The sequence below is a fragment of the Myxine glutinosa genome, chromosome 5 (assembly GCF_964187855.1).
Source record: "Myxine glutinosa chromosome 5, kmMyxGlut1.1, whole genome shotgun sequence".
Lineage (NCBI taxonomy): Eukaryota > Metazoa > Chordata > Myxini > Myxiniformes > Myxinidae > Myxine > Myxine glutinosa.
In genome coordinates, this window is record NC_136265.1 from 137,837,319 (window position 1) to 138,085,439 (window position 248,121).

Genomic DNA, 248,121 nt, shown 5'->3' on the forward strand with positions numbered 1-248,121 from the left:
ATCCCGGAGCGTTTTCCCGGGAAAGGCGAGAGGGGGCGTGGCCGGGCGTCCTGGCCGCGGCCTGGCAAGTCGAGGGCGGGCATGCCCGGGCGTCCCGGACGCGGCCTGGCAGGTCGAGAGCGGGCGTGGCCGGGCGTGCTGGACGAGCCCGGCATGGTGATCGCTCCGAGTCCTTGGTAGGTGCAAGGCGATTGTGTAAACCCAGCGGTAGCCGCTACACACGTCCCCCCAGAATCGACTTGCACCGGCAGGGTCAATTTGAGGGGGTCCTGATGACCCGGCCGAAGCGACCCCTGGCGGGTCGTGGGGTGGGGGTCCGGTGTGGTGGTGGGCGGTCAAGTGGGGGGCACCGTGGACGGGGGGCGGCCTCGCCGCGGTGGAAGGGCCAACCGTGGCGGTTGGTCGATGTCCATGTGCGCCGGCTTGAGGCGGTCCACCGCAATCCGGTCCGACCTGCCGCTGATGTCGATGACGAACGACTTGTCGTCCCGTCGCAGGGCCCGGAAGGGCCCGTCTTACGGCGGCCGGAGTGGCCCCCGATGTGCGTCATGACGCACAAAAACGTACTCCGCTGTGCGAAGCGCTGGGGGGACGTAGGACTGGGGGTCACCGTGGTGGGATGTTGGCACGGGGGCAAACCTTCGGGCGGCCTCCTGGAGGTCCGAGCACTGGTGAGCTGCGGACCAGGGACTGGTAGCGTCGGGCACGAATTCGCCCGGGACGCGTAGCGCCTGGCCGTAGACAAGCTCGGCGGTGGATGCCCGGAGGTCCTCCTTGGGGGCCGTGCGGAGGCCCAAAAGGACCCACGGCAGCCGGTCGGCCCAACCGCCGTCTTGAAGGCCGGCCATGAGCGCGGCCTTCATGGAGCGGTGGAATCGCTCACACAACCCGTTGGCTTGGGGGTGGTAGGCCGTAGTACGGTGGAGCTTGACCCCCAGGTTGCGGGCGACCGTGCCCCACAGCTCGGAGGTGAACTGCGGTCCGCGGTCTGACGAGATGTCCGCCGGTGCGCCGAAGCGGGCGACCCAGGTGGCGATGAAAGCCTGCGCCACGTCGGCGGTGGTGGTGGAGACGAGGGGAACGGCCTCCGGCCACCTGGTGGTCCTGTCCACCATGGTGAGCAGGTGTGTGAACCCCCGTGATGGGGGGAGGGGGCCCACCAGATCCACGTTGACGTGGTCGAAACGTCGTTCGGGCATGGTGAAAGGTGCCAGCGGGGCCTGGGTGTGTCGGTGGACCTTGGCCTGTTGGCAGGCTGTGCAGGTGCTGGTCCAATCGCGGACGTCCCGTCGAAGGCCGTGCCAGACGAATCGCGCCGACACCAGCTTCTGGGAAGCTTTCCGGCCCGGGTGGGAAAGGCCGTGGAGGGAGGCGAAGATGCGGCGTTGCCAGGTAACGGGCACGATGGGGCGAGGCTGGCCTTGGGAGACGTCGCAGAGCAGGACAGTGTCCGCGAAGGGGATGTCGGCCAGGCGGAGGCCCGTGTCCGCCGCCCGGAGGGCTTGCACCATGGTGTCGGTGGTTTGGTCCGCCACCATAAGCGCGAAGTCCACGCCGAGGTGGACCGCGTTCGCGCTGGCCCGAGAAAGACAGTCGGCCACGGCGTTGTTTTTGCCGGCGACGTGCCGGATGTCCATGGTAAACTCCGACACGGCGGAGAGGTGGCGCTGTTGGCGGGCCGACCACGGCTCCGTGACCTTGGCCATTGCGTAAACCAACGGCTTGTGGTCGACGAACCCTCCAGGAGGGTCGACCCTCCAGGAGGTGGCGGAAATGGCGAATGGCCAGGTGTAGACCGAGGAGCTCACGGTCAAACGTGCTGTATTTGAGCTCGTTCGGCCGGAGCTGCCGGCTGAAAAAAGCGAGTGGCTGCCAAACCCCGTTCACCCATTGCTCATGTACGGCGCCCACCGCGTAGTCGGAGGCATCCGTGGTGAGGGCGATGGGAGCGTTGAGCACCGGTGAGCGAGCAGTGTTGCGTCGGCGAGGGCCCGCTTTGAACTTTGGAAGGCCGCGTCCATTGCTGCGGACCAGACGATGTCGTGCTTGGCCGGCTTGCCCCGGAGGGCTTCGTAGAGGGGCCGCATGAGTTGAGCAGCGCGGGGCACGAAGCGGTGATAGAAATTCACCATTCCGAGGAATTCCTGCAGGGCCTTTATGGAGCGGGGACGCGGAAACGTGGTGATGGCCTCGACCTTGGTTGGCAGCGGCACGGCCCCGTTCTTGGTGATGTGGTGGCCCAAAAATTCAACGGCCGTCGTGCCGAAGTGGCATTTGGCCGGGTTGACGATGAGGCCGTGCTTGCTGAGGCGCCCGAACAGTGTTCGGAGGTGGAGGAGGTGCTCGGCCCGGGACGTGCTGGCGACGAGGATGTCGTCCAGGTAAACGAAGAGGAACGGCAGGTCACGCAGCACGCCGTCCATCAAGCGCTGGAACGCCTGAGCCGCGTTCTTGAGGCCAAACGGCATCCGTAGGAATTCGAATAAGCCGAACGGCGTGATGACGGCCGTTTTAGGGACGTCGGCCGCCCTGACAGGTACCTGGTGATATCCCCGTATGAGATCGATTTTTGAAAAAATGACCCGTCCTGCCAGACGGGCGGAGAAGTCTTGGATGTGCGGGATCGGATACCTGTCGGGGGTGGTAGCGTCGTTAAGGCGGCGGTAGTCACCACATGGGCGCCAGCCGCCCCCTGGCTTTGGGACGATGTGTAGTGGCGAAGCCCACGTGCTATCGGAGCGCCGCACGATGCTGAGGTGTTCCAAAGCGTCGAACTCGGCTTTGGCCACGGCGAGCTTGGCTGGGTCGAGGCGCCGGGCTCTGGCGTAGACCGGCGGGCCCGTGGTTGGTATGTGGTGCTCGATCCCATGTCGTACTGCGACGGCCAAAAACGTCAGCCGCGTGAGGGCCGGGAACTCCGTGAGCAGGCGAGCAATCTCGTTCGCCGCCAGGAGGGCGCATGCCAGCTCGGTCGGAGCGGAGCTGCTCAATGTGCATACCAGGGAGCTGAAGGTCTCGGCGTTGATGAGGCGACGCTGTTGGACGTCCACCAGCAGTCCGTGTGCGCAGAGGAAGTCGGCGCCTAGCAGAGCCATGGGCACGTTTGCGGTTACAAACGTCCAAGTAAAGCGTTGGCCACCGAAGCAGAGGGTGACGTTGCACGGGCCGAAGGTGCGGATGGCCGATCCGTTGGCCGCAACCAAGGAGGGGCCGCAAACCGCGGACTGCCTGTTCTGATCAGAGGCGGGTATGACGCTCAGTTGGGCGCCGGTGTCGCACAGGAAGCGCCGTCCGGACGCTTTGTCCGTGAGTGATGAAAAGTAAGTTGCCCGTGTGGCCGGCGCTCATGGCTGGTAATGAATGCCGGCCCGGCCGTTTCCCTTCCTGCCAAAGGTGCACAGGGGTTGGCATGTCCGGGCCTTCTGTCCGAACCTGGCATGATAGTAACACCACGCTTGGTCAGGTGGAGGCCCCGGTCGTCGTGCTGGAGGTGGTCGGCTCGGCGTAGCGGCCGCCAATTGCGTCGGCAGTTCTGTCGTCGACCGTGCCAGGTGCTCGGGTGCCATGGGCATTGCGTCTGACGGCGGTGGGCCCCAGGTCGCTGCTGCAATGCGTTGGCCTGCGGCGGAGATCTTGTCGGCTTCCCTGGCGAGGGCGTGGGGATCCGTGATCGTCGTGCTTGCCAGGGCGAAGCGTACCAGGCTAGGCAGCTGACGGAGGAACAGCTCCCGGAACAGGAATGCCGGAGAGTGCTCGCCGAGCAGCGAAAGCATGTAGTCCATTCGCTCGGACGGGCGTGTGTCGCCGAGCTCGGGCAGGTCGAGCAGGCGCCGTGCGCGTTCCGCCGATGGGAGGGCGAAAGCGTCGAGGAGGAGCTTTTTAATCGCGCCATATTTGTCAGCGGCTGGCGGGCTCTCGAGGAGGCTCAGAGCGCAGGCCGCGGTGGCTGAACCGAGCGCTGCTACCACATGGTGGAAGCGGGTGTCGTCGGCCGTGATGCCTCGCAGGGCGAACAGGGAGTCTGCCTGGGTGAACCAAACCGCCGCGTGAGCCTCCCAGAAGGTAGGCAGTTTAAGGGCAACTGCCGTGTTCATGTCGGTAGGTCACCAATGTAGGAGCTGTGCTCCCACGTCAATCGGAAGAATGGACGCGACAAAAAGCTGGAATTCGTCCGAGTTTCTTTATTGTCACAAAACAACTCGGGTACTCTGAAAAGCCCGTTTATTGGGCAGCAATATATATACACACATTATCCCGGAGCGTTTGCCCGGGAAAGGCGAGAGGGGGCGTGGCCGGGCGTCCTGGCCGCGGCCTGGCAAGTCGAGGGCGGGCATGCCCGGGCGTCCTGGACGAGCCCGGCATGGTGATCACTCCGCGTCCTTGGTAGGTGCAAGGCGATTGTGTAAACCCAGCGGTAGCCGCTACACTTGTTTATTTTTAGGACAGTGAAGGCAGGCATCTACCTGTTGTCATGCGCAGAGACTACGTACATGGAGGCATATGGCGACACAGTTGTATTGCTCTAGTTGGACTTAGTAAATATCACATCGGTAGGAGACATGTATTGCAAAGCAATTATCCCTCTTGTTTTATTAATAATACCATGCACAAACAGAAGGGAACACAAGCAGGACAATTTGTAAGAAATCACTTCCAGAAAAAGGGATGCCCAAAGCCTTGGGCCCTATAGTACATTCTCCAAGAGCCTGCCATATAACATGAGGACTACCATGTGACCTTTAGAAAATAGGTGATGAATGGTAAATGCTGCCCTCTCCCGACCAACTAGAGTATGAATTATGATTAAGATTGAGACGACTTGAATCATATTTTCTATCAAGTAAAATTCCTTATTATCCACTCGCTTTTTGAAAAAAACAAAATGGGTTATTGTAATCAGGTCCATCCATCCGTCTGTCTGTTTGTCTCTGTCTGTCTGTACGTCCGTCTCTTCATTCCATCATGCTCTCCTTCTAAAAAATCACCAAACCTGGTCATTAGGATCACCACATGGCATCATGTGTTGCCCCGCCCTTGGGGTGTCAAATACCAAAACAGGTCAAATATCAAAAGATGCAACTAAGGGCAGATTTTTCAACATTTTAAAAATAAACTTTGTATATGCAATGAAATTGGGAAACACATGAAATATGTAACAATTTTTTATATTTCACTCCTTGTTCATGCTCCAGGAGCCTGGTGTTGGCTTTACGGTGAAGTTGGCTGCTTTAGGGTCTTGAGTTGGAGCCCCTGTCATGTCGTTGATTAACACCAGGTAGATTGACCCAGGTTGTCATCCTTCCGAGGTCAGCAAAATTAGTATCAGCTTGCTGGGAACAATGAGAACAATGAGATTCGAGTATCCTGCGTTGGAGTGGTGACCCGTCCAGGATTGTGCCCACTAGCCTAGGAAACAGCTTCAACACTCCTATGCATCTGAAGATGCAAAAGAGTGGACTTCTTCCTCTTGTCCCAGGGGGTGGGGTGAGGGACTTAGGATCACAGGGGTCAAAACGGGGAAAAAATTTTTAACTCAAAATTTTATATTGGGTCATTCCTGATGGAACTTCTTGCCATGTTTCAACTTTGCTATAGGTGGGAAGTGTGGGGATTTGAGATGGCACGTCATTGACTTCGCTCTCGTTTTCTATTCAAATAAGAACAAGAATTAGGTGACCTTATGGCATTTTAGCCCCAAAAATGAAAATTCAGAATGCTGATATGTGTCCCTCAGGTTGTTAATTTAATATTGAATAACCATTGAAAACTGAAAACAAAACATGGTTATAGGACATATACAATGCATTCAGAAAGTATTCAGACCCCTTCACTTTTTCACATTTTGTTATGTCAAAGATAATCAAGAGAAATGGGAGGCACCTGAGCTAAATTTCAAGTGTCATAGCAAAGAGTCTGAATACTTATGTCAATGTGATATTTCAGTTTTTTCTTTTTAATAAATTTGCAAAACTTTCTAAAATCCTGTTTTCTCTTTGTCATTATGGGGTATTGAGTGTAGATTGATGAGGAAAAAAATGAATTTAAACGATTTCAGCAGAAGGCTGCAACATAACAAAATGTGATAAAGTGAAGGGGTCTGAATACTTTCTGAATGCACCGTATTTAAGTATGATGTATTTTTTGTCATATTAACTACTTATAATGTACTTCTGTTGTTCTTTTTTAATCTTTGGTTGCAGATATGTGACCGAGGTACTTGCTGGTTATTATAGTGATGATGACGCAGTTCGAGGAGACTGGGAGCTGCAGGCCTGGTCGGCCGACATCCTTGTGAATGGATTCCGCAACAACCGCAAGTCTGGTCGGTCATTGCTGTGCAACACCCTCAATGATAACTACAGGAATAAAAACATACCACAAGTACAAACACCGGCGTGTACACAACATGAATTGACAACAATCAAGGATCATCTATTTATTACGTATGCAAATATGGTGGGAATTTGACCTTCGATGCATTCACTGGAGCGACTTATGCCACACCACTCCCCTGCCCCAGGAGCCTTTTATGTATTTAATTTTCTTTTTATAGAGCCTGAGTCTGAGGCTCATTCCACCATGATTACATAAATAAATAAATAAATAAATGAATAAATAAATAAATAAATAAATAAATAAATAGGCTCCTTGTGAATGCAAATTATTGCATCATTAAAGGTTGACTTATTGTCAAACATAAAAGGTGAATCAGGCCATTTAAAGATTACTAGCAAAAGTACCTGTCCCCAGTGATGGGAAAAGCTATAACCACAGAAGTTGTGAGAATAACCACAGAAGGTATAACTGTTGACCAGTTCGGGCAATTCAATCCATCCTGCAGCACTCAACGTCACCAAAGGTGGCCAAAGGTCACTCACGTCACCAAATTCAAAAAAACCTACTGAAACGGTGAGGAAGTGCACCCCATCGTTTTTCCTGGCGTCCTCAGGGTTTTCCCGGTGCCCGGGGGAGCTGCTAACCCCGCCAAAACCTGGCCAGTACAACCTTTTACCTCTGTGATAAATTTGGTCCAAATAAGTCCAGGGGTGCATATGGAACACACACAGACAGACAGACATTTATCAAGGGAGGCGCAAAGTGCCCCTCACTATATATAAGGGATCGTTTCTCTGTATGAAACTTTAACATAGGGACTGAAAATTCGCTTCTCAGCTTCTACTGGATGAAATCGGCTGCAAAATTTCAGAATTAAATGCTTTGTATGTTGAGGTGATATGTTTCAAATTTCAGCAACGTCTTTTTCCGCATTCTTGAGTTTTATTAAGAAAACCCTCAAATCCACGTTGGTGTCCGTCCGTCCGTCTGTCCGTCCGCCCAAAATGTGTTGGCGCTCATATCTCAAAGGCTATACATTGCAACCAGCTGAAACTTGGAATATACATCGGCCAGTTGGTAAAATTAATGGCTTTCAAAACTAATTCGAAATCTGCGCTCATTAAGCGGGTATTACGGGGTAGTTTTGTGACCCCCCAAAATAGGTGTTTGCTCTCTTCTCCGAAACTACACACACAATGATGATGAAACTTGGCCATAAGCTTCATATATGATGCCCAATGAAGGTATATCGACTGCATCAAAATCTGCGATCAATATGGGGGTATATGGATGGGGGTGGGTGGGGTTGACCATAGGTATTTGCTCGCTTACTCCGAAACTACACACACAATTTTGATGAAACTTGGCCACAAGCTTAATATTTGATGCTTAACAAAGGTATATTGACCGCATCAAAATCTGCATTCATTAAAGGGGTTTACATGGGAAGAGGGGGGTTGACCCCCCCCCTACCCCCCCCCCCCCCAAACATAGGTATTTGCTCTTTTCTCCGAAACTACACACACAATTTTGATGAAACTTGGCCACAAGCTTAATATTTGATGCTTAACAAATGTATATTGACCGCATCAAAATCTGCATTCATTAAAGGGGTTTACATGGGAAGAGGTTGGTTGACCCTCCCTACCTCCCCCCCCCCCTCCAAAAAAAAATAGGTATTTGCTCTTTTCTCCGAAACTACGCACACAGTTTTGATGAAACTTGGTTATAAGCTTCATATCTGATGCCTAACAAAGGTGTATTGACTGCATCCAAATCTGCGCTCAATAAGGTTGTTTTCGGGGAGGTTTTTGAACCCCTCCTCAACACCGCCCCCCCCGCCCCCCCTCCCAAATAGATATTTGCTCTCTGCTCCGAAACTACGCACACAACTTCGATGAAACTTGGCCAAAAGTTTCATATCTGATGCCTAACAAAGGTGTATTGACCGCATCAAAATCTGCACTCATTAAATGAGTCTACAGGGGGGTTTTGAACCATCCCCACCCCCAAAAATAGATATTTTCTCAGAAATGTGTCATCTTCTCCGAAACTACACACACGATTTTGATGAAACTTCATCACCCGTGATGTACCAATGTTTGTTCACGGCATAAAAAAACAAGGTTTAAGCTGGTATGTGGCGGGTTCGACCCCACCCATAATAGGTATTTGCTCTCTTCTCCGAAACTACACACGGTTTTGATGAAACTTCATCACCCGTGATATACCAATGTTTGTTCAGGGCATAAAAAAACAAGGTTTAAGCTGGTATGTGGCGGGTTTGACCCCACCCATAATATGTATTTGCTCTCTTCTCTGAAACTACACACAGTTTTGATGAAACTTCATCACCCGTGATGTACCAATGTTTGTTCACGGCATAAAAAAACAAGGTTTAAGCTGGTATGTGGCGGGTTCGACCCCACCCATAATAGGTATTTGCTCTCTTCTCCGAAACTACACACACAGTTTTGATGAAACTTCATCACCCGTGATGTACCAATGTTTGTTCACGGCATAAAAAAAACAAGGTTTAAGCTGGTATGTGGTGGGATTGACCCCACCCTTAAATAGGTATTTGCTCTCTTCTTTGAAACTACGCACCTGATTTCAATGAAACCTCATCATAACCTTCATCACCCATGATGTACCAAAGGTTGTTCACGGCATTGAAAATATCCGGGTCTGATTGGTCTGTGGGTGGTCTGAATGACTGTTGCTCAATATCCAGGTGAGCTTCAGGACCTGTGGTCTTATTTTTTCTTGGCTCATATGGGTGATCCCTAAAAAGTTGGCCATAGAAAAATGTCGACTCCAGTAGTAATTCGTGGGAAAAATGCCAGGGGCATGGAAAAGGCCGCTTTATATAAAGGAGCGCCAATTTGATTCACACACCTGCATGAAGAAGTAAATGTATTTGATTTGCCAGTTGTAGGGCACCCCTTTATATGAACTTTTCTCGAGCATTCCTTGGTTCCTCCTAAGAACACAAGGGTAGTCCAGCATGCACACGATATTTTTTGAATGTCCCTTCTTTTCTATACTTTGCCACATGACACATACCCTTATATAAAGGCGCCTTTTCTATTCCCCTGGCATTTTCTCAAGAATAGTTATAGATATAAACAACCTGTGCAAAAGCATCATCTGGCGAAAGTGTGGTCATCACAACCACCAATTGTTTAATTGTGATGCACCACTTCCATTCTGAGATGTTAACCTATTAAACAATGGAGAACGTTATTTGTCATTGTTTAATGTTTAATTGTCTTATTGTTTGTCAGAACCTGATCTTACAAAGTAAGCGAGTTTTTCAAATTTGTGGAGACTTTAAACCACGAAATAATACCGCATATGTGTGGTGTAAATGGGAACAAGAGGCAGATATAATCCATGTTGTGCTGTCAAAGAAAGGATGAACAATTACATCTGCAGTAGAATGCTTTTGGTGGTGATCATGGTGTGTCATTATTCATATTGAGCCTTGTCGATCCCTGATGTTAATTGTGACATCAGACATGGTTGTGCCATCAGTCATCAGACATGGTTGTGTCATCAAACATGGTTGTGTCGGTTGTGTCATCAGACATGGCTGTGTCATCAGACATGGCTTTGTCATCAGACATGGTTGTGCCATCAGAGTCATCAGACATAGTTGTGTTATCAGACATGGTTGTGTCATCAGACATGGCTGTGTCATCAGACATGACTGTGTCGTCAGACGTGGTTGTGTCATCAGACATGGTTGTGTCATCATACATGGTTGTGTCATCAGACATGGTTGTGGCAGCAGACATGGCTTTGTCATCAGACATGGTTGTGCCATCAGAGTCATCAGACATGGTTGTGTTATCAGACATGGTTGTGTTATCAGACATGGTTGTGTCATCAGACATGGCTGTGTCATCAGACATGGCTGTGTCATCAGACATGACTGTGTCATCAGACGTGGTTGTGTCATCAGACATGGTTGTGTCATCAGACATGGCTGTGTCATCAGACATGGTTGTGTCATCAGATATGGTTGTGTCATCAGACATGGCTGTGTCATCAGGCATGACTGTGTTTTGTGTAATTATATGATTTCAGGTTTCCCCGAGTCTCTGAACACGCTTGAAGATGTTGTGGAGATTGCTACGACAGCCATTTTCCTCGCCTCGGCCCAGCATGCGGCTGTAAACTTTGGGCAGGTGAGCTTAAAAAGCAGAATAACAGTGATGAACCCAACAAGGCCAACATGGATCAAATAAGCATCGCTGGGATGGTATGTTAACAAGGGGGGAAGGTGGGCACAACCAAGAAAGCATTTTCCTCTGTTCGAGTAAAGATCGCAACATTTGAAAATATATACAGTATACAGTATATATATTGCTGAAGTTATTGGGTTCTTTTTTTCTTCCTAATTGATTGTTTTCACTGTAGTTTGACTGGTACTCCTGGATTCCAAATGCGTCACCGACGATGCGACGTCCACCACCCACTGAGAAGGGGTCTGAACGTGAGCTGCTGCTCGAAACATTGGCTGACAGGGGACGTTCAGCTTGGCATCTGGGTGCCGTCTGGGCGCTCAGTCAATTTGAAGACGATGAGGTGAGTACATGTCAGGAAGCAGACTGTAATGGCAGAAATGGAACCAACATGGGTGTGTACAACCATCGGGGATGCATCTTCGCGGTGGTTGTATCCCCTTTTGCAATGCAAGTTGGGGGCCAAATCTTCCCCATTCTCCCTGCTGCCCGGATTTGTCAGGGCAGTGGTCACGGTCAGAGTGTTGATCGGTCCCCATAGACCGGCCCTTTCCCTCTTGTCTCTGTCTCGAACTCTGTCATGGCCCTGACTTCGTGAGGGCGGGGGAACACCATCCTGGATTTGGGGGATCTCTGGGTCGCTCCTGGGAGACTGATCGGTTGTCTCTGTGCCACGGGTGTGTTCGACAGAACTGTCTGGGGCTATATAACAACAACAACAACATCAACAACATGGGTGTGTTCACAAATTTGAGGCAAAGCCAGGAAAACAAGATGAGCTCCTTTTTGAGACCTAGGCTACGGGTTGGCAGACTACCTTAGAGTTAGGCTCATTGGCCTTTGAGCTGTCTAGTCTGGGTTTCAATCTCGACCCAGCTGTGAATTGTCACCATGGTTTAACGCAGGCAGGGTGAGGCATCATTGTGTGCCAGAGATTCCATCTGTGAGCACTGGTCGTTCATTTCAAACACTTGCAGTCTTTTGGTGTCTTCTTTTTCAGAGAGTCTACGGATCGGATCCATACACTGCTCTGTGAAGCACCAGCACCTTGTACAGTCTTATTTTCATGTTTGGGTTTATTCTTTGAACCCATGTTGGCATCCTCAGTCAGCCAAAGGCCTGTGCTGCTGGGTATATGCGACATAGGATATGGGCTGCCCCTGTGGGCACACGACTTCCCATGAATGTGAAATCGTTCACATGTTCAATTGGTTGTCCATTGACTTCAATGATTCTGTTTGAGGGTGTCATTAATTTGCACTTCTTTTTCCAAGCACTACTATCGAATAATTTGACCTCGGGTTGTGTTTATGAAGCAAACACACGTGTACTGCTTATGTGCATATAATAATACATCGTGGTTATGTAGTATGGATAATTACCTCTACCACCAAAGGTGGATGGAGGTTATGTTTTCACCACTGTCTGTCTGTCTGTCCATTTGTTTGTGAACAAGATATCTCAAAAAGTTGGAGATGGATTCGGCCGAAATTTGGCAGAGATGTAGCGTATGTCACAAGGACCAAATAATTAGATTTTGGTGAATATCCGGATTCGGATCCGGCTACTAGAATGTTTAAGTGATTCTTCACCATTGGGAGATAGGGCCAAAAACAATACATAGCAGGATATCTCAAAAAGTTATGGATGGATTTGGACGAAACTTGGTGGACAGGTTGGGTGTCTGACAAGGACGATTCGATTCGATTTTGGTGAAGATCTGATTGTGGATTCGAATATGAGAATTATTTAATTTTTAAAGTGATTCTTCACCATGGGGAGATCGGGCCAAAAACGATACATAGCAGGATATATCAAAAAGTTATGTGCGGATTCAGATGAAACCTGTTGGACAGGTTGTGTGTGTGACAAGGAAGAACCGATTCAATTTTGGTGACGATCCGGATCCTGATCCAGCTAGTATAAATTTTTAAGTGATTCTTCACCATTGAGTGATATGGCCAACCAGGCGGAGGTATGCTCTCTACCGAGTGCCGGTCTAGTTCAAAATGCACCCTTCCTCACGCCAAAGGGAAAAAATGCCAAGATGGGTTTTGTCTTTTTCAAAACTTGAAGGAATCAAATGAAACCTACACATGCACAAGATCTGGGTGCCCTCATTAATCCCTGAACGTTTCAGCTTCCTAAGTAAAATCCTCTTGGAGGAGTAGATGATCCATGCAACTTTCTGAAGGAAGATGAATGAATGAAGGAGGGAGGGAGGGAGGGAATGAGGGAATATGATGAGAGTTGATAGCTGTGGGGAGGGCCGAGGCTTTTCAGGATTGTCAAAAAAGCAGAAATGCGTCATAGAAAGTCTTAAATGAATCACATGCGAACCATCCACAGCATTAGCGAATATTTGATGTCAAAAAGGAAATTGTTCACGAGATAATTCAGCCAGCATTTGCGAGGTACTACTGATTATTATTTTTTAAAAATCTAAATGGAGAAGAATGCATGATAGCTTCCAAGAAGTTGGTAAATTAATAATATTGACAAATTATATATTGGAAACGAATATTTGATTTTCACGTGTGGGTCTTTTATTTATTTATTTATTTATTTATTTTACTGTTGCCTTGGATGCATTGAGGTGCCGGAGCAGCGCTCCGGTGTGTTCTGGCAGCTCTACTCCCCAGATGATGCTGATAAGAGCCTGAAGTTTAAAGAATAAAAAGCATGATCATTGGCAAACTATATTTTCTCTTCCCCCCCCCCCCCCCCTCTCCCTTCCTCCTCTTTTCCAGGTATTTCTTGGAAATTTCCCAGATCAGCTCTTTGTGGACCAGCACACTCTGGCAGCTCAGGACCGATTCCGCGAGGAACTTCACGCTCTGAGTTCAAGCATCACCGCGCGAAACAGAGGAAAACGTCTCGTATATAACTATCTTTCTCCTGACCGCATCCCAAACAGCGTGGCCGTGTGAATACACACCCTAGATTATCTTCTTTTACCTGAAATGCATTCGTCTTGGAAATTGTCCCTGTACACGTACAGAAACATGCAATCCATTGTCCGTGTTATTTTAAAAAATTTCATTTTCCTATTTTGTTGATGAGCTAGATGCACCTGTCTTAAATTGGAAATTTCACTGGAAATCCAACACTTTCTCTTTCTGCCCTGGATAACCAGTGGTAGAGGGTTTCATTATGAATTGACATTAAGGATGTTTGATTTTGCACATGGAACTTTAACAATAAAATTCCTCCACAAAATCTCTTTTCTGGTTTTTGTAGCTTTTGCACAAGTGTTGCTTCAGTTTATTTTTAAAAATTGAGCCCTTTTCACATACTTTTCCTGCTTGTTTTCCAGGATAAATCTGGAAGCCTGTTGATAAACGGCATAACTCTGAAAGGATACATCACGGGTGTCCAAAACTGATTAAAGAGTGTCCAACAGTAAGCATGAGAGGTCAATGTGTGTCCGAAACGGATGTCCGAACATTGCAAGTTTGTAGTTGAAAATGCATTCTCGGTTATTTTTCCTTCATTTTTATTCTCATAAAATCACTTTCAGGTTTTGTTACAAGAACAAGAATTTATCCAAGACTATAAGAAATAATCAGGGTAGAAACGATGGAGGAGAAATGCAAGATGAAAGGATGTAGTTGGGGAAAAAGAGGATTTTTGCAAGATTGCAGGCATCGCTGAATGAACGACCAACCAATTTGGCCTTTTTTTGGAAATGATTTGAGCAATTGATTCTATTGCTCGTCTTACTCTACAATCAGATGAACAAAAAAAAAATCATTTTGTCATTTCCATAATTACAATCAGCATATAATTCTCAATGTGTTCACACCACGGCCTTGGGTCCGTGTCTTTCTCCTCTGCTAAAAGTTGCCTGATGTCATCTTCTGGGACTCAAGATGGTAAGAAGAAAAGAGACTGTTCTCTGCTACAGATTTCTGTGAGATTTAAGATGGTGTCACACAAGCAGAAATCTCCACCACATCCGGGTGCAAAAAACAGACCACTGCCCTGCAAATGGCACGCAAGGATGGCCCGTCGGCGAAGAATGAATCGTAAGTAAAAATGGCGCGTTGTCTATTGCTTCGACCTTGGTTTCAATGTACCACGAGTTGATTTACTTGTTTAATTCAGCCTGGAACAATCTTTTATGATTTGTTTCCAGTAGTCTTTGTACAGTTAAAGTAATGTTTGGACACGCTGCCCGGTTGCCGGGCGATGTAATTGAACTGGCATGGGCCCTGTAGGTCAAATTCCAAAAACGGGTCCCCTTGTAGTACATGCACTCGTTTGTCTTGGCAAATGGCGGCCTCCACGTTCATTTTGACAAGCGAGTGACGGGTCTTCCGGGTGCGATTTTGAACAGAGACGATCAGGCTTCCAGTACAGACAAGATTGTTGTCTTTCATGTTATAAGCGTAAATCTCCATTCCTGAAAAAGAAACAAAAGTCGCAGGTTAAGATTTACAAAGTGAAAGATGGCTACCTCCCATTACCCACCATATGATCTAAATGGACTCAGCGTTGTTCAAAATTCTGATTGCTGCAAGTTCTGGTTGCCACAAATTCACTGCGATTTATAATGCAAACCACTACAAATGTTTTGATGAAAATTATATCAAGAACGCCTGAAAATGGAGGCCCGTCCTTTTGACCGAGCTTCGCGGCGGTCACGACAAGTCGAGAAATATCTCTCGGTTAGAGCCAATCCTGTAAAGATCACCACTCAATCGCAGGAAACTCGACTAAAAATGTCAGGAATTTGTGATTTGGTCAGAGTACCGGCGATAACTCGCCAATTCTTCTTGAAGGACACCGTCGGAATTTTACGTCCGCCAACAACTCGTATTGGTAGAAGAGTTTGTAGCCGAGTCTGAATTTGAAATCGAGCTCAAATGTGAGTGCACATACCTGTAAACTAGACTGACAACCCTGAGATTCATAATTAAGGAAAAGTTGATTTGTAAAAGAAAATGTAAAGTTGTGTATTAAATGGAGCTCTGCATTATTTATTACCTCTTACAAGATACACATTGTCTTTTTCTGCCGAACATACAAATGCTGCATCGATTCCATCCGGTACTCCAGCAAACTTCTCCTGAAGGACACTAAGAGAGCCTGGCAGGAGCTTAAATTGCACATTAGCCTTGAAGATCCAAAGATGATTTCCCTGTACAGGGAAAGGATTAGGAATAGGGAGAGGAAGAAGTACAGGCAATAAGAATGCAGACATTTGGGTCTCTTAAACTGCATGATGGGGTCGGGTCGCCTGGGCCATTTCAAAATGCAAAGGATGGGTCGATTTATCTCATTGGGTGTGCTGAGTATTTCCCACAAATCAACAGCAAAGGAATACGACAAAGCACGTATGGATTTACCCTTCTGGTGAAACTCTCAAAATCTAGAATCATGGCTCACTTCCACTCATTTGTTCCTCTCCTTTTACCCCACTTGTGGAATCAACTTCCATATTCTCTTTAAGCTCCTCTTCCCTCCAGGTCTTCAAAACAGCTGTTCACCACCATACCAGCTCTTTCCCCATCCAAAACCATGACTTTTTCTACCCCCTGTTAACCACCCCCTTCTCCCCAAATTTCCAGTTTTTCCTTTCTTGAGACAAGTTTGCCTCTGTATCCATCTTGTCCACCTCCTGCATGCTCCCCTTCCCTCATCGTTACACAGATCCTTGTCCATCTCCATCTATTTCATCCTCAGCTCTGCTGTTGGTATTCCCCTTTCGCTTCTTGTTGTTGCTTTTGTGCTTTTACTTCCTTATCCGTTCTGTGCTCTTGCTATTCCTTGCGATTGAAGGTCGGTCAATCAGGCCTAGCATATTATTTGTGCAAAGAGAGTAAAAGCGAGGTAAATCGTCAAATAAGTGAAGATATTATAGTGCAAGAAGAAAGAGAAAGCAGGTTAGCATGGAGTATGCAGAGGAGGGAAATAAAAGAGCAAGGATGTAAAATAGAATGGCCTTGCGCTAAGAGGTAGCACTCTCATGTTTGAGTTGTCTCATCTGTGTTCAATTCCAGGCCTGACATATAGACTATCATCCTGGTGTTTCGAAGTCTCATCCTGGTCTAAATTAGTACACTGTCCCTCAGATTGGAGGTTAAGCTGGAGTCCTGTCTCTCAGTTGTCTTTCACAAAGTGTAGGCCAGTACTACATTCCTGATCTGACTACTACCATTGCAAGCCATTTGCAAGCCACCAAATGTATACCTTGAGTGTGTAACTTCAGATGAGGCTGTTTTGGCTGCACCAGTACCCTGGCCTCAAAAACAATGGCATCACTGGAGAGAAAACATTTGGCATCCTAAGGTTGCAGGTTTATCTGAAGTCAACAATGTTAGTGATATAGATTATAAGTTTCTCCGAACCAAGGTGGTATCAAGACTCGAGAGTATTCACATTGTTGTTGGAATGTCAGTAAAACCCCATGCGGCTCATTGATCACTTTCCTGCATTGACCACTCGATTTGATTTGGTTAACAATCCATCCTTTGTGGTTACTATAAAGGTCCTCAGGGAAACCGTGGCATGGGCATAAAAATGCTATCCATGAAAAGGTAGTCAGGGCAGGTCAAGTATGGGACATGCACCAGAGTAGTGCATCCCCAGTCCTATGTCTATCGACCTCTGGCTCACGACATGCTGAGACATGAATATCACTGCTAAGGTAATTGAATCTCTCTGTGACCTCAACATCCTCGCCACAGACAAGATAGTAGCATCCAGGATGTCATTGGAAGACGCCTGGATCGTAGTCTTGACCCAGGAGACCCGTAATCCCAGTGGCTCCGACTACTCATTCAGCACCTTAAGGGCCCCCATAAGGATGTTCAGAGTCTCCACAAAGAGGACTGCATCATCTGCAAAATCAAGGTCAGAGATCTTGACATTCTCAAACAATGCACTGCAGTTAGATCTCTCCAACATCCACCGCAGAATCCAGTCTATGCAAGCGCTGAAATGTGTGGGTGCCAATACACACCCGTGATGAACTCCAGCAACAACTGGAAATAAGTCAGAAATAGAACCACTCAGTAGTTCAGACATCAGATCAATCAGCCTTGGTGGCACCCCACAAAGACCAAGGATCCTCCATCGGGCACCCAATTCACTGAATGGAACACTTTGCAGAGATCAACATAGGTTGCAACCAGACCCTGCTAAACTCTCGCCCGCATTTGGTGGGGGCTCGAAAAGCAAGGATACAGTAAATCGTTGCTCTATTTGGTGTAAAGCCAGACTGTTCTGGGCACTGGTGGCATTTCCCCTTTCTTTTGCTGTTCCCTTTGATATGTTGTGTCCTATCTCATCCACGAGTGTAGACCATGCAACTAAAAAAAAACCCAGATGGTGGCATACCCTATCAAAAATTATCCAAGGAAAGACCTTGCCCAGCACTGAGAGCAGCGTCACTCCTCAGTAGTTGTTACATTCATGGCGATCACTTTTCACTTGTCAGAGAGGGACAACATGGCCCCTCTTGCAGTCAGTTTGGATGATGCCTATGCTCAAAACAGAGCACAGAACTGCATGCACCGACATGAGTACAACATTTCCCCCGGCCTTGAGAAGTTCAAAATGGATGCCACAGATTGCAGGAGCGTTTACCCCTTTCAACTGATTCACCACACCCTGTGTTTCCAATGAAGGCAATTCACAGTTGATTGGAGGGTTAGCAATAGGGATAGTAACACCCTAATATCAAAAAGTGTATGGTGTTTGTTTGTGAGAAAGAGAGATTGAAGCTAGGCCGGTAGCTATAGTTTGAGTGAGACAGAAAGTAAGACCAGCAATCCTGACACAGAGAGTGTAAGATGGTTCCGGACACCACTTGAATGCTCCTAAGTCAGGACGGTACGACTACCCTGGGCGATTGCTGTCTACAACCTACTACCTAAAAGCAAGTTCTGCTTATGGCATCTAAATTTCATCGCAACTCGATTCATTCTGTTCGGCCTAGTTAAAAGGACACTTTGTTCTCAAAGTGTCCACCATGCCGGATGATGTCACGCATTCTGGTGGGCAGTGTTTCCAATACCGTTCCATCAAGAGGAACTAACATCATCAGTTTTTTTACGGACATATCAGCAAGACGATAAAATAGGATAAAATGGTTGGTAAAAACGCTATTGAACAAATTGTGACTCAAATACTTTTGTAAGCCAACCCAAATACTTACGCCTCACTACAGTATACGTACACTGATTATGTAGAAATTCTCCTCCCAGGAAAATGCCGCGTCGACAGTTCCATTGAAACCATGCCAGGTATCAGTTACATTCCAATGGTGAAATCCATATTGGGAAGTGTCAAGTCTCCAGTAATAAGGACCTGAAGACATTTTATGCAATAAAGCATACCATATCCTCGGAGTCTGGAAGACAATCTCAACAAAGATGGCGGTGTATCATAATGATCACAATGACACTAAAGTGGAGCACAAAATTCCCATTACAGCTGATGTAATCACAAATTAGAAAGGTACCCAGAAAATGGCAACCACCAGGGGTTACAAACCACGGAAAGCGTAGCGACGACCCATGGGATCATTGGCCAAGGCGTCCAGAGGGAGATTGTTGCACCGGTTGGAACTTGAAGGTATAATTCCCTTGTGCACATAACCGTAGTGAGAAGTTCCTGAAACACACACGATAACAATATGCTAGAGTATTTGAGGGCTATACGGTTGTTGTTGTTGTTGTTGTTGTTGTTGTTGTTGTATGGCCCCGGACAGTTCTCTCGAACAAGCCCGCAACACAAAGACAGCTGATCAATCTCGCATGAGCGACACAGAGACAGCTGATCAATCTCGCATGAGCGACACAGAGACAGCTGATCAATCTCGCATGAGTGACACAGAGACAGCTGATCAATCTCGCATGAGCGACACAGACATCCCCCACATCCAGGATCCTGTTCCTCCACCTTCACGTAGTCAGGGCCACGACAGAGTTAAAGAAAAAGAAATAGGGAGAGACAGAGACAGAGACAGAGACAGACAGAGAGAGAGAGAGAGAGACTGACTGTTTCTTCCTTTTATTACAAGAGTACAAAAAATCAGTTATGTTCAGTCACAAAGAAACAAAACACAATAAAATGGTCTCAAGGAAAGGTTATTTTCAAATCATCATCATCAAGTGTGCATATGACATCATTAAAAACCCACTTTTCTTTAAAACATGTTAAATTCTTGTTCATTTTAAAAAACCGGTACTCTAGCTTTAGTCTTGCATTTACAAGAGCCTTAAGGGTGAGCAGTACATCACATGACGAGTCAGAAGCGTTTCCCATTTTTTTCTTCCTGGATTTATAAATTGCAAACTTGGCCTGGCCAATTAAAAAATTCATTAAAACCACATTCCTAAGGGAAGACGGTCCTAAAACACCATAAATAAAAACATTGTGATTGAAGAGGGAACCAAGCTTCACAAAGCGTTCCTGAAGGAATGTAAAAAGAGGTTGCAATCGTTCACACTCCAGGTATATATGCGGTAGGGTTTCAATGGATGCACAGAAAGGGCATAGATTAGAGTTAGCAGTAGAAAACCGGTTCAGTAAAACATTATAAGGTAAAATCCAGTGTACAAGTTTCCATTGAATATCTCCAACATACTTTGGAGTAGGCAAGAGATAAAAACTTCGCCAATTGGGGCAATTGGGTGGTATTGGGGGTAAATTGAGATCTCGCGAGATCACGGCGAGGTCATGTCTTTTCGAAGCTGCTCCATGCGCTCACGCTTTCGAAGCTAAGTGATATTTCTCAATCGTGTTTTTGTCGAGACTGTATCTATCTTTCGGTGTATGTACCTATAGCGTATCTTTTGGAAAATTTTCGGTGCTAATTTTTCGTACATGTATACACAATCGTCGGTTAATGGTATCGAGTATTCTGCGGCCTAGTACTCGTAGGCTTGGACTACCGTACCGTCTCCGACCTTGTGGTTTGTTTTTCTCTCAGCGATTCGTCGAATGCGCTGAAATTATTTTCGTTCACTGTTTCGTCCCAGTCGTTCACCCCGTACCTCCTTGTTTAATATCTGTACTCACAAAAAAAAAAAAAAAAAAAAAAAAAACCCCAAAAAACTATTTCCTTCCCAGGTCTTATTCATTTATTTGTTCTTTTTGTTCGTTCGTTTTTCGTTCGCGATCACGCGGTTAGAAATGTATAATCTCTCCCCTGAACAACTATTTTCTCTCATATATTATAACACCCTTTTCTTCTTTTCCTACAAAAGGATGCTTTCGTCTTGCTCACCAAATCTATTCATTCCAAAAAATATATATAATGCCATCTCTTACAGTTCCTCCTTTCTACATTCCCTAAACTATCCAGAACTCCATCCCTCCTCCAGTGTACTCAAACGTATTTTTGACTCGAAGGTCTCAAACTCATTTTGCAAAAAATGTTCGTTTCCCATGAATCGTACACTTTTCAAAATCCAATCTCACCCCTCCCCTCCAAATCCTCCCCATCACCCATCCCTTTCAAATCTCCCCCCTTGCCCCTTCCCTCCCCTCCCTCCTAAACTCCCCCCACACCCCTCCCCTCCGAGACTCTCCCTCGCTCCTCCCCTCCTAGACTCCCCTCTCACCCCTCCTCCTCAAAGCATCCTCCCTGCTTCTTCCTCCTTCCAACTTTCACCTTCATCTCCCCAAACCTTCTGCCTTGCTCTTCCCCCTCCTCAAATAACACCTCACTGTGCCTCACCCAATCTCCATCAAACCTTTTGTCCGCCCCATTCTTCCCTTTCTCCAAGCTATTCTGAAATCTCTGACACACCTTCAACAGCTCTCCCTACCTCTTCCTCCTCTTCCACATCTTACCCTACCCCTCCCCCCCCCTGTTCTGGACCCGATGCTCCCCCTTCCTCTTCATTAACGGTATGGACCTCAAACATCCGGGGCCTTCGCTCAAACTTGAATGACCTCTCCATACAGGTTGCTTCTGACAAACCAGACGTGATCTGCTTAACAGAAACTTTCCTCCTTCATGATGTCTCTGATGCCTTGGTATCTCTCCCAGGTTACTCCCTCCTCCGGTATGATAGACCTGAGCCTCGTCCTGGAGGTGGGGTTGCTATCTTTATAAAAAACTCTCTTCCTCACTCGCCCTGCACTGCCCTCTCTCCACCTCACCCCCAGGAATACCTTTGGCTACGGCTTCCCCTTCGCTCCCACCTTTTGTTCATATGTGTGTTGTACCGTCCACCAATCAGCGATGACTCCATCTACATCTCACTGTCTGATAATATGGACCAACTTCTATCTACCCATCCCAACTCTCTCTTCCTCATATGTGGTGATTTCAATTGTCACCATGCCAGTTGGCTGGGTGTGGGTACCTCTCTCACCAGCCATGGCTCTTCAGCAAAGGACTTCTGCGACTCACTGGGACTGACACAATCTGTCAATTTCCCGACCCGGATCTCAGTCAACGGAGCATCTTCTCTTCTGGATTTGGTTATGACAAACTTCCCTGAAAATGTCTGCTGCTTTTCTTCTGCTCCAATCGGCTCATCTGATCATGTGCTTGTCAAAGTGGACATCTCTCTGACCATTCTCAGAGAGCCTCCTCAGCGTCGACGAGTCTGGCATTTCACTCAGGCCAACTGGCACGGTCTTCAAGCAGCCATCAATCATCTGGACTGGTCTCCCATCTCTACCGCCTCTGACATCAACTCATCCTGGGAATTCTTTCAAAGTAAATTGCTCTCTCTCATGCACAGATTTATACCATCTCGTCTTCAGTTGTCATACCCTTCCTCCCGTCCATGGTACACGGAATCTTGTGGTGAGGCTGTTGCCCTGAAACAACTTGCTTTCGTCTCCTGGAAAGCAAATCCAACGGAAGGAAATCTAATTTCCTTTCACAAAGCCCGAAACAAGTGTGTGTCCACCCTCAGGAGAGCCAGGAAACAATATCTCACCATTCTCAAGACCGAACTCTCTTATCTGTCTCCCTCTTCCAAATCCTGGTGGCGTCTGGTCAAATCTGTTTCTGGTGTTTGTTCCCCCTCCATCCCCTCCCTCACCTCAAACGGCTTAACGGCTGACTCCGCACGTGAAAAAGCTGAATGCCTCAACTCTGTGTTTGCCTCTAAATCTTGTGTCCCAAACCCATCCCTCTCTGTACCCACCGTACCCAGTCGTACGCAGCTGCTCCTGGACTCTGTGTCCTTTCCTCCTGACAAGGTGGAAAAGTTTCTGGCAACCCTCGACTCTGATTCTGCAACTGGTCCTGACGGCATCAGCCCACGGGTCCTAAAATCATGTTCTTCTGCACTTTCACTCCCTCTTTCTGTTCTCTTCACCCTCTCTTTTGCTCAAGGTCATCTGCCATCTGCTTGGAAATCAGCCAACATCACCGCTTTGCACAAAAAAGGTGCAAAAACAGATCCCAGCAACTACAGACCAATCAGCCTTCTCCCAATTATCAGCAAAGTCATGGAATCCATCATTGCTTCAGATATTAAATCTTTCCTCTTCTCCAATGGCTTGATCTCTGATCATCAATTTGGTTTCAGACCTGGTCACTCTACTCTGGACATGCTGCTTCTGCTTTCTCAACAATGGATGGAGGTCCTCAACGCCAAACAGGAAATTAGAGCTGTCTCCCTTGACATTTCACGTGCCTTCGATACGGTCTGGCACCCTGCTCTGCTCTCCAAACTCTCCTCCTTTGGTATCCATGGAAATCTCCACGCATGGCTGGCGGACTTCCTCTCTGGTCGTAGTCAACGTGTGGCCCTGAATGGGTTTCTCTCATCTCCTCTTCCTGTTCAGGCTGGAGTTCCCCAAGGTAGTGTTCTGGGCCCTGTGCTTTTTCTGGTCTTCATCAATGATCTCTCTGACTCTCTTGAAAATCCTCTCTATCTCTTTGCTGACGACTCTACTCTCTGTCGCTCCATTCCTCATCCCTCAGATCGGCAGTCTGCAGCCTCCTCACTCTCTGCAGACCTGGACAAAATCACAGACTGGTCAAACAAGTGGAACATGTCTTTCAATCCTGACAAATCTCACACTCTTACAATGTCTCTCCGAAAGGACCGACTGGACAACCCTCCCATCTACTTTCTCAACAATCCTCTCCAAGAAGTTCTGTCACTCAAGCTTTTGGGTCTCACTATCTGCCATGATCTTTCTTGGGAAAACCACATTTCCAAGCTGGCCTCCAAAGCCAGTCGCCGACTGGGCATCCTCCGTCGTGCGAAGTCCTTCCTTGGCACACCTGAGCTCCTCACCACATACAAGGCTTTCATCCGCAGCTCAATGGAATACTGTTCCCCCCTCTGGGCTGGTGCTCCTGCCTCACACCTTGCTCGGCTTCACGCTGTTGAGGCCAAAGCTTTCAGAATCATTGGAATCTCCTGCGATGTAGTCAACGCCGAGGGCCTTTCACTCACTCACCGCAGGCAGGTTGGTGGTCTTTCTGTCTTCTACCGACTCCTCTCCGGCCTTGCTCCCCCAGCTCTCTCTGTGCTCTGTCCCCCCAATATTCCTTCAGGTCGCACAACATCTGCCTGCAACCCTCTTCTGGTTAAACTGCCAAAGTCTAGGCTCTCTGCTCACCTTCACTCTTTCATTCCCCTTTTCTCCCGCCTCTGGAACAAACTCCCCCACTCCCTTCAATCCCACTCCTCCCTCCAGGTCTTTAAAACAGCTGTTCACCACCATCTCTTATCTTCCCCCATCGAAAACCTTGATCTTTTCTACCCCCGGTAATTCACCCCAGAGTCCTTGCAGTGTTCATACGTTTTAATCCTCTCCCACCTCCCCCCAAGTCCTCCCGATGTCCCTGCTCTCAAATGTTGTGTTTGTGTCCTTCCCCCTCTCTTTGTGTCCTTCCCCCTCTCTCCCCATCTTGTCTACCGCTCCCCTTGTTTTTTGTGTTTTGTGTGTCGGTTTGTCTTTTTGTGTGATTAATGTTAGCTCTTTCACGACCCTCGATCTTGTATACAAAAAAAAAAAACAAAAAAAAAACATCCCGCCATCGAAGCCTCGGGTGCTCAGAAAATGTTTTTGCGTATAAAATTTTAACGTACGCGTTGTACAGAGTTTTCTTTGGAAAGGCGGGAAGGGATAATGCAGTATCATCAGGGCTGTTCAGGCCAGGGGACAGATTAAGTGGCGGGCTGAAAACTAGGAGTTTGGGGAAGTCACCCGCTGTTTCCTAGTGGGAAGGGCCAAGTTCCTCGCAGGTATTACGATACGTTGTGGATATCCCTTGAAGGAACCGAGAGATGGTCCTGACAGATTTTATTCCGGTTTTTTGTGCCACAGCGGCAGCACTCAGCCGGCAGCTCCCAGACTCTGTCATGAGGTCTTTCACTCGCAGCAGCTTGGCATCAACAAAACGTTGAACGAGTCCCCTATTATTCAAGCTGTTTTCCAGGAAGGGGTTGTAGCATAGGGGCTCGTTCAACAACATTTCCATGTTGTATGTTGCCATTTCACGGGAAAAGGACAGGGCTTGCCAGGCGTTCATCACCCCTTGGTAAAAGGTGGGCAGCAAGGATGAATCGATTTGATGAGGGTTCATTAAGAAAAGTTCTCGGTCGTAACCCAGCTTGCATGTAAGCTGTAATATGCAGTTAGCCAGAGGCCTCCAGAGTAGGGCTTCATCTCCATATACAAGTTGGCGCACGATATGAAGCCGGAAGACCATAATCCGGCTGCGGATATCAATAAGACCTTGGCCACCTTCAGCGAGTGGCAAGTATGCCACGGGGGGTTGGAGCCAGTGTTTCCCGCTCCAGAAAAAGTCGACAATGCTCTTTTGCAGTGTAATAAGAAGGCTCCCAGGCGGTTGTAGGCATATCATCTTATGCCATAGCATAGAGGCGACAAGATTGTTAATGACGAGAGTTCTTCCGCGGTACGAAAGTTGGAAAAGAAGTCCTTTCCAGCGGGCCAGTTTTGCCATTACCTTGTCTGGTAATCCCACCCAGTTCTGCTGCTCAAAGGTGTTGTCTCCGAGGAAAATACCGAGGTATTTAATGCCACTTTTCTGCCAGTTCACTCCTCCTGGTAGGACAATTGGCGGGCAATCTCCAGGTCCTATCCAAAGGGCTTCACTCTTCTTCCAGTTTACCTGGCCTGAACAAGCCTGACAATATGTTTTTAGTGCCTGAGCCACCGCAGTGACGTCAGTACTATTTTTTATATAAATACAGACATCATCTGCATAGGCAGAGACTTTTAGCGGTGTGGTAAGAATTGATCCAGTGAAGCCAGAAATGTGCGTACGTAATTGGAGCAGAAGAGGTTCGATGGCAAGAGAGTATAAAAGTCCAGATAGCGGGCAACCTTGCCGTACTCCCCGTTGTACAGCAATGGGGCTACACAATACTTGATTAATTTTAAGAACACTGGATATATTACAATACAAAAGTTTTTTTTTTTTTTTTTTTTTTTTGTATACAAGATCGAGGCTCGTGAAAGAGCGAAAATTAATCACACAGAAAGACAAACAGACACATAAAACAAATAACATCGGGAGCGGTAGACAAGATGGGGAGAGAGGGGGAAGGACACAAACACAACATTTGAGAGCAGGGACCGAGAGACATGGAGACATCGAGAGATCTGTGGGAGGGAGAGGGCTTTGGGGGGGAGGCATGTGAAGGGGGGAGGCATGTGAAGGGGGGGAGGCATGTGAAGGGGGGGGGGGGTGGGAGAGGTATAAACATATGGACACTGCCAGGATTTCCAGGAAATAAGTTGGAATTTCAAACAAGGTGGATCTGGGGTGAATTAGTGGGGGAAGAAAAGATCAAGGTTATGGATGGGGGAAGATAAGAGATGGTGGTGAACAGCTGTTTTAAAGACCTGGAGGGAGGAGAGGGATTGAAGGGAGTGTGGGAGTTTGTTCCACAGGCGGGAGAAAAGAGGAATGAAAGAGTGAAGGTGAGCAGAGAGCCGAGATTTCGGCAGTTTAACCATCAGAGGGTTGCTGGCAGATCTTGTGCGACCTGTAGGAATATTTGGGGGACAGAGCACGGAGAGAGCTGGGGGAGCAAGGCCGGAGAGGAGTCGGTAGAAGACAGAAAGACCACCTACCTGCCTGCGGTGAGTGAGTGAAAGGCCCTCAGAGATAGCTTCATCGCGGGAGATTCCAATGATTTTGAAAGCTTTGGATTCAACAGCGTGGAGCCGAGCCAGGTGTGAGGCAGGAGCACCAGCCCATAGGGGAGAACAGTATTCCATTGAGCTGCGGATGAAAGCCTTGTATGTGGTGAGGAGCTCAGGTGTGCCGAGGAAGGACTTCGCACGACGGAGGATGCCCAGTCGGCGACTGGCTTTGGAGGCCAGCTTGGAAATGTGGTTTTCCCAAGAAAGATCATGGCAGATAGTGAGACCCAAAAGCTTGAGTGACAGAACTTCTTGGAGAGGATTGTTGAGAAAGTAGATGGGAGGGTTGTCCAGTCGATCTTTTCGGAGAGACATAGTAACAGAGTGAGATTTGGCAGGATTGAAAGACATGTTCCACTTGTTTGACCAGTCTGTGATTTTGTCCAGGTCTTCAGAGAGTGAGGAGGCTGCAGACTGCCTATCTGAGGGAAGAGGAATGGAGCGGCAGAGTGTGGAGTCATCAGCAAAGAGATAGAGAGGATTTTCCAGAGAGTCAGAGAGATCATTGATAAAGACCAGAAAAAGCACAGGGCCCAGCACACTTCCTTGGGGAACTCCAGCCTGAACAGGAAGGGGAGATGAGAGAAATCCATTCAGGGCCACACGTTGACTACGACCAGAGAGGAAGTCCGCAAGCCATGCATGGAGATTTCCATGGATACCATAGGAGGAGAGTTTGGTGAGCAGAGCTGGGTGCCAGACCGTATCAAAGGCCCTTGATATGTCAAGGGAGACAGCTCTGATTTCCTGTTTGGCATTCAGGACCTCCATCCATTGTTGAGACAGCAGAAGCAGCATGTCCAGAGTAGAGTGACCTGGTCTGAAACCAAATTGATGATCAGAGATCAAGCCATTGGAGAAGAGGAAAGATTTCATATCCGAAGCAATGATGGATTCCATGACTTTGCTGATAATTGGGAGCAGGCTGATTGGTCTGTAGTTGCAAGGATCTGTTTTTGCACCTTTTTTGTGTAAAGCGGTAATGTTAGCTGATTTCCAGGATGCTGGCAGATGACCTTGAGCAAAAGAAAGGGTGAAAAGAACAGAGAGAGGGTGAGATAGAGCGGCAGAGCAGGATTTTAGGACCCGTGGGCTGATGCCGTCTGGTCCAGTTGCAGAATCAGAGTCGAGGTTTGACAAAAACTCCTCCACCTTGTCAGGAGAGAAGGACACAGAGTCCAGGAGCATTTGGGTTCGACTGGGAAAGGTGGGAACAGAGATAGATGGGTTTGGGACTAAGGATTTCGAGGCGAACACAGAGTTGAGGCATTCGGCTTTGTCACGTGCGATGTCAACTGTGTGGCCATTTGAGGTAAGGGAGGGGATGGAGGGGGAACAAACACCAGAAACGGATTTGACCAGACGCCACCAGGATTTGGAGGAAGGAGACAGGTTTGAGAGTTCATTCTTGAGTGAGGAGAGATAGTGCTTCCTGGCACTCCTGAGGGTAGACACACACTTGTTCCGAGCTTGGTGGAAGGAACTGAGATTTCCTTCAGTTGGATTAGCCTTCCAAGAGGCAAAGGCAAGTTGTTTCAGGGCAACTGCCTCACCACAAGATTCAGTGTACCATGGACGGGAGGAAGGGTAAGACAATTGAAGGCGAGATGGGATAAATCTGTGCATGAGAGAGATCAGTTTGCTTTGGAAGAATTCCCAGGAAGAATTGATGTCAGAGGCAGTGGAGATGGGTGACCAATCCAGACGATTGATGGCTGCTTGAAGACCGTCCCAGTCGGCCTGAGTGAAATGCCAGACTCGTCGACGCTGAGGAGGCTCTCTGAGAATGGCCAGAGAGATGTCCACTTTGACAAGCACATGATCAGAAGAACCGATTGGAGCAGAAGAAGAGCAGCAGACATTAGCAGGGAAGTTTGTCATAACAAGTCTAGAAGAGAAGATACTCCATTGGCTGAGATCCGGGTCGGGAAATTGACAGATTGTGTCAATCCCAGTGAGTCACAGAAGTCCTTTGCTGAGGTGCCATGACTAGTGAGAGAGGAACCCACACCCAACCAGGTGGCATGATGACAGTTGAAGTCACCACATATGAGGAAGAGAGAGTTGGGATGAGTGGATAGAAGTTGGTCCATGTTGTCAGACATTGAAATGTAGATGGAGTCATCACTGTTTGGGGGACGGTACAGAACACATATGAACAAAAGGTGGGAGCGGAGAGGAAGCCGTAACCAGAGGTACTCCTGCGGGTGAGGAGGAAAGAGAGCAGTGCAAGGAGAGTGAGGAAGAGAGTTTTTGACAAAGATAGCCACCCCACCACCAGGCCGAGGCTCAGGTCTATCATACCGGAGGAGGGAGTAACCAGGAAGAGATATTAAGGAATCAGAGACATCTTGAAGGAGGAAAGTCTCTGTTAAGCAGATCAAGTCTGGATTGTCAGAAGCAACCTGTATGGAGAGATCAGTCAGGTTTGAGCGAAGGCCCCGGATGTTTGAGGTCCATACCGTTAATGAAGAGAGAGGGGGAGCATCGGGTACAGGACAGGGGAGGGGAGGAGTAGGGTAAGATGAAGGATGAGAGGGGGAGGTAGGGAGAGCAGTTGATAGTGTTTCAGATGTTGCAGAAGAGTTCCAAGAAAGGGAAGGATGAGGAGGATGAAAGGTTTGCTGGTGAAGGGATGCGGCACAGTGAGGGGTTGTTTGAGGGGGGGCAGAGGAAAGTAGAAGGTTTGGGGGGGTGGAGGTATGAGATAGAAGGGAGACGAAGTGGGGAGGAGGCAGCTTGGAGGAGGAGGGGGGAGGAGAGAGAATTGGAGAGGAATGGTATGGGGGGAGAATTGAATGGGAGGGATTGGGGGGGAGTTTTGAAGGGGAGGAGTGAGGGGGGAGTTTAGGAGGGGAGGGGCAAGGGGGGAGTTTTGGAGGGAAGGGAAAAGGGGGGAGATCAGGAGTGGAGGGGCAAGGGGGGGGATTAGGAGGGGAGGGGCAAAGGGGAAGTTTAGGAGGGGAAGGGCAAGGGGGGAGTTCAGGAGTGGAGGGGCAAGGGGGGAGTTTAAGAGTGGAGGGGCAAGGGGGATGTTTCGGAGTGTAGGTGCAAGGGGGGGGATTTGGATGGGAGGGGCAAGAGGGGAGTTTAGAAAGTGGATGATTAATGAAAGACGAACATTGATAACAAATTGGGTTTGTTGTGATTTTCAAGTTAGCAATCCGGTTCAGGATGATGGAGGAGGGATGGAATGAATGTGAATTTAGACCATGTAGTGAGGGAGACGTATAAGATATTGAATTTCTTTTTTTTGAAGTGGAATGAGTTGGAGAGGAAATTGAGAAAAGCCTTTTAAATAGGAAGAAAAACAGCGTGTTGTAATATACCACTGAATAAAAAACAGAAGGGGAAAGGTTAAACATATTTAATAATATTTAAACAGAACTATGAACAATCTTATATGCACAAAAATACCAACGGGGGGAGAGCCGAGAGGGACCACCACGAGTCACGTGAACAGGGCAAACGGTGGATGGCAAGGAGATAATGGGGGTGGGGCGAACAGCACACCTGGACAGAAAATACAGGATGAGACAACAGTACACGTGGAGAAAATAAAATAAATGTTTTTGTTTTTTTTTTGTTTTTTTGGGGGGGGGGGGGGGGGTGGGGAATTAGAACGTTAGACAGTATTATGTTCGGGGTAGAAGGGAAAAAACCAAGAGCCAAGCAAAACACACTTAAGTTAACAAAACACCGACGGGGGTACAACTACAAGGCCACACACAAGGGCAGAAAACGATTAATTAATTACGAGTTACAGGAAATTCAAACCAAAACTAACAATAATCAAACAATATCACATGGACGATAAAATAACGAATTGAAATTTGACAATCTATCTGGGGAAATGGGGGAGAAACACGTGGTCGAAGAACGAACGAACGAATAAGAATGAATAAACGAATGAGCACAGAGAAGGTAGTCTTTTTTTTTTGTTTTTTTTTGAGTTGAGATTTACATAAGGAAGTAGGCTTTGGGGTGGAAAGACTGCGAAAACAGAGAACGAAAGTTATTGGATCACAAACGACAGGCGCTGAGAGAAAAACAAAGCCTCAAGGTTGTACAGTGTACACTGTACAAGACCTCGAGACGACACGAATTAACGCGATTTTCAATACAGGTATGAAAGATTTGCACCGAAAATCTTTGACGGGACAATAAACGTACATACACCATAAAAGAAATACAGTTATAACGAAAATACAAATTGGAACAATGACTTAACTTCGATTTCGATGGAGAGCGTGGAGACCTGCGAAAAAACGAACCGTCGCCAGCAAGACCGGAAACGGAAGTCAAGTTTAACGTACGAGATAAAAATAGGTCCAAACCCAAAATTCTCTAAAACTCTAAAAAGGTACATGTGGTCAATACAGTCAAAGGCTTTTCCTTGGTCAATAAAAAACAGACCAACATTCATATTAAAATTGTTACAAAACCGAATGGTATCACGGATAAGAAAGATATTATTAAAAATAGTACGTCCAGGAATACAAAAGGATTGATGTTCTCCTATTAGTACATTCATAAAAGGTTTCATTCGATTAGACAAGGCTTTGGCTAAAATTTTATAATCCGTACATAAAACAGAAATAGGACGCCAGTTCTCTATAAGTTGAGTGTCCGCTTTCTTAGGAATTAAGGTGGTGACTGCTCTCCGGCAACTCCACGGCAGTTGTCCATCCTCTAAACATTCATTCAATACCCGCAGTAGGTGAGGTCCAATGGTGTCCCAAAAAAACTGGAAAAATTCACTTGTCAGCCCATCCAGTCCAGGGGCTTTATCAGGTTCCAAGGCCTTCAAGGCAGCGGTGAGCTCAGGTAACCTAAGAGGATCCTCCAACTGCTGCTTCTGATCCTCCGCCAATGTTGGAAGGTTAGAAACAAGTTCCGATATTGCATCCTGGTTAATGTCATGCCGCATAAACCGTTGTTTAAAATGTTTCCGGGCACATTCCCTGATTCTGCCATCTTCATAAAGGAGTTCCCCATCATGGAGCAAGCGTGTAATCATTGACGAAGAGGCCCCCCTTTTAAGGCTGAAGAAGAATTTGGTTGGAGCATCAAGGTCGTGTATGTACCTCATCTTCAGGCGCAATAAAGCATTTTGTGCTCGCCTTTCGGATATGGAATTCAGTAAGGCCGTTTTTCCATGGATTTGTTGCCTCATTCCCTGGTAGCTCACACTTGCGGTTCCCTGAAGCTGTTCCTGTAATTCCAGGATTTCATCTTCAAGTAAGGTTGTGGTTTTTCTTTCCTCTTGAACACCATACGCACGATATTGTTGGCAGAACAGTCTGATGTGCGTTTTGGCATTATCCCACCATTGTCTGAGGTTTGAGAAATTCCCTTGGGAGGCAACCAGAATATTCCAAATTTCCGGAAAAATGTCCTTAAAGGTACTATCATCAAGTAAGTTGTTATTAAATTTCCAAAAAGCACTCTTGTGTTTCGGGCAGGGGGCAGAAATTTTGAGAAATGTTGCGCTGTGGTCCGAGAATCCTGATGGGCAAATTTTGGATGACAGAACGAGGCGTTCAAGTGGAGGATTAATATAAAACTTGTCCAAGCGAGCAAGTACAATATTACCCTGAATGCATCGACACCATGTGTATTGCCTGATTGATGGGTGCTGTACCCGCCATATATGTCAAATTCATTTGTTTTAAAAATTTGGTGAGAGGGATTGTGGAGGCAGGATGGGGCTCTGCACTGTTCCTGTCGAGTTGGGGTTGGAGGGTGCAGTTAAAATCTCCACCCATACAAACATGATTGTCTTGGTTTTTTAGGGCGTTTTGACTGTCGAGGGACGTTAGGTGTGTCCCAAGGTCATTAAAAAAAAACTCGCCGAGCTACAGGCGTACTTGGGGCATAGATATTAAAAATAGTATAGAATTTTCCATAGTAGTGGAATTCTAGGGATGCTAGGGATCCCTTGTGTATTTCGTCGAATTTAAGCGACTAGGGCATTGCCCGTACTATATCTATATCTAAAATTATATCCCCCCCCTCTATTTACATGAAATGGTTTGGTCCAAAGCGAACGGCTTCCGGAGTTTGGTAAAGAAATCGCCATCGCGTGCACAAACGCGCAGGAAAGCGAATGAATCGCAAATTCGTTTTTATTAGTTTTAAAACATAGTTTAACGCCAACATAGTTTGCAAACGTGAAATAAATGAATACGCTCTCAAATGTGCCATCCGAGGCAGAGTGTGTCCGCCACGTTCGGCACACGCGATAGTTCGCTGCTCTCTGATTGGTTGAATCGTTTTTTGGACATAGCTCGGTAAGTAATTGTCCGATTAATATGAAACCTTGAAAAGGCACATCCTCGGGTCCCCAGCAATATACCTGGCAAGTTAAAAGTATATCGGACCCGTGGTTGTCGAGAAACAGCGGTCACAGACAAACGTACAAACAGAGATTACTGGAATTATAGATAGATGAAGGCGAAAAGGAGGGGCTAAGAATTATTGCGACACCGCCTTTGCGGGAGTCACCGTTACTAAAGAAGGACAGGCCGGGGAAGAGCCTACACCACTCTGCGACACAGCAGTCGTTGGCATGGGTCTCTTGTAAGAGGGCAATGTCAACTTTCTTCTGTAATAAAAAATCCCTTACTTGAACTTTACGGACAGAGCTACATCCTCCGTTAATATTCAGGCTACAAATGGAAAAACTCATTACAGCTATAAGGAGGAGTGACCACCACTCAATTTTTTGATAGCAGTTCATTCTTAGCTTTTTGCAACCACTTCTTTAAACGGTGACGTTGGGAGGAATTGAAATTAAAAACGTGGGGCCGTTTTACCATCAGTTTAGCGGAATGTATAAAATCAGGTAGCTCCGGAAAAAAGGTTTCTATTACAACATTCCTTTTTCGGAATGTGTCCTTAAGAAACCTTTTTATCTCGGAGGGAGGGATTGGAGGGATTTCTTCTTCCTTAAGGCTACCACATTCACTAACAGAGTCATCTATATCAGATGGCTCAGATGGTGTGTCACACTGGTTTTCATCATTTATCTCCTCACATCCCTCCACGTTATCGGATGGGGCATAGTCCATAGAGGGGGGGGACGGGGAGGGAGAGAAATGAGCCATCTTCAGGGGAGGGGGGGGGGGTACTAATTTTTGTGGTTCAACCATATCAGTTTCTAGGTCAGTAGACAAGGGCGAGGATTCATCCACATCTATGTCCTCCAATACCGAGAAACGATTTTCTGTGACGAGGGACAAATCTAGGCCAGAGAGGGGGGGCTGTCGGTTTTCAGTTGTAGGTTTTTTAAAGAGGTGACCGTTTTCATCTGTTGTTTGCAGATGTCTTTTTCCTTTTGGGCAGACTAATTGAAACTCGTCCTGGTTAGTGGGAAGAGATTGCAAGGGTTTGGGGGGGGGGGGGGGGAGGGAGGACGTGATCATCGGGAGGGGGATCCCATCGGCTACCACGGCGGGAGAGGTAGGATCAGTTATAGCAGGCAACAAGCTGTGATTGGACGATGTCGCCTGGGGGGTGAGATCTATAGTTAACAGGAGATGGCTGCAATTAGATCCTTCAGTAGAGGGAGGGGCCCCTGTTTCAAGGGGAGGGGAGGGGGGTACGGCGGGGGGGTTTGGATTGGTGGTAAGAGGGCTTGGGTCGGTGGTGGACAGATTGGGATCAGTGGTGGTAAGGCTTGGGTCGATGGTGGGAAGGTTCGGGTCGGTGGTGGGAGGGCTTGGTTCGGCGGCGGGAGGGCTTGGTTCGGTGGTGGGAAGGTTTGGTTCGGTGGTGGGAAGGCTTGGGTCGGTGGTGGGAGGGCTTGGGTCAGTGGTGGGAGGGTTTGGACCGGTGGTGGGGAGGTGGGGGGGTTGCTTATTCCCGGTTCGGAGGGGAGGTTGCACTTGTGGAGAATTCTCTTTTCGGGGGCAGTCATGCTTAACATGCCCAAATTGTCCGCAGCCAAAACATTTTAGAACGTTGGTGGACACGTACACTGTATATTCGTTCTGTTGATGTTTTAATTTTATTATAAGGTTTAAATCCTTCTGGGAATTTTTTAAAATCATAAACACTTGCCGTCGGAATGAAACCACGTGCCTTAAATCGTTGTTTCGTGACCCGAAGGGAATCATGGAGATACGAGACACGATGGTACCGTATCGGGACAACTCTTTAATTAGTACATCGCCGGATACAAATGGGGGGCAATTTGATATCACGACTTTTATCGCTGGGCTATCTAGTGGGGAAATCATTACAAATAAATCTGGATCGATTGTCAAACCCTGTTCGACAATTTGTGGGACACAATCCACATCGGACAAAAAAATAACGATCCGCTTGTTCATCCGCGAAGCAGCAACAACCTTGTCGATCCCGACAACACGACCGGTTGCGAGGACAACGTCCTCGACACTAACCTCACGTTCCGGAGGTACACAAAAGAACCCGTGCTTACGGGTCAGGCTCTGAAAGGCCGTAAATCGAGATAGTGCAGCTGCCATGCTGGAACAGCTGCACTTACAACCCCTCCCCAACTCGGGGAGGGTGAATATATAATACAATCTTCCCTACCCGAACTCCGGGAATGGGAAGCAATCAGACCTCTCCGATTTCCCTAACTTCGGAAAAGGGAGGCAACAAAACAAACTGAAGGAAGGATAAACGAAAGGAAAAAAAGGAAATAGAGGTTTAAGATGAAGGAGCAAACACCGATCGGGCGACGCCCAAAAACGGCGAACCCTTACCAGCGATCACCCTGTGCTCTCCGGCTCTCTCTCCCGTCTCAACGTATATGGGAATCACCAGGAAGACTCCACGAACAGGTACAAGGACACAGAGGGGGGAAAACGGGGGGGGGGGGGGGGGGAATGGAGCAACAACACAGAGCACTCACAGGCCTCCACAAGCAGACGCCATGACAGTACAACCAGCATGCAAACGACCAGCAGGGGGCGCGAGAGAGAGAGAGAGACAGAGACAGAGACAGAGACAGAGACAGAGACAGAGACAGAGACAGAGACAGACAAGAGGGAAAGGGCCGGTCCATGGGGACCGATCGGCACTCTGACCATGACCACACTACCCTGACGAATCCGGGCAGCAGGGAAGAATGGGGGAGATTTGCCCCCCAACTTGCATTGGGGGGTTACAACAACTGCAAAGAGGCATCCCCGATAGTTGTCGGGCTATATGGTTAATTTGTATGCTATAAATATTACCTTGAGAAGAAAAGTGGTGAAAATCCTTCACACACCTGGACAATGAAGGAAGTAATTCTTTGCATCCCGTGGGTACACTGGTGGCACTTCCCAGGTCAGGGGATTGAAGCGGTAGAACTTGGCTCCTTTGAAGCAGTAGTAACGGCCGAGCCAGCGGTATGCAGCATTGCAATTTGAAATCTTCGCTGGAATGGCTTGCTCTTTAATTTGGTGAGAGCTGAGGTCCAGCCTGTACATGGTTGAGCCTAAACAGGGAGACACCTCATTCATCCTGAGTTCCATTGTATTGTGGCCTGAAGAAAGCAGTCATTCCTACATGAAGTTTATTAAAATAACTCGCAAAAAACCCGTCAAAAATGACGGGTTGGAACAGTTTATTCGACGGTACAGCCTTGTGAGCGTGCCAAAGTCTGAAGCCTCGGCCTTGTGCTAGTTGTTAGGTGTGCTTATATATTTTTATTTGTTAGACATCCTCGGGACGTAAATGAACACTCGTTTTACTCCGCGTGCATTGTGCATCACGTGCAGCGAATTTCACCTCTCTGCGTCTTGCATTGTTATTTATTTTTAGAACGCTTCTGTACACCGCCCTTGAGGCTCGGTTTACAAGCCACCGTCTACATTTCCAATAGAATAGACATAATTACTCTTTTATGGAAAATGTTTTTGAGTTCGTTTCATCCTCAAAATGGACCGTAGTGAACACACATTCGTGTCAAAAGTTTGGCCTTTAAAACCTACCCCAGACAGACACTTGTACAAACACACAACCAGACATTATGTTTTATATAGTAGATAGATTGGAAGTTGTGTTGTGTTGTTTTGCAATGACATTTTTCTCCATGCTGGGAAATACTGTTAGTTTGTGGGAAAGGGGACAATAGCTTGACCAAAGCCTTACATGTATATATTCATGTTCAGTTTTATAACTTCTTACACTGTATTGAGTGTATATTTTACGATAAGGAGTCACTGTAGAATGCTGCCAGCAATGGAGACTGGATGCTGTTCTTTTTTAGGTAGCGAGGTTAAGGTGTCTCGTTTCATGTTCTCCTTTAACACGAATTCTTAAAAAATTCGGCAGTCTTTGGGTTAAATCACATTGCACCCGTTCTCCCCCTCTCTCTGTGATCATGGAGGCAGCAGGATGGAGATTTGGACGAAGGCCATGGGGTGGGAATGGGGAGGGTTCCTCCTCTGTGGTTGCTCGGAAATATAAAAAAAAAGAAGGGAAGAAGAAGCGGCCAGTGTGGTAGTTTCACTGCAGCGGGTAGCCTACATTTCCTTGCTGCGGTGTTGTTTTACCTACCGACCATGTATCCTGCTGGCTGATTCCATCCCACCACCGGTGGCACTTACCTACGGCCATTATTTCTCACCGGACAAATAGCCTGCTGTGATTGGAGGGTCAGTCATACACTAGAATATTGTTTTAATCACAGCTTGGGTAGTGAAGGTGGTTGTGTGTGTGTCGTTGGTTGGTAGATCCATAGGTGGGTTTCAGAAGCTGGAACGGAACGATCCCAGGAATCAAAGTACCCACCTCCTTGTGCGTGTGCTGCTTAGAGAACAAACTAATTATGTTATGGATGAAAAAGTCCTCAAACTCTCTGAGACCACCATTGGAGGTGTCCTCACACGTACCCTTCAAAAAGAGAACCGAGTCCGATCTGCATTCCGAGGCAGGACATTCTACCGCCGCATCTAGGGGCGTGGGTACACCTGGGAATTCCTTGGATACCTCTCGGGGGTAACCTTGATCGACATGGGTGTTCGTAAAACGCCACACCAGATCTCCCTGCCACATAGCACGGTTTGGGAGAGGAGAACGGGGAGTATGGGGAGGAGGGTTAGTGTATCGTATTTTCAAGTTAAATCAAATCAGAAACTGAAAAACGATGTTGGATATCAAACCGATGCTAGGTATTCCAAAGGTGTAACACCCGAGCTACTGGAACCAACTGCTCTTCCTTAATTCCCTCTCCTGGACAAACACAAGGAACTTTGGTACGGGAAGAGGCCATTCTGCACATCATGCCTGCGCTGCACCAACACCAGATACCATCACCCATCAACACACAAACTACCTACAAGCTCTGCCGATATCCTTGCATACCTGTCTTTCCAATGCATCCACAGGGAGAGCCTTAAGTCCCAGGGCACGGTTTTAGCTGCTTATACAACCTTGTTTATACCATGTATTTACACTGTTTTCTTTTTTTCGGATAATTGAAATAATACATTAACAAAGATGGCAGACACCAGTCCATTTGCAGTGGGCGAGAAGCTGGTATCAGTGGTGTGGTACCACGAGAGGAGAAGCAAAACAAGATGATGAAACGGGTGCAAGAAGACTTCGAGAAGCGTTTTGGAAAGCCAGCACCATCAAAATCAAAGCTTCATCTTTGGGGAAAAGGCATTTCAGACTGGAAGTGTACTCGACAGCAGGTGCAGCGGACCCACAAAAATTCGTCCTTTGGGAATTCAAAACATTAAAACATTCGTTCTCAGATCTGCGGAAAAAAAATCATTACGGAAGTGTTCTGCAGAGTTGAGTGCTTCGTATTTTTGCACAATGAAAGAAGACCTTCACATGAAACATATAAACCTGGAGCTTATGGCTCTCCTTGGTAGATGGTATGAACAAATATTGTATAAGCAGCTAAAACCGTGCCCTGGGACTTATGACTCACCCTGTAGATATACGCATATAATTCCCATTTAAAGTTATCCACCCCCTCCATTGCCACTGCTACTACCTCTACCTGTAGGGAACGTCCACTCTATGAAATAACCACTCCACGAGACTCCGGCTAAAAGACCTTAATACTGTCCCAACTCTTCTTTACCTTTAAGCTATGGCCTCTGGGCCTAACACTGTCCACTCCTTGCAAACTCTCTTTACCTCCTTTCTTTCGCCTCCCATCCTTCATCCTTTTTCAATCCTGATTATTTTCAATTTATCCTTACCCACTTCTTATGGAATGAATTAATGCCTGCTTTTAAACTCAAGATTACTTGAATTTTAAACTCTTAGGGCCGAATTTACGAAAGGCGTTTTAGAGTTAGACGCATGTCGAATCACTAATCGTGCGATGATCACACGCTCAAAGTTAATCGCCCATCGCTGAAGAGTGTTTATCTAATGCGTGATCAAAAGCTAATCACAAGAATTTAAACATGTTCCATATTTACAACAGTAACAACATAGCAATCATAAGGACATTGAGAGTTCAGAAATTAAAAATGGAAACCTGGAAAACATAGGTCTTTAAGTGACGTTCATGATCTTTCGGGGAATGAAAAAGAAAAGCTGCATCCACTGGGCCATGGAGTCCCAGCTCAACATCGAGGAATTTTTGAGATTTCGAACGCCCGAGTCCGACCCGCATGACCTCATCTGTACACACACCCACACAACCACAGGCTTTTACCTACATCGTGACACACCTTCAGTGGATTCATGATTTGACGTCATGTTGCATTGACAATACTTTGGTTTGATAATACAGGAGATGAGTTTTCATTTAAAACATTCTCGCTCGACCTCCTCCATCACTGACAAACAAAGTTCATCTTTTGTCAAACTCTCCTCTCCTTAACCTTTCGACCTCCCTGTCTTTTCTTATTAGCGGCCATCTTTAATCAACATGTAAACATGCATTATGTAAACAGGGATGGGCAACATTGAGAAATGGATGAAAGGATGTCCAACCTGTCCAAATGAAAAAAGAAGGAGGATGAAGGGATCGTGTTAGATCACGGGAGGGAGATTATAGGTGGTTGAGGAGGGTGGGGAAGCCTCAATAATTGTAAAAAATTTCCCCCAAAAAAATTGGGGAAATTTTCCCTTTCCTCAAAAACATTGAACCAATTGTATGAGCAGACTCTTCGTTTGATACTTTTATGTTCCCCTTTCAATCATCTAACTGCATCGATTACTCAAGACCAATAAAGGTATGCCGATGCAAGCATGATCAACTGGAATTGATCAACCTGAACTCTTCCCCTGTTTTTGTTTCCTCACTCAAGTTCTCACCTCGGAAGATGATTGTCTTCCCATTCTTGAATGAGCTCATCGCATCAAATCCATGCCCGTCACAAAAGTTTACTCTCTTCCGCTTCCCTTGAACACACAAAAAACATAATAAATGACAGAAAAATATCTTTGTGACTTCACTCATGAGCAAAATTGGAAAGTTTGCGGATAAGAAAAATCTTTAAATGCAGAAAATGATTTGAAATATTTTACCAGGACAACCAAGAAGGTAGGTCAGAGCATCTTCCTTGAGGCTTCCTGTGACCTGACCCTTTCTTGGTTCTACAGTGAAGATCGTAGAACCAGAAGAGCAGACGTAGCTTCCGGCCCAGTGCCAAGCAGCTTCGCATCTTTCCATGTTTTCCCAAGTTTTGATTTCGGCTTTTTGCTCTGTTCGATCGAACGAATAAACCTCCTTTTCTGTTTCGAAAGGAGGAAATAAGGAAATCAGTGTTTCCTTCCAAATATGGTGTACACAACATTTCACATTACACCATCATACTACTGCCTTCTCTACTCTGTATCTTGTACACCTGATAAAGTAGAGACAGTTCTGTCCAGTCTCGGCTCTTCATTAATTTGGGCATCACTACCCACATTCCGAAAACCCTGCTCTGCTTCTCTTGCTTCGATTTTGTCAGCTTTTTATCAACATGTTCTGCTTAGGCCATTCCCACTCTGCTTGGAAGTCCACCAACATCATTCCCATTCATACGATGAGTGTAAAAGCATATCCTCTGAAATATAGACAAGTGAACTTCCAATTACAAGCAAGGCCATCTGGAATTGATCTGATCTGGAATTGATTAGATGTTGATCCGACAGATGGAACATGACTTTGAATTCTGGAAAATTTGAGTCTGACCCTGACGTTATGGAACAATCGGCAAACGAACCCATCTATTTCCATGGTCTGCCCCTGGAAGAGGTTCCAATTTTTTCCAGCGTTTAGGTCTCTTCATTAGGCCTTTTCCTGAAGCTCAATGGAGTATAGTTCTCCCCTCTGGGCTAATGAACCAGCATTAACAATTTATTCTCCTGGTATCTCTTGAAACCAAAGCATTCCACATTATTGGAATCTCCAGTGATAAAGTTGAGGCACAAGGCCAGTTGCTCTCATATTCCGAGCAAGTTTGTGTCCTCTTTGTATTGCACCTCCTCTCCTCCAGCCTTGCTCTCTTCGCTCTCCAACAATCTCCAGTTCCTCCAGATCCCATGTGTTCTTCCAGAAACCCCTCAGGATAAAAATGATAAAATCCAGGCCTACTGCTCACCGCCACATTTTTGTTTCTCTTTTCTCATGTTTCTGGAGGGAGCGCCCTGATGGAACTCAACAAGATGCACAGAGCGACGAGTGTTAGACTAGCTGAGTATGTGAAATGCTCAACAGACTAATGGATTCAATTTGTCATACAAATCATAATAAATGCCCAAGATCGAGGACACTACACCAATGGATTGAAAAAGAAGGCGGAATGAGCCAGATGGACCAGTGTAGATTCTGCAAGACAAAAACAAAATGTTCACCTGCTCTCTGGATGCAAAAAACTATTATCAGAACAACTTTACACACAACGACACAACAAAGTATGCAAAGTGATTCATTGGCATATCTGCAAAAACTTCAACATCCCAGTACCAGAAAACTCATGGAAACACAAACCAAGGGCAATCATTGAAAATGAGGACGTCGTGGTCATGTACAACCTGATGATCCCATCATGCGTGAACATAGAAAACAAAGCATGTGACCAGACATAGTATTCAGACACAAAAAGGAAAAGAAGGCATTGCTAATTGAGGTTTCGGTACCCGGTGATATTGGTCTAAACAACACAGAATAAAGAAAATGACCAAATACAAAGACCTCAAGAATGAAGTGAAAAGATCCTGGATCCTGGAATGTGTGTGTGTGTGTGTGTGTGTGTGTGTGTGTGTGTGTGTGTGTGTGTGTGTGTGTGTCTGTGTATGCAAGTTGCTGTTTTTGGCTGCTATCTCCACACATGGGTGAATTTCAGGAGATGGAATGGAGACATACCAGGTCTCAAAGTATCCACCTCCATTGTGCGTGTATGTCTATTGTTAGTTTATAAGTCCATATGGTGGATTTTAGAAGGTGGAACAGAGTCCGCTCAGGTTTTGATGTATCCACCTCCATTTCGGCGACGGGACACGATTCTTGGACCGAGTTGTGAAGATTTCTTGTTCTCAAAGTTTCGTTCTGAGGGCTCTTTTCAGGATCGTCACTGAGCACCATACAGCCTCCACATAGAAATTCATCTTTAGTAATATTCCCAGGGATGGTTTTAAAGATATCCGTAAACTTCTTCTTTATCATTCCCAATGTTCGAATTATCACTGGTACAATTTCATCGTTCTTTAGCTTCCACAATTGTTTCACTTAAGATCCAATCTCGACAAGAAACCCATTGATAAAGGATCAGGATATACTACACATTCTCTTATTGTAAAAATCCGTTTCTACCTTTAAAAAACAGCACTGAGTCTTCATCGCAATCCTCCTTGAAACATGCCACAGCAGCTGTAACTCCAATTGGAACTCCGGGAAACTCTTCGGTAATGAGACGTGGATAGCCGCTCTCTGTTTTCCCCTTTATTTGCAGCCACACATTGTCGTTCTGGAAGGAAGAATGACAGTACTGTCTCATTAGCTCTAAGATTGATAACCTTTAACTTGTTAATGTTGTTAACAAATATCTACAGCTTAACCTAACCTGGTCTGAACGTACACGACATGGCCAAAAGTATGCGATCACCCCTTATATTTAGTGGATTCGGATGTTTCAGCGACACCCATTACTGACAGGTATATATAATCAAGCACACAGCCATGCAATCTCCATAGACAAACATTGGCAGTAGAATGGGCCAAACTGAAGAGCTCAGTGACTTTCAACGTGGCACTGTCAAAGGATGCCACCTTTCCAACAAGCCAGTTCGTCAAATTTCTGCCCTCCTAGAGCTGCCCCGGTCAACCATAGGTGCTGATATTGTGAAGTGGAAACATCTAGGAGCAACAATATCTCAGCCGCGAAGTGGTGCAGGCCACACAAGCTCACAGAATGGGACCGCCGAGTGCTGAAGCGCGTAGAACGTAAAAATTGTCTGTCCTCTGTTGCAACACCCACTGCCGAGTTCTAAACTGCCTCTGGAAGCAACATCAGCACAACAACTGTTCCTCGGGAGCTTCATGAAATGGGTTTCCATGGCCGAGCAGCCGCACACAAGCCTAAGATCACCATGCACAATGCCAAGCGTCGGCTGGAGTGGTGTAAAGCTTGCCGCCATTGGACTCTGGAGGAGTGGAAACACATTCTCTGGAGTGATGAATCACGCTTCACCATCTGGCAGTCCGACGGATGAATCTGGGTTTGGCGGATTCCAGGAGAACACTACCTGCCCGAATGTATAGTACCAACTGGAAAGTTTGGTGGAGGAGGAATAATGGTCCAGGGCTGTTTTTCATTGTTCGGACTCGGCCCCTTAGTTCCAGTGAAGGGAAATCTTAACGCTACAGCATACAATGACATTCTAGAGTCTAGACGATTGTGTGCTTTCAACTTTGTGGTAACAGTTTGGGGAAAGCACTTTCCTGTTTCAGCATAACAATGCCCCCGTGCACAAAGCAAGGTCCATACAGAAATGGTTTGTTGAGATCGGTATGGAAGAACTTGAGTGGCCTGCACCGAGCCTTGACCTCAACCCCATCGAACACCTTTGGGATGAATTGGAATGCCGACAGCGAGCCAGGCCTAATCGCCCAACATCAGTGCCCAACCTCACTAATGCTCTTGTAGCTGAATGGAAGCAAATACCTGCAGCAATGTTCCAACGTCTAGTGGAAAGCCTTCCCAGAAGAGTGGAGGCTGTTATAGCAGCAAAGGGGGGGGGGGGGGGGGGGACCAACTCCATATTAATGCCCATGATTTTGGAATGAGATGTTCGATGAGTACATACGGGTGTGATGTTCGGGTTTCTACATACTTTGTCCATGTAGTCTATGTAACTTGTACAACCAATAATCTTAGGTCACTCTTAATATCCCTATATCTTTACATTTAAAATGATATCCTTCCAACCCAATCAAGAAAGTGAATGTTTACCTTCAGAAAGTAAAACTTTTTCTCACTTTGTTCAGACTCCAACACGAAAGCCGCGTCCATGGAACCAGGAACTCCAAATTCATCTTGGATCTTTTTGTGGGACCAGCCTCTTTGATTTAAAACCCACATGTTATCATCTGCAAAGGTTTCAACAAAGTGTAATTGGCAACTGTACAGAGACACAGAAGCGGGGGAGGGGATGGGGTGAGGGTGAGGGAGGGCGGGGCTAAATACTCCTGCCTTTTACCTGGAGGAGTGGGATGTGCCTCATCACATGAACACCTGAAAAAAGTCTGATGACATGGCTAAACTAACAAAGAGTGTAAGAGGTTTCTAAAATGCATCATTTCTTTTGACTGCTGATAGGTTTGGCCTTGCAAGTCGTTTAGGGCCTTTGTGAGGCAGACCTCAAGATTTCCTCAAAAGGATTCACTGATTCCAAATTGCCCTGTGTTTAGTCAATTTTCACTGAGACAAGGCACCGCACGTATCCTGGCAGGGAATGACGCTACCTGACGAGCCAACATTGCCAAACTCTGGGTCGTTCCCCAGTTTTTGACCTAATATTAAAAACATCGCGATCTCGCGAGATCTTGTGGGGGATGTCACGGTTTTTCGAAGCTGTCCCGATCTTCACGCACGCTCGAAGTTAAGTAATTGTTCACAATTGTATTTTTGTCGAAACTGTATTTATCTTACGTGTGTGTACCTATAGTGCATCCCTTGGAAGATTATTATCGGTGTTAATCTTTCATACCTCAATAGAGTGGTCCAGTATTTCGTGCCGCGATATATTGCGGCCTTGTTGTTGTTCTTTAAGCTTCCCACCTGGAGGCCTTGTTTTCTCTCAGCGGTCGATTGTGGTCCTGTTACTCTCCTTCTCTCAGTTTTTTCCCAGTCTTTTCACCCCATACTTCCTTGTTTAAAATCTTAACAAAAAAAACAAAAAAACAAAACAAAAACATTTCCTCCTTTGTTCTTTTCGTTCATTCGTTCTTCGACCACGTGTTTCACCCCCATTTCACCCCCATTTTCATGCCATTCCCAAGATCTGTTTTGCCCTGTTCTTTTTGCTGACGTATTTGCCCTGTTCACGTGACTCGTGGTTGTCCCTCGAGGCTTCCTCTCCCCGTTGGTATTTTTGTGAATATTAGATTGTTCTTCACGGTTCTGTTTAAATATGTTTAAACTTTCCCCTGCAGTGTTTTATTCAGTGGTATATTACAACACGCTGTTTTTCTTCCTATTTAAAAGGCTCTTTTCAATTTCCTCTCCAACTCATTTTACTTCAAAAAAATATTCAATCTCTTATAATTCTAAATCACTACATGCTCTAAATTCGTATTCATTCCACCCCTCCTCCATCGTTCTTAAACGGATCGCTAACTTGAAAATCACAATAAACCCAATTTGTTATAAATGTTCGTCTTACATTAATCATCCACTTTCTAAACTTCCCCCTTGCCCCTCCCCTCCAAATCTCCCCCCTTGCCCGTCCCCTCCTAAACTCCCCCCTTGCCCCTCCTCTCCTAAACTGCCCCCTAACCCCTCCAAAACTCCCCCCCAACCCCTCCCCTTCAAATCTCCCCCCCCTAAAATCCCTCTCCAATTCTCCCCCCTCCCACCCCCTTCTCAAAGCTGCCTCCTCCCCACTTTGTCTCCCTTCTATCTCATACCTCCACCTCCCCCAACCTTCTACTTACCTCTGCCACCCCTCAAAGAACCCCTCACGGTGCCTCATCCCATCACCATCAAACCTTTCGTCCTCATCCTTCCCTTTCTTGTAACTCTTCTATAATCTCTGACACACTATTAACGACTCTTCCTACCTCCCCCGCCCAACCTTCATCTGCCCCTACCCCACCCCTCCCCTCTCCTGCACCCGATGCTCCCCCTCTCTCCTCATTAACGATATGGACCTCAAACATCCGGGGCCTTCGCTCAAACCTAATTGATCTCTCCATTCAGGTTGCTTCTGACAATCCAGACTTGAACTGCTTAACAGAAACTTTCCTCCTTCAAGATGTCTCTGATTCCTTAATATCTCTTCCTGGTTACTCCCTCCTCCGGTATGATAGACCTGAGCCTCGTCCTGGTGGTGGGGTTGCTATCTTTATCAAAAACTCTCTTCCTCACTCTCCTTGCACTGCCCTCTCTCCACCCCACCCCCAGGAGTACCTCTGGCTACGGCTTCGTCTCTGCTCCCACCTTTTGTTCATATGTGTTCTGTACCGTCCTCCAAACAGTGATGACTCCATTTACATGTCGCTGTCTGACAACATGGTCCAACTTCTATCAACTCGTCCCAACTCTCTCTCTTCCTCATATGTGGTGACTTCAACTGTCATCATGCCAGCTGGCTGGGTGTGGGTTCCTCTCTCACCAGCCATGGCACTTCAGCAAAGGACTTCTGTGACTCATTGGGACTGACACAATCTGTCAATTTCCCGACCCGGATCTCAGTCAATGGAGTATCATCTCTTCTAGACTTGGTTATGACAAACTTCCCTGCAAATGTCTGCTGCTCTTCTTCTGCTCGAATCGGTTCTTCTGATTTTTATATTTTTTTTGTATACTGAATCGAGGCTCGTGAAAGAGTTAAATCATGCTGATTTTATGCTGATCATGTGAAGCTGATCGCGTGAAGCGTGAAGCTGATCATGTGCTTATTAAAGTGGACATCTCTCTGGCCATTCTCAGAGAGCCTCCTCAGCGTCGACGAGTCTGGCATTTCACTCAGGCCGACTGGCACGGGCTGCAAGCAGCCATAAATCATCTGGACTGGTCTCCCATCTCTACTGCCTCTGACATCAATTCTTCCTGGGAATTCTTCCAAAGCAAACTGCTCTCTCTCTCATGCACAGATTTATCCCATCTCGTCTTCAGTTGTCTTACCCTTCCTCCAGTCCATGGTACACTGAATCTTGTGGTGAGGCAGTTGCCCTGAAACAACTTGCCTTTGCCTTTTGGAAGGCAAATCCAACTGAAGGAAATCTCAGCTCCTTCCACCAAGCTCGGAACAAGTGTGTGTCTACCCTCAGGAGTGCCAGGAAGCACTATCTCTCCACACTCAAGAATGAACTCTCAAACCTGTCTCCTTCCTCCAAATCCTGGTGGCATCTGGTCAAATCCGTTTCTGGTGTTTGTTCCCCCTCCATCCCCTCCATCACCTCAAATGGCTACACAGTTGACACCGCATGTGACAAAGCCGAATGCCTCAACTCTGTGCTTGCCTCAAAATCTTGTGACCCAAACCCATCTCTCTCTGTTCCCACCTTACCCAGTCGAACCCAACTGCTCCTGGACTCTGTGTCCTTCTCTCCTGACAAGGTGGAGAAGTTTTTGTCAAACCTCGACTCTGATTCTGCAACTGGACCAGATGGCATCAGCCCACGGGACCTAAAATCCTACTCTGCCGCTCTATCTCACCCTCTCTCTGTTCTTCTCACCCTCTCTTTTGCTCAAGGTCATCTGCCAGCATCTTGGAAATCAGCAAACATTACCGCTTTACACAAAAAGGTGCAAAAACAGATCCTTGCAACGACAGACAAATCAGCCTGCTCCCAATTATCAGCAAAGTCATGGAATCCATCATTGCTTCGGATATCAAATCCTTCCTCTTCTCCAATGGCTTGATCTACTCTGGACATGTTGTTTCTGCTGTCTCAACAATGGATGGAGGTCCTCAATGCCAAACAGGAAATCAGAGCTGTTTCCCTCGACATATCACGTGCCTTCGATACGGTCTGGCACCCAGCTCTGCTCACCAAACTCTCCTCCTATGGTATCCATGGAAATCTCCACGCTTGGCTTGCGGACTTCCTCTCTGGTCGTAGTCAACGTGTGACCCTGAATGGATTTCTCTCATCGCCCCTTCCTGTTCTGGCTGGAGTTCCCCAAGGTAGTGTTCTGGGCCCGGGTGCTTTTTCTGGTATTCATCAATGATCTCTCCGATTCTCTGGAAAATCCTCTCTATCTCTTTGCTGATGACTCCACTCTCTGCCGCTCCATTCCTCATCCCTCAGATCGGCAGCCTGCAGCCTCCTCACTCTCTACAGACCTGGACAAAGTCACAGACTGGTCAAACAAGTGGAACATGTCTTTCAATCCTGACAAATCTCACACTCTTACTATGTCTCTCCGAAAAGATCGACTGGACAACCCTCCCATCTACTTTCTCAACAATCCTCTCCAAGAAGTTCTGTCGCTCAAGCTTTTGGGTCTCACTATCTGCCATGATCTTTCTTGGGAAAACCACATTTCCAAGCTGGCTTCCAAAGCCAGTCGCCGACTGGGCATCCTCCGTCGTGTGAAGTCCTTCCTCGGCAAACCTGAGCTCCTCACCACATACAAGGCTTTCATCCGCAGCTCAATGGAATACTGTTTCCCCCTCTGGGCCGGTGCTCCTGCCTCACACCTAGCTCGCTTCACGCTGTTGAAGCCAAAGCTTTCAGAATCATTGGAATCTCCCGTGATGAAGCTATCTCCGAGGGCCGTTCACTCACTCACCGCAGGCAGGTTGGTGGTCTTTGTCTTCTACCGATTCCTCTCCGGCCTTGCTCCCCCAGCTCTCTCTGTGCTCTGTCTCCCAAATATTCCTGCAGGTCACACAAGATCTGCAAGCAACCCTCTGATGGTTAAACTGCCAAAATCTAAGCTCTCTGCTCACCTTCACTCTTTCATTCCCCTTTCCTCCCGCCTCTGCAACAAACTCCTCCACTCCCTTCAATCCCACCCCTCCCTCCAGGTCTTTAAAAGAGCCGTTCACCACCATCTCTTATCTTCCCCCATCCAAAACCTTGATCTTTTCTACCCCCCACTAATTCACCCCAGATACACTTTTTTCGAAATTCCAACTTCTTTCCTGGAAGTCCTTGCAGTGTCAATATGTTTTATACCTCTCCCACCTCCCCCCAAGCCCTCTCCCTCCCACGGTTCTCTCGATGCCCCTGCTCTCAAATGTTGTTTTGTGTGCTTCCCCCTCTCTGCCCATCTTGTCTACCACTCCCCTTATTTTGCGTTTTATGTGTCGGTTTGACTTTTTGTGTGATTAATGTTCGCTCTTTCACGAGCCTCGATCTTGTATGCAAAAAATATATATAAATTGAGAACGGATCAACGGATTCCAATAAATCCAACTCCGTTGGATTCAGGGAACTCCCGGGAAGGTTCGTTACGCAAATTGTGTTTTTTATTATTATTTCATGGTTACATGGGCACCCGTGTCGAAACTGCAAACGCCAACTTGCGACACTGGTTGCCCCACGGCGGGATTTCCCAAGAAACCTTTTTTTGTTCTTGCTCCATAAATTAGCCATCACATCTACAGTCACGTGAAAAAGTAAGTACACCCCATGTAAAGTTTTGTCTTTTTCAACATATTTCAACATACAGCTATTTGATCATTTCAACAATATTGAGAGATAAAGGTGATATAATATGACAACTATCATGAAACATTTACATTTTGTAGTCCATTGTATAATTTAAATAAACATAAATGCAAATTTCGCATGTGGAAAAAGTAAGTACGCCCCTACATTTATCACTACTTCAAATACCTAAAATTAGAATCAGGTGCACCAGCTCAGGTGCAAATGATTAGAACATCATGAGAGAGGATCTTGGAGGAACCTGTCTTATTTAAACCTCAGACATTTAGTTTGATTTGCTCTTTGTTGTTGAAGTGTGCGGCGTCACCATGCCTAGATCAAAAGAGCTCTCTGAGGCCTTCAGAAAGAAGGTTATAGATGCCTGCGAGTCTGGGAAGGGATTTAAAAAGATCTCCAAACAATTTGAAATGAATCATTCGACTGTCCGGAAGATCATCTACAAGTGAAGAAGATTCCAAACAACTGCCAATTTGTTCAGGCCAGGCCGCCCCAACAAGTTCAGCCCGAGAGCACACCGCAAGATGCTGAAAGAAGTCTCTAAGAACCCCAGAATGTCATCACAGGACCTACAGGTAGCTCTTGCCACTGTTGATGGGAAAGTGCACGAGTCTACCATTAGAAAGAGGCTGCAAAAAATTGAGCTACATGGGAGGTGTGCCAGGAGGAAACCATTGCTGTCCAGAAAGAACATCAGGGCAAGACTAAAGTTTGCCGTTGAACACCTAGGCAAAGACCAGCACTTCTGGAACAATGTGCTCTGCACAGATGAGTCAAAGGTAGAGCTATTTGGCCACAGTACCAGAAGACATGTTTGGCGAAAACCAAAGACAGCATTTGACCACAAGAACCTGATACCAACTGTAAAGCATGGTGGTGGAAATATTATGTTTTGGGGAGGCTTTGCTGCATCAGGGCCTGGGCAACTCACCATCATAGAATCCACTATGAATTCTTCATTGTACCAGAGGGTGCTTGAGGATAATGTGAGGCCTGTTGAATTTGTTGGACAGTTGAAGCTCAACCGAAGGTGGACCTTGCAACATGACAATGACCCTAAATATACCAGAAAATCCACCAAGGAATGGCTGAAAAGAAAGAAATGGAGGGTTCTGGAATGGCCAAGTCAAAGCCCAGATCTAAATCCCATCGAGATGTAGTGGGGGGATTTCAAACGAGCTGTGCATGCAAGAAACCCTTCAAACATCGCACAGCTGAAAGAATTCTGCATGGAGGAGTGGGAAAAATTTCTCCCAGTCGATGTCAGAGAATGGAAGACAGTTATAAGAAACGCCTACTTGAGGTTGTTTCTGCCAAAGGGGGCAGTACCACCTATTAGAGCCAAGGGTGTACTTACTTTTTCCACTTGCGAAATTTGCATTTATGTTTATTTAAATTATACAATGGACTACAAAATGTAAATGTTTCATGATATTTGTTATATTATATCACCTTTATCTATCAATATTGTTGAAATGAAGATCAAATAGCTGAATGTTGAAATATGTTGAAAAAGTCAAAACTTTACATGGGGTGTACTTACTTTTTCACGTGACTGTACGCCGAGAAAACGGAAAGCCCTGTTCTTTTAGCATTTACGCAAAGGCAGACATGAAGAGACCTTAGAGTTTGTTTCCTGCCGTGGCCCATGCCTTATACTAGTAGTAATATGTACCCCAGACAGTTTGATCGAAGAAAAAAGAGAGGGGGGGGGGGGGGGGCGAGAAATTATTTTTATTTTGATATATTTTTATTTTTTACTATTTTTCATTCCAAAACTGGCTACTAAATATATATTTTTTCGTATGGAGAAAAATATAAAAAGAAAACATTTTGTATGTATTTGCTTCCTATTTTTATTCTATTTTTTGTTCAAAAACTGGATATTTAAAATATATTTTTCTCATATTATTTTTCCTATTTTTTTTGTTTAAAAGGGGGCTATTTAATATGTAATTAATTCCAGATGGGGTTGACCCAGCCTGTCATCCTTCCGAGGTCGGCGAATTGAGTACCAGGGTGTACTGGGTCCTCTTTCAAGGAGCTTGGTGGCAGGATTTGCACTCCGGCTGCCATAAAAACATCTCATTCCATAGCGCATACAGTGGTGTGTGTCGGGATGGTGCTGAGGGAGTCATCCAAGGATGCAGCGACGTGCTGATCCAGCGTACGCTCATATATATATATATATATATATATATATATATATATATATATATGTATATATATATATATATATATATATATATATATATATATACAATATATATAGAAAAATATATATATTGTTACGGTTTTTAGAACCTTCACTTTGTAAATTTTGGTAAATGTTCCCTTATAAATAATCCCCTGTAAATATTCCCGTTTTTGGTAAAGGTTAAAGATCGCACACTAGTTAGTCCATGTACAACACGTAGAACACCATAGGACCTTTCTGTAGTTCTCATTATTATGTGTTTTAGTTAAGGATCTGTTCCCAATAGTTGAATCTGCATTGCATTAATCAAATAAGATAGGCCCCTTCAATTTCCCCAATCATCTCCCGCTCTTCAAAGTGCAGTAGCAGTAGGGCAGCGTTCGCTGCCCCTTGTCTTGGTTCGTTTGATGGCCCCAAGCCGCCATTGAACATGCGGTCTCAGGCCGAGGAAAAAGGGGGCGGGACACAAGAACAAGGTGTGGCACGTCAACTCACCATCAGAGGTGGAGCCAGCAAGCCCTCGCCGGCCAACCAGGGCCGAGGTGAGCCAACCGGTAGGCGTGTCATAGGAGCCGGTGGCTGGATACGAGAACGCCCTATAAAGGCGGCTGCGAGGGACTGCTTCAAGAGAAGAGGAGAGATGAGTGCGAAGGTCCGAAGTGCAAGGTACCAGAGGAGAACACGCTGAATCGTAAGCCAGGAGAGTGGGTCCGTTGACAACGACAATACCGCCATATATTCACATTGTCCGACCGCGTGAAACCATACGTGCAGCTGCCGCCGGGTTTCGCCTCAAGCCTGGAGCATGGACCGGAGCATGGACTGGAGTGGACCTCGACGCTGCGCATCTGCCCGGACCTTCCTGCCCTGCCGTCTGCTTGGACCTTCTCCTCCTTCCAGCCATTCCTTCCTGCCAGTCCCTATTCGTGTGAGTCTGTTTGTTCTGTTTGGGGCGTATGATAATATAAGACTGTTTTAAGGCTGCCCTGTGTACCTGCTTCTTCCTCTCCTTGTAAATGCCCTTCTTTCGTTTCCTCTTGTAGATAGTAATAAATCATATTTGTTCTTCCTATACCCTTCGTATTCTTTGCTTCCTCTCGTCCGATCGTCTTAGTCTTTTCCCCATTGAGTACCTGTGGCACGATTTGGCCAACCGCTTTAAATCGGGTTTAGTCCCTTTGTTAACGGCTCGAGCTGCGGATTGCTAAACCGCTCGGCAAAATTCCATCTTGTCTGTGGCTCGGGCAGAAGTAGCGCCCTGCTTTGCGGCGAGGTTGGCGAAGGTATCTGGGACTCCATTGACCAGTCACCCTGGTCAACCTCAACCCCGCAAAGGAGCGCGATACCTTCTAGGACTCGGACGGCCAGTGTGATAGACGAGGGGATTAAACCCCCCTCGGTAAGGGGAGTGCCGAAACCGAAATCCGCAACAATATATATATATTACTTCTGTGCGATTATCGCGATCATGATAATGGAGATATATTATCGTGATAACTGCTGCTCGTGTTGTAGAAGGTAAATCACACCTTGAACCCGCGGATATTGACGGTGTATTGATTGCATTTAGCTTCGCTCAAAAGATATACCTGTTATAAATGCAACTCAATGAAATAAAGGAGGTGATATGATATGGAATGTACGAGTATATTCTCCAAGATGTAATTTAAATGGTAAATGGTTTATCATGAAACAATAAACGTCGAAACAAAAACAACTACTCGAGGCACCGATGTTTCTGGTGTCGAAATGGGCGATCCGTTTGAGTTTGCTTTGTGTGTGCGTGGAGTTAAGCACTCAAGGCAACATCATGTCAAACGTCAAGAAGATGAGCGTCCTCGATGTGCGGCGTTTTGGCACTGAAGACAAGGACAAGCAGGTAATCTCGTTCTGCGCTTCTTTTACCATTCTCGTTGGACCGAACGGAGCGGAAACCACGGTGTGTCATGCGTTACATTTATTTATTTGTTTATCCCATTTTTAGCTCACCTGGACTTTAGTCCGGTGATCTCATGCGATTGAGCATTGTCTCTAGATAAGTCAGTCAGTGGGTTAGTGAGTAAGTGAGTTCGTTCGAGAGTAAGTGAGTGAGTAAGTGAGCGAGTTTGTGTGCGAGTGAGTCTGTAAACACTTCAGTCATTATCGCTTGAAACAAACACACGATTTTGATGAAACTTTGCCATAAGCTGCATATGTGATGCCTAATGAAGGTGTATTTACCGCATCAAAATCTGCGCTCATTAAGGTGATCTACGCGGGTGTTTTTGACCTCCAAAATAGGTATTTGCTCTCTTCTCTGAAACTACACACACGATTTCAATGAAACTTGATCACAATCTTCATCGCCCATGATGTACCAAGGTTTGTTTGTTCACGGCATTGAAAATATCAGGGAAAGAGAGGGTCAGTGGGGGCTTTGAGTGACTTGCTCCTGATCCAGATGAGCTTCAGGACCGGCAGTCCTATTTTTTACGTGACATGGGATTGCTTGGCATTTATTATTCACGAAGCTCCACATCAGATGTTACTTTTAAATGTCTGAAGATAGTCATATATAACTTTCTCCACAAATGTCCCAATTGGCAAGCAGCTTGCATGTTGTGTTCATAAGCAAGCAGCTTTGCGAAACTGTACTTTTCTCCAATTTTTTTCCTATTTTTTGTTTTGTTACAAAACTCACTATTTAAATTATATTTTTTCATATGCAAAAAATAGGGAAAAAATATTTCCCCATATATTTTTCTCCTTTTTCCCCTATTTTTTTTTTTTACTAGGGTAAACACAACTTTGGTTTCCAGAAGGAAGAAAAAGAAAATGTCAGAAAATGTTTTCCTTTTCTTTGTATATATACCGGGACCTCTGCACGTTACCATGGAGATAAATTACCTCCACCCCCTGAGGTGGATGGAGGTTATATTTTCACCCCTGTCTACCTGTCTGTCTGTCTGTCTGTCTGTTAGCAGGATATCTCAAAAAGTTGTTGACTGCTTTTGACAAAACTTGGTGGATGAGTTGGGTCGGTGACAAGATTCGGTGACAAGAACAAGCCGATTAGATTTGGGTGCAGGTTCGAATCCAGATATCCAACCTATCAGTGCGATACAAAACAAACTGTTCAGCCTGGCGGAGGTATACACTCTACTGAGTATCTTTCGCGTTAAAATGAGATTTCTTGTAATGACATTCACACAAAGAGTGGTACCTTTGAAGATGTATGTTGTGTCTTCTGTTTTAATGGCTGCCTCGATTCCTTGAATAGAACACCTGTCCAGTGGGTCATCTGAACAGAGGTACAAAGCCCAAAGAGAAGCAAGTTTTCAAAAGGGGAGAAAATTCTCACGATAATGTAGTTTGTGATAGAATGAACAATGCACATCATAATTATTACTCACCAATATTGTCAAGTGGACTATGAGTGGGCATCCATTGAGTATTGTCACTGTGAACAAATAGCCACACAATAATGATGTCAAACTATTTCCAGATTATGTAGGACCAATTTTACCTGAGATTATGAGTAAAACAAGGTAGCAAACCTTTTATATTAATCGTATATATATGTGGCAATGAAGGTTTGTGATTTACGAACATGACAGGATAAACAAGGACTTGGGCGGGTCGACAAGAGGCAAATTTGATTGGTCGAGATGACATAAAATGCCTAATAGTTTGTCCAAGTACGGAGGTTTGTCCGGAAGGGTTTGGAAAGTGCCAAAAAGGCAATTTGTGTTTTTCAGTGTTAAATCATATCATTAAATTTAAATAAAATAAGTTTTTTCAAAGTCGTAGTAAAATAATTTTACAAGTTTACCACCGTTGATGCAGCGTCTTTTACACCACCTTATTTAACATGTTACATTAGTTATTTGTGCCTGTTTGCGTCCTTTATGACGTCCTTAAAAACAGTAAGTTTCCTGTTTGGAATGATTTTCAATTTTTTTAACTGCCAGACAGATAAACAGAGTAAAACATGATCTCAAGGTGGATTGAGGTTATTTTCTCACCCCTGTCTGTCTGTCTGTGAATAAAGTATCTCAAAACGTTGTGGACGGATTCGGACGAAATTTGCTGGAGAGGTTGCGTGTGTGACAAGGACAAAATGGTTAGATTTTGGTGAAGATCTGGATCCGGATCCAATAAATTTTAAAGTTTTAAGAATTCAAATTTTTGGAAGTTTCAGAGTTTTAAGATTTTAAAATAATTTTTAAGAGTATTAAGAATTTTTGAAGTGACCATTAAGAGATATGGCAAAAACCGATCTATATATATTGTTGGGGTTTTGAGAACCCTGCACTGTGTAAAGTGTTGTAAATATACCCTTTGTAAATAATTATCTTTGTAAATACCTCCATTTCATTGGTAAGATCAAAGGTCGTCCCCTAGTTAGTCCACATCGCAACACGTAGCGAACCATAGGCCCTCTTCGTGGTTATTTCGTTATTATGTGTTTCAGGTAAGGCTGTGTTTCCAATAGTTTGACTCTACGTTGCATTAATCAAATAAGATAGGCCCCTTTCAATTCCCCGATCGCCTCACCCGCGTCTCCGCAAAGTAACAGCCAGGCAGCGTTCGCTGCCCTTTGGTTTGGCTCGTTTGATTGCCCCAAGACGCCATTGCCCATGTGCTCATCTCGGAGAAGAAGGGGGGAGGAGCCGCCAGATCACGGGCGTGGTACGTCGTCATCATCGAAGGTGGAGTCAGCCAGCCCTAACCACCAACCAGCACCGCGGTGAGCGAACCGGTAGGCGTGCTCTCACAGCCCGCGGCTTGACACGGCCGACACCAATATAAGCGCGAAGCGAAGCCTTTTTACCAGTTGGAGTTGGTGAGAAGAGAGTCGGTGAGAAGGCACCAGAGGGAGAGGAGTGATCCTGCCGAACCGAGAAGTTGAGTGGAGTTGGAGGAGAGTCGGTGGGAAGGCAGAGAGAGAGAGACGAAGCTGCGCGGAGCTCTGACAAGCTGCTTCAAACAGCCCTGTCGTGTGAAACCGAATACGGGGAGCTTCCGGCTGCTCGCTTCCAGCCCGGAGCGTGGAGCTGGAGCGGACCTTGCTGTACCCTGCCGAACCTTCCAGCCCTGTTGTCCCACCTGGGCCACCTCCTCCTCCAGTGATTCCTGCCTGCAATTTCCCATTCGTGTAAGTGAGTTCGTTCTGTCTGTATTGTCCTGGGGATAAGTTAAGCCTGTATAGTTAAGAACTGCCCTGTGTATCTTCTTCTTCTTCGCCTGTAAATTACTTTCGTTTCTCTTTCTTTGGTTTTGTGTAAATAATTAATAAATACCTGTTCCTCCTTATTCTTTGGTTTCATTCTCGTCCGATCGCTTTCGTGATTTCTGTCAATTGAGTACCTGTGGCGCGATTTTGGCTGAACCACTTTTAATCGGGTTTAGTCAATTGATAATGGCTCAAACCGCGGATTGCCAAACCGCTCGGCAAATACCATCTTGTCCGTGGTTCGAGCGGTACTTGTCTCCCTGTTCTGCGGAGGGATTGGTGAAGGTATTCGGGACAACACCTTGACCAATAACCCTGATCAATCCCACCCCGCAGAAGAGCGTTACAGGTACCAGGACCGGTCGGACGGCCAGCTTAACAGGACAAGGGGATTAACCCCCCCTTGCTAACGGGAGTGCTGTCCCCCGGATCTGTAACAATATATATATATATATATATATATATATATATATATATATATATATATATATATATATATATATATATATATATATATATATATATAACGATATCTCAAAAAAATTGTTGACGGATTTGGACGAAACTTGGTGGACAGGTTGGGTGTGTGACAAGGAAGAACTGGTTCAATTTTGGTGAAGATTTGGATCTGGTTACGATAGTTATTTAATTCTTTTAAAGTTATTCTTCACCATTGAGTGACAGGGCCAAAAATGATATGTAGCATGATATTACAAAAAGTTGTGGAAGGATTATGGCAAAACTTGGTGGATGTTAAGGTGACAATAACAAGCCAATTCGATTTTGGTTCAGGTCCGGATCCAGATTTGACCTATCAGTGGTATACAAAACAAACTGATCAACCTGGCAGAGATATGCCCCCTACTGAGTGTCGTTCTAGTTTTCAGAAGGGTTCAGCCATTTTGATGTGGACATGGCATCTTTTAAAGGTTCTCAGAGCAAAAAAAAAAATTATTTGCTACTCAATTAGTACAAGTAGTATAATACTGATACTGAACCTGATTTTAGCAGTAATTAATAATTTGTTCTGGATGTTAACAATAACCTGCTGACTCTAAATTAAAGACACCGAGGGATCTTTAATGAACACCATCTAATACTTGCAGATGAGTCACGTCCTTTATACTCAGGTCGGGAATCGAACGAAGACAACAACAAAAGGTGCAGGTGATTGGAACAGAGAAAGAAATGATAAAATTAGATCCCATTTTAATCTGTGATGTGGTACATAAGCTCGAAACAGGTCCAATTAATAGGTCACAGGTATTTTTTTCCCTACCTGTCGTACAAACCTCCCTCGAGGAAGGTTTCCTTACTTGTCACTTCACCATTAAAGGAGGAAAACATACCTTGAAGTGGCTGGAAATCCCAAAATGAGGAACGCGCACAATTTGACAAGTTTCTTCATTTCGCAATTTGGAGAAAGAGATTTATATATTTGTGTGAGGAAGAGAAAGGGGTAGAGGCAGGTCGAGCTAGGACCCTCAGTAGTCCTCTCAATTTCCCTATTTATATAGACCCCATCCTCGGCCGACTGCGTTTGAAGTCGCTCTTTAGTAAATCATCAACCGAGATGTCATAATGGGATTTTTTTCACGTTGCTTCATCTGTAGGAGGGACTGATTGTGGTTAATGTTTTCAGAGAGACAGAGCATGAAGATAGATGGGTAGTTGGATGTGTACAGCACTATGTATATCCCTACTGAGTGGTCAATCATGCATCGAACAGACCATGAGGACAATGTGTTTTAAAGTAATTTATTTCTCAATAATTTTGCAAACAAATCTTAATTGGTGATGAATCTTTGTACAAATGACACAATATATATATTTTTATTTATTATCGTGCACACCGCTCACACCAACGTGTTGCGTACAGTCGCACAGGAGTGGAAGAACAGGACATTCTCAGTAACTTGCAGTTCGAGCTGTGACAACATGCTAGATCAGGTTGGATTACATCCACAAGTTTTCCTTTTTATTTATTTCAGAGCAAAGACAAAAAAAACGAGTAATGAAATCAGATGTTTCGGTTGCTCTGTGGTGCGTACTTATCCGCCATTTGATGATGAAGGGTGTGAGTCTGTTAGAGGAAAAGCACTGATTTTAAACGCATAATACTGATAACCCTTTAATGGTGAAATGATAATATTTCTAAAACCATTATAATGAAAGAAACCAGGATAGTTAAAACTTGACCCGCCATTTTGTTTATAAAGAAACAAGGACATGGGCAGGGTCTGCGAGCGGCAAATTTGATTGGCCGTGATGACGTAAAATGCGTAATATTTTGTCCAAGTACTGCTAAACGGATGGGTTTTGAAAGTGAAAGAAAGGCGATTTGTATTCCACGGTGTTGAAGTATATGATTAAATTGAAATTAAATAAAGGTTTGGAAGATTATGCAAATATATATATATATATATATATATGTGTGTGTATACAAGATCGAGGCTCGTATTAGAGCTATCTTTAAACACACACAAAAAAAACAGACACATAAAACATATTAATAAAGGGAGCGGTAGAAGATGGGGAGTGAGGGGGAAGCACTTAAGTACAACAGTGGAGAACAGGGACATCGGGGGATCTGTGGGAGGGAGAGGGCTTGGGGGGAGGAGGCATGGGAAGGGGAGGGGGGTGGGAGAGGTATAAAACACATGGACACTGCTAGGAACTCCAGGAAAGAACTTGGTATTTCAAAAAAGGGGATCTGGGGTGAATTAACGGGGGTAGAAAAGATCAAGGTTTTGGATGGGGGAAGAAAAGAGATGGTGGTGAACAGCTGTTTTAAAGACCTGGAGGGAGGAGTGGGATTGAAGAGGGTGAGGGAGTTTGTTCCAAGGGTGGGAGTAAAGAGGAATGAAGGAGTGAAGGTGAGCAGAGAGTCTTGATTTTGGCAATTTCACCAGAAGAGGGTTGCTGGCAGATCTTGTGCGAACTGTCAGAATATTTGGGGGACAGAGCACAGACAGAGCTGGGGAAGCAAGGCCGGAGAGGAGTCGGTAGAAGACAAACGACCACCTACCTGCCCGCGGTGAGTGAAAGGCCCTCACAATCAGCTTCATCGCGGGAGATTCCAATGATTACGAAAGCTTTGGTTTCAACAGCGTAGCGTGAAGACGAGCCAGGTGAGAGGCAGGAGCACCAGCCCAGAGGGGAGAACAGTATTCCATTGAGCTGCGGATGAAAGCCTTGTATGTGGTGAGGAGCTCAGGTGTGCCAAGGAAGGACTTCACACGACGGAGGATGCCCAGTTGTCGACTGGCATTGGAGGCCAGCTTGGAAATGTGGTTTTCCCAGGAAAGATCATGGCAGATAGTGAGACCAAAGAGATTGAGTGACAGAACATCTTCGAGAGGATTGTTCAGAAAGCAGATGGGAAGGATGTCTAGTCGGTCTTTTCGGAGAGACATAGTGAGGGTGTGAGATTTGTCAGGATTGAAAGACATGGTCGTTGATGCAGTTTACAGTTGCTCACATTTTACGCGTTTACTGCCATTGACGCAGCGTCTTTTACACCACCCTATCTAACACGTTACATTATTTCTTCGTGGCTGTTCTTTGTGTCCTTTATGACGTCCTTAAAACAGTAAGTTTCATGAATGAATGAATGAATGAATGATCGTTTTAAGGCCATTTTCCCCGCTGGAGCGGGGGTTAGCCTTGTGGGCCCCATGACAATCATGGTTCCCTGTTTGAGGCAATGTTTTTATTAAGTAAGTAAGTTTACTTAAACTTACTTAAAACAGTAAGTTTCATGTTTTACGTTATCTCACTCCTATCTGTACATGCGTGATCAGGAAAATTTCAGAGTCTACTTTTAGTCCTGCTAATCTACAGGTTCGTTTTCCGATTCATGCTCCGATTCGTGTTCAATTGAAATGAAGTTGTTTCTCAACCAAAAAACTGATAAGGCAGACAAACAGACAGACAAAGTGAACCAATTGCTGAACCCCACTTTTCACTTTGCATACGCGGGGTAATCATTGATATCGTAACCACATTTGCGTGATTAAGTATTCTCGAAACCTCTTTCAGACATTTATGCAACATGACAAAATTAGGTATTGCGAACAAGCTCATTTATATCAATGGAGACTAATTGGAGACAAAATATAACATAAATCAGAGCAAGTTCAAAGGGAGATTGAGAATCATTCATAGTACTTCTATCAGATCTTTCTTTCTCGATTGAATCCCTCGTACAGATTTTTCAAGTTTTCTTCAGAAGTTTTTCCCAGTCTTGAGTCTTGCATCTGCACTTCAACCTTTTCCATCTTACAGACCCCACTAATTGCTGGCCGAAGCTTTGTTCCATGGTTTTGATTGCTGGTTCCAAGTAATAACTGCCCCCAGGAGCCAGGAATCCACATTACATCCCCAGCCCCTTGCCATCCCACCCAGTTCATGGCATCTTTGAGGATGACATGACATTCCTGGAACCATGATGTTTTGATTACATTGCAGGTGGGGTGACTGGACTCCAGCTGAACCTCCATCCGATGGACATTGATGTCTCGCCCTTCCTGCGAAACACCAAGACGGCAGCTCATATCTGGGCCAGGATTCAAACTCAGGCTAGAACAGCTCAGAGGACTTGACTACCTTTCCAGCTCAAAGTTACCAACAATTATACTGTATATGATCTACAAGCGATCAGATGTTCCATGATGTGCCAAGTATTGCTCAACCGATATAACTCTTATCATAAAGAGTTGTTTGGATTTGATTGGAGATATCGAACCGAGGTCATAGCAGTGTTTCCGAAATCCAACTGGAATGATTACCCACAATTTGAACATCACCTCGTATATCAGATGTTGGATAGTGATCATGTGCTCTGCTCTAATTGAGTCATGAACTTAAGCAGATGGGTGGTGAATATGGCTTCTTATGACTTTGATTCCATAAGTGGGGTGGGAAAAAAAGGAATCTATATAAATAAAACACAGTTTGTGTGTTTGTGTGGGTGTGTGTGTGTGTCTGTGTGTGTGTGTGTGTACATGTGTGTGTTACCTATAGACTCCTAAACGGAGAGGCTCACATACTTGATTTTTGGCATAGACATGGCCATTGGGCCTGGGAAGGACATGGCCTACCTAAAAATGACTTCCGATGACGAGATCCATATTTTTTATTCATATTTATCTCAGCGCATTTCAGCAAGGAACATTATACACTGATCTCAGCCTGTGCCAAAGCAGCTCGCTGATTCGCTCAGAGCGATCACGTGATGTTCCATCCTCGCCGCCAGACTCGCTCACGTACTCTATTTTTGGTATAGACATGGCCATTGGGCCTGGGAAGGACATGGCCCACCTAAAAATGATCTCCGATGACGAGATCCATATTTTTTATTCATATTTACCTCAGCGCATTTCAGCGAGGAACATTATACACTGAATCTCAGCATGTGCCAGAGCAGCTGGCCGATTCGCGCAGAGAGATCACGTGATGTTCCATCCTCTCCGCCAGACCACTGAACTGAAAATATATAGAATGACCATTGCCATTCACACCACACAGGTGGAGATGCAGCTGCCGGGCGCCATCTCGGTTGGCACTCGATGCTGGGCGATCGTGATTTCCGTCACACGTTTGCACGTAATTCAGAGCGAAAAGCGATTGCGTTTTTACACCTTTTGTGCGATCGTGTTTTGTGTCGATTTTTGTCGATTTTGTGCGGTTTGAATTAAACGTCTTTGAAACAGCTGTGAAACGTCTTTCCACAACCCTTCCGTAACCGATTGAAGCAGTTTATTGCCGCACAAAATGGCATTTTAACAGTTGTCTGGCTTTTAAAATCTGGGACACGTTCAAAACAAACGAGATCCGCGAAGCGAGTCGGTCGAGTCGTGCTAACCAAGATGGTGACACGGCGGCTACACTTTTCACGGAGTATGAGTGTTCTATATATTTTCAATTCAGTGCGCCAGACTCACTCACGTACTTGATTTTTGGCATAGACATGGCCAGTGGGCCTGTGCCAGAGCAGCTCGCTGATTCGCTCAGAGCGATCTGCTTCGTGCTTTGTAGTGATGTTCCATCCTCGCCACCAGCCTCGCACCATATATCACGGTGTAATTTGTGCGAGGCCTTTGTCCGAGTGAGCTTGAGTCGAGAGGGCGAATGTACGGGTTGGGAATGTACGGGTCTCCCTTCCCCCCGCCCGGCAACGCCGGTACTGGAGGGCGTCATAGGATCGGTGAGTCTCCGAAATCTGCTTCGTGCTCCCCTCCTCCCTCCCCCCTCTCCCTCCCCTTCCCTTCCCCTCCCCCTCCTCCATCCTCCCCTTCCCCCTCTCCTGCCCTCCCCCATCCTCCCCTTCCCCCTCCCCTCCCCCCCTCCTTCCTCCCCTCCCCTTCCCTTCCCCCCCTCTTCCCTCCCCTCACCTCCCACTCCCCTCCCCTTCCCCCTCCCCCCGTTCCCCTCCCCTCCCCGCAACGCCGGGTTCTTCTGCTAGTCTTACTATAATACACCAAATGTCCGTCTGTCTGTCTGTCTGTTCCCAGGTACCGCAAAAACGGCTGAACCGATCGCAACGAAATTTTGGGTGGGTAATCCTGGGACTCCCTGGAGTAAAATAGGCTATATTGTTTTTCCAATTAGAATTTTTTTTCCAATTTTCGAGTTTTTCCAAACACGATGGAATAATATTTACCGATATGAACAGTGATGTGGCTTTTATTGAAATTCTACAAATACTGTTTAGATTTTGATGATTTGCGTGTGACATGATTTAACGGATGTTTATATAAATCGTTTAAAATAAAAAAAGCCTTCAATTTCTGATATTTTGCCTTTTCATTTGGGCCTCCCAATTAGGGTGGGTACCGTTGCTAGTTATTATAATATGAACTAACACAGACATGTAGTTGATTTTAATTATATTTTATTGCATCAAAGTAAACAGGAATTGAAATCGGACAACTCGGCACAAACGACAGTTTCACTGTGCAACAGTCGATACAAAATTGCTAACTTTGGGAAAAACAGCAATGTGGGATAAGGGCACCTGCAGTGCATGATTCAAAATAAACTGGGACTTTTGCACAACAAGTCAAACAAACAATTATCTGTTGATATGTGGAAGAGCTTTGGGGGATAGTTTGGTGGTGAGAGATGGGTTACAGCCACACGCTTCACAAATGTTATAGCTAACTAGTGCAGACCTAGTTCACTTGCCTGTCCAGTCTAGGTTCGATTTCCGACCCGGATAAGCTCACTTCCATGTCGTTCTTCAATGGAGTTTGGCTGGCTATCTAAATGCGTACAGTTACACTTCAGGACAGTACACGTTCAAGAGAAGATCCATTAAAATGTCTGTATATCTCTGCGGAGAATGGGTGTTCTAATTCTTCAGATGCTCTATAGAAACTGTCCATATACAATTTCTATAGAACTGTTCCATAGAAATCCTTTATAAAATTCTGTAGATGTTCTATAGAAAGTGTCTATAAATATTCCATCGTACTTTAGGACCAAATTATATAGAACTGTTCCATAGAAATCCTTTATAAAATTCTATAGACAAGCAAAGGTACCCGCCCCATGGGCAGGGCTTCAATTGTGAGGCCCAATTGAAAAGGCAAAATATCAGAAATTTAAGGCTTTTTAATATTTTAAATGATTTATATAAACATCCGTTAAATCATATCACACGCAAATCATGAAAATCTAAACAGTATTTGTAGAATTTCAATAAAAGCCACATCACTGTTCATATCGGTAAATATTATTCCATCGTGTTTCAAATTTGGGCAATGGGCTCTCCATTATTCGACGTGTTCACGGTTTGAATTATGTAATGCAACGTTTGTGACGATGTTTTCATTGTGACGATGTTGTGACGATGTTTTCATTGTGACGATGTTGTGACGATGTTTTCATTGTGACGATGTTGTGACGATGTTTGTGTTCAGGTAGTGTTTAATGTGATGATGTAATCGTAATTTCGTAATGTTTTTCGTTTTTATTTTCGTAATCGTTTAATGAACGTTTAATGTTTCATGAACGTTTAATGAGTGTAAGAATGAGCGTAATGATCATTAAATGAATGAATGAATGAAATGAATAATTCGATGCGAAGCGAAAGACGCCTCAGAGCTGTCACATTCACAATCGCTATGTCGTATGTACTCCTGATACGTGTTTCCTTCATTTAAAAAAATACCAAATCAACAGTTAAAAGGATTTTGAGCCGATAGCTGTTACGGCCTTGGCAAGATCGATGGAGACAGTGATCTGTTAACGTATACACCGCCCAAATAGCTATATGGAATTCTCTCATGTAGAGATTAAACATCGTTTGAACTTTGGCCGAGGTCATTATTTACTTTTAATGATGTTCCTTGACCTGGATATATACGAATGATGTTTATTACCTTCGCAAAAGCGGAAGGTTATGTTTTGATCGCTGTGTATTTATTTGTATGTCTGTGTGTGTGTGTGTATGTTATTCGCATAACTCAAAAAGTATTCAACCGAATTGCATGAAATTTGGTGGGATGATTGGTTATTATACGGGACACATTTGATTAGATTTTGGGAGCAATCGGGTCAAAGGTCAAGGTCAAGAAGGTCAAAACTGTTCACTGTTCTGTTCCCTACACTCCCATGCCAAGTACAGAACAGTAGCTGCGGCGAAGGTATGCGCTCTACCGAGTGCCCGTTCTAGTTGATGTTTATATTGGTTTTGGGTCGTCTTTTCTGCATATCTCGTGGGATTGTGAGTTGGAGAGATGGCCGTGATGGCGGGGAGGGGGTTGGAATTCTCTCAAGCAGGGATTCAACCCGTGTCCTTATAAAAGGTCTTTGTCCAAGGTCACCGAGTCCGATCGGTGCAGTCGTGCAGCGATCAGTGCAGCCGTTTGTGCGGCACCCGGGAAAACAACATCGTCACAATGAAAACATCGTCACAATGAACGTTATGCGAACGTGAATGTTATGCGGGAGTCCAAACCTGAGAATGCTGGAGACTAAAGCTGAAATTGGAAAAACAATATAGCCTATTTTACTCCAAGGGATCCCAGGATTAACCACCTAAAATATCGTTGCGATCGGTTCAGTCGTTTTTGCGGTACCTTCAAACGGACAGACAGACAGACACACGGACGGACATTTGGTGAATTATAGTAAGATGTTCTATAGAAAGTTTCTATAAAAATTATACTGTACTTTAGGACCAAATTATATAGAACTGAATTTTATATAAAATGTATATGGAACAATTCTATAGAATTTGGTCCTAATGTACGATGGAATTTTTATAGAAACTTTCTATAGAACATCTATAGGGATTTTCTGAAGGATTACGATGGAACAGTTCTATAGAATTTGGTCCTAAAGTACGATGGAATTTTAATAGAAATTTTCTTTAGAACATCTAGAGAGATTTTCTAAAGGATTACAATGGAACAGTTCTATAGAATTTGGTCCTAAAGTTCGATGGAATTTTTATAGAAACTTTCTATCGAACATCCAGAGAGATTTTCTAAAGGATTACGATGGAACAGTTCTATAGAATTTGGTCCTAAAGTTCGATGGAATTTTATAGAAACTTTCTATAGAGCATCTATAGAGATTTTCTAAAGGATTACGATGGAACAGTTCCATAGAATTTGGTCCTAAAGTTCGATGGAATTTTTATAGAAACTTTCTATAGAACATCTATAGAGATTTTCTCAAGGATTACAATGGAACAGTTCTATAGAATTTGGTCCTAAAGTATTATATAATTTCAATTACACAGGTTCTAGAGAACATCTAGAGACTTTTTGTAAAGGATTTCTATAGAACATTTTTTGCAGGGTTGGTGCTTTGCCTGAAAGCCATTGCACTAAGTACGCTGTGTCTCCGATGGACGTTAACCTGGGTGTCCTGTCTGTCCACACCGGTTGTTGGTGCATGTTAAAGATTATAAGATGGAAGAGTACGCGAGTTATCTCTAGCATCTGGACAAAGTTACAAATTATTGTCCAATCACACTCCAGTTGAACATATGGGCTGGCCAGCCAGTTGACATCGCACCTCTGAAATCAGCTTTTGGCCTAAATACTTGAAGACTTAGACCAATTGCTTTCCCCAGCCAATCCCACAAGAAGGTAGGAATGATTGGGGACATTAAAGAGGTGGTAGTGTAGTAGATGGCTAGAGGACACCACTCGACAATAGACCGAATGCCCGTTTGACGGAAGGTGATCCTGGCATCATTTTGCGAATCTGCAAAGAGGAATATTTGGAGAGTGAAACGGACCAATTCATATTACGCGAATATTACGTAATATCTGAAACACCTCGACATTGGTCGATTTTACTTTGTTTAAAATTTTAACCAACATTTTGCTTTCTTCTTTCATTGTTTCTTGTATATTTACACTTATTTGCACTAAACTGTCTTCCATTTTCATTCTTCCTCGTCCCCTCTGCCACTCCTCACAACATCCTTTTTCTCACCAATACGCAATGAGTTTGATGAGGGTTGCATTTTTTATTTAATCATTATCTAATTCCTTAATGTACAGGTATTATTAAGTATGATGTACATCACATTGAGTAAAGGCAAGATATGCAATCTCAGACTTTTGTAACTAGCCATATCCTATGCAGAACTTCTTGCTGATTCTCACACATTGCAGTCTTCCATGATCCTCCTTGCTCAATCTAAGGAAGAGAAGACCCAGGGAAGGAACATCAGAAGCATTGTAATGAAAACAAGCAAAGACGACATGTGTCCTCTCAGACAAAAATATGACAAGTACCACTACTACTACTGCACTTCATTCCCTTGGGACAGGGGGTCGCAAGATCATGGAAGGAATTTGGACACCGTGGACACTGCAAAGGACACCATGGAATCTTTAACATCCATCAATTAATGGAGATGGCAGAAGAAGGGATGCAGATTTAATGTCCATCAGAGGGACGGCACACACATTGATGACTCACCCTACCTGTAACCAAGTTAGACAGCTTAGAGCCGAGTGTGCTTTCCTTTTGGCCAACCTGCCAGCCCATAAGTAGTGTCGTGTGATTCCCCAGGTGAACACCACAGGGATCACGAAAGGCCAAACGCAAGATTTAACTCGGAGGCGACTGATCAAATGCGGATTTCACTATATGCGCCGGAGGAAGCAAAGGGAGGGGAACATGATGCACTTACCTGTGGTCCCGCCGGCGGTCCCAACCTGCGGAAAATAAACTCACACGAAAACAGATTTACAAATGCACCGAAAATAACAGGTTTATTAAAACGAAATGCCGGGACAAAGAAAAGCGTGACGATAACTAAAGTCCTAAATGGAGCGCTCCATCACCAAACTTAGAAATACAGACGAAGGGAAGAATAACCTGGAAAATAAAAACGTGTGGTTATTTGCACTTAGCTCAATCAGCTTGAACCTCGTCAGGGTCTGCGAACGGGTTTGGGGTGCTGGTAGTGTTGCGTGCGAAGCGCGCATGTTGGCATGAAATAGGCCTCACTAGGCCTCGATGAAGGCCTTCCGAGCATTCGTCCATGCGTCGTTTCTGCCTGGCAAAACTGCAGCTCTCCGTCTGCGGCTCTTCCTCCTCACGTTAGACGAACAGGGGAATGAGGATACAATGCCGGCCGATAACTGCTTCCACCAGAACCGAGGTCCAGAACGTCAAGACGGGGGGAAGCATCGTCAGCGATCAACTGTCTTTCACCAGAGTCCGATACCAAGGGGGCAAGATGTCAGTCAGCGCGTTCTTTTACCGGCTGTCTCGTGACGTCATCTGTCCCTCTCCACCAATCAGCCCGCAGGCCACCACTGCATGCTCAGCTCTCCACCAGTCAGCACGCCGCTTCTTGCTCGCCCTTCTTTCACCAATCAGTGAGTGCCTTCTTGCTTTGCCCTGGCCAATCAGCGAGTCCCTTCTTACCCCGGCATTTGTTGGTCAACTCCTGCCAAATCACTGTCCTTCTGGGCGTGGCTCTCGGCCTGCCTGAGCTATGTGTGCCTGCCAAGTTGGGGTTGTTAGCCCTGGTGTTTGATGCCTGGCGTCCGGTTGGTTTTTATTATTAAGTGTGGTTTAATGGGCACTTTATCACTAGTGACTATGGTGTGGTGCCAAAAGGGACAAAGGAAAGAAATCACTGAGGTTTGACGAACAGGGGAATTAACATAATCCCTATAACCAGTTAACATGCCCCATTCCTCATAATGGGGACGAAGATACACCTTAATCCGAAATCTGGGCTAATCAGGTCCTCTACTTATTACATGGTGGTGGTTCTTCTTCACGACAGTCGGACCATGATACCGACACAAATCTACCTGACTACATATCACTACCCCACCGACATAACAGTATTTTCACCGAGATAACTACAGATTATTTTCCATATTATCAGAGTCTTTCCCAATGAGGGGGGAAGCACAAGGTCAGTAAACTCTCTGTTTAGTTCACCTGGAATGAAGTTCAGGGGAGCTTATGCGATGGCATGTCGTCTGTCCGTCAGTCCGTCCGTAAACACTTGAAACTTCTTCTCCAAAACCGCTGATGGGGTTGCGATCAAATTTGGCACAAATGATATTTGTTGTGTTGTGACTAAAGTTTGTTCACGGCATATAAAAAAATCTGGGTCTGAAGGGGTCTACCAGGGGTCAAAGTGGATCTAAGTTTGACCCCCCAAAATAGGAATTTGCTTTTTCCTCTGAAACCACACACACTATTTCGATGAAACTTCACCACAATCTTCACCACCCGTGATGTACCAAAGTTTATTCACGGCATTAAAAAAAAATCTGCCCCTTTGGGGATCTACGGGGGGGGGGGGAGGGGTAATTCCCCCCAAAATCGGTATTTGCTTTTTCCTCATAACCTACACACGTAATTTCGATGAAACTTCACCACAACCTTCATCATCCATGATGTACCACGTTCAAGGCATTGGAAAAATTGGGGTCTGAGGAGGTACACAGGGTCAGAGCGGGGGCTGGGGGGGGGGGGGTTGCCCCCTAAAATAGTTTTCTTTGGTTTGTTTGTTTGTTTTAGTCATATGATTATGTTAGTATGATTCGACATGCTGCCCTGTCTTCTAGCAAGCATTGAAATTGGTTTAAAATACCTTTAGTCAGTGCAGTATACTGTTTATTACCTCTGCCCCCAAAGGTGGATGGAGGTTATGTTTTCACCCCTGTCTGTTTGTCCGTTTGTTTGTGAACAAAATATCTCAAAGTTGTGGACGGATTCGGACGAAATTCGGCAGAGATGTAGCGTATGTCACAAGGACGAAATGATTAGGTTTTGGTGAAGATCCGGATTCGGCTACTAGAATTTTAAAAGTGATTCTTTAGCATTAGGAGATAGGGCCAAAACGATATATAGCAGGATATCTCAAAAAGTTGTGGACGGATTTGGACGAAACTTGGTGCACCGGTTGGGTGTCTGAGAAGGACAAATAGATTAGATTTTGTTGAATATCTGAATATGGATTCGGATATGATAATTTTTTTTTCAAGTGATTCTTCACCATTGAGTGATATGGCCAACCAGGCAGAGGTATGCTCTCTACTGAGTGCCGTTCTAGTTCTACCATGTGGGCACCAGGGTATTGCCTAGGGTGGTTCTTAAAAATGAAAGTTAGAAAAGTCATGCCCCTAACACTTAAAAAAAATTGTATTTAATGAAAAAACCCTTGGGGTGAAAGTTTAAGGCAGATGGCCTAAATTTAGGGGTTGCACACGGAGTTTGTAATTTCACACATTTGGCTCGCATAAATGTTTGGAGTTGATTATATTTATTCTCCACTGCTATACTTGTGATTTTGACCATTACAGTTGACCTATGACCTTGCTATGTACTGCACATTTTGAAGTTGTTTTTAAGTTAATTAAATGCAGTACAACTGTACTCTGGTGCATGCAGTTGCTCTCATTGAAGAGTACAATCGTCTCCTGACAAGGGATGAACAGCAAACCCAGTATCTGCTTCAAGTTGTGAAAGAACATCGCAAAAGGTTTCCCCGATTGCAGCAAATCAACGCTTATCAGGCACAAACATCGAGTGGCTGGCAACCATGAGTCACTGTGCAACCCCTAAAACTTGATGTATTCAAAAAATATTTCATAGGCAGAAGTTTTATCTCAACACCAAAAAAATTAATGGTTAGGAGTAAAACAATTCAATTTTTTTTTTGGCCTTATGTAGCTAAGAACCACCCGAGTATTGTCCCTATGTTTTTAATCACCTTTTTTGGTCAAAGCTTGTGGAAAAGCTTGGACACAGAACAGATCAAGACAACATAACAAAGGTAACAAAGGGAACATTGGAAATGCCAATAGCAGGACAGATGGAGAAAGTAGACGGAGATGGACAAACAATGGATGCAGGTGACGATGAAGGTTACAGGAGACCACAAGGAGTGGAGAAGATGGACACAGAATCAAAGTTTTGCGAGAGGTGGGTTGGTTTAACGGGTGGAGAAAAGATCATGGTTTTGGAAGGGGGACAACTTGAGATTTTGGTGAACAGCTGTCTTGAAGACCTGGAGGGAAGAATTCGATTGAAGAGAATGTGCAAGGTAGTTTCACAGGTTGGAAAAAAGAGGAACAAATGAGTGGAGGTGAAGTGTGATCTTGGCTTTAGGCAATTTGATGAGGAGGGGGTTTCTGGTGGACCACGTCCTTTCTGTAGAAACCTGGGGGGGACAAAGCAGGGAGAGAGAGCGGAGGGTGCAAGACCAGAAATGAGGCGGAAGGAGACCGAGAGACCACCGACCTGTTGACGACAAAGTGATAGGTCCAAAGACCGAGGCTAATTGTGAGAGTTTACAATGATCTTGAAAGCCTTGGTGAGATCAGATGATGCAAGGGAACTTGATTGCCTCACAATTTCCAAAATCGAGTGTTCTTGGATGAGCGCAGTAGAATTTTAATGAGCATAAAGAAAAATACAGTATACGAAGGTGAGAAAATAAAAGATGAGTTGTTCTGTACCTTTTTGGAGCTTTTCATCCATTTGGGGCTGCAGTTGAAGCTCGCATTTTCACTTCTAAGCAAGCAGCCGGGTCTGGAGAGGTGTTGGAGCAAAGAGGGCGAGGAGCTCTTTGAAAATTCAACCAGCTTCTCTTCTCTCCTCCTAAAAAAGAAAATAAAGCATAAATTCAAAAAAACACTTTTGTTTGCCAGTCTAGCTTTAGGGTCATAAGCGAAAGTACACACCATGGGCGTCGATGGATGGGGGATGGGGGGGAGGGAGGTTGGCATACCCCCCCACACACGTTTTTGACGAGGGGGAATTATGCCCCCCAGTTTATACTCTAATACAGTGGTGTAGTGATGGGGGTGGCGGGGGGGGGGGGGGGGCGACCGCACCAGGTGCGCGCAGTGGATAGGTGCCCAATTACACCCTCAAAAAATCGCTTTATACTCCATTTGCTTGAATTGTATAAATTATAATACAACGAACTCGTGAGATCAGGAGAAGCAAGTTTCATAACCACGTTTTATCTATCTATAATTCCAGTAATCTCTGTACGTCTGTACGTTTGTACGTCTGTTTGTCTGTGACCGCTGTTTCTCGACAACCACGGGTCCGATATACTTTTAACTTGCCAGGTATATTGCTGGGGACCCGAGGATGTGCCTTTTCAAGGTTTTAAATTAATCGGACAATTACTTACCGAGCTATGTCCAAAAAACGATTCAACCAATCAGAGAGCAGCGAACGATCGCGTGTGCCGAACGTGGAGGACACACTCTGCCTCGGATGGCACATTTGAGAGCGTATTCATTTATTTCACGTTTGCAAACTATGTTGGCGTTAAACTATGCTTTAAAACTAATAAAACCGAATTTGCGATTCATTCGCTTTCCTGCGCGTTTGTGCACGCGATGGCGATTTCTTTACCAAACTCCGGAAGCCGTTCGCTTTGGACCAAACCATTGCATGTAAATAGAGGGGGGGGGGATTGTTACCGTACTCGCAAGCCCTTCGCTTTGGACCAAACCATTTCATGTAAATAGAGGGGGGGGGATATAATTTTAGATATAGATATAGTACGGGCAATGCCCTAGTAGTTTAAACTCCGTGAAACGTGTCAATGTGTCATGTCGATGTTTACAAACTCTTTACATCCGAATTCACTTTTTTCCTAATTCCTATTTCTATCATCTCAAACAGATGGATGTACGTGAAGTTAGCACCCTTTACCCTTTACCCTTTACCCGATTCAAAGTCAGGGTTGTACCATTACAAAAATGGGGGGTGTTGTGGATCTTGTACAAAATGGCGGATGCGAATGTGTAAATAGGGTAAATTATGGAATATGGTAATCCGATAATGGTTCGAATCCAGTAATGGACTGAATCGGGTAAAACAAAATCGAATCTGGTAAACGTTTGAATCGGTTAAAGGTTCAAATCAGTTAAATGTCCGAATCCGGTAAACTTTTAAATCGGTTAATGGTTCGAATCAGGCAAACTTTTAAATCGGTTAATGGTTCGAATCCGGTAAACTTTTAAATCGGTTAATGGTTCGAATCCGGTAAACTTTTAAATCGGTTAATGGTTCGAATCCGGTAAACTTTTAAATCGGTTAATGGTTCGAATCCGGTAAACTTTTAAATCGGTTAATGGTTCGAATCCGGTAAACTTTTAAATCGGTTAATGGTTCGAATCCGGTAAACTTTTAAATCGGTTAATGGTTCGAATCCGGTAAACTTTTAAATCGGTTAATGGTTCGAATCCGGTAAAGTTTTAAATCGGTTAATGGTTCGAATCCGGCAAACTTTTAAATCGGTTAATGGTTCGAATCCGGCAAACTTTTAAATCGGTTAATGGTTCGAATCCGGCAAACTTTTAAATTGGTTAATGGTTCGAATCCGGTAAACTTTTAAATCGGTTAATGGTTCGAATCCGGTAAACTTTTAAATCGGTTAATGGTTCGAATCCGGTAAACTTTTAAATCGGTTAATGGTTCGAATCCGGTAAACTTTTAAATCGGTTAATGGTTCGAATCCGGTAAACTTTTAAATCGGTTAATGGTTCGAATCCGGTAAACTTTTAAATCGGTTAATGGTTCGAATCCGGTAAACTTTTAAATCGGTTAATGGTTCGAATCCGGTAAACTTTTAAATCGGTTAATGGTTCGAATCCGGTAAACTTTTAAATCGGTTAATGGTTCGAATCCGGTAAACTTTTAAATCGGTTAATGGTTCGAATCCGGTAAACTTTTAAATCGGTTAATGGTTCGAATCCGGTAAACTTTTAAATCGGTTAATGGTTCGAATCCGGTAAACTTTTAAATCGGTTAATGGTTCGAATCCGGTAAACTTTTAAATCGGTTAATGGTTCGAATCCGGTAAACTTTTAAATCGGTTAATGGTTCGAATCCGGTAAACTTTTAAATCGGTTAATGGTTCGAATCCGGTAAACTTTTAAATCGGTTAATGGTTCGAATCCGGTAAACTTTTAAATCGGTTAATGGTTCGAATCCGGTAAATTTTAAATCGGTTAATGGTTCGAATCCGGTAAACTTTTAAATCGGTTAATGGTTCGAATCCGGTAAACTTTTAAATCGGTTAATGGTTCGAATCCGGTAAACTTTTAAATCGGTTAATGGTTCGAATCCGGCAAACTTTTAAATCGGTTCATGGTTCGAATCCGGGAAACTTTTAAATCGGTTAATGGTTCGAATCCGGTAAACTTTTAAATCGGTTAATGGTTCGAATCCGGTAAACTTTTAAATCGGTTAATGGTTCGAATCCGGTAAACTTTTAAATCGGTTAATGGTTCGAATCCGGTAAACTTTTAAATCGGTTAATGGTTCGAATCTGGTAAACGTTTGAAACGGTATAGGTTCAAATCAGTTAAATGTTCGAATCGGTTAATGGTTCGAATCCGGTAAACTTTTAAATCGGTTAATGGTTCGAATCCGGTAAACTTTTAAATCGGTTAAATGTTCGAATCCGGTAAACTTTTAAATCGGTTAATGGTTCGAATCCGGCAAACTTTTAAATCGGTTAATGGTTCGAATCCGGCAAACTTTTAAATCGGTTAATGGTTCGAATCCGGCAAACTTTTAAATCGGTTAATGGTTCGAATCCGGCAAACTTTTAAATCGGTTAATGGTTCGAATCCGGTAAACTTTTAAATCGGTTAATGGTTCGAATCCGGCAAACTTTTAAATCGGTTAATGGTTCGAATCCGGCAAACTTTTAAATCGGTTAATGGTTCGAATCCGGCAAACTTTTAAATCGGTTAATGGTTCGAATCCGGCAAACTTTTAAATCGGTTAATGGTTCGAATCCGGTAAACTTTTAAATCGGTTAATGGTTCGAATCCGGCAAACTTTTAAATCGGTTAATGGTTCGAATCCGGTAAACTTTTAAATCGGTTAATGGTTCGAATCCGGTAAACTTTTAAATCGGTTAATGGTTCGAATCCGGTAAACTTTTAAATCGGTTAATGGTTCGAATCCGGTAAACTTTTAAATCGGTTAATGGTTCGAATCCGGGAAACTTTTAAATCGGTTAATGGTTCGAATCCGGTAAACTTTTAAATCGGTTAATGGTTCGAATCCGGTAAACTTTTAAATCGGTTAATGGTTCGAATCCGGTAAACTTTTAAATCGGTTAATGGTTCGAATCCGGTAAACTTTTAAATCGGTTAATGGTTCGAATCCGGTAAACTTTTAAATCGGTTAATGGTTCGAATCCGGTAAACTTTTAAATCGGTTAATGGTTCGAATCCGGTAAACTTTTAAATCGGTTAATGGTTCGAATCCGGTAAACTTTTAAATCGGTTAATGGTTCGAATCCGGTAAACTTTTAAATCGGTTAATGGTTCGAATCCGGTAAACTTTTAAATCGGTTAATGGTTCGAATCCGGCAAACTTTTAAATCGGTTAATGGTTCGAATCCGGTAAACTTTTAAATCGGTTAATGGTTCGAATCCGGCAAACTTTTAAATCGGTTAATGGTTCGAATCCGGCAAACTTTTAAATCGGTTAATGGTTCGAATCCGGCAAACTTTTAAATCGGTTAATGGTTCGAATCCGGTAAACTTTTAAATCGGTTAATGGTTCGAATCCGGTAAACTTTTAAATCGGTTAATGGTTCGAATCCGGTAAACTTTTAAATCGGTTAATGGTTCGAATCCGGCAAACTTTTAAATCGGTTAATGGTTCGAATCCGGGAAACTTTTAAATCGGTTAATGGTTCGAATCCGGTAAACTTTAAAATCGGTTAATGGTTCGAATCCGGTAAACTTTTAAATCGGTTAATGGTTCGAATCCGGTAAACTTTAAAATCGGTTAATGGTTCGAATCCGGTAAACTTTTAAATCGGTTAATGGTTCGAATCCGGTAAACTTTTAAATCGGTTAATGGTTCGAATCCGGTAAACTTTTAAATCGGTTAATGGTTCGAATCCGGTAAACTTTTAAATCGGTTAATGGTTCGAATCCGGTAAACTTTTAAATCGGTTAATGGTTCGAATCCGGTAAACTTTTAAATCGGTTAATGGTTCGAATCCGGTAAACTTTTAAATCGGTTAATGGTTCGAATCCGGTAAACTTTTAAATCGGTTAATGGTTCGAATCCGGTAAACTTTTAAATCGGTTAATGGTTCGAATCCGGTAAACTTTTAAATCGGTTAATGGTTCGAATCCGGTAAACTTTTAAATCGGTTAATGGTTCGAATCCGGTAAACTTTTAAATCGGTTAATGGTTCGAATCCGGTAAACTTTTAAATCGGTTAATGGTTCGAATCCGGTAAACTTTTAAATCGGTTAATGGTTCGAATCCGGTAAACTTTTAAATCGGTTAATGGTTCGAATCCGGTAAACTTTTAAATCGGTTAATGGTTCGAATCCGGTAAACTTTTAAATCGGTTAATGGTTCGAATCCGGTAAACTTTTAAATCGGTTAATGGTTCGAATCCGGTAAACTTTTAAATCGGTTAATGGTTCGAATCCGGCAAACTTTTAAATCGGTTAATGGTTCGAATCCGGCAAACTTTTAAATCGGTTAATGGTTCGAATCCGGCAAACTTTTAAATCGGTTAATGGTTCGAATCCGGTAAACTTTTAAATCGGTTAATGGTTCGAATCCGGTAAACTTTTAAATCGGTTAATGGTTCGAATCCGGTAAACTTTTAAATCGGTTAATGGTTCGAATCCGGCAAACTTTTAAATCGGTTAATGGTTCGAATCCGGCAAACTTTTAAATCGGTTAATGGTTCGAATCCGGTAAACTTTTAAATCGGTTAATGGTTCGAATCCGGCAAACTTTTAAATCGGTTAATGGTTCGAATCCGGTAAACTTTTAAATCGGTTAATGGTTCGAATCCGGTAAACTTTTAAATCGGTTAATGGTTCGAATCCGGTAAACTTTTAAATCGGTTAATGGTTCGAATCCGGTAAACTTTTTAATCGGTTAATGGTTCGAATCCGGTAAACTTTTAAATCGGTTAATGGTTCGAATCCGGTAAACTTTTAAATCGGTTAATGGTTCGAATCCGGTAAACTTTTAAATCGGTTAATGGTTCGAATCCGGTAAACTTTTAAATCGGTTAATGGTTCGAATCCGGTAAACTTTTAAATCGGTTAATGGTTCGAATCCGGTAAACTTTTAAATCGGTTAATGGTTCGAATCCGGTAAACTTTTAAATCGGTTAATGGTTCGAATCCGGTAAACTTTTAAATCGGTTAATGGTTCGAATCCGGTAAACTTTTAAATCGGTTAATGGTTCGAATCCGGTAAACTTTTAAATCGGTTAATGGTTCGAATCCGGTAAACTTTTAAATCGGTTAATGGTTCGAATCCGGTAAACTTTTAAATCGGTTAATGGTTCGAATCCGGTAAACTTTTAAATCGGTTAATGGTTCGAATCCGGTAAACTTTTAAATCGGTTAATGGTTCGAATCCGGTAAACTTTTAAATCGGTTAATGGTTCGAATCCGGGAAACTTTAAAATCGGTTAATGGTTCGAATCCGGTAAACTTTAAAATCGGTTAATGGTTCGAATCCGGTAAACTTTAAAATCGGTTAATGGTTCGAATCTGGTAAACGTTTGAAACGGTATAGGTTCAAATCAGTTAAATGTTCGAATCGGTTAATGGTTCGAATCCGGTAAACTTTTAAATCGGTTAATGGTTCGAATCCGGCAAACTTTTAAATCAGTTAAATGTCCGAATCCGGTAAACTTTTAAATCGGTTAATGGTTCGAATCCGGTAAACTTTTAAATCGGTTAATGGTTCGAATCCGGCAAACTTTTAAATCGGTTAATGGTTCGAATCCGGCAAACTTTTAAATCGGTTAATGGTTCGAATCCGGCAAACTTTTAAATCGGTTAATGGTTCGAATCCGGTAAACTTTTAAATCGGTTAATGGTTCGAATCCGGTAAACTTTTAAATCGGTTAATGGTTCGAATCCGGCAAACTTTTAAATCGGTTAATGGTTCGAATCCGGCAAACTTTTAAATCGGTTAATGGTTCGAATCCGGCAAACTTTTAAATCGGTAAATGGTTCGAATCCGGTAAACTTTTAAATCGGTTAATGGTTCGAATCCGGCAAACTTTTAAATCGGTTAATGGTTCGAATCCGGTAAACTTTTAAATCGGTTAATGGTTCGAATCCGGTAAACTTTTAAATCGGTTAATGGTTCGAATCCGGTAAACTTTTAAATCGGTTAATGGTTCGAATCCGGTAAACTTTTAAATCGGTTAATGGTTCGAATCCGGTAAACTTTTAAATCGGTTAATGGTTCGAATCCGGTAAACTTTTAAATCGGTTAATGGTTCGAATCCGGTAAACTTTTAAATCGGTTAATGGTTCGAATCCGGTAAACTTTTAAATCGGTTAATGGTTCGAATCCGGTAAACTTTTAAATCGGTTAATGGTTCGAATCCGGTAAACTTTTAAATCGGTTAATGGTTCGAATCCGGTAAACTTTTAAATCGGTTAATGGTTCGAATCCGGTAAACTTTTAAATCGGTTAATGGTTCGAATCCGGCAAACTTTTAAATCGGTTAATGGTTCGAATCCGGCAAACTTTTAAATCGGTTAATGGTTCGAATCCGGCAAACTTTTAAATCGGTTAATGGTTCGAATCCGGCAAACTTTTAAATCGGTTAATGGTTCGAATCCGGTAAACTTTTAAATCGGTTAATGGTTCGAATCCGGCAAACTTTTAAATCGGTTAATGGTTCGAATCCGGCAAACTTTTAAATCGGTTAATGGTTCGAATCCGGCAAACTTTTAAATCGGTTAATGGTTCGAATCCGGCAAACTTTTAAATCGGTTAATGGTTCGAATCCGGTAAACTTTTAAATCGGTTAATGGTTCGAATCCGGCAAACTTTTAAATCGGTTAATGGTTCGAATCCGGCAAACTTTTAAATCGGTTAATGGTTCGAATCCGGCAAACTTTTAAATCGGTTAATGGTTCGAATCCGGCAAACTTTTAAATCGGTTAATGGTTCGAATCCGGTAAACTTTTAAATCGGTTAATGGTTCGAATCCGGCAAACTTTTAAATCGGTTAATGGTTCGAATCCGGTAAACTTTTAAATCGGTTAATGGTTCGAATCCGGTAAACTTTTAAATCGGTTAATGGTTCGAATCCGGTAAACTTTTAAATTGGTTAATGGTTCGAATCCGGTAAACTTTTAAATCGGTTAATGGTTCGAATCCGGTAAACTTTTAAATCGGTTAATGGTTCGAATCCGGTAAACTTTTAAATCGGTTAATGGTTCGAATCCGGTAAACTTTTAAATCGGTTAATGGTTCGAATCCGGTAAACTTTTAAATCGGTTAATGGTTCGAATCCGGTAAACTTTTAAATCGGTTAATGGTTCGAATCCGGTAAACTTTTAAATCGGTTAATGGTTCGAATCCGGTAAACTTTTAAATCGGTTAATGGTTCGAATCCGGTAAACTTTTAAATCGGTTAATGGTTCGAATCCGGCAAACTTTTAAATCGGTTAATGGTTCGAATCCGGCAAACTTTTAAATCGGTTAATGGTTCGAATCCGGCAAACTTTTAAATCGGTTAATGGTTCGAATCCGGCAAACTTTTAAATCGGTTAATGGTTCGAATCCGGTAAACTTTTAAATCGGTTAATGGTTCGAATCCGGTAAACTTTTAAATCGGTTAATGGTTCGAATCCGGTAAACTTTTAAATCGGTTAATGGTTCGAATCCGGCAAACTTTTAAATCGGTTAATGGTTCGAATCCGGCAAACTTTTAAATCGGTTAATGGTTCGAATCCGGTAAACTTTTAAATCGGTTAATGGTTCGAATCCGGCAAACTTTTAAATCGGTTAATGGTTCGAATCCGGTAAACTTTTAAATCGGTTAATGGTTCGAATCCGGTAAACTTTTAAATCGGTTAATGGTTCGAATCCGGTAAACTTTTAAATCGGTTAATGGTTCGAATCCGGTAAACTTTTTAATCGGTTAATGGTTCGAATCCGGTAAACTTTTAAATCGGTTAATGGTTCGAATCCGGTAAACTTTTAAATCGGTTAATGGTTCGAATCCGGTAAACTTTTAAATCGGTTAATGGTTCGAATCCGGTAAACTTTTAAATCGGTTAATGGTTCGAATCCGGTAAACTTTTAAATCGGTTAATGGTTCGAATCCGGTAAACTTTTAAATCGGTTAATGATTCGAATCCGGTAAACTTTTAAATCGGTTAATGGTTCGAATCCGGTAAACTTTTAAATCGGTTAATGGTTCGAATCCGGTAAACTTTTAAATCGGTTAATGGTTCGAATCCGGTAAACTTTTAAATCGGTTAATGGTTCGAATCCGGTAAACTTTTAAATCGGTTAATGGTTCGAATCCGGTAAACTTTTAAATCGGTTAATGGTTCGAATCCGGTAAACTTTTAAATCGGTTAATGGTTCGAATCCGGTAAACTTTTAAATCGGTTAATGGTTCGAATCCGGGAAACTTTAAAATCGGTTAATGGTTCGAATCCGGTAAACTTTAAAATCGGTTAATGGTTCGAATCCGGTAAACTTTAAAATCGGTTAATGGTTCGAATCTGGTAAACGTTTGAAACGGTATAGGTTCAAATCAGTTAAATGTTCGAATCGGTTAATGGTTCGAATCCGGTAAACTTTTAAATCGGTTAATGGTTCGAATCCGGCAAACTTTTAAATCAGTTAAATGTCCGAATCCGGTAAACTTTTAAATCGGTTAATGGTTCGAATCCGGTAAACTTTTAAATCGGTTAATGGTTCGAATCCGGCAAACTTTTAAATCGGTTAATGGTTCGAATCCGGCAAACTTTTAAATCGGTTAATGGTTCGAATCCGGCAAACTTTTAAATCGGTTAATGGTTCGAATCCGGCAAACTTTTAAATCGGTTAATGGTTCGAATCCGGTAAACTTTTAAATCGGTTAATGGTTCGAATCCGGTAAACTTTTAAATCGGTTAATGGTTCGAATCCGGCAAACTTTTAAATCGGTTAATGGTTCGAATCCGGCAAACTTTTAAATCGGTTAATGGTTCGAATCCGGCAAACTTTTAAATCGGTAAATGGTTCGAATCCGGTAAACTTTTAAATCGGTTAATGGTTCGAATCCGGCAAACTTTTAAATCGGTTAATGGTTCGAATCCGGTAAACTTTTAAATCGGTTAATGGTTCGAATCCGGTAAACTTTTAAATCGGTTAATGGTTCGAATCCGGTAAACTTTTAAATCGGTTAATGGTTCGAATCCGGTAAACTTTTAAATCGGTTAATGGTTCGAATCCGGTAAACTTTTAAATCGGTTAATGGTTCGAATCCGGTAAACTTTTAAATCGGTTAATGGTTCGAATCCGGTAAACTTTTAAATCGGTTAATGGTTCGAATCCGGTAAACTTTTAAATCGGTTAATGGTTCGAATCCGGTAAACTTTTAAATCGGTTAATGGTTCGAATCCGGTAAACTTTTAAATCGGTTAATGGTTCGAATCCGGTAAACTTTTAAATCGGTTAATGGTTCGAATCCGGTAAACTTTTAAATCGGTTAATGGTTCGAATCCGGTAAACTTTTAAATCGGTTAATGGTTCGAATCCGGTAAACTTTTAAATCGGTTAATGGTTCGAATCCGGTAAACTTTTAAATCGGTTAATGGTTCGAATCCGGTAAACTTTTAAATCGGTTAATGGTTCGAATCCGGTAAACTTTAAAATCGGTTAATGGTTCGAATCCGGTAAACTTTTAAATCGGTTCATGGTTCGAATCCGGGAAACTTTTAAATCGGTTAATGGTTCGAATCCGGTAAACTTTAAAATCGGTTAATGGTTCGAATCCGGTAAACTTTTAAATCGGTTAATGGTTCGAATCCGGTAAACTTTTAAATCGGTTAATGGTTCGAATCTGGTAAACGTTTGAAACGGTATAGGTTCAAATCAGTTAAATGTTCGAATCGGTTAATGGTTCGAATCCGGTAAACTTTTAAATCGGTTAATGGTTCGAATCCGGCAAACTTTTAAATCAGTTAAATGTCCGAATCCGGTAAACTTTCAAATCGGTTAATGGTTCGAATCCGGTAAACTTTTAAATCGGTTAATGGTTCGAAGCCGGTAAACTTTTAAATTGGTTAATGGTTCGAATCCGGTAGATGTTTGAATCGGTTAAACGTTCGAATCTGGTAAACGTTTGAAACGGTAAAGGTTCAAATCAGTTAAATGTTCGAATCGGTTAATGGTTCGAACCGGTAGATGTTTGAATCGGTTAAACGTTTGAATCTGGTAAACGTTTGAAACGGTAAAGGTTCAAATCAGTTAAATGTTCGAATCGGTTAATGGTTCGAATCCGGTAAACTTTTAAATCGGTTAATGGTTCGAATCCGGTAAACTTTTAAATTGGTTAATGGTTCGAATCCGGTAAACTTTTAAATCGGTTAATGGTTCGAATCCGGTAAACTTTTAAATCGGTTAATGGTTCGAATCCGGTAAACTTTTAAATCGGTTAAATGGTTCGAATCCGGTAGATGTTTGAATCAGGTAAAGGTTTGAATGAGGGGCGGGTTGTGAGAGTTGTTGTTGTAGTGCTTGTTGTTGTTGTTGCTGCCGTTATGTTTCTCAGGCCATTAACGATTCAGTCCACCACCGGATTCGAACCGTTAACCGATTCAAACGTTTTTACCGGATTCAAACAATTAACCGATTCAAACTTTTACCGATTAACAGGTTTACCCGGATTCGAACCATTAACCGAATCAAACGTTTACAGATTAACAGGTTTACCCGGATTCGAACCATTAACCGATTCAAACTTTTACCCGGATTCAAACCATTACCGATTAGCAGGTTTACCCAGATTCGAACCATTAACCGATTCAAACCTTTACCGATTAGCAGGTTTACCCAGATTCGAAGCATTAACCGATTCAAACGTTTACCGATTAGCAGGTTTACCCAGATTCGAACCATTAACCGATTCAAACCTTTACCGATTAACAGGTTTACCCAGATTCGAACCATTAACCGATTCAAACGTTTACCGATTAACAGGTTTACCCAGATTCGAAGCATTAACCGATTCAAACGTTTACCGATTAGCAGGTTTACCCAGATTCGAACCATTAACCGATTCAAACCTTTACCGATTAACAGGTTTACCCAGATTCGAACCATTAACCGATTCAAACGTTTACCGATTAGCAGGTTTACCCAGATTCGAACCATTAACCGATTCAAACGTTTACCGATTAACAGGTTTACCCGGATTCGAAGCATTAACCGATTCAAACGTTTACCGATTAACAGGTTTACCCGGATTCGAACCATTAACGGATTCAAACTTTTACCCGGATTCAAACCTTTACCGATAAGCAGGTTTACCCGGATTCGAACCATTAACCGATTCAAACTTTTACCCGGATTCAAACCTTTACCGATTAGCAGGTTTACCCAGATTCGAACCATTAACCGATTCAAACGTTTACCGATTAACAGGTTTACCCGGATTCGAAGCATTAACCGATTCAAACGTTTACCGATTAACAGGTTTACCCGGATTCGAACCATTAACCGATTCAAACGTTTACCCGGATTCAAACCATTAACCGATTCAAACCATTACCGATTAACAGGTTTACTCGGATTCGAAGCATTAACCGATTCAAACCATTACCGATTAACAGGTTTACCCGGATTCGAACCATTAACCGATTCAAACCATTACCGATTAACAGGTTTACCCGGATTCGAAGCATTAACCGATTCAAACGTTTACCCGGATTCGAACCATTAACCAATTAACAGGTTTACCCGGATTCGAACCATTAACCGATTCAAACGTTTACCCGGATTCAAACCATTACCGATTAACAGGTTTACCCGGATTCGAACCATTAACCGATTCAAACGTTTACCGATTAACAGGTTTACCCAGATTCGAAACATCAACCGATTCAAACCTTTACCGATTAACAGGTTTACCCGGATTCAAACCATTACCGATTAACAGGTTTACCCGGATTCGAACCATTAACCGATTCAAACGTTTACCCGGATTCAAACCATTACCGATTAACAGGTTTACCCAGATTCGAAACATCAACCGATTCAAACCTTTACCGATTAACAGGTTTACCCGGATTCGAACCATTAACCGATTCAAACGTTTACCGATTAACAGGTTTACCCGGATTCGAACCATTAACCGATTCAAACGTTTACCGATTAACAGGTTTACCCGGATTCGAAACATCAACCGATTCAAATCTTTACCGATTAACAGGTTTACCCAGATTCGAACCATTAACCGATTCAAACGTTTACCGATTAACAGGTTTACCCAGATTCGAACCATTAACCGATTCAAACGTTTACCGATTAACAGGTTTACCCGGATTCGAACCATTAACCGATTCAAACGTTTACCGATTAACAGGTTTACCCGGATTCGAACCATTAACCGATTCAAACGTTTACCGATTAACAGGTTTACCCGGATTCGAACCATTAACCGATTCAAACGTTTACCGATTAACAGGTTTACCCGGATTCGAACCATTAACCGATTCAAACGTTTACCGATTAACAGGTTTACCCGGATTCGAACCATTAACCGATTCAAAAGTTTACCCGGATTCAAACCATTAACCGATTCAAACGTTTATCGATTAACAGAGTCTAGGCCATATAAATACCACACCTTGCTGCACATAAATACCACACCTTGCTGTATATAAATACCACACCATGCTGCATATAAATACCACACCTTGCTGCACATAAATACCACACCTTGCTGTATATAAATACCACACCATGCTGCATATAAATACCACACCTTGCTGCATATAAACACCACACCTTGCTGCATATAAATACCACACCATGCTGCATATAAATACCACACCATGCTGCATATAAATACCACACCATGCTGCATATAAATACCACACCTTGCTGCATATAAATACCACACCATGCTGCATATAAATACCACACCTTTCTGCATATAAATACCACACCATGCTGCATATAAATACCACACCTTGCTGCATATAAATACCACACCATGCTGCATATAAATACCACACCATGCTGCATATAAATACCACACCATGCTGCATATAAATACCACACCTTGCTGCATATAAATACCACACCTTGCTGCATATAAATACCACACCATGCTGCATATAAATACCACACCATGCTGCATATAAATACCACACCATGCTGCATATAAATACCACACCATGCTGCATATAAATACCACACCATGCTGCATATAAATACCACACCATGCTGCATATAAATACCACACCTTGCTGCATATAAACACCACACCATGCTGCATATAAATACCACACCATGCTGCATATAAATACCACACCTTGCTGCATATAAATACCACACCATGCTGCATATAAATACCACACCATGCTGCATATAAATACCACACCTTGCTGCATATAAATACCACACCATGCTGCATATAAATACCACACCTTGCTGCATATAAATACCACACCATGCTGCATATAAATACCACACCATGCTGCATATAAATACCACACCTTGCTGCATATAAATACCACAACATGCTGCATATAAATACCACACCATGCTGCATATAAATACCACACCTTGCTGTATATAAATACCACACCATGCTGCATATAAATACCACACCATGCTGCATATAAATACCACACCTTGCTGTATATAAATACCACAACATGCTGCATATAAATACCACACCATGCTGCATATAAATACCACACCTTGCTGCATATAAATACCACACCATGCTGCATATAAATACCACCCCATGCTGCATATAAATACCACACCTTGCTGCATATAAATACCACCATGCTGCATATAAATACCACACCATGCTGCATATAAATACCACACCATGCTGCATATAAATACCACACCATGCTGCATATAAATACCACACCTTGCTGTATATAAATACCACATCATGCTGCATATACATACCACATCTTGCTGCATGTAAATACCACACCATGCTGCATATAAATACCACACCTTGTTGTATATGAATACCACACCATGCTGTATATAAATACCACACCTTGCTATCTATAAATACCACACCATGCTGCATATAAATACCACACCATGCTGCATAGAAATACCACACCTTGCTGTGTATAAATACCACACCATGCTGCATATAAATACTACATCCTGCTGTATATAAATACCACACCATGCTGTATATAAATACCACACCATGCTGTATATAAATACCACACCATGCTGTATATAAATACCACACCATGCTGCATATAAATACCACATCTTGCTGTATATAAATACCACACCTTGCTGTATATAAATACCACACCTTGCTGTATATAAATACCACACCTTGCTGTATATAAATACCACACCTTGCTGTATATAAATACCACACTGTGATGTATATAAATACCACACCATGCTGCATAGAAATACCACACCTTGCTGCATAGAAATACCACACCATGCTGCATAGTCGTTGCCTGCAGGGGGCGATATTTTTGACCTTCATCCCGAGCGCGACAAACCATCACGAAGCCACTGCTCGAATCTATCTATCTATAATTCCACTAATCTCTGTGTGTATGTTTGTTTGTACGTTTGTATGTTTGTATGTTTGTATGTCTGTGACCGCTGTTTCTCGACAACTACCGGTCCGATATACTTGAAACTTGCCAGGTATATTGCTGGGGACCCGAGGATGTGCCTTTTCAAGGTTTTAAATTAATCGCAGAAGTAGTTACCGAGCTATGTCCAAAAAACGATTCAACCAATCAGAGAGCAGCGAGCTATCACGTGTGCCGAACGTGGCGAACAGACTCTGCCTCGGATGGCACATTTGAGAGCGTATTCATTTATTTCCCGTCGGCAAACTATGTTGCCGTTAAACTATGTTTTAAAACTAATTAAAACTAATTTGCGATTCATCGTAACTGCGATTTGCGACCTTCCGGACAGTCAAATGAGGACGTCACTTCCGGACTTACGTAGCGGCTAGCGGGCGCCATTTGGAGGAGCTGGGAGGACTCAGTCGTGATAGAGTGAGCCTGAGTGAGTATATCAAGACAAGAACAAGATCTAGAAGAAGGTATGTACGGTGCGATTCATTTAATATATTGTTTAGTTATCGTCGATGAGGAATTTGGGGGCCCGATTAACTGCAGCGCCATCCGAGCTGCGGCGTCGGGACGATACATTCATTGTACGGTCAGATCACGCACTTACGGGCACGTCCTATATATATAGTACGGGCATGCCCTAGTATATATAAAACACAGTTTGTGTGTGTGTAATGTTACCGATAGACTCCTAAATGGAGAGGCTCACGTACTTGATATTTGGCACAGACATGGCCATTGAGCCTGGGAAGAACATGGCCGACCTAAAAAAAATTATTTCATAATATTTTTTGACCATATTTTTACCTCAGCGCATTTCAGCGAGGAATATTAAAAACGGAATCTGACCTGGTGGCAGAGCAGCGTGCTCATTCGCTCAGAGCGATCACATGATGTTCCATCCCCGCCGCCAGACCATTGAACATAAAACACAGTTTGTGTGTGTGTAATGTTGTAATGTGTGTAATGTACGTGTCTCCCTTCCCCCGCCCGGCAACGCCGGTACTGGAGGGCGTCACAGGATCGGTGAGTCTCCAAAAGCCGCTTCGTGCTGTTGCGAAGATGCAGGACGATGTCGCGATTGTTGTGCTGCTCTCCGACCATGGGAACTGCAACGTCATTGTTGACTGGCCCTCCCCTTCCCTCCCCCTTCCGTCCTCCCCTCCCCCTCCCTTCCCCCTACCCCTCCCTTTTCCCCCTCCCCCTCCCCCCCTGCCCCTCCCCCCTTCCCTCTCCTCTCCCCCCCACCCCTCCCCCCTCCCCCTTCCCTCCCCTCCCAGATCTGACTTATCAGAGGGACACAAATCGTAAACTGTTCACCCTGGCCGAGGTATGCTCTCTAGTTTATATGTGACATTCTAGTTTATAAATGTTGTCGTCCAAACTTTAGAGACGTACTCACATTTTAATGGTACAGCACTGTACATACTTTGTAGACGATGTAACATTCTAATTGGTAAATAATACTAAAATACGCAATTTGGTGTCTGTCCGTGGATGACAGGATGACCAAGGGTTACATAATGAAGGTTGTAGCGCATTCATTTTCCCCCCTCCCCAAGGGGGTTTTCTCCCCCAAGCGGGTTTTCCCCACCATTGCCGTCAATGGGGTTGCAGGTTGAGGTGTATATCCATATTAAGTTAGGTTTATCATGGCGTTTTTCCAAGGCCGCTTCTAATAACAAAAACGAACGATAATAGCATAATATTAATGTTATTACAAAACAATATTAATACCAATAATATCCCACCTCCCCAGGGGTTTTTACTCCTAGAACAAATGTCGAATCAACGTTTATAAATATCTTATCATGGCGTTTTCGTGGGAGCAACGGCCTCCACCAGCTATAACAATATTATAAACCACAAACACGTACAGTCACGTGAAAAAGTAAGTACACCCCATGGAAAGTTTTGACTTTTTCAACATATTTCAACATGCAGCGATTTTATCTTCATTTCAACAATATTGGAAGATAAAGGTGATATTGTAGCGGCTACCGCTGGGTTTTCACAATCGCCTTGCACCTATCAAGGACGCGGAGCGATCACCATGCCGGGCTCGTCCAGGACGCCCGGGCAGGCTCGCCCTCAACTTGCCAGGCCGCAGCCAGGACGCTGGGCCACGCCCCCTCTCGCCTTTCCTGGGCAAACGCTCCGGGATAATATGTATATATATTGCTGCCCGATAAACGGGCTTTTCAGAGTGCCTGAGTGTTTGGTTTGATTAAAGCAACTCGGATGAATTCCAGCTTTTTGTCGCGTCCATTCTTCCGATCGACGTGGGAGCCCCAGCTCCTTCATTGGTGACCTACCGACATGGACACGGCAGTCGCCCTTAAACTGCCTACCTTCTGGGAGGCTCACGCGGCGGTTTGGTTCGCACAGGCGGATTCCCTGTTCGCCCTGTGAGGCATCACGGCCGACGACACCCGCTTCCACCATGTGGTAGCAGCGCTCGGTTCGGCCACCGCGGCCCGCGCCCTGAGCCTCCTCGAGAGCCCGCCAGCCACTGACAAATACGGCGCGATTAAGAAGCTTCTCCTCGACGCTTTCTCCCTCCCATCGGCGGAGCGCGCACGGCGCCTGCTCGACCTGCCCGAGCTCGGCGACACGCGCCCTTCCGAGCGAATGGACTACATGCTTTCACTGCTCGGTGAGCACTCTCCGGCATTCCTGTTCCGGGAGCTGTTCCTCCGTCAGCTGCCTAACCCGGTACGCCTCGCCCTGGCAAGCACGACGATCACAGATCCCCGGGCCCTTGCCAGAGAAGCCGACAAGATCTCCGCCGCAGGACAGCGCATCGCAGCGGCGACATGGGACCCACCGCCGTCCGACGCAACACCCATGGCGCCCGAGCACCCGGCACGGTCGACGACCGAACTGCCGATGCAATTGGCGGCCGCTACACCGAGCCGACCACCTCCAGCACGACGACCGGGGCCTCCACCTGACCAAGCGTGGTGTTACTATCATGCCAGGTTCGGACAGAAGGCCCGGACATGCCGACCCCCGTGCACCTTCGGCAGGCCGGGAAACGGCCGGGCCGGCGTTCATTACCAGCCATGAGCGCCGGCCACACGGGCAACTTACTGTTCATCACGGATAAAGCGTCCGGACGGCGCTTCCTGTGCGACACCGGCGCCCAACTGAGCGTCATACCCGCCTCTGACCAGGACAGGCAATCCGCGGTTTGCGGCCCCTCCTTGGTTGCGGCCAACGGATCGACCATCCGCACCTTCGGCCCACGCAACGTCACCCTCTGCTTCGGCGGCCAACGCTTTGCTTGGACGTTTGTAACCGCAAACGTGCCCATGGCTCTGCTAGGCGCCAACTTCCTCTGCGCACACGGACTGCTGGTGGACGTCCAACGGCGTCGTTTAATCAACGCCGAAACCTTCAGCTCCCTGGTATGCACATTGAGCAGCTCCGCGCCGACCGAGCTGGCATGCGCCGTCCCGGCGGCGAACGAGTTTGCTCACCTGCTCACAGAGTTCCCGGCCCTCACGCGGACGACGTTTTCGGCCGTCGCAGTACGGCATGGGATCGAGCACCACATACCAACCACGGGCCCGCCGGTCTACGCCAGGGCCCGCCGCCTCGACCCAGCCAAGCTCGCCGTGGCAAAGGCCGAATTCGCCTCGTTGGAGCACCTCGGCATCGTGCGGCGCTCCGATAGCACGTGGGCCTCGCCACTGCACATCGTGCCAAAGCCGGGGGGTGGATGGCGCCCGTGTGGCGACTGCCGCCGTCTCAATGACGCTACCACCCCCGACAGGTACCCGATCCCGCATATCCAAGACTTCTCCGCCCGTCTGGCGGGACGGGTCATTTTTTCGAAAATTGATCTCATACGGGGATATCACCAGGTACCTGTCAGGGCGGCCGACGTCCCTAAAACGGCAGTCATCACGCCGTTCGGCTTATTCGAATTCTTGCGGATGCCGTTTGGTCTCAAGAACGCGGCTCAGGCGTTCCAGCGCTTGATGGACGGCGTGCTGCGTGACCTGCCGTTCCTTTTCGTTTACCTGGACGACATCCTCGTCGCCAGCACGTCCCGGGCCGAGCACCTCCTCCACCTCCGAACACTGTTCGGGCGCCTCAGCGAGCACGGCCTCATCGTCAACCCGGCCAAATGCCACTTCGGCACGACGGCCGTTGATTTTTTGGGCCACCACATCACCAAGAACGGGGCCGTGCCGCTGCCAACCAAGGTCGAGGCCATCACCACGTTCCCGCGTCCCCGCACCATAAAGGCCCTGCAGGAATTCCTGGGAATGGTGAATTTTTATCACCGCTTCGTGCCCCGCGCTGCTCAACTCATGCGGCCCCTCTACGAAGCCCTCCGGGGCAAGCCGGCCAAGCACGATATCGCCTGGTCCGCAGCAATGGATGCGGCCTTCCAAAGCTCAAAGCGGGCCCTCGCCGACGCAACACTGCTCGCTCACCCAGTGCTCAACGCTTCCATCGCCCTCACCACGGATGCCTCCGACTACGCGGTGGGCGCCGTACATGAGCAATGGGTGAACGGGGTTTGGCAGCCACTCGCTTTTTTCAGCCGGCAGCTCCGGCCGAACGAGCTCAAATACAGCACGTTTGACCGGGAGCTCCTCGGTCTACACCTGGCCGTCCGCCATTTCCGCCACCTTCTGGAGGGCCGACCTTTCACGGCGTTCGTCGACCACAAGCCGTTGGTTTACGCCATGGCCAAGGTCACGGAGCCGTGGTCGGCCCGCCAACAGCGCCACCTCTCCGACGTGTCGGAGTTTACCACGGACATCCGGCACGTCGCCGGCAAAAACAACGCCGTGGCCGACTGTCTTTCCCGGGCCAGCGCGAACGCGGTCCACCTGGGCGTGGACTTTGCGCTTATGGCGGCGGACCAAACCACCGACACCACGGTGCAAGCCCTCCGGGCGGCGGACACGGGCCTCCGCCTGGCCGACATCCCCTTCGCGGACACTGTCCTGCTCTGCGGCGTCTCCCAAGGCCAGCCTCGCCCCATCGTGCCCGTCACCTGGCAACGCCACATCTTCGCCTCCCTCCACGGCCTTTCCCACCCGGGCCGGAAAGCTTCCCAGAAGCTGGTGTCGGCGCGATTCGTCTGGCACGGCCTTCGTCGGGACGTCCGCGATTGGACCAGCACCTGCACGGCCTGCCAACGGGCCAAGGTCCACCGACACACCCAGGCCCCGCTGGCACCTTTCACCGTGCCCAAACGACGTTTCGACCACGTCAACGTGGATCTGGTGGGCCCCCTCCCCCCGTCACGGGGGTTCACACACCTGCTCACCATGGTGGACAGGACCACCAGGTGGCCGGAGGCCGTTCCCCTCGTCTCCACCACCACCGCCGACGTGGCGCAGGCTTTCATCGCCACCTGGGTCGCCCGCTTCGGTGCACCGGCGGACATCTCGTCAGACCGCGGACCACAGTTCACCTCCGAGCTGTGGGGCGCGGTCGCCCGCTACCTGGGGGTCAAGCTCCACCATACTACGGCCTACCACCCCCAAGCAAACGGGTTGTGCGAGCGATTCCACCGCTCCATGAAGGCCGCGCTCATGGCCGGCCTTCAAGACGGCGGTTGGGCCGACCGGCTGCCGTGGGTCCTTTTGGGCCTCCGCACGGCCCCCAAGGAGGACCTCCAGGCATCCACCGCCGAGCTTGTCGATGGCCAGGCGCTACGCGTCCCGGGCGAATTCGTGCCCGACGCTACCAGTCCCTGGTCTGCAGCTCACCAGCGCTCGGACCTCCAGGAGGCCGCCCGACGGTTTGCCCCCGTGCCAACATCCCACCACGGTGACCCGCAGTCCTACGTCCCCCCAGCACTTCGCACAGCGGAGTATGTTTTTGTGCGTCACGACGCACATCGGGGGCCACTCCGGCCGCCGTACGACGGGCCCTTCCGGGTGCTGCGACGGGACGACAAGTCGTTCGTCATCGACGTCAGACCGGATTGCGGTGGACCGCCTCAAGCCGGCGCACGTGGACGTCGACCACCCACCACGGGTGGCCCTTCCGCCGTGGCGAGGCCGCCCCCCATCCACGGTGCCCCCCACTCGACCACCCACCACCACACCGGACCCCCTCCCACGACCCGCCAGGGGTCGCTTCGGCCGGGTCATCAGGACCCCCCTCAAATTGACCCTTCCGGTGCAAGTCGATTCTGGGGGGACGTGTGTAGCGACTACCGCTGGGTTTTCACAATCGCCTTGCACCTATCAAGGACGCGGAGCGATCACCATGCCCGGGCTCGTCCAGGACGCCCGGGCAGGCCCGCGCTCAACTTGCCAGGCCTCGGTCGGGACGCCCGGGCATGCCCGGGCAGGCTCGCCCTCAACTTGCCAGGCCGCAGCCAGGACGCTGGGCCACGCCCCCTCTCGCCTTTCCTGGGCAAACGCTCCGGGATAATATGTATATATATTGCTGCCCGATAAACGGGCTTTTCAGAGTGCCTGAGTGTTTGGTTTGATTAAAGCAACTCGGATGAATTCCAGCTTTTTGTCGCGTCCATTCTTCCGATCGACGTGGGAGCCCCAGCTCCTTCAATATCACATAACAAATATCATGAAACATTTACATTTTGTCGTCCATTGTATAATTTAAATAAACATAAATGCAAATTTCGCATGTGGAAAAAGTAAGTACACCCCATGAAATGTTTTTAAAATCTTTTTAACATACAGTCACGTGAAAAAGTAAGTACACCCCACGTAAAGTTTTGACTTTTTCAACACATTTCAACATACAGCTATTTGATCTTCATTTCAACAATATTGATAGATAAAGGCGATATAATTTAACAAATATCATGAAACATTTACCTTTTGTCGTCCATTGTATAATTTAAATAAACATAAATGCAAATTTCGCATGTGGAAAAAGTAAGTACACCCTTGGCTCGAATAGGTGGTATTGCCCCCTTTGGCAGAAACAACCTCAAGTAGGCGTTTCTTATAACTGTCTACCAGTCTCTGACATCGATTGGGAGAAATTTTTGCCCACTCCTCCATGCAGAATTATTTCAGCTGTGCGATGTTGGAGGGGTTTCTTGCATGCACAGCTCGTTTCAAATCCCCCACAACAACTCGATGGGATTTAGATCTGGGCTTTGACTTGACCATTCCAGAACCTTCCAATTCTTTCTTTTCAGCCATTCCTTGGTGGATTTACTGGTATGTTTAGGGTCATTGTCATGTTGCAAGGTCTACCTTCGGTTGAGCTTCCTTTCCGACAGATGGCCTCACATTATCCTCAAGCACCCTCTGGTACAATGAAGAATTCATAGTGGATTCTATGATGGGAAGCTGCCCAGGCCCTGATGCAGCAAAGCTGCCCCAAACCATAATATTTCCACCACCATGCTTTACAGTTGGTATCAGGTTCTTGTGGTCAAATGCTGTCCTTGGTTTTTGGCAAACATGTCTTCTGGTACTGTGGCCAAATAGCTCTACCTTTGACTCATCTGTCCAGAGCACATTGTTCCAGAAGTGCTGGTCTTTGCCTCGTTCATTGGCATTGGCAAACTTTAGTCTTGCCCTGATGTTCTTTCTGGACAGCAAAGGTTTCCTCCTGGCACACTTCCCATGTAGATCAAATTTGTGCAGCCTCTTTCTAATGGTAGACTCGTGCACTTTGACATCAACAGTGGCAAGAGCTACCTGTAGGTCCCGTGATGACATTGTGGGGTTCTTAGAGACTTCTTGCAGCATCTTGCGGTCTGCTCTCGGGCTGAACTTGCTGGGGCGGTCTGGCCTGAACAAGTTGGCAGTTGTTTGGAATCTTCTCCACTTGTAGATGATCTTCCAGACAGTCGAATGATTGATTTCAAATTGATTGGAGATCTTTTTAAATCCCTTCCCAGACTCGTAGGCATCTATAACCTTCTTTCTGAAGGCCTCAGAGAGCTCTTTTAATCTAGGCATGGTGACGCCGCACACTTAAACAACAAAGAGCAAACCAAACTAAATGTCTGAGGTTCAAATAAGACAGGTTCCTCCAAGATCTTCTCCAACGATGTTCTAATCATTTGCACCTGAGCTGGTGCACCTGATTCTAATTTTCGGTATTTGAAGTAGTGATAAATGTAGGGGTGTACTTACTTTTTCCACATGCGAAATTTGCATTTATGTTTATTTAAATTATACAATGGACTACAAAATGTAAATGTTTCATGATATTTGTTATATTATATCACCTTTATCTATCAATATTGTTGAAATGAAGATCAAATAGCTGTATGTTGAAATATGTTGAAAAAGTCAAAACTTTACATGGGGTGTACTTACTTTTTCACAAGACTGTATGATTAGCATTTTTAAACAGTTGCTAATGCTGTTTATAACACTAAATTAAGAAATTTGGAGGAATCCCGACATCCGTGAGGTACGTTTTACTTCCAGAACTGAGCGAAGATCTACTGTACTCTATGTAGTCCTCAAGCGTTGGGTTAATAACATGACCCTTCCTGCAGCTAACGTGGCGTTTTTTCGTAGTGAACTTTTGAAACTCGCTCCTGCTGTTTGATACGAAACTGAATGGGAGGAAGCCCGGTTGTGCTCATTTGCCAAGCAGCTAACTCGCGCTTGCCAAGCCAGCCGTTCCTTAACGGTTTTGAATGAAGTGCTTGCTCGAATGCTTAAACCACTTGGAGATATCTCCATAAGAAACTTGGTAAATGAACACACACCCAATGTTCTTGAGACCCGACCATAGATCGATTGTAATCTATATACCCCAAAGAGGAATAACCCTTCCTGCCGCTCCTGCAGTGAGCGGGTGTACTAGTACAGTCAAATGTGTTTTGTGGCCCCGCCCCCATTAGGCTGATTGACGCCATTGTTCCGCCCACCCCTCTTGGCATTTCGTTGCCCAATGTGTAAATATGCAGTTACACCTAGTTTTCGTGGAATCCTTTCAAGTTATGAAAATTTTAAGGTGTCATGGACCTTCCCACTGTAAAATGAGTACATTCGTGTTTGAATAAAGTACTGAGCTTCACCCAATGTTGAGTTACTGTCTGAAAAGAAGAATTACAAACAGAATATTTTTGTTCTGGAAATTTTGCAGTTCAGCGATGCTATATAAACATATAACCCTTTGTGTGCTGCTGTCGCAGATTTTTCACAAGATGAAAATTTTTCCTTTTTTTTGAAAACGACAAAAAAATAAATATTTTAATGAACATTTTGAAAAAAAAAACATGCAGCACACAAAGGGAATGAGTGTTATTTGATGTGAAATATTCTACAGATGACTGATTGGTTGGTACTTTTATAGGTTTACAAGTTTGTATCTTGGTAGATTTTATTTTTTGAGGAATTGTGTGTCATTCTTATATAGGAAATCTTCCGCCTTCCTGATATATCATCAATTCAATTTTAAATTTGATATCGGATTTCAAATTGGTGACTGCGATTATATCAAATTCATGAAAATGACAAAAAAACATAAGCATCTTCTTCACAGCCACTTCAAAATCATTTCCCCAGAAAACGTCTCCCCCCCCACCCCCCCCCACCCCCACCACTTTTCAATCGCAATCCACACCCCTGGTACACACAAGGTAACATGAAAAGTCAATCTTTATGGCTGGTGCACATCTGACCCCGCAATGTGACCCTTGATCTCAGACTATTTACATCCACATTTGAAGTCATAGTGGCATGGAAACAGGCGTACCAAATTTGCAAATCCAACGGCGCTGAATGGAGTTGAGCTGTTTGAGCCAAAGTCGTCGTACTTTCGGTCTCAAGATGCAGTGGAACAAGAAGATGCAAAACCCTGGTTATTGAGAGAAAACAGTCACAGGAATGAGATTAGGCTGGAAATTTGATTGTTCAGGTGTATTACCGAAGAGAAACCAAAGTTTTAACTCTAGAAAAGTTCATATAAAGGGGTGCCCCACATCTGGCAAATAAAATACATTTACTTTTTCATGCAGGTGTACGAGTCAAATTGGTGCCCCTTCATATGAACCTTTCTAGATCATTACTTGGTTCCTCCTGAGAACACAAGGGTAGTACAGCATGCACGCAATATATATTTTTTAATGTCCCTTATTTTCTATACTCTGCCACCTGGCAGATACCCTAATATAAAGGGGCCTTTTCTATGCCCCTGGCATTTTAACCAAGAATGTCCCTTCTTTTCTATAGTTTGCCACATGGCACATCCCATATAAAGGGGTCTTTTCTTTGCCCCTGGCATTTTTCACAAGACACATTTTAAACACGAACAAAATGCATTTGTTCATCGTCCAAGACTTCATTCAAGACTATATAAAAGACTTGAAAAAATTTCATCCTAGACAGGATTCAAACCCACAATTCCCAGCTTGGGAGTCCGATGCTTTATCCATGAGGCAATTGAGCCAGGTGAGAATTATATATATTTTAAAGTGGTATAAAGTGTGTATATATGTATATTTATATATACAATATACCAGTAGAAGCCGAGAAACAAATTTTAAATCCTCATGTTAAAGTTGCATGCAGAGAAACCGTCCCCAAAAAAGGAAGGGACACTTTGCGCCTCCTCCCTTTATTTCCATACAATAAGCAATTTGATATGGAACAATACTCCTAATGATGCTGAAATTCAGGTTTAAGAATAATGACGTTTTAAATACGAACAAAATGCATTTGCTGATTGTACAAAATGTTTATTTGCTCATTATTCAAGATGATTAAAAAAAAAAAAAACACCTTTAGAGGCCATTTTTCCCCGCAAAGCGGGGGTTGGCCTTTTTCGGGCACCGTGGTTGTTGTTGTTTTTGTTGGTCCCCTTTTTGAAGCAATGTTTTACGGCCGGATGCCCTTCCTGACGCCAACCCTGTTTGTCGCCTTTTACGACAAAAAACAGGGAATTACCAGTGAACTGGTACTCAATTAGCCGACCTCGGAAGGATGACAGGCTGAGTCAACCCCCCTGGCGTTAATTCTGCGATCGACCGGGATTCGAACCCAGGATCCTCGGATCCCAAGCTGGCACCCTAGCCGCTAAGCCAACACCAGTACAGGGTTGAACAACACCAGGTTGATTCAAGACGGTATAAATAAATAAAAATATTCATCCCAGACAGGATTTGAACCCACAATCCCCAGCTTGGGAATCTGATGCGTTATCCATTAGGCCATTCGACCAGCATGTTAGATTTGTGTCATAATATTTTGAAGAGTTATGAAGTGTGTATAAATATTTTTATATATTTATTTACATAATTATATATATTTTTATATACTTGATCTGAAAGCAAAAACTATAGCACTTAAGTGGAATTTGTTTCGAAAGCCATTAACTAGACATATTGGCCGATGTATATTCCAAGTTTCAGCTAGTTTCAATGTATGAGTTCAAGTACTATACATTGCAAACACATTTTGGGCGGACAGACGGACGGACAGACAGACCCCAACGTGATTTCGAGGGTTTTCTAAATACAACTCAAGAATGCATAAACGGACGTTGCTGAAATTTGGAACATATTTCCTCAATGAACAAAGCATTTACTTCTGAAATTTGCTGCCAATTTCATCTAGTGGAAGCCAAGAAACGAATTTTCACTTCCCATGTAAAAGCTGCATACAGAGAAATGATCCCTTATGTAAAGGGAGGGGTGCTTTGCGCCTCTCTTTGATAATAAGTCAATGGACGTATTTTGATTGCTCAGGATCCTATTAGAGGGTCTCTGCTTGATAAGTAAGATTCTTTGATTGTCCTGCATATTACATGGAATGTTGACACACTATTCCTTCACGAGAAGCACCCGTTCCGATGGGAGTGTCCGGGTGGGCCGGGGGGGGGGGGGGGGGGAAGGGAGGTTATATTATTATCCTTATTCAAACATATAATCCAAAATACCTCTTGCTGCGTAAATCAAACGCCTCACTGCTCTGGAAAAAGTGGGGACAGAAATACTGCACTGTGAAGGGTGGGGACTTGCAATACCCTCTCCCACCTGGAGGAGGCGCTACACAATACACATTTTCATTTCAAATCATTTTTGAAAAAAGGGTTGTCAGTATGGAAGTTTCAAGAGGGAAGTAGGATTGAAAAAATAGAAGAGGGGAGTCAGGCGAGGTAAGTGAAGTGGATGTCAACGGTTAGCTCACCTTGTAAGCTATTGGATATAACAAACAGGTACATGAATGGAAGGTAAGTTGGACCAAAGGCCACCAGGCCTAAAAGCCAAGTGAGGCCTAGGAGGCTTGCTAGTGAACCTGCTGCTTGCAGACCACTGGGTGATTGCCGAGGCGTTACTGGAGCTGGACCAGACATTGGAAAAGACCGACCAGACCTGCCGAGGAAAAATGAGGAATAATTTAACTGATGAAAAGCACCGAAAGACTCTTATTCTTCAATGTGAATAAAATATCTCGAAAGTGTGATGAATTTTTGTTTTAACTCGTAACTTAAAACGTGATCTGACATCATCACGTCAAAACTAATGAGCATTCAATATTCTTCTGAAAACACGATGGTGGTACACATGTTCAAATAAGACTTCTGCCATATGCAAGAAGAAAGAATGAGAGTATATGTATATGTATGTATATATATATATGTATATATATATATATATATGTATATATATGTATATATATATATATATATGTATATATATGTATATATATATATATATATGTATATATATATATATATATATATATATATATATCAGTCACTATGCGACCTTCATATCATCAGTGGGGAACCGCCAGCAAGGTGTCCCATACAGCTGCTGCTGCACCTTGCTGGGAGCGATAAGCACCGCCTGCCACACGGTAACATTATCTCTGGTATCCACTCATCATATGGAGTCGACCTGGATGCGGTTGGGAGTTACTAATAATTGGTATCTGTAATCTGGTTCTCCAACCTAATGAGCGAACGTCATGACGTCATCGCCATGCATGTCCGCATTGCCTGCAAAGCTTCAGGGGAACCATCTAGCAGTGCGTCATTATGGATTATAAATTCAGATACTGTCACAAGTGCATGCAAAACCCACAGTTACCGACCTAGTTTCGCCCTTGTTGGGGCTTCATCAGGGCAACGCAGTGAGCCTTCCATACACTTTTAACTCTGAAAATCTTTCGGTTTTTATATCAGTCACTATGCGACCTTCATATCATCAGTGGGGAACCGCCAGCAAGGTGTCCCATACAGCTTCTGCTGCACCTTGCTGGGAGCGATAAGCACCGCCTGCCACATGGTAACATTATCTCTGGTATCCACTCATCATATGGAGTCGACCTGGATGCGGTTGGGAGTTACTAATAATTGGTATCTGTAATCTGGTTCTCCAACCTAAAGAGCGAACGTCATGACGCCACGCCACGCCATGCATCATATATATATATATATATATATATATATATATATATATATATATATATATATATATATATATATATATATATATATATATATATATATCTATATCTATATCTATATATATCTATATCTATATCTATATCTATATCTATATATATATATATATATATATATATATCTATCTATCTATATATATTGTGGATATGAGAATGTTTTTTTTTTTATTGTGTTATGAATTGTAAAATGTCACCCTCCTTCCTGCATTTGTTGTTGTATAAAGGTCAAAGGGCGTTCCAGTAGTTAATTCCATAAAGCATACACGAAGGACACCATATATCTTTGTTGACAGTTATTTCCTTATTATGTGTATTAGGGTAAGGCCTTGTCTTCCATTAACTTAATACTCCATTGCACTGAATTACATAAGATAGATCCCCTTTCAATTCCCTCAAAGCCTCCATTACCAACTGCATTCCCCTTTTTGCATCCTTTGCCGACTGAATTGGGCGGTTTGCTGCAATTGCCGCCATTGAACATGTGCTCGGGTCGGGGAAGAAAGGCATGTCCCCACCTCGTCATAGAGGGGAGGAGTGAGTCAGCCCCACTCAACCAACCAAGAACAAGGGGTTGGACTTGGAGAGGGTGTGGAGAGAAACATCAAGGAGGTTCGCGAAGGTTCAGGGGCGTGGCATATATAACCCGCAGAAGATGCCCCCACCTGTGACGAGCACTGAAAAAAGCACGCGACGTCCACACAGCGGCACGAGCAGACGATTGAGGCAGCAGATGAGTTCGGAGAAGTGCGAGAGAAGCGCGGGGAAGCCTTGACAGAAGTGCGAAACAAGAAGCGCGGGGAAGCCTTTGACAGAAGTGCGAAGTAAGAAGTGCAACGAAAGAGTTGCGCCCCACCAGTAGTTTTGGCTCCACCAGCAGTTGACTCCACCAGGCCGCTTCGACCCGTTACCCCGCGGGAACCAGATTGCGGTGGCATCGGTGGCCGTCGAGGTCCAGCCCGACGTCCCGTGCGGAATCAAGCCCGAACCATCTGCCCCAGCTGAACCTTCCCATTCCTCCTTCCAGCATTCATTCCTGCCATTCTATCCTTCTTGTGTACGTGAGTTTGTTTTGTTTGTTCTGTCCCTGGGTTAATTAAGACTGCTATCTAGGTAAGCTAGGAATTTGCACTGTGTCCTTCTGGTCCGTCCCTCTTTCTATTTTATTTTCTTATCTTTCCTCCTCCTTGGTTTCTTTGATTGTGTAAATAGTAATAAATTATATTCGTATTTCCACCCTTTTGCTTTGGTGTTCTTCTTCTTCACATCCTTCGCTTTAGTCTTTTCCCCATTGAATATCTGTGGCGCGATTTTGGCCAACGTTCAGGAATCGGGTTAGTCGGGGTAACTGTTCGGGCGCGGCGGCCATCGCTTGGCCAATCAACATCCTAGCCGCGTCCGTAACATATATATATATATATATATATATATATATATATATATATACATATATATATATACATACATATATATATATACAGTCACGTGAAAAAGTAAGTACACCCCATGTAAAGTTTTGACTTTTTCAACATATTTCAACATACAGCTATTTAATCTTCATTTCAACAATATTGATAGATAAAGGTGATATAATATAACAAATATCATGAAACATTTACATTTTGTAGTCCATTGTATAATTTAAATAAACATTAATGCAAATTTCGCATGTGGAAAAAGTAAGTACACCCCTACATTTATCACTACTTCAAATACCTAAAATAAGAATCAGGTGCACCAGCTCAGGTGCAAATGATTAGAACATCGTTAGAGAGGATCTTGGAGGAACCTGTCTTATTTAAACCTCAGACATTTAGTTTGGTTTGCTCTTTGTTGTTGAAGTGTGCGGCGTCACCATGCCTAGATCAAAAGAGCTCTCCGAGGCCTTCAGAAAGAAGGTTATAGATGCCTACGAGTCTGGGAAGGGATTTAAAAAGATCTCCAAACAATTTGAAATCAATCATTCGACTGTCCGGAAGATCATCTACAAAAAAAGAAGAAGAATGATCGTTTTAAGGCCATTTTCCCCGCTAGAGCAGGGGTTAGCCTTGCGGGCCCCATGACAATCATGGTTCCCTGTTTGAGGCAATGTTTTTATGGCCGGATGCCCTTCCTGACGCCAACCCTTGGTCACGCTCTTACGATGCGCAGGGATACGGTGTACCTATGCTAAACCGGGGTACACACCGGGATCATTCATCCCAGCAAGCTGGTACTCAATTTGCCGACCTCGGAAGGATGACAGGCTGAGTCAACCCCCCTGGCGTTAATTCAGCGATCGACCGGGATTCGAACCCAGGATCCGAGGATCCCAAACCGGCACCCTGACCGCGAAGCCAACACTGGAAGATCATCTACAAGTAGAGAATATTCCAAACAACTGCCAACTTGTTCAGGCCAGGCCGCCCCAGCAAGTTCAGCCCGAGAGCAGACCACAAGATGCTGAAAGAAGTCTCGAAGAACCCCAGAATGTCATCACGGGACCTACAGGTAGCTCTTGCCACTGTTGATGTCAAAGTGAATGAGTCTACCATGAGAAAGAGACTACACAAATTTGATCGACATGGGAGGTGTGCCAGGAGGAAACCTTTGCTGTCCAGAAAGAACATCAGGGCAAGACTAAAGTTTGCCAATGAACACCTAGGCAAAGACCAGCACTTCTGGAACAATGTTCTCTGGACAGATGAGTCAAAGGTAGAGCTATTTGGCCACAGTACCAGAAGACATGTTTGGCGAAAACCAAAGACAGCATTTGACCACAAGAACCTGATACCAACTGTAAAGCATGGTGGTGGAAATATTATGGTTTGGGGCAGCTTTGCTGCATCACGGCCTGGGCAGCTCACCATCATAGAATCCACTATGAATTCTTCATTGTACCAGAGGGTGCTTGAGGATAATGTGAGACCATCTGTCAGAAAGTTGAAGCTCAACCGAAGGTGGACCTTGCAACATGACAATGACCCTAAACATACCAGTAAATCCACCAAGGAATGGCTGAAAATAAAGAAATGGAGGGTTCTGGAATGGCCAAGTCAAAACCGGATCTAAATCCCATCGAGATGTTGTGGGGGGATTTGAAACGAGCTGTGCATGCAAGAAACCCCTCAAACATCACACAGCTGTAAGAATTTTGCATGGAGGAGTGGGCAAAAATTTCTCCCAGTCGATGTCAGAGACTGGTAGACAGTTATTAGAAACGCCTACTTGAGGTTGTTTCTGCCAAAGGGGGCAATACCACCTATTAGAGCCAAGGGTGTACTTACTTTTTCCACATGCGAAATTTGCATTTATGTTCATTTAAATTATACAATGGACTACAAAATGTAAATGTTTCATGATATTTGTTATATTATATCACCTTTATCTGTCAATATTGTTGAAATGAAGATCAAATAGCTGTATGTTGAAATAGTCAAAACTTTACATGCGGTGTACCTACTTTTTCACGTGACTGTATATATATATATATCCCAAAGACCCTGAGAACCCAGTGCACTCAAAATACCTCAAAGAGCCTTCAATACCCCAAAGACCCAGAGGACCAAAAAGCCTCAAATTACCCAAAAGACCTGGAGGAACCAGAAGACACAAAGGACCCAAAACACAAAATACCCTGAAATTCTAAAAGACACCAAGGACCCAAATGACCCAAAGGACATAAAAGACCCCAAGGACCCAAAAGAAGAGTAATTGTGTCTTACATTGGCATTGTAGACAGTGGCTTGAAAGCCAAGCCTCAAGGGTGGTGTACAGAAGCGTTTTTTAAATTACTAAATACAAGGCACAGGGAGGTGAAATTCGCTGCGTGTGATGTGCAACATGCGGAGTAAACAGAGTGTTTGTTTACATCTGTAGGATGCGTCATAAATAAAGAAGATATAAGCACACCTGACACCAGGCTTCAGAATTTGGCACAATCACGCGGCTGCACCGTCAAATAAACTGTCCCAACCCATCATTTTTGACGGGCGTTATACTTGTACATATATTTATACACACACGCACATGCACATAACTATCTATGTATAACAAGATTCATGGGAGAAAATTGCCCCAGCAACCTTTTTTTGAGGGTATAGAAATGTCAACACAGGTACAATAACTAGTTGTGTTCAATTTGCATTTACCTTAAGTGTGCAAGTTGCGTTAACACGAAAATGAAGACCAGCAGGTTCATCAGTAGAACTGCAGCCAGGTAGGCGATAACAGTTATTCCCAAGGGCAGCCCGGGCCGAATCCAACAGCTGTGGGTAGACAGGTGAACAGGTCTCTCTTGGTATTCGTTTTTTAACATCATATGATATACTGACGTTTTGTGAGGGCTTAGCTTATGAATCAATTTTTAAATAGGAGCCTTTTAGCCTTGTTAGGTGAGGACGAGACATTAACTTTAATTGCTGCTGAACGTTTCATCTGCTTCAACACAGTTTATTTCGATTGTGATGTTTATTTTGCCTGTAGTTTTCTCGAAGCTCATGAACCTAACCCCTGTATTCCCATGGGAAATTGGTTTTATCTATCGCAGTTTGAATAACGCGGCATTTTCCAGGAGCAGAACCTCCGCGATATTTAAGGATTTACTCTATACACACAAGCGACATTGACTGTGTACTGTCATTGTAGGAATGTTACCAATAATACCACTGTAACTGAGCACCAGTGAACATTGTTAAATGATATTAGGAAGATATGTTTATTGTCGAACATACAAGACTTCTCCTTGTCCTCCATCAACAGCTTGGTAAGCACCAGCATCAATAATGAGCAGCAATCCAACAACCACCACGGGTAACCCTGGCCACAAACAGACCACAACCACACTGAGTATTCACAATAATTACCGGACGCGGACCCGGCTACGACTGTAACGGGACACGATATTATCATATCGGAGCACGGATCATCGGAGATACGGGTGCGACGTACCCCAGCCAAATGCTGCAGTTTTCATGAGGCGATGTGGGGTGTAGAAAAATACCCGTACAAGAGCAAGGTGCAAATGCAATGCCTCTAGACCCATCCAGGAAACGGACGAGAGCAATGAATAATGCAGCAGAACTCCGACAGCTGTACACAACACGCGCTGCACACAGACATATACAATGAACTAATCATGTGAAGTTTCTCATGGCTTTGTAAAAATTCCTTCATTATTGCATCAACGGCTCTCTGCAGTGTTAGTAACCTGAGTTGCCAACACAGCAGCTTTTAAGAGATGATCCAAGAATATATTATTCAAATTACTACCTCCACTATTAATTTAGTGTAAGGTGTGTGCGAGGTATCCACTGGCCAGAAATGCGAGACTTGATCACATCAATGATGTTGAATTTACAGACGTGCCTTTGTGCGTCTAAGGTTATTGGCTGTCGAGATAATTCCTGTTTTGTGGGTTCCTGATGAACCTTTGTGGTCGAACCACAGTTAAGCCATTTCCGGTTCTTGCACTATCCTTCATGTTGTGGAACACTATCCTCCATTATGAATGTCCCACGTACCGATGACCTCCCATACCTCTGAGAATAAAATCTTTTCCATAGATAGCCTGAGAGTCAGTGGTGGTTGATGAGGTTCACCGAATCGTGTTTTCGCGATGTTCGTTGCTGACATTATCCTTTACCCACACCGTCTCTCACCGCACTTTGACCTCCCAGTGTGGAGATGCTGTAGGAGAGGGAACAGTCTATGAGGAAGCACACGTGTAAGCAAAAGAGAGCCGCAGCAAGATGGAGGAGCAGACGGGATGGGAAGTCTGTTCGGAGCTGGCTGTATGGTACAAAACAGCCGTGGATAGTGAACACGACAGATACATATAAAGCAAATGCAGAAAAAGAGAAATAAAAACACTTGTGATGGGGAAAAAATGGAGGGAATAAACAATAATCCAAATATTAGAGATGGTTTGGTCAGGTTCTGGAGTGGAAAGAGACAAATGGGCGGACATGAAGGGAACGATGATTGAAATGAGAAGAGAACATAAGTAAAACTCACTGAAACAGCAGGTAGGTGAGAATTGTAAGGGAAAGGCAGATTATAGACACACTGCTTCCCATGTAGGACAAAATGGACAAGATATAGCTGTTGATAGGAGACAGCGAATGTCCCCCATTATCCTGTCCAAACACATGCAGACCACAAATGAGCCTGAGAGATAGCTGTTGAAATCTTTACACTTATTGTTTGAGATGGAGTATGAAACATTACCACGAGAACACCGAAATGTGTAAGATGGTCACATTGGCAGACAGACTGCACAGATGTTGACTGGGTACCATTTAACTGGCACCCATGAGTGGCCCAGTATCCGGGATTGCCTGAAACAGCAGGTATCAGAAAGTCTATTAAGCACGACAAAACAGAATAACTTCGATATTACTGCAGTAAAATTTTTAAAATGGACATTCTTTCCCTTCACACATGGACTCTATTAATACCACCTGCTCTGGCCGTTTGGTCATGAACCCTTGAAGAAAGATTTATTTGTTTGTGGAGCTTAAACAGAACTGAAGGATCCGAAACATTGACTTGCATGGTATTGTCATCTGAGCAATTCCCTCATGATGCTGTGACCCAAGGTTCAAATCCCATATACTGTGTTGATTTGTCCACAGCCGAATGGAATTGTACTGCATCTAAAAGCACAATGGCGTATCCTCATGTGTTTTCTACCTGCATGTGATATATACACTACATGGCCAAAAGTATGTGGACACCCCTTCTAATTAGTGGATTCGGCTGTTTCTGCCACACCCATTGCTGACAGTTATATAAAATCAAGCACACAGCCATGCAATCTTCATGGACAAACATTGGCAGTGGAATGGGCCGTACTGAAGAGCTCAATGACTTTCAACGTAGCACCCTCATAGGATGCCACCTTTCCAACAAGAACTTTAGACCACTTTAGACCCCCTTATGACCAAAAAAAAACTTTAGAAAAAACTTAGATAATTCGAATAAATTTCCTCCCAAAATCGGTTTTGACGACCACGTCAAATTCATCGATACACGAGCAGGGGGGGGGGGGCTTGGGGGAGAATGCTGCTTACCTTCACGGCCCCGACGACATCTTCTCCCTGAGGAAATTAACTCAACCCGAGACGGACGTAAATGTACAAAAAATAAATATTTATTATGGAACCCGAGAACAATGAAACACGACGATAAAAACTATACCCCTCTAATGGAGCGCTCCCACACTTCACTTAAAATACACAACACAGGAAGAATGAAATAAAGAAAACGTTGTGGTACGGGTGTGGTGCGTCCTATCTGTGTCTGGATGTAGCGACGTCAGGAATCGTTCAGGCTACAGTGTTCACGCTCCGTGAGGCCTCACCGAGCGCCTCGCTCCGCTCAGCGGCAAGTCTCGTTCGCACATAATGCCAGGTAGGAGAATCGACGACACTCCAATGTTTCCCCAATGTCCGTCGTAACGCAGGCAATTCGCGGTTCACAAAGGAAAGGTCCAACCGGGAACGAAAGGCAAAGGCAGAAGGGAGGTCCGGGCAGGAAAGATGCCGAAGCGAGAAGTGTAAAATGCCGGCGAGCCAGTCATTTTATCGCTCGGCGCATGACGTCAGCTCTCCCTCTCTGCCAATCAGTGCGTTGTTTCCTTCTGCTCTTTCGCGCCTTCCACACGTCACAGGCGCTTCTCCTCCAATCAGCAACCTGCTTCTAGGTAGTGGTTTTGCGCCTTCTGCACTGATTGGCCGAGCGCCTTTGGTGTCACGTCGTCGTGTGGCACGTCCTTCATCTTCCCTACCCTCCAATCAGCGTCCTGCCTCCAACTCGCCCCTTCCCCCCTGTCAATCATGAGTACTCCTGGGCGTGGCTCTCAGCCTGCCTGATCGATGTTTGCCTGCTATGACGTCATAGTGCGTGGTTGCTTCTGGTCTGTTTTTCCAAAGTCATTGTGGCGGCGAGCGAATTTAATTAATGTGTGCACTAATGGATCTACCTAATGTATAAGAGTGCATTGCCATACCGGGATAATTACAGGTTTCACACAAGTGGGAATTAGCCTAATCCCTACAAATATTTAGCACATGAACATCCTTGTATGATCACAGATATACACTTAATCCGACAAACTGCCTAAACAAAACTTATTACAGGTGACGTTTCCCTAGCACGACAGATGAAGCACCGACCTATGCAGATCTACCTAAATCTATATATGAGTAAATAAATGAGTTAGCGTGTAAAGTGTAAAAACAAAACTAATACTAAAAATATATCATATGTTAAAAATAAAAATAATAGAGTTTATCAAAAGGGGACATGTTTAGTGTGTGGCTCTAAAAAGTGTCAATTCATTTCTAAGCATAAAAGTGGGGGAGATATGCAAAAGTTTTTGTCAGGGAGTAAATTTACAACAACTGGAATACCAGGGGAATTACACCTACCGGGATATTCTTTCTGTGGTCCGGGAACAAACTTGGATAAAAGATTAGATGAGGCTGACAATCCTAAACCTTGGTCTGAACCTCTAAATAGGGTTGATGAAGTGTGTATGAAGCACGATATTGATTAAGGGAATAGCACTACATTGGATGAAAAACATGAAACCGACAGAGAAATGTTGTATAATCTGTCTTTGATACTAAATCCAACGTTGAGAGAGAAAGTTGATAGGTTTATCGTGAAAAAGTTGATAAGTGCTAAATTGAGACTTGGGCTTCGTAATCAAAAAACTATTAAGCTCTAATGATGTAATCAAGACTGAGGAGCTTTTGGCTAATGCGTTACATAGACCAGTAATCACAAAGTATAAAAGAAGGAATGTTTATTCCAAAGGGGTTGATTACATCTGGTCCGCTTATTTAATTGAACTAAATAATGATAAGGGATATAAGTATGCTTTAACCGTTATTGATTTGAGGAGTACATTTGCATGGGTTGTTCCTTTGAAAAACAAGAGGGGTAATACTCTGATGTTAACTTTCAGTGGAATATTTAGTAAAAGCAAAAGAAAACCAAAGAAGTTATGGACTGATGAGGAAACCGAGTTCTATAACAAAATATTTATTAAATGTCTTAAAGATAATGGTATTACATTATACAGCACCTTTAATAAAGGAAAGGCAGTTGTTATTGAGCGTTTTCATCGTACTTTAAAAGGGAGACTATAAAAAATTCACACAACTTGGTTCTCAACCATGGGTATCTTTAATCCAGGACATTGTAGATAATTACAATAATACAGTTCATTCATCAACCAAATCAAAACCATCGGAAACATTTACCAAATTAGAATATGAAAAGGAGATTCATTCGAGGAATCCAATGTTCAAAGTTGGTGATATTGTAAGAATATACAGATGGAAAAGCCATTTTGAGAAAGGTTATACAAAGATATTGACTAATAAACTTTTTAAAATCATTGATGTAATGGATACAGTCCCTTGGACTTACAAATTATATGATTTAAATGGAGAAGAAATCTTGGGATCATTTTATTCACAGGAATTACAAACGACACAAGTGAGCAGATAATACCCTTGAAAGCAATGGGTTGGTGCTTCACAATCCTCTACAATACACCGCTATGGGCACTCGAGGACCAAGTCCAGGGTGTATAGAAGGGGGAATCTGCTGAGTTATTAAAAATAATAAATAAACAATACTATATATAATGTGTGTAATGGGGGGATGATCTTAGATCTGTGAACCCCAAACACAGAATCCTCAACTGAATAATCAGTCAAGGCTTAACTTTTGTTTGTTGGTGTGTGTGAGTGTATAATAATAATAATATAACAGGGAGCATTATCAACCCAACCCCAGCCTAACCAGAACCTAACCCAACCCAACCCAACCCAACCCTAACCCAACCCTAACCCAACCCCAACCCATCCCTAACCCTCACATTCAAAATCCCAACCCTAACCCCAACCCTAACCCAACTTAACCCCAACCCCAACCCAACCCTAACCCTAACCCAACCCCCAACCCATCGCTAACCCTCACATTCAAAATCCCAACCCAAACCCCAACCCAACCCAAACTCTCACATTCAAAATCCCAACACTAACCCAACCCTAACCCAACATAATCTTCTTCTTTTTTTAAATATGTATTTCAATTTTTTAAATTTTCCTCATCCTCCAATTCTGTCTTTCAAGGCTTTCAAGTTTGAAGAAGTAGAAATGGGGAGGAAGAATTTTCCAGCATTTTATTCCTCGAACTCTCTTGATATTGCTGAAATATATGTAAAATAAATATATTACTTATCAAATATTAAATTAAATAACATATATATATATATATATATAATTTAATTTATTTCCAATCAACTGAACTTACCTTTCATCAAGCACCATCAAACAAAGAACAATGTTAATTGGTTTAGGATCCAAAGAGTGTTCTTTGTGTAATCCATAAGCAGAGTCTCCAAGATAGGAAGAGTCTCCAAGATAGACCCCACAGGCAGAGTCTCCAAAATGAAACCAGTTTTCAAAGTCTCCAAGGCAAAACTCTTTTCCTGATTTTATTAAATTTAGTGATTCTCCAAGGTAGGCTTCACAGTTAGAACAATCTAGGCAAAACTCATATGTTTTACCCAAATTTAGTGATTCTCCCAGGTAGGCTCCACAGTTAGAACCATCTAGGCAAAACTCATATGTTTTACCCAAATTTAATGAGTCCCCAAGGTAGGTTCCACAGTTAGAACCATCTAGGCAAAACTCATATGTTTTACCCAAATTTAGTGATTCTCCAAGGTAGGCTCCACAGTTAGAACCATCTAGGCAAAACTCATATGTTTTACCCAAATTTAATGAGTCCCCAAGGTAGGCTCCATAGTTAGAACCATCTAGGCAAAACTCATATGTTTTACCCAAATTTAATGAGTCCCCAAGGTAGGTATTGAAACCATCTCGGCAGAACTCATAATATGTTTTCCCAAAATTTAGTGAGTCTCCAAGGTATAACTCTTTGGCTGGATTATCAAGGTAAAACTCGTTCTGTGTGTCGTGGTTGTTCAAAAGGTCTTCAAACAAATCAATAATTTTACCCCAAGTTGTGGTAAAAGCAGTATTTTCATTTTGTATCTCAGATACAATTTCCTGTGAGAGAAAATAACAATGTATTAATTTAATACAAGATTATTATATGTATAAATCAAACTCTGTAAATATTAAAAGAAACTCTTACCTCCATTGATAAGAGGTTTGAATCCAGTTCATCAATTTGAAGGTTTAGTTCCACACAGGTGGTAGGACTCCAAGGAAGTGCAAAGTCATCCCACTCAAGCTCAGCACAGTAGTCCATTCTCAAGAGAAGCAGGAAGTTGTTGAAATTTTGCCTGTGTTTCCACCCTTTATTTAAGAATGGTGGGTGTGGTTTCCTTTGGAAATTCCCTGGGAAATTCCCAGGCTTGTGGGGCAGAACATAACAGGAAATTATGTAATAGTGGGTGGGGTTTATAAAAGTGGGTGTGGCTTATAAAAGTGGGCGTGGTTAAGTGGAATAAGGACAACAGTGGGCGGGGCTTAGGAAAGGTGGGCAGAGCGAGGTAAAGTGGGCGGGGTTTAGGGAAAGTGGACAGGGCTTAAGAAAAAATATGTGGTTCAGGAGGAAATCAGACAAGAGCAACAAGAAAGGTTTATCTTTTCATCTCTGCCCAACAAAGATACTTAAACCAAGAACCAAGTTCAAACACTATTTATCAATATTCTCGATGGTGATGAGTTCAATAAGAAAATTAAGTTATTCCCTAAAATAGAACATAAACAATTATTTGTTGGCTCTATATATGAGTTAAAAGAAAATATGGGGGTATATTGAGGATTTAACCTTTGTTAATGGCTTAGATGGGAAAGGGAGAAATAGACGGATGTTTTGGGGTTTTTTGGTAGGTATTCCATAAGTTCCAATGCACTTTCCCCATTCACTTTCATGTAAAATTCGGTATGTTTTTGAACCCCCATTTTCCTACTACTTATATGTATATGTATATGTACATGTGCATGTATATGTATATGTATGTATATGTACATGTGCATGTATATGTATATGTATGTGTATGTATATGTAAATATGTATATGTATGTGTATGTATATGTAAATATGTATATGTATGTGTATGTATATGTAAATATGTATATGTATGTGTATATATCTATATATATATATATATCTATATATATATATATATATATATATATATATATATATATATATATATATATACATACATATATATATATATATATAAATATATATATATATATATATAAATATATATATATATATATATATATATATATATATATATATATCTATATATATATATATATATATATGTATATATATATATATATATATATATATATATATATATATATATAATATATATATATATATATATATATATATATATATATATATATATCTATATATATATATATATATATATATATATATCTATATATATATATATATATATATATCTATATATATATATATATATATATATATATATATATATATATATATATATATATATATATATATGCTTATATATGTGTATATATGTGTATATATGTACATATGTTTATGTATGTGTGTATATGTACATATGTTTATGTATGTGTATATATATTGTTACGGATACGGGGGACGGCTCTCCCGTTAGCAAGGGGTGATTAGCCCCTTGTCCTGTTAAGCTGGCCGTCTCCCCGGTCCTGGCGCTTGTAACGCTGTCCCACGGGATGGAACGGATCAGGTTATGGGTCCAGGGTCTATCCCGAATACCTTTATCCGTCCCTCCGCAGACTAGGGAGACAAGTACCGCTCGAACCCCGGTTTGGATGGTCTAGTTAGTTGCCGAGCGGTTTTTAGCAACCCGAAGTTCGAGTCATTAGCCTTCACTAAACCCGATCCTGAACGTTGGCCGAATCGCACCACGTACACTCAATATGGAAACGTCTAAAGCGACCGAAAGAGCATGAAGAAGTAAAGACAAAGTAGGGAATAACAAGATTTATTACTATTTACACACAACTAAAGCAGAAAAGAAATGGAATATGATTTACAAGGCAATGGAAGAGCAGGAGACATAGTGCAATGATTAGCTTATATATATGGCAGTCTTACTTATAAACCCCAAGACAACATGAAAGACGGACAAACGGGCACACTTACACGGGGGAAATGATGGCAGGAATCACTGGAGGGAGGAGAAGGTCCAAGCCGATGGCAGGGCAGGAAGGTCTGGGCAATTCCACACCGTCGAGGTCCACGTTCCGTGCTCGAAGCGAACAGCAGCTGGCAGCTCCGCGTCTCCACAACCGGCAATAGGGCCTAGAGGGTCTCGGAGTATTGCTGCAGTATCAGCACCCCCTCACATCTCGTTCTCTCTTGGCTGCTTTAGCTGGATCGCGCATCTGCCGCACCTCTCTCTCAATCTCCTCCAAAAAGCCAGCCCTATAGAAACCCACGCGTGTCCTTTTATAACGTGCTTTTGGGTTTCTTACCCGCGTGCGTTGTAAACGTCCCTCGGTCAGCTCGCCTCGGCCTTGATTGGTCGCGAGGGCTACCGATCCCGCCCCTCTTGATGACGCGTTGGCAAAGCCACGCCTTGTTCCTCGCGCTTGGCTGACTCCTCCCCCCCGATGATGAGGTGGAGACACGCCTTTCTTCTCCGTTGGTTACCTCGTGCGTAATGGAGTCAAATGCAGCAAACAGTGGACAGGGGGTGAAATGCAGCAAAGTGGCTAAAGAGTCAATTGCAGCAAACCTGGCAAACCTGGCACTTGGAAGATGCCATGGGGCGTCGGAGGGGCCTACTCTTATTTATTTCGGTGCAATGAAGAGTCAAACTATTGGGAAACACATCCGTAACCTACATAAAATAAGGGACTAACTATTTAAAAGGATATATGGTGCCCTGTATGTAGGTTTATGGAATTAACTAAGAGGACGAGCTTCGACCTTTCTTTACATTACGGAGGGTGCCATGTACACACAACAAAACCATAATTCTCACATTCTTTACATTTTCTCAAATTCGTTACACTTCTCAAATTCGTTACAATATGTATGTGTACACTACCGGTCAAAACTTTTAGAACTCCTCACTTTTTCCAGTTTATATTGAAATTTCAGCAGTTAAATGTCTCAATGTACTCTAAAATTAAGCATAGAACAAATAAACAATTGGAGATGAAAAAGAAATCATGGAATCATTTTGTTTCACAAAATTTAATTTAAAATTTTGACTCAGCAAAGTAGCCACCTTTTGCAGATATAACCGCCGAACACACTCGTGGCATTCTTTCTGCAATGGAAATCAAACATTTTTCGGGAATTCTTCCCAACACTGTTGCAGAAGTTCCCACAAATGTGTTGCACTTGTAGGTTGCTTTGCTTTCACCCTTCTGTCCAGTTCATCCCAAACCAGATCGATGCGGTTTAACTCTGGAGACTGTGCTGGCCATTCCATGATTTGAAGCTCACCGTCTTGTTCTTTTCCTCGACGGTAGTTTTGACATAGCCTGGAGGTGTGTTTAGGGTCCTTATCTTGCTGTCGGATGAACCCCTGACCAACTAGGCATATACCAGAGGGTATTGCATGGCGCTGCAAAATGCTGTGGTAGCCCTTTTGGTTCAGGGTGCCAGTCACGCTGTGCAAGTCGCCGACTCTGGATCCAGCAAAAGAGCCCCCAGACCATCACGCTTCCTCCTCCATGTTTGACAGTTGGTGTCACACACTGAGGAACCATCCTTTCGCCCACTTGACGGTGTTCAAAAACCCTGCATACTGAACCAAAGATTTCAAATTTTGATTCATCGGTCCATAAGACCTTCTTCCAGTCTTCAGTAGTCCACTGGCGGTGCTTCATGGCCCAGGCAAGCCTCTTTTTCTTATTTTGCCATCTTAGCAATGGCTTTCTAACTGCCACTCGACCTGTCAAGCCTGCAGGTCGAAATCTTTTCTTCAAAGTTGAAACTGAGACTTTCTTACTTCGACCAGTGTTTAGCTGTGCTTGAAGCTGTTGTCCTGTGAGCCGTCTATCACACAAGCTGTTGACTCTCAGAAACTTGTCTTCTGATTCTGTTGTGGCTTTGGGTCTGCCATACCTCTTCCTGTCAGAGTTTCCTCCAGTTTCCAATATACTACTTCCTGCAGTGCAATATTGTCCAAATAATGCTTCAGAGGGTGTAATAACAGTCTGTTCCATTACTGCTTTGATACAGACAGGGGGTTTGTAATCAAGTGATCAGCAGAGGTTTGGAAACCTGTAGGAATTGTTTGCATCAACTTTCAAGACTTAATTTACTTACATTGCTGCAGAACAGCTGTAAGTTCTTAACCCATTACTTGTTCCCTGAAGAAGGCCTTTTTTTTTTTTTTTACAACATAACTGTGCAATTTACATTATTTTCCCGTTTTTGCTAATTTAAACTTTTTTTTAACCTCGAGCAGTTTACTGCTTCCCTTTGTACCATTTCAGGTTATTCACTGGACATGAAACTGCGTAAATTTCAATAAAAACTGGAAAAATTTAAGTGCTCTCAAACCTTTGACCGGTAGTGTATATATATATATATATATATATATATATATATATATATATATATATATATATATATATATATATATGTATGTATATATATATATATATTTATGTATATAATATGTGTATATGTATATGTATGTATATATATATATATATTTATGTATATAATATGTGTATATGTATATGTATGTATATATATATATATTTATGTATATATGTGAATATGTATATATATATATATATATATTTATTTATGTATATATGTGAATATGTATATAATATATATATTTATTTATGTATATATGTATATATGTATATGTGTGTATATCTATCTATATTTATATATATATATATATATATATATATATATATATATATATATATATATATATATATATAAATAAATATGTATATATATATATATATATATATATATAAATATGTATATATATATATATATATATATATATATATATATATATATATATATATATATATATATATATATATATATATATATATATATATATATATATATATATATAATTATATATATATATGTATATACTTACACATATATACAGATACGTACATGTACTGGACATGCACAAGCTCTGTGACCCTGATGTCCTGCAGAGAAATAGTAATCTATCACATCATGGTGTGATAACTCACTGCTTGATGCATTGTACTTCCAAAACGCACAGACTGCTGTTTCATTGGGCTGGGGAATTCAAAGAGAGGAGGATGAGAATGATTAAACATCTCAATTATGAATGTTAATGACAAGCTCTCAATTACAAACATAAAAATAATCTTGTAAAATGCCGAAAATACTGATTTTGTGTTCCAATTAACAGTCCAAGTGCCTTTCATAGGAAAGGGAATATTCTGCATGGAGTGAAATAAAGAAATTTGAATGCGTGCGGTGTAATGCAATGCATTTCCTCATTTTAAGGTCACAACACATAAGTCTAATAAAACTTGAGTATGTTTGCAGAGCTTTTAATGACACCATTTGTGTTAAAACTATGGCATTATAAAAGGATTATCATGATTTACTGATTATGAGCAAGCGAATGTACCATAAGAGGCCGGAGATGATTGAGGGTGATGGAAATACGTTCAGGAAGATTGTACACGGATCTGTTGTTGAGACTTGCTGCAGTCACGTGACTGTTAAGTGTTTTCGCCGCATCCTTCACCTGTCATGAATCACAAGAGCATTTGAATGACGTCATGGCGATGTTTCAAAGATACCCATTAAAGACTTTAAATGAAATGAAAAATTGGTAGTGTGATAATAATAATGATGGAACGTAAAATATCAGGAGGAATTCAAAGGGCACATAATTTACTAAAAAATAATAATTAATACATAATTTGGTTACTAAAAAGTCCATAGTTGGACAATAATATTTAAAAACATTGTGGAATGTCTTGTATTACATACTAGTGTGGATCGGCTCGCTGCGCTCGCCTCACCACAAGTCACTACAGAGGCACGGGCTTATTTTAACGGAGGGTAATGACTGTACCTGAGTTGCTGTGTTGTCATGATTTACACCAATCATAATACAAACAATTATTTTGCGCAAATTGATTTGTAATGTTCGTGATATTACATTTTTATAAACAATTGAAGTTGAAGATTAAAATAAACTTTCTTTTAATTTGTCGGATAAAAAGTTTTTTTATCTTTTCCAAAAAAAGAATAATAAAAAAACGCTTCGGGCATACACAAGGGAAAGGTAGGTGCATACCGGAAGTTTGGTATGATTTCATAAAGGTTTGAAGGAGTAGTTTAGTGACAACACAGGACAGACACTGCACAGATATACAGTCGTGGCCAAAAATATTGGCACCCATGCACTTTTTTTTAAATAATGCACCATTTCTTCAAGAAAATTGTTGAAATTTAAAAAATGTTGTGGAATCCACATTTGTATTTCTTTGGTTTGCAGTGGAACAAAACAATTAGTAAATCTGAGCTTATTCTACACATAAATCCTAAAGTGGCCTGGACAATATTATTGCCACCTTTTAGAAGTTGTTAGAAATAATTAGATTTCAAGCAGGTGATTCTCCTTTACTTTGGAATTGAACTCACCTATGGGGAGTTGCAGGTGCCTACGATATAAAAATCACTTATTCAACCAGTTTGAAGGGAGAAAAGGAGTCGTTCTGCTGTTTTGTGTCACTGTGTGTACAGCAATGAGCATGGAGAAAAGAAAGAAAACCAGAGAATTGTCTGAGGTCAGCTACAAGATTTTAGCCAAGCATGGACAATCTCAAGGCTACAAGTCCATCTCCAGAGACCTTGATGTTCCTGTGTCCACCGTACACAATTTTATCAGGAAGTTTAAGGCCCATGGCACTGTAGCCAACCTCCCTGGACGTGGCCGCAAGAGAAACCTTGATCGAAGATTGCAGCGAAGGATTGTTTGAATGGTGGAGAAAGCACCTCGATCAACTGCCAAACAGATTCAAGCTGACTTTCAGACACAAGGTACGACAGTTTCAACTCACACCATCCGTCGCCAACTCAATGAAAGGGAGTTCTATGGTAGGACACCCAGGAGGATCTCACTGCTGAGAAAGCCTGATTGGAGTTTGCCAAAACACACCTGAACAAGCCAAAATCCTTCTTGGAGAATATCCTGTGAACAGATGAGACTAAATTAGACCTTTTTGGTAAAGCACATCATCTCGATATTTACAGAAAACAAAATGAAGCTTTCAAAGCAAAGGACACCTTCCTAGAGTCAAACGTGGAGAAGGTTCAGTGATGTCTTGGGGTTGCTGTGCTGCCTCTGGCACTGAGTACCTTGAATTTGTGCATGGCATTTTGGAGCGCAATGTTCAACCCAGTGTCAGAAAGCTGGGTCTCCGTCGAAGGTCATGGGTCTTGCAGCAGGACAATGACCCCAAACACACTTCAAAAAGCAACCAGGAATGGTTCAAGACAAAACGCTGGACTGTTCTGAAGTGGCCAGCAATGAGTCCAGATCTAAATCCCTTTGAACACCTGTGGGGAGATCTGAAAACAGCAGTTGGGAGAAGGCCAACTTCAAATCTGGGAGAGCTGGAGCAGTTTGTACAGGAAGAGTGAGCCAAACTGCCAGTACAGAGAGTCGGAACCTCATTCCTGGCTATAGGAAGCGCTTGACTGCAGTTATTTTGTCCAAAGTCTGTGCTACCAAATATTAAGTCGAGGGTGTAAATAATTTTGTCAATGCCATTTATATTTATTTTCTGATTTAAAAGGATATATTAAGTTATGAATCAAAAACAAATGGTTCTGTAATATTAACAGTGAAATAAATTATTGTGGAGATTATTTTTAGATTATTATTTTATTTTTTATTTACTGATACAAACCTTTATGATTATTTACATATTTTCAGAGAAAATTGTGAGTTATTTGAAAAATGTGCAAGGGTGCCAATATTTTGGGCCATGACTGTGTATGTATGTGTGTATGTATATATATATAGATATAGTCACGTGAAAAAGTAAGTACACCCCATGTAAAGTTTTGACTTTTTCAACATATTTCAACATACAGCTATTTGATCTTCATTTCAACAATATTGATAGATAAAGGTGATATAATATAACAAATATCATGAAACATTGAAATTTTGTAGTCCATTGTATAATTTAAATAAACATAAATGCAAATTTCGCATGTGGAAAAAGTAAGTACACCCTTGGCTCCAATAGGTGGTATTGCCCCCTTTGGCAGAAACAACCTCAAGTAGGCGTTTCTTATAACTGTCTACCAGTCGCTGACATCGACTGGGAGAAAAATTTTGTCCACTCCTCCATGCAGAATTATTTCAGCTGTGCGATGTTTGAGGGGTTTCTTGCATGCACAGCTCGTTTCAAATCCCCCCATAACATCTCGATGGGATTTAGATCCAGGCTTTGACTTGGCCATTCCAGAACCCTCTATTTCTTTCTTTTCAGCCATTCCTTGGTGGATTTACTGGTATGTTTAGGGTCATTGTCATGTTGCAAGGTCCACCTTCGGTTGAGCTTCAACTTGCCGACAGATGGCCTCACATTATCCTCAAGCACCCTCTGGTACAATGAAGAATTCATAGTGGATTCTATGATTGTGAGTTGCCCAGGCCCTGATGCAGCAAAGCTGCCCCAAACCATAATATTTCCACCACGATGCTTTACAGTTGGTATCAGGTTCTTGTGGTCAAATGCTGTCTTTGGTTTTCGCCAAATATGTCTTCTGGTACTGTGGCCAAATAGCTCTACCTTTGACTCATCTGTCCAGAGCACATTGTTCCAGAAGTGCTGGTCTTTGCCGAGGTATTCATTGGCAAACTTTAGTCTTACCCTGATGTTCTTTCTTGACAGCAAAGGTTTCCTCCTGGCACACCTCCCATGTAGATCAAATTTGTGCAGCCTCTTTCTCATGGTAGACTCGTTCACTTTGACATCAACAGTGGCAAGAGCTACCTGTAGGTCCCGTGATGACATTCTGGGGTTCTTAGGGACTTCTTTCAGCATCTTGCGGTCTGCTCTCGGGCTGAACTTGCTGGGGCGGCCTGGCCTGAACAAGTTTGCAGTTGTTTGGAATCTTCTCCACTTGTAGATGATCTTCCGGACAGTCGAATGATTGATTTCAAATTGTTTGGAGATCTTTTTAAATCCCTTCCCAGACTCATAGGCATCTATAACCTTCTTTCTGAGGGCCTCAGAGAGCTCTTTTGATCTAGGCATGGTGACGCCGCACACTTCAACAACAAAGAGCAAACCAAACGAAATGTCTGAGGTTTAAATAAGACAGGTTCCTCCAAGATCCTGTCTAACGATGTTCTAATCAGTTGCACCTGAACTGGTGCACCTGGTTCTTATTTTAGGTATTTGAAGTCGTGATAAATGTAGAGGTGTACTTACTTTTTCCACATGCGAAATTTGCATTTATGTTTATTTAAATTATACAATGGACTACAAAATGTAAATGTTTCATGATATTTGTTATATTATATCACCTTTATCTCTCAATATTGTTGAAATGAAGATCAAATAGCTGTATGTTGAAATATGTTGAAAAAGTCAAAACTTTACATGGGGTGTACTTACTTTTTCACGTGACTGTATATATATATTGTTACATGCTCCTCCCCGACCCCCTGGTCGCGCTGTACCTCCGAGCCCCGAGAGGAATCGCGGCAGAAAAATGTGCTGTTCTGTGTCAAAAATCAATGGTGAAACCACACCAATTGTGACTAACAAATAAATATTGTATTAAAAATCACACAAGAATAACAGTACAACAATGATAGCAATCAAAAGTACAATCAACATATATCTTATGATGGTACCATCAGCTAATATCAGGTAACTCACTGTGCTCCAAGTGAGTGAAAAAAAGAACATTCCCCAATGTCACTATATTCCCGTCTTCGAGCTCAAGTTGATCCCCTCCAGCGATCGTCAGAAAGATGTCGAATCCAAACCCGAATCCCGTTCAGATGACAGGCCCAGTCACGCTGCCAAAACTGCACAAAGGCGTACGTGGCCAAAGTGGCAGAAAAGGGTCACGCGGCCAACAGGTGCGAAAAGGCGCACTCAAGGCGACTGGGAAATTCACACCCTCGGGTATGAATGTTTTACCGCTCCAAATCGGCGAACCTCAGGTTTGTCTTCAAAATTCGCGTTGCACACACACATCTCAGATAGGCATCTGAATGGTGAAAACGGCTGACGCGAAGCAAAGACCTTTTCGCGATGAGCAAAGCGCATGAGTCAAAATGGCCGACGGCTCGTACTTGAGACGTATTCACACGAAGATGATTCATCGGAATCCATCGCCAAACCTGACACACCGGTTGATCAGTCACAGCGATAACAACTCAATCGCAGGAATCCCTTTTCCCAGGAAACCCAAAGTTCACTCGTGACTCTTGCTCGACAACGTACGATCCAGACCGCAAAGCAACCAGCTTCTTGTCCGAGTTTTCTTCACTCCACCCTTTTTTCTCCTTGTCTTCTTCCGGTTTTTCGTCCGGTTCCCGATCGGGTTTACTGTTTCTTTTAACATTAACTTTTAACTTTTGAAACGAGAAATATCTATTCCCTTTAAATGACAACAATAATAATACCTGGAATCGGAAATATTTACAGTGGATGCAAACCACCACAACGGAAGTGACGAATCTGTAACTATATATATATATATATATATATATATATATATATACACAGACTTGGCATTTAATATGGAATATTTTTTTTGTGGGGGTGAACTTACTTTTCAAGATGACTTAGAACCAAAAGTTCATTGGAATTATGTTGAAATTATTCTAGATTTTGTTAATGTGACCTTTAAAAGAAACAAAAACCACATTTGACATTTCGAAACAAATAAATTGATCCTTGAAAGTGATGTAAACTGATATCGAACTCAATTCATGGACAGTACTGTGTTAAACTTCTGTACGTTTTCCAGAAGTATCTCTTTATTATCTTGCCAAAACGAAGTTTTTGCAAGATGTATCAGTCAGCTTGTATGTTTGTTTGTTATCTTGCCAAAACGAAGTTTTTGCAAGATGTATTAGTCAGCTTGTATGTTTGTTTTTTTGTTTGTTTTTTTGTTTTTTTGTTTGTGGTTAATCATTTTTTTTCACGTTTAGATCACTCTGTAGACCACAGTTATTATTGGAAACTCCTGTAACTTCGCATATCAGAGTCCTATAGAGATACCCTTCAGCACACAAAATTTTGAAGGTCAAGGTCAAAGGTCAAGGTCACTTTGTGGTCAATCATGGAGGTCGACGAAACCCTTATTTTTTGAGTAACTTTGATCGGATCGTCTCCAAACTTCATGGGAATCTAGTATATGGTCCGGCGCTCAGCTGATTAGTTTTTGGTGGCGATCGGCCTTGACCTTCATGGTTAGCGCTGGAGGTCGAAAATTATTGACCCCAAGGTCAAATGTTGAAACCCTTATTTTTTGAGTAACTTTGATCGGATCGTCTCCAAACTTCATGGGAATCTAGTATATGGTCCGGCGCTCAGCTGATTAGTTTTTGGTGGCGATCGGCCTTGACCTTCATGGTTAGCGCTGGAGGTCGAAAATTATTGACCCCAAGGTCAAATGTTGAAATCGTAGGTACCATATCTTCGCATATCTTCGCATGTAACTTCGCATATCAGAGTCCTATAGAGATACCCTTCAGCACACAAAATTTTGAAGGTCAAGGTCAAAGGTCAAGGTCACTTTGTGGTCAATCATGGAGGTCGACGAAACCCTTATTTTTTGAGTAACTTTGATCGGATCGTCTCCAAACTTCATGGGAATCTAGTATATGGTCCGGCGCTCAGCTGATTAGTTTTTGGTGGCGATCGGCCTTGACCTTCATGGTTAGCGCTGGAGGTCGAAAATTATTGACCCCAAGGTCAAATGTTGAAATCCTTATTTTTTGAGTAACTTTGATCGGATCGTCTCCAAACTTCAGGGGAATCTAGTATATGGTCCGGCGCTCAGCTGATTATTTTTTGGTGGCGATCGGCCTTGACCTTCATGGTTAGCGCTGGAGGTCGAAAATTATTGACCCCAAGGTCAAATTTTGAAATCGTAGGTACCATATCGAGTAATACCTCATATGAATGCCCTTGATGAGTGCTTCCCAGATCTGTAAACAGTTTGACGCTATGACGTCATTTGATGACGTCATGACGAAAAAACGGAATTTTCATGAAAAAATTATTTCCTCAGTTCTCATCAAAATCTTTCAATATTTAATGTGCGTTGGTCATGAAGACATACTATTCACCATACGAAATTATTAAGGTCAAGGTCAAATGGCAAGATACGGTTCACCCTGTGGGTGACATATGTTCATTTTTTTGTTTTTTTGTTTGTGGTTAATCATTTTTTTTTCACGTTTAGATCACTCTGTAGACCACAGTTATTATTGGAAACTCCTGTAACTTCGCATATCAGAGTCCTATAGAGATACCCTTCAGCACACAAAATTTTGAAGGTCAAGGTCAAAGGTCAAGGTCACTTTGCGGTCAATCATGGAGGTCAATGAAACCCTTATTTTTTGAGTAACTTTGATCGGATCGTCTCCAAACTTCATGGGAATCTAGTATATGGTCCGGCGCTCAGCTGATTAGTTTTTGGTGGCGATCGGCCTTGACCTTCATGGTTAGCGCTGGAGGTCGAAAATTATTGACCCCAAGGTCAAATTTTGAAATCGTAGGTACCATATCGAGTAATACCTCATATGAATGCCCTTGATGAGTGCTTCCCAGATCTGTAAACAGTTTGACGCTATGACGTCATTTGATGACGTCATGACGAAAAAAACGGAATTTTCACATTTTGGCAAGATACGGTTCACCCTGTGGGTGACATATGTTCATTTTTTATCTTGCCAAAACGAAGTTTTTGCAAGATGTATTAGTCAGCTTGTATGTTTGTTTTTTATCTTGCCAAAACGAAGTTTTTGCAAGATGTATCAGTCAGCTTGTATGTTTGTTTGTTTTTTTGTTTTTTTGTTTGTGGTTAATCATTTTTTTTTCACGTTTAGATCACTCTGTAGACCACAGTTATTATTGGAAACTCCTGTAACTTCGCATATCAGAGTCCTATAGAGATACCCTTCAGCACACAAAATTTTGAAGGTCAAGGTCAAAGGTCAAGGTCACTTTACGGTCAATCATGGAGGTCAACGAAACCCTTATTTTTTGAGTAACTTTGATCGGATCGTCTCCAAACTTCATGGGAATCTAGTATATGGTCCGGCGCTCAGCTGATTAGTTTTTGGTGGCGATCGGCCTTGACCTTAATGGTTAGCGCTGGAGGTCGAAAATTATTGACCCTAAGGTCAAATTTTGAAATCGTAGGTACCATATCGAGTAATATCTCATATGAATGCCCTTGATGAGTGCTTCCCAGATCTGTAAACAGTTTGACGCTATGACGTCATTTGATGACGTCATGACGAAAAAACGGAATTTTCACATTTTGGCAAGATACGGTTCACCCTGTGGGTGACATATGTTCATTTTGCACATTAGCCAAATTATTTTTTAACAAAAACAAAAGTTAAATTACGACTGGGATAACGGACAGTAAAATTACAGTTCAGTACTTCGTGTAACCCCCACGAGCATTCAGGAGAGCACGTACACTTTGAGGCATGCTGTTCACGAGATTTGCCAAGGTTTGGACAGGAATCGCTTGCCATGCAGTTACAATAGCCTGCTGCAATTCATGCACAGAGGCAGGCTGCTGGTCCAAGTTGTCGATTTGACGCGTTAATTCTGCTCACAAGTTCTCTATCGGATTCATATCCGGGGACATGGCAGGCCACTCCATATGCTCTACACCACGGTCAGCAAGAAAGTGTTGGATCATGCGAGCACGATGCGGCCGTGCATTGTCATCTTGGAAGACAAACTTTCCTCGAAAGGCTGCGCGAACAACTGGAAGCAATGTTTCTTCCAGAATGGCCCTGTGCTTGAACTGGATCAAGTTTCCATTCAGAACAACCAGGTCAGTTTTGTGCCCTGCATGAAAAGCAGCCCAAACGGTCACCCCACCACCTTCAGCTTGGACTCTTGGCACTACACAATCTTTGTTTTAGGCTTCATGCACTCGTCTGCGCACTTGGACGCGGCCATATTGACGATAGACCAGAAATCGAGACTTGTCACTGAAGATCACGTGATTCCAGTGTCCTGGCTGCCATTGACGGTGCTCTCTGCCCCACTGCAATCGGCGCTGGCAGTGTTGTCTGGTCAGACCTGGCTTTCTCAGGGGACGCCTGGCACGATAGCCTGCTTGAACCAGTCGTTGGTTGACTAGCCTTCTGGATACAGGCACATTTGTCAGTTGCTGCCACTCAGCCCTAAGCCGATTCGCTGACTTGGTATGGCCATTGCGGACTAACCGGTGCAGCTGGCGATCATCCCTCCCTGTGGTTCTGCGGGGACGTCCTGACCTCGGTATTGGAGTAGGAACACCCCTCTGAGCATTTCGTTTCAGGATCTTTGACACCTGACCTTGAGTGATGCCATACTGCCGAGCAATAGCATGCTGTTTCATGCCGGAATTTCGTAAAGCCACCACTAAATGACAAACAGCATTGTCGAGTTGATGGACCATCTCCAGGGGAAGCGGCAATAACTTTTGTAGACGTGCAGCAGTTGTTTTCCACCAATACAGAATGCAACAACCCTTATATACCCGATTGTGAAGCCAATCGTCAAATGTACCTGTCCGTACATTTTGTCACGCCACCTGTGATATAATCCTGTTATTGACTTCTTGCTGCGACAGACAATCAGTGACATGGTTCTTTTAACAAAGAAATCACCGAAGCATAAAAGAAACTCACCAGATTTATATACCGAGTTCAGAAAGTAAGACCAAGTCAAGAAAAAATATATATTCCATATTAAATGCCAGGTCTGTATATATACTAGCTTGGCTCGGCTCGCACCGCTCGCCTCACCACGCGTCGTTACAGAGGAACGGGCTTGTTTTAGCTGAGGATAATGAATGTACATCAGTTTCTGTGTTGTCATGATTTACACCAATCATAATACAAACAATTATTTTGCACAAATTTATTTGTAGTGTTTGTGATATTACATTTTTATAAGCAATTTAGGTTGAAGATTTAGGTTGTAAAAATATATAAAATAAAATAAAAACCCTCAGCACATACATACAGGAGGGGTCGGGGCAGACTTGAAGTTTGGGATGATTACACCTCACCACCACATTATTAAAAACACCTCACCACCACGTAATTTAAAACACCTCACCACCACGTTGTTAAAAACACCTCACCACCACGTAATTTAAAACACCTCACCACCACGTAGATATGTATATGTACATTTGGTAAAGCACATCATCATTCAAGGAATATATATATATATATATACATATATATATATATATATATATATATATATATATATATATATATATATATATATATATATATATATATATATATATGTATATATATATGTATATATATATATAAATATATATATATATATATATATATATATATATATATATATACATGTATATATATATGTATATATATATATATATATATATATATATATATATATATATATATATATATATATATATATATAAACAGACTTGGCATTTAATATGGAATTTTTTTTTCTTTCTTGACGGGTTTACTTTCTGAACTAAGTATATCAATCTGGGGAGTTTCTTTTACCCTTCGGTGATGTCTTTGTTGAAAGAACCATGTCACTGTGTCTTTCGCAGCAAGAAGGCAATAACAGGATTATATCACAGGTGGCGTGACAAAATGTAAGGACAGGTACATTTGACGATTGGCTTCACAATCGGGTATATAAGGGTTGTTGCGTTCTGTATTAGTGGAAAACAACTGCTGCACGTCTACAAAAGTTATTGCCGCTTCCTGTGGATATGGTCCGTCAACTCGACAATGCTGTTTGTCATGGAGTGGTGGCTTTACGAAATTCCGGCATGAAACAGCGTGCTATTGCTCGGCAGTATGGCATCACTCAAGGTCAGGTGTCAAAGATCCTGAAACGAAATGCTCAGAGGGGTGTCCCTACTCCAATACAGAGGCCAGGACGTCCACGCAGAACCACAAGGAGAGATGATCGCCAGCTGCACCGGTTAGTCCGCAATGGCCGTACCAAGTCAGCTAATCGGCTTAGGGCTGAGTGGCAGCAACTGACAAATGTGCCTGTATCCAGAAGACAAGTCAACCAACGACTGGTTCAAGCAGGCTATCGTGCCAGGCGTCCCCTGAGAAAGCCACGCCTGACCAGACAACACAGGCAGCGCCGATTGCAGTGGGCCAGAGAGCACCGTCAATGGCAGCCAGGACAATGGAATCACGTGACCTTCAGTGACGAGTCTAGATTTCTGGTCTATCGTCAAGATGGCCACGTCCGAGTGCGCAGCCAAGTGCATGAAGCCCACAACGAAGATTGTATAGTGCCAAGAGTCCAAGCTGGAGGTGGTGGGGTGACCGTTTGGGCTGCTTTTCATGCAGGGGGCAAAACTGACCTGGTTGTTCTGAATGGAAACCTGAACCAGTTCAAGTGCAGGGTCATTCTGGAAGAAACATTGCTTCCATTTGCTCGTGCAACCTTTCGAGGAAACTTTGTCTTCCAAGATGACAATGCACGGCTTCATCGTGCCCGCATGATCCAACACTTTCTTGCTGACCGTGGTGTAGAGCATATGGAGTGGCCTGCCATGTCCCCGGATATGAATCCGATAGAGAACTTGTGGGCAGAATTAACGCGTCAAATCGACAACTTGGACCAACAGCCTGCATCTGTGCGTGAATTGCAGCAGGCTATTGTCACTGCATGGCAAGCGATTCCTGTCCAAACCTTGGCAAATCTCGTGAACAGCATGCCTCGACGTGTACGTGTTCTCCTAAATGCTCGTGGGGGTTACACGAAGTACTGAACTGTAATTTTACTGTCCGTAATCCCAGTCATAATTTTGCTTTTGTTTTTGTTGAAAAATAATTTGGCTAATGTACAAAATAAAGAGATACTTCTGGAAAACGCACAGAAGTTTAACACAGTACTGTCCATGAATTGAGTTCGATATCCATTTACATCACTTTCAAGGATCAATTTATTTGTTTCGAAATGTCAAATGTGGTTTTTGTTTCTTTTAAAGGTCACATTAACAAAATCTAGAATAATTTCAACATAATTCCAATGAACTTTTGGTTCGAAGTCATCTTGAAAAATAAGTTCACCCCCACAAAAAAAATATTCCATATTAAATGCCAAGTCTGTATGTATGACTGGCTCTGGCAAAAGCAGACACTTGGGGGCATTTCTCTTAGCGAGAAACAGCCGAAGAGAGACAAATATGACCACAGGGACCAAATTGAGATTTTCATCTGAATAGAAAGAGTAACCTCTCTAGATTATTTGCATCAAAACATTTTTCCAAGAAACAACAGAAAAGTTGTGAAATTCGACGAAGAATCTAAAATGTCATTCTCAAAATGTGCTTAGAAAGTCACGATTCCTCGGTCAAAAAGACACGAAGATCACGAAATATCGATGTTTTACTACGAGTCATACATCGTAATTCGAAGGAGGTGCCGGGGAGGGGGGGGGGGGGGGTGGAGGAAGCAGGAGTGGAAGGGGACGGGAGTAGGACGTGATGGGTGATGGGGTGGGGGGGGGGAGATATACTTCATATCCATCCTTTGGTTGGGGGAGGGTGGGGGTGGCTTTGACAGACCCCTCCGTTTTTGGGGAAGGGAGGAAGGGAAGGAGGAAATGTTTTACCCGTGCAAAGAGTGCTGCATAACCTGTGTTGCACAGGTAAAAAAAAGGAAATTGTAATACCCTCTGGCACCATCACCAGGTGGCGCTACACGGTGCACATTTACAGTACATAGAGAACTCACGCCCTCTCCCGGTCCCCCACAACCCCGAATGAGGCCACGGCCACATAGCCTATGTTACCCCCCATGGGTGATTGTTTTGTATTTATTTATGCGAATGTGTACTTGTATATAACTGTCATTAATCAAAAAGGCTGAGGCACTATGGAGCGATTATTAAAAAAAAAAAAAACATTTTTTTTTTTTCAAATATATATATTTTTGCCTAAATCATTCCCAAGCACTCACTGATTAACCTCTGAAAGTTTGACGAAGATCCGTTCAGCCATCTCTGAGAAAAATGGCGACACACACACAGACAGACAGACACACACAGACCAACGGCTCTCTTATACGGTAGATATTCTCTCCAGCTCAAACACCTGTCAGAATGTCGTGCAGTTTACACTTGAAATATAGAAACTGAAAAACCTGCACCTTTAAGAGGGTACGTTTGAGTTCACAAAACAGGTAAGTGAGATTATATGGATAATTGACCAGGAAGGGCGAGGTGTCCCTGTAGTAGGAGAACTGGACTCGGGGGTGGCTTTTGAGCAGCACTGAAGGTAGAGACAGCAGGTCGCCGTAGGATATGGGAGAATCGGATCCCACTGACACCTGCATTGGGGATTTGAAGATAAGACTTCACACTTCCTGTATCTGTAATCCAATTGCTCTTTAATCGCAAAGTATGAATTCTGAAACTCCGTAATGCAAATATGGAAAACGAGAATAAAAAAATGTTCATGCTTTCATTACCTTTTGTGAACTCCCTTTGACTTTTGAGCAATTTCCTTTTGAGAGGTTTGTACAAACATGTGGGACAAAGGATCAATAAATTTATACTTTTAAATAAATATATTAAGTTTGTTGGTGTTGAACAGGTAAATGCCGTAAATTCGAGGTATGATTCAAATCTGATTCACAACATCCTCTGTGTGATTGGATATTGTGAAGTTATTTGGTTTTGCTTATTCTTCTTTAGAATCCCTGTGACCGACTGCAACATGTTGTACACCACACCTTTCCTATGCCATCTCCAGGCGCTGCATAACGTCATTGCCGGGCACCGAATTAATATTATTGATGAGTTAACTCATCGAGACTGTATTTGGAGGGAGAGGTGCACAATATTTGAATGATTAATTGCATAATTAAAATCGATAAAAGATTGTCATAAAATATTTTCTTAATCAATTGGCTAATAGCACAACGAAACCACGAGTGCTTCATTCGAAGATGTAACTTTTAGAAATTTAAGTAAACAAGTCATTCATAAAAAAATTTGCTGGGAAGCTGAAATTTCGGCACAATAGTGAGCAAGTACTTTGTCAAAAACGTATTTTTTGTTTTTTGATTAATCAATTTATTGATGAGTTATTAAATTATTAGCGATTAATTAAGTACCGGTACTGAAACATTTCCTCTCTCTTCTGGGCATCATCTCAGGCACCTTTTGAGCTAAGAAGCTGAAATTTCGGCACAATAGTGAGCAAGTACTTTGTCAAAAACGTATTTTTTGTTTTTTGATTAATCAATTTATTGATGAGTTATTTAATCATTAGCGATTAATTAAGTACCGGTACTGAAACATTTCCTCTCTCTTCTGGGCATTATCTCAGGCACCTTTTGAGCTAAGAAGCTGAAATTTCGGCACAATAGTGAGCAAGTACTTTGTCAAAAACGGTATTTTTTGTTTTTTGATTAATCAATTTATTGATGTTATTTAATTATTAGCGATTAATTAAATACCGGTACTGAAACATTTCCTCTCTCTTCTGGGCATCATCTCAGGCACCTTTTGAGCTAAGAAGCTGAAATTTCGGCACAATAGTGAGCAAGTACTTTGGCAAAACCGGTATTTTTTGTTTTTTGATTAATCAATTTATTGATGATTTACTTAATTATTATCGATTAATTAAGTACTTATACATTTCCTTTCTCTTCTGGGCATTATCTCAGGCACCTTTTGAGCTAGGAAGCTGAAATTTCGGCACAATAGTGAGCAAGTACTTTGTCAAAAACGTATTTTTTGTTTTTTGATTAATCAATTTATTGATGAGTTATTAAATTATTAGCGATTAATTAAGTACCGGTACTGAAACATTTCCTCTCTCTTCTGGGCATTATCTCAGGCACCTTTTGAGCTAGGAAGCTGAAATTTGGACATGAAAATGACCAAGTGATTTGACTGTAAAGGCTATTTTTGATTTATTGATTAATCAATTAATCGATTAATTATTTAATTATTCAATTAATCACTTAATTCATTAATTTCTTTAAAGTTACAGATTCGGATGAAACTGTGGTGGTTTAGGTATTATATTAGCCAATTAATTTATTATTTTATTATTATTATTTATTTATTTATTTTCATTATTAAACCTTTTTTTTTCTCATCTGGGCAATATCTCAGGCACCTTTTGAGCTAGGAAGCTAATATTTGGATGCGATAGTGACCAAGTGATGTGGCTATAAAGGATATTTTTGATTGATTAATCAATTAATCGATAAATTATTTATTGATTAATCAATTAATTATTAAATTTTTTCAATTAATAACTTATTTAATTAATTTTCAAAAAGGTATTGCTACGAATGAAGCACTGGTAGTTTTTTATGCTATTAGCCAATTGATTAAGAAAATATTTTATGATTATTATTTATTGATTTTAATTCTGCAATTAATCAATCAATTATTGTGCACCTCTCCCACCCAATTCAGTCTCTGTGAGCTGCTGAAGGCGCCCCGGCAATGCCGCGCTGGAGGACTATTATTTATTCGGCATGGGGCGGTGTACTTTGAATGTATCTGTACTTGTTTTGTCTCGTTTCTTTGCACCTGAAACTTCCCCTCCTTTGTGCAGTTGACACTTCATGTAAAGTAACTACTGATTATTCCCCAAACACCTTTCAGTGGCTTTTTACACACGCTCAAATTTCAAAACTGTCTTCTGTGGAAGGTTTTTGCCACGCTCTTATTCACCAGATTTCTTCCTTTCTTAACTACTACTACGACTACTATGGCTTACGACTACTACTACTACTACTACTACTACTAATAAGATGACTCCTACAAAGACTACTACAAAGACTACTACTAATACTACTATTACAACTACTACTACTACTACTACTTCTTCTTCTTCAATTACCCCAATTATTTTCCCCTTGTAGAGTCGATCTGGAAACTTTTTTGTACGCCGGGAGCCTTTCACAAACAGCTGGCCACATCTTTAACGTCTACCAAAGACACTGTGGGGCTTTAACATCTACAAAAGACACTGCGGGTCTTTAATGACTACCAAATACACTGTGGGTCCTTATCGTCTACCACAGACTGGCGGCTGAGTCCTCTGACCTAATGTCCCACGAGGGATGCCACACGCACGCATTGATGCCTCGCTCTGAATGTCAAGCACCATGGCATGACGGTTCGTTCATAGCTGGGTCAGGATTCGAACCCAGGCACGACAGCTCACAGCCGAGTATGCATACCTCTCGGCTTTCTTTCTTAATTACCCTAAAATCTTATTGTAATATACAAAGCATTTGTTCGTTTTTCAATGGATGAAGCTTCTCCTCTTTTGATTGCATCTCCTATCTGATCATAAATTTCTTGCCTTATTGGGGTTAAACCTAATAATGCTGTATCTATCTTTTTCCCACCATAAATTGATTTGCAGATCATTTACCGATTCGTAAATTGATTTAACACCTTAAGCTTATCTACTTTTAATTTGGTCCAACCACCATCTGGCGCTCTGGGAAGTACTCACTCTTCTTCTAAACCCTTTGTTTGTTATTATCTCACAATGTACCTCCTCCATTCAATGTGTGTATACCATTCGTGTTGTGATGTGATAATGACAGCTTATTGTTTTCGTTTTATCATCGTGAGGTTTACATTTCTTATATGAGCTTTGACCCAGGTATATGAACAAAGCACACCTGTCTCACCTTGATCGTTCCATTCTCTGAAGAAGCGGTGAAGGTTAAACCATTTTTAGAAACAGTAGTTTGCTTTAGTTCTACTGCAGCAATTGCTAGGTATTCAGATGACAGGGTGAGTGATCTGAAGTCCTCTTCGCTCTCTTCTGTATCATTGCCTGATTCTTCATTTCCTTTTGCAACTTCCACATTTTGACTGAATTCTTCCACAAAAGAGAGCAAGCTGTGATTTGATGGGAAGGGGAAAGTGGAATGTTTAGTTAGAGGAAATGTCATAGCACAAAAAGCATTCTATATTCAAATTCACTGCAGGACAAAGGCCTCCCTCAACCTATGCTGAGTGGTGTTTGCTGTATGCATCAGGCTTGCCAAGTGCGAGTTGGCAAGAGTGAGCAGTTATGGCAGTCAAACCCATATACGAATCAGTGGAGAAAGGAACAAGTCTTTAACCTCACCACTCGATCAAACATCGACCTACAAAAATCATATTGTCGCCATAAACATGAATTAAGGGCCGAATTTATGGAAGGCGTTTAGTGAACGTCTTGCTAACACATACCTAACCCTTAGACGCAGAAAAAACATTTTTGCACTCACACAGCTAATTACCCGTTTAAATAGAAATTTACGAAGGGAGATAAACAGGCGTTTAGTTGTGCGTGTATAAGCAGCCACAAACCCCGCCCTCATCTCCAACATCCAATCAAAAAGATTCACTTGCATGGAATCAAAGCGCCACAGACAATAATATTATTGTTGGAGGGGATTCAGTGCTTTGCTCCTCATCGTAGGTTGATCCAGGTCATCTTGTACTAGATTCAGCAGCCAACGAAATTATTCCATCGAGAGTCTGAAACTCCAAACAAATTCAATAATGTCATACTTCCTCATTGCATCTATCCCCAAAGATTCTCAATGCACCTGCCATATTCCTATCCTCTTCTGTCTCCTCACTTTAGTTAGCGGAAATTCTTACTATATAGAACACAAGTAGAAGTACCCGGCGTTGCCAGGCGGGGGAGGGGTGGGGAGAGGGGGGTGGGGGGAAGGGTGGAGAGGGAGGGGGAGGGGAAGGGGGGGAGAAGGGCAAGGGAGGTGGGGGGGGGGGGTAAGAGGGGGGAAGGAGGGGGAGGGAGGCAGGAGAGGAAGGGGTTTCATCACCTTTTCGTTGAATATATGCTGGTGGGTGAATGTGGCGTTCATCACGTTTCTGAGTTAAGTATGATGCCGATCAGGAAGAAGAAGAAGCCTTACTACCAACTTAGTACACTTCCGGAATTGTTTGATTTATTTGTATTCAAATGTCAGGTGATTGTTTTGTATTTATTTATGCGAATGTGAACTTGTATGTAACTGTCATTAATTTTAAAAGGCTTAGGCACTATCGAGCGATTTATTTTTTAACTCCAAAACAACGAACTTTTTTTGTTCAAAAAATGTTTGTTTGTTTTTTGCCTAAAACACTCCCAAGACCTCACTGATGAACCTCTGAAAGTTTGACGAAGATCCGTTCAGCCATCTCTTAGAAAAATGGCGACACACAGACAGGCACGTAGACCAACATCTCTCTCATATAGTAGATAATCCAGAATCAGTGTAACTTTTAGAAATAATGAAGTTAACTTAAACTGCGAGGAGGTATATAAGTATGAGAGAACAACCGCGGTTGTTACACCACCATTTTTGCCTAATGCTTGCTTTTTGTTGTTAAATGTCCACATCAGATTTGATATGAGCTTCTGCTGAAATTATCCCGTTTATAAAACTTTAAAAGGAAGCTACAGCCATTTTGAGTCAGGAAATGTACAAAAGATGCAAGTTGGGCAACCTTACCCATCACCTTATTTTAGGAATTTGGTAGCAAGTGAAGTATAATCAGCTTCCACCAGGATCAAATACAGGATTGGATATGTTGAAGCTAAGCAAATACACAGCCTAAATGACAGAATCATCTATCTGTAGTATATTCCAACAACACGGCACAATAACAAAAGAAATCAAGCGAAGAATTGGATGCAAAAGTTGGGATCCCACCTGTTGCTTTTCCATATCCCAAGTCGCCCCAAAATGTTGCTCAGACTCGTAATGATGTTTTGTGCAACATCTTTATCCAACATTTTTCCAGTGCCATTCGTAGCTTTATTGACACCCACCAGCAGCACTTCCCGAAGTTTTTCCAAAACCTGATGAGGAGCCCCATGAGGCACGTTGTCCTCCCAACATCGTGTCAATTCCTCAAGGTACCAGGAAATCTCAGCGAAGTTATCTGGGTAAATAACGTCACTCAACATCAACTCAATTTGCCGAACCAATCGGTGTTATTTTTTGAATTTATCATTCCTTTCATAATACATTTATAATCTCGCTCTATTTTATCGTAATTCAAAATAAGGGGCCCCTTCAATACATTACCAAGAGTAATGATTGTAGCCAATACAGTTTGAAGTGGAGGTGCACACATTGACAGGTCAGGAACCAACCAGACCAGGATGTTGTCATGATTTAAACTGCAGAGAAATAGGAGAAAACAGAACATTGTTGATTTGTCGAAAATAGGAGAAAACAAAAGTTTATTTGTCAATGACAAGATAAAACAAAACAACGTTTTGTTTTGATTAAACAAAACAAAACAACTCTATCTCTGGCCATTCTCAGAGAGCCTCCTCAACATCGACGAGTCTGGTATTTCACTCAGGCCAACTGGCACGGTCCTCAAGCAGCCATCAATCATCTGGACTGGTCTCCCATCTCTACTGCCTCTGACATCAACTCATCCTGGGAATTCTTCCAAAGTAAATTGCTCTCTCTCATGCACAGATTTATCCATTCTCGTCTTCAGTTGTCATACCCTTCCTCCGGTCCATGGGACACGGATTCTTGTCGTGAGGCAGTTGTCCTGAAACACCTTTCCTTCGCCTCTTGGAAGTCTAATCCAGCTGAAAACAATCTCCATTCCTTTCACAAAGCTCGGAACAAGTGTGTGTCTACCCTCAGGAGAGCCAGGAAACACTACCTCTCTACTCTCAAGACTGAATTCTCAAACCTGCCTCCCCCCTCCAAATCCTGGTGGCATCTGGTCAAATCTGTTTCTGGTAATTGTTCCCTCTCCATCCCCTACCTTACCTCAAACGGCTGCACAGCTGACACCGCACGTGACGAAGCCAAATGCCTCAACTCTGTGTTTGCCTCAAAATCTTGTGTCCCAAACCCATCTCTCTCTGTACCAGTCGTACCCAGCTGCGCCTGGAATCTGTATCCTTTTCTCCTGACAAGGAGGAAAAGTTTCTGTCAAACCGCGACTCTGATTCTGCAACAGGACCAGACGGCATCAGCCCACAGGTCCTAAAATCCTGCTCTGCCGCTCTTCCACACCCTTTCTCTGTTCTCTTCACCCTCTATTTTGCTCAACGTCATCTGCCATCTGCTTGGAAATCGACCAACATTACCGCTTTACACAAAAAGGTGTAAAACAGATCCTTGCAACTACAGACCAACCAGCCTGCTCCCAATAATCAGCAAGGTCATGGAATCCATCATCGCTTGTGACATCAAATCCTTCCTCTTCAACAAAGGCTTAATCTCAGATCATCAATTTGGATTCAGACCAGGTCATTCTACTCTGGACATGCTGCTACTGCTGTCTCAACAATGGATGGAGGTCCTCAATGTCAAACAGGAAATCAGAGCTGTCTCCATTGACAAGCTCGTTCCTTCTATACGGTCTGGCACCCACCCTGCTCACCAAACTCTCCTCCTATGGTATCCATGGAAACCTCCCCGCATAGCTTGCAGATTTCCTCTCTGGTCACAGTTAACGTGTGGCCCTGAATGGAATTCTCTCATCTCCCCTTCCTGTTCAGGCTGAAATTCCTCAAGGCAGTGTTCTGGGCCCTGTGTTTTTTCTGGTCTTCATTAATGATCTCTCCGACTCTCTGGAAAATCCTCTCCATCTCTTTGCTGATGACTCCACTCTCTGCCGCTCCATATCTCAACCCTCAGATCGGCAGGCAGCATCCTCTTCACTCTCTGCAGACCTGGACTATATCTCAAACTGGTCAAACAAGTGGAACATGTCTTTCAATCCTGACAAATCTCACACTCTCACTTTGTCTCTCCGAAAAGACCATCTGGACAACCCTCCCATCTACTTTCTCAACAATCCTCTTAAAGAAGTTCTATCACTCAAGCTTTTTGGTCTCACTATCTGCCATGATCTTTCCTGGGAAAACCACATTCCCAAGCTGACATCCAAAGTCAGTCGACGTCTGGGAATCCTCCATCGTGCAAAGTCCTTTCTGGGAACATCTGAGCTCCTCACCACATACAAAACTTTTATCCGCAGCTCAATGGAATACTGCTTTCCCCTCTGGGCTGGTGCTCCTGTCTCACACCTGGCTCGGCTTCACGCTGTTGATACCAAAGCATTCAGAATCATTGGAATCTCCCGCGACGAAGCTAACTGCTAGGGCCTTTCACTCACTCACCGCAGGCAGGTTGGTGGTCTTTCTGTCTTCTACCGACTCCTGTCCGGCCTTGCTCCCCCTGCTCTGTCTGTGCTCTGTCCTCCAAATATTCCTACAGGTCGCACAATATCTGCCAGCAACCCTCTTCTGGTTAAACTGCCAAAATCAAGACTCGCTGCCCACCTTCACTCTTTCATTCCTCTTTTCTCTCACCTCTGGAACAATCTCCCTCACGCTCTTCAATCCCACTCCTCCCTCCAGGTCTTAAAACAGCTGTTCACCACCATCTCTTATCTTCCCCTATCCAAAACCTTGATCTTTTCTACCCCCGTTAAAACACCCCAAATCCGCAACTTCTTTCCTGAAATTCCTAGATGTGTTAAGTTGCTTTCTACCGTGTACCCCGCCTCCCCCAGCCCTCCCCTTCCACAGATCTATCGACATCTCTGTTCTCGACTGTTGTTGTGCTTGTGTGTTTCCCTCTCTCTTCCCCTCTTGTCTCCCGCTCCCTTCATTGTATGTTTATTGTGTCTGTGCATGTTTTCATGTTCAATGTGTAAGCTCTTACACAAGCCTCGATTCTGTATACTAAAAAAACAAAAACAACGTTGATTTGTCAAAAATAGGAGAAAACAAAATGGTGTTGATTTGTCTAAAATAAGAGGAAATAAAAGAGTTGATTTGTCAAAAATAGGAGAAAACAAAACAGTGTTGATTTGTCAAAAATAGGAGAAAACAATACTGTCGATGTGTTAAAAATAGGAGAAAACAAAAGTGTTGATTTGTCGAAAATAGGAGAAAACAAAACAGTTATGATTTGTCAAAAATAGGAGAAAACAATACTGTCGATTTGTTAAAAAATAGGAGAAAACAAAACAGTGTTGATTTGTCAAAAATAAGAGAAAACAATACTGTTGATTTGTTAAAAATAGAAGAAAACAAAACAGTGTTGATTTGTCAAAAATAGAAGAAAACAATACTGTTGATTTGTTAAAAATAGAAGAAAACAAAACAGTGTTGATTTGACGAAAATAGGAGAAAACAAAACAGTTATGATTTGTCAAAAATAGGAGAAAACAATACTGTTGATTTGTTTAAAATAGGGGAAAACAAAACATGTTTGCATCGGGATTATGGGGTGGGGGGGGGGGGCGCTTTTGAGGGAAGTGTGAAAGGGCCCAATAATACCGTATTGGCCTGAATATTAGACGAGTTTTTTTTCCAAGATTGCAATCTTCAAAAATGCAACTCGTCTTATGCACGTTATGAATTCAGTGGAAAAAGTGGTTTAAAAAATGGGAGGTGAATCAAGGTTTGGTTTTGCAATCAAGTGTGTGTGTCATTGTGTATTTGTGTGTGTGTGTGTGTGTGTGTGTGTGTGTGTCTGTGTCTGTGTGTATGTATATATTGTGCGTGTGTGTCTGTTTGTCCATGCCGTAAGTTTTTTTTTTTATGCCTCCGCCGACAAAGTCGCCGGAGGCATTATGTTTTTTTTTTTAACATTTGAGCTTTTGTCATCATATTTTCAACAAATCTATATCATGAGAATACACAGAAAAGCATTACAAATAGGGTAAAGTGTGAAAGGGCAAAGTCAGTGACTATAAATAACCCTTATTAGCCCTGCCGCAGGCATCAAGCATGAAGCTTTTTAAATTGCTTCCATGTTTCTTTATTTATTTACCATTGAGCTTCGGTGTGTCTGTCCAGGTCATAACATTTTTCATCAATTGAGCTTATTGTCATTAAATCTTCAAGAACCCTTTGTTATGAGAAAATGTAGGACACAAATCATACGAAAATACGCAATTTGTTGTCTGTCGGGTTTTTTTTGACCGCGATACATTCGATCGTTACTTATCCAATCTCAACCAAACTTGACAGGATGACTCTGGCTTACACAATGAAGGTTGTAGCACATTCATTCCTCCCCCCCCCCCCCCCAAGGGGTTTTCTCTCCCGAGCGGGTTTTCCCCACCATTGCCGTCAATGGGGTTGCGTGTTGAGGTGTATATCCATGTTATGTTAGCTTTATTGTGGCGTTATTCCAAGGCCGCTTCTAATAACAAAACTAACGATAATAGCATAATATTAATGTTATTACAAAACATTATTAATACCAATTATATCACACCTCCCCAAGGGTTTTTTTTCCTCCTTGAACAAATGTCGAGTCAACGTTTATAAATAGCCGATCATGGTGTTTTCGTGGACGACATGGCCCAAAGGCCTCTATCAGAAGTAAAAATATTATAAACCACAAACGCATATGATTATATTTTTAAATAGTCGCTAATGCTGTTTATAACACTAAATAAAGAAATTTGGAGAAATCCCGACATTCGTGAGGTAAGTATTATTTACAGAACTGAGCGAAGATCTACTGTGCTCTATATACCCCACAAGGGTTGGGTTAAGAACATGAGTCTTTCTGCCGATACCGTGGCGTTTTTCATAGAAAACTTTTGAAACTCGCTCCTGCTGTTTAACACGAAACTGAAAGGGAAAAAGCCCGGGTTGTGCTCATTTACCAAGCAGCTAGCTAGCGCTTGCCAAGCCAGTCGTTCCTTAACGGTTTTGAATGGAGATGCTCGAATGCTTGAACCACTTGGCGATCTCTCCACAAGAAGCTTGGTAAATGAACACACACCCAATGTTCTTGAGACCCGACCATAGATGATAGATCGACTGTAATCTACATACCCCAAAGAGGAATGACCCTTCCTGCCGCTCCTTTAGTGAGCGGGGGTACTTGTCATACTAAAATACGCCATTTGGCGTCTGTCTGTCTGTCTGATGATTTTTTTGACTGCGATACATTCTTATCCAATCTCAACCAAACTTAACAGGGTGACTAAGGGTTACACAATGAAGGTTGTAGCACATTCATTTGCCCCCCTCCCCGAGGGGGGTTTCTCCCCCAAGCGGATTTTTACCTCAATTGCTACCAAAAGGGATGCGTGTTGAGGTGTATATCAATGTTAAGTTAGCTTTATCGTGGCGTTTTTCCAAAGACGCTTCTAATAATTAAACGAATGATAATAGCAAAATCTTAATGTTATTACAAAACAATATGAATATTAATAACATCCCACCTCCCCAAAGTGTTTTTCCCGCCGTGATAACATGTATAAATAGCTTATCATACCGTTTTCATGAGCAACGGCTGACCAACAGTTAAAAAATATTATAAACCACAAACATCTTTGATTACCTTTTTAAATCGTTGATAATGCTGTTGAACATTAAAGTTAAATAAATTTGAAGGAATCCGCACATCAGTCCATGCCAATCATGTCAACGAATCCACCTCATCGTAGATCTACTGTAGTTTATATAAGCTCACAACGGTTAATAACACAACCCTTCCTGCCAATTCCATGGAATTCTTCCAAGAGGTTTTCGTGGCGTTTTTCCAAAGCTGCTTCTCATTACAAAAGGAAAAAGAATGCTTATGATAACATCACATAATTAATGATATGACAAAACAATATTCCCCACTCCTCAAGCGATTTTGTAAGTTGCGATATCCTCCCCTCCCAGCTCCCACCTCCCCTCCCTCCCTCCCCCATCCCCCAGCCCTGACATCCTCACTGAAGTAAATTTTACGATCGGGAATTTTGAATAGTGTGGCACGGTCTGATCCTTTCAATGACCTGATCTAACATGTTATAATGTCATGCATGGTCTGATCCTTTCAATGACCTGATCTAACATGTTATAATGTCATGCATGGTCTGATCCTTTCAATGACCTGATCTAACATGTCATAATATCATGTACAGTCTGATCCTTTCAATGACCTGATCTAACATGTTATAATGTCATGCATGATCTGATCCTTTCAATGACCTGATCTAACATGTTATAATATCATGCACAGTCTGATCCTTTCAATGACCTGATCTCACATGTTATAATATCATGCATAGTCTGATCCTTGCAATGACCTGATCTAACATGTTGTAATATCATGCACATTCTGATTCTTTCAATGACCTGATCTAACATGTTATAATATCATGTACGGGCTGATCATTTCAATGACCTGATCTAACATGTTGTAATATAATGCACAGTCTGATCCTTTCAATGACTTGATCGAACAGTTGTAATATAATGCACAATCAGATCCTTTCAATGACCTGATCTAACATGTTATAATATCATGCACATTCTGATCCTTTCAATGACCTGATTTAACATGTTGTAATATCATGCACAGTCTGATCCTTTCAATGACCTGATCTAACATGTTATAATATCATGCACATTCTGATCCTTTCAATGACCTGATTTAACATGTTGTAATATCATGCACAGTCTGATCCTTTCAATGACCTGATCTAACATGTTATAATATCATGCACATTCTGATCCTTTCAATGACCTGATATAACATGTTATAATGTCATGCATGTTCTGATATGACATGTTATAATATGCATGGTCCGATCCTTTCAATGACCTGATCTAACATGTTATAATGTCACGCACATTCTGATCCTTTCATTGACCTGATCTATCATGTTATAATATCATGCACATTCTGATCCTTTCAATGACCTGATTTAACATGTTGTAATATCACGCACATTCTGATCCTTTCAATGACCTGATCTAACATGTTATAATATCATGCACATTCTGATCCTTTCAATGACCTGATTTAACATGTTGTAATATCATGCACAGTCTGATCCTTTCAATGACCTGATCTAACATGTTATAATATCATGCACATTCTGATCCTTTCAATGACCTGATCTAACATGTTATAATGTCATGCATGTTCTGATATGACATGTTATAATATGCATGGTCCGATCCTTTCAATGACCTGATCTAACATGTTATAATGTCACGCACATTCTGATCCTTTCATTGACCTGATCTATCATGTTATATTATCATGCACATTCTGATCCTTTCAATGACCTGATTTAACATGTTGTAATATCATGCACCCCTGATCCTTTCAATGACCTGATCTGACATGTTATAATATCATGCACATTCTGATCCTTTAAATGACCTGATCTAACATGTTGTAATATCATGCACATTCTGATCCTTTCAATGACCTGATCTAACATGTTATAATATCATGCACATTCTGATCCTTTCAATGACCTGATCTAACATGTTGTAAAATCATGCACATTCTGATCCTTTCAATGACCTGATCTAACATGTTATAATGTCATGCATGTTCTGATCTGACATGTTATAATATGCATGGTCCGATCCTTTCAATGACCTGATTTAACATGTTATAATGTTATGCACGGTCTGATCCTTTCAATGACCTGATCTAACATGTTGTAATATCATGCACGGTCTGATCCTTTCAATGACCTGATCTAACATGTTATAATGTCATGCACGATCTGATCCTTTCAATGACCTGATCTAACATGTTATAATATCATGCACATTCTGATGCTTTCAATGACCTGATCTTACATGTTATAATGTCATGCACAGTCTAATCCTTTCAATGACCTGATCTAACATGTTATAATATCATGCACATTCTGATTCTTTCAATGACCTGATCTAACATGTTATAATGTCATGCACGGTCTGATCCTTTCAATGACCTGATCTAACATGTTATAATATCATGCACATTCTGATTCTTTCAATGACCTGATCTAACATGTTATAATGTCATGCACGGTCTGATCCTTTCAATGACCTGATCTAACATGTTGTAATATCATGCACAATCTGATCCTTTCAATGACCTGATCTAACATGTTATAATATCATGCACATTCTGATTCTTTCAATGACCTGATCTAACATGTTATAATGTCATGGACGGTCTGATACTTTCAATGACCTGATTTAACATGTTATAATGTCACACACATTATGATCCTTTCAATGACCTGATCTTACATGTTATAATGTCATGCATATTCTTATCCTTTCAATGACCTGATCTAACATGTTATAATGTCATGCACGGTCTGATCTTTTCAATGACCTGATCTAACATGTTGTAATATCATGCACAATCTGATCCTTTCAATGACCTGATTTAACATGTTATAATGTCACGCACATTCTGATCCTTTCAATGACCTGATTTAACATGTTATAATGTCACGCACATTCTGATCCTTTCAATGACCCGATTTAACATGTTATAATGTCACGCACATTCTGATCCTTTCAATGACCTGATCGAACATGTTCTAATGTCACACACATTCTGATCCTTTCAATGACCTGATCTAACATGTTATAATATCATGCACATTCTGATCCTTTCAATGACGTGATTTAACATGTTATAATGTCACGCACATTCTGATCCTTTCAACAACAACAACACAACATGCATTTTAAAGGCCATTTTCCCTGCTAGAGCAGGGGTTAGCCTTGCGGTCCCCATGACAATCTTCTCCATTTTGCCCTATTTTCTGCATCTCTCCTTGTTAACCCCCTTGCCCGCATTTCTTCTTCCACCATCTTTAGCCAAGTCTTTCTCGGTCTTCCCCGTCCTCTACTTCCTTCTACATTCATTTCCGTCACTCTTCTCAACCAGTCACTTTCATCCTTCCTCAACACATGACCAAACCATCTCAACCTGTTCCTCTTCACAGCATCAATCACAGGCTCTATTCCCATCATCTTTCGCAATTCATCATTTGTCTTCCTCTCTCTCAACAATACTCCGCACATCCGTCGAACCATTCGCATTTCCACCCTTTCCAACCTACGTTGCTGCTCTACGTTCATTACCCATGTCTCGCTCCCATAAATCATAACACTTCTCACACATGCAGCATACACCTTTCCCTTCAGCTTCAACGACACTCCCCTCATCATCAGCACGCCACTCAGTTCCCGAAACTTCTTCCATGCACATCTCACTCGAGCAACCATTGCCGAGTCTGATCCACCTTCTCCATTCAGCATGTCTCCGAGGTAGCAAAATGTTTTCACACCTTCCAGCTTCACGCCGTCTCCAAGATCCAACTCAACATTTCCTCCATCTGCAGCTCCCTCTGTGCACACCTTACATTTGAATGTAGCTGCCACACTGGTTAATGACCCTCTCAGACCACTACATTTTTGATGAACCCACTCAGCGCACATTGTACATCGAATGGAGTTCACTCCGACACCCTTCCAACACACAGCACAGGGCCACTTCCCAGTTCTTTCCACCTCACCACATGCTTTACCACTTGCCATCACCTTCGTCTTTCCGATATTCACCTTCAGACCTTTTGTCTCCATACATTCCTTCCACGTGTTCATCTTTTCCTTCCGTCCATCCATACTTTCCGCAATCAACACCAGATCATCTGCATACAACAACTCCCACGGTAAACCCTCCTTTCCGTTCTGAGCCAGCACCTCCATCACAGCTACAAACAGTAGTGGACTTAGTACCGACCCCTGATGCACTCCCACCTTCACCTCAAACTCACCACTGTTCCCGTCCTTCGTCCTTACAGCTGTGTGCACTCTTTTGTACATTGCCATCACTACTCTGATCAACCATTCCTCCACTCCTAACTTCCTCAATGCCCATGTCAATACTTTGCGTGGAACCCTTTCGAATGCTTTCTCCAGATCAACAAACCCAAGAAACAACTTCTTCCTCTTCTCCATGTACTTCTCCTGCAACTGCCTCACAATGAAAAGCGCGTCTGTCGTTCCTCTTCCTGGCATGAATCCAAACTGCATTTCGTCGATCTTCACTTTCTTCCTTATCCTCCTCTCCAACACCCTTTCCAATACCTTCATTCCATGCTCCAATAACTTTATTGCTCGGTATGAGCCACACTCCAGAGGGTCACCTTTCCCCTTGTATAGAGGGACAAGGGTACTCAGTTCCCAAATCCACTGGAATGCGGCGTTCTTTCACCACCAGATTACAGATCTCTGTCATTCTCTTCACACCCCAACTTCCTGCTGCCTTCAACATATCTCCCACAACTCCCATCGGCCCTCCCGCTTTTCTACCCTTCATTGCTTTTATCGCTTCCTCAACTTCCTTCTCAGTTATCTTCTCTGCCGGTCCTAAAACAGGGTTACTCTCTATGTTGCCATCCCATTCATTCTCTGTATTCAACAGCATTTCCATATATCTTTTCCATCTTCCTTTAATTCCATCTGGGTCGACAACGATTTATCCCACTTCATCCTTCAAGCAACTAACCCCCATCACATCACACCTCTCTTTCGCTATGTGCTTTGCAATCCTGAATACTGCTTTCTGACCCTCTTCCGAATCCAAGCGTTCTCCGAACATTTTCCTACATGCCTCCTGCGCCTTTGCTACCTCTTTTTTTGCAGCCTTCTTGGCTGCCTTATAACTTTCATGCTCTGCTTTTTCTGCTCCCGTACCCTTCGCCTTCTGCCACTCCTTGAACTTCTTCCTCTTCTCGTCAATCCTCTTTCCAACTTCATCATCCCACCACCATGTTTCTGAGTGCCTCGGTGGTCCTTTTGTCCATCCACATACCTCACCAACGGCTCCCAACAGACTAGCTTTCATTGACATCCAACCACTTTCAAGCTCAACCACATCATCCTCGACCCTACTCAGCCTCTCTTTTAATGCCTCCCTTACTGTCACCTCTTTCAACCTCCACACCTTCATTCTCGGTTGGTACTTCACCCGCCGAGCTCTCCTCGCACCTTTCACCCTTACGTCGCAGACAACCAAGTGGTGCTGTGAAACAGCCTCCTCCCCCGGGATCACCTTTGTGTCCCGGAGGTGCCCCCTATCTCGCCTACGCACCATCAGGTAGTCAACGGTTGTCGTCGACCCACCTGACGTGTAACAAGCTTATTATCCTCTTTCTGGAACTGAGTATTACAAATCAACAAATCAGCTCCATCAGCAAACTCCAAAATCCTTTCACCTTCTCCATTTCTCACACCATATCCGTAACCCCCATGAACTCCGTCAAAACCATCCATACTCCTTCCCACATGTCCATTTAGGTCTCTTCCTACCACAACAACTTCCTCATCTTTCACGTTTTCCATCAGCTTCTCTATTTTCCATCAGCTTATTTTCCATCAGCTTCTTCTTCTCTATCGCCCCCCCCCCCCCAAAGCCCTCGCCCTCTCCCAGATCTCTCGATGTCTCCATGTCTCTCGGTCCCTGCTCTCAAATGTTGTGTTTGTGTCCTTCCCCCTCTCTCCCCATCTTGTCTACCGCTCCCGATGTTATATGTTTTATGTGTCGGTTTGTCTTTCTGTGTGATTAATGTTCGCTCTTTCACGAGCCTCGATCTTGTATACAAAAAAAAGAAAAAAAAAAAAGAACTTGTCCTCTTCATCGCTTCGACCAACCTGCGGAGCATATCCCGAGATGACGTTCACCAAGAGCTTTCCAATCATCATTTTCACCATCATCAGCCTATCACTCACTCTAGTCACACTCACCACACTGTCTACAAACTCCTCAGAAAACAGGACACCAACACCATTCACGCCCTCCGGGCACCCTTGCCACACAAACTTGTATTTCTGTCCCTGCCTACCCTTCACCATTCTCACACCACTTCCCTTCCATCTCGTCTCTTGCACACAACATATGTCCACTCTTCTTCTGACCAATACTTCCACCACTTCTTCTGTCTGATCTCCCTGTCATTGTCCCTACATTCCATGGCCCAAACCTCAGAAACCGATCTCCACTTCGGGCTGTACCCTGCCCATATGTACTTGTAATTGTCATGGTTCTCTTTTTGAGGCAATGTTTTTATGGCCGGATGCCCTTCCTGACACCAACCCTCTTAGTCGCCTCATACGACACGCAGGGATACGGCGTACCTATTCTTATCCAGGGTACACACTGGGAAACGTTTAAAACGTGGAAATTCTGGGGGGTGGGGGGAGGGGCGGCGTCATCATCACGGCTGCGGTTTAAACATATTTAAATAAATATTTAAACAAAACCATGAAAAACAATCTGGGAAAAGTCTCTAAGTGAGAACGTGGATTTGTGAAAGCAGGAGCAGAGGTGAAAGAACAAACGAGAATATAGGGGGCGGGGCACAAGTCGAGACGAGGAGGCCGCACGAGGCGCGGACAAAGAAACGACTAATTACACACAAATTTGCAACAACTACAAAACCAAAACCAAATAGAAACACACCATAACACATACACAACAAAATACGCAGCGGAAATTTGACAAAGAAACGAACGGGAAAACACTCAAACTTTGATGCCGTGGAGAGATCGACGCAAGCCCCGTCGCTCGAGGGACCGGAAGCGGAACCGCTTGATCCTTTCAATGACCTGATTTAACATGTTATAATGTCACGCACATTCTGATCCTTTCAATGACCTGATTTAACATGTTATAATGTCACGCACATTCTGATCCTTTCAATGACCTGATCTAACATGTTATAATATCATGCACAGTCTGATCCTTTCAATGACCTGATCTAACATGTTCTAATGTCACACACATTCTGATCCTTTCAATGACCTGATTTAACATGTTGTAATATCATGCACAGTCTGATCCTTTCAATGACCTGATTTAACATGTTATAATGTCACGCACATTCTGATCCTTTCAATGACCTGATTTAACATGTTATAATGTCACGCACATTCTGATCCTTTCAATGACCTGATCTAACATGTTATAATATCATGCACAGTCTGATCCTTTCAATGACCTGATCTAACATGTTCTAATGTCACACACATTCTGATCCTTTCAATGACCTGATCTAACATGTTATAATGTCACGCACATTCTGATCCTTTCAATGACCTGATTTAACATGTTATAATGTCACGCACATTCTGATCCTTTCAATGACCTGATCTAACATGTTATAATATCATGCACAGTCTGATCCTTTCAATGACCTGATCTAACATGTTCTAATGTCACACACATTCTGATCCTTTCAATGACCTGATTTAACATGTTGTAATATCATGCACATTCTGATCCTTTCAATGACCTGATCTAACATGTTATAATGTCACGCACATTCTGATCCTTTCAATGACCTGATCTAACATGTTATAATATCATGCACAGTCTGATCCTTTCAATGACCTGATCGAACATGTTCTAATGTCACACACATTCTGATCCTTTCAATGACCTGATTTAACATGTTGTAATATCATGCACATTCTGATCCTTTCAATGACCTGATCTAACATGTTATAATGTCACGCACATTCTGATCCTTTCAATGATCTGATCTAACATGTTATATCATGCACATTCTGATCCTTTCAATGACCTGATCTAACATGTTATAATATCACGCACAGTCTGATCCTTTCAATGACCTGATTTAACATATTATAATATCATGCACATTCTGATCCTTCCAATGACCTGATTTAACATGTTATAATGTCATGCACGGTCTGATCCTTTCAATGACCTGATTTAACATGTTATATCATGCACATTCTGATCCTTTCAATGACCTGATCTAACATGTTATAATATCATGCACATTCTGATTCTTTCAATGACCTGATCTTACATGTTGTAATGTCATGCATGTTCCGATTCTTTCAATGACCTCATCTAGCATAAGTAATAGTCCTAATGGGCAATAATAATAAGGATGACTCCCCCTGCCGCTCCCATAGTGAGTGGGTGTACTAGTGAATAAAATGTTCAATCTGTTTTTAACTGTCATTTTCGTCAAATTTCGTTTGAGTACAAAGCGGATGCGGACAGGCTTTGCATTTTGAGATGCTTTCCAATTGACTTTGTGACTTTAAAACAGAATGAAGGAATGCCCATTCCAAGAGACAAGATTTTCATGAAAGCGCGTGAAGTTGCTCGAAAGATGCTGAAAATGGAGTGTAAAGGCAGTCCGAGATTGTGCACATGCGTGATGCATCATATTGTGAATAAAAGACCGAAACTATGCACATTATTTATTGCCTATAGTTGTATATGGTCACCTTTTATGTGCAGCCACAAAAATTGTTTTTTGCTGCCTCATCCTAATGTGAGCCAGCCTGGTGTTGGCTTCGCGGTTAGGGTGCCGGCTTGGGATCCTACGTCCTGGGTTTGAATCCCGGTCGATCGCTGAATTAACGCCAGGGGGGTTGTCTCAGCCTGTCATCCTTCTGAGGTCGGCAAATTGAGTACCAGTTCATTGGTAATTCCCTGTGTGTCGCAAGAGGTGACTAACAGGGTTGGCGGCAGGAAGGGCATCCGGCCATAAAACATTGCTTCAAAAGGGGGACCACAGTGCCTGAAGAAGGCCAACCCCTGCTCTGCGGGGAAAAATGGCCTCTAAAGGCGGTTCATCCTAATGTGAGCGTCATCTTATATTCGATATGATTATATTCGAGCTAATATGGTATTTCTAGGGGGTTAAGGAGGAGGCACTGAAAATTGAGTGTAAAGAAGAGTAATTGATGGGGACGGAAGAAAATGTGGATGGGTATCAAACATTCCAACAATTTTAAATATGATGTTTATATGGTAGATAGTCCCTTGGTAATAGTGATTGCACAGATAGACACAGTATTTTGAAGGCTAGACACGGTTGTTTACCTAGCCGCGGTTGTTAGTGAAGGCCCACTCAATACACAGTTGGCACGCAAGGCTCAGATGCTGGAGACATACAGTAGTGGAATGCTAGACCCGTGAGCTTTCAGGATGTTTATCATACCATTTTCGGATTGCATTTCGGGGTGGGTTGTAGGAACAGAGCTGTCGAATCGTAGTTGAGATTTGCACGAGAGGCCAATGATATGTCCCTTTGATGGAACTCAGGATGTTGGATTGGCATTGATCTAGAAGCATGAAAACGACATCATAAGTCAAACACAACAACGACCAAGACTCAAACGTAACAACATCAACAAGTGTGCACCATCACACCTATACGAAACCCATTCAGAGTTTCCAGTGAATGATTTCCAGTTTGTGGTGTTTTTTGGAATTTCGAGACAGGCTCAGATTGTTGCTTAAATCCAGTTGTTTGGGTGGTTGATGTGACGCAGTCCCTTCTTTGATCTCTCGAGACCAATGTTGCGGCTTGGCAGCCCCGAGGAGAGCTCGATGGAGCGGGTGAAGAATTCGTGGGAGACGCTCCAAAAAATGCGTCAAATTTGACCCTGTGGACAGACGTACAAGCATACATCACTTGAGCCTCAATTCCCTATAAAACATCTGAAAAATATCATTTCTGGATGAGAGCGCATTCAGATGATTATGGTTCCAAGTTGGATACAAATCAAACCGTAGAAAGTTTGAAATTCCACAGAATAAGCACCTGCTATTTTTTACGTTACTCTAAGAACTCTAAGAATCGTAGTTGAGCTTGAACATAAATCGCATGGAGGACAAAAAAAAAACATGAGGGTGTATCTGTGTACTTTTACAACACTTAAATGGATGTTGGTAAAGCATTCGCACATTTCAACCTGGGTTCCACCACATCATGAGCACAGATGGGAATGCTAACAGGCCATGGACCAAACTCATAAGCGAGATTTATTTGGCCAATAATACTGGCTCGAAGGCGTTAGCTGTTACTCATTCCATAACATATAATATTTCATGCCTGAAAAATGAATGAATAACAGACACTCCCATCCCAAGAAGACCGAGTGTGACACCGAAGATGAATTAGAGTATAGATGAGACCACTCATGGTTTGGTGCTACTAAAATTGATTGTTTGAACTAATGACCTTTGATGGCTGCATGCATGTAGGGTGGGTGTTCTCTTTTCTCAAACTTACCAGATCATTTTTCCAGGGGATGATACTGACGTGTGTTGCGGTGAAGAGGAAGGACGTGATTGTAAAAAAGTTCTGATGGCGAAAGAAGAAATTGTGATAGAAAACAAACCCACCTCCTTGTTGTGATTGTTGTTGTTTTTCGTCAGGGCTATACCATTCCGACCTTCACCAACTATCATCTGTAATTCATTCCATCGGTATGCCTCGATCCCCTCCCAGATCATTTCAGTAAAGAGTATTGCAGCTGTTATTAGAATCATAAATACTGTGACGATCCTGTGACGTCACAGAATCATAAATACTGTGACGTTTGTGTAAAAGGAGAATCTGGAGTGTGTTCAGTTGCCAGGTTTCTTGTAGAGTGCTTGCCAGGTAGCTTATAAGCACTCGAGCAAGCACTCCATTCAAAACCGTTGATAAGGAACGGTTGACTTAGCAAGCGCTAGCTAGGTACCTGGTACCTGCTAACTGAACATACCCCAGGTGTATGAACAAGGATATTGCACAAAAAGGATATTAGTATGGAGATTTGACAATGGAGTCTTATCATGAACCGAGTGCTCAAAAGGTAACGTCAAGCAAGGCACTTCTCACCTGAGGTTTGAAAACCTTTGTTGTTGTTGTTCTTGTTTAAACCATTGCTGAAATACAGCTTGCAGCTAAGGGAAGAAATGGGGACGGAACAGAAGAGGTGGACGTTAGGAAGACATGACAAACCACGAAGGGGATAGAAAGTATAGGTGAGATGTGAAGACAGGTGGAGTGAAAGTAAATGCAAAGTAAACGTTTTCGATTGTCAAGTTCACATCTTTGTTGATATTTTAATGGTAGATCACTGAAAACATCGTTTGACCATAATTAATGATTTGCTCACTTTTAGTTGATAAATATATAACATTCCTCGGTTTGTGTCATGAATAACATTCACCCATTCTGCTTAATAAAGAAATACCAATTAATCATTTTTTGGCTAAAATACATCAATAACCTTGAAACGTTTTGGTAATAGTAATTAATAAGTCCATACATACGGTCCAAAAAATGAGTCCAAATGGTCCAAAGATCCTGAAACATGCAGTATTGGAGTCTCGGACGATGAGTATGAGCACATCAACCACATAAACTGATTATTGTGTGGAAGATTTAATTTATAGATTGAACCTTTCTGACCTCAATAGATCAAACAGTAAAGGAGATGGTATTCATATTATAATACTTACATCATGCAGTCGACTTGGTGCGAGCCAACTCTTCTATTTTTAAAGGTTTTTTTTTTCTTCCATCCAATATGGCTACCAGACCACATGACCAATTATGTTATGAGATCATGCTCAATAAATTTCTAACTGATCGGACTTAGTGTTGTACTTGTTGAATTATGACGTCATAATGAAGGCACTGATGGCGTCATCGTTAAAAAGACATTCCCCATGCGGAGTTCTTCACAATGAGCCACGTTTAATTTTTTTCCATGCAGTGGTTTCGGAGATATAGAGGTCCAAAGTTTTTCGGTTTTTCCAAGATGGCGTCTGTACCACCTGACCTATAACATAGGACATACATACGTACGTACGCAACCGATCGCTTAACTGCGCTTTTTGATTCGCGATGCGCAGGGTAATTGCTACTGCGATATTCTACAACCTGAATGGACCGCAGACCAATCAATGTCACGACTTGTTTACTGCGAGGAATTCTGGGGGATAAAATGGTGGTTTGGTCCGCCATGTTGGTTTCCATGAGATGTTGTTTGCATTTCCAAATGACCAGACGTGGCCGATATTGATTCTTTGTGACGTTAAACCACAACCTTCTCCTCTTAGGATCGTTTGTTAATGGATAAAAATGTAACGAGGGAGTTCTCCTGGTTGTTCCAATGCAGGTTGTTTAAAAGCAGTTTTCCTTAGGCATGTTTTCAAAGATAAATATGATTGTCGGCCTCGTCAGGTTGTCATGCAAAAATCATCTGGAAAGAAAAGATTAGAGATGGCCCACCCAAATATTCTCTAGAAATCCTAGTGGTAAACATTTGTTTACATCAATAAACATTTATCATTGCTTCATTGATCACTTTACCATTGAGCAGCACATCGGTTAACTTGGCACTTGCAGACTCCCAAGTCATATACCTCCTCACCATTATCCCACGTGATATACCTCCTCACCATTATCCCACGTGATATACCTCCTCACCATTATCCCACGTGATATACATCCTCACCATTATCCCACGTGATATACCTCCTCACCACTATCCCAAGTCACATACCTCCTCACCATTATCCCACGTCATATACCTCCTCACCATTATCCCACGTGATATACCTCCTCACCATTATCCCACGTCATATACCTCCTCACCACTATCCCAAGTCACATACCTCCTCACCATTATCCCACGTCATATACCTCCTAACCATTATCCCACGTCATATACCTCCTAACCATTATCCCACGTGATATATCTCCTCACCATTATCCCACATCATATACATCCTCACCTTTATCCCACGTCATATACATCCTCACCATTATCCCACGTGATATACCTCCTCACCATTATCCCAAATCATATACCTCCTCACCTTTATCCCACGTCATATACATCCTCACCTTTATCCCACGTCATATACATCCTCACCTTTATCCCACGTCATATACCTCCTCACCTTTATCCCACGTCATATACATCCTCACCTTTATCCCACGTCATATACATCCTCACCTTTATCCCATGTCAGATACATCCTCACCTTTATCCCACGTCATATACCTCCTCACCTTTATCCCACGTCATATACATCCTTACCTTTATCCCACGTCATATACATCCTCACCTTTATCCCACGGCATATACATCCTCGCATGCGTTATCCTACATCAGATATCTCCTCACCCGCTTTATCCAATGTCACACCCCTCACACCCCCCACACCCCTCACACCCCCCACACCCCTCACATCCTCACACCCCTCACACTCCTCACCGCATTTCTCGACCTATTCTTGATATTCAGGTGCAGCACAAGCTTTCCTTTTCTTCTTTTCCATTGTGAAAACACTCTCTCACCTTTGTTGGGAAAGAGAGAGATGGAGAGGGGGATTGGGGGGGGGGAGGGAGAGGGAGAGGGAGAGGAAGAGAGAGAGATGGAGAGGGGGATTGGGGGGGGAGCGGGAGAGGGAGAGAGAGAGAGAGAGAGAGATGGAGAGGGGGATTGGGGGGGGGGGGAAGAGGGAGGGGGAGAGGAAGAGAGAGAGAGATGGAGAGGGGGATTGGGGGGGGGAGGGGAGAGGGGGAGGAAGAGAGAGAGAGAGGAGCGGTAAAGAGAGTGAGAGGTAAAGAGAGATAGGGTCAGGTAGAGAGAGAGAGAGAGAGAGAGAGAGAGAGAGAGAGAGAGAGAGAGGTAATGAAAGAGAGGTACAGGTAAAGAGAGAGAGGTACAGGTAAAGAAAGAGAGGTAAAGGCAAAGAGAGAGTACAGGTAAAGAGAGAGAGGTACAGGTAAAGAGAGAGGTACAGGTAAAGAGAGAGAGGTACAGGCAAAGAGAGAGAGGTACAGGCAAAGAGAGAGAGGTACAGGTAATGAGAGAGAGGTACAGGAAAAGAAAGAGAGGGACAGGCAAAGAGAGAGAGGTACAGGTAAAGAGAGAGAGGTGCAGGTAAAGAGAGAGGTACAGGTAAAGAGAGAGAGGTACAGGCAAAGAGAGAGGTACGGGTAAAGAGAGAGGTACACGTACAGAAAGAGAGGTACACGTAAAGATAGAGAGGTACAGGTAAAGAGAGAGAGGTACAGGTAAAGAGAGAGAGGTACAGGTAAAGACAGAGAGGGACAGGTAAAGAGAGAGACAGGGACAGGTAAAGAGAGAGAGACAGGGACAGTTAAGGAGAGAGAGACAGGGACAGGTAAAGAGAGAGACAGGGACAGGTAAAGAGAGAGACAGGGACAGGTAAAGAGAGAGACAGGGACAGGTAAAGAGAGAGACAGGGACAGGTAAAGAGAGAGAGAGAAGAGAAGAGAAGAGAAGAGAAGAGAAAGGAGAGAGAGAGAGAGAGAGACAGGGACAGGTAAAGAGAGAGACAAGACAGGGAGAGAGAGAGTGATATCGTTTTTGATTTCATATATTAATCTGACTCAATCAATATCTTGTGATTAATTGTCACAACTGGAATTCACTAACAGGTTAAAAAGGAGGAAAATAGTGGGCACAAAGTATTCATCCCATTTGGATTAACATGAGGTAAGTGGCCACTGAAAAAATAATAGGAGATTGGAGAGGGGAGAGGGTGATTGTGGGGAAGCAGAGGGGGGGGGGGGGTGATTGTGGGGAAGGAGAGGGGGGGGGAGAGGATGATTGTAGGGAAGGAGAGGGGGGGTGATTGTGGGGAAGGAGAGGGGGGGAGGGTGATTGTGGGGAAGGAGAGGGGGGGGGTGATTGTGGGGAAGGAGAGGGGGGGGGGGGAGGGTAATTGTGGGGCAAATAATTGGTAATTCAAAAAGTTTATATTCACTCTGAGTTAACTTTAAGTTACCACATTTCAGTGGAAACCAGGAATAAAGGAGCTGTATTCATGGGGGAATTCGGTATTTTTAAAGTGAGTCCATAAAAAGGCCTCAAGTGAGGAACCAAAATAGACAGCAAGAGACAAAGAGGGGGAGAGAGGTGAGTAACCATATTGGATTTATCCAAAAAAGACAATCCATGGAAGTTTGTTTGGAAAATACAATAGGGACCTGTTTTATACCTGTTTCTAAAGTTTGTTGATTCCAAATTAAAAACTGAAACCACGGAGATTCAGTGTCATCTCGACAAAATGTATTAATCACATTTACAGGTGTGAGCCATTTATTTATTACGTACGCACAGAATGAGGATGAGGACGCAGTGGGTTCTGGCTGAAGGGGGTGTGTATAGGGGTAAGGGCAGGGGTACACAATCTTCCACCTTATTTGAGTACCTAATAAAAAGATGGTCCTTCAGCATGACGATGGTGAAAAACCTGCTCGGCATCACAGCGAGCTAATAAAAGTTTATGGAGGTGAATTTAATTTCCTGTGTGGCAGGAATGATTTACAAGAAGATATCATGAGTAAATGAACAAGATGGAGAATTGCTTTACAATACTGTACGTGTCCCCTGCCAAGTTTCAGTTGAATATGTTAAAGGGTGCAGATGCAGAAATTCCCCAATAAAGAAAAATGCAGAAAACCACAGGCGGGGCAGACAGATGGACAGACATACAGATGGACGGACATGCAGAGGGTCAGACGGACGAACGGACAGTCAGATGGCCACATGGACGGATGGATGGATGGATGGATGAATGGGTGGGTGGATGGATGGACGAACAAACAAACAGACAGGCGTATGGATAGACAGACGGACAGAACAACAGACAGACAGATGGACGGACAAACAGACGGAGGGATGGATAGACAGACATAGAGGTTCAGACAGACGGACGGACAGTCAGATGGACGGACAGGCAGAGGGTCAGACGGACGGACGGACAGTCAGATGGCCACATGGACGGATGGATGGATGGATGGGTGGGTGGACGGATGGACGAACAAACAAACAGACAGGCGTATGGATAGACAGACAGACAGACAGACGGACGGAACAACAGACAGACAGATGGACGGACAAACAGACGGACGGATGGAAAGACAGACATACAGAGGTTCAGACAGACGGACGGACAGTCAGATGGCCACATGGACGGATGGATGGACGGACAAACAAACAGACAGGCGTATGGATAGACAGACAGACAGATGGACGGAACAACAGACAGATGGACGGACAAACAGACGGACGGATGGATAAACAGACATACAGATGGACGGACAAACAGAGGGTCAGACGGACGGACGGACAGTGAGATGGCTACATGGACGGATGGATGGAACAACAGACGGATGGATGGAACAACAGACGGATGGATGGATGGATGGGTGGACGGACGGATGGATAGAGAGGCAGACAGACGGACAGAACAACAGACAGACAGACAGATGGATGGACAAACAGACGGACGGATGGATAGACAGACAGAGGGAGAGACAGATAGATGGAGAGACAGACAGACGGAGAGCAAACCTACAGTCCCATCCGGGTAGGGAACGAATAAATACTCTTCTGTGAAGATGGCACTTGAAGCTCCAACAACATCATTTATTTTGTCAAAATTACAAATACGAGTATTATCAAAAAGAGCATTGTAAGAGAGCCACAGTGAAGTTATTTATATATATATATATATATGTTCCTACATCAACAAATGGTATAAATGTATCGTTTAATAAACGCACTTTACTCCAGTCAAAATCAACTCATTTTGGGTGCTTTAGGTAAATCGATATGAGAGATCCATGATGATTGTCAGGATCAAGTCCACTACATGATAGATTGGTCCACAATGTGTAAGGCAAAGGTCTAAGGTGATCGTTTCAATCATCCGTGCAATAATGTCTTACCTTTGTCGGATGACGATAAAGGTGGAGGTGAGGAGGTTAGATGCAACGCTGTGGACTTCAAGGAGGACCGAGGTGTTGATGGAGTCAAGGGAGACCTGGAGGCCACTTGAGGCCAGGACATTGAATGTGCTTGATTTAGTAGAGCAAGGAGAACCAGGATCCTTCCCGAGATGGAGATCAGTTTGGATTTTCTCATTTGGCCATACGAATGATTTCCCTCCATCTCCATCCTTAACACGAGAGATGATGTCGACGAGCTACTCGGACTTGCCACGTGCGCACGACTCTCATTGTCTGACCCGCAATATGCTCTGGATCCAGAATATTCTGCAGAACAAGTGAGGGGCCTTGTATGGGAGAATAAGAGACATGTGTGTGTCCTTAACTTGCCCTCCCTCCTCACTCTCTCAATCACATCCCTGTAAACACCAAAAGCCCTCCTTAGAGGAAATAGGCGGGGGGATTGTGAGTGAGGGAAGACATGCTCGTTTCACTTGACGCACCCCAAAACTACATTTATCATCGTTTGTAAAACGACTTTTATCAAGGTTATGCCTCCGATAAACGCCCATCATGTTATAAACAACACACAAAGTTGCTCAATCTCTAAGGAGATATTCTTCACGTGGGAAAACACAAACAAGTCTTCACCATTTTGGAATAATCATTGGAATCTCCCGCGATGAAGCTCACTCCTAGGGCCTTTCACTCACTCACCGCAGGCATGTTGATGGTCTTTCTGTCTTTTACCGACTCCTCTCCGGCCTTGCTCCCCCAGCTCTCTCTGGGCTCTGTCCCCCAAATATTCCTACAGGTCGCACAAGATCTCCCAGCAACCCTCTTATGGTTAAACTGCCAAAATCAAGACTTTCTGCTCACCTTCACTCTTTCATTCCTCTTTCCTCCCGGCTCTGGAACAAACTCCCTCACTCTCTTCAATCCCACTCCTCCCTCCAGGTCTTTAAAACAGCTGTTCACCACCATCTCTAGTCTTCCCCCATCCAAAACCTTGATCTTTTCTACCCCCGCTAATTCACCCCAGATCCACTTTTTTGAAATACCGACTTCTTTCCTGGAAGTCCTAGCAGTGTCCATGTTTTTTATACCTCTCCCACCCCCCCCCCCCCCCCGCTTCCCATGCCTCCTCCCCCCAAGCCCTCTCCCTCCCACAGATCTCCCGATGTCCCTGTTCTCTACTGTTGTTGTACTTGTGTGTCTCCCTCTCTCTCCCCATCTTGTCTCCCGCTCCCTTTATTATATGTTTTATGTGTCCGTTTATGTTTTTGTGTCATTAATGTTAGCTCTTGCACGAGCCTCGTTCTTGTATCCAAAAAAAAAAAAAAAAAAAAAACAGCAACAAAAAAAACCGAATATGCGCGACCCATGTCTCTTTGCTACTCAGTGTTTGAAGAAAGCCAATTGGTCTTCATTCAAAATTCTTCCACCGTCAGTATTTTATCGAAGACAAGCCATACTTTTTTAAATACACAGTCGAGGCTCATGGAGGAGCAAGAACATAGAACGGATCCATGAGGTTTCGAAGGAACAGTAGAAAGAGATCATCCTCAATTTTCTCAGATCATCCCCCATCCAAAACCATCATCTTTTTACACCCGTTTACCCCTCTCCTAAATGTTGCTTCTGTACCGATTTTATCTACCCCCTGCATTCTCTCCAATCCCTGAACCTTACCCGCACATCCATCGCTGTCCGTCCCCCTTTGTTTTGTCCTTCATCCCTGCTGTTGCCATTTCCCCCCTTCTCTTTCTCCTGTTCCTTTTGTTTTGTTCCATTGTAGTGCAGCGGCATAGCAAAAATTTAAGAAGAATTGTGCATTTTGTGATGGAAGCACCAAATTTGGCACAATGATAGAATGTTATATTTAGAACATTTTCAGATATGGAACCACTTTGAAATTCACCCAAGGTCGCCGCCATATTGGATTTCAAAATGGCGGCTTTAAAAATCTGTAACCCTTAGGGGGGGTGGCGGAAACAAATCCTACAGGCACAATTATTGCCCCATTCACCCTATATCTTTTCTAACATCAGTAGACACATTACAGCGGCGATTCTGAGCTCAAGGGAACATCTAGGGGTCTGGGGAGTGAAAAAATTGAAAATTTCGGCCAAAAATACCCCTAAAAGAGGTCATTTGGTGTCAAATTTCAGGGGGGGTCGTGTATTGTCCTGTAGATAAAACATGCTGGTCCGTTGATTAACCCCTAATTAAACGACTTTTTTGTTTGTTTGCTCCATCCAGGTTTCAATCATGTCGAAGCAGTTCAAGTTAGTTCATGTTACCAAGCATGTAACTTCAACGCCAAAGACGCCACTGGACTGGGAACTCTGTGTTCTGTGTCAAGTTGATATAGGAGAGTCCCTACAGTGTCCTGCTGTCACGAAAAGAACTGATGCAGGTGCTGGATACAAGACACTTGAAGACAATCTATCAGCATTCAATAAACTAGGCAAGCTGCCACAAGACGTGGACTTGCAACGACTGGATGAAGGCCAAGGGATAGCTGCCACTCTAGCTGCCCACCAAGCCAAGTGGCACAAGTCATGCAGGGTGAAATATAACACTACCAAGCTACAGCGGGTACAGAAGAGAAGTCATTCAGAGGGAAGCCCTATCCCCAGTACAATCACAGATAAGTACAAGCTTACTAGGTCTCAGGCAGCTTGTGTTGATAGCATATGCGACAATTTGTGCTTCTTCTGCCAGCAAGAGCTTGGTTTGGAGTTTCATCAAGCAGCGACATTGGAACTAGATAAACACGTTCGCAAGGCTGCAGAGTTTCTTCAGGATACGACTTTGTTAGCCCAACTGAGTGCTGGGGACATGGTCGCAAGAGAGGCCAAGTACCATAAGAAATGTTTGACATCCATATACAACCGCGTGAGGGCAGCAAAAAAGCTTGCTGAGCAAAGCCAGAGCACGGTAGATGTCATTTCAGCAATAGTCCTTGCTGAACTGGTAACGTACATAGAGGAAACTGCTAAAGAAGAAGACACTGCTCCTGTATTCAAAATGGCAGACCTCACCAAGCTCTACACAATGAGAATGGAACAGTTCGGAGTTGTGCTGGAAACACGAGTCCATACAACCAGACTTCAAGGAGCGTATCCTGGCACACTTCCCTGATCTGCAGGAGCACAGGCAGGGAAGAGATGTCCTGCTGGTGTTTCAGGAAGACATTGGCAGTGCATTAGCCAAGGCATGTCAACATGATATTGACAGTGATGTTGTGCACCTGGCACGAGCTGCAGGGATTATAAGGAAGGATATGTTCCAGTCATCTCAGCCTTTCAATGGGTCCTTCTCAAACAAATGTCAAGAAGAGTCTGTGCCACAACTGCTGCTGACAATGGTCTCCATGATTTTAGAGGGCGCAGGCATCAAAGATCAGGCATGTCAGTCATCGGCATCGGCGTCTGTGACAATAGCTCAACTTCTCAAATACAACAGTGTGAAGCATGAGAGGAGAGGTGCAGGCACAGACGTACGACACAGCATTAGTCAAGAGACTCCTTTGCCAATATATCTTGGCTTGATGCTTCATGCCCATACGAGAAAGAGGGAACTGGTTGACACATTATCTGGACTAGGGATCAGCATTGCCTATGATAGAGTGCTACGGATCTCTGCAGAGCTGGGGAACGGGGTCTGTCAGCGCTTTCGGGCGGAGAAGGTGGTCTGTCCCCCAAAGCTCCGCGGTGGAGTGTTCACCACATCAGCTGTGGATAATATAGACCACAATCCCAGTTCCACGACAGCACACGACTCCTTCCACGGAACTGGTATTTCATTGATACAACATCCAGACTATGACAATCAAGGCACAGACCGAGGTATTGTCATCATCGTGGGTGTCTCAAATGTCAAGACTGTGGAGGACCTTCCACGGTATTACACAGATGTACAACCAGTTAGTTCACTTGCCAAAAGCCACCCTGTACCAGCTGGAACCCAGGCGTCGCTGCAGAGGAATCCTGCACAAGCTGAACTGGATAAAGAGAAGAGGTGGCTCCAGACTGTGAAGGATGCATGTGACAGTGGTGACACACAGAATCCAGGAAACATTTCTTGGGCTGCACATCACGCAGAGAACCAATCGGCCAAGGATACTAGTATCACAGTCACACCCACTGCCTTGCTTCCCCTCTTCCATGACCAAGCCCACTCAGTGGCAATGATCCGCCATGCCATGGATGTCGTGAAAGCAGCGATCAATGAGCTAAACCCTGGACAGATACCCGTCGTCACACTGGACCAACCACTTTATGCGATCGCCAAGCAGGTGCAATGGAACTGGCCAGACACACATGGTGAAGATCTCTTTGTGGTCATGCTGGGTGGTCTACACACAGAGATGGCAGCTTTGAAGACAGCAGGAGACTGGCTGCAAGACAGCGGTTGGACACAGGCATTGGTTCAGGCAGAGATAGCAACAGCTGGCACAGCAGACTCCTTCTTGCGTGCAGCTCACGTCAGCCATACAAGACGCGCCCACCAAGTAACTGTTGCTGCCCTACACATACTGCAGCATCGTGCATATGACATATACAACGAAAGAGCAACTGCAAGAGATGAGGAACCATTGGAGTTCGAGGCATGGTGTGACCAGAGAGCAGCGGCATGTCCACAGTTTCAGTACTGGGCCACTGTACTTAACCTGGAGCTCTGTATACTCCTCTACATACATTCACTGAGAGAGTCCAACTTCACGCTGTACATGGACACCCTACCAGAGCTAGCTGCATGGTTCGCTGCATTGGGCCATATCCACTATGCTCGCTGGTTACCAGTCCACATCAGGGACATGGTTGGCATTGCAGAGAAACACCCAGATGTTGCTGCCAAGTTCCATGCGGGGCACTTCACATCCAAGAAGACTAGGCATGCTTTCTCCGCCATCTCCCTAGACCAGGCTCATGAACAAAACAATGCCACGGTCAAAGGCGATGGCGGGGCAGTGGGCCTAACTGAAAATCCAAGTGCCCTTCGACGGTGGATGGTGGCTGGCCCCGAAGTTGCTCGGGTCATCACAGAATTTGAGACCTCACAGCAACTGCGCCAAAGGGGAGAGCACACCCACCACCATGAGCAAACCGACAGTGTGCAGAAGAAGTTCGTCCAAGATGTCCGTGCACTGACAACAGTCATCGAAGAGATGGGCAGCCCCTTTGAAGAAGAAAGCACAGATTTGCTGGTCCTGGGCACACTGGAGATCTTGGGCCCAGCTGTTGTAGATACTGTGCGTACAGCTTTACAGATTGGGAGAGATCAGTTCCATTCATTTGAGAAGGAACGTCTGGCAGACAGATCCAAGCCACTCAATGATGTCATCAAACGCAACAAACTCCCGTTGTTTTCATCCATCAAGGTCAAAGCTGCCCAGAAGAGCAAACAACAAGTAGCCTCTGCAAAGAGTGATTCAGAGCTCTTCTCCAGACTATACATCGCATGCCAAACCAGAGATGGGGGTCTCGAGCAGTTCTTCAAACATGAGAACAGCGCACATCCGCCAGCACTCTCGCAAAATGGACGGCTCCGCTTTGGTTCCAAAGCTGACTTGTTGCAGCCCTTAGAACAGCTTGTCGAAACAAAGTCGGACCCACCACAAGTATCTTCTGTGATCCTCGATGGAGCTGTAATAGTTCAAATGCTGAGCCCAGGCCAGACCAAAACATTTCTTGACTGCCACAAAAGTATTCGTTCCATACATTATGTCACAGCTTCAACATCGATCTCGTCTCGATCTAGTGTGGGACCGCTATGCAAAGTCAGGCAGCCTGAAGGCAACTGCAAGGACCAACAGAGGCAAGGGAATACGCAGACGTGTCACTGGCTCTGCCCTCCTACCAGGCAACTGGCACAGTTTCCTCCGTGTCGACGAGAACAAGGAGGAACTCTTCAGCTTTCTGTCTAAGCAGGTCACGGAGTCCATCGATGTGCCAGACAAACAGCTGATTGCTACTGACGGTGAACAGGTAATGTGCATGATGTATGTTAGTGTGTGTTAGTGAAAGTGTGTGTATGTGTCTGGGTGGTGAGAGTGGGTGCGTGCCTGCTTGTGCGTTTGAGAGTATGTGTACAATCTTCTGTGGTTTCAGTACATATTATACAATGTATTATTGATTTATGCTGTTGTAGAATAAATTCTTACCCACATATGTGTATTCTTTTCATATAATTTAATTTTGATTATATAATCCCGATTTGTATTATCTATTCGGAAGAATATTTTGTATTGTATATATAATCTTTAGCTGTCCACGGTACACTCCCTCAAATTGTTAAGAAAGGCCTATTGGCCATAGTGTTCTTGAATTGCTTTTTTCTTTCCTGGCATCTTGGGGGAGTGTACACGAACAGTTGTGGGTTGTGGGTGCGAAAAAGGTTGCAGTGGGAGATGCAAGTGCAAGAAAGCGGCTCTGAAATGCACAGCACTGTGTGCCTGTGATGGTGACTGCTCACATTGAGTTGGAACTGTGACACTTGGCATGACTTGATGCAATACGCTCGCTAGTTCTCTTGCTGAACGTGTGTATACAATGTACGTAATATGGGATTATCAGTTGCTTATGTGCATTAAAACATATTTCAATACAACCATTCAATTCATTGACCTCAGAAATGTACATCTAGACACCAGAATCAAGTATCTAGCTGGCATAGAACCAGAGATATCGGTCAGCAGATTTTCGGAAGCCGCCATCTTGAAATCCAATATGGCGTCAGTAAATCAACTTCTAAGTAGAACCATTCAATTCCTTGACCTCAAGTTTGTACATCCAGACACTAAAATCAAGGCTGTAGCTGGTATAGAACCAGAAATATTTGTAATTAAAGATTTTTAAGCCGCCATTTTGAAATCCAATATGGCGGCCACATTGGGGTGAATTCCAAAGTGGTTCCATATCTGAAAATGTTCTCCATATAATATTCTATCATTCTGCCAAATTTGGTGCTTCCATCACAAAATGCACAATTGGTTTGCTATGCCGCTGCACTATTGTCACCCATTCTGTTCGAGGTGTTCCACAACCCTTCACTCTGTATACAAAAAAGAGAGGGGGAGACACACCATCAACAAGGATGAGGGACAAAACAGAGGAGCATGGAAAAATAAGGGATGTGGGGAAGAATGAGGGGTAGAGGAGAACATACGGGGTGGACAAGATGGATACATCTGCAAACTCTCAGGAAGGACAAACTGGAAACAAGGAAAGGGGTGGGCTTGAGGGGGTGGGGGTAATGGGGATAGTTTTGGATGGGGGACATAGAGATGGATGGACAGACGGAGGGTCAGACGGACGGATGGATGGATGGAACAACAGACGGACGGATGGACAGACGAATGGATGGGTGGATGGTTGGGTGGGTGGACGGACGGACAAACAGACAGACAGGCATATCGATAGACGGACGGACGGACGGACGGACCTGTTTGATTCAAAGAATCGGATTTTATAGATACTAAATGTTGCTAAAAAAAAAGGTTTTTATAAACGAGTTGGCACAACCTGGGGGGTGGGAAGGAGGTTGCTCAGGGGGCTCGAGCCCCCCCTTGGTCCAAGTATGGTAGAAAATCGTCTGTCTGGATTATCACCACTGGAATTCGCAGTAAGCACATCTCAGTGGAGGTTGTGATTGACACTAGCACTCTCACCCCGTCGCCTTGATTTTGTACTTTCATGTTTTGCGGACCTCTGCTACTTATAACTCATTTAGCAGGTAACCTTTGTAACCTCCTCCCCCCCCCCCCACCCCCCAATCCCGAAAGAAAATCCTGGTTGCACCCCTGATCTTATCTCTCTGTCTCTCTTGGAAGTCCTTCGAAGATGAAGATTATGATTATCCCCATCACAAATGAAATCTTGATGAGTTTAATGAAGGTCTGAGTCTAGAACGATGAGGTCTTAAGTGACTCTAAAGACCAATCCTGGCTTTCCATCATCTTTCACAGACGTCACAAACGTACCAAGGACCTCATGTATGGATTAGTACCCCAATGTATGAATGAGGATCTCATGTATGAACTAGAATGGCACTCAGGAGAGAGCATACCTCCACTTGGTTGGCCATATCATTCAATGGTGAAGAATCACTTTTAAAATTCTACTTGCTGGATCCGGATCCGGATCTTCACCAAACTTGAATCGATTCTTCCTTGTCGGACGCACAACTTGTCCACCAAGTTTCGTCCAAATCCGTCCACAACGTTTTGAGATATCCCGCAATGTATCGTTTTTGGCCCTTTCCCCCAATGGTGAAGAATCATTTAATAAATTAAATAATTCTCATATCCGAATCCATTTTCAGATCTTCCCCAAACTTGAATCGATTCTTCCTTGTCGGACACACAACTTGTTCACCAAGTTTCGTCCAAATCCGTCCATAACGTTTTGAGATGTCCCGCAATGTATAGTTTTTGGCCATATCTCCAAATGGTGAAGAATCACTTTAAAAATTCCAGTTGCCGGATCCGGATCCGGATCTTCACCAAAATCCAATCATTTCGTCCTTGTCACATACACTACATCTCTGCCAAATTTCGTCCGAATCCGTCCACAACTTTCCGAGATCTTTTGTTCACAAAGAAACAGATAGGGGTGAAAACATAACTTCCATCCACCTTTGGTGGTGGAGGTAATCAGGACCTCGTGAAGACAGTTTGCCATTTCCCCGATGTATGGAAAACGACGCACTTTGAACTGGAAGCCAAAAGGAACATGTTAAAAATGACCGAGCATCAGATGATCCTTTAATCGTTTTAACAAGAGTGCAGCTTCGCCAGTGATTTTAACTGTTGAAAACGATTCTATATTTCATGATAAACGCATCGTGCCATTCACAGGACACATCGGTTGGTTCTTGAGCAATGAGAATGAGTGCACAGCTGGATCTCTACCAGGAAATGTTGGTTAATCAGGCTGGACCTGAGCCAGGTCAAATACACCAGCAGTGATGACAACACCAAGTAAACAAAAAGTTTGGCCTCATTTAACCAAAGTGTCGGGTTTATGTTCTGGACAAAAACGGGACAGATAATTAAAAACAGACATATGGCTCATGGCAACTCATGGTTTAATGAACAGCCAGATGTCAAAAGTTATTTTGTTCTGCTTTGGTTCCTCATTCCGTCTCTCTCTCTCCCTCTCTCCATTCTCCACCATTGCTCTTTTAATTTCACCTCCTCGTCATTCTTTCGCCCTCGTTACCTCCACCGCCAACGGTGGATGGAGGTTATTTTCGCCCCCGTCTTTGTTCTTCTGTCTGTTTGTGGACATGATATCACAAAACGTTGTCGACGGATCGGGAAGAAACTTGGTGGCCAGGTTGTGTGTGTGACAAGGAAGAACCTATTCAAATTTGGTGAAGATCCGAATCTGGATCCGAATACGCAAATTATTTAATTGTTTAAGTGATTCTTCACCATTGAGTGATAAGGCCAAAAACGATATACAGTATGATATCTCAAACAGTTGTGGACGGATTCGGATGAAAGTCGGTGGACAGGTTGGGTGTGTGGCAAGGACAAATCGCTGCGATTTTGGTGAAGATCCGAATATGAATCCGGATACGAGAATTATTTAATTTATAAGTGATTCTTCACCATTGAGTGCTAGGGCCAAAAACGATACGTAGCAGGATATTTCAAAAAGTTATGGATGGATTGTGACGAAACCTGGTGGAAGAGTTGGTCACGTGACAAGAACAAGTCATTTCGATTTTGATTCAGGTCCGGATCCAGATATCCTCCTGGTCTCCCCTCTGCATCCGATACAGATTCTGACCAAGGCGACGGATGTTAAATAATGACTCGATTTCCGTCCCCGTTGTCTGTCTGCACTTTGCGTTTATTGTTTATCTTTCTTTTTCTGTCTATCGTATGCACCCTCCTTTAAAAAAATCTGCTATACAGTCACGTGAAAAAGTAAGTACACCCCATGTAAAGTTTTGACTTTTTCAACATATTTCAACATACAGCTATTTGATCTTCATTTCAACAATATTGATAGATAAAGGTGATATAATATAACAAATATCATGAAACATTTACATTTTGTAGTCCATTGTATAATTTAAATAAACATAAATGGAAATTTCGCATGTGGAAAAAGTAAGTACACCCTTGGCTCTAATAAGTGGTATTGCCCCCTTTGGCAGAAACAACCTCAAGTAGGCGTTTCTTATAACTGTCTACCAGTTTCTGACATCGACTGGGAGAAATTTTTGCCAACTCCTGCATGCAGAATTCTTTCAGCTGTGCGATGTTTGAGGGGTTTCTTGCATGCACAGCTCGTTTCAAATCTGCCCACAACATCTCGATGGGATTTAGATCCGGGTTTTGACTTGGCCATTCCAGAAACCTCCATTTCTTTCTTTTCAGCCATTCCTTGGTGGATTTACTGGTATGTTTAGGGTCATTGTCATGTTGCAAGGTCCACCTTCGGTTGAGCTTCAACTTTCCGACAGATGGCCTCACATTATCCTCAAGCACCCTCTGGTACAATGAAGAATCCGTAGTGGATTATATGATGGTGAGCTGCCCAGGCCCTGATGCAGCAAAGCTGCCCCAAACCATAATATTTCCACCACCATGCTTTACAGTTGGTATCATGTTATTGTGGCCAAATAGCTCTACCTTTGACTCATCTGTCCAGAGCACATTGTTCCAGAAGTGCTGGTCTTTGCCTATGTGTTCATTGGTAAACTTTAGTTTGCCCTGATGTTCTTTCTGGACAGCAAAGGTTTCCTCCTGGCACACCTCCCATGTAGATCAAATTTGTGCAGCCTCTTTCTAATGGTAGACTCGTGCACTTTGACATCAACAGTGGCAAGAGCTACCTGTAGGTCCCGTGATGACATTCTGGGGTTCTTCGAGACTTCTTTCAGCATCTTGCGGTCTGCTCTCGGGCTGAACTTGCTGGGGCAGCCTGGCCTGAACAAGTTGCCAGTTGTTTGGAATCTTCTCCACTTGCAGATGATCTTCCGGATAGTCGAATGATTGTTTTCAAATTGTTTGGAGATCTTTTTAAATCCCTTCCCAGACTATAACCTTTTTTCTGAAGGCCTCAGAGAGCTCTTTTGATCTAGGCATGGTGACGCCACACACTTCAACAACAAAGAGCAAACCAAACTGAATGTCTGAGGTTTAAATAAGACAGGTTCCTCCAAGATCCTCTCTAACGATGTTCTAAGCATTTGCACCTGAGCTGGTGCACCTGATTCTAATTTTAGGTATTTGAAGTAGTGATAAATGTAGGGGTGTACTTACTTTTTCCACATGCGAAATTTGCAATTATGTATATTTAAATTATACAATGGACTACAAAATGTAAATGTTTCATGATATTTGTTATATTATATCACCTTTATCTATCAATATTGTTGAAATGAAGATCAAATAGCTGTATGTTGAAATATGTTGAAAAAGTCAAAACTTTACATGGGGTGTACTAACTTTTTCACGTGACTGTACATTGCCAAACTCAAATATGCTCATGCGTTGATGGAAGCTGGTATTATCATTTCCAAATGTTGTGACTAATTGGACCTATTGGACTATAACGTGTTTATCTGTAAAGAATGTTGTTTTTAAAACTTTCCTTATGTCCCTTTAACATGATATGTTTCTATAGATGAGCCTGTGCCATGAGCATGTTGGGAACACACCCTCACTTAGCTCAGCAAAGAGGATCTTGTGTTGAGTCCAAGATGCTGAGTCGACTCAGAAAAATTCCACTCGTTTCTGCTTTTCTTTCTTCGTATCCTTCTCGGTTGCTTCCAAAGTAAATTTTCTTTCATTCCTTCAGCCTCACCCCTCCGCCTCCCCCAAACCATGTGACTCCACCCCTCCTGCTCTCCGCATACTGTTTTTGCTGTGGCTCTATTTCAAACATCATGTCACCCTCTCCCCATCTCCCGAAAAATCAGCCAATCCGAACCAAGACGCCTCCCATCCTCATTGGTTTGACAAATATATTTGAGGCAATTTCATGGTAAATGATGGAGCATGAAACCAGATAGCGAGAGGGTTCATCTTGGCGAAGATAAAAACATCATATTGAAGGAGCTGGGGCTCCCACGTCGATCGGAAGAATGGACGCGACAAAAAGCTGGAATTCATCCGAGTTGCTTTAATCAAACCAAACACTCAGGCACTCTGAAAAGCCCGTTTATCGGGCAGCAATATATATACATATTATCCCGGAGCGTTTGCCCAGGAAAGGCGAGAGAGGGCGTGGCCCAGCGTCCTGGCTGCGGCCTGGCAAGTTGAGGGCGAACCTGCACGGGCATGCCCGGGCGTCCCGACCGAGGCCTGGCAAGTTGAGCGCGGGCCTGCCCGGGCGTCCTGGACGAGCCCGGCATGGTGATCGCTCCGTGTCCTTGATAGGTGCAAGGCGATTGTGAAAACCCAGCGGTAGCCGCTACACACGTCCCCCCAGAATCGACTTGCACCGGCAGGGTCAATTTGAGGGGGGTCCTGATGACCCGGCCGAAGCGACCCCTGGCGGGTCGTGGGAGGGGGTCCGGTGTGGTGGTGGGCGGTCGAGTGGGGGGCACCGTGGACGGGGGGCGGCCTCGCCGCGGCGGAAGGGCCACCCGTGGTGGGTGGTCGACGTCCACGTGCGCCGGCTTGAGGCGGTCCACCGCAATCCGGTCCGACCTGCCGCCGATGTCGATGACGAACGACTTGTCGTCCCGTCGCAGCACCCGGAAGGGCCCGTCGTATGGCGGCCGGAGTGGCCCCCGATGTGCGTCGTGACGCACAAAAACATACTCCGCTGTGCGAAGTGCTGGGGGGGACGTAGGACTGGGGGTCACCGTGGTGGGATGTTGGCACGGGGGCAAACCGTCGGGCGGCCTCCTGGAGGTCCGAGCGCTGGTGAGCTGCGGACCAGGGACTGGTAGCGTCGGGCACGAATTCGCCCGGGACGCGTAGCGCCTGGCCATAGACCAGCTCGGCGGTGGATGCCTGGAGGTCCTCCTTGGGGGCCGTGCGGAGGCCCAAAAGGACCCACGGCAGCCGGTCGGCCCAACCTCCGTCTTGAAGGCCGGCCATGAGCGCGGCCTTCATGGAGCGGTGGAATCGCTCGCACAACCCGTTTGCTTGGGGGTGGTAGGCCGTAGTACGGTGGAGCTTGACCCCCAGGTTGCGGGCGACCGTGCCCCACAGCTCGGAGGTGAACTGTGGTCCGCGGTCTGACGAGATGTCCGCTGGTGCGCCGAAGCGGGCGACCCAGGTGGCGATGAAAGCCTGTGCCACGTCGGCGGTGGTGGTGGAGACGAGGGGAATGGCCTCCGGCCACCTGGTGGTCCTGTCCACCATGGTGAGCAGGTGTGTGAACCCCCGTGACGGGGGGAGGGGGCCCACCAGATCCACGTTGACGTGGTCGAAACGTCGTTCGGGCACGGTGAAAGGTGCCAGCGGGGCCTGGGTGTGTCGGTGGACCTTGGCCCGTTGGCAGGCCGTGCAGGTGCTGGTCCAATCGCGGATGTCCCGACGAAGGCCGTGCCAGACGAATCGCGCCGACACCAGCTTCTGGGAAGCTTTCCGGCCTGGGTGGGAAAGGCCGTGGAGGGAGGCGAAGATGCGGCGTTGCCAGGTGACGGGCACGATGGGGCGAGGCTGGCCTTGGGAGACGTCGCAGAGCAGGACAGTGTCCGCGAAGGGGGTGTCGGCCAGGCGGAGGCCCGTGTCCGCCGCCCGGAGGGCTTGCACCGTGGTGTCGGTGGTTTGGTCCGCCGCCATAAGCGCAAAGGCCACGCCCAGGTGGACCGCGTTCGCGCTGGCCCGGGAAAGACAGTCGGCCACGGCGTTGTTTTTGCCGGCGACGTGCCGGATGTCCGTGGTAAACTCCGACACGGCGGAGAGGTGGCGCTGTTGGCGGGCTGACCACGGCTCCATGACCTTGGCCATGGCGTAAACCAACGGCTTGTGGACGACGAACGCCGTGAAAGGTCGGCCCTCCAGGAGGTGGCGGAAATGGCGGACGGCCAGGTGTAGACCGAGGAGCTCCCGGTCAAACGTGCTGTATTTGAGCTCGTTCGGCCGGAGCTGCCGGCTGAAAAAAGCGAGTGGCTGCCAAACCCCGTTCACCCATTGCTCATGTACGGCGCCCACCGCGTAGTCGGAGGCATCCGTGGTGAGGGCGATGGGAGCGTTGAGCACCGGGTGAGCGAACAGTGTTGCGTCGGCGAGGGCCCGCTTTGAGCTTTGGAAGGCCGCATCCATTGCTGCGGACCAGGCGATGTCGTGCTTGGCCGGCTTGCCCCGGAGGGCTTCGTAGAGGGGCCGCATGAGTTGAGCAGCGCGGGGCACGAAGCGGTGATAAAAATTCACCATTCCCAGGAATTCCTGCAGGGCCTTTATGGTGCGGGGACGCGGGAACGTGGTGATGGCCTCGACCTTGGTTGGCAGCGGCACGGCCCCGTTCTTGGTGATGTGGTGGCCCAAAAAATCAACGGCCGTCATGCCGAAGTGGCATTTGGCCGGGTTGACGATGAGGCCGTGCTCGCTGAGGCGCCCGAACAGTGTTCGGAGGTGGAGGAGGTGCTCGACCCGGGACGTGCTGGCGACGAGGATGTCGTCCAGGTAAACGAAAAGGAACGGCAGGTCACGCAGCACGCCGTCCATCAAGCGCTGGAACGCCTGAGCCGCGTTCTTGAGACCAAACGGCATCCGCAAGAATTCGAATAAGCCGAACGGCGTGATGACTGCCGTTTTAGGGACGTCGGCCGCCCTGACAGGTACCTGGTGATATCCCCGTATGAGATCAATTTTCGAAAAAATGACCCGTCCCGCCAGACGGGCGGAGAAGTCTTGGATATGCGGGATCGGGTACCTGTCGGGGGTGGTAGTGTCATTGAGACGGCGGTAGTCGCCACACGGGCGCCATCCACCCCCCGGCTTTGGCACGATGTGCAGTGGCGAGGCCCACGCGCTATCGGAGCGCCGCACGATGCCGAGGTGCTCCAACGCGTCGAATTCGGCCTTCGCCACGGCGAGCTTGGCTGGGTCGAGGCGGCGGGCCCTGGCGTAGACCGGCGGGCCCGTGGTTGGTATATGGTGCTCGATCCCATGCCGTACTGCGACGGCCGAAAACGTCGGCCGCGTGAGGGCCGGGAACTCCGTGAGCAGGCGAGCAAACTCGTTCGCCACCGGGACGGCGCATGCCAGCTCGGTCGGCGCGGAGCTGCTCAATGTGCATACCAGGGAGCTGAAGGTTTCGGCATTGATTAAACGACGCCGTTGGATGTCCACCAGCAGTCCGTGTGCGCAGAGGAAGTCGGCGCCTAGCAGAGCCATGGGCACGTTTGCGGTTACAAACGTCCAAGCAAAGCGTTGGCCGCCGAAGCAGAGGGTGACGTTGCGCGGGCCGAAGGTGCGGATGGTCGATCCGTTGGCTGCAACCAAGGAGGGGCCGCAAACCGCGGACTGCCTGTCCTGGTCAGAGGCGGGTATGACGCTCAGTTGGGCGCCGGTGTCGCACAGGAAGCGCCGTCCGGACGCTTTATCCGTGATGAACAGTAAGTTGCCCGTGTGGCCGGCGCTCATGGCTGGTAATGAACGCCGGCCCGGCCGTTTCCCGGCCTGCCGAAGGTGCACGGGGGTCGGCATGTCCGGGCCTTCTGTCCGAACCTGGCATGATAGTAACACCACGCTTGGTCAGGTGGAGGCCCCGGTCGTCGTGTTGGAGGTGGTCGGCTCGGTGTAGCGGCCGCCAATTGCGTCGGCAGTTCGGTCGTCGACCGTGCCGGGTGCTCGGGCGCCATGGGTGTTGCGTCGGACGGCGGTGGGTCCCATGTCGCCGCTGCGATGCGCTGACCTGCGGCGGAGATCTTGTCGGCTTCTCTGGCAAGGGCCCGGGGATCTGTGATCGTCGTGCTTGCCAGGGCGAGGCGTACCGGGTTAGGCAGCTGACGGAGGAACAGCTCCCGGAACAGGAATGCTGGAGAGTGCTCGCAGAGCAGTGAAAGCATGTAGTCCATTCGCTCGGAAGGGCGCGTGTCGCCGAGCTCGGGCAGGTCGAGCAGGCGCCGTGCGCGTTCCGCCGATGGGAGGGCGAAAGCGTCGAGGAGAAGCTTCTTAATCGCGCCGTATTTGTCAGCGGCTGGCGGGCTCTCGAGGAGGCTCAGGGCGCGGGCCGCGGTGGCCGAACCGAGCGCTGCTACCACATGGTGGAAGCGGGTGTCGTCGGCCGTGATGCCTCGCAGGGCGAACAGGGAATCCGCCTGTGCGAACCAAACTGCCGCGTGAGCCTCCCAGAAGGTAGGCAGTTTAAGGGCGACTGCCGTGTCCATGTCGGTAGGTCACCAATGAAGGAGCTGGGGCTCCCACGTCGATCGGAAGAATGGACGCGACAAAAAGCTGGAATTCTTCCGAGTTGCTTTAATCAAACCAAACACTCAGGCACTCTGAAAAGCCCGTTTATCGGGCAGCAATATATATACATATTATCCCGGAGCGTTTGCCCAGGAAAGGCGAGAGGGGGCGTGGCCCAGCGTCCTGGCTGCGGCCTGGCAAGTTGAGGGCGAGCCTGCCCGGGCGTCCCGACCGAGGCCTGGCAAGTTGAGCGCGGGCCTGCCCGGGCGTCCTGGACGAGCCCGGCATGGTGATCGCTCCGCGTCCTTGATAGGTGCAAGGCGATTGTGAAAACCCAGCGGTAGCCGCTACAATATCACATAAATACACAAACTAACACAAAAACAATTCCGATAAACTTCTTCTGGTGAATTTAATAATTTTATAATTCTGCCCTCCCCGGTAAGCTTTCTAGCCTGGGTTCGAATCCCGACCTGGCTGTAAACTTCCATCCTGGTTTTCCACAGGCAGGGTGTCAATCAATGTAAGTTGGTGGTTGTTGAAGATCCCATGGTGTCCTATGTGAAGAGTAGCTGAGCTATCGCCGGCTCTATGGCGAAGTTCCAAATTTCTGCTCTTAACTACTTCTGGGAAAACAATGGCAAACCACCCAGTATATAACTCTTGGTTGGATAAATACTGGAGATCTGTTTGCGCTTCCCACAACGATGTTTCTCAGTCTGTAGGTCAGTGGGAGTTTTTTTTTTTTTTTTTTTTTTTTTTTGTATACTGAATCGAGGCTCGTGAAAGAGCTAACATTTATTTCACAAACAAATCAACCAGACAAACAAAACACACAAAAAGAGGGAGCGGAAGACAAGATGGGGAGAGAAGGGGAAGCACACAGCCACAACATTTGAGAGCAGGGAGAAGTGTGGGAGGGAGAGGGCTTGGGGGCAGGAGGCGTGGGAGGGGGAGGGTGGGGGGGAGAGGTATAAAACACAAGGGGACCGAAATTAGCGGGGGTAGAAAAGATCAAGGTTTTGGATGGGGGAGGATAAGAGATGGTGGTGAACAGCTGTTTTAAAGACCTGGAGGGTGCAGTGGGATTGAAGAGAGTGAGGGAGTTTGTTCCAGAGGCGGGAGAAAAGAGGAATGAAGGAGTGAAGGTGAGCAGAAAGTCTTGATTTTGGCAGTTTAACCATAAGAGGGTTGCAGGCAGATCTTGTGCGACCTGTAGGAATATTTGGGGGACAGAGCCCAGAGAGGGCTGGGGGGGCAAGGCCAGAGAGGAGTCGGTAGAGAGGGCTGGGGGGGGCAAGGCCAGAGAGGAGTCGGTAGAAGAAGAGTTTCAACATTTCCCCGTTTTACCCCTGCCCCAACATCACATCGTTTTGAAACTACGCAAGACGACTCACGACATTGATGTACAAAAACTAATGGAGCCCTTTTCACCCCTCGGCCCAATGGGATAAGGGGTATTGTCGTCCGGGCGGGCGGGCGTCCGTCAACTTTTGGTTTCCGTCAATTTAAAGGAGAACGGCTTCTCCGATTAAATCCATTTTTGCAGTGTGTGTTGGGATTGAATAGAGGAAGGTTCCTTTCGAAAATGGGCACGCTGCGATTTTCAACATGGCCGCCACAGGAGCCGTCCGGGCTTCCGTCAACTTTTGGTTTCCGTCAATTCCGAGCAGAATGGCTTGTCCGATTAAATCCATTTTTGCAGTGTGTGTTGGGGTTGGGTAGAGGAAGGTCCATGGGCGCGAAATGGGCTCATGGGTTCATGGGCGAAAATTTCATTACTTGCAGTTCCTCCTCGGCATACAACTTGGCTTCAAATAACAAATTATCATCAATGCTTCCTTTCACCATGCATGGGCTGAGGGGTTATGCCCACTTTGCGGTGCTATTTATTAAAATTTCCATCCAGGTGGTGCGATAATTAGCTAATTAACTCAAAATGTAATCTACGTTTGTATGTCCATCACATATCGCGAGATTCTGTCATCTCACGAGACTTTGTCGTTGCTTAATTTAAAGTCTTAATTTAATTTCATCTTTATCATACTTTAATTGAACCTCTGAATTAAATTTTAAATCTCTTAATGTCATTAATACCCTCTTGGTTTGAAGAATGGGAAACAAAGGGGAGGGGTAAGGGGCGGGGGGAAGAGTTGACTCTTCTTCCTTACATTTTCATGGATTTTATTAATTATTTTATTAACTTCTTCAAAGGCTTTGCTATATTTTCAGAATTTATTGCTTTTAAGTAGTTCATTCCATTTTCACTTGATCAACTTTCCTGGATGGGTTCCTGCCACATGTATTAATACCAGAGGGATTTATGTAAATGTGCTTTAATTACATAGCATTTGTAAAATGAGGGCTTCAATTTTTTTTACATTGCATGTGGATATATTGAGAGAAGTTTGAAAAAAAGTAAACGACATTCACTAACTATATATTGGACGTTCAAAAATTTATCGGAATTATATGGTCATAAGACTCCAAGAAACCCCAACGTTTTACGATCTTTTTCGATCCACAACTTTACAACATTGGTAAGGGAATATTTAATTATTGTAAATACTTGTGTATTGAAAAACGGATTTCCTTGGAGAAAAGCTGAAAGAAAAGTTGAAAAACGTCCTCGCCTGGCATTGCAGAAAGAATGGAACTAGAACGGCACTCGGTAGAGCGCATACCTCCACCTGGTAAACAGTTTATGTTTTGTATCCCAATGATGGGCTGGATCTGGATTCTGACCTGAACCAAAATCTAATCAGCTTGTTCTTGTCGCCGAACCAACTCATCCACAACTTTTTTTAAATATCATGTTATTTATCGCTTTTTACCCGATCTCTCAATGGTGAAGAATCACCTAAAAATCAAATAATCATTGTAGCCGAATCCATATTCAGATCTTCACCAAAATCTAAACGATTATTCCATGTCACACACACAACATCTCCAACAAGTATCGTCCAAATCTGTCCACAACTTTTTGAGATATCCTGCTATATATAGTTTTTGGCCATATCTCCCAATGGTGAAGAATCACTTAAAAATTTCTACTAGCCGGATCCGTATCCGTATCTTCACCAAAATAGAATAGATTATTCCTTGTCACACACACAACATCTCCACCAAGTTTCGTTCAAATCCATCCACAACTTTTTGAGATATCCTGCTATATATATATTTTGGTCGTATCTCCCAAAGGTGAAGAATCACTTAAAAATTTCTACTAGCCGGATCCGTATCCGGATCATCACCAAAATTGAATAGATTATTCCATGTCACACGCACAACCGGTCCACCAAGTTTCGTTCAAATCCATCCATAACTTTTTGAGATATCCTGCTATATATATATTTTGGTCGTATCTCCCAAAGGTGAAGAATCACTTAAAAATTTCTACTAGCCGGATCCGTATCCGGATCATCACCAAAATTGAATAGATTATTCCATGTCACACGCACAACCGGTCCACCAAGTTTCGTTCAAATCCATCCATAACTTTTTGAGATATCCTGCTATATGTTGGTTTTAGCCCGATCTCCCAATGGTGAAGAATCAATTAAAAAATTAAATAATTCTCATATCCGAATCCATATTCCGATCTTCACCAAAATCTAATGTATTTGTCCTTGTCACACACCCAACCTGTCCACCAAGGTTCATCTAGATCCGTCCACAACGTTTTGAGATATCCTGCTATTTATCGTTTTTGGCCCGATCTCCCAATGGTGAAGAATCACTTTAAAAATTCTAGTAGCCGGATCCGAATCCGGATCTTCACCAAAATCCAATAATTTCGGCCTTGTCACACATGCTAACTCTTTGCCAAATTTTGTCTGAATCCGTCCACAAGTTTTTGAGATATTTTGTTCACAAACGGACAGACAGACAGACAGGGGTGAAAACATAACCTCCATCCACCTTTGCTGGCGGAGGGAATAATGGGGACGGTTAACAAAGTAGTCATATTAGTCGATAAGAGATGATGAGCCCCAGCTCTGTGGATGTTATAATAAATGTGGAGGCACTGCAATCACATGACAGGGAGTCGAGAACCTTCTAGCCCAGCCATGTTGCAGAAATTCCATGTTTTGAAATTGAGAAGCAGGTGCATCTGCCATGCAAATATAACGCTGAGGATATAGAATGAGGAAATCCAGGAAACCTCAAACAGGAACCGCTGCTCATGGTTAGTTACACCATGGTGGTTCAGCAAAGGAACCGGAAACCTATAAAACTGGAATTTTTGAGTCTTGGATACCAATTCCAGTTGTAATCTCAAACAGAGCTGGCCGTTCAGGTCTATTGGTGAGACAAAATGATCTTTGTGATTGACCGTGGTGTCCCAATATTAATCTGGTTTCTTCTGCACGTTGGTAAGTGGCCTATCTGATTTTGATCAATTCTCCTTTGCTCCATTATTCAAGTTTTACATATTGTTTCTGAACTTCTGATGCCATTTGGTCTGAATATGTGTTGTTTTCATCATACCAGGTTGGTAAGAAATTTCACCTCTTGGGGAAAAGTAAAGTTGTGAATAATTCATTCATTCATATCAGGCAATATTTTCTGTCAACTGCAGGACCAAGGCCTCCTTGTACTCAAGATAATGGGATGTCTATACTCCCCGGCTTGCTCAGTGGGGATTAGTCATTTGTTAACACCGACGATAACTCGCTTACTCTTCGCAAAAGACACCAGGGGATCCTTAACATCTAACTACTCATGCTAGCTGGCAGACAAGGGACATCCGATGGGCGGAAATCCTGACAACTAACTTATTGTCTGCGAATCACCAATAGGACAGTTTATACACAAGGCGGGAATCAAACGCAGGCCCCAAAGATAAGTCCACTAACCCTGCACCCTAATGCAGGATTGTGAACAAATATGGTCAACTATTTAATTTACTACTCTCGTGTATGTGAAATAGTTGCCAAGAACTGCAGGATATTTTAAACACTTTGTCAACAAAAAACGTCCCTGTAAATCGCAAAGTCTATTCGTGGCCAATGACGTCACATGGACCCAAACTCGGAGTGGAGTTAGTTGTAAACCATGGGCCTAGTTTGACTTCTCTATTTGTTTGGGGGGCAAGGCCAAGGGATTACTATTAATAATGGGTATCCACATTTGACTTCCAAAATGACCGTTTGTTAGTGGAGTTACAGTGTTGGTGAAATCACAAATACAGTCACAGTGTACGTGAAATCACAAATACAGTGCACATGAAATCACAAACACAGTGTACGTGAAATCACAAATACAGTGTGCGTGAAATCACAAACAGTGTACGTGAAATCACAAATACAGCGTAGGTGAAATCACAAATACAGCGTACGCGAAATCACAAATACAGCGTACGCGAAATCACAAATACAGCGTACGCGAAATCACAAATACAGCGTATGCGAAATCACAAATACAGCGAACGCGAAATCACAAATAAAACATACGCGAAATCACAAATAAAGCATATGCGAAATCACAAATACAGCTTACGCGAAATCACAAATACAGTGAACGCGAAATCACAAATACAGCGTACGCGAAATCACAAATACAGCTTACGAGAAATCACAAATACAGCGTAAGCGAAATCACAAATACAGCGTACGCGAAATCACAAATACAGCGTACGCGAAATCACAAATACAGCGTACGCGAAATCACAAATACAGTGAACGCGAAATCACAAATACAGCGTACGCGAAATCACAAATACAGCTTACGAGAAATCACAAATACAGCGTAAGCGAAATCACAAATACAGCGTACGCGAAATCACAAATACAGCGTACGCGAAATCACAAATACAGCGTACGCGAAATCACAAATACAGCGAACGCGAAATCACAAATACAGCGTACGTGAAATCACAAATACAGCGTACGCGAAATCACAAATACAGTGTATGTGAAATCACAAATACAGCGTACGTGAAATCACAAATACAGCATACGCGAAATCACAAATACAGCGTATGTGAAATCACAAATACAGGGTACGCAAAATCACAAATACAGTGTACACGAAATCACAAATACAGCGTACGCGAAATCACAAATACAGCGTATGTGAAATCACAAATACAGGGTACGCGAAATCACAAATACAGTGTACACGAAATCACAAATACAGCGAACGCGAAATCACAAATACAGCGTACGTGAAATCACAAATACAGCGTACGTGAAATCACAAATACAGCATACGCGAAATCACAAATACAGCGTAGGCGAAATCACAAATACAGTGTACGTGAAATCACAAATACAGTGCACGTGAAATCACAAATACAGCGTACGCGAAATCACAAATACAGTGTACGTGAAATCACAAATACAGCGTACGCGAAATCACAAATACAGCGGACGCGAAATTACAAATACAGCGTAGGCGAAATCACAAATACAGTGTACGTGAAATCACAAATACAGTGCACGTGAAATCACAAATACAGCGTACGTAAAATCACAAATACAGCGTACGTGAAATCACAAATACAGGGTAAGTGAAATCACAAATACAGCGTATGCGAAATCACAAATACAGCGTACGTGAAATCACAAATACAGCGTACGCGAAATCACAAATACAGCGTATGCGAAATCACAAATACAGCGTACGCGAAATCACAAATACAGCATACGCGAAATCACAAATACAGTGTACGCGAAATCACAAATACAGCGTACGCGAAATCACAAATAAAGCATACGCGAAATCACAAATACAGCTTACGCGAAATAACAAATACAGCGTACGTGAAATCACAAATACAGCGAACGCGAAATCACAAATACAGCGTACGTGAAATCACAAATACAGCGTACGCGAACTCACAAATACAGTGTATGTGAAATCACAAATACGGCATACGCGAAATCACAAATACAGCGTACGCGAAATCACAAATACAGCGAACGCGAAATCACAAATACAGCGTACGTGAAATCACAAATACAGCGTACGCGAAATCACAAATACAGTGTATGTGAAATCACAAATACAGCGAACGCGAAATCACAAATAAAACATACGCGAAATCACAAATAAAGCATACGCGAAATCACAAATACAGCTTACGCGAAATCACAAATACAGCGAACGCGAAATCACAAATACAGCATACGCGAAATCACAAATACAGCGTACGCGAAATCACAAATACAGCGTACGCGAAATCACAAATACAGCGTACGCGAAATCACAAATACAGCGTACGCGAAATCACAAATACAGCGTACGCGAAATCACAAATACAACGAACGCGAAATCACAAATACAGCGTACGTGAAATCACAAATACAGCGTATGCGAAATCACAAATACAGTGTATGTGAAATCACAAATACAGCGTACGCAAAATCACAAATACAGCATACGCGAAATCACAAATACAGCGTATGTGAAATCACAAATACAGGGTACACGAAATCACAAATACAGAAATCACGAAATCAATAAATACATCAATCACAAATTTATATTGATGTGTATCCAATCTTGATCTTGATGTGTAACCAACTCATGAAGCAGCATCTAATCTAATCTTTATATTGATGTGTAACCAACTCATGAACCAACATCTAATCTAATCTTGATATTGATGTGTAACCAACTCATGAAGCAGCATCTAATCTAATCTTGATATTGATGTGTAACCAACTCATGAACCAACATCTAATCCAATCTTGATCTTGATGTGAAACCAACTCATGAACCAACATCTAATGCAATCTTGATATTGATGTGTAACCAACTCATGAACCAACATCTAATGTAATCTTGATATTGATGTGTAACCAACTCATGAACCAACATCTAATGCAATCTTGATATTGATGTGTAACCAACTCATGAAGCAGCATCTAATCTAATCTTGATATTGATGTGTAACCAACTCATGAAGCAGCATCTAATCTAATCTTGATATTGATGTGTAACCAACTCATGAACCAACATCTCATCCAATCTTGATCTTGATGTGTAACCAACTCATGAAGCAGCATCTAATCCAATCTTGATCTTGATGTGTAACCAACTCATGAACCAACATCTAATGCAATCTTGATATTGATGTGTAACCAACTCATGAACCAACATCTAATCCAATCTTGATCTTGATGTGTAACCAACTCATGAACCAACATCTAATCCAATCTTGATCTTGATGTGTAACCAACTCATGAAGCAGCATCTAATCCAATCTTGATCTTGATGTGTAACCAACTCATGAACCAACATCTAATGCAATCTTGATATTGATGTGTAACCAACTCATGAACCAACATCTAATCCAATCTTGATCTTGATGTGTAACCAACTCATGAACCAACATCTAATGCAATCTTGATATTGATGTGTAACCAACTCATGAACCAACATCTAATCCAATCTTGATCTTGATGTGTAACCAACTCATGAACCAACATCTAATGCAATCTTGATATTGATGTGTAACCAACTCATGAACCAACATCTAATCTAATCTTGATATTGATGTGTAACCAACTCATGAAGCAGCATCTAATCTAATCTTTATATTGATGTGTAACCAACTCATGAACCAACATCTAATCCAATCTTGATCTTGTCACCTAAACAACTCATGAACCAACATCTAATCCAATCTTGATCTTGATGTGTAACCAACTCATGAACCAACATCTAATCCAATCTTGATCTTGATGTGTAACCAACTCATGAACCAACATCTAATCTAATCTTGATCTTGATGTGTAACCAACTCATGAACCAACATCTAATCCAATCTTGATATTGATGTGTAACCAACTCATGAACCAACATCTAATCTAATCTTGATATTGATGTGTAACCAACTCATGAACCAACATCTAATCTAATCTTGATATTGATGTGTAACCAACTCATGAACCAACATCTAATCCAATCTTGATATTGATGTGTAACCAACTCATGAACCAACATCTAATCTAATCTTGATATTGATGTGTAACCAACTCATGAAGCAGCATCTAATCTAATCTTTATATTGATGTGTAACCAACTCATGAACCAACATCTAATCTAATCTTTATATTGATGTGTAACCAACTCATGAACCAACATCTAATCTAATCTTTATATTGATGTGTAACCAACTCATGAAGCAGCATCTAATCTAATCTTTATATTGATGTGTAACCAACTCATGAACCAACATCTAATCCAATCTTGATCTTGATGTGTAACCAAAAAATGAACCAACATCTAATCCAATCTTGATATTGATGTGCAACCAACTCATGAACCAACATCTAATCTAATCTTGATATTGATGTGTAACCAACTCATGAACCAACATCTAATCCAATCTTGATCTTGATGTGTAACCAACTCATGAACCAACATCTAATCTAATCTTGATATTGATGTGTAACCAACTCATGAACCAACATCTAATCTCATCTTTTTATTGATGTGTAACCAACTCATGAACCAACATCTAATCTAATCTTTATATTGATGTGTAACCAACTCATGACCCAACATCTAATGCAATCTTGATATTGATGTGTAACCAACTCATGAACCAACATCTAATCTAATCTTGATATTGATGTGTAACCAACTCATGAACCAACATCTAATCTAATCTTTATATTGATGTGTAATCAACTCGTGAACCAACATCTAATCTAATCTTTATATTGATGTGTAACCAACTCATGACCCAACATCTAATGCAATCTTGATATTGATGTGTAACCAACTCATGAACCATCATCTAATCTAATCTTGATGTTGATGTGCAACCAACTCATGAACCAACATCTAATCTAATCTTGATATTGATGTGTAACCAACTCATGAACCATCATCTAATCTAATCTTGATCTTGTCGCCCAAACAACTCATGAACCAACATCTAATCTAATCTTGATGTTGATGTGCAACCAACTCATGAACCAACATCTAATCTAATCTTGATGTTGATGTGCAACCAACTCATGAACCAACCAACATCTAATCTAATCTTGATATTGATGTGTAACCAACTCATGAACCAACATCTAATCTAATCTTGATCTTGTCGCCCAAACAACTCATGAACCAACATCTAATCTAATCTTGATGTTGATGTGCAACCAACTCATGAACCAACATCTAATCTAATCTTGATGTTGATGTGCAACCAACTCATGAACCAACATCTAATCCAATCTTGATCTTGTCGCCCAAACAACTCATGAACCAACATCTAATCTAATCTTGATATTGATGTGCAACAAACTCATGAACCAACATCTAATATAATCTTGATCTTGTTGTCTAACCAACTCATGAACCAACATCTAATCTAATCTTGATCTTGTCGCCCAAACAACTCATGAACCAACATCTAATCTAATCTTGATATTGATGTGCAACCAACTCATGAACCAACATCTAATATAATCTTGATCTTGTTGTCTAACCAACTCATGAACCAACATCTAATCCAATCTTGAGCTTGTTGTCTAACCAACTCATCCCCCAAGTTTCGTCCTAATTCGTCCACAATGTTTTGAGATTTTGTACTCTGTGTCGTTTTTCGCACCAATACTCAATGGTAAAGAATCACTTAAGAATTATCGTATTTGAATGCGGATCTGAATCTTCCCCAAAATCTAATCATTTCGTCCTTGTCAATCATTCAACCTGTCCACCAAGTTTTGTCCGCCCAGATCCTTTTGAGATATCCTGCTCACAGACAGACAGAGAGATGGACAGTAGCGAAAAGATAACCTCTGCCCATCTTCAGTGTCGGAGGTAAAAATTGTCCTGTCACAGGAGTATTATTTATCATTAGACAAAAACTGCTAGGGTCCCCTCGATGTGTACGCACTCGTGTCTAATCTGTCTATCCTTGTCTCGATTCCAGACCGAGTTCTAAAACTACCATCGTGCTGTTCCAAATTCAGTGCGAGGTATCATTGTTCGCAGGGTTAAGCTGGGTCTACCATCCGCTAACATTATTCGGAAGATCTGGTTAACAATCCCAGGATATCTACAACTTATCGCCGACATCCTGGAAAAATGATAAATTCCTGTTTTAACCCACAAGGAGGCACTGCAACAGTGGCACAGCTGCTCCGCAAGGAAATGATGCAAACGTGTGCTCCACACCAGAGATATAACGAGGCATAAAATAGACTTTTGGAAACTGACATTTCCAGGTGAAAAATCGTTTCCCATTGTTATTCATGGATGCACCAACATCACAGGTGTTGCCATCTTTAGGATAAATCGGCCACGACCATATAGTCACGTTCACTATGTCAATAAATTATATTTCGTTCAAAATCATGGTAGATTAGCAAACCTATACATTTTTGGAAAGGTTATAGCATAAGGAAACTAAAAATCAATGTTTACATTTGGAGAGATACCTGTATGGCGGCCATTTTGGATTTTCAAAATGGCCACTGTAAAATACATATTTTGTTCTATTTCTGCCTCTAATTACCCTAAAAACTTTTTAAAATATCCTAAACCTATATTTTCAGGGACAAGGAATCCAATGAAAGTATCAAATTAGTGCTATGGGGAATGGTAAGACACGAATCAAAGGTTTTGAATTGCAAAATACTGTCTTTATATTCGCGATAAGTTGCATAATCAAATACATGTTATCATTTTGTACAGGCAGTTAATAACATCAAAATGTGTCACAATAATTCATATCACCAAACATACACAGGCAGTCAGCAAAATCATATATACACATGCAGTCAGTATAACTTCACATCTACACAGGCAGTCAATGACAAAATATACACAGGCGGTCAATGGCATCAAACATACACGATTACAGAATATGCCATTTAGAGTTCGTCATCACTGTCCTGTGTGTCGTATCCGACAATATAGTCCGCATCGTTTTCACAGTCCGTTCCACACAAGCAAAGGTCGGTCAAATTGATTGGCAAATCGAATTGGTCGAATGGTCGATCGAATCGAATTCGATGAATCGAATCGAATCGAATCGATCGAATTGGTCGAATGGTCGAATGGTCGATCGAAGCGATTGGTCGAATGGTCTAATTGGTCGAATGGAATTGGTCGATTGGTCGAATTGGTCGAATCGAATTGGTCGGAATTGGCAAATGTAAACATTGATTTTCAGATTTTCCATGTAATAACGTTTCCAAAAATGTATGTTTGCTAATCTACCATGATTTTGAACGAAAAAACATAGTGAACCTGACCATATATACCACGTGCGCATTTTGATTGTGATTGTACGCTTATTTGTACAAGATTATAAATGTTCGTATATCTTCCTGTTCAAGCAGGAGCGAAGAGTCTGGACACGGCCAACTGTACGACTTCAGCGACAACGAGGCTTTGCATGGAACCGGAAGTGATCGGGATACGAGGAGCTTCTGCAACCATTCCCTGCTGGTTCACATTTGAAAGTCGCACGTGGAGGATAACAAATCGGAAATTTTTTATTTTAAAACAATATTACAAGAGCGGAGACCTGAGGGTGCATTATGCAGACAACAACATTGAAAAGAATGAAATGTTCAAAGGGAGGTTGGAAAAACGAGAAAACCCAACGCGAGGATACTGGTCCATGAAGATCAATGACCTACACATGGAGGACGAGGGGACGTACGTCTGTCGCTTTTCCTTTCACATGACGAACGGAAGTTATACGAATAAATCTGGATTTGAGGCCAGCAAAAGGAAGAAAACTTATAGAACGCAGCTTCAAGTCAATGGTAACTATTCATTTACCTCTGCCACCAATGGCGGACGGCGGTTGTGTTTTCACCCATCTCTGTCTGTCTGTTTGTCTGTGAGCATATCTCAAATAGTTATGGAAGAATTCGGAAAAAAAACTTCATGGACAGATTTTGGTGAAGATCCAGACCCGGATATGATATCCTATTCAATCCCACTCCTCCCTCCATGTCTTTAAAACAGCTGTTCACCACCATCTCTTCTCTTCCCCCATCCAAAACCTTGATCTTTTCTACCCCCGTTAATTCACCCCAGATCCACTTTTTTGAAATACCGACTTTCCTGGAAGTCCTAGCAGTGTCCACGTGTTTTTTTACCTGTCCCACCGCCCGCTCCTCCTTCCTGTGCCCCACCCCCCCAAGCCCTCTCCCTCCCACAGATCTCCCGATGTCCTTGCTCTCAAATGTTGTACTTGTGTGCTTCCCTCTCTCTCCCCATCTTGTCTTCCGCTCCCTTTATCTTATGTTTTATGTGTTAGTTTGTCTTTTTGTGATTAATGTTAGCTCTTACACGAGCCTCGATCTTGTATACGATCTCGAAAAAACCTCGACCTGTATACGACCTCGATCTCGAAAAAAACAAAAAACCCTAGTGTTGGCTTTACGGTTAGTCCAGCTGGCCTGGGATTCTTGCGTCCTGAATTTGAGTCCAGTTGGGCTGTTGTATTAACACTGAAATGAGTACCAGTGTACAGGTAATGGAGAGGGCACTGCATTGGAAGCAAGCCATATCTCCAGGAAATGATTGCAAGCCAGCAGCCAAAATGGTTGAACACCATTGATAAATATGGCCAAAACGATACGCAGGCTATCTCAAAATGTTGAGGATGGATTATGACAAAACTTGGTGGATGCGTTGGGTAGGTGACAAGAACAAGCTGATTCGATTTTTGCTGAAAGGTAAACCCAAACGCAAAAAACTTTATTCTGAAAAGCATTAAAAATCATTAATTTCAATTTGACTAATTTGATTAGATTAATTAGTTACAATCATTAATGAATCATTCATCATTAATTCTTAAACATTAATTTTAAAAGTGTTTTTTTATATTTTTTTGCCCATCACAAAGTGCAAAAAATCCTTACTGTCGATTTTTTATTTCGCTCGTGACATCACACTCAGAACGCCAACGACCCAAAACTCCCAAAAGACCCTGAATTTAATGACCCTGAAGGTAAGACTCTTTAGACACATTAGACCCCAATATCCTGAAGACTCCCAAGATCCTTGAGACCACTTTTACCTTTAAGACCCTTTCAATACTTGAGACACCTTTATATCCCTTCACCCTTCCAACCTTTTATACCCTTTAAACCTTTACACCCCTAAAGTCCCATTCGACCCCTGAAACCACAACATCATTTAAACCCCTCACACCCTTCAGACCAATTAAACAGCTTGGACCCCTGACCATTTAGACTTTAGAGCTTTATACTACATGCACCTTTTTCGATTACAAATAAATTGCAAATAAATAATATCACCAATATCACAAATAAATTTCTACAAAATAAATGTTTGTATTATGATTGGTGTAAATGTTTGTATGATGATTAGTGATATACATACAATACATATGTACATATATATATATATATATATATATATATATATATATATATATATATATATATATATATATACATATATATATATATATATATATGTATATATATATATGTATAAATATATATATGTATATATATATATATATATATATATATATTATATATATATATATATATATATATATTGTTACGGACACGACTTAGATGTTATGATGGGCCGAGCGGAATGGCCGCCGTGTTCGCACAGTTTACCCGATTACACTCGAACGTTGGCCGAATCGCGCTACGCTAGATCAATGAAGGAAAGGACACAACGGCTGGGATTAAGGCAACGACACAAGGGGTACAGTTCTCAAGACCTCCGGAGGAGGATATAATATTGGTTATGCAGAACGGTTAGATTACACGGCAAGAGGTAAAGCACAGAAAAGATGGGCACTTAGACACAGTCTTATCTATCCCCGACAGACTACAGACAAACGGGACAAGACGGACTTACACGGGGATTGATGGCAAGGAAGGGCAGGCAGTCGATAGCTCAAGGTGCACCTTGGCTCAGGGGCAGAATCGACTCGGTCCGGTCCAGAGATGCGGGGAGGTATTTCTCAGCGCTAGGAGGTGGCGTCCTTTCTTCTCCAAGCTGAGGCGCATCTGACGTCACCTCCCTCTTCCTGCGCATGTCCAGCGGGGAGTGACACGCCCTCGGCTCGTTAGCTCTGCCCCAGATGGAATCGGTCCGCCGCTTCTTATTGGGTGCGGGGGGTTACCGGGCTCCGCCCTTGACGAGGAGCTGACAGTGAGCCCCTGCGTGGTAACCCCGTCGGAGCACATGTTCAATGGCGGCTAACCAAGCCGGAGTGAGGACGCACACTCCCCGCGCCGCCGCCGCTGTTGTTGTTGTTGTGGTTGTAGTTCCATGAGGAAGAGCTGCGGGGAGGTATTGGGAGGTCCTAAACTTTCTAACGGTGCCATACAATCACATTCTGGTGCAACGAAGAGTCAGAATTAATGGAAACGAGTCCTTAACTGACATAGACTAAGAATAACTAGCAAGATGTCCTATAGTTGTCTACGTGAGATGCGGTGAACCTGGGCACGACATTTAATGGGGGAAAAAGGGGAAGGTCGGGGCTACAGAGTGTTGTTTACAGCCAATGGGACTAGGGAATGGGGGATTGGGGATAGTTGGGGAGTATTGGGGAAATAGGGGAATATTTACAAGCGGATATGGATGGAGGCCAAATTCCATATTCGCAACATTGCACCCTTCTCTACCCTCGGGGCGTCCCGACCCGATAAATTTTTACCTACGTTAGTGTGGCACTCAGATGTAGTTCCCTCTACTATTAACTCAACCCTGAGTGCGACAGTTTTACAGATGTTCACAAATGAGTAAATATGTCCCCCTGCGACGTTGCACCCTTCTCCTCACAGACACACACCCACAGGATAACCGAATCGCGGAAAGAATCCTCAAACTAAACATACAGCCGGTAGGGAGCATTATTTACACAAGACTACACTGATATTTACACTACGATCCAGGACCTGTTTTTGGAGGAACACATGCAGATGTTATGCATAGAGAGAGCACGCATGCCAGCATCGATACACCAACCCACGAGTGCTCTGTGGCCCTACGGCCTTTAATAACGTGCAGAGCACCCCATCCAAGCACCAAAAGCACCACCCCATCATGTACAGTCAGCACCATCCGGTGCACCAATAAAGTGTTCAACAATCACCGGTGGTGTCGCAGCCGGCCGATGTTCTGCCGCTGGTCTTGCCTTCATGTGGTGTACTTGGCCTTCTGGCTTCTTTAAAGATAAAGAAAGGCGCCAACCGCGTCCATTTCTGTATTGTGGCCGTCAGGGGGCCAACTAAAAGTGGTTCACCTGTATGGCATAGGTGCCACGTTGACCCATAGGTCCATCAACGGGTGGTGCTTGGCCGCAAAAGAACTGCGGTCCATGGTGGGCGGCCACAAACATTGCGGTCCATATGGTGTATCGATCCAGGCAGCAAGCAGCGAAAGTACAGGCCCACAACTGCGGAGCCAGCACCTCTCTCTCCTCTCTCTCTGCCCCAAAGCCAGATCCTCAGAGGTGGGAGACAAAAGAAGAAGACAAGTGAGTAAGGTGGTAAGGGCGCAAAAGTGCACGCAATACAAGGTGATGCACACTGGGGGCACATGGGAACCAGGTGAGACAGGTACGTTCCTACCGTACGCCCCCCCCCCCACCAGGTAACCTACATTGCCCCTCCCTTACCCCTTACTGTATCCACAAAACACAACACTACCCATAAACATCTACTTTACAAATCAACAAACGTCCCTACTGTCTTCCCCGTTCCTCCCATAAACCAAATTCGTCTTCTCTCCCTCCTAACCAATCAAATTTGCCATTTCCAACTCTCATCACAATTTGCCATCTCCAACTCAACAGCAAAATTTGCCATCACCAATTCATCATCAGTCCCTCCTAAGGAGGGAGAGATGGAATCACCCCGATGTCTCATCCACGTCGTGATGCGTCTCACCAATCCACACAGCAATTCTCATTTCCTGCACACAGAACAAAGAAAACACAGGTGTGGAGGCATCATCATCACCACAGGTAAGTGGCTGCGTATGGTGCGACAGGTTCATCAATCCTAACTATTTCCTAAATGACTTTAACAACTTTACTTTACCCGGGGTCTTTCCCTGCCAATCCATTGGCCAACTTACACTATGGGTTCTAAAAACCAATTCCCATTGACCAAACTGTGGTGCCTCTCAATTTGGGGTCTCACTCCCCCGATTCATCTCCCGGTGCCTTCGCACAATTTCTGGGCTGTGACGTGTAGCTCTCCCAGCAGGTCTACCCACCTGCACACCTCCACCACTGTAGTTGCCACCCGAGCTTACCTGCTCCTCACCCTAACCTAACTAACTGGGGAAGGCCCTCTCGCACTCTCACCCCCTCAGTGCCCTCTCTGGCACGGGCTGCCCGATCCACACCCGGGATCCTCAGGCACCCACTGACACTAACGGCTCCCAGAGCCCACCTGCGGCCTCACCTGGCCGACATCCTCACAGTGGTGGAGTGCCCAAACCAACTACACACACTAACAGGCTACACGCCCAGCCATTTCCACAACACTAATGCACCCATCCACAATACCATTCTTTCACTCGCACCACAGATGCCAATATCCAACCACAATTTACCTATACCCTCTACCTAACACTTACACTACCCGCCCCGGGTACTCGTGAAAGGGGTCCACTCTTCCCCCATCCACACCTTCGCACCATGCACACCACTCCGTACCACTTACTCCAACTCTCTCCACACCACTCATTCTCTGCTCCATATATTCCACACACCTGTACTTGCACACCTGTGCTCTCACACCTGGTGCCACCTGCACCCTTCTCTCCCCAAGCGCATTCGCGCTGATCCACAACACTCACTACTCATACACTGCTCCACACACCTGTCCAGTTCTCACACACACGGCATCATCTCAGCTAACTACTCCCCTCTGAAACTTGCGCTTCCCAGTCGTCCCTTTAAACTATTGCGCTCCCACGTCATTATCATCCACACTAATCTACCTGCGTCCCCACTACAGGTATCAGTCACTATCTAAACCTTAACGTTACCTAATGTCATCTTCGCTAGATCCCTATCAATATAACCTAACCCACCCGGGCTAGTTTCCACTGCCATACACCCCATAAACTATAGCGCATTTGCCCCACATTGTGAGGGATGACAGAGTTGCCATCCCACCACATCGGGCATCTCCCACTACCAATTTTGCACATCAAATTTCAACAAATCAAAAATTTTGCCAACCACTACTCATCATCTGCCAATCATTACTGCCAATCCTTTGCCAATCATCAAATTTTTTTTTTTTTTCTAATTTCGGGGCCAAAACACTATCCTCGTCATTACAGTCTACTTACTAATGCCTCTCGGTGCGCCAATTTACTTCTAAAGCTCGGCTGCGTACAGCCAAGCCATGAATGCGGGTTGTTCTGTGCCAGCGGCTGAATGCGTCCGGCATTCGGTGCAGGGACGGGGGCTTACCCGTGCCGAGATCCCACGCACCATCTCGGCACGGAGCCATCCAATGTCCCGATCTCGACCTGCCGGCACGTCTCACCAAAAAGTGGTCGCCATGACGACCCTTCCTATCGGGCTGCCAGCTCCGCCTAGTGGAGCACGGACGCGGCCGTTCAAAGCGCGGCCCGGCGTGGATCGCGTACGGCGGTTCTTTCGAAACCGCCGTGGTTCGGATCCCCGCTGGTCCTCGCGGCACGCGAAGCTGCCCGATGCGCACCGAGGGCCCGATTCGGCTATAAGTCGTTCTAACCTCTAACCCGGTTACCGTCGATGCCTCACCTGCATGCTTATACGCATACGCTACCCCTTTCTTGCTCATACATGCAGCCGTTTCCATGCTCCTCGTTGTACCTCTTCTTACACACCTCGGTACACCCATTCCGCTCACCGACTTGGTCACACACCTGACCACCGAACACCTTGGCACACATTCGTCGCTCGCACACCTCACCAACACACCTCTTCACGCCCCCTCCTCGGTCACCTCCTCTGTGACAATCACAGGTGTGCTCTCACTCGCACACCCAACCACGTGCCTCACTACCAATTCCAGCGTGCATTCCCACTCACGCTCTACCATTCCAGGTGTGCATCCTTCCATTCCAGGTGTACATCCTCGCTCACCTGTCACAACCAACTCACGCTCCTTGTCACTCTCACTACTCTCACCTCCATTCTTGACAGCGCACTCACCCTTACTCTTGACAGCGCACTCTTTCCTCATGCACCCGTCCATTACACACCTCTCTCGCGCACACTCTTGCGCACACTCTCCCGTCACACCCTCTGTAACACTCACCACAGGCATGCATTCTTCCTTGCCTTTGACAGCGCACTCTTTCCCCATGCACCTGTCCGTCACACACCTTTCTCGCGCACACTCTTGCGCACACTCTCCCGTCACACCCTCTGTAACACTCACCACAGGCGTGCATTCTTCCTTGCCTTTGACAGCGCACTCTTTCCCCATGCACCTGTCCGTCACACACCTTTCTCGCGCACCCCTCTTGCGCACACTCTCCCGTCACACCCTCTGTAACACTTACCACACCGCGCTTCCATGTGCTCCCTCGCACACGCGCTACGACCGACTCACTCTCGCCAGCACCTTCACTCCTTGGCACGCACTTTTTCCTCACACACCCCAGAGTCGGACTTTCTCGCACACCTCCTTTTTCGCACACCAGACCTGTCGCACACTTCACCAACGGCCTCTCACGAACACCCGGGTCCATCTCGACCCCCAAGCTCATTAAATCACCCGGCGCATCATACGCACGACCATATTGGTCACCACTTACACCGGGTCCTCTTCCTCTTCGCTTCTCCTCCATCACCTGCGAATCCCTCATCCGGTTAATAAGCACATCATCACGGTCCGAACACAGACTTTGGACCAATTCTTTTACCTCCTCTTTTATCTCTTTCTTATCCACTCTCCGTCGCTTCTTAATTTCGCTCACCCCTTCTTCCACTTCTTCTAATTTCTGCTTCACCTCTTTTATGTCCCGGTACGTCTCCTCAAGCTCGTCCTCTAAGGCTACCTTGACCGTTTCCATGTGCGTCCTCACCTGCCGGTCCTTCGTCTCCATTACCTCTATCACCTCGTCCAACCTCGTTGTCAGTCCCTCACGTACCATCTGACATTCCCTCTTCGTCACTACCAAGTCGTTTTTTATGTCGTTTTGTGTCGCTTTTAACCCTCCTAATACCGCAGTGTTCCTTTGAACCTGCTCCGTTAGTCCTTTTTGTCCCTCCGTCAGCTGTTCCACCTCCTGCGTCAGGTCCTCTATGCCCCCTTGTAACTTTACAGTCCCCTTTCTCACCTCCTTCTCCATGTGCTCCTTACAGTGCCTCACCTCCTCGCGCACTCCTCCGACCTCCTCACTCACCCCTCTTCTGATCTCCTCTCCCATCACTTGCATCTCCTGCCCAGATGCCACCCTCATCTGCTCCATTTCCTCCCTGTGAGCATCCAGTTTAGTTTCTACCCCCATTCTGACCCCCTCTATCTGCTGCCCCATTTGTTTAACTTCCCTTTCCGCTTGGTCCCTCATGTCCCTCAATTTGCCTTCCATACTGTTTTCTAACCCCTCTAACCCCTTTTTCATCCCTTCCATTTGATTCTCTTGAGCGGCCATTCTGTTTTCTACCCCCATTAACCCATTCTTTACCTCTTTTATCCCATTGTCTAACCCCTCACCGGTACCCCTCGCTTCGTCCCTCATTACCCCCATTTGGCCCTCCAATCGCTCACCCTGAGCATCCATCCGGTTCCCCATTACCCCCATTTGGCCCTCCAATCGCTCACCCTGAGCATCCATCCGGTTCCCCATTACCCCCATTTGGTTTCCCATTACCCCCAATTGCTCACTCTGCAGTTTGAGGGACGCCTGCATTTGCGCCATAAATTGCTCCATGAGGGCCTGCATTTGGGCCATCCCTCCCACTTGTGCAGCGGGTGCGGCCGCCGTAGCTATGTGCGAGGCGCCATTTTGCGCGCCCGCAACCTCGTGCGCGAGGACGCCATTTTGCGACCCTGCCACCCTCACTGCTTCGCTCTCCTCATGTCCCTCAATTTGGTCCTGGATCGACCCTGCCTCACTCTCCTCTACCGGAACCCAGCCGTCTTGATCTGCCATAGCGCGACTTTCAAAATTCGGGTTTTTATTTTTGTAAAACAAAATCAAATTTCGCCGTTAATAATTTTGAGCGCGTGAAGCGCGCTTCGGGTCCAATCCCACTTCCCGACACCAATTGTTACGGACACGACTTAGATGTTATGATGGGCCGAGCGGAATGGCCGCCGTATTCGCACAGTTTACCCGATTACACTCGAACGTTGGCCGAATCGCGCTACGCTAGATCAATGAAGGAAAGGACACAACGGCTGGGATTAAGGCAACGACACAAGGGGTACAGTTCTCAAGACCTCCGGAGGAGGATATAATATTGGTTATGCAGAACGGTTAGATTACACGGCAAGAGGTAAAGCACAGAAAAGATGGGCACTTAGACACAGTCTTATCTATCCCCGACAGACTACAGACAAACGGGACAAGACGGACTTACACGGGGATTGATGGCAAGGAAGGGCAGGCAGTCGATAGCTCAAGGTGCACCTTGGCTCAGGGGCAGAATCGACTCGGTCCGGTCCAGAGATGCGGGGAGGTATTTCTCAGCGCTAGGAGGTGGCGTCCTTTCTTCTCCAAGCTGAGGCGCATCTGACGTCACCTCCCTCTTCCTGCGCATGTCCAGCGGGGAGTGACACGCCCTCGGCTCGTTAGCTCCGCCCCAGATGGAATCGGTCCGCCGCTTCTTATTGGGTGCGGGGGGTTACCGGGCTCCGCCCTTGACGAGGAGCTGACAGTGAGCCCCTGCGTGGTAACCCCGTCGGAGCACATGTTCAATGGCGGCTAACCAAGCCGGAGTGAGGACGCACACTCCCCGCACCGCCGCCGCTGTTGTTGTTGTTGTGGTTGTAGTTCCATGAGGAAGAGCTGCGGGGAGGTATTGGGAGGTCCTAAACTTTCTAACGGTGCCATACAATCACATTCTGGTGCAACGAAGAGTCAAAATTAATGGAAACGAGTCCTTAACTGACATAGACTAAGAATAACTAGCAAGATGTCCTATAGTTGTCTACGTGAGATGCGGTGAACCTGGGCACGACATTTAATGGGGGAAAAAGGGGAAGGTCGGGGCTACAGAGTGTTGTTTACAGACAATGGGACTAGGGAATGGGGGATTGGGGATAGTTGGGGAGTATTGGGGAAATAGGGGAATATTTACAAGCGGATATGGATGGAGGCCAAATCCCATATCCGCAACAATATATATATATATATATATATATATATATATATATATATATATATATATATATATATATATATATATATATATATATATGTATATATATATATATATATATATACAGACTTGGCATTTAATATGGAATTTTTTTTTTTCTTGACTTGGGTTTACTTTCTTAACTCAGTATATCAATCTGGTGAGTTTATTTTACACTTTGGTGATTTATTTGTTGAAAGAACCATGTCACTGATTGTCTGTTGCAGCAAGAAGTCAACAACAGGATTATATCACAGGTGGCGTGGCAAAATGTACGGACAGGTGCATTTGACGATTGGCTTCACAGTCGGGTATACAAGGGTTGTTGCGTTCTGTATTAGTGGAAAACAACTGCGGCACATCTCCAAAAGTTATTGCCGCTTCCTCTGGAGATGGTCCGTCAACTCGACAATGCTGTTTGTCATGGAGTGGTGGCTTTACGAAATTACGGCATGAAAGAGCGTGCTATTGCTCGGCAGTATGGCATCACTCAAGGTCAGGTGTCAAAGATCCTGAAACGAAATGCTCAGAGGGGTGTCCCTACTCGAATACCGAGGCCGGGACGTCCCCGCAGAACCACAACGAGGGATGATCGCCAGCTGCACCGGTTAGTCCGCAATGGCCGTACCAAGTCAGCTAATCGGCTTAGGGCTGAGTGGCAGCAACTGACAAATGTGCCTGTATCCAGAAGGCTAGTCAACCAATGACTGGTTCAAGCAGGCTATCGTGCCAGGCGTCCCCTGAGAAAGCGACGCCTGAACAGACAACACTGCCAGCGTCGATTGCAGTGGGCCAGAGAGCACCGTCAATGGCAGCCAGGACACTGGAATCACGTGATCTTCAGTGACGAGTCTAGATTTCTGGTCTATCGTCAAGATGGCCGCGTCCGAGTGTGCAGACAAGTGCATGAAGCTTACAACGAAGATTGTATAGTGCCAAGAGTCCAAGCTGGAGGTGGTGGGGTGACCGTTTGGGCTGCTTTTCATGCAGGGGGCAAAACTGACCTGGTTGTTCTGAATGGAAACCTGAACCAGTTCAAGTACAGGGCCATTCTGGAAGAAACATTGCTTCCATTTGCTCGTGCAGCCTTTCGAGGAAACTTTGTCTTCCAAGATGACAATGCACGGCCTCATCGTGCTCGCATGATCCAACACTTTCTTGCTGACCGTGGTGTAGAGCATATGGAGTGGCCTGCCATGTCCCCGGCTATGAATCCGATGGAGAACTTGTGGGCAGAATTAACGCGTCAAATCGACCACTTGGACCAGCAGCCTACCTCTGTGCGTGAATTGCAGCAGGCTATTGTCACTGCATGGCAAGCGATTCCTGTCCAAATCTTGGCAAATCTCGTGAACAGCATGCCTCAACGTGTACGTGCCCTCCTGAATGCTCGTGGGGGTTACACGAAGTACTGAACTGTAATTTTACTGTCCTTAATCCCAGTCGTAATTTAACTTTTGTTTTTGTTAAAATTTTTTTTGCCTAATGTGCAAAATAAAGAGAATCTTCTGGAAAACGTACAGAAGTTTAACACAGTACTGTCCATGAATTGAGTTCGATATCAGTTTACATCACTTTCAAGGATCAATTTATTTGTTTCGAAATGTCAAATGTGGTTTTTGTTTCTTTTAAAGGTAACATTAACAAAATCTAGAATAATTTCAACATAATTCCAATGAACTTTTGGTTCTAAGACATCTTGAAAAGTAAGTTCACTCCCACAAAAAAAATATTCCATATTAAATGCCAAGTCTGTATATGTATATATATAATTATATATATATTGTTACGGTTTTCCACCACCCTTCCTACCCTTACCAAGGGGAGATTAAGCCCCTTGTTCTTTCTGGGCCGGCGTAACCGAGGCTTGAAACGCCCCTTCCGGGCAAACGCAAGGTAGGGTTTCGAGACCAAGTCTCACACGTACCTAAATACCTGCACCGCCACGGAAGCGGGGAACCAAGCCTCGCACGAGCCACGTGTAGTTTGAGTGCACCGAGCGGATTGCGTACCACGTGGTCCGTGCAGTTTTCTAGTATTGGAACCCGATTCGTGCGGTTCTATTCGTACCACGCTTAGTCAATAATGGAAAACACGAGACGGTCGAATAAAGAAAGAATACTATTTAATTATTATTTACACAAGTATGTACAAGTCGGTAGAAAGCAGACACAGAGCAGAACTTAATCAGTCTTATAATAAGCCAGACACGGGCCCGATCACACTCACACAGGGGAATTGCAGGTAGAATGGTGTCCACGCGCTGCCTTGGTCATCCAGGAATGGCGGCCCGGCATGCTCTCCACGGTCCCAGCATGTCCCGCGAAGATGGCAAGCAGGTGGTGGAAAGGATCCTCGCAGCGCGTCTCTCGAACAAAGGCAGCAGATGAGGCAGGAGGGAAATGTACACGTCTCTCAGTGCGGCTGGGCGGTTCCACAGCGCGTTTAGTAACCAGCGCGCTATCACTCGCGTAACCCAATGCAATAGAGGCTCAGCCTCAAGCTCAACCGAGCATCACTTTAATACGAGCGCTTATACTTGGTTCATGCGCGTCTTTCTCCGATCTCGTAACTCTCATCAATACGCGCCTCTCCACTAGCTCATAACTCACCACACTCAACTGATCACCCCGAACTGCTGCTTCAACTGCGCTCGTGGGGGCTTCGCGCGACGGGTTATGTGGACATGCCCTTAGCCTTCTCGAACGTTCCAACCACACCCTGTGACGCATTGCCGCAGCCACTCCCCTTGAGCCCTGATTGGCAGCTTGCGCTTACCGTCAGCTTCTTCGCCGTCCTCATTCGTCCTCCCGACCCGACCCGCCAGGCCTGCCTCGTGCTAATTCGCGCCAAAAAGCCAAAGGCAGCACAAGGAGGCGTAAGGCGGCATAAGGCAATGGAAGTATGAAAAGGACCTACTCTCATTATTCTACTCAATGCAAAACTAACACAGGAAAAGGACTATTCTCACACATACTATGAAATAACTGAACTATCGTGAGGCTACATGTTGTAATGTGACTAATTATGAGGGGGAAATTTAACCTTTATTGTACAAAACTCAAAACCGCAACAATATATATATATATATATATATATATATATATATATATATATATATATATATATATATATATGTATATATATATATATATATATATCTAATATATAAAGCTCATTCTAACCACTGACAGACTGACTGACTGATATTAATGTTCCTTCTGGTACCTTCTAGGTGTCGCAAAAAGCTGAAATTTGGCATGCTGACAGACATCGAAATAGGTACACTGGGAAAAATAACAGAACTGTTGGAAAGCGTCTGTAAATTAAAATTTATGGAAAAAAAAACTAAATGCATCCCGGAAAAACACCTCAATCGATATCTAGCATTTGAAAATTGTAATTTATATAACTGAACTGTGAAATAAACATGACCATAATGAAAAAAAAGAACAAAGGTCTGTAAATTAAAATTTACATAAAAAACTGTAAACGCATCCGTAAAAAAATAAAAGACAAAACCCCAATTGATATTTCAAGTATTTGAAAATTGTAATTTCTATAACTGGAAACTGTGAAATAAAAACCCAATGAAAATTTTCGAAAAATCCATAACTGCTTCCCTTAAAAAAACAAAAAAAAACATCAATTGATATTTAGCAAGTGGTCAGCAATGCTTGCCTGTAATCATAAGGCTTTTATATATTATGTACCTATGTACGAAACACAGTTCATTGTTGTTTACAATGTGTAAGCATCCCCCCACTAGTATATACATACACATGCATGTCCATTGTCCAGTGCCTTCAGAAAGTATTCACACCCTGTGACTTTTTCACATTTTGTGTTACAGCCTGAATAAAAATGGATTGAATTGATATATTTTGTCACTAATCTACACATATTACCCAATAATGACAGTGGAATTTTTTTTAGAAATGTCTACAAAATAATTAAAAATGAGAAGCTCAAATGTCTTGAGTCAGTAAATATTCATCCCCTCTGCTATGACACTCCAAATTGAGCTGAGGTGCATCCAATTTCCTTTTATCATCCTTGAGATGTCTACAACTTGATTGGAGTCCACCTGTGGCCAATTCAATTAATTGTACATGATTTCGAAAGAAAAACACCTTTCTGCGTATATAAGGTCCCACAGTTAGTAGTGCATGTCAGAGCAGAAACTCCACCAGGAAATCCAAGGAAATGTCCGTCGAACTCCAAGATAAAATTGTGAGGAGGCATAGATCTGGGAAAAAGGCATAAACAATTTCTAGACCAAATAGTTTCTAGATAGTTCCCAAGAGCACAGTGAGCTCCATCATTAGGAAATGGAAAGAATATGGAAATACCTCGACTCTTCCTAGAGCTGGCCGTCTGACCAAACTGAGCAACCTGGCAAGGAGGACCTAGGTCAGGGATGTGAGCAAGAATCCAATGACCACAGTGACAGAACTACAGAGTTCCTCGGCTGAGATGGGAGAACCTGCTGGTAGGACAACAGTCTCTGCAGCACTTCATAAATCTAGGCTTTATAGGCAAGTGGCCAGACAGAAGCCACTCCTGAGAAAAAGTCACATGACTGGAGCCACCTGGAGTTTGCAAAAAGCACATAAAATATTCTGAGAGCATGAGGCAAAATATTCTGTGGTTTGACAAGACAAAAACTGAACTCTTTGGCCTGAATGCAAATCACTATGTCTGGTGGAAACAGAGCACAGCTCATCACCCATCTAACACCATCCCTACCCTGAAGCATGGTGGTGGCAGCATCATGCTATGGGGATGCTTTTCAGCAGCAGGGACTGTAGGGAGGGAACAATGAATGGAGGCAAATACAGGTAAATCCATGAGAAGAACCTGCTTCAGAGTGCAAAAGACCTGAGACTGAGGTGAAGATTTACGTTCCAACAGCACAATGACCCCAAGCATACACCAAAGCAACACTGGAATGGTTTCAGAGCAAGACCGTGAAAATGCATGAGTGGCCCAGCCAAAGCCCGGACTTTAATCCCATTGAGAATCTGTGGAAATGCGTGGAGATTGCTGTTCACCGATGCTCCCCATCCAACTTGACAGAGCTTGAGCAAATCTGCAAGGAAGAATGGGAGAAACTCCCCAAATCCAGAGGTAGAACGCTGATTGAGACATACCCAAGAAGACTCAAAGCTGTAATCTGCCAAAGATTACAGACTGCCAAAGGCTGTTTCTATGAAGTATTGACTCAGGGGGTTGAATGCTTATGCAAATTAGATATTTCTGGATTTCATTTTTTATTATTGTGCAAAAGTTTATTTTTTAAAAATCCACTTTGACAGTATGGGGTATTATGTGTATATTAGTGACAAAAAATATCTATTTAATCCATTTTGAATTCAGGCTGTAACACAACAAAATGTGAAAAAGTCAAGGGGTGTGAATACTTTCTGAAGGCACTGTATACACAGCATATACAGGGGGCTGCAAAAGTAGGTATACAGTAATGAAAAACAAAACGTGCGCACAAAACGTATTTTATTGATTATACAAGCATATCAATAATAACATATCAATAATAAACATATTAATCCCATATTATTATATGTATTAATATATACTAGGGCATGCCCGTACTATATCTATATCTAAAATTATATCCCCCCCCTCTATTTACATGAAATGGTTTGGTCCAAAGCGAACGGCTTGCGAGTGGTGACAATCCCCCCCCTCTATTTACATGCAATGGTTTGGTCCAAAGCGAACGGCTTCCGGAGTTTGGTAAAGAAATCGCCATCGCGTGCACAAACGCGCAGGAAAGCGAATGAATCGCAAATTCGTTTTTATTAGTTGTAAAACATAGTTTAACGCCAACATAGTTTGCAAACGTGAAATAAATGAATACGCTCTCAAATGTGCCATCCGAGGCAGAGTGTGCCCGCCACGTTCGGCACACGCGATCGTTCGCTGCTCTCTGATTGGTTGAATCGTTTTTTGGACATAGCTCGGTAAGTAATTGTCCGATTAATTTCAAACCTTGAAAAGGCACATCCTCGGGTCCCCAGCAATATACCTGGCAAGTTAAAAGTATATCGGACCCGTGGTTGTCGAGAAACAGCGGTCACAGACAAACGTACAGACAGACAGACAGAGATTACTGGAATTATAGATAGATAATCCCATAAACATATTAAATGAATCCTATCACCACTATTATAATACTGGTAATACTGGTATAATCCTTATTGTATACCTACTTTTGCAGCCCCCTGTATATTGTGTATGATGCGAGTATGAAAATTTTTATTTCAGTAAATCTTTGGAGTACAATGATGTAGAGGGTGTATGATTGGCCTGGCGTATTGTCAGTGAGGAAAATCTATAAACAACAAAGTAGTTAATGCTTTGCTAAAGACAAATGTGCTAATTATAATAACTAGATTAGAGCAGTTGCTAGATCAAATAAATTACCAAATCTGTGAACAGAACTATGCAAAGTCCCATGGTCAACAATTTGTACCCATATCCTATTCTTCCTGAAATCAAACCCAGATGAGAACGTTTCAGAGCAGAGATCACTAGCGTTGAGTAACTGAGCTCTCTTGCTCTGAGGAAGGGCTAATGCCAGAAGCATCAACTTCAATTTGCTTGCAGTTGTAGCTGCCATAAATAACGTTGGTCAACTTTGAGTTGATAAAGCCCATTATTCAAATTGTCCCATTGAAGACGAGCACAAGCCTCAACAAGGTCTAGCACCATATTCCTATATCTGTGGTTAAGAGCTCAATAAGAACTGCATGGAATGAGAATGAGCACATTTTAAATCCTTCAACTTGACTTCATTTCAGCCTCTGCAGTATCTTCTGCCCAAAGCATGAGCAACTCTTCAATCTCCAACAAGTGGCAAGACGAAGCTTTGTTTAGATCTATCAGGTTGTCTTCCTTGGTTTATCAGGAATGGCCTGGATTCAAATAACTTTGATTGTAATTACTCGATCAAACAATAGTTCCCCCAGCTGGGATGAGATGGGAAAGCGTCGCCCGAAGTAACGTTCTGCTGGCCTGTTGGAAAATTGGGTTTCCTTGCGCGGAAGTTGAGATTTGGGCTGGAAAATGGACTTTAGCTGTTCCAACAGAAAACGTTGTGGAAACTGAGCTGCCTCATAATAATTATCGTGTTACTATTGATTTGTCAATTTAAAAAAACAACCCAGCGGGTTCCCAATTGGTCTTCGGGGTAGAGGTGATCCTATTTGTCCTGCCTGGTCTAGTGTACACGGGATATCAGTTCACATATTGTGGTTGAATCTTAAGGCCCTCAGAGTAATTTGAGATGGACACAAAAATGCTACCAATGAAAATATATATAATAACACTCAAAAATGCTTGTGAAATATGATTATTTTTGATTGTAAACGTGAATGTGTGGTTCCACAGTGGCTCCTGTTGTCCACATCTGGAAGGACTTTGTCAACACGAAGCATTCAGGGAGACTCATGTGTGAGGCTCAAGGCAAGCCAAAACCAAACATCACCTGGTGGAGCTCACAAGGATACCTGGTCAATGGCAGTGAGGTTTTCGAGGGTCAAAGTTGGCCGAATGGACTGCAAAAGATCATAAGTATTTTGAACATCACAGGAAAAATGCCAGAAGAGAGCTACGGTTGTCTGGTGGAGAACCAGCATGGAATGGTGTGGGGATATGTGATGCAGCCTGACAGAGTACGAAGTGTCCTGTGGATTGTGGTTGGATGTCTGGTTGCCACGACAATCGCTCTTGGGGCTGCCGTGGCATTTGCTTGCAAGTGGAGACGTAACATAGCCAAAGGTAATGCTTGTATTGAAAACATATAGGAAGATCATCATGAGATCATCACTCACACTTCTGTAAGTTATAGCAAAGCAATTATTTACGGGATTAAAGTAAATAATGATGACACTGCCCTCATTTTGTCCATTGATCCCCTGTCATTCTGCTCTTCAAGGGGCCTCAATACCTCTATTAACTAGAGGGTATTCATAGAATACTTACCCCACGCAGTCTTGAGGACTTGTTGCGAGCCAACTCTTCTGTTTTTTTTATTTGATCCAATATGGTTGCCAGACTCCGTGACGGATGGCGTCATGTTTATCAAACACAAGCAGAAATACCCGGCGTTGCCGGGCAGGGGAGTGTAGGGGGGGAGGGGAAGGGGGGGAGGGTTAGGGGAGGGGGGTAAGGAGAGAGGAAGGGGGGAAGGGGAGGGGAGATAAAGTTTCACATTGATTGGTTAGCGGTTTCATAGAAGAGGATTTTCAAAGATTTTCACTTAGATCCAATATGGCTGCCAGACCATGTGATCGATGACATCATAAATTTACATTGGTCAATATAATTGTTGTGTAAATCACACTCAATAAATTACAAAAATGTCTGAATAAGCATTTTACTTGTCGAATAATGACATCATACTTAAGGCACCAATGACGTCATCATTAACAACACATTCCCCATGCGGAGTTCTTTAATATGAGCCACGTTAATTTTTTTCCATGGAGCGGTTTTGGAGATAGAGGTGAATCGTTTTTGGTTTTTCCAAGATAGTGACTGTACCATGTGACCTGTGATGTCATAATTATCATTAAAAATTATACAGGGGGAGGCACTCCTATGGTGGAACTTTCCTGTCAAACAGTTGTAGAGAAAATTGTTTTTCATACCGGTTGGATCACGCGTTGTACTTGTCGAATTATGACATCATAATGAAAGCACCCATGACATTGAAGGAGCTGGGGCTCCCACGTCGATCGGAAGAATGGACGCGACAAAAAGCTAGAATTCATCCGAGTTGCTTTAATGAAATCAAACACTCAGGCACTCTGAAAACCCGTTTATCTGTCAGCAATATATATCTATTCTCCCAGGGGGTTTGCCCAGGCCCGGCGCCAGGGGGCGTGGCCCAGCGTCCTGGCTGCGGCCTGGCAAGTTGAGCGCGGGCCTGCCCGGGCGTCCTGGACGAGCCCGGCATGGTGATCGCTCCGCGTCCTTGATAGGTGCAAGGCGATTGTGAAAACTCAGCGGCCGCCGCTACACACGTCCCCCCAGAATCGACTTGCACCGGCAGGGTCAATTTGAGGGGGGTCCTGATGACCCGGCCGAAGCGACCCCTGGCGGGTCGTGGGAGGGGGTCCGGTGAGGTGGTGGGCGGTCGAGTGGGGGGCACCGTGGACGAGGGGCGGCCTCGCCGCGGCGGAAGGGCCACCCGTGGTGGGTGGTCGACGTCCACGTGCGCCGGCTTGAGGCGGTCCACTGCAATCCGGTCCGACCTGCCGCCGATGTCGATGACGAACGACTTGTCGTCCCGTCGCAGCACCCGGAAGGGCCCGTCGTACGGCGGCTGGAGTGGCCACCGATGTGCGTCGTGACGCACAAAAACATACTCCGCTGTGCGGAGTGCTGGGGGGACGTAGGACTGGGGGTCACCGTGGTGGGATGTTGGCACGGGGGCAAACCGTCGGGCGGCCTCCTGGAGGTCCGAGCGCTGGTGAGCTGCGGACCAGGGACTGGTAGCGTCGGGCACAAATTCGCCCGGGACGCGTAGCGCCTGGCCATAGACAAGCTCGGCGGTGGATGCCTGGAGGTCCTCCTTGGGGGCCGTGCGAAGGCCCAAAAGGACCCACGGCAGCCGGTCGGCCCACCCGACGTCTTGAAGGCCGGCCATGAGCGCGGCCTTCATGGAGCGGTGGAATCGCTCGCACAACCCGTTTGCTTGGGGGTGGTAGGCCGTAGTACGGTGGAGCTTGACCCCAGGTTGCGGGCGACCGCGCCCCACAGCTCGGAGGTGAACTGTGGTCCGCGGTCTGACGAGATGTCCGCCGGTGCGCCGAAGCGGGCGACCCAGGTGGCGATGAAAGCCTGCGCCACGTCGGCGGTGGTGGTGGAGACGAGGGGAACGGCCTCCGGCCACCTGGTGGTCCTGTCCACCATGGTGAGCAGGTGTGTGAACCCCCGTGACGGGGGGAGGGGGCCCGCCAGATCCACGTTGACGTGGTCGAAACGTCGTTCGGGCACGGTGAAAGGTGCCAGCGGGGCCTGGGTGTGTCGGTGGACCTTGGCCCGTTGGCAGGCCGTGCAGGTGCTGGTCCAATCGCGGACGTCCCGACGAAGGCCGTGCCAGACGAAACGCGCCGACACCAGCTTCTGGGAAGCTTTCCGGCCCGGGTGGGAAAGGCCGTGGAGGGAGGCGAAGATGCGGCGTTGCCAGGCGACGGGCACGATGGGGCGAGGCTGGCCTTGGGAGACGTCGCAGAGCAGGACAGTGTCCGCGCAGGGGATGTCGGCCAGGCGGAGGCCCGTGTCCGCCGCCCGGAGGGCTTGCACCGTGGTGTCGGTGGTTTGGTCCGCCGCCATAAACGCAAAATCCACGCCCAGGTGGACCGCGTTCGCGCTGGCCCAGGAAAGACAGTCGGCCACGGCGTTGTTTTTGCCGGCGACGTGCCGGATGTCCGTGGTAAACTCCGACACGGCGGAGAGGTGGCGCTGTTGGCGGGCCGACCATGGCTCCGTGACCTTGGCCATGGCGTAAACCAACGGCTTGTGGTCGACGAACGCCGTGAAAGGTCGGCCCTCCAGGAGGTGGCGGAAATGGCGGACGGCCAGGTGTAGACCGAGGAGCTCCCGGTCAAACGTGCTGTATTTGAGCTCGTTCGGCCGGAGCTGCTGGCTGAAAAAAGCGAGTGGCTGCCAAACCCCGTTCACCCATTGCTCATGTATGGCGCCCACTGCATAGTCGGAGGCATCCGTGGTGAGGGCGATGGGAGCGTTGAGCACCGGGTGAGCGAGCAGTGTTGCGTCGGCGAGGGCCCGCTTTGAGCGTTGGAAGGCCGCATCCATTGCTGCGGACCAGGCGATGTCGTGCTTGGCCGGCTTGCCCCGGAGGGCGACGTAGAGGGGCCGCATGAGTTGAGCAGCGCGGGGCACGAAGCGGTGATAAAAATTCACCATTCCCAGGAATTCCTGCAGGGCCTTTATGGTGCGGGGACGCGGGAACGTGGTGATGGCCTCGACCTTGGTTGGCAGCGGCACGGCCCCGTTCTTGGTGATGTGGTGGCCCAAAAAATCAACGGCCGTCGTGCCGAAGTGGCATTTGGCCGGGTTGACGATGAGGCTGTGCTCGCTGAGGCGCTCGAACAGTGTTCGGAGGTGGAGGAGGTGCTCGGCCCGGGACGTGCTGGCGACGAGGATGTCGTCCAGGTAAACGAAAAGGAACGGCAGGTCACGCAGCACGCCGTCCATCAAGCGCTGGAACGCCTGAGCCGCGTTCTTGAGACCAAACGGCATCCGCAAGAATTCGAATAAGCCGAACGGCGTGATGACTGCCGTTTTAGGGACGTCGGCCGCCCTGACAGGTACCTGGTGATATCCCCGTATGAGGTCAATTTTTGAAAAAATGACCCGTCCCGCCAGACGGGCGGAGAAGTCTTGGATATGCGGGATCGGGTACCTGTCGGGGGTGGTAGCGTCATTGAGACGGCGGTAGTCGCCACACGGGCGCCATCCACCCCCCGGCTTTGGCACGATGTGCAGTGGCGAGGCCCACGCGCTATCGGAGCGCCGCACGATGCCGAGGTGCTCCAACGCGTCGAATTCGGCCTTCGCTACAGCGAGCTTGGCTGGGTCGAGGCGGCGGGCCCTGGCGTAGACCGGCGGGCCCGTGGTTGGTATGTGGTGCTCGATCCCATGCCGTACTGCGACGGCCGAAAACGTCGGCCGTGTGAGGGCCGGGAACTCCGTGAGCAGGCGAGCAAACTCGTTCGCCGCCGGGACGGTGCATGCCAGCTCGGTCGGCGCGGAGCTGCTCAATGTGCATACCAGGGAGCTGAAGGTTTCAGCGTTGATTAAACGACGCCGTTGGACGTCCACCAGCAGTCCGTGTGCGCAGAGGAAGTCGGCGCCTAGCAGAGCCATGGGCACGTTGGCGGTTACAAACGTCCAAGCAAAGCGTTGGCCGCCGAAGCAGAGGGTGACGTTGCGCGGGCCGAAGGTGCGGATAGTCGATCCGTTGGCCGCAACTAAGGAGGGGCCGCAAACCGCGGATTGCCTGTCCTGGTCAGAGGCGGGTATGACGCTCAGTTGGGCGCCGGTGTCGCACAGGAAGCGCCGTCCGGACGCTTTATCCGTGATGAACAGTAAGTTGCCCGTGTGGCCGGCGCTCATGGCTGGTAATGAACGCCGGCCCGGCCGTTTCCCGGCCTGCCGAAGGTGCACGGGGGTCGGCATGTCCGGGCCTTCTGTCCGAACCTGGCATGAAAGTAACACCACGCTTGGTCAGGTGGAGGCCTCGGTCGTCGTGCCGGAGGTGGTCGGCTCGGTAGAGCGGCCGCCAATGGCGTCGGCAGTTCGGCCGTCGACCGTGCCGGGTGCTCGGGCGCCCTGGGTGTTGCGTCGGACGGCGGTGGGTCCCATGTCGCCGCTGCGATGCGCTGTCCTGCGGCGGAGATCTTGTCGGCTTCTCTGGCAAGGGCCCGGGGATCTGTGATCGTCGTGCTTGGCAGGGCGAGGCGTACCGGGTTAGGCAGCTGACGGAGGAACAGCTCCCGGAACAGGAATGCCGGAGAGTGCTCGCCGAGCAGTGAAAGCATGTAGTCCATTCGCTCGGAAGGGCGCGTGTCGCCGAGCTCAGGCAGATCGAGCAGGCGCCGTGCGCGTTCCGCCGATGGGAGGGCGAAAGCATCGAGGAGAAGCTTCTTAATCGCGCCGTATTTGTCAGCGGCTGGCGGGCTTTCGAGGAGGCTCAGGGCGCGGGCCGCGGTAGCCGACCCGAGCGCAGCTACCACATGGTGGAAGCGGGTGTCGTCGGCCGTGATGCCTCGCAGGGCGAACAGGGACTCCGCCTGTGCGAACCAAACCGCCGCGTGAGCCTCCCAGAAGGTAGGCAGTTTAAGGGCGACTGCCGTGTCCATGTCGATAGGTCACCAATGAAGGAGCTGGGGCTCCCACGTCGATCGGAAGAATGGACGCGACAAAAAGCTAGAATTCATCCGAGTTGCTTTAATGAAATCAAACACTCAGGCACTCTGAAAACCCGTTTATCTGTCAGCAATATATATCTATTCTCCCAGGGGGTTTGCCCAGGCCCGGCGCCAGGGGGCGTGGCCCAGCGTCCTGGCTGCGGCCTGGCAAGTTGAGGGTGAGCCTGCCCGGGCATGCCCGGGCATGCCCGGGCGTCCCGACCGAGGCCTGGCAAGTTGAGCGCGGGCCTGCCCGGGCGTCCTGGACGAGCCCGGCATGGTGATCGCTCCGCGTCCTTGATAGGTGCAAGGCGATTGTGAAAACTCAGCGGCCGCCGCTACAACATCATCATTAACATTTGTTTCTCACCATGGGGAGATTGGGGAGTACTTAACAGAGCCATGTTTCATTTTTTTTCCATCGAATGGTTTCGGAAATATAGAGGTGCAACATTTTTCCAAGATGGCGTCCATACCATGTGATGTATGATGTCATAATTATCACTAAATTTCTACATCAGTAGACATACTATGGTGAAACGTTCGTGTCAATTGTACCAATGGTTTACCAAGAAAACGAATTTTAATAATGCACACACGCACCCGATTGCTTAACCCCGCATTCCGCTTCACGAGCGCAGGGTAATAATACAAATATAGGCACTGGCCAGTATTGCAGAATCTGCTTGGATTAAATTATTTTCCGTAGAACTACAATGTGTCCCGTGATGTATAGAAGTCACTAAGTTTAATTAATATAAAATGAAATGGCACAACATGGTTCAGTGTAAGTATCCAACTACTTTATTGAGGGTCTTCATAATGTCAGCCTGGGCAGCTTCACTATTCATGGAGATCAGTAATGGAGATAGGATAACTCTCACTGCTGAGCAACATCACAACAGATCCACAACAACCTGATAATGGTCGAGGGTCATAATCTCATTGAATTCTGTAATATTTTGGCCAGGGAGTGTACACATAGGTAATCACATTTTAACTGATGGATGATTCATGTCTCCCAGGTAGCGTGGAGCAAAATGGGACAAGTCATCGCCAAGACCAGGTGGGTCAACACCAATGGCTCATTATAAACGATGGGCCCACATTGCTCACAATTATGGTAACTCATGATGATGTTTGTTATTCCTATCACTAAATATTCCTTGAGATGTATTTTGATTACATCTACAAGTTGTCGGGTAATCGATGACTCATTTGTCTGTTGCAACCGTGGGAGTAATGGCACCTACACTCATGGTGGTGGTCCTTGGTGGGAAAAATCCATTGTCAGGCCATTTTGAAAAAATGGATACGTCCGCCATTTTGAAAAAATGGATACTTCCGCCATTTTGACAAACTGCTGTCTTCCACCATTTTGTGCACATAATCTGCAGATGTTATTTTGTATTTATACATATTATACAACACATACTACATATTATATTTATATACTTGCAGGATACTAAAATTTCGCTCCATCTTATGATTTATGGAAAAGGGTAAATATCCAGAGAAAAATGTGTATTAATACCTGTGCACGTGTGTCTGACAGGACAAGAATTATGGCCAGACTTACATGGGGCTTACAAAGAATTCCCCCATCTCTGAGTTCCAAGTGTATGAGAATATTGTAATTTAGACTCCGCCTTTCTCTCTCATCAACAATTTTCTTCTTGTCACCTTTGACCTGTCATAATACTCCAGATGGTACAAATCTCTAACTGTCTTTTTGCTTAAAAGGAAAACCACCCACCGCTTCATCTAGTATTGTCTCTTTAGTTGATTAACCACAAGTACCCAGTAACTTTAGAAACTGATGTAAATGATAAAACAATACTATAATCACTACAAGAAAGAATTACAATTGAAAGGTTAAAAAAATTTTTAACTTGGTGTTCACACTCACCTTTGAGTTGTCCAAGCTGGGTTTGAATCTTGTCCCAGGTAGAAACAGTCACCCTGGTACTTCACACAGAAGGTGAAGCATCAATGTGTCCTCTGTCCATTGGATTAACGTAAAGCTGGGTGTCCCAACTGCCAGCACTGGTTGGTGGTGGATGTTTAAGATCTCACTGTGTCTTTCGCAAAGAGGTGTGTATGATCACAAATTACAAATTCCTGCTCCAACCTACAGGGGGCACTGCATCATCGGTACAAATGTGCCTCCAGAAAATGGTGCCACCCACGGCAATATGCAGCTTATGCAAGAAGAAAAAGAGTAAATAATTTAACGATTTTTCATTTCTTTATCTTTTGCAGATGTTTCTCTTCCACTATTGAGTATTTCTCTTTCATTGTAATCAGACATTTGTATTTCCATTGAAAAACATAAACTTGCAAATCCCCTTGTTATTGCGAAATATTTTGTGATCATTAACACACATGTTAATAAAAGTGGAAAGCTGGTTCTAAATATTATTTTTACTCAACGTCAGGTTCGGCCGACCAACTCTCCTTCCTGATGGCTTCCAAAGTAGGACACTATTTGCTGCTTCTTCTTGGTGCCGGAGGACATGACCCACCAATCTCAAACGCCTCTTCCTCAACAGTCTGTTTCCATCCACATCTTAAGTTATTCATATCCATTGGGGTTTAATAAATGACTTTGGTAGAGATAATAACATATATGATGGGTAAAAGAAAATACAGAAAAACGAGAGCAATGCCACTGTGTCGCCAATATGCCTCCGCATAGTCCCTGCACGTGACAACGGGTATATGCCCTCGTTCCATGTCCTAAAAATAAACAAGTTTGATTTCAATCCCCTCAGCTGTTTTCAAGTATCACATTTTCACCAGATAAGACAGGTTTCACATTGATCGGTGAAGCGATTTTTGGAGAAGGGATTTAAAAAAATATCGGCTTTCAAGCTAATATGGCTGCCACACCATGTGACATTTGACATTAAAAATATACACTCTGCATATGTATGGGTAGGGATCGCGTTTTTGATGTTTCATATTGATCGGATAAGGTTCGTTTTTCTATCCAATATGGCTGCCAAACCATGTGACCTACACGATGTCATTATTTTCAAACTATATGCAACAATGGTGTTAGATGACATTAAAAAAATTTCCCATCGATAGGGTAAGCGGTTTCACAGAGATATAATTATTTAAAATTTAGCTTATATCCAATATGGCTGCCACACCATGTGACCAATGTCGTTTTCGTGATCATCTTTTAATCGCCATGCCGAGTCATTGACACACGTAAAGTTTCGAGTCAATCGATTTGGTGGTTTGTGAGAAGATGTTTTTTTAAAGGTTTTAGGTTAAATCCAATATGGCTGCCAAACCATCTGACCTATGATGTCATAAGTTTCATATTTCAATCCAAATGGGTCATAGATCATGTGCATGCAATTTCAGATTTCAAAATTTCATAATTCTACAAGTACAAAGCTTGATCTGATCAATATGACAAATTTTGAGGGTCATTTTGAGTAGGGATAATTGGGTCAACAGAATTAAATTGATGACATCATAGGTCATGTGATTCAGCAGCCATGTTGGATTGAACATAAAAACTTTTAATATCTTCTTCTCCAGAAGGGCTGACCAGATCGATGCAAAACCTCATGCACATGATCTACCAGCCTTGGGAATATAGTACATGAATAAATCAAAGGTCACATGGTCTGGCAGACATATTGGATTTAACCTAAAACCTCTAAAAATCCTCTTCTCCAGAACGGCTGGATAGATAGAGATCTTCACACACATGTTCCCCGAGCCTTGGTGACACCATGGTGTTCATGAATAAATCATAGGTCACATGGCCTGGAAGCCATGCTGGATCAAAGGAATTTTTTTATATATCTGAAACAGCTGAACTTATCAAAGCTAAAATTTGCAAATGCTATCCTACACTATTGCTGCATATAGTGTGCAAATAATGACGTCATAGGTCATGTGGTTTGACAGCGATCTTGGCTAGAAAAACGAACCTTATCCGATAAACACAAAACTTCACACACCTTATACACTACCCAATTGAAGCCAGAGTGTAAACTTATGATGCCATAGGTCATGTGTTTTTTTTTGTTTTTTTTTTGTATACTGAATCGAGGCTCGTGAAAGAGCTAACATTTATTTCACAAACAAATCCACCAGACAAACAAAATATACAAAAAGAGGGAGCGGAAGACAAGATGGGGAGAGAAGGGGAAGCACACAACCACAACATTTGAGAGCAGGGAGAAGTGTGGGAGGGAGAGGGCTTGGGGGGAGGAGGCGTGGGAAGGGGGGGGAAGGGGGGGGGAGAGGTATTAAAAACACAAGGGGACCGAAATTAGCGGGGGTAGAAAAGATCAAGGTTTTGGATGGGGGAGGATAAGAGATGGTGGTGAACAGCTGTTTTAAAGACCTGGAGGGTGGAGTGGGATTGAAGAGAGTGAGGGAGTTTGTTCCAGAGGCGGGAGAAAAGAGGAATGAAGGAGTGAAGGTGAGCAGAAAGTCTTGATTTTGGCAGTTTAACCATAAGAGGGTTGCAGGCAGATCTTGTGCGACCTGTAGGAATATTTGGGGGACAGAGCTCAGAGAGAGCTGGGGGGGCAAGGCCAGAGAGGAGTCGGTAGAAGACGGAAAGACCACCAACCTGCCTGCGGTGAGTGAGTGAAAGGCCCTTGGAGTTAGCTTCATCGCGGGAGGTCCAATGATTCTGAACGCTTTGGTTTCAACAGCGTGAAGACGAGCTAGGTGTGAGGCAGGAGCACCAGACCAGAGGGGAGAGCAGTATTCCATAGAGCTGCGGATGAAAGCCTTGTATGTGGTGAGGAGCTCAGGTGTGCCAAGGAAGGACTTCGCACGACGGAGGATGCCCAGTCGGCGACTGGCTTTGGAGGCCAGATTTGAAATGTGGTTTTCCCAGGAAAGATCATGGCGAATAGTGAGACCCAAAAGCTTGAGTGACAGAACTTCTTGGAGAGGATTATTCAGAAAGTGGATGGGAGGGATGTCCGGTCGGTCTTTTCGGAGAGACATCGTAAGAGTGTGAGATTTATCAGGATTGAAAGACATGTTCCATTTGTTTGCCCAGTCTGTGATTTTGTCCAGGTCTGCAGAGAGTGAGGAGGCTGCAGACTGCCGATCTGAGGGATGAGGAATGGAGCGACAGAGAGTAGAGTCGTCAGCAAAGAGATAGAGAGGATTTTCAAGAGAGTCAGAGAGATCATTGATGAAGACCAGAAAAAGTGTGCATCTATATTGGATCTAAGCAAAAATCTTCTTCTCTGAAACCGCTTAATCGATTAATTTAAAACTTTAACCAATTCATCAACTGCCCATGGGAAATGTAGTTTGATGAAAGTGACATCATAGGTCACTGAACTGGCAGCCATATTGGATCAAAGAAAAATAAATCTTAAAAAAACAGAAGAGCACCAAGTCCTTCTCAAGACTGTGCAGGGTAAGTATTCCATGAATACCATCTAGTTGTTGTTGTTATTGTTGTTGCCCCAGTCAGTTCTGGTTGAATAGACCAGCGGCATGGAGATAGCCGATCGATCTCACAGGAGTGACCCAGAGATCCCTCACATCCAAGATGTTGTGCTCTTGCCTGCGTGAAGCCAGGCCGCAGATGCAGTATGTTTTATGTCCATGATATGTTTTATGTCCATGATGTGTTTTATTGTGTGTGGAGCAGCCTGGCAGTGGTTGCTGGTGTCGTCAGTTGTGTTGTCAAGTATATGTTTGTAGTGTAAAAGTTGTGAGTGATGTCCACAGCAAAGGTGTGAAAGGTGAAGTAAATTAATGTAATTATCTTTTTCATGGTCGTTGATGGAATACAGCATTATCTTCTTAAGACATCCACAACATGGTGACATGAAAACGCATTAAATGTTGCCTGGTAAACTTTGTTGAGTCAACACAACAGGAACTAGAACGCCACTCAGTAGAGCGCATACTCCCGCCGTGGGTCAAGTTGGAATAGTACGATTTCACAAAAGTTTGAGGGAGTAGTTCAGTGACAACACAAGACAAGACAACACAAGACAGACACTGCCCAGATATATATTTAGAATATATAGAAGACTAGCGGGGTCACCCGTGGGAATCCCACGGGCATGGATGTGTGTGACATTTCGACATATTGAGTTATATGCTGCACATTCATTTTTACAAAATGGTTACTGGCAAGTCATCAGATCCAGAAATGGTGTGATGAACACAATTTATTTATTTCACATAATATGTGACCCCTCACTCCTCTCCACCTGACACTCTCCTGCCTCCACCTGACACTCTCCTGTCTCCACCTGACACTCTCCTCTCTCCACCCAGCACTCCTCTCCTCTCCAAACCCTCACATCCCTCTCCTTTCCAATCCCTCACCTCTCCAATCCCTCACACTCCTCTCCTCTCCAATCCTTCACACGCCTCTCCAATCGCGCCTCACACTCCTCTCCAATCGCGCCTCACACTCCTCTCCAATCGCGCCTCACACTCCTCTCCAATCGTGCCTCACACTCCTCTCCAATCGTGCCTCACACTCCCCTCCAATCACTCCTCTCCAATCGTGCCTCACACTCCTCTCCAATCGCGCCTCACACTCCTCTCCAATCATGCCTCACACTCCTCTCCAATCGCGCCTCACACTCCTCTCCAATCGCGCCTCACTCGCCTCTCCAATCGGCTTTCCCCGTCTCGTTTCTCTCCTTTTTCTCCCGTCTCGTTCTTTTTCTTGCTCCAAATCGGCCCGTCGGAATCGGAAATCGGCCCGTCTTGCTTTTGTGCTTGTGCGTAAATAAATTGTGTTCATGACACCATTTCTGGTGTTGGGCTAGCGGCTAGGGTGCCGGCTTAGGATCCTGGGTTCGAATCTCGGTCGATCGCCGAATTAATGCCAGGGGGGTTGACTCAGCCTGTCATCCTTCCGAGGTCGGCTAATTGAGTACCAGTTCACTGGTAATTCCCTGTTTGTCGTTGAAGGCGGCAAAAAGGGTTGGCGTCAGGAAGGGCATCCGGCCGTAAAACATTGCTTCAAAAAGGGGACAAAAAAACAACAACTACCACGGTCCCCGAAAAGGCAAACCCCCGCTTTGCGGGGAAAAATGGCCTCTAAACGGTGGTTTTTACACCATTTCTGGATCTGATGACTTGCCAGTAACCATTTTGTAAAAAGAATGTGCAGCATCTAACTCAATATGTCGAAATGTCACACACATCCATGCCCGAGGGATTCCCACGGGTGACCCCGCAAGTTTGCATTGACGTTCGTCGATGGACTCGTTCTCCCGTCTCATTCGTTTTCTGGCTGCATCCTGTTCAAGTCTGCATTGACGTTCGACGACGGACTCGTTCGCCCTTCTCATTCGTTTTCTTGCTGCATCCTGTTCAGGGCTGCGTTCTTCATCCATTTTGGAAATGGAAGTTTCCACGCACCGCATGAATTGTCACGATCCTCAATAGGAAGTGTCTCATAATTATCAAATGACAAATAGCAAGTAAATTACATTGTGAAAATTTAATATTTCAAATAGACCTATTTAAAGTGTATGCGCAAATAACTAATAAATAAAAAAACGAAGAAATATGTCTCGGTAATTTCCTGAACTCGGTAATTTCTCGGTAATTTTACTTCCGGCTAAAAATGTTGAATGAAATAAAAACGAAGAAATATATGTCGTTTTGTGACGACTGTCATCAAAGGTAAACGGTGAATTCACTCGGTTTATTCGGTTCGGCTCGGTTTAAAGAAAAAGCGATAATGTCGAAATGTTGACGTCTGTGTCATGTTGGGCGGTGTATGATACTTGTTGGCTGTTGGGCGGTGATATGGTGTATTTTAAAAAATATATCTCTGCGTTTTCCCGCGTTGCTGACACCGAGTCTAAAACCATGATGGTGAGTTATATTGGAGATAAAGGCGTGAGAGAGACTCAATGGCCTTGAAGTTACAGGCATTTGAGAATTCATTTCGTTCTATAAACGGCAACTTTCATCGGATTTTCTTCTCGTTTTTTTTCAACCGAGTCTAAAACTATGTTAGCGACTGTGAAAAATGAAATGATATATCGAATTTAAAATAGATATCGACACATTGCCGTCGGTGTCATGTTGGGCGGTGTATGATACACCATGACGCGATTTTAAAAAATATATCTCTGCATTTTCCCGCGTGTGTGGAATGTTTGTGGAAAATTAAAGATTTCAAATAAACCTATTTAAAGTGTATGCGCACATAACTAATAAAAAAAACGAAGAAATATCTCGGTAATTTCCTGAAACATATTTTACTTCCGGCTAATATGTTGAATGAAATAAAAACGAAGAAATATATGTCGGCATCATTGTTGACGTTTTTGTGACGACTATCATCAAACGAAATAGTAATATATCATAACGGAAAAGCAAAAGCGAATTTTTAATATATATCGACACATTGCCGGCGGTGTCATGTTGGGCGGTGTATGATACACCATGACGCGATTTTAAAAAATATATCTCTGCATTTTCCCGCGTGTGTGGATTGTTCTCAATTATTGCTGACACCGAGTCTAAAAGTAAAACCATCGATAAAAATGAAATCATATGGTGAGTTAGATTGGAGATAAAGGCGTGAGAGAGACTCAATGGCCTTGAAGTTACAGGCCTTTGAGAATTCATTTCGTTCTATAAACGGCAACTTTCATCGGATTTTCTTCCCGTTTTTTTTCAACCGAGTCAAAAACTATGTTAGCGACTGTGAAAAATGAAATGATTTATCGAATTTGATTTGAAATAAAACTGGGGGAGAGCAAGACACCACGGGCCTACAAAACAGGACTCAAAGCTATGCGATTAATAAAATGGTGGATATTTGTTTATAGCCACTCCCAGAATGGGTGGAGCTATGGGTGGAGCTACTCTGCAAACCGAGTAAGCCACACCCCGGACAGACACCCAACAGATAGACAGACAGACAGACAGACAGAATCATCTACGGCTATTATAATATAGATAATGTTAAAAAACAAACAAGGCAATTTCACTTACATTTTTGGATTCAGCGTTCAATTCCATATAAATGAGTGTATTTTGAGGCATGTGTGACTTCAAATAAAATTGTAAGCCAGAAAAACGTAAGTTTCATTGCTTAGGGATACAACATGTAAAACTGGCCCAAACGTCAAAACAAAACTCGCTCATTTTAAGTCGTACAAGCTAATGTGACCACTCATTCTGGGAAGAATCCCGTGCACATGCTTGTCACACTTATAACTCCCCTAAGTCTTTATAAGTTCATCAAATACTGACACCGCGATTGACATTCGCTGAGGTAAATGTTGATATCTCTTCTGAGGTAAAAAAAACAAAAACAAAAAACAGTTTTAAAGCATTATACGTATCAAACGATACATTGTATGAAACGGGGAAACCGAATACACAATTTGGTGGTTTTAAAATGACAGAATATGTCTGAAGTGCTACGCGCAATGAAGCGCGGTGCAACACGCGCTTGCTTGCACAACAAGAAGGAAGCGGACAACGCGGTGAGTTTAAGAGTCTTTATTAAACGAGCTCAACTGTAGCACTGGCGCGCTCCGGGCTGCGCACCCGGTGTATATCCCGCGGCCACGCCTACCCCTCGGGCGTGGTCGTCGCCCACTTGGTGCGTGGAATGATGCCCTCATGCCAGTGAGCTTTCGTGTCCACCACACGCGCCCCCCCAGAATTCCCGCGCACCTGGAGGGCCAGTTTGCGGGGCAAACGGATGACCCGGCCGAAGCGCCCTCTGGCGACCGGCGGCGTCCAGGGTGCAGGGATGCCAGCTGGGATGCCTCCGGCTGCACCCGGGATGGGTGCAGGACCGGGGGGTGGCGTGCCGGCGGGCCTGGGCGGTGCCGGGGGTCCGCCCGCAGGGGGGCGGCCCCAACGCGGGGGCCGAGCCACCGGCGGTGGGTGATCCACGTCGAGGTGGGCCGGTTTGAGGCGATCCACCGAGACGTGGTCGGGAGTACCGCCGATGTCCAAGGTGAAATGTTTCACCCCGGTCTCCAGCACGCGGAAAGGCCCATCGTACGGGGGCCGCAGTGGTGTCCGGTGGGCGTCGTGCCGGACGAAGACGTACTCCACGGTGCGAAGCTCCGGGGCGATGTGGGTAGGCGGGTGCCCGTGGTGCGCCGTCGGCACCGGGGCGAACCTCCGGGCCGTCTCCTGCAGTGCGGAGTGCTCCTGCACCGGGGACCATGGTGCCGTGGGGTCGGGGAGGAACTCGCCCGGCACCCGCAGCGGTTGTACGAAGACCAGCTCCGCCGCGGATGTGTGCAGGTCGTCCTTGGGCACCGTCCGGAGGCCCAGCAGGAACCCAGGGGAGCCTGTCGACCCAGCCGCCGTCGCGGAGGGTGGCCCGGAGCGCGGCCTTCAATGAGCGGTGGAACCGCTCACACAGGCCATTGGCCTGGGGGTGGTAGGCCGTGGTTCGGTGCAGCTGGACCCCGAGCCCCCGTGCGACCGCCCCCCAGAGCTCCGAGGTGAACTGGGGGCCACGGTCGGACGATATATCCGAGGGGGCGCCGAACCGGGCGACCCAGGTGGCGATGAACGCCTGTGCGACGTCCGCCGCCGTCGTCGCCGCCAAAGACACGGCCTCCGGCCACCGGGTGGTGCGGTCCACCATCGTCAGGACATGGGTGAAACCCTGCGAGGGGGGCAGAGGTCCCACCAGGTCCACATGTACGTGGTCGAACCTTCGTTCCGGCACCGTGAACGGGGCCAAAGGGGCCTGGGTGTGCCGGTGCACCTTCGCGCGCTGGCAAGCGAGGCACGTCCTGGTCCAGCCGCGGACGGCCTTCCGGAGGCCATGCCAGACAAACTTGTCGGCGACAAACCTCTGGGAGGCCTTCGTGCCCGGGTGGGTCAGGCCGTGGATGGCGTCAAAAACCTGGCGCTGCCAGCCCGTGGGAACGATGGGGCGAGGCCGCCCGAGAGAGACATCGCACAAGAGGGCCGCGCCGTCGAACGGCACCTCGGTGACGCGGAGGCCCGTGACGGCGGTCCGCAAGGCCTGGACGCCAGGGTCGGCGGCCTGGTCCGCCGCCATCCGGGCATAGTCGATGCCAAGGTGGACGGCGTGGGCGACGGACCGGGAAAGGCAATCCGCCACCGGGTTGTCCTTCCCCGCGACGTGCCGGATGTCCGTCGTGTACTCGGACACGGCCGAGAGGTGACGCTGCTGCCCGGCCGACCACGGCTCCGCGACCTTGCCCATCGCGAAGACCAGTGGCTTGTGGTTGACGAAGGCCGTGAACGCACGGCCCTCGAGCAGATGGCGGAAGTGCCTGACCGCCAGGTGAAGCCCGAGCAACTCGCGGTCGAAGGTACTATAGCGGCGTTCGGGCGGGCGAAGCTGCCGGCTGAAGAACGCCAGCGGTTGCCAAGCAACACGCACCCATTGCTCGTGCACAGCGCCCACCGCGTAGTCCGAGGCATCGGTGGTGAGGGCGATCGGTGCATCGGGCGCCGGGTGCGCGTGCATGGTGGCGTTAGCCAAGGCGAGCTTTTCGCCTGCGAACGCCACGTCCATCTGCTCGGTCCAGGTAACGTCACCTTTGCCCGGCTTTCCTCGGAGGGCCTCGTGCAAGGGGTGCAGGGGCTGGGCGATGCGGGGCAGGAACCGATGGTAAAAGTTTACCATGCCCTGGAACTCCTGGAGCCCCTTGATCGTGCGGGGGCGCGGAAACCCCTTCACCGCCTCCACCTTGGCCGGTAGGGGGACGGCCCCGTGCCTGGTGACGCGGTGCCCCAAAAAGTCGATGTCGGCGACGCCGAATCGGCACTTAGCGGGGTTCACGATGAGGCCATGCTGGCCCAGACGTTCGAAGAGCGTGCGGAGATGGTGGAGGTGCTTTTCGCGGGACGCGCTGGTGACGAGGATGTCGTCCAGGTAGACGTACACAAAATTGAAGTCGCGCAAGACGCTGTCCATGAGTCGCTGGAACGCCTGAGCCGCATTCTTCAAACCGAAGGGCATCCGAAGAAATTCGAACAGTCCGAACGGCGTGATGACAGCCGTCTTCGGGATGTCCTCCGGCCTGACGGGGACCTGGTGGTAACCGCGTATGAGGTCTACCTTCGAAGAGAAGGACATGCCCGCCAACCGGGTGGAGAAGTCCTGGATGTGGGGGACGGGGTAGCAGTCGGGGGTGGTGGCGTCGTTGAGGCGCTGGTAGTCCCCGCACGGTCGCCATCCCCCGCCGGGCTTGGGCACTATGTGAAGTGGCGACGCCCACGCACACTCGGAGCGCCGCACGATGCCGAGCCGCTCCAGCGTAGCGAACTCCGCTTTAGCCACCGCGAGCTTCGTCGGCTCGAGGCAGCGTGCCCGGGCGTAGACCGGTGGCCCGGCAGTGGGGATGTGGTGTTCCACCCCGTGCTTGATGGCCCCCGCCGAGAAGGTGGGCTGCGTAAGGGCCGGGAAGCTGGCGAGGAGGCGGGTGAAGTCGTCCGCTGCCGGAAGTGTACAAACTAACCTCGCCGGGACCGAACCGCTCAGCAAGCCGCTTGGCGAGCCGCTCGGTGAGCCACTCAGTGAGCTGCTCAACGAGCTGCTCAGCGCACAAGCAAGCGAGCTGAACGTTTCAGCCTGGACAAGGCGTCTGTTCTTCACATCTACCAACAACCCGTGTGCACAGAGGAAGTCCGCACCGAGCAGTGCCATGGGGACACTAGTGGTTACGAACGTCCACTCGAAGCGTTGCCTTCCGAACCGCAGGGAGAGGCAGCGCTTCCCGAATGTGCGTATGGGTGTTCCGTTCGCGGCAAGCAATGCGGGGCCCCAGCCTGCGGTGTGCTTGTCAGATGTAGAGGCAGGGATAACGCTCACCTGTGCCCCCGTATCGCATAGGAAACGGCGCCCGGACAAGGTGTCCATTATAAAAAGAAGGCTGCCGGAATGGCCGACGCTCAGGGCCGCTACCGAGCGCCGGCTTTGTAGTTTCCCGACTTGCCGAAGGAGCACGGCAGGCAACAATTCCTCGCCTTGTGGCCAAACCTGGCGTGGAAATGGCACCAGGTTTGCGGCGAAGGCGGAGGCCGCGGTTTTCGCGGTGGTGGTGGGTGTGGCGTGGCAGCGGCCACGCGGCGTGCGTCAGCCTCGGGATCCCCGAGGTGTGGTGCATCAGCATCAGGGTCAGCCTCGGGATGCACGGCGGCCACGCCAAAACTCACCTGCGCGTCCAAAGCCGCGAAGAACCTGTCGGCTTCGGCAGCGAGAGCCCGGGGTTCTGTCGTCACAGAACCGGCCAACGCGAGGCGGACTCGTGCCGGCAGCTGGCGTCGAAATAACGCCCGGAAAAGAGCGTTCGGGGTTTCGTCGCCCAACAACGACAGCATATGGTCCATGCGGACCGACGGTCACGTGTCACCGAGCTCGGAGAGGTCCAGGAGGCGGTCGGCCCGTGCGTCCACCGTGAGGCCGAACGTGGCGAGGAGGAGACGCTTGATCGCCTCGTACCTGCCGTCGGCCGGTGGGTTCCTCAGGACCGACACAACGCGGGCGGCCGTGCCGGGCCCGAGGGAAGCGACCACGTGGCAGTACATGGTCTCGTCCACCGTGATGCCTCGAAGTCGGAACTGGGCTTCTGCCTGCAGGAACCAGACTTCGGCTTGCGTCTCCCAGAACTCGGGGAGTTTCATTTGGACCGCGTTGTTTGCCATTGCGATGGCGTATTCGGGTGGTCAGCAACGGCTGACCAGAACGTCGGAGGGTCACCAATGAAGCGCGGTGCTACGCGCGCTTGCTTGCACAACAAGAAGGAAGCGGACAACGCGGTGAGTTTAAGAGTCTTTATTAAACGAGCTCAACTGTAGCACTGGCGCGCTCCGGGCTGCGCGCCCGGTGTATATCGCGCGGCCACGCCTACCCCTCGGGCGTGGTCGCCGCCCACTTGGTGCGTGGAATGATGCCCTCACGCCAGTGAGCTTTCGTGTCCGCCACACCTAAGTCTTTATAAGTTCATCAAATACTGACACCGCGATTGACATTCGCTGAGGTAAATGTTGATATCTCTTCTGAGGTAAAAAAAAAAAAAACAGTTTTAAAGCATTATACGTATCAAACGATACATTGTATGAAACGGGGAAACCGAATACACAATTTGGTGGTTTTAAAATGACAGAATATGTCTTTATTAGAAAGAAAAAAAAAGAACCTTGAAGACGACGCTGCTAACAAAATACACCGCTCTAATGCATAACCACGAGTTTAAACTACATTTACAACAAATATGAAAACTATTTTCATATCACAATGTTAAAATATAGAATATATGGAAGATAATCTTTAAAAAATTGAGCCCTATCTTCCAATGGTAAACAATCCTTCAAAAAATTCCTGGATCCGGAATAATATCCTGAGCTTCACCAAAAACTAATCAATTCTTCCTTATCCCAAGGGCAATCATCCCACCAACTTTCATCCAAATCCGTTCAGAACTTTTCCAGATATCTTGTTCACAAACACACGAACACACACACACACGGACACGATCGAATGCATTACTCCCAGGCGGGAGTAACTAGAACAACACTCGGTAGAGCACATACCTCCACCAGGCTGAACAGTTTATGTTTTGGATCCTACTGATAGGCCTGTTCTGGATTCGGACCTGAACGTCAGCTTTTCATATCTAATTATTTTGTAAAAAATAAAAGAATTTTACTTTGACATTATGGGGTATTATGTGTAGATTATTGACAAAAAATGTCAATTTAATCCATTTTAAATTTAGGTTGTAACGCAACAAAATATGAAAAAGTCAAGGGATGTCAATACTTTCTGAAGGCACTGTAATGGTCTAGAATGAGGAAATCCAGGATACTTCCTGAAAACCTGAAGCTACTGATAAGATAACAATCCGATCTGGGAGGGGTCATCTCAAACAATTCCTCAAACAGTAGCAGCTGCTCTCGGTTGTATCATCGTGGTTCAGCAAATGTACCTGGAACCTTTGTCCTGGACTTTGAGTGTTGGATACGAATTCCAATTGTAATCCTAACCAGATCTTGTCATTCAGGTCTATTGGGAAGACACAATGATGCTCGTGATTTTCCGTGGTGCCCCTCTATTCATTTGGTTCCTCCTGGTTGGTGAGTGTCCATGTTTCTTTTGTCAATCAACCTGTTGGCTTCGAAATCTTTGTCTCTTCAAACATGTGACAAGAGCTTTGTATAAATATACATCAACATGTTATAGTTAGGATTACATATCAAACTGGCTACACACTCCAGGAATCAAGTTTGTATTACTTATAACGAACCTGACGATCCATTGTAACCTTATTTGGATATATTTTCTTGTATCCCTTGAAGCAGAAGCGGAGAATCTGGACACGGAAAACTGTACGATTGTAGAACATGGAGCAAAACGTTTGAAACTTTGTGTGCAGCCGGAGTTGATCGGGTTACGAGGAGGTTATGCAACAATTCCCTGTTCATTCACTTATCACAGCACCACGTGGACGATAAAAAATCTGACTTTTGTTATTTTCATACATTACTCCCAGAACGGGGAAATAATAACAGGTTATGATTATAATTGGCGAATTGAAAACATCAAGTCATTTGAAGGGAGAGTGGAAATAATGGAAAAAACGGAACAAGGATTGTGGTCTAAGAAGATCAATAATCTGAGGCTTGAGGATGAGAACACGTATGTTTGTCGCTTCATGTTTAACGAGAGTGAAGATGGAAGAAATTGGAAAAAATCTGGATTTGAGGCAAGAAGTGGAAAACGAACTGAGCTTCAGGTCGATGGTGAGTATATATTTTACTAAATGGAATTGCAAACACTGGAGAGAATACAATTCTTTAATAAACTGGAATTATCACGTTCATAATATAATTTAAAAAAATAAAATAAAATAAAAAAACACCTTTAGAGGCCGTTTTTCCCCGCAAGCGGGGGTTGGCCTAATGATGTATTACTTTTGTATTACCTAAATATAATTGAAGAACACAAATACAAGTTACGCTAAAAAGTTTCAATAATGTATTACTTTTGGATAATTATAGCACATAATAAAAAGATCAAAGTACTCTGAATAAATATAATATAAATTGTGAATAATATATTTGTATAAGTTATATTTTTATATTTTGTATAAGTATATAAGTTGTGAAATAATACATTTTAAAATCTAAAGCAGACTCATTCCATAAACTACAACAGCACACGGTTGAGAGCATACCTCCGCGAGCATACGCAGATACACCTTAATCCGACATTCGGCTAAACAAAACGTATTACATGGTGATGGTTCTTATCACGATCATCGGAGCACCTACCTATACAAATCTACCTGACTCTACATATCACTACCCTACAAACATAACAATATTTTAAAATCTAAAGCAAACGCATTCCATAAACTACAACAGCATACGATTGAGAGCATACCTCCGCTAGGTTGAACAGTTTACGTTTTGTATCCCACTGATAGGCCAGATCTGGATCCGGACTTGAACCAAAATCGAATGGGCTTGTTCTTGTCATCTAACCAACTCATCCAGCAAGTTTGTACTTAATCTGTCCACAACCTTTTTAGATATCCTGTTCACAGTCAGACAGGGGTAAAAACATAACCTTCACCCAAGTTCGGTGGCAAAGGCAATTATTTAATTTAATAATATCACATGCACATTCCCTAATTATTATTTAATGTATAGCATCACACACACATTGCCTAATTATTATTTTTGGGAAAAATGCCAGGGGCATAGAAAAGGCCCCTTGATATTGATATGTGCCATGTGGCAAACTATAGAAAAGAAGGGACATTCCATAGCTTGTAGAAAATGCTAAACAAAAGAAAAGAAGAGGACATTCCATGGCTTGTAGAAAATGGCAGACGAATGAAAATAAGGGACATTCAAAAAATCTCGTGTGCATGCTAACTTAGGTGTTCTTAGGAGGAACCAAGTCTAGGACATTTTAATACCCTGTAACTCCTTTGACCTTTAGACCCTATCAGACAATTCCAAATCCATAAGACCTTAAACATCCACAGCCACAGATTTTTTTTTTTTTTTGTACACTGAATCGAGGCTCGTGAAAGAGCTAACATTAACTTCACAAACAAATCGACCAGACAAACAAAATACACAAAAAGAGGGAGCGGAAGACAAGATGGGGAGAAAAGGGGAAGCACACACACACAACATCCGAGAGCAGGGAGATGTGTGGAAGGGAGAGGGCCCGGGGGGAGGAGGCGTGGGAAGGGGGGGAGGGGGGAGAGGGAGAAGTATAAAGCACAAGGACACCAAGGACTTCCAGGACAAAAGTTGGTATTTCAAAAAGTGGAATTGGGGTGAAATTAGCGGGGGTAGAAAAGATCAAGGTTTTGGATGGGGGAAGATAAGAGATGGTGGTGAACAGCTGTTTTAAAGACTTGGAGGGTGGAGTGGGATTGAAGAGAGTGAGGGAGTTTGTTCCAGAGGCGGGAGAAAAGAGGAATGAAGGAGTGAAGGTGAGCAGAGAGTCTTGATTTTGGCAGTTTAACCAAAAGAGGGTTGCAGGCAGATCTTGTGCGACCTGTAGGAATATTTGCGGGACAGAGCCTTGTGCGACCTGTAGGAATATTTGCGGGACATTTGATTTATCCCTGTGATCCCATGTAATTATACTGTACCATGTGATACGTGTTACCTCCCCAAACTCCGGTTACGGTGCACCACATAGTCTCGAGAGGGAACACGGCAGAAAGATTTGTTATTTTTAGTGTTCTAATAAACCATGGTAAAACCACACCAATGCGTAGAAGAAAACAAGTAATTGTATTAAGAACTCTCACATACACAATAATAACACTATTAAAGAAAGTACAATGAAAATGTCACTTGCATCAAATGAACAATACATATGATGGTACCATCATTCCCCAATGCTCTCAAAGTAATAAACTCATACGCCAAACGTGAGTGGAATGTAACATTCCCCAAAGTCCATGCACGAATCCCCACGCGGTGAAGGTCGAAGTCGTGTAGAACGACAAGAACAGGCAGGTATTGGCGTAGTTGCAGATGAGGAATTATGAGGTGGGACGTCGGGCAGCTGGCGGCACAGGGTAACGATCCTCCAAAACGTGAGCGCAATGATGATATGGGAATCCCAATGACCAAACACGATGCACCAAGCGGACGGCCTCTTCGAGGAAAAAATGGCAGATCGGCCTGTAATGGAGGTTCTTGCTTTCCTGCCAACAATACCTCATGCTTGGTAATCAAACCTGAGACGCAGGTTTAATTGCAATCGCAATATAGGACGATGTCGCAGGCAATCCCTTTCATGGGAATCCACAACTCATTTGGGACTAATATAAAAAAGTCTGCTCGCAGCCTCGATGCGACTCATGGCTGTCTCTCTCACAGCCGTCTCCTCTCCTCTCTCACCTCTTCCGGTTTCTTTGCCGCATTTTCCTTTTCCCTTCACAAACATTTATTTTTACCTTTTACTAAGGTCATCTCCATGTCACACAAAAATCTTAACAACAATATTACCTGAAACTAAAAATCCTACAAGTATATAATAACAACAAAGAAGGAAGTGATAAATCAGTAACACATGATATATAGTAATTTGATTTATCCCTGTGATCCCACGTGATTATACTGTACCATGATATATGGTAATTTGATTTCTCCCTGTGATCTCACATGATTATACTGTACCCTGATATATGGTAGTTTGATTTATCCCAGTATTCAGCGGTATAAATGATGATTCAGCGGTAAATGATGATTCAGTAGTGGAAATGATTCAATGGTAAAAAAAAAAAAACGATGATTCAGTTGAAGAAATGAATCAGTGGTAAAAAACAACAACCATGATTCAGTAGTAGCAATGATTCAGTGGTAAAAAAAAACAAAACGATGATTCAGTAGTAGAAATGATTCAGTTGTAAAAATGTAACAATGATGATTCAGTGTTAAAAATGATCCCGTGGTAAAAATACAGTGGTCAGCGGTAAAATGTAAAAATAATGATTTTGTGGAAAAATGTAAAAACGATGATTCAGAGGTAAAAAATTATGTTCAGCGGTAAAAATGATCCCGTGGTAAAAATACAGTGGTCAGCGGTAAAATGTAAAAATAATGATTTTGTGGAAAAATGTAAAAACGATGATTCAGAGGTAAAAAATTATGTTCAGCAGTAAAAATGATGATGCAGTGGTAAAAAATTATGACTCAGTGGTGAAAATGACGATTCAGCAGTAAAACTGACGATTCAGTGGTAAAAATGTAAAATTGATGAAGCAGCAAAAATTATGACTCAGTGGTTAAAAATGTTAAAATGATGATTCAGTAGTAAAAAAAGAAAAGAAAAGATGATTCGGTGATAAAAATGATGATTCAGTGGTTTAAAATGTAAAAATGATGATTCAGTGGTTAAAAATGTTAAAATGATGATTCAGTAGTAAAAAAAAGAAAGAAGATGATTCAATGGTAAAAATGATGATTCAGTGGTAAAAATGATGAATCAGTGGTTAAAAATGTTAAAATGATGATTCAGTCGTTAAAAATGTTAAAATGATGATTCAGTAATAAAAAAAAAAAAAGATTATTTAATGGTAAAAATGATTCAGTGATAAAAATGATGATTCTGTGGTTAAAAATGTTAAAATGATGTTTTAGTGGTTAAAAATGTTAAAATGATGATTCAGTAGTAAAAAAAAAAAAAAGATGATTTAATGGTAAAAATGATTCAGTGATAAAAATGATGATTCAGTGGTTAGAAATGTTAAAATGATGATTCAGTAGTAAAAAGAAATGATGATTCAATGCTAAAAATGATGATTCGGTGATAAAAATGATGATTCGGTGATAAAAATGATGATTCGGTGGTTAAAAATGTTAAAATGACGTTTCAGTGGTTAAAAATGTTAAAATGCTGATTCAGTAATAAATAAAAAGAAGAAGATGATTTATTGGTAAAAAGGATTCAGTGATAAAAATGATTCAGTGGTTAAAAATGTTAAAATGATGATTCAGTGGTTTAAAATGTTAAAATGATGTTTCAGTGGTTAAAAATGTTAAAATGCTGATTCAGTAATAAAAAAAAAGAAGAAGATGATTTATTGGTAAAAATGATTCAGTGATAAAAATGATTCAGTGGTTAAAAATGTTAAAATGATGATTCAGTGGTTAAAAATGTTAAAATGACGTTTCAGTGGTTAAAAATGTTAAAATGCTGATTCAGTAATAAAAAAAAAGAAGAAGATGATTTATTGGTAAAAATGATTCAGTGATAAAAATGATTCAGTGGTTAAAAATGTTAAAATGATGATTCAGTGGTTTAAAATGTTAAAATGATGTTTCAGTGGTTAAAAATGTTAAAATGATGATTCAGTAGTAAAAAAAAAAGAAGATGATTTAATGGTAAAAATGATTCAGTGATAAAAATGATGATTCGGTGGTTAAAAATGTTAAAATGATGATTCAGTAGTAAAAAAAAAAAAAAAGATGATTTAATGGTAAAAATGATTCAGTGATAAAAATGATGATTCGGTGGTTTAAAATGTTAAAATGATGATTCAGTGGTTAAAAAGATGATTCAGTAGTAAAAAAAAAGAAGAAGATGATTCAATGGTAAAAATGATTCAGTGATAACAATGATGATTCAGTGGTTTAAAATTTTAAAATGATGATTCAGTGGTTTAAAATGTTAAAAAGATGATTCAGTGGTAAACACGAACCTGTAATCCCACAGTGCGTCCAAAGATCCTGAACGTCTCCAAAGAGTTCATGAACTCCAGTAATTCCTGGAGGGTGGTTTGTGAGGCCGAGGCCAAGCCGACACCAAACATCACCTGGTTGAACCCAAAAGGACTCCCCGTTAATGGAACCGTGGTCATATTGAGGGCAAATGGGAAAAATGGATTGCAGAACATAATCAGCATTTTTAACATCACAGGAGAAGATCGAGAATGGAGGTACACCTGCCTGGTGGAGAACAAGTACGGCCGAGCGGAGGACCGTGTGATCCATCAATGGATGACAAAAACCCAAGATGTACTTCGGCCCATGGTTGGAGCTCTGGTTGCGGCTTGTATCATCGTCATGGGTGCTATCGTGTTTGCCTACAAATGGAGAGGTAACAGGAGACAAGGTGAGGATTCCAAACAAAAGCCTTTGTTCTAATAACCTCTTTGTCATCACCTTGTTTTGGAATTCATTTTGTTATGATATATTTTAAATCTACACAAATATAAAATAGTCGGTGGTGAGGATGATTAGTGGATTTATAAAGCAATACTTGCTCGTTTAATATCGGCACTGTGTCCTTCAATGGATCATATGGTCCTTCAATTCAAGAATTTTGACCTGTAAGCAGGTTTCATCTGCATGCAATGCAGAGAAAACCTTTTTTTTCTTTGTGAGATTTTCTTACTATTATTCCCCCCCCCCCCCCTACCCCGTTTCCATGTCCGAAAATTTTAAAAACAATGTTCCTTGCAATCTTCTACCGACTCCTCTCCGGCCTAGCTCCCTCAGCTCTGTCTGTGTTCTGTCCCCCAAATATTTCTACAGGTTGCACAAGATCTGCCTGCAACCCTCTTATGGTTAAACTGCCAAACTCAAGACTCTCTGCTCACCTTCACTCCTTCATTCCTCTTTTCTCCCGCCTCTGGAACAACCTCCCTCACTCTCTTCAATCCCACTCCTCCCTCCAGGTCTTTAAAACATCTCTTGTCTTCCCCCATCCAAAACCTTGATCTTTTATACCCCCGTTAATTCACCCCAGAATCCACTTTTTTGAAATTCCGACTTCTTTCCTGGAAGTCCTAGCAGTGTCCATTTGTTAAGTCACATGGTTTGGCAGCAATGAATAATTTAATGAAAATCTTAAAAACGCATCTCTTGAGCCGCTACATTGATCAACATGAAACTTTAAAGTAATGTAGGCCCATCAAGGGGAATAAGTGTGTAAGATTTCAATATGATTGTTTGTACGATTTGGCAGCCGTAAATAACTGAACGGAAATCTTTTTAAAAATTATTTTTCTTGAACAGCTTGATTGATCAACGTGAAACTTTAAAGTAATGTATATCTCGTCAAGCGGAATAAGTGTTTAAAATTTCAACATGATTGGTTTTACGGTCTGAATGGTGGAAGGTGTTATTGTGTGAAGAAGAAGAAACTGTACATATTATCTTCTCAGCCAATTGACTTTTCAGTGTATCTTTATTTATGATGAAAGCGGAGTTGTATGAAAGTGGGGTTGTATCAAAGCGTGTCCGATGAAAGCGGAGTTTTATCAAAGCGGGATTGTATGAAAGTGCGGTTGTGTCAAAGTGGGAAGGTGGAGGAAACCGGTCATCACTGCCAGCAGTTATAAAGTGGCAGTTCTAGTTTATATTCATTTCATATTACTCAGTTCCTTAGACACACATATGTGCCAAAAAGGCTCATGTCTGGAATGTCGCATCATTTTTATTTTGTCACCGCTAACCTAACCCCCGCTCTTGCAGGGAAAATGGCTTTAAAATGCATGTCGTGTGTGTGTGTATTTTTATTTTGTCAACTTCACTGTGAGTTTGGAAAAAAAAATCCCGTATTGAGCAATGCGTTAAGAAAGGCCGTGAGATAAGAAAGAGTCCAACAAAGGCAACAAAGAAACACCTTATCTGTTTAGTATTGTGTAAGAGAGAAGGAAAACCAAAAAAAAACACGGTTGGGTTTATACTTAGATTTAGGGTTAACATTAGCATTATGCTTAGGATTCACATTTTGATTGGAGTTAGGCCTTGGTTTGGGTTATGGCTTTTTAAATTCATGCAGCATTTGAGAAAGGGAATTCGGATAAGCATTCGGCTTCGGGGTAGGCTTCGCCTTTGGGTTGTGGTTAGATTTGCATTAGGATTCACATTAGGATTAGGGATAGACTTGGGTTAGGTTTCTTCTTCGGCTTTGGGTTGTGGTTAGATTTACATTAGGATTCACTTTAGGATTAGTGTTATAGGGTTAGACAAGCTTTCTGGTAAGGAGCTTTCTGGTTAAACGAGCCTTCTGGTTCGGTTACTCCTTCAGCTTTGCATTGTGGTTAGATTTGCATGAGTATTCACCTTAGGATTAGGGTTAGACTTTGGGTTAAGCTTTGCTTTCTGGTTAGGTTTTCTCCTTCGACTTTGGCATAGATTTACGATTGGCATTCGGACACACATTTTCATGAAGGACTCCCCCGCCCCCCACCCCTCCCTCTGGGAGCCTACATGATCCGAAATCGAAAATTTTAAGCCTGAGAGATTGTGTGGCCCATCAAGTACAAAGGCTGTATCAGGTTTCAAAGCAATCAGTTGGTAAATAATGGGCCAGTAGAGATCCGAAATTTCAGAGGGTGACACCCACCCCCTCTCCGTGAGCCCCCTTGATCCGAAATCAAAAAATATATAAGACTTAGTGATCCTGAGGACTGTCAAGCAGAAGGGCTGTATTGGGTTTCAGAGCAATCGGTTGATAAATAAGGGACTAGTAGGTATCTGAAGATTCAGGGGGTAACCCCCCCAAACCACCCCCACCCCCCAAAACCCCCCCACCCCTCACCTTCACGGGAGCCCCCAACATGCACACGCGCGCACGCAAATGCACACACACACACACACACACACACACACACACACACACACACACACACACACACACACACACACACACACACACACACACACACACACACACACACACACACACACACCTCCTTTTACCAATACATGCAAAAATCTAGCATAATTTATTTTGAGTCCCTGGAACCAAACAAACAAAATATGACCACTGGGCCTGTAGCCTATCTGAGCGCTGGCCTAATGTTATAACACAAATTTGGTTATAACCAAAAAAACGGTTATAATAAAAAAAAAAATTTATGGTTCTGACCGCAATAAATAAAAAAAGCGGAGTGTGGAGAGTCAGCCGCCGTACCGCCGTAATGACATAAGATGTAATCACATCACCCTGCCATGTGACCAGATCCTCAGCTCTGATTGGTATACGTTTGAGGGGACATACATACATACATACAAACATACATACTACATACAGACGGACAAGCACTATTCTAGATGGCTTTGCCCTCTGGGCTATGCTGTAAAAAATTTCTCTGCAAATGTTAGCCCGATGGACACAAAATTTTGACCATAGGAGTGCCTCCTCATATTAAATTTTCTAATGATAATTATGACGTCACAGGTCACGTGGTACAGGTGCCATCCTGGAAAAATTGAAAAACGTTGCACCTCTATATCTCCAAAACCACTCGATGGAAAAAATTGAAACATGGCTCATTGTAACGAACAAAGTAAATGCCTTCAAAAAAATAACATGGGGAATAGGTGTTGTTAATGATGACGTCATTGATGCCTTAATTATGACGTCCTAATTTGACAGAGACAACGCTTCGACTGATCAGCTTGAAATTTCTTGAGCATGATCTACGCAACAATTATATTAGAGAATATGAATTTATGATGTAATCGTTCACGTGGCTGGCAGACTTATTGGATCAAAGAAAAAAAAACCTTCAAAAACAGAAGAGTTGGCTCGCACCAAATTGACTGCGCAGTGTAAGTATTCTATGAATACCATCTTGTTCCGTTTATTGACCTGTTATGCAGATACCTACTTTGCAGATTCAATACCCTTCTTCCCTGCAGCTCTTCAAGCAGATTGTACAGCACCATATCATACCCTCCACCCCTCTACTTGCAATGCTTTCTACCTCCATTAACCTTACTTCACACAACCCTCTTCTTGCAGGTTAATTTGTGTTTTTCTCTCTCTCTGCTTCCCCCCACACACCTCTCTCTCCCTATCTTTGCTTCTTGTGTCCAAATGTTGTCCCCCACTCCCAACTGTTTCTACATGCCCTTATTATTCTCCCTCACCTCTCTTGCACAAGCCGATGTCTCATAAATCTTAAGTATTCTCACTTCGCAATTTTTTTCCTTTGATTGATCACCTGGAGCTGTTAGGCTGACTGGCTGGCTAACTCTGGAATATTCATTTTCACAAAATTATTTTCCTTTGTTGAGATGGTTTTAATAACTTTAACAAAATACTTACTGTCCCTTATTATTGAAAACAACTGAAATTGATTCCAAATATCGAAGAGAAATATCATTATTTTCCATGAACTATGACAGATGCATCATAAAAATATGATTAACAATTTGTTTCTTTCTCAGGTAACTCAAATCATTCCGAGAGTGCTCGCTGCGAAGGCCAAGTGAGTCCATGCTTAGGTGTTCTTTCTTCCTACAGTAGACTCTCCTTATGAGGAATGCATGTGTTGATGGATTATTTGGCCGAATGGTTGTTCATAAGCAAGATCCTGTTATATATTTAGTTGGTAAGTTCTTCACGAGTTTCTTTATTTCCATAAAATCTATACAAAGTCTGGTCCTGCAGCACTGAGACTAAGTTTTGACTGAGAAGCAGGCCTAGTTATATTTGATAGGGAGAGAGTGACATGGAAAGGCAGAACATCCTGGCCCTTCTCTTCCTTCGCTGCGTCCTGGCCCCTCCTCTTTTACCCCTGGGTCCTGGCCTCTGTCTTCTACCCCTGTGTCCTGGTCCCTCTCTTCTATCCATGCGTAGCGGCCCCTCCTTTCTACCCATGCATCCCGACACTTCTCTTCTATCCCTACATCCTGGCCATTATCTTCTACCGTGCTTCCCAGTCCCTCTCTTCTCTTCCTGCAACCCACGCCACTCACTTCTCTTCCTGCATGCCAGCCTCTCTATTCCACCCATGTGTCCTGGCCTCTTCTACCCAGTCAAAATTATTGGGAAAAATCTCCGGCCACGAAGCTGAGTGTCTACTGTCTCGGCCTGTGACTTTCACATCACAAACAGGTTGGTGGCCTCACTGTACTCTACCAACTCCTTTTTGGTCTTGCTCCCTCTGGCCCTCTCTTAGTTCTGTCCCTCCCAACTTTTTGCAGAGCGCACATGATCTACTAGCAGCCCTCTTTTTGTTAAACCCCTAATATTCCAGGCACACTGCTCAACTCCACTATATTCTTCCTCTTTTCTCTCACCTGCAGAACCGACTTCCTTCCCCATGCGGTCAGTCCCATTCTTCCCTACAGGCCTTTAAGACAGCTGTTCACAACTACCCCATCCATACTCGTGGTCTCTTCTACTCCAAATGACCCCATTTCCAACCACTTCCTTTTTCCAGGGTATTATGATTTTTTTTCACCCTCTCTCACCTCTTTTCCTTTTAGTTGTTGGTTGCTTTATTCCTTTTCTGTTTCATCCTCGCATCCCCCTTCCTCTTCTTACTTTGTTTCATTCAGCTTGTGTGCACGTGTCTTATCCGGTGTTCCTTTTAATGAGAATTTCCTGAACATTCGTTCAATCATGAATTAATTATTTGCTAATATGTAATTCATTTGTTTACTTATTTTGAAGCAAAATGATAATAATTGTTTCTTATCATTCCTTTGCAAACTCATTCTCATTCAATCACGACCGTGTACATGTCATGTACATACCATATTTACATGGACGTATAACAAATGAGATTCTGGTGTACAAAACAAAAAAAAGAGACTCATTGAAGTTATTTCACAATGATCTCACCTGTGCCTGTGGAATAGGACAAAAGTGATGAGAAGACTTACATGGCACTGGCAAAGACTTCCCATGAGTCCCAGGTGTACGAAAGAGTTCTCATTTAGCTCCCTCTGCCAATCTACGTTCTCATCTCCAAAGATTTGTTCATTCAACTCACGTACTTCTTGTGGCATCTGAAAGTGAGCCTGCACTGAATTTGTGAAATGCCCATCAATCTGTCACTTCTCTCTCTCTATCTCTCTCTCTCTCTCAAAAAAAACATCAACCATCCTCTGACAAGAATATCTCAATGATTGATGTTACCTGAATAACTATATGGTATTCATAGAATACTTACCCTGTGAAGTCAACATGGTGCGAGCCAACTGTTCTGTTTTTGAACGTTAATTTTTTTCTTTGATCCAATATGGCTGCCAGACCATGCAAGCGATGATATCATAAATATGTATTCCTAAATATAATTGTTGCATAGATCACGCTCAATACATTTCAAACTGATCAGACTAAGCGTTGTCCCTGTTGAATTATGACATCATAATTATGGCACCAATCACGTCATCGTCAACAACACCTATTCACCATATGGAGTTCTTTACAATGAGCCACGTTTCAATTTTTTCCATAGAGCGGTTTTGGAGATATGGAGGTGCAACGTTTTTCGGTTTTTCCAAGATGGCACCTGTACCACATGACCTATGATGTCATGATTATCATTAAAATATTCTAAAGGAGGAGGCGCTCCGAGGGTGAAAAGTTCGCGTCCATCAGCCTCGCAGTTGCTGAGAAAAAAATTTCATAATGATCGGATACGTGTTGTATTTGTCAAATTATGACGTAATAACAAAGGCCTAATGTAGTGATGACATCGATTACATCGTCATTTATGATGACATCGTCATTAACATTGTTATTCCCCATGGGGAGTAGTTGACAATGAGCAAGGTCTCTTTTTTTTTTTTTTCCCCATACAGTGGTTTCAGAGATATAGAGGTGTGAAATTTTTCCAAAATGGCGACTGTACAACGTGACCTATGACATCATGATTATCATTAAAATATTATACATTAGGAGGCCCTCCGATGGTGAAAATTTCGTGTCAATCGGACCAAGAATTGCAGAGAAAAAAAAATTCATACTGATCAAATCAAGCGTTGTACTTGTTGAATTATGACGTCATAATGAAGACGCCGATGACACCATCATCAACATATCTTATTCCCCAAAGGGAGTACTTGACAATGAGCCATGTTTCAATTTTTTCCATGTAGCCATTTCAGAGATATAGAGGTGCAACCTTTTTCGATTTTTCCAATATGGTGCCTGTACCACGTGACCTATGAGGTCATAGTTATCCTTTTAAAAATTCTACAGGAGGATGTGCTCATATTCTGAAAATTTCGTGTCTATCGGACTAACAGGTGCAGAGGAATTAATTTTTTCATACTGATCAGATCAAGCGTTGTACTTGTCGAATTATGACGTCATAATGAAGGTACCGATGACATCATCATCAACATATGTTATTCCCCATGGGGAGTATTTGACAATGAGCCATGGTTAAATTTTTTACATTGAGTCGTTTGGGCGATATATAGGTGTATCGTTTTTCCAAAATGGCGTCCGTATCAGGTGACCTATGACGTCATAATTATCATTAAAAAATTATACAGGCGGAGGCACTCCTATGGTAAAATTTCGTGCCAATTGGACCAACGGCTGCCAAGAAAATGAATTTTTAAAAATGCAGACACCTACGCAAAAACGTACACATCTGAAGGCTTAACCCCGCTTTACGCTTCGCGAGCGCAGGGTAATAAGGCTTTACAGTATAATCAGGAGAGGTAACACTGTCGTTTGAAAATGAATTATAAACACGTGTTTTTATGAAGTCGGAACAAACTTTTCACAATCGGTTAATTTCGAGTTTTCGTGATGACGACATCTTGCTCATCATTTTTCTAATCCCATGTTCGCTCATCGCAGAAATCTGCGTTCAGTTTCACGAATACAATGTCACCTGAACTGCTTATATGTATTAGTTATCAGATAAAAAAATTAATTGTTTTAATAAAGTCTCATTTAAAAATGTTTGTTTACATTCATTCATTTATTAATTATCTTGCCAAAACGAAGTTTTTGCAAGATGTATTAGTCAGCTTGTATGTTTGTTTGTGGTTAATCATTTTTTTTTTCACGTTTAGATCACTCTGTAGACCACAGTTATTATTGGAAACTCCTGTAACTTCGCATATCAGAGTCCTATAGAGATACCCTTCAGCACACAAAATTTTGAAGGTCAAGGTCAAAGGTCAAGGTCACTTTGTGGTCAATCATGGAGGTCGACGAAACACTAATTTTTTGAGTAACTTTGATCGGATCGTCTCCAAACTTCATGGGAATCTAGTACATGGTCCGGCGCTCAGCTGATTAGTTTTTGGTGGCGATCGGCCTTGACCTTCATGGTTAGCGCTGGAGGTCGAAAATTATTGACCCCAAGGTCAAATTTTGAAATCGTAGGTACCATATCGAGTAATACCTCATATGAATGCCCTTGATGAGTGCTTCCCAGATCTGTAAACAGTTTGACGCTATGACGTCATTTGATGACGTCATGACGAAAAAACGGAATTTTCACATTTTGGCAAGATACGGTTCACCCTGTGGGTGACATATGTTTATTATCTTGCCAAAACGAAGTTTTTGCAAGATGTATTAGTCAGCTTGTATGTTTGTCTGTTTGTTTGTTTTTTTGTTTGTGGTTAATCATTTTTTTTCACGTTTAGATCACTCTGTAGACCACAGTTATTATTGGAAACTCCTGTAACTTCGCATATCAGAGTCCTATAGAGATACCCTTCAGCACACAAAATTTTGAAGGTCAAGGTCAAAGGTCAAGGTCACTTTGTGGTCAATCATGGAGGTCAACGAAACCCTTATTTTTTGAGTAACTTTGATCTTATGATCTCCAAACTTGGTGGGTATCTAGTATATGGTCCGGCGCTCAGCTGATTAGTTTTTGGTGGCGATCGGCCTTGACCTTCATGGTTAGCGCTGGAGGTCGAAAATTATTGACCCCAAGGTCAAATTTTGAAATCGTAGGTACCATATCGAGTAATACCTCATATGAATGCCCTTGATGAGTGCTTCCCAGATCTGTAAACAGTTTGACGCTATGACGTCATTTGATGACGTCATGACGAAAAAACGGAATTTTCACATTTTGGCAAGATACGGTTCACCCTGTGGGTGACATATGTTTTTTTTGTTTTTTTGTTTGTGGTTAATCATTTTTTTTCACGTTTAGATCACTCTGTAGACCACAGTTATTATTGGAAACTCCTGTAACTTCGCATATCAGAGTCCTATAGAGATACCCTTCAGCACACAAAATTTTGAAGGTCAAGGTCAAAGGTCAAGGTCACTTTGCGGTCAATCATGGAGGTCAACGAAACCCTTATTTTTTGAGTAACTTTGATCGGATCGTCTCCAAACTTCATGGGAATCTAGTATATGGTCCGGCGCTCAGCTGATTAGTTTTTGGTGGCGATCGGCCTTGACCTTCATGGTTAGCGCTGGAGGTCGAAAATTATTGACCCCAAGGTCAAATTTTGAAATCGTAGGTACCATATCGAGTAATACCTCATATGAATGCCCTTGATGAGTGCTTCCCAGATCTGTAAACAGTTTGACGCTATGACGTCATTTGATGACGTCATGACGAAAAAACGGAATTTTCACATTTTGGCAAGATACGGTTCACCCTGTGGGTGACATATGTTTATTTTGTTTTTTATCTTGCCAAAACGAAGTTTTTGCAAGATGTATTAGTCAGCTTGTATGTTTGTTTGTTTTTTTGTTTGTGGTTAATCATTTTTTTTCACGTTTAGATCACTCTGTAGACCACAGTTATTATTGGAAACTCCTGTAACTTCGCATATCAGAGTCCTATAGAGATACCCTTCAGCACACAAAATTTTGAAGGTCAAGGTCAAAGGTCAAGGTCACTTTGTGGTCAATCATGGAGGTCGACGAAACACTAATTTTTTGAGTAACTTTGATTGGATCGTCTCCAAACTTCATGGGAATCTAGTATATGGTCCGGCGCTCAGCTGATTAGTTTTTGGTGGCGATCGGCCTTGACCTTCATGGTTAGCGCTGGAGGTCGAAAATTATTGACCCCAAGGTCAAATTTTGAAATCGTAGGTACCATATCGAGTAATACCTCATATGAATGCCCTTGATGAGTGCTTCCCAGATCTGTAAACACTTTGACGCTATGACGTCATTTGATGACGTCATGACGAAAAAACGGAATTTTCACATTTTGGCAAGATACGGTTCACCCTTTGGGTGACATATTTTTTGTTTTTTTGTTTGTGGTTAATCATTTTTTTTCACGTTTAGATCACTCTGTAGACCACAGTTATTATTGGAAACTCCTGTAACTTCGCATATCAGAGTCCTATAGAGATACCCTTCAGCACACAAAATTTTGAAGGTCAAGGTCAAAGGTCAAGGTCACTTTGTGGTCAATCATGGAGGTCGACGAAACACTAATTTTTTGAGTAACTTTGATCGGATCGTCTCCAAACTTCATGGGAATCTAGTATATGGTCCGGCGCTCAGCTGATTAGTTTTTGGTGGCGATCGGCCTTGACCTTCATGGTTAGCGCTGGAGGTCGAAAATTATTGACCCCAAGGTCAAATTTTGAAATCGTAGGTACCATATCGAGTAATACCTCATATGAATGCCCTTGATGAGTGCTTCCCAGATCTGTAAACAGTTTGACGCTATGACGTCATTTGATGACGTCATGACAAAAAAACGGAATTTTCATGAAAAAATTATTTCCTCAGTTCTCATCAAAATCTTTCAATATTTCATGTGCGTTGGTCATGAAGACATACTATTCACCATACGAAATTATTAAGGTCAAGGTCAAAGGTCAAGGTCACTTTGCGGTCAATCATGGAGGTCAACGAAACCCTTATTTTTTGAGTAACTTTGATCTTATGATCTCCAAACTTGGTGGGTATATAGGGTGTGGTATGGCGCTCAGCTGATTAGTTTTTGGTGTCGATCGGCCTTGACCTTCAAGGTCATTTTGAAGGTCATTCAATTTTGACCAAAAGGTAAAATAGACAGATGCAGGGGCAAGATACGGTTCACCCTGTGGGTGACATATGTTTTTATTTTCTAATCATTCAACCAAAAATCTATACCTTGTGACGTGCCATTTGTGATTGCTCTTAAAGCATGTATTTCTTTCATATTCATCAATGTTTTCTTGACATTTCCTCTCTTGAAAGGCTAATAAAGGCAACTGTTCATATTGTCACAACCGTTATCGTTTCTTATACATTGATAACTCACGGGGGTACCCAGCGTTACATATACTAGGGCATGCCCGTACGTGGGTGCCCGTTCCTTGCCAAAAAAAAAAAAAACGCTACCCGTACGCTCTACCCCGCCCGTACGCCCGTACGCCCGTAAACAAAAAAAACAACGCTCTTCGCTTCCGCCCTTCGCTCTGACTGAATTGGGAGAAATAATGCGCATAAGAAATCGAGAAATTATTATTTTCTCCGGAAGAAATCGAATTACGAACCGTAATGGCGCACGCGCTCGGCTCGGCTCGTTCTGTGATTGGCTGCCGGAAGTGAAGTCTTCACTGTCCGGAAGGTCGCAAATCGCAGTTACGATGAATCGCAAATTAGTTTTAATTAGTTTTAAAACATAGTTTAACGCCAACATAGTTTGCCAACGTGAAATAAATGAATACGCTCTCAAATGTGCCGTCCGAGGCAGAGTCTGTTCGCCACGTTCGGCACACGTGATAGCTCGCTGCTCTCTGATTGGTTGAATCGTTTTTTGGACATAGCTCGGTAACTACTTGTCCGATTAATTTCAAACCTTGAAAAGGCACATCCTTGGGTCCCCAGCAATATACCTGGCAAGTTGCAAGTATATCGGACCCGTGGTTGTCGAGAAACAGCGGTCACAGACAAACAAACACACACACAGACATACACACACACACACACACACAGATTAGTGGAATTATAGATAGACTAGGACGTGCCCGTACGTGGCGTACCCGTAACCGTACCGTACCCGGTACCGTACCCGGTACCGTACCCGTACCGTACCCGTACACGTGACGTGCCCGTAATGAATATGTACAAAATATAAATATGTATGTACTACAATCGATCGTACCTTACAACAATCAACACAGATTGCAACGTCAAATAAATGAATACGCTCTCAAATGTGCCGTCCAAGGCAGTGTCTGCTCGCCACGTTCAGCATGAGTTCAGCGTCACTATGACTATCCGTAAGTCCGGAAGTGACGTCCTCATTTGACTGTCCGGAAGGTCGCATATCGCAGGAAAGCGAAAGAATCGCAAATTAGTTTTAATTAGTTTTAAAACATCGTTTAACGCCAACATAGCGCCAACATAGTTTGCCGACGGGAAATAAATGAATACGCTCTCAAATGTGCCATCCGAGGCAGAGTCTGTTCGCCACGTTCGGCACACGTGATAGCTCGCTGCTCTCTGATTGGTTGAATCGTTTTTTGGACATAGCTCGGTAACTACTTCTGCGATTAATTTCAAACCTTGAAAAGGCACATCCTCGGGTCCCCAGCAATATACCTGGCAAGTTTAAAGTATATCGGACCCGTGGTTGTCGAGAAACAGCGGTCACAGACAAACAAACACACACACAGACACACACACACACACACACACAGACACACACACACACACACACAGAGATTGCTGGAATTATAGATAGATGAGTGGTCCAGAAACCCATATATATACTAGCTGAGGTACCCGGCTTCGCCCGGGTTGAATAAGAATAATACAAATATATGATGAAAAGAACATGTATATTTTAGAGCAATATCACAGTACATTTCCTACATGACGTTTTGTCAATTTTCAATTTCTCAAAACCTCTTGGTATACAACATTTCTGGTTTTCGTACTTGGTGCCAAGACATAAAGATTGCTTGGTTTTCCAACCCTCGAGCAGCCCACGTACAGCTGGCCATGGGAAGTACCCGGCATTGCCGGGCGGGGGAAGGGAGGGGAGGAGGAAGGGGCGGGGGGGGGGGAACGGGGGGGGAGGGAAGGAGAGGGTGGGGAGGGGAGGAGAGGGTGGGGAGGGGAGAAGGGGGGGGGGAGGGGAGAAGAGGGGGGGAGGGGAGAAGAGGAGGGAGGGGGAGGAGGAGAGGGGAGAAGAGGAGGGAGGGGGAGGAGGAGAGGGGAGGGGGGAGGAGGAGAGGGGAGGGGGGAGGGGGGAGGTGAGGGGGAGGGGGAGAGGTGAGGGGGGGAGGGGAGGGGGAGTGGAGGGGGGAGGAGAGTGGGAGGGGGGAGGGGAGGGAGAGGGGGGAGGGGAGGGGAGGAGGGAGGAGGGAGGGGGGAGGGGGAGGGGGAGGGGGAGTGGAGGGGAGTGGAGGGGGGAGGGGAGTGGGAGGGGGGAGGGGAGGGAGAGGGGGGAGGGGAGGGGGGAGGGGAGGGGGAGGTGAGGGGGGAGGAGGAGGGGAGGGGGAGTGGAGGGGAGGGGGAGGGAGGGGGGAGTGGAGGAGGAGGGGAGGGGAAGGGGGGAGGGGGATGGGGAGGGGAGGGGGAGTGGAGGGGGAGGGGGAGGGGGGAACGGCTAGCTTGGCAAGCGATAGCAGGCTTTTTACTTTTATCTTTACCTCAATGAGGGGCTATATATACTGAAACGCAAAAGAAACTTACCACCTTTGAAACCTTTAAATATCAACAATAACACTGCGTGTAGTAAATGTGTGAACTTATTTGCGAACAATAGTGTCCTCACTGTCAGACAAAACGGTCACGGATGGTCACTTGAACCTTCAATGGTCACTTCATAGCACAGCTGTTGAACAGCCGTTTTGACTGTCAGTGATTAGCCAAGGGTACGGGATGATTTTAATGAGCTGCACGTGATGTCTTGATATTGGCTTTGAAAAGGCCAGTGCAAAATGGGCATTTTGACCGAAAAATTTGACCATTTTGACCAACTTCAAAAAGAACGAAAACGCAAAAGAAACTTACCACCTCTGAAACCTTTAAATATCAACAATAACACTGCGTGTAATAAATGTGTGAACTTATTTGTGGACAATAGTGTCCTCACTGTCAGACAAAACGGTCACGGATGATCACTTGAACCTTCAATGGTCACTTCATAGCACAGCCGTTGAACAGCCGTTTTGACTGTCAGTGATTAGCCAAGGGGTATGGGATGATTTTATTGAGCTGCACGTGATGTCTTGATATTGGCTTTAAAAAGGCCAGTGCAAAATGGGCATTTTGACCGAAAGATTTGACCATTTTGACCATTTTGACCAACTTCAAAAAGACCGAAAACGCAAAAGAAACTTACCACTTGTTTGAAATGTAATAAAATTGTAACAGTTCAAAATAAAACAAACCAACAATTGCTAATTGAAACATTGGCATTTTATTGATGACATGTCAAGTTTTTGACCAAGATACACCATCTCATCAGTTTGTTCTACAGTACAGAACAGCACAGGGTGCAATGTCAGTCCCCTTTCAATAGCGTGTGTGGCCACCATTGTTTTGGATACAGGCAGTGCATCATCGGCGTATACTGCCTACCAGTCTTTGGATGGATTGCTGCTGGATTCTGTCCCACTCAGTCCTCAATGTCTGAAGCAGCTCTGCCCATGTCCTGGCCCTGCCAACGACACGTCTCCAAGCTCATCCCACAGGTGCTCGATGGGATTCAGGTCAGGGGAGAGCGCAGGCCACTGCATGGTGTTGATGTTCTCGCCTTGGAGAAATGCAGTGGTAAAGCGAGCAGCATGGGGACGAGCGTTGACATGCTGAAAGGTTCTCAGTTCTGGGTGGTCTAGCAGGAATGGCAGCAGATGAGGTCGCAGGATGTTATCCACATACCGCTGGGCGTTAAGATTCCCATCCACAACCACCAGTGGCGCCCTGTACCGGCCTGATATGGCGGCCCACACCATCACACTTGGGCCACCCCACCTGTTGGCTTGACGCAACGCAACAATCGGCATATCGCTCGCCAGTTCTTCTCCAGACACGCTCACGCCCATCAGGACTGTCCACACAGAACCTTGACTCATCGCTGAAAGCGACCTCGTTCCACTGCGCCAAGGTCCACCGCTGATGCTGCTGGCACCATGTCTGTCGGTTGGGCCGATGGGCAGCCGTCATCACGGGGCCTCTGTATGGTCTTCTGGCAGTCAGGCCATAGTCATGCAGTCGTCTTCGTGCAGTATCATTGGAGATCCGTGGGTTTGCACGCCCCGGAGTTTCTGCCGCAGTGCGGGATGCTGGACGGAATCGATCCCGCAGGTGACTTCGGACCATCTGCCTGTCCTGCCTTGCAGTGGTGACTCTTGGCCTCCCTGATCGAGGTCTGTCATCTGCAGAGTTGTGGAGGGTGTCTCTGTCCACCAGGGCCGATATCGTCTGGTGTGAACAGCCAAGGCGACGTGCCACCTCACGGTAGCTCAGTCCACCTTGCAGCATGCCCAGGGCACGCTGCCGTTGATCCCTTGACAATCGTGGCATGTTGATTGAAATGCCCATTTTGCACTGGCCTTTTTAAAGCCAATATCAAGACATCACGTGCAGCTCATTAAAATCATCCCGTACCCCTTGGCTAATCACTGACAGTCAAAACGGCTGTTCAACAGCTGTGCTATGAAGTGACCATTGAAGGTTCAAGTGACCATCCGTGACCGTTTTGTCTAACAGTGAGGACACTATTGTCCACAAATAAGTTCACACATTTACTACACGCAGTGTTATTGTTGATATTTAAAGGTTTCAAAGGTGGTAAGTTTCTTTTGCGTTTCAGTATATATATATATATATATATATATATATATATATATATATATATATATATATATATATATATATATATATATATATATATATATATATATATATATATATATATAATATTGTAGCGGCTACCGCTGGGTTTTCACAATCGCCTTGCACCTATCAAGGACGCGGAGCGATCACCATGCCGGGCTCGTCCAGGACGCCCCGGCAGGCCCGCGCTCAACTTGCCAGGCCTCGGTCGGGACGCCCGGGCAGGCTCGCCCTCAACTTGCCAGGCCGCAGCCAGGACGCTGGGCCACGCCCCCTCTCGCTTTTCCTGGGCAAACGCTCCGGGATAATATGTATATATATTGCTGCCCGATAAACGGGCTTTTCGGAGTGCCTGAGTGTTTGGTTGATTAAAGCAACTCGGATGAATTCCAGCTTTTTGTCGCGTCCATTCTTCCGATCGACGTGGGAGCCCCAGCTCCTTCATTGGTGACCTACCGACATGTACACGGCAGTCGCCCTTAAACTGCCTACCTTCTGGGAGGCTCACGCGGCGGTTTGGTTCGCACAGGCGGATTCCCTGTTCGCCCTGTGAGGCATCACGGCCGACGACACCCGCTTCCACCATGTGGTAGCAGTGCTCGGTTCGGCCACCGCGGCCCGCGCCCTGAGCCTCTTCGAGAGCCCGCCAGCCGCTGACAAATACGGCGCGATTAAGAAGCTTCTCCTCGACGCTTTCGCCCTCCCATCGGCGGAACGCGCACGGCGCCTGCTCGACCTGCCCGAGCTCGGCGACACGCGCCCTTCCGAGCGAATGGACTACATGCTTTCACTGCTCGGCGAGCACTCTCCGGCATTCCTGTTCCGGGAGCTGTTCCTCCGTCAGCTGCCTAACCCGGTACGCCTCGCCCTGGCAAGCACGACGATCACAGATCCCCGGGCCCTTGCCAGATAAGCCGACAAGATCTCCGCCGCAGGACAGCGCATCGCAGCGGCGACATGGGACCCACCGCCGTCCGACGCAACACCCATGGCACCCGAGCACCCAGCACGGTCGACGACCGAACTGCCGACGCAATTGGCGGCCGCTACACCGAGCCGACCACCTCCAGCACGACGACCGGGGCTTCCACCTGACCAAGCGTGGTGTTACTATCATGCCAGGTTCGGACAGAAGGCCCGGACATGCCGACCCCCGTGCACCTGCGGCAGGCCGGGAAACGGCCGGGCCGGCGTTCATTACCAGCCATGAGCGCCGGCCACACGGGCAACTTACTGTTCATCACGGATAAAGTGTCCGGACGGCGCTTCCTGTGCGACACCGGCGCCCAACTGAGCGTCATACCCGCCTCTGACCAGGACAGGCAATCCGCGGTTTGCGGCCCCTCCTTGGTTGCGGCCAACGGATCGACCATCCGCACCTTCGGCCCGCGCAACGTCACCCTCTGCTTCGGCGGCCAACGCTTTGCTTGGACGTTTGTAACCGCAAACATGCCCATGGCTCTGCTAGGCGCCGACTTCCTCTGCGCACACGGACTGCTGGTGGACGTCCAACGGCGTCGTTTAATCAACGTCGAAACCTTCAGCTCCCTGGTATGCACATTGAGCAGCTCTACGCTGACCGAGCTGGCATGCGCCGTCCCGGCGGCGAACGAGTTTGCTCGCCTGCTCACGGAGTTCCCGGCCCTCACGCGGCCGACGTTTTCGGCCGTCGCAGTACGGCATGGGATCGAGCACCACATACCAACCACAGGCCCGCCGGTCTATGCCAGGGCCCGCCGCCTCGACCCAGCCAAGCTCGCCGTGACGAAGGCCGAATTCGACGCGTTGGAGCACCTCGGCATCGTGCGACGCTCCGATAGCGCGTGGGCCTCGCCACTGCACATCGTGCCAAAGCCGGGGCATGGATGGCGCCCGTGTGGCGGCTACCGCCGTCTCAATGACACTACCACCCCCGACAGGTACCCGATCCCGCATATCCAAGACTTCTCCGCCCGTCTGGCGGGACGGGTCATTTTTTCGAAAATTGATCTCATACGGGGATATCACCAGGTACCTGTCAGGGCGGCCGACGTCCCTAAAACGGCAGTCATCACGCCGTTCGGCTTATTCGAATTCTTGCGGAT

The 248,121-nt window shown here is 44.6% G+C and overlaps 4 protein-coding genes and 1 long non-coding RNA gene across 8 annotated transcripts in view; 3 read left to right on the forward strand and 2 right to left on the reverse strand.

Moving 5' to 3' along the window:
- The window catches only part of ALOX5 (arachidonate 5-lipoxygenase), a 37,884-nt gene extending 24,075 nt beyond the window's left edge, over nt 1-13,809 (forward strand). For both annotated transcript variants that reach the window (XM_068116074.2, XM_068116075.2), the window contains exons 11-14: nt 6,201-6,322; nt 10,429-10,529; nt 10,762-10,929; nt 13,337-13,809. In XM_068116074.2, the coding sequence (XP_067972175.2) occupies nt 6,201-6,322; nt 10,429-10,529; nt 10,762-10,929; nt 13,337-13,516 (571 nt within the window). In that variant the 3' untranslated portion in view covers nt 13,517-13,809. The remainder of the gene's footprint in view (nt 1-6,200; nt 6,323-10,428; nt 10,530-10,761; nt 10,930-13,336) is intronic.
- Nucleotides 13,810-14,065: 256 nt separating this feature from the next.
- On the reverse strand, nt 14,066-58,507 carry HPX (hemopexin). The gene is made up of 14 exons (XM_068116076.2): nt 58,226-58,507; nt 55,054-55,100; nt 54,864-54,941; nt 44,075-44,211; nt 42,436-42,589; nt 40,164-40,370; nt 39,951-40,037; nt 39,166-39,311; nt 37,556-37,709; nt 35,947-36,156; nt 19,089-19,208; nt 18,772-18,902; nt 15,576-15,729; nt 14,066-14,991 (listed from the first exon to the last, which is right to left on the reverse strand). Exons 1-14 carry the CDS (start codon nt 58,282-58,284, stop codon nt 14,708-14,710), a joined length of 1,968 nt encoding a protein of 655 aa, XP_067972177.2. The 5' UTR covers nt 58,285-58,507; the 3' UTR covers nt 14,066-14,707.
- Nucleotides 58,508-67,348: 8,841 nt separating this feature from the next.
- LOC137426988 (adhesion G-protein coupled receptor G6) lies at nt 67,349-158,771 on the reverse strand. Of its 2 annotated transcripts, XM_078778784.1 has the most exons (23): nt 158,679-158,771; nt 157,962-158,288; nt 154,471-154,553; nt 152,079-152,143; nt 151,485-151,556; nt 150,620-150,855; nt 150,408-150,531; nt 135,695-135,789; nt 135,317-135,548; nt 133,292-133,505; nt 129,830-129,949; nt 116,987-117,106; nt 116,577-116,625; nt 106,579-106,688; nt 106,366-106,487; nt 106,011-106,140; nt 105,301-105,457; nt 105,084-105,168; nt 104,502-104,618; nt 99,094-99,278; nt 96,662-96,763; nt 71,843-71,984; nt 67,349-67,541 (listed from the first exon to the last, which is right to left on the reverse strand). In XM_078778784.1, the coding sequence occupies exons 2-22, from the start codon at nt 158,188-158,190 to the stop codon at nt 71,857-71,859; spliced, it is 2,775 nt and encodes a 924-aa protein (XP_078634910.1). In that variant the 5' UTR covers nt 158,191-158,288; nt 158,679-158,771; the 3' UTR covers nt 67,349-67,541; nt 71,843-71,856. The 2 variants fall into 2 exon arrangements, with proteins under 2 accessions (XP_078634910.1, XP_078634911.1); XM_078778785.1 differs by lacking the exon at nt 158,679-158,771 and having other exon boundaries at nt 157,962-158,372.
- Nucleotides 158,772-178,542: 19,771 nt separating this feature from the next.
- LOC137413490 (uncharacterized) lies at nt 178,543-212,331 on the forward strand. 2 transcript variants are annotated; one of them, XM_068098908.2, is made up of 5 exons: nt 178,543-178,679; nt 186,609-187,040; nt 204,017-204,406; nt 210,594-210,634; nt 211,124-212,331. In XM_068098908.2, exons 1-5 carry the CDS (start codon nt 178,622-178,624, stop codon nt 211,208-211,210), a joined length of 1,008 nt encoding a protein of 335 aa, XP_067955009.2. In that variant the 5' UTR covers nt 178,543-178,621; the 3' UTR covers nt 211,211-212,331. The 2 variants fall into 2 exon arrangements, with proteins under 2 accessions (XP_067955009.2, XP_067955008.2); XM_068098907.2 differs by having other exon boundaries at nt 178,563-178,679; nt 186,606-187,040.
- Nucleotides 212,332-234,733: 22,402 nt separating this feature from the next.
- LOC144892382 (uncharacterized) lies at nt 234,734-236,378 on the forward strand. The gene is made up of 2 exons (XR_013623584.1): nt 234,734-234,776; nt 236,155-236,378. It is a non-coding gene; the product is annotated as an uncharacterized LOC144892382 (long non-coding RNA).
- Nucleotides 236,379-248,121: the final 11,743 nt, after the last annotated feature.

What these genes read in the sequence shown, in the direction of transcription:
- HPX (XM_068116076.2), bottom strand. Translation starts at nt 58,284, where the DNA reads ATGAAGAAACTTGTCAAATTGTGCGCGTTCCTCATTTTGGGATTTCCA. An exon ending in TAGTCCACTTGACAATATTG is followed by an intron (nt 54,942 to 55,053) that starts GTGAGTAATAAT and finishes ACCTCTGTTCAG; the next exon opens with ATGACCCACTGGACAGGTGT. An exon ending in AAAAGTTTTACTTTCTGAAG is followed by an intron (nt 42,590 to 44,074) that starts GTAAACATTCAC and finishes TCTTCCTTCCAG; the next exon opens with AACGACAATGTGTGGCTGCA.
- LOC137426988 (XM_078778784.1), bottom strand. Translation starts at nt 158,190, where the DNA reads ATGGAGATGGAGGGAAATCATTCGTATGGCCAAATGAGAAAATCCAAA. An exon ending in GAAGTACAATGCATCAAGCA is followed by an intron (nt 106,689 to 116,576) that starts GTGAGTTATCAC and finishes CTGCTGTTTCAG; the next exon opens with GCAATCCCGGATACTGGGCC. An exon ending in AACTGCAGCATTTGGCTGGG is followed by an intron (nt 105,169 to 105,300) that starts GTACGTCGCACC and finishes GTTTGTGGCCAG; the next exon opens with GGTTACCCGTGGTGGTTGTT.
- LOC137413490 (XM_068098907.2), top strand. Translation starts at nt 178,622, where the DNA reads ATGATCTTTGTGATTGACCGTGGTGTCCCAATATTAATCTGGTTTCTT. An exon ending in AACGCAGCTTCAAGTCAATG is followed by an intron (nt 187,041 to 204,016) that starts GTAACTATTCAT and finishes GTGGTTCCACAG; the next exon opens with TGGCTCCTGTTGTCCACATC. An exon ending in GAGACGTAACATAGCCAAAG is followed by an intron (nt 204,407 to 210,593) that starts GTAATGCTTGTA and finishes CATGTCTCCCAG; the next exon opens with GTAGCGTGGAGCAAAATGGG.